The following is a 288,358-nucleotide window of genomic DNA, read 5'->3' on the forward strand; positions in this document are numbered from 1 at the left end:
ATACAACTTGTAGGAGGTGTTAAGATTTCCCATTTCAATGCAAGGCATGTGTGTATTGACTTGGACAATGAAATGGACTACACAACTGTGTGGACCAAGCAAAGGATGATAATTGAAGGCCAAGTTATGAGGATACAAACATGGACTCCAATATTTAGGCCTGAGGAGGAAACTCCCATTGTCCCTGTGTGGGTAGCACTTCCAGAACTCCCATGGCATTGCTATGAGAAGGAGTTTGTAACTACACTTCTTGTCCCTGTTGGTAAAGTGTTATTCATGGATGCAGCCTCTATCCAAAAGACAAGAGGAAGCACTGCTAAGGTAAGAGTCCAAATCAACCTTACTCAGGAGAGACCTCATCATGTTTGGCTTGGGTATGACAAAAATGATCCCACCTTAGGGAGATGGCAAGAACTCCTATATGAAAATATCCCTGAGTATTGTATGTACTGCAAGCATCAGGAGCATATGGTGTATGTCTGTAACATCAGGAAAAGAGATGAAGAACAAAAGAAAAGGAAGGAAACTGAAAATGCCAAAAAAGTAAGAACCAAGAGGAGAGGGACAACAACAACCAAGATCATCCACAACCTGCTAACTTACTGGTGCACAACAATCCCCCAACATCTAATGCTTCACAACAGCTCCAAAATAATAAGGCAAGCAAGAATGACAATGGTTGGAAAAATCAAAAAAGAAAACAAAACAAAGGCCATAATAATGCTCAATAGAACCAGGACACCAGACCCACATGTGCAGCATCCAAAGGTAAATATGTCCCAGTTCAGCAACACAATGCTGATCCAGGTAAGATTTCTATTCCAAGTCATACTCTCAATAACTATGTTGATCTTGTTAAGCAAGATCAACCCACTAACCAAAATGCAGGGATACAACATAGCCAAATACAGACTTCTCTCAGGAAGGAACCAACAAGTCAGGATAGCACCACTAATCAGGGGCCAAGTAAAACCAACAGTGATATAAACAAAGAATTAAGCCCCCCAGGTATTGACTTTATACTCCTAATCCCCAGATTGCCCCCAAGTATTAATGTTATTGATGCTAAAACTGTTAGGGGTCAGGATGGAAAAGGAAAGGAGAAACATTCTAACTTACAAGAAGGGGAAACCACAAGGGGAAGGGATTTGTCTCATGTTTTGCATGAGAACCAAAACACTAACCCTAGGAGTGACCTTAGAGCCCCTATAACCACTGATCATACTGATATAAATGCTACAGCCCAGCTTGCAACCACTGAAGAAAAGGATCTTGCAAAGGATCCTACCATGCCAACTACCAAAGGTTCTATGGCTAAGGATTTGGGGTCTATTTCCAGCACTAGTGTCCAACATTCTACTGCAAAAAAGAACAAGTTGAGTAAAAAAATGAGGGATGCTATAAAGAATAAAATAGATGAAAAAAATCATGCTAAGAAATGTCAAATTCCTAAGTTTCTTGACAACATATCTTTAAAGCATGTGGATCAGAGTTGTCAACAATTTGTGGTTGATAATGATCAAGTGGGAATGGATATAACCCCTCTTCAGGACCATTGTATCCTTACTTCTCCCCCCACTCAGCAGGTCTCATTCCTGAAGTAACTACTGCTCACTCCCAACTCAACAGTACTCTCAACACCAATAATGAAGTTCCTCCTAAGGTTGATGAGTATGCTGTGTGTGTCTCTAAAAATAAAGAGGATAGTGATAATCAGCCTATGAATGAGTATGATGAGGATGATACTGTGAGTGAACAATTGATCAAAGCTTTCAGCCCATCCAGGGATAATGTCTATGAAGATGAGATCCAATAGGTTACTAACTCTCAAGGATTATCTCCAAGAGGTACATACATGACAAAGTTCAAATCCAAACCAAGTAACACTGTTATCTCTGCCACAAAGGGTAGACCAAAAACTAGATCCTACACCTCCAAAATCTCCCAATGATTAGTACTCTCTGTTGGAATGTGAGGGGTATTAATACCCAGGGAGCCATGGAAAGACTTAAATCTCTCAAGAATATCCATCAGGTTTCTCTTTTTGCAACTTTGGAGCCTTTCTCTAATAGCTCTCACATTCATCATTTCAAAAATTAGCTCAATATGGATCATGCACTTAGTAATCCAAATGGTAAGATTTGGCTTTTTTGGACCAAGGATATGGACTGCAGGATTCTGGATAATAGAGAAAAGATGATCACTTGTGAAATTAACCATGTAATGAATCCAAATTAGTTCATTGTATCCTTTGTATATGCTAAGTGTAAAGACTACCTCAGAAGACCTCTTTGGGATAATATGCTTCACCATTCCAATACCTCCCTTCCTTGGTGCACCTTAGGTGATTTCAATGTGATTACAGATCCTGAAGAGAAACTAGGGGGAGCCATATACAATATGAGAAAGAGTTTGGAGTTTATTAGTATTATAGAAGCTTATGGCTTGCAAGATTTGGGGTTCTCTGGTCAGAAGTTTACCTGGTCTAATTAGAGGGGTATATTCTTTAGAATATGGAAGGGATTAGATAGGGGTATGGTCAATGAAAAATGGCTGGAAGTGATGCCTCAGACTACCATTACTCACCTCTCTACTGTGGGCTCAGACCACTGCCCCTTGTTGTTAGAAATGACTGAGCACAATTATCATCACATCAAATACTTTAAGTTTTTGAACTACTGGACTGATCACCCCTCCTTTATGGAAATTGTTAGCAACTGTTGGAACAAGCCTATTGAAGGCAATCCTATATGGTGTTTCCATCAGAAAATGAAGAGATTATCTACTACTCTTAGTAGGTGGTCTAAGCTGCAGTTTGGGGACATATATGCCAAGGTGAAAGAGTATGAGGACAAGGCTAGACAAGTTGAAAAGGAATTGATTTCATCCAACTCTGAGGAATGTAGAGCCAACCTGCATGCTATCAATACTGAGTATATTAGATGTTTGAAGATGGAGGACTCCATGCAGAAACAAAAAACTCAGTTGCACTGGTTCAAAGATGGAGACATGAACTCTAAGTACTTCCATGCTGTCATCAGAGGACAGAGGAGGAAGCTTTACATTCATAGAATTCAAGATGAAGAAGGCACATGGCTGCAGGAAGAAGAAGATATAGCCAGGGCTGTCTGTGCTCATTTTCAGCACATCTTTACAGGTAAGGAGCATCATATCCAGGAAGATACCCTTCAGTGCATCCCTAAGCTAGTCAGTGATGACCAGAACAGGAATCTCCAAGCTCTCCCCACCTTAGAAGAACTGAGAAATGTTATATTCTCTATGAATCCTAACTCAGCAGCTGGCCCTGATGGGATGAATGGAAAATATTTTCAAAAATGCTGGGAGATCATTAAGGAGAACTTGTTCAGAGTGGTCCTTGCATTCTTTAGTAGTCAAAACCTGCCTAAATACTTGACTCATACCTGTTTGGTTCTTCTCCCAAAAGTTAACCATCCTAACAAGATTTCTGAATTTAGGCCTATTAGCCTTAGCAACTTCACCAACAAGATCATCTCTAAGCTTCTTTACCTTAGATTAGCTCCCATTCTTCCTAATCTTATTTCTCTTAACCAATCTAGATTTGTCAAGAATAGGAGCATTTCTAAGAATATCATGCTATCTCAAGAGATCATTCATCAGATTAAGAAGCCTAATATGGGTGGCAATATGGTCATTAAGTTAGACATGGCCAAGGCATATGATAGAGTTTCTTGGTCCTATATCTGTTTGGTATTGAGGAGAATGGGATTTGGGGAAGGGTTCATTGATATGGTATGGAGTATTATGTCCTATAACTGGTACTCCATCATTATTAATGGCTCAAGACATGGCTTCTTCCACTCCACTAGAGGCCTTAAACAAGGAGACCCTCTCTGACCTGCCTTGTTCATCCTTGGGGCTGAAGTGCTGTCAAGACTTATGAATAATCTTCACCATCATCCCAGGTATCATGGCTTTTTCATGGCAAAGAGGTCCCCCCAGATTAATCATCTCAGCTTTGTAGATAATGTGATCATTTTCTCTTCTGGGAGGTCTCAAACCTTGCAGCTCATTATGGATACTTTGCACACTTATGAGAGTACTTTAGGTCAGTTGATCAACAGAGATAAAAGACACTTTATGGTCCCCTCTAATGCCTTCAATTCTACTATAAGAAGGATCAAGAGGGTCACTGGCTTCAAGCAAAAGACCAGCCCTATCACTTACTTGGGATTCCCTCTCTATATTGGTAGGCAAAAAATCATTTATTACTCTGATTTAATTACCAAACTTGTGAATAAAATAATAGGGTGGTAGGCTAAGATCCTCAGCTATGGAGGCAGAGTCACATTGATTAAGCATGTCATTCAAGCCCTTCCTATTCATCTTCTCTCAACTAGTTCCCCTCCTGCAACCACTATCAAACAAATCCAGAGCATCACTGCAAATTTCTTTTGGGGGTGGAAAAATGACAAGAGGAAGTACCATTGGTCCTCTTGGAAGAACCTTAGTTACCCTTATGATGAAGGAGGTATTGGTGTGATACAAATATCTGATGTGGCCAAGTCATTCCAATATAAACAGTGGTGGGTATTTAGGACCAAGCATTCTCTGTGGGGGGAGTTTCTCAAAGACAAGTATTGTCAAAGGTCCAATCCCATTACCAAAAAATGGCATTCTGGACAATCTCTGATCTGGAAGCATCTGATGAAGAAGCATAATGTTGAGCCTCACATACAATGGAAAATTTAGTGTGGTTCTTGCCTCTTTTAGTGGGATAACTGGCTGGGAATTGGCCCTTTAGCTCAATTCAGCACTCACAACTGCAGGCTCAATAAACCCAAGTCTCAGCCTTCATGAATAATGGACAATGGAATGCTTATTTGCTCATTAAATAGGCTCCTTCACAGTTTGTGTCTACTATTCTTGCTACTCACATCAACCATCAACCTCTCAAGAGTTTAGTTGTTCTTTTGCTTGGGATATCATTAGAGACAAGAGGCCCAAAACCAAGATTAACTCCAATGTTTGGCACTAGCACATCCCTTTCAAATGCTCCTTTATTGTTTGGAGGGCTATTAGAAGGAAGCTTCCCACCAATGACAAGCTTACCATATTTGGCCACCCTCCTTCTCAGTGCTACTGCTACTACAGACCTGGCCAAGATACCATAGATCACATCTTTGTTGCAGGAGCCTTTGCCAGGAGTACCTGGAGTGTATTTGCTAATTCCTTGGGCATTAACAAGGAGTACACACCTCTTACAAATCTGCTAATGAGGTGGTAGAATGCTAAGTATAAGAATGAGGCCCACAGGCTCTTGTTACAGGCTCTCTCTATCTTCATATGTTGGAACCTTTGGAGGAATAGATGTGCTTCCAAGTATAAAGGGAAGTAGTCTAATCTTGCAAGAGTCAAATTCTCCGTCTTTAAGGACATTTTCCACTTGCTTCACAATGTTTTACCCTATATTATGTGGCCTAACAATTGGAGAGACCTTTTCCCCTTAGTTGAACAATGCTACTATGATATCAAGATTACCCTTGTATGCTGGACCAAGCCTCCTGATCATTTGGTGAAGCTAAACACTGATGGTAGTGCTCTCAACAATCCTGACAACATTGGTGGAGGAGGAATCCTTAGAAATGCATCTTGTGAGCTCATTTTTGCTTTTGCAATTCCTCTAGGTGCTGGAACTAACAATCAAGCAGAGATTAAAGCTGCAATCTTTGGTCTCTCTTGGTGCCTTCATCTTGGTTATTCACAAGTAGTGCTGGAGGTTGATTCTCAGCTGCTTATCAGATGGCTGCAGCATGAAGCAAAGCCTCTTTGGTCTATCAAGGAACTACTGGACAAACTCAATAGCCTCATCATCCAATTCCAAGAGTTCAGCTGCAATCATGCCTTCAGAAAAGCCAACTATACAGCTGATAGTCTTTCCAAATACAACCATAAATGCATAGCTCCTGAGCTCTACTTTACTAAGCAGGACCTCCCCAGGGAAGCTAGAGCTCACATGGAAATAGACATGCTGGGAATGACAAATTTCAGAAGAAGAAGGCTCAAAAGGATCAAGAAACCTCCTTGACCTTCCCCAAACTGCTATTCTAATTTGATCTTCAACTTGGATATTTCTATGTATAGTTATAGCTACCTTGAAGATCCTATAATTAGGACCATTGTAAAGGGGAGAGTCTCCTCTTCTTATTGCTTTCCTAGACATAACAACTTGCCTCTTGAGGTAAGGAATAGGGTAGTTCTTCTTTCTCTTCCTCTCTTGGTTGTCTGTATAGGTACATACAAACTTGCATCTCTTCAATCTACACTTGGAGGCACAGCCTTACTTATTCCATAGTGCAGCAGTAGTAGGATGCAACATGTTACAATTGGGAGCTTGCCTACATTACCTAATGCAGGCCCTCCTTGGATTTGCTCTAAGGGTTGCAGTAACACAAGATCCTGGTTAGGGACTCTTTTGTACAACACCTTCAACTTGCCTGTTACCTTTCTCAACAACAACATCCTTCATCAATAGCTCCACCAACCTATAACACCCAAGGAACATCTACAAGTCATTAGTATTAGTTACAACAAATTGCAGAATTGTTTGTTTGTGTGTTTTTCTTTTTTTGTTTATGGGTGCAGGTACTCTGAGGAGCTGATCCTATTCACAATGAAGGGTCTCCTCTTGGGAGTAGCTTCCAACAACAAGCATCTTAACCCCCTCTACTATGGAAGTAACATAGAGCTGTACAAGGACCTACAGCAGCATATGTACCTATCTCTCTTGTTTGTCTTTTTGCCACTTGTTTATATAGGTTCAAAGTACTTCAACAGAAAAGAGACAGCAACCTGGCATGCTAGGACTTCACCAATTCTTCAGCCTCCCATTCATGCCAACTTCCTCTATGCAACATCTGGAACTAAGACCAAGCTACAGCAGGGTATGATGTGCAGGGTGATTTACATCATGTGGACCTGCACCAAGGCCTCCAAAGTTTACAGGATTACAACAAATACTATAGTGACAAGGCCCAAGAAGGTTCAGCTCAAACAGATAATTGGAGACGTTAGGTGAGCGACCTTGAAAACTTCAGCTGTCTTAAGCCTAAAGAGAGAGCAATTTGCAATTTGGAAATTCCAATTTGTGCAAAAAGCCTCCAAATCTTGCAGGACTAAATAAAAGGTTGTATTTGCAAATCTCAAGAAGTTTCAGCTCAATCGGATAATTGGAGACGTTAGTCGAGCGACCTTGAAAAAGCTAACAAGCTCTAAAGCACTCTTAGAGGTCCTTTCCTTTTTGCTAGCTTGTGCAAGTCCATTCTTGCTTTTGTTTGTTTGTTGTATTGTTGCAGGTTGCTGGAGTGATACATCAACATGCATTAACAACAAATACATAGAGGACATCACAGATACAACCACCAAATCAAATATTTTCACCAAGAGTGCTACAAAAGGATTGTGCAGAATTAGAAGCCCCTCTTGGGTCTTGTATTTGTTTGGTTGCCTGTCTTTGTTTGATTGTTTTTGTGTAGGTGCAACAACACCAGGGGTGCTATTCTCAGCACCTTGGCAAATAAAAGGCAACAACATGGATCTCCAGCTGAGCAACTTGGAGCTGCTCACACAGCAGCAACCCCACAACAATTGCTCCAGTTTTTGGTTATGTTCTTCCTCCTCTACACAGCTCCATTTCCCTAGAACAAGAACTTCAACCTTTAACAACATTTAGGATCCTCTAACAACACCTCTCCAGATCAGCAAGAAAACTTCCAACACATGGAAATCCATTCAACAGATATCAAAACTGAATCTTCAGTTCTACTTTTGTTCTCTATTGTATATCTCTTTGTGCAGGCATCATGCAACTTTGAGCCTTGTGTTAGACTTGCAGCAGCTGGTTTTGGAAGTCCTATACCAACAAATACATATAGTCTCACAACTCCCCAACGACAACACATGTAGAAGCTACATCACAGCACCAATAACTATATGGCTGAGATGCAGCAGGCTGCATTCACTACTAGGAACAATATTCTTGGAGATCCTTGCTTGGTTACTTGTTTGTGCAGGCCCACAAAGCTTCAAACAAAGGGAGATAACAGCCATACATGCAGGGGTCTCACACTTGCAGCAGGCCCCTTGCATCCAAAATTCTTGGAGCTCCTTGTCTGTTTATTTGTTTGATTGCAGGCACAAAAGAATCTCTCTAATGTGCAAGGCACCAATAGTTAAACATCCAAGCAGCTGGTTAAGCAAGGACTTGCAAGATACTTCTTTTCAGCCCACTACTTTCTTTTTCAAAAATCCCAAAGCTGCTGACTACTCAAATTCCATATACTTCTCCTCCTTCACCCTCCTTAGCTGATATTCATGCTATGGATGTTGTTGCATAGTTCCTTTGGATTTCCTTGGTACGACAAGACTAAAAATGGAAAAGATGAAAAGAGCTTCCTCACCCCATGCGAGATAGAAGGTTTGTATACTTGTTATGCTTTAATTAGCTATGTATGATACGTAGCGTAGTTGAATAGGACTAGTGTAGGCTACTTTCTTGTTTTCTCATGGAAGGGGAGAGTCTCCCTTATTTATGCTTTCTTAGTCAACTTGTACTGGGAGGAGTCCTCTCATAGGTTTACTGCTTTCTATTTTTTAGTTAGCCCTCTTTTGTATTGGGGATGAGATAGCCGACCTTAATAGGTTAGCCGACTTATGAACCCACATAGGATCGGAGGTAAGGTTTTATGTCCCCCTCCTTGTACCTTTCTGTTTATTATTTATGTTAAGGCTTGGGGGTGATGCTCAACCCCTGACTATGCACGAGAAGTGGGAGCCTCGTGTAGGGTCTATTCCATTAAAAACAAAGAACCATCGTGGGCTACTAGAGTTGTTCCCTAGGTTGTTATAGATGCTACTATTGAAGAATCAAAGAAAATTTGACCCGGACCTCGGCACCTAAAAAATTCATGGGCTAATACACACGTAAAATTGGCAAAATCGCCTAATTCCTATTGTGTCACCAATAAAATGCTCCTAATCCCTTCTAAAGCATTGCTGGGGCTACTAGAGTCGTTCCCTAGGTTGTTACGGATGCTACTATGGAAGAATCTAAGAAAATTTGACCCGATCCGGCACCTAAAAAATCTGTGGGCTAAATCACACAAACAATTGGCAAAATTGCCTAATTCCTATTGTGTCGCTAATAAAATACTCCTAAACCCCTCAAAAGTGTTGCCAGGGCTACTGGAGTCATTTCCTAAGTCGTTATGGACGCTAATATGGAAGAATCAAAGAAAATTCAACCCAAACCCCTCACACCTAAAAAATCCGTGGGCTAACACACAAAAAACTGGCAAAATCTCCTAATTCATATTGCGTCGCTAATAAAATGCTCTTAAACCCCTCTAAAGTGACGCTGGGGCTACTAGAGTCATTCCCTAGGTCATTACGAATGCTACTATAGAATAATCCTAGAAAATTCAACCGGACCACCGGTACCTAGAAAATCCTAAGGCTAACACACACGAAAAACTGGCAAAATCGCCTAATTCCTATTGCGTCGCCAATAAAATGCTCCTAAACCCCTGTAAAGCGCCTTTGGAGCTACTAGAGTCGTTCCTCATATCGTTACGGATGCTACTATGGAAGAATATAAGAAAATTTGACCCAGACCCCCGGCACCTAAAAAATCCATGGGTTCACACACATGAAAAACTAGCAAAATCACCTAATTCCTATTACGTTCCCAATAACATTCTTCAAAACCCCTATAAAGCACCTCCAGAGCTAGTAGAGTTATTCCCTAGGTCATTACGGATGCTACTATGGAAGAAGGCAAGAAAATTCGACCCGAACCCCCAGCAACTAAAAAATTTGTGGGCTAACACACACGAAAAACTGGCAAAATTGCCTAATTCCTATTGCGTCGCCAATAAAATGCTCCTAAACCCTTCTAAAGCGCCTCCAGGGTTACTAAGGTCGTTTCCTAGGTCCTTACGGATGCTACAATGGAAGAATCCAAGAAAATTCAACCCGGACCCCTGGTACCTAAAAACATCTGTGGGCTAACACACACGAAAAACTAGCAAAATCGCTTAATTCCTATTGCGTTGCCAATAAAATGCTCCTAAGACCATGTAAAGTGCCACCGGGGCTACTAGAGTCGTTTCCTAGGTCGTTACGGACGCTACTATGAAAAAATCCACGAACATTCGACTCGAACCCCCGGCACCTAAAAAATCTATGGGTTAACACATACGAAAAACTTGCAAAATCGCCTAATTCTTATTGCGTCGCCAATAAAATGCTCCTAAACCCCTCTAAAGTACCGCCGGGGCTACAGGAGTCATTCCCTAGGTCATTACAGATGCTATTGTCACGACCCAACCCCGTAGGCGCAATTGGGATCCGACCTGGACCCTTGTGTACCTATCTGTCGACTATAGTCAAATTAGACTACGTATAACGTGATACTGCTCACAAAAACCTCAATAGGTCAAAACTTTTTCATGTTCATATAGCCTTCTAGATATAGGAACCAAACACATGAACCCAGTGGGTGATAAAATATTCATACATGTGTAGCCTCTTTCATTTGCATCATGTCATGAAAGGGAAAGCCAACCGACAAGGCTTCCACAACATAATAGCTTTTACAACATATTGCATAGGCATAACCGAAATAAACTTATAAACAACTCATACACATATGTCTACAGACCTCTAAGAATAGGAACGACAACATATGGCGAGACAGGGCCCCCGCCGTACCCCTGCATAACCAAATATATACAATGCAGGACCAGTACCCAAAAGCTAGGCTCTGAAATAGTGGAGCACTTCCAATATAACAGAGCAGAAATCCTAAGCTGGCGGATCTCTGAAATGAACATCTGTACCTGCAGGCATGACACGTAGCCCCCCGGAGAAAAAAGGGTCAGTACGATACATGTACTGAGTATATAGCATACATAACTGAGATAACAACTGAAATAGGGATGCAAGAAACCAAGTATAGCATTTAATAGGGTACTGTACCTGCATCTCATAAAATAAAGTTATGTATACCCTTATCACGTACCATATCCAACCCGCTCAGAGACTCGGTGTTACCAACACATCATCTATCATGATAGGCATATGTATATTATTAGCGATGTGGGACGTACAACCTAATTCATGTATATAGCAAGCACATGCCGAGGAACAACGGCCCGATCCATATGTCACATGATGATGCCGAGGTACGACAGCCTAATCCGTATAATGCATAATAATGCTGAGGTATGATGACCCGATCCGTATAATGCATAATAATGCCGAGGTATGACGGTCTGATCCGTATAATGCATAATAATGCCAAGGTACGACGACCCAATCCGTATAATGCATAATAATGCCGAGGTATGATGGCCCGATCTGTATAATGCATAATAATGCCGAGGTACGACGGCCCGATCCGTATAATGCATAATCTGTCATGGAACGTACGACCCGATCCTTACATAGCAAAATGTGCCGAGGTATGTCCGACCCGATCCATATATATATCATAATGCATATACATGCACGCAAAACTCTGTAACATATCAAACATCCCTTAGATATCATCATAAAGCATGTTCAAGAAGCCTTAGGTATAGGAGCTTACACATCCCAACACTATTTAACCTATAGGAGGCTCAAGGGTCGTAGTTCAACTACTTCAAGGCCCTTATCATTCAAATGTGGGTACAAGTCATGAGTTACATCCAGAATCTATAAATGGGGCTATATCCAAATCCATGTCCTATAGAACCTTTAGTCTAGTCTTTCTCGAAGCAGGAAAAGACAAGCTTTACATGCATCACTTCCTATCACATGGAAGACTTGAAAAGTAATGACTCAACTTGTTACAGGAGTTCTAATCAGTAGGAATTGAACAAGAGTCTTAACTCACCCTCAGAGTTTTAAGAGTGGAATAACTTCAAACTTCATATACATAATACTTACATCTAAGTCATGCCAAAAGAGAGGAAGAATAACTTTACATACACTACTTCTCAGCATATAGAAGACTTGAGGAATGGAAGCTTAACTACTTTAAGAGTCTTAACATTCAACAGTGAACACGAATTATGAATCATGAATCATGTTCAGAGCTCATGAATAGAGTTACCCCAAGATTCATACACATATCACTTGTCACATAGATCTAAGACATGCCCAAAAGAAAGAACAGATAGGCTTTACATACTTATACCAAAACATGCCAAAAGAAGGAATAGCTTTACATACTTTTACCAAAACATGCCAAAAGAAGGAATAGCTTTACATACTTTTACCAAAACATGCCAAAAGAAAGCTTCACATACCTTTTACAGACTTCTTTTAATCACGTTCTGATCGTCATCCTCCAAACCTATTTAACATGAAATCAATACGAATATCAACCACCTTTGACTTTTCCAGCATCTTATATTACCTACGAGTATTCACAGCATTCATTTCCTCGCTCGCCTTCTCGACTAGTTCCTTAACTAGTTAAAGAGTTAATGAAAATTGGGCAGCATCTCTCCTATAATGTGCCTCATTCGAATTTCCAATTATACTCCTAATAGCTACAGCCAACCAAAAACAATAACCTGTAGCATATATATATACAATTCACATCAACCTTATACAACATAAACTCCAAATGACTCGCTCGAAATTACACAACCAAAATAGGGTTTCTAGTTTCAATTTTGTAGAACCTTTAACCGTACAAAGCGGGGGGTCGTGTGGCTTCAACCAGCAGCTTCCCCACCTATTTTAGAACACTTTTAGGCCCTGCAACACACCACCACACACCTACAACAGCCCCCTAATGCACAACGCCTCATTCCGACTACAATTTAACTATAGCAATTCCAGTTTAGTTTATTTCGAACGTCGAGCATTTTTACGACATTCTTAAACTTACAGCAGCATACAAGGGGTGTAATACACCATATAAAAACACCATAAATTTCAAATTAAAAGTAAATACCTTACCTTTCCCAAAATTGGCCAAAACTCACCAAAGCTATCAAAACGTGAATTCTGGACAGCCTACTGTCTTGTATTGTCGCTTAGTTTCGAAGGGGTAATTGAAGGAAACAGGATTTATGGCCTCAATGAAGGTTATATACATGTGTCTTAGGGTTGCATACAATTTCGAATCACCCCTACATAAATTTTGTACAAAACGATACGCCCAAAATATCAACAGCAGTCCGTGTAGAATTTCTAAAATGAAATCTAGGAAGCACCTCACCTATACTTCATCATCGTTTTGCGAGCAGATAAAAGTAGAACTGGGTTTTAAGTCTAAATAAAAGTTATATCCCTATGAAATATCTTTCCAAAACATCTTGAATCACTCAAAAAAAAGTTTTACACAAGGAGTTATACTAGTATTACTAAAAGTAGTCCCCTTTAAAAATGGGTTTGTTAACAAGAACAAAAACCTCCTCGTTGCCCCAATGATAAATTTTATATTGTTAGAAACCGTCATATCACCGTAGAATAACATAAATAATTAATTCACAGAATGTAAGTCAGAGACTCACCTCCAAAGGGCCAAACCCGTAGCTCCCTCCTCTTATTCCTAAAATTTTTCCTTTCAATTTTCTCTTATGTGTTCCAAGCGTAAAGCTGAAGTTATGGTTCCATAGACATCGTAAGATACATATATACATCTCCACGTGCTTGAGGAGCACCGTATATAATTAATTCACGGAGAGAAAATTAGAAACTTACCTTAGTTTTTCTCTTAAGCCGTGGCTGCCTTCTTTGGCTCTCTAACGTTTTCTCTCTTCCTTTCTCTTATGTTTGCTTAACTTTTGGATAAAAAACTTACATTAAGAGTCATACAAAAAAATACATGGGCTGCCTTGGAGGTGACACATGTCATCCCCTTAGGGTGACACGTGTCGAGCCATAATTGGCCACCATATCATGCTGCCAACTAGGGGCTGCCATGTGGCAGTGGGGTCCACCCCCTCAAGCAGCTACATCACCTACTTGACCCTAAGTAGGTGCATCACCTGCTTGCTTGAGGTGATGCCACGTGTCATTCCTCTATTAGCTACCACGCATCATCTTTTCCTCTTCCTCGTAGGTTCATAATCTCGTCTTATTTTAGGAGCCTATGTAATCCATGCTACGTAAACTTGGTATGTCCTTAAGCAACTCAAGCGTATAAGACTTCTAAATTAGTAGCTTACATAGGTAAATTGATTCCTACGACTCATTACTTGGCCTCCAATTCCTTTCAGATTCTTATGACTCTATTTCCAACCTTCTCTACTATAGAGTATCACATTCTCCTTTCCTTGGAGTTGTTTGATAGCGTGGTAGACAATCTAATTCACGTGGCAACTTTTAAGAAGCTTAAGAAAGCGCTTCGAAGTACCAAAGTACGGGGTATAACAGCTACTATGGAAGAATCAAAGAAAATTCAACCCGAACCCCCAGCACCTAAAAAATCCGTGGGCTAACACACACAAAAAATTGACAAAATCTCCTAATTCCTATTGCGTCGCTAATAAAATGCTCCTAAACCCCTCTAAAGCGCCGTCGGGGCTATTAGAGTCATTCCCTAGGTTATCACGGACGCTACTATGGAATAATCCAAAACAATTCAACCGGACCCCCGGCACCTAAAAAATCCCTAGGCTAACACACACGAAAAACTGGCAAAATTTTCTAATTCGTATTGCATCGTCAATAAAATGCTCCTAAACCTCTCTAAAGTGCCTTCGGGGCTACTGGAGTCATTCCCTAGGTCGTTACGAATGCTATTATTGAAAAATCCAAGAAAATTTGAACCAAAGCCCCGGCACCTAAAATATTTGTGGACTAACACACACGAAAAACTCACAAAATTGCCTAATTCCTATTGCATTGCCAATAAAATGATCCTAAACCCTTCTAAAGTGCCACCGGGGCTACTTGAGTCATTCTCTAGGTCATTACGGATGCTACTATAAAATAATCCATGAAAATTCGACCTGGACCCCAGAATCTAAAAAATCAGTGGGCTAACACACACGAAAGACCGGCAAAATCATCTAATTCCTATTGCGTCGCCAATAAAATGCTCCTAAACCTCTATAAAGCATCCTCGAGGCTACTGGAGTCGTTCCCTAGGTCGTTACAGATGCTACTAATGAAGAATTGAAGAAAATTTGACCCAGACCTCGGCACCTAAAAAATCCATGGGCTAATACACACGTAAAATTGGAAAAATTGCCTAATTCCTATTGTGTCGCCAATAAAATACTCCTAAACCTTTCTAAAGCACCGTCATAGGCTACTGAAGTTGTTTCTTAGGTCGTTACAGACGCTACTATTGAAGAATCGAAGAAAATTTGACCCGGACCTCGGCACCTAAAATATTCATGGGCTAATACACACGTAAAACTGGCAAAATCGCCTAATTCTTATTGTGTTGCCAATAAAATGCTCCTAATCCCTTCTAAAGCACTGCTAGGGCTACTGAGGTTGTTCCCTAGGTCATTACAGATGCTACTTGAAGAATCCAAAAAATTTCGAACTGGACCCCCGACACCTAAAAAATCCGTGGGCTAACACACACCAAAAACTGACAAAATCGCCTAATTCCTGTTGCGTCGCCAATAAAATGCTCCTAAACCCTTCTAAAGCGCCGCCGGGATACTGGAGTTGTTCCCTAGGTCATTACGGATGCTACTATGGAAGAATTCAATAAAATTTGACCTAAACCCCCGGTACCTAAAAAATCTGTGGGCTAACACACACGAAAAATTAGCAAAATTGTCTAATTCCTATTGCATCGCTAATAAAATGCTCTTAAATCCCTCTAAAGCATCATCGGGGCTACTGAAGTCGTTCTCCTGGTCGTAAAGGACGCTACTATGGAAGATTCCAAGAAATTTCGACCCGGACCCCCGACACCTAAAAACTCTATGGGCTAACACACACAAACAACTGGCAAAATCGCCTAATTTGTATTGCGTCGCCAATAAAATGCTCCTAAACCCTTCTAAAGCACCACCGGGGCTACTGAGGTCATTCCCTAGGTCGTTACAGATTCTACTAGGGAAGAATCCAAGAAAATTTGACCCGTACCCCCAGCACCTAAAAAATCCATGGGCTAACAAACACGAAAAACTAGCAAAATTGCCTAATTCTATTGCGTCGCCAATAAAATGCTCCTAAACCCCTCTAAAGCACCACCGGGGCTACTGAAGTCATTCCCTAGGTTGTTACAGATGCTATTATGGAAGAATCCAAGAAACTTCGACCCAGACCCCTGGCACCTAAAAAATCCATGGGTTAACACACACGAAAAACTGGCAAAATCTCCTAGTTCCTATTACGTCGCTAATAAAAAGCTCCAAAACCCCTCTAAAGCGCCTTCGGAGCTACTAGAGTCATTCTTCAGATAATTACGGACGCTACTATTGAAGAATACAAGAAAATTTGACGCAGACCCCCGGCACCTAAAACATCCATGGGTTAACACACACGAAAAACTAGCAAACTTCTCTAATTCCTATTGCATCGCTAATAAAATGCCCTTAGACCCCTCTAAAGCACCTCCGAGACTACTAGAGTCGTTCCCCAGGTCATTACGGATGCTACTATGAAAGTATCCAAGAAAATTAGGCCAAGACCCCCGGCACATAAACAATCTGTGGGCTAACACACATAAAAAACTGGCAAAATTGCCTAATTCCTATTGCGTTACCAATAAAATATTCCTAAACCCTTCTAAAGCGCTATCGGGGCTACTGAAGTCATTCCCTAGGTCATTACGGACGCTACTATGAAAGAATACAATAAAATTCAACCCGAACCCCGAACACCTAAAAAATGTGTGGATTAAGACACAAAAAACTAGATAAATCGCCTAATTTCTATTGCGTCGCCAATAAAATGCTCCTAAACCCTTCTAAAATGCAGCCGGGGCTACTAGAGACATTTCCTAGGTCGTTACGGATGCTACAATGGTAGAATTCAAGAAAATTCAACCCGGACCCCCAGCACTGAAAAAATCTGTGGGATAACACACACGAAAAACTGAAAAAATTGCCTAATTCCTATTTCATTGCCAATAAAATGCTTCTAAACCCCTCTAAAGTGCCTTCGGGGCTACTAGAGTTGTTCTCCAGGTGGCTATGGATTCTTCTATGGAAGAATCCAAGAAAATTCGACCCGTAACCCCAGCACCTAAAAAATCTGTGGGCTAACACACACAAAAAACTGGCAAAATCGCCTAATTCCTATTGCGTTGCTACTAAAATGCTCCTCAGCCCTTCTAAAGCGCTGTAGGGGCTACTGGAGTCGTTCCTTAGGTCGTTATGGATGTTACTGTGGAATAATCCAAGAAAATTCGACCCGTACCCCTGGCACCTAACAAATCCATGGGCTAACACACACGTAAAATTGGCAAAATTGCCTAATACCTATTGCATCGCCAATGAAATGCTCCTAAACTACTCTAAAGCACCACCGAGGCTACTAAAGTCGTTCTCTAGGTCGTTACGGACGTTAATGTGGAAGAATCCAAGAAAATTCAACCCAGACCCCCGACACCTAAATCATCCGTGGGTTAACAAACACAAAAAACTGACAAAATCGCCAAATTCCTATTACATTGCCAATAAAATGCTCCTAAACCCTTCTAAAGCACCGACGGGGCTACTGGAGTCGTTCCCTAGGTCGTTATAGATGCTACCATGGAAGAATCCAAGAAAATTCAACCCGGACCCCCAACACCTAAAATATTCATTGGTTAACACACACGAAAACTGGCAAAATTGCCTAATTCCTATTTTGTCGCCAATAAAATGCTCTGAAACGCCTCTAAAGCGCCGCCGGGGCTACTGGAGTCGTTCCCTAGGTCGTTATTGATGCTAAAATGGAGGAATACAAGAAAATTCAACCTGGACACCCGACACCTAAAAAATCTGTGGGCTAACACAAATGAAAAACTGGCAAAATTGCCTAATTCCTTTTAAGTCGCTAATAAAATACTCCTAAACCCTTCTAAAGCACCGTCGAAGCTACTGGAGTCATTTACTAGGTCATTACGGATGCTACTATTGAAGAATCTAAGAAAATTTGACCCAGACCTCCGACACCTGAAATATCCGAGGGCTAACACACACGAAAAACTAGCCAAATCGCCTAATTCCTACTTTATTGCCAATAAAATGCTCCTAAACTCCTCTAAAGCTTCTGTTAGGCTACTAGATTCATTCTCCAGGTCGTTATGGATGCTACTTTTGAAGAATCCAAGAAACGTTGGCCCAGACCCCCGGCACCTAAAAAATCCGTGGGCTAACAGACACAAAAAACTATCAAAATCGCCTAATTCCTTGCGTCGCCAATCAAATGTTCCTAAACTCTTCTAAAGCTCTGTCGGGGCTACTAAAGTCGTTCCTTAGGTCGTTACGGAAGCTACTATGGGATATTTTAGGAACATTCAACCCAGACCCCCGGCACCTAAAAAATCCGTGGGCTAACACACACGAAACACTAGCAAAATTGTCTAATTCCAATTGCGTCGCCAATAAAATGCTACTAAACCTCTCTAAAGCGCCATTGGGGCTACTGAAGTCGTTCTGTAGGTCGTTAAGGTTGCTACTATTGAAGAATCCAAGAATATTTGACCTAGACCCCGGCACCTAAAAAATCCGTGAGCTAACATACACGAAAAACTGGCAAAATTGCCTAATTCCTATTGTGTCGCCAATAAAATGCTCCTAAACCCCTCTAAAGCATCGTCGGGGCTACTGAAGTTGTTCACTAGGTCGTTACGGATGTTAATATGGAAGAATCTAATAAAATTTGACTCGCACCCCCGGCACCTAAAAAATCAATGGGCTAACACACATAAAAAACTGGAAAAATTGCCTAATTCCTATTGCGTCGCTAATAAAATGCTCTTAAACCCCTCTAAAGCGCCGTCGAGGCTACTGAAGTCGTTCCCTAAGTCGTTACGGATGCTTCTATAAAAGAATACAATTAAATTTTGAACTGGACCGCCGACACCTAAAAAATCCGCGGGTTACCACACACGGAAAACTGGCAAAATCGCCTAATTTCTATTGCGTCTCCAATAAAATGCTCCTAAACCCCTCTAAAGTGCCTTCGGGGCTACAAGAGTTGTTCCCTAGGTCGTTACAGATACTACTATGGAAGAATTCAAGAAAATTAGACCCAACCCCCAGTACCTAAAAAATCTGTGGGCTAACACACACAAAGAATTGGCAAAATTGTCTAATTCCTATTGCGTCGCTAAAAAAATACTCTTAAATCCCTCTAAAGCGCCGCCGGGGCTACTGAAGTCGTTCCCTAGGTCGTTATAGACGCTACTATAGAAGAATCCAAGAAAATTCAACCCGGACCCCCGGCACCTAAAACATCTGTGGGTTAACACACACAAAAACATGGAAAAATCGCCTAATTCCTATTGCGTCGCCAATAAAATGCTCCTAAACCCTTCTAAATTGCCGCTGGGGCTACTGCAGTCGTTTCCTAGGTCGTTATGGATGCTACAATGGAATAATCCAAAAAATTTGATGCGGACCCCCGACACCCAAAAAATATGTGGCTTAACACACACAAAAAACTGGCAAAATCGCCTAATTCCTATTGCATTGCCAGTAAAATGCTCCTAAACCCCTCTAAAGTACCACCGAGGCTATTGGAGTCATTTCCTAGGTCGTTACAGATACTAATATGGAATAATCCAAGAAAATTCTACCCGAACCCCAGGCACCTAAAAAATCTGTGGGCTAACACACACGAAAAACTAGCAAAATGGCCTAATTCCTATTGCGTCGCTAATAAAATGCTCCTAAACCCTTCTAAAGAGCCGTCGGGGCTACTAGAGTGGTTTCCTAGGTCGTTACGGACGCTAAAAAGGAAGAATCCAAGAAAATTCGACCCAGACCCCCGACACCAAAAAGATCAGTGGGCTCACACACACGAAAAATTGGAAAAATCACTTAATTCCTATTTCATTGCTCATAAAATGCTCCTAGACCCTCTAAAGCATCGTCGGGTCTATTGAAGTCGTTACCTAGGTCGTTATGGACGTTACTATGGATGAATCTAAGAAAATTCGACCCGGACCCGCGGCACCTAAAAAATCCGTGGGTTAACACACACAAAGAACTGGCAAAATCGCCTAATTCCTATTGCGTCGCCAATAAAATGCTCCTAAACCCCTCTAAATCACCGCCGGAGCTACTAAAGTCGTTCCCTAGGTCATTACGGACGTTACTATGTAAGAATCTAAAAAAATTCGACCCGGACCCCCGCCACCTAAAAATTATGTGGGCTAACACACACGAAAAACTAGAAAAATCACCTAATTTCTATTGCGTCGCCAATAAAATGCTTTTAAACCCCTCTAAAGCGCCGCCGGGGCTACTGAAGTCGTTCCCTAGGTTGTTATGGATGCTACTATAGAAGAATCTAAGAAAATTTCGACCTGAACCCCCGTCACCTAAAAATTTTGTGGGCTAACACACATGAAAAACTAGGAAAGTTGCCTAATTTCTATTGCATCGCCAATAAAATACTCCTAAACCCCTCTAAATCGCCGCCGGGGCTACTAGAGTCGTTCCCAAGGTCGTGACGGATGCTACAATGGAAGAATCCAAGAAACTTCAACTCGGACCCTCGGCACCTAAAAACTTCGTGGGCTAACATACACGAAAAACTGGCCAAATCGCCTAATTCTTATTACGTCGCCAATAAAATGCTTCTAAACCCCTCTAAATCCCTCTAGGGCTACTGGAGTCGTTTCCTAGGTCGTTACGAATGCTATTATGGAAGAATCAAAAAAAATTCAACCCGAACCCCCGGCACCTAAAAAATCTGTGGGCTAACACACACGAAAAACTGGCAAAATTGCCTAATTTCTATTACGTCGCTAATAAAATGCTCCTAAACTCTTCTAAAGCGCCGCTGGGGCTAATGGAGTCGTTTCCTAGGTTGTTACGGATACTACTATGGAAGAATCCAAGAAAATTTGACCCGGACCCCCGGATCCTAAAAAATCTGTGAGCTAACACACACGAAAAATTGGCAAAATCGCCTAATTCCTATTTTAATTCCAATAAAATGCTCCTTGACCCCTCTAAAGTACCGTCGGGGCTACTGAAGTCGTTACCTAGGTCGTTACGGACGTTACTATGGAAGAATTCAAGAAAATTCAACCCGGACCCCAGCACATAAAAAATCTGTGGGTTAGCACACATGAAAAACTGGTAAAATCTCCTAATTCCTATTACCTTGCCAATAAAATTCTCCTAAACCCCGCTAAATTGTCGTTGGGGCTACTGGAGTCAGTCCCTAGGTCATTACGGATGCTACTATAGGTCTTTACGGATGCTACTATGGAAGAATCCAAGAAAATTTGACCTGGACCCCCGGCACATAAAAATTCTGTGGGTTAACAAACACGAAAAACTGGCAAAATCGCCTAATTCCTATTGCGTCGCCAATAAAATGCTCTTAAACCGCTCTAAAGCTCCACCGGGGCTACTGGAGTCGTTCTTGAGGTCGTTACAGATGCTACAATGGAAGAAATCAAGAAAATTCGACCCAGACCCCCGGCACCTAAAAAATATGTGGGCTAACACACACAACAATTGGCAAAATTGCCTAATTCCTATTACGTCGCCAATAAAATGCTCCTAATACCTTCTAAAGGGCCTCCGGGGCTACTGGAGTCGTTTCCTAGGTCGTTATGGATGCTACTATGGAAGAATCCAACAAAATTCAACCCGAACCCCCGACACCTAAAAATTCTGTGGGCTAACACACACGAAAAAATGGCAAAATTGCCAAATTTTTATTGCGTCGCTAATAAAATGATCTTAAACCCCTCTAAAGCACCGCCAGGGCTACTGAACTCATTCCGTAGGTCATTTCGGATGCTACTATGGAAGAATCCAAGAAAATTTGACCTGGATCCCCAGCACCTAAAAAATTTATGCGCTAAAGACACGAAAAACTGGCAAAATTGCCTAATTCCTATTGCGCCGCCAATAAAATGCTCTTCAAACCTTTTAAAGCGCCGCAGGGGATACTGAAGTCGTTTCCTAGGTCGTTACAGACATTACTATGGAAGAATATAAGAAAATTTTGACCCGGACACCCGGCACATTAAAAGTCCGTGGGTTAAGACACACGAAAAATTGGCAAAATCGCCTAATTTCTATTGCGTGGCCATTAAAATGATACTAATCCCTTCTAAAGCGCCGGCGGGGATACTGGAGTCGTTCCCTAGGTCGTTACGGATGCTACTATTGAAGAATCCAAGAATATTCGACTCGAACCCCCGGCACCTTAAAATTCCGTGGGCTAACAAACACGAAAAATTGGCCAAGTTGCCTAATTCTTATTGTGTCGCTAATAAAATGTTCCTAAACCCCTCTAAAGCGCCGCCGAGGCTACTGGAGTCAATACCTAGTTTGTTGCGGACGTTACTATGGAAGAATCCAAGAAAATTTGACCCGGACCCCGGCACCTAAAAAATCCATGGGTTAACACACGAAAAACTGCAAAATCGCCTAATTCCTATTGTGTTGCCAATAAAATGCTCCTAAACCCCTCTAAAGCGCCTTCGGGGCTACTAGAGTCATTCCCCAGGTCGTTACAGGTGATACTATGGAAGAATCCAAGAAAATTCAACCCTGACCCCCGGAACCTAAAAAATCTGTGGGCTAACACACAAGAAAAATTAGCAAAATCGCCTAATTACTATTGCATCGCCAATAAAATGCTCCTAATCCATACTAAAGCATTGTTGGGGCTACTGGAGTCATTGCCTAGGTCGATACGGTTGCTACTATGGAAGAATCCAAGAAAAGTCGACCCAGACCCGCGGCACCTAAAAAATCTGTGGGCTACCACAAACAAAAAACTGGCAAAATCGCCTAATTCCTATTGCGTCGCCAATAAAATGCTCCTAATCCATTGTAAAGCGCTGCTGGGGCTACTAGAGTTGTTCCCTAGGTCATTACGGATGCTACTATGGAAGAATCCAAGAAAATTTGACCTAGACCCCCGGCACCTAAAAATTTCGTGGGCTCACACACGAAAAATTGGAAAAATTGCCTAATTCCTATTGCATCGCCAATAAAATGCTCTTAAACCCCTCTAAAGTGCCGCCGGGGCTACTAAAGTCGTTCCCTAGGTTGTTAAGGATGCTACTATGGAAGAATCCAAGAAACTTTCGACCCGGAACCATGACACATTTAAAATTCGTGGGTTAACACACACAAAAAACTAGCAAAATCGCCTAATACCTATTGCGTCGCTAATAAAATGCTCTTAAACCCTTCTAAAGCGTCGCCGAGGCTACTAGAGTCATTTCCTAGGTTGTTACGGACACTACTATGGAAGAATCCAAGAAAATTCGACCGGGACCCCGGCACCTAAAAATTTTGTGGGCTAACGCATACGAAAAACTGGCAAAATCGCCTAATTCCTATTTTATTGCCAATAAAATGCTCCTAAACCACTCAAAAGTGCCTCTGGGGCTACTAGATTTGTTCTCCAGGTCGTTACGGACACTACTATGGAAGAATCTAAGAAAAATATTGGCCCGGACCCCAGCACCTAAAAAATCTGTGTGCTAACACATACGAAAAACTGGCAAAATCGCCTAATTCTTATTGTGTCGCTAATAAAATGCTCCTAAACCATTCTAAAGCGCCGTCAGGGTTATTGGAGTTAATCCCTAGGTCGTTACGGATACTACTATAAAAGAATCCAAGAAAATTTGATCTAGACTCCCGGCACCTAAAAATCCGTGGGCTAACAAACACGAAAAACTGGCAAAATTGCCTAATTCCTATTTCATTGACAATAAAATGCTCCTACACCCCTCCTAAGCACCTCCGGGGCTACTAGAGACATTCCTAGGTTGTTACGGACGCTACTATGGAAGAATTCAAGAAAATTCGACCTGGACCCCCGGTACCTAACAAATCTGTGGGCTAACACATACGAAAAATTGTAAAATCGCCTAATTCCTATTGCGTCGCCAATAAAATGCTCATAATCCCTTCTAAAGCACCGCCAGGGCTACTGGTGTTGTTCCCTAGGTCGTTACGGATGCAACTATGGAAGAATCCAAGAAAATTCGACCCGGACCCCCGGTACCTAAAAAATTCGTGGGCTAACACACACGAAAAACTCGCTAAATTTCCTAATTCCTATTTTATTGCCAATAAAATGCTCCTAAACCCCATAAAAGCGCCTCTGGGCTACTAGATTCGTTCTACAGGTCGTTACAGATGCAACTATGGAAGAATCCACAAAAATTCGGCCCAGACCCCCGGCACCTAAAAAATTTGTGGGCTAACACACACAAAAAACTAGCAAAAATGTCTAATTCCTATTGCATCGCCAATAAAATGTTCCTAAACCCTTCTAAAGCACTGCCGGGGCTACTGAAGTCATTCCCTAGGTCGTTACGGATGCTAATATTGAATAATCCAAGAAAATATGATCCGTACCCCCAACATCTAAAAAATCTGTAGGTTAACACACACAAAAAACTGGCAAAATTGCCTAATTCCTATTGCATTGCCAATAAAATGCTCCTAAACCCCTCTAAAGCGCCTCCGGGGATACTAGAGACATTCCCCAGGTCGTTACGAACGCTACTATGGAAGAATCCAATAAAATTCAACCCGGCCCCCGGCACCTAAAAAATCTATGGGCTAACAAACACGAAAAACTGGCAAAATTGCCTAATTCCTATTGCGTCGCCAATAAAATGTTCCAAAACCCTTCTAAAGTGCTGTCGGGGCTACTGAAGTCGTTCCCTAAGTCGTTACAGATGCTACTATGGAATAATCCAAGAAACTTCGACCCAGACCCCCCGGCACCTAAAAAACTATGGGCTAACATACACGAAAAACTGGCAAAATTGCCTAATTCTATTGCGTCGCCAATAAAATGCTCCTAAACCCCTAGAAAGCGCCTCCGAGGCTACTAGATTCATTCTCCAGGTCGTTACGGATTCTAGTATGGAAGAATCCAAGAAGATTCAGCCCGTACCCCAGGCACCTAAAAATCTGTGGGCTAACACACACGAAAACTGGAAAAATTGCCTAATTCCTATTGCATCTCCAATAAAATGTTCCTTAACCCTTCTAAAGCGCTATCGGGGCTACCAGAGTCTTTCTCTAGGTCGTTACGTATGCTACGATTGAAGATTCCAAGAAAATTCGACCCGTACCCCGTCACCTAAAAAATCCATAGGCTAATACACACGATAACTTGGCAAAATTGCCTAATTCCTATTGCGTCGCCAATAAAATGCTCCTAAACCTTATAAAGCGCCACCGAGGCTGCTGAAGTCTTTCCCTAGGTCATTACGGATGCTACTATGGAAGATTCCAAGAAAATTTGACCCAGACCCCCGGCACCTAAAAAATCTGTGGGCTAACACACACGAAAAACTGGCAAAATTGCCTAATTCCTATTGCGTCGCTAATAAAATGCTCCTAAACCCCTCTAAAGCGCCGCTAGGGCTACTAAAGTCGTTCCCTAGATTGTTATGGATGCTACTATGGAGGATTCCAAGAAAATTCAACCCAGACCCCGATACCTAAAAAATCTGTGGGCTAAGATACATGAAAAACTAGAAAAATTGCCTAATTCTATTGCGACGCTAATAAAATGCTCCTAAACCCCTCTACAGCGCCACCGGAGATACTAAAGTCGTTCCCTTGGTCGTTACGGACGTTACTATAAAAGAATCCAACAAATTTTGACCCGAACCCCCGACACCTAAAATATCTGTGGGTTAACACATGAAAAACTAGCAAAATCGCTTAATTTCTATTGCGTCGCCAATAAAATGCTCCTAAACTGCTCTAAAGCGCCTCCGGGGCTACTGGAGTCGTTCCCGAGGTCATTACGGATGCTAAAATTGAATAATCCAAGAAAATTTAACTCGAACCCCCGGCACCTAAAAAGTCTGTGGGCTAACACACACAAAAAACTAGCAAAATCGCCTAATTTCTATTGCGTTGCCAATAAAATTCTCCTTATCCCTTCTAAAGCACTGCTGGGGATACTGGTGTCGTTCCCTACGTCGTTACGGATGCTACTATGGAAGAATCCAAGAAAATTCGACCCAGATCCCCGGCACCTAAAAAATCCATGGGCTACCATACACGAAAAACTAGAAAAATTGCCTAATTCATATTGCGTCGCCAATAAAATATTCCTTAACCTATCTAAAGCGCTGCCGGGGCTACTGGAGTCTTTCCATAGGTCGATACGGATGCTACTATGGAATATTCCAAGAAAATTTGACCCGTACCCCCGGCACCTAAAAAATCCGTGGGCTAATACACACGAAAAATTGGCAAAATTGCCTAATTCCTATTGCGTCGCTAATAAAATGCTCCTTAACCCTCTAAAGAGCCACTGGGGCTACTGAAGTCTTTCCCTAGGTTGTTACAGATGCTACTATTGAAGAATACAAGAAAATTCGACCCGGACCCCCGGCACCTAAAAAATCCGTGGGATAACACACACTAAAAACTAGCAAAATTACCTAATTCCTATTGCATCGCCAATAAAATGCTCCTAAACCCCTTCTAAAGCGCATCTGGGTCTACTGGAGTCGTTCCCTAGGTCGTTACGGATGCTACAATGGAAGAATCCAAGAAAATTTGACCTGGATCCCCGACAACTAAAAAATATGTGGGCTAACAAACGAAAAACTGGCAAAATTGCCTAATTCCTATTGCGTCGCTAATAAAATGCTCTTAAACCCCTCTAACGCACTGTCGGGGCTACTGAAGTCGTTCCCTAGGTCGTTACGGACGCTACTATAGAAAAATCCAAGAAAATTTGACCCAGACCCCCAGCACCTAAAAAATCCTTGCGCTAAAGACACGAAAAACTGGCAAAATTGCCTAATTCCTGATGCTCCGCCAATAAAATGCTCTTCAACCCCTTTAAAGCGCCGCAGGGGCTACTGAAGTCGTTCCCTAGTTCGTTATGAAATATTATTATGGAAGAATATAAGAAAATTTCGACCCGGACACTTGGCACATTAAAAATCCGTGGGTTAAGACACACAAAAAACTGGCAAAATCGCCTAATTTCTATTTTGTGGCCATTAAAATGATACTAATCCCTTCTAAAGCACCGTCGGGGCTACTGGAGTCGTTCTCTAGGTCGTTACGGATGCTACTATTGAAGAATCCAAAAAAATTCGACCCGGACCCTCGGCACCTAAAAAATCCGTGGGCTAACACACACGAAAAACTGGCCAAATTGCCTAATTCCTATTGCGTCGCTAATAAAATGCCCCTAAACCCCTATAAAGCGCCACCGAGGCTACTAGTGTCAATCCCTAGGTTGTTGCAGACGTTACTAAGGAAGAATCCAAGAAAATTTGACCCGGACTCCCGGCACCTAAAAAATCCATGGGTTAACACACGAAAAACTGGCAAAATCGCCTAATTCCTATTGTGTTGCCAACAAAATACTCCTAAACCCTTATAAAGCGCCTCCGGGGCTACTAGAGTCATTCCCCAGGTCGTAACAGATGCTACTATGGAAGAATCCAAGAAAATTCAAACCGGACCCCCGGAACCTAAAAAATCTGTGGGCTAACACATAAGAAAAATTGGCAAAATCGCCTAATTACTATTGCGTCGCCAATAAAATGCTCCTAATCCATACTAAAGCATTGCTGGGGATACTAGAGCCGTTCCCTTGGTTATTACAGATGCTACTATGGAAGAATCCAAGAAAAGTGGACCCAGACCCGCGGCAACTAAAAAATTTGTGGGCTAACACAATTGAAAAACTGGCAAAATTGCCTAATTCCTATTGCGTCGCCAATAAAATGCTCCTTAACCCTCTAAAGCGCCACCGGGGCTACTGAAATCTTTACCTAGGTCGTTACGGATGCTACTATGGAAGAATCTAAGAAAATTCGACCCGGACCTCCGGCACCTAAAAAATCTGTGGGCTAACACACACGAAAAATTGGTAAAATTGCCTAATTCCTATTGCGTCGCTAATAAAATGCTCTTAAACCCCTCCAAAGCACCTCCGGGGCTACTAAAGTCGTTCCCTAGGTCGTTATGGACGTTACAATGGAATAATACAAGAAAATTCGACCTGGACCCCCGCCACCTAAAAAATCTATGGGCTAAGATAGATGAAAAACTGGAAAAAATGCCTAATTCCTACTACGTCGCTAATAAAATGCTCTTAATCCCCTCTAAAGCGCCATTGGAGATACTGAAGTCGTTCCCTAAGTTGTTACGGACGCTACAATGGAAGAATCCAACAAATTTTGACTCGGACCCCCGGCACTTAAAAAACTATGGGTTAACACACACGAAAAACAGGCAAAATCGCCTAATTCCTATTGCGTCGCTAATAAAATACTCCTAAACTGCTCTAAAGCGCCGCCGGGGCTACTGGAGTCATTCCCTGGGTCATTACAGATGCTACAATAGAAGTATCCAAGAAAATGCAACCCGGACCCCCGGCACCTAAACTATGTGTGGGCTAACACACACGAAAAACTGGCAAAATCGCCTAATTTCTATTGCGTTGCCAATAAAATGCTCCTAATCCCTTCTAAAGCGCTGCTGGGGCTACTGGTGTCGTTCCCTAGGTCATTAGTGATGCTATTATAGAAGAATCCAAGAAAATTCGACCCGGATTCCCGGCACCTAAAAAATTCGTGGGCTAACACACAAGAAAAACTGGAAAAATAGCCTAATCCTATTGCGTCGCCAATAAAATGCTCTTAAACCCCTCTAAAGCACCAGCAGGGCAACTCAAGTCGTTCCCTAAGTCGTTACGGATGCTACTATGGAAGAATCCAAGAAAATTTCGACCCAGACCCCCGATACATTAAAAATCTGTGGGTTAACACACACGAAAAACTGGCAAAATCGCCTAATTTCTATTGCATTGCCAATAAAAAGCTCCTAATCCCTTCTAAAGTATCGTCGGGGCTACTGGAGTCGTTCCCTAGGTCTTTACCGACTCTACTATGGAAGAATCCAAGAAATATCTACCAGGACCCCCGGCAACTAAAAAGTCTGTGGGCTAACATACACGAAAAACTGGCAAAATTGTCTAATTCCTATTTTATTGCCAATAAAATGCTCCTAAATCCCTCAAAAGCGCCTCTGGGCTACTAGATTCGTTCTCTAGGTCGTTACGAACGCTACTTTGGAAAAATCCAAGAAAATTCGGGCCAGACCCCCGGCACCTAAAAAATCTGTGGGCTAACACACATGAAAAACTGGCAAAAACGCCTAATTCCTATTACGTCGCCAATAAAATATCCTAAACCCTTCTAAAGCGCTGCCGGGGCTACTGAAGTCGTTCCCTAGGTCGTTACGGATGCTAATATAGAAGAATCCAAGAAAATTTGATTCGGACCCCCAACACCTAAAAAATCTGTGGGTTAACACACACTAAAAACTGGCAAAATCGCCTAATACCTATTGCATTGCCAATAAAATGCTCTTAAACCCCTATGAAGCGCCTCCGTGGTTACTAGAGTCATTCCCCAGGTCGTTACGGACGCTCCTATGGAAGAATCCAAGAAAATTCAACCCATACCCCAGCACCTAAAAAATCTATGGGCTAACACACACGAAAAACTAGCAAAATAGCCTAATTTCTATTGCGTCGCTAATAAAATGCTCTTAAACCCTTCTAAAGCACTGTCGGGGCTACTGTAGTCATTTCCTAGGTCATTACAGATGATACTATGGAAGAATCTAAGAAAATTCGACTCGGACCCCCGGCACCTAAAACATCCGTGGGCTAACACACACGAAAAACTGACAAAATTGCCTAATTCCTATTTTATTGCCAATAAAATGCTCCTAAACCCCTCAAAAGCGTCTCTGGGGCTACTAGATTCGTTCTCCAGGTCGTTACGGATTCTACTATGGAGTAATCCAAGAAATTTCGGCCCAGACCCCTGGCACCTAAAAAATCTGTGGGCTAACATACACGAAAAACTGGCAAAAATACCTAATTCCTATTGCGTTTGCAATAAAATATTCCTAAACCCTTCCAAAGCACAGACAGGGCTACTAGAGTCGTTCCCTAGGTAGTTACGGATGTTACTATGGAAGAATCTAAGAAACTTCAACCCGGACCTCCGGCACCTAAAAAATTTATGAGCTAACACACATGAAAAACTGGCAAAATAGCCTAATTCCTATTGCGTCGCTAATAAAATGCTCTTAAACCCTTCTAAAACACCGTCGGGGCTACTGGAGTCGTTTCCTAGGTCGTTATAGATGCTACTATGAAATAATCCAAGAAAATTCGACTCGAACCCCCAGCACCTAAAAAATCTGTGGGCTAACACATAAGAAAAATTGGCAAAATTGCCTAATTACTATTGCGTCTCCAATAAAATGCTCCTAATCCATACTAAAGCGTTGATAGGGCTACTAGAGTCGTTCCCTAGGTCATTACGGATGCTACTATGAAAGAATCCAAGAAAAGTGGACCCAGACCCGCAGCACCTAAAAAATCTGTGGGCTAACACAAATGAAAAACTGGCAAAATCGCCTAATTCCTATTGCGTCGCCAATACAATGCTCCTAATCCATTGTAAAGCGCTGCTGGGGCTAATAGAGTCGTTCCCTAGGTCATTACGGATGCTACTATTGAAAAATCCAAGAAAATTTTACCTAGACCCCCGACACCTAAAAAATCTGTGGGCTCACACACGAAAAACTGGTAAAATTGCCTAATTCTATTGCGTCGCCAATAAAATGCTCCTTAACCCTCTAAAGCGCCACCGGGGCTACTGAAGTCTTTCCCTAGGTCGTTACAGATGTTACTATAGAAGAATCCAAGAAAATTTGACCCGGACCCCCGGCCCCTAAAAAATCCGTGGGCTAACACACACGAAAAACTGACAAAATTGCCTAATTCCTATTGCGTCGCTAATAAAATGCTCCTAAACCACTCCAAAGTGCCGCCGAGGACACTGAAGTCGTTCCCTAGGTCGTTACGGACGTTACAATGGAAGAATCCAAGAAAATTAGACCTGGACCCCTGCCACCTAAAAAATCTATGGGCTAAGATAAATGAAAAACTAGAAAAATTGCCTAATTCCTATTGCGTCGCTAATAAAATGCTCTTAAGCCCCTCTAAAGCGCCATCGGAGATACTGAAGTCGTTCCGTAGGTCGTTACGGATGCTACAATGGAAGAATCCAACAAATTTTGACCCGGACCCCCGGCACTTAAAAAATTTGTGGGTTAACACACACAAAAAACTGGCAAAATCGCCTAATTCCTATTGCGTCGCCAATAAAAAGCTCCTAAACCCCTCTAAAGCGCCACTGGGCTATTAAAGTCGTTACCTAGGTCGTTATGGATGCTACAATAGCAGTATCCAAGAAAATTCAACCCGACCCCCGGCACCTAAAATATCTGTGGGCTAACACACACGAAAAACTGGCAAAATTGCCTAATTTCTATTGCATTGCCAATAAAATGCTCCTAATCCCTTCTAAAGCGCTGCTGGGGCTACTGGTGTCGTTCCCTAGGTCGTTATGGATGCTATTATGGAAGAATCCAAGAAAATTCGACTTGGATTCCCGGCACCTAAAAAATCCGTGGGCTAACACACACGAAAAAGTGGAAAAATAGCCTAATCCTATTGCGTCGCCAATAAAATGCTCTTAAACCCCTCTAAAGCACCACCGGGGCAACTCAAGTCGTTCCCTAGGTCGTTACGGACGCTACTATGGAAGAATCCAAGAAAATTTCGACCCAGACCCCCGATACATTAAAATTCTATGGGTTAACACACACGAAAAACTGGTAAAATCGCCTAAATTCTATTGCATCGCCAATAAAAAGCTCGTAATCCCTTCTAAAGTGCCGTCGGGGCTACTAGAGTCGTTCCCTAGGTCTTTACCGACTCTACTATGGAAGAATCCAAGAAATATCTACCAGGACCCCCGGCAACTAAAAAGTCTGTGAGCTAACATACACGAAAAACTAGCAAAATTGTCTAATTCCTATTTTATTGCCAATAAAATGCTCCTAAACCCCTCAAAAGCGCCTCTGGGCAACTAGATTCGTTCTCTAGGTCGTTACAAACGCTACTTTGGAAAAATCCAAGAAAATTCGGGCCAGACCCCCGGCACCTAAAAAATCTGTGGGCTAACACACACAAAAAACTAGCAAAAACGCCTAATTCCTATTACGTCGCCAATAAAATATCCTAAACCCTTCTAAAGCGCTGCCGGGGCTACTGAAGTCGTTCCCTAGGTCGTTACGGATGCTAATATAGAAGAATCCAAGAAAATTTGATTCGGACCCCCAACACCTAAAAAATCTGTGGGTTAACACACACGAAAAACTGGCAAAATCGCCTAATACCTATTGCATTGCCAATAAAATGCTCTTAAACCCCTATGAAGCGCCTCCGGGGCTACTAGAGTCATTCCCCAGGTCGTTATGGACGCTCCTATGGAAGAATCCAAGAAAATTCAACCCGAACCCCAGCACCTAAAAAATCTATGGGCTAACACACACGAAAAACTGGCAAAATAGCCTAATTCCTATTGCATCGCTAATAAAATGCTCTTAAACCCTTCTAAAGCACTGCCGGGGCTACTGGAGTTGTTTCCTAGGTCGTTACAGATGCTACTATGGAAGAATCTAAGAAAATTCGACTCGGACCCCCGGCACCTAAAACATCCGTGGGCTAACACACACATAAAACTGACAAAATAGCCTAATTCCTATTTTATTGCCAATAAAATGCTCCTAAACCCCTCAAAAGTGTCTCTGGGGCTACTAGATTTGTTCTCCAGGTCGTTACAGACGCTACTATGGAGGAATCCAAAAATTTCGGCCCAGACCCCTGGCACCTAAAAAATCTGTGGGCTAACGTAGACGAAAAACTGGCAAAAATGACTAATTCCTATTGCGTCTCCAATAAAATGTTCCTAAACCCTTCCAAATCACGGACGGGGCTACTGGAGTCGTTAACTAGGTCGATACGGATTCTACTATGGAAGATTCCAAGAAAATTCGACCCGAACCCCCAGCACCTAAAAACTCCGTGGCTAACACACATGAAAAATTGGCAAAATAGCATAATTCTTATTGCGTCACCAATAAAATACTTCTAAACCCCTCTAAAGTGCCACTGGGGCTACTGAAGTCGTTACCTAGGTCGTTACGGATGCTACTATGGAAGAATACAAGAAAATTCGACCCAGACACCCAGCACCTAAAAAATCCGTGGGATAACACACACGAAAAACTGGCAGAATTGCCTAATTCCTATTTAATTGCCAATAAAATGCTCATAAACCCATCAAAAGCGCCTTTGGGGCTACTGAAGTCGTTCATTAGGTCGTTACGGACGTTACTATGGAAATATCCAAGAAATTTCGACTCGGACCCCCGCCAACTAAAAAATCTGTGGGCTAACACACACGAAAAACTGGAAAAATTTCTTAATTCCAATTGCGTCGCCAATAAAATGCTCTTAAACCCCTCTAAAGCGCCGCTGGGGCTACTGAAGTCGTTCCCTAGATCGTTACGGACTCTACTATGAAAGAATCTAAGAAAATTTCAACTCGAACCCCCGACACTTTAAAAATTTGTGGGTTAACACACATGAAAAATTGGCAAAATAGTGTTTTTTCTATTGTGTCACAAATAAAATGCTCCTAAACCCCGCTAAAGCACCTCCGAGGCTACTAGAGTCGCTCCCCAAGTAGTTACGGACGCTCATATGGAATAATCGAAGAAAATTCAACCCGGACCTCCGGCACCTAAAAAATCTTGGGGCTAACACACACGAAAAACTGGCAAAATAGCCTAATTCCTATTGCGCCGCTAATAAAATGCTCTTAAACCCTTCTAAAGCACTGCCGGGGCTACTGGAGTCGTTTCCTAGGTCGTTACAGATGCTACTATGGAAGAATCTAAGAAAATTCGACTCGAACCCCCAGCACCTAAAACATCTGTGGGATAACATACACGAAAAACTGGCAAAATTGCCTAATTCCTATTTTATTGCCAATAAAATGCCCCTAAACCCCTCAAAAGCGTCTCTAGGGCTACTAGATTCGTTCTCCAGGTCGTTACAGACGCTACTATGGAGGAATCCAAGAAATTTCGGCCCAAACCCCCGGCACCTAAAAAATCTGTGGGCTAACATACACGAAAAACTGGCAAAAAAGCCTAATTCCTATTGCGTCTCTAATAAAATGTTCCTAAACCCTCCAAATCACAGACGGGGCTACTGGAGTCGTTACCTAGGTCGATACGGATGCTACTATGGAAGATTCCAAGAAAATTCGACCCGAACCCCGAGGCACCTAAAAACTCTGTGGCTAACACACATGAAAAATTGGCAAAATTGCCTAATTCTTATTGCGTCGCCAATTAAATACTTCTAAACCCTTCTAAAGCGCCACTGGGGCTACTGAAGTCGTTACCTAGGTCGTTATAGATGCTACTATGGAAGAATATAAGAAAATTCGACCCAGAACCACAGCACCTAAAAAATCTATGGGATAACACACACGAAAAACTGGCAGAATTGCCTAATTCCTATTTTATTGCCAATAAAATGCTCCTAAACCTCTCAAAAGCGCCTCTGGGGCTACTGAAGTCGTTCCTTAGGTCGTTACGGACGTTACAATTGAAATATCCAAGAAAATTCAGCTCGGACCCCCGCCAACTAAAAAATCTGTGGGCTAACACATATGAAAAACTGGAAAAATTTCTTAATTCCAATTGCATCGCCAATTAAATGATCTTAAGCCCCTCTAAAGTGCTGTCAGGGCTACTGAAGTCGTTCCCTAGGTCGTTACGGATGCTACTATGAAAGAATCCAAGAAAATTTCAACTCGGACCCCCGGCACTTTAAAAATCTGTCGGTTAACACACACGAAAAATTGGCAAAATAGTGTTTTCTCTATTGCATCACAAATAAAATGCTCCTAAACCCCGCTAAAGCACCTCCGAGGCTACTAGAGTCATTCCTAGGTAGTTACGGATGCTACTATGGATGAATCTAAGAAAATTCAACCCGGACCTCCGGCACCTAAAAATTTATGGGCTAACACACACGAAAAACTGGCAAAATAGCCTAATTCCTATTGCGTCGCTAATAAAATGCTCTTAAACCCTTCTAAAGCACCGCCGGGGCTACTGAAGTTGTTTCCTAGGTCGTTACAGATGCTACTATGAAAGAATCTAAGAAAATTCGACACGTACCCCCAGCACCAAAAACATCTGTGGGCTAACACACACGAAAAACTGGCAAAATTGCCTAATTCCTATTTTATTGCCAATAAAATGCTCCTAAACCCCTCAAAAGCATCTCTAGGGCTACTAGATTCGTTCTCTAGGTCGTTACGGACGCTACTATGGAGGAATCCAAGAAATTTCGGCCCAGACTCCCGGCACCTAAAAAATCTGTGGGCTAACATACACGAAAAACTGGCAAAAAAGCCTAATTCCTATTGCGTCTCTAATAAAATATTCCTAAACCCTTCCAAATCACAGACGGGGCTACTGGAGTCGTTACCTAGGTCGATACGGATGCTACTATGGATGATTCCAAGAAAATTCGACCCGAACCCCGAGGCACCTAAAAACTCTGTGGCTAACACACATGAAAAATTGGCAAAATTGCCTAATTCTTATTGCGTCGCCAATAAAATACTTCTAAACCCTTCTAAAGCGCCACTGGGGCTACTGAAGTCGTTACCTAGGTCGTTATAGATACTACTATGGAAGAATATAAGAAAATTCGACCCAGAACCACAGCACCTAAAAAATCTATGGGATAACACACACGAAAAACTGGCAGAATTGCCTAATTCCTATTTTATTGCCAATAAAATGCTCCTAAACCCCTCAAAAGCGCCTCTGGGGCTACTGAAGTCGTTCCTTAGGTCGTTACGGACGTTACAATTGAAATATCCAAGAAAATTCAGCTCGGACCCCCGCCAACTAAAAAATCTGTGGGCTAACACATATGAAAAACTGGAAAAATTTCTTAATTCCAATTGCATCGCCAATTAAATGATCTTAAGCCCCTCTAAAGTGCTGCCAGGGCTACTGAAGTCGTTCCCTAGGTCCTTACGGATGCTACTATGAAAGAATCCAAGAAAATTTCAACTCGGACCCCCGGCACTTTAAAAATCCGTCGGTTAACATACACGAAAAATTGGCAAAATAGTGTTTTCTCTATTGCATCACAAATAAAATGCTCCTAAACCCCGCTAAAGCACCTCCGAGGCTACTAGAGTCATTCCTAGGTAGTTACGGATGCTACTATGGATGAATCTAAGAAAATTCAACCCGGACCTCCGGCACCTAAAAATTTATGGGCTAACACACACGAAAAACTGGCAAAATAGCCTAATTCCTATTGCGTCGTTAATAAAATGCTCTTAAACCCTTCTAAAGCACCGCCGGGGCTACTGAAGTTGTTTCCTAGGTCGTTACAGATGCTACTATGAAAGAATCTAAGAAAATTCGACATGTACCCCCAGCACCAAAAACATCTGTGGGCTAACACACACGAAAAACTGGCAAAATTGCCTAATTCCTATTTTATTGCCAATAAAATGCTCCTAAACCCCTCAAAAGCGTCTCTGGGGATACTAGATTCATTCTCCAGGTCGTTACGGACGCTACTATGGAGGAATCCAAGAAATTTCGGCCCAGACCCCCGGCACCTAAAAAATCTGTGGGCTAACATACACGAAAAACTGGCAAAAATGCCTAATTCCTATTGCGTCTCCAATAAAATGTTCCTAAACCCTTCCAAATCAAAGACGGGGCTACTGGAGTCGTTACCTAGGTCGATACGGATGCTACTATAGAAGATTCAAAGAAAATTCGACCCGAACCCCCAGCACCTAAAAACTCCGTGTCTAAGACACATGAAAAATTGGTAAAATTGCCTAATTCTTATTGCGTCGCCAATAAAATACTTCTAAACCCCTCTAAAGCGCCACTGGGGATATTGAAGTCGTTACCTAGGTCGTTATGGATGCTACTATGGAAGAATATAAGAAAATTCAGCCTGGACCCCCGGCACCTAAAAAATCTTTGGGCTAACACACACATAAAACTAGCAAAATCTCCTAATTTCTATTACGTCCCCAATAAAATGCTCCTAAACTCTTCTTAAGCACCGTCGGGGCTACTGGAGTCGTTCCCTAGGTTGTTACGGATGCTACTATGGAAGAATACAAAAAATTCGACCCAGACCCCCGGCACCTAAAAAATCTGTGGGCTAACATATACGAAAAACAGGCAAAATTGCCTAATTCCTATTTCATTGTCAATAAAATGCTCCTAAACCCCTCTAAAGCGCCTTCAGAGCTACTAGAGTCGTTCCCCAAGTCATTATGGACGCCACTATTGAGGAATCCAAGATAATTCGACCCAGACCCCCGACACCTAAAATATCTATGGGCTAACACACACGAAAAACTAGTAAAATCGCCTAATTCCTATTTTATTGCCAATAAAATGCTCCTAAACCCCTCAAAAGCTCCTCTGGCGTACTAGATTTGTTCTCTAGGTCGTTACGGACGCTACTATGGAAGAATCCAAGAAAATTCGACCCAGACCCCCCGGCACCTAAAATATCTGTGGCTAACATACACAAAAAATTGGCAAAATCGTCTAATTCCTATTGCGTCGCCAATAAAATGCCCGTAATCCATTCCAAAGAGCCGACAGGGCTATTGGAGTTATTCCCTAGGTCATTACGGATGCTAATATAGAAGAATCCAACAAAATTTGACCCGGACCCTCGACACCCAAAAAATCTATGGGCTAACACACACGGAAGACTGGCAAAATTACCTAATTCCTATTGCGTCGCCAATAAAATACTCCTAAACCCCTCTAAAGAGCTATAGGGGCTACTTTAATCGTTCCCTAGGTCATTACGGATGCTACTATAGAAGAATTTAAGAAAATTCAACCCGGACCTCCGGCACCTAAAATATCTGTGTGCTAACACACATGAAAAACTGGCAAAATCGCCTAATTCTTATTGCGTCGCTAATAAAATGCTCCTAAACCATTCTAAAGTGCCGTCAGGGCTATTGGAGTCAATCCCAAGGTCGTTACGGATTCTACTATGGAATAATTAAAGAAAATTCGACCCGGACCCCCGGCACCTAAAATATCTGTGGGCTAGCACACACGAAAAACTGGCAAATTCGTTTGATTCCTATTTCAATGCCAATAAAATGCTCCTAGACCCCTCTAAAGAGCCTTCGGGGCTACTAGAATCAATCCTAGGTCTTTACGGACGCTACTATTGAATAATCCAAAAAATTCAACCCGGACCCCCGGAACATAAAAAATTTGTGGGCTAAAACACATGAAAAACTGGCAAAATCGCCTAATTCCTATTTTATTGCCAATAAAATGCTCCTAAACCCCTCTAAACCTCCTATGTGGTACAAGATTCATTCTCTAGGTCATTACGGACGCTACTATGGAAGAATCCAAGAAAATTCGGTCCAGACCCCCGACAGCTAAAAAATCTGTGGGCTAACACACACAAAAAACTGGCAAAATCGCCTAATCCTTATTATGTCGCTAATAAAATAGTTCTAAACCATTCTAAAGCGCCGTCAGGGCTATTGGAGTTAATCCCTAGGTCATTACGGACGCTAGTATGGAAGAATTCAAGAAAATTTGACCCAAACCCCTGGCACCTAAAAAATCTGTGGGCTAGCATACACGAAAAACTGGCAAAATCGCCTAATTCCTATTTTATTGCCAATAAAATGCTCCTAGACCCCTCTAAAGCACCTCCGGGGCTACTAGAGTCATTCCCATGTCGTTACGAACGCTACTATGGAAAAATCCAAGAAAACTCGCCCTGGACCCCCAGCACATAAAAAATCTGTGGGCTAACACACATAAACAATTGGCAAAATCACTTAATTCCTATTGCGTTGCCAATAAAATGCTCCTAAACCCTTCTAAAGCACCAACGGGGCTATTGACGTCGTTACCTAGGTCGTTACGGATGATACTATGGAAGTATCCAAGAAAAGTTGACCCGGAACCTCGGCACCTAAAAAATTCTAAGGCTAACACACAAGAAAAACAGGCAAAATTGCCTAATTCCTATTGCGTCGCCAATAAAATGCTCCTAAACCCCTCTAAAGCACCACCGAGGCTACTGAAGTCATTCCTAGGTCATTACGGATGCTACTGTTGAAAAATCCAAGAAAATTCGACCCGGACACCCGGCACCTAAAAAATCTGTGGGTTAACACACACGAAAAACTTGCAAAATTGCCAAATTACTATTGTGTTGTTAATAAAATGCTCCTAAACCCTTCTAAAGCGTCGCTGGGGCTATTATAGTCGTTTCCTAGGTCATTACAGACGTTACTATGGAAGAATCTAAGAAAATTCGACCCCGACCCTCGGCACCTAAAATATCTGTGGGCTAACACACACGAAAAATTGGAAAAATTGCCTAATTCCTATTGCGTCGCCAATAAAATGCTCTTAAACCCCTCTAAAGCGCCGCCGGACTACTGAAGTGGTTACCTAGATCGTTACGGATGCTACTATGGAAGAATCTAAGAAAATTTCAAACTGGACCCCTGGCACATTAAAAATCCATTGATTAACACACACGAAAAACTGGCAAAATTGCCTAATTTATATTGCGTCGCCAACAAAATGCTCTTAATCCCTTCTAAAGCATCGCCGGGGCTACTGAAGTCGTTCCATAGGTCGTTCTGGATGCTACTATGGAAGAATCCAAGAAAATTCGACCCAGACCCCTGGCACCTAAAAAATCTGTGGGCTAACACACGAAAAACTGGCAAAATTGCCTAATTTCTATTGCGTCGCCAATAAAATACTCCTAAACCCCTCTAAAGCACCGCCAAGGCTATTGGAGTCAATCCCTAGGTTGTTACGTACGTTACTATGGAAGAATCTAAGAAAATTTGACCCGGACCCCTGCCACCTAAAAAATCCATGGGTTAACAGAGACGAAAAACAGGCAAAATTACCTAATTCCTATTGCGTTGCCAATAAAATGATCCTAAACCCCTCTAAAGTGCCTCTGGGGCTACTAGAGTCGTTCCTTAGGTCATTACGGATGCTACTCTTGAAGAATCCAGAAAGATTCGACCCAGACCCCCTGCACCTAAAAAATTCATGGGTTAACACACGAAAAACTGGCAAAATTACCTAATTTCTATTGCGTCGCCAATAAAATTCTACTAAACCCCTCTAAAGCGCCGTCGGGTCTACTGAAGTCATTCCCTAGGTCGGTACGGACGTTACTATGGAGGAATCCAAGAAATGTCGGCCCAGACCCCCGGCACCTAAAAAATCTGTGGGCTAACATACACGAAAAACTGGCAAAAATGCCTAATTCCTATTGCGTCTCCAATAAAATGTTCCTAAACCCTTCCAAATCAAAGACGGGGCTAGTGAAGTCGTTACCTAGGTCGATACGGATGCTACTATAGAAGATTCCAAGAAAATTCGACCCGAACCCCCAGCACCTAAAAACTCTGTGTCTAACACACATGAAAAATTGGTAAAATTGCCTAATTCTTATTGCATCGCCAATAAAATACTTCTAAACCCCTCTAAAGTGCCACTGGGGATATTGAAGTCGTTACCTAGGTCGTTATGGATGCTACTATGGAAGAATATAAGAAAATTCAGCCTGGACCCCCGGCACCTAAAAAATCTTTGGGCTAACACACACATAAAACTAGCAAAATCTCCTAATTTCTATTACGTCCCCAATAAAATGCTCCTAAACTCTTCTAAAGCACCGTCGGGGCTACTGGAGTCGTTTCCTAGGTTGTTACGGATGCTACTATGGAAGAATACAAAAAATTCGACCCGGACCCCCGGCACCTAAAAAATCTGTGGGCTAACATATACGAAAAACAGGCAAAATTGCCTAATTCCTATTTCATTGTCAATAAAATGCTCCTAAACCCCTCTAAAGCGCCTTCAGAGCTACTAGAGTCGTTCCCCAAGTCGTTATGGACGCCACTATTGAGGAATCCAAGATAATTTGACGCAGACCCCCGACACCTAAAATATCTGTGGGCTAACACACACGAAAAACTACTAAAATCGCCTAATTCCTATTTTATTGCCAATAAAATGCTCCTAAACCCCTCAAAAGCTCCTCTGGCAAATAAAATGCTCTTAAACCCCTCTAAAGCGCCGCCGGACTACTGAAGTGGTTACCTAGATCGTTACGGATGCTACTATGGAAGAATCTAAGAAAATTTCAAACTGGACCCCTGGCACATTAAAAATCCATTGATTAACACACACGAAAAACTGGCAAAATTGCCTAATTTATATTGCGTCGCCAACAAAATGCTCTTAATCCCTTCTAAAGCATCGCCGGGGCTACTGAAGTCGTTCCATAGGTCGTTCTGGATGCTACTATGGAAGAATCCAAGAAAATTCGACCCAGACCCCTGGCACCTAAAATATCTGTGGGCTAACACACGAAAAACTGGCAAAATTGCCTAATTCCTATTGCGTCGCCAATAAAATACTCCTAAACCCCTCTAAAGCACCGCCAAGGCTATTGGAGTCAATACCTAGGTTGTTACGTACGTTACTATGGAAGAATCTAAGAAAATTTGACCCGGACCCCTGCCACCTAAAAAATCCATGGGTTAACAGAGACGAAAAACAGGCAAAATTACCTAATTCCTATTGCGTTGCCAATAAAATGATCCTAAACCCCTCTAAAGTGCCTCCGGGGCTACTAGAGTCGTTCCTTAGGTCATTATGGATGCTACTCTTGAAGAATCCAGAAAGATTCGACTCAGACCCCCTGCACCTAAAAAATTCGTGGGTTAACACACGAAAAACTGGCAAAATTGCCTAATTTCTATTGCGTCGCCAATAAAATTCTACTAAACCCCTCTAAAGTGCCATCGGGTCTACTGAAGTCATTCCATAGGTCGGTACGGACGTTACTATGGAAGAATCCAAGAAAATTCAAACCAGACCCCCGGCACCTAAAAAATCTGTGGGTTAACACACACGAACAACTGGCAAAATTGTCTAATTCCTATTGCATTGCGAATAAAATATTCCTAAACCCCTCTAAAGCGCCGCCGGGGCTACTGTAGTCGTTCCCTAGGTCGTTACGGATACTACTATAGAAGAATCCAATAAAATTCAACCCGATCCCCGACACCTAAAAAATCTGTAGGCTAACACACACGAAAAACTGTCAAAATCACATAATTCTTATTGCATCGCTAATAAAATGCTCCTAAACCCTTCTAAAGCGCCGCAGAGGCTACTGGATCATTTCCTAGGTTGTTACGGACGCTACTATGGAAGCATCCAAGAAAAATTGACCCGAACACCCGGCACCTAAAAATTCTGTGGGCTAACACACACCAAAAACTTGCAAAATTGTCTAATTCCTATTTTATTGCCAATAAAATGCTCCTAAACCCCTCTAAGGCGCCTCTGGACTACTAGATTCGTTCTCTAGGTCATTACGGACGCTACTATGGAAGAATCCAAGAAAATTCGGCCCGGACCCCTGGCACCTAAAAAATCTGTGTGCTAACACACGAAAAATTGGCAAAATTGCCTAATTCTTATTGTGTCGCTAATAAAATGCTTCTAAACCATTCTAAAGCGCCGTCAGGGCTACTGGAGACATTACCTATGTCGTTACGGATACTACTATAGAAGTGTCCAAAAAAATTTGACCCGGACCCTAGGCATCTAAGAAATCCATGGGCTAACACATACGAAAACCTGGCAAAATCGCCTAATTCTAATTTCATTGCCAATAAAATGCTCCTAGACCCCTCTAAAGTGCCTCTGGGGATACTAGTGTCATTCTCAGGTCGTTACGGATGTTATTATGGAATAATCAAAGAAAATTCTACCCGGACCTTCGGGACCTAAAAAATATGTGGGCTATACATGAAAAACTTAAAAATCGCCTAATTCCTATTGCATCGCCAGTAAAATGCTCCTAAACCATTCTAAAGTGTTGTCAGGGCTATTGGAGACGTTACCTAGGTCATTACAGATGCTACTATAGAAGAATCCAAGAAAATTAGACCCGGACCCCCGGCACCTAAAAAATCTGTGAGCTAACATACACGAAAAACTGGAAAAACTGCCTAATTCCTATTGCGTCGCTAATAAAATGCTCTTAAACCCTCTAAAGCACCGTTGGGGCTACTGAAGTTGTTCCCTAGGTCGTTACGGACGCTACTATGGAAGAATCCAAGAAAATTTGACCCGGACCCCCGGCACCTAAAAAATCCGTGGGTTAACACACACAAAAACTGGAAAAATTGCCTAATTCCTATTGCGTCGCCAATAAAATGCTCCTAAACCCCTCTAAAGCGCCGCTGGGGCTACTGGAGTCGTTCCCCAAGTCGTTACGGACGCCACTGTTGAGGAATCCAAGATATTTCGACCCAGACCCCCGGCACCAAAAAACTCTGTGGGCTAACACATACGAAAAACTGGTAAAATCGCCTAATTCCTATTGCGTCGCCAATAAAATGCTCCTAATCCCTTCTAAAGCATTGCTGGGGCTACTGGAGTCGTTCCCTAGGTTGTTACAGATGCTACTATGGAAGAATCCAAGAAAATTCAACCCGGACCCCTGGCACCTAAAAAGTCTGTGGGCTAACACATACGAAAAACTGGCAAAATTGCCTAATTCCTATTTCAATGCCAATAAAATGCTCCTAAACCCCTCTAAAGTACCTTCAGGGCTACTAGAGTCGTTCACCAGGTCGTTATGGACACCACTATTGAGGAATCCAATATAATTCGACCCGGACCCCCGGCACCTAAAAAATCTGTGGGTTAACACATACAAAAAACTGGCAAAATTGCCTAATTGCAATTGCGTTTCCAATAAAATGCTCCTAAACCTTTCTAAAGCGACGCCGGGGCTATTGGAGTCGTTCCCTAGGTCGTTACGGATGTTATGGAAGAATCCAAGAAAATTCGACCCAGACCCCCGGCACCTAAAAAATCTGTGGGCTAACACACACCAAAACCTGGCAAAATCGCCTAATTCCTATTTTATGCCAATAAAATGCTCCTAAACCCCTCTAAAGCGCCTCTAGGGCTACTAGATTCGTTCTCTAGGTCATTACGGATGCTACTATGGAAGAATCCAAGAAATTTTGGTTCGTACCCCCGACACCTAAAAAATCTGTGGGTTGATACATTAAAAACTGGCAAAATTGCCTAATTTCTATTGTGTTGCCAATAAAATGCTCCTAAACCCCTCTAAAGCGCCGTCACAGCTACTGGAGTTGTTCCCTAGGTCAGTACGGATGCTCCTATTGAATAATCCAAGAAAATTCAGCCCGGACCCTCGGCACCTAAAATATCTATAGGCTAAAACATACGAAAAACTGGCAAAATCGCATAATTCCTATTACATCGCTAATAAAATGATCCTAAACCCCTCTAAAGCACCGCAGGGGCTACTGAAGTCGTTCCCTAGGTCATTTTAGATGTTACTATGGAAGAATCAAGGAAACTTCAACTCGGACCCCCGCCACCTAAAATATTTGTGGGCTAACACACATGACAAACTTGAAAATTTACCTAATTCCGATTGCGTCGCCAATAAAATGCTCTTAAACCCCTCTAAAACACCGCTGGGGCTACTGAAATCGTTCCCTAGGTCGTTACGTATGCCACTATTGAAGAATCCAAGAAAATTCAACTCGGACCCCCGGCACCGAAAAAATCTGTGGGCTAACACACACCAAAAACTGGCAAAATCGCCTAATTCCTATTGCATCACTAATAAAATGCTCTTAAACCCTTCTAAAGCACTGTCAGGGCTACTGGACTCGTTCCCTATGTCGTTATGGACGCTACTATGGAAGAATCCAAGGAAATTCGACCCGGACCCCCGACACCTAAAAAATCCGTAGGCTAACACATACGAAAAACTGGCAAAATTGCCTAATTCCTATTGCATCGCTAATAAAATGCTCCTAAACCCCTCAAACGTGCCTCCCGAGCTACTAGAGTCGTTCCCCAAGTCGTTACAGACTCTACTAGTGAAGAATCCAAGAAAATTCAACCCAGACCCCCGGCACCTAAAAAATCTGTGGGCTAACACACACGAAAAACTGGTAAAATTGCCTAATTCCTATTGAGTCGCCAATAAAATGCTCCTAATCCCTTCTAAAGCGCTGCTGGGGCTACTGTAGTCATTCCCTAGGTCTTGACGGACCCTACTACAGAATAAAACAAGATAATTCGACCCATACCCCCAGCACCTAAACAATCTGTGGGCTAACACAAATAAAAACTTGGCAAAATCGTCTAATTTCTATTATATCGCCAATAAAATGAACCTAAACCCGTATAAAGCACCGCCGGGGCTACTAGAGTCGTTGCCTAGGTCCTTACGGATGCTACCATAGAAGAAGCCAACAAAATTCAACCCGGACCCTTGGCACTTAAAAAATCTGTGGGCTAACACACATAGAAAATTGGCAAAATTGCCTAATTCTAATTGCGTCGCTAATTAAATGCTCCTAAGCCCTTCTAAAGCACTGTGGGGGCTAATGGAGTCATTCCCTAGGTCGTTACGGATACTAGTATGAATGAATCCAAGAAATTTCAATCCAGACCCCCAGCACCTAAAAACTCTATTGGCTAACACACACGAAAACTGATAAAATTGCCTAATTCCTATTGCGTCTCCAATAAAATGTTTCTAAACCTTTCTGATACGCCGCCGGGGCTACTGGAGTCGTTCCTAAGTCTTTACGGATGATACTATGGAAGAATCTAAGAAAATTCGACCCGGACCCCCGGCACCTAAAAAATCCATGGGCTAACACAAACGAAAAACTGGCAAAATTGTCAAATTCCTATTTCATTGCAAATAAAATGCTCCTAAACCTTTCTAAAGCGCCTCCGGGGCTACTAGAGTCGTTCCCCAGGTCGTTACGGATGCTAAGGAATAATCCAACAAAATTTGACCTAGACCTCCGGCACCTAAAAAATCTGTGGGCTAACACACACCAAAAACTGGCAAAATCGCCTAATTCCTATTTTATGCCAATAAAATGCCCCTAAATCCCTCTAAAGCGCCTCTAGGGCTACTAGATTCATTCTCCAGGTCATTACGAACGCTAATATGGAAGAATCCATGAAAATTTGGCCCAGACCCCCGACACCTAAAAAATCTGTGGGTTAAGACACATTAAAAACTGGCAAAATTGCCTAATTTCTATTGCGTTGCCAATAAAATGCTCCTAAACCCCTCTAAAGTGCCGCCGGGGCTACTAGAGTCATTCCCTAGGTCAGTACGGATGCTACTATTGAATAATCCAAGAAAATTTGGCCCGGACCCTCGGCACTTAAAAAATCTGTGGGCTAACACACATGAAAAACTGGTAAAATCGCCTAATTCCTATTGCGTCACCAATAAAATGCTCCTAATCTCTTCTAAAGCGCTGCTGGGGCTAATGTAGTCATTCCTTAGGTCTTGACGGACCCTACTACGGAATAAAACAAGATAATTCGACATATACCCCAGCACCTAAACAATCTGTGGTCTAACACAAAAGAAAACCTGGCAAAATCACCTAATTTCTATTGTATCGCCAATAAAATGAACCTAAACCCCTCTAAAGCGCTTCCGGGGTTACTAGAGTCATTCCCTAGGTCGTTACGGATGCTACCATAAAAGAATCCAACAAAATTCAACCCGGACCCCCGGCACTTAAAAAATCTATTGGCTAACACAAATAAAAAACTAGCAAAATCGCCTAATTCTAATTGCGTCGCTAATTAAATGCTCCTAAACCCTTCTAAAGCACCATGGGGGATAATGGAGTCATTCCCTAGGTCTTTACAGACGCTAATATGAATGAATCCAAGAAATTTTAACCCGGATCCCCGGCACCTAAAAAATCTATTGGCTAACATACACAAAACACTGACAAAATCGCCTAATTCTTATTGCATCGCTAATATAATACTCCTAAACCCTTCTAAAGCATTGTCGGGGCTACTGGAGTCATTCCCTAGGTTGTTACGGATGCTATTATGGAAGAATCCAAGAAAATTAGACCCAGACCCCCGGCACCTAAAAAGTCCATAGGCTAACCCACATGAAAAACTGGCAAAATCGCCTAATTCCTATTTCATCGCCAATAAAATGCTCCTAGACCCCTCTAAAGCACCTCCGGGGCTACTAGAGTCGTTCCCCAGGTCGTTACGGATGCTACTATGGAAAAATACAAGAAAGTTTGACCAGAACCCCCGAAAAAAAATAATTTGTGCGCTAACACACATGAAAAACTGACAAAATTGCCTAATTCCTATTACATCGCCAATAAAATGCTCCTAAACCCCTCTAAAGTGCCGCTGGGGCTACTAGAGTCGTTCCCTAGGTCAGTACGGATGCTACTATTGAATAATCCAAGAAATTTCAACCCAGACCCCCGGCACCTAAAATATCTGTGGGTTAACACACACGAAAAAACTGGCAAAATCGCCTAATTCCTATTTTATTGCCAATAAAATGCTCCTAAACCCCTCTAAAGCACCTCCGAGGCTACTGGAGTCATTCCCTAGCTCACTACGGATGCTATTATGGAGGAATCGAAGAAAATTCAATTTGGACCCTCGACACCTAAAAAATCTCTAGGCTAACACATACGAAAAACTGGCAAAATTGCCTAATTTCTATTGCATCGCCAATAAAATGCTCCTAAACAGTTCTAAAGCGCCGTCGAGGCTACTGGAGTTGTTCCCTAGGTCGTTACGGATGCTACTATGGAAGAATCTAAGAAATTTCAACCCGAACCCCTGGCACCTAAAAAATCTGTGGGCTAACACATACGAAAAACTGGCAAAATCGCCTAATTTTTATTTCATTGCCAATAAAATGCCCCTAGACCCCTCTAAAGAGCCTCTGGGGCTACTAGAGTCGTTCCCCAGGTCGTTACGGAGCATTTTATTGGCATAAAATAGGAATTAGGCGCCTAATTCTTATTGTGTCGCTAATAAAATGCTCCTAAATCCCTCTAAATCACCTACAGGGCTACTGGACTCGTTCCCTAGGTCGTTACGGACGCTAATATGGAAGAATCCAAGAAATTTCGACCCGGACCCCCGACACCTAAAAAATCCGTGGGATAACACACATTAAAAACTGGCAAAATTGCCTAATTTCTATTGCATTGCCAATAAAATGCTCCTAAACCCCTTGAAAGTGCCTCTGGGGCTACTAGAGTGGTTCTCCAAGTCGTTACAGACTCTACTAGTGAGGAATCCAAGAAAATTCAACCCAGACCTCTGGCACCTAAATATTCTGTGGGCTAACACACATAAAAAAACTGGTAAAATCATCTAATTCTTATTGAGTCGCCAATAAAATGCTCCTAATCCCTTCTAAAGTGTTGCTGGGGCTACTATAGTCATTCCCTGGGTCTTGACGGACCCTATTATGGAATAAAACAAGATAATTCGACATATACCCCCATCACCTGAACAATCTGTGGTCTAACACAAAAGAAAACCTGGCAAAATTGCCTAATTTCTATTGTATCGCCAATAAAATGAACCTAAACCCCTCTAAAGCACCGTGGGGGATAATGGAGTCGTTCCCTAGGTCTTTACAGACGCTACCATGAAAGAATCCAATAAAATTCAATCTAGACCCCCGGCACTTAAAAAATCTGTGGGCTAACACACGTAAAAAACTAGCAAAATCTCCTAATTCTAATTGCGTCGCTAATTAAATAATCCTAAACCCTTCTAAAGCACCGTGGGGGATAATGGAGTAATTCTCTAGGTTGTTACGGACGCTAATATGAATGAATCCAAGAAATTATAACTCGGACCCCCGGCACCTAAAAAATCTATGGGCTAACATACACAAAAAACTAACAAAATCGCCTAATTCTTATTGTGTCGCTAATAAAATACTCCTAAACCCTTTTAAAGCACCTACAGGGCTACTGGACTCGTTCCCTAGGTCGTTACGGACGCTAATATGGAAGAATCCAAGAAATTTCGACCCGGACCCCCGACACCTAAAAAATCCATGGGATAACACACATTAAAAACTGGCAAAATTGCCTAATTTCTATTGCATTGCCAATAAAATGCTCCTAAACCCCTCGAAAGTGCCTCTGGGGCTACTAGAGTGGTTCTCCAAGTCGTTACAGACTCTACTAGTGAGAAATCCAAGAAAATTCAACCCAGACCCCTGGCACCTAAAAATTCTGTGGGCTAACACACATAAAAAACTGGTAAAATCGCCTAATTCTTATTGAGTCACCAATAAAATGTTCCTAATCCCTTCTAAAGTGTTGCTGGGGCTACTATAGTCATTCCCTGGGTCTTGACGGACCCTACTATGGAATAAAACAAGACAATTCGACATATACCCCCATCACCTGAACAATCTGTGGTCTAACACAAAAGAAAACCTGGCAAAATTGCCTAATTTCTATTGTATCGCCAATAAAATGAACCTAAACCCCTCTAAAGCACCGTGGGGGATAATGGAGTCGTTCCCTAGGTCTTTACAGACGCTACCATGAAAGAATCCAACAAAATTCAACCCGGACCCCCGACACTTAAAAAATCTATGGGCTAACACACATAAAAAACTAGCAAAATCGCCTAATTCTAATTGCGTCGGTAATTAAATGCTCCTAAACCCTTCTAAAGCACCGTGGGGGATAATGAAGTCATTTCCTAGGTTGTTACGGACGCTAATATGAATGAATCCAAGAAATTTTAACTCGTACCCCCGGCACCTAAAAAATCTATGGGCTAACATACACAAAAAACTAACAAAATCGCCTAATTCTTATTGTGTCGGTAATAAAATACTCCTAAACCCTTCTAAAGCGTTGTCGGGTCTACTGGAGTCATTTTCTAGGTCGTTACGGATGCTACTATGGAGGAATCCAAGAAAATTTGACCCGGACCCCCGGCCCCTAAAAAATCCGTAGGCTAACCCACACAAAAAACTGGCAATATTGCCTAATTCCTATTTCATTGCCAGTAAAATGCTCCTAGACCCCTCTATAGCACCTCCGAGGCTACTAGAGTCGTTTCCGAGGTCGTTACAGATGCTACTATGGAAGAATATAAGAAAGTTTGACCAGAACCCCCGAAAAAAAATAATCTGTGGGCTAACACACACGAAAAACTGACAAAATTGCCTAATTCCTATTACATCGCCAATAAAATGCTCCTACACCTCTCTAAAATGCCGCCGGAGCTATTGAGGTCGTTCCCCAGGTCGTTACGGTTGCTACTATGAAAGAATCCAAGAAATTTCAACCCGTACCCCCGGCACCTAAAAAATCTGTGGGTTAACACACTCGAAAAACTGGCAAAATCGCCTAATTCCTATTATATTGCCAATAAAATGCTCCTAAACCCCTTTAAAGCACCTCCGGAGCTACTGGAGTCGTTCCCTAGATCACTACGGATGCTATTATGGAAGAATTGAAGAAAATTCAATCTGGAACCCCAGCACCTAAAAAATCTATTGGCTAAAACACACGAAAACTAGCAAAATTGTCTAATTCCTATTGCGTCTCCAATAAAATATTTCTAAATCTTTCTGAAGCGCCGCTAGGGCTACTGGAGTCGTTCCCTAGGTCTTTAAGGATGATACAATGGAAGAATCCAACAAAATTCGACCCGTACCCCCGGCACCTAAAAAATCCATGGGCTAACACAAACGAAAAACTGGCAAAATTGCCAAATTTCTATTTCATTGCAAATAAAATGCTCCTAAACCTTTCTAAAGTGCCTCCGGGGCTACTAGAGTCGTTCCCCAGGTCATTATGGATGCTATTGAAGAATCCAAGAAAATTCAACCCAGACCCCGGCACATAAAAAATTTGTAGGCTAACACACACCAAAAACTGGCAAAATCGCCTAATTCCTATTTTATGCCAATAAATGCTCATAAACCCCTCTAAAGCGCCTCTAGGGCTACTAGATTCGTTCTCCAGGTCATTACAGACGCTACTATGGAAGAATCCAAGAAAATTCGACCCGAACCCCTAGCACCTAAAAAATATGTGGGTTAACACACACGAAAAACTGACAAAATTGCCTAATTCCTATTGTGTCTCCAATAAAATCCTCATAAACTCCTCTAAAGCGCCACCGGAGCTACTAAAGTCGTTCCCTAGGTCTTTATGAAGATTACTATGGAAGAATCAAAGAAAATTCAACCCGTACCTCCGGTACCTAAAAATATCTGTGGGTTAACACACACGAAATGCTGGCAAAATTGTCTAATTCCTATTGCGTCTCCAATAAAATGCTCATAAACCCATCTAAAGCTCCTCCAGGGCTACTAGATTCATTCTTCAGATCATTGCGGATGCTACTATAGAAAAATCTAAGATTATTTGGCCCGGACCCCCGGCACCTAATAAATCTGTGAGTTAACAGACACAAAAAACTGGCAAAATCGCCAAATTTCTATTGCGTTGCCAATAAAATGTTCCTAAACCCTTCTAAAGCGCCGCTGAAGCTACTGGAGTCGTTCCGTAGATCGTTACAGATACAACTATGAAAGAATCCAAGAAAATTAAACCCCAACGACCGTCACCTAAAAAATCTGTAGGCTAACACACACGAAAAACTAGCAAAATCGCCTAATTCCTATTGCGTCTCCAATAAAATATTTCTAAACCCTTATAAAGCACCGCCGGGGCTACTGGAGTCATTCCCTAGGTCGTTACAGACGCTACTATGGAAGAATCAAAGAAAATTCAACCCGGACCCCCGACATCTAAAATATCTATGGGCTAACACACATGAAAAACTGGCAAAATCGCCTAATTCCTGTTTTATTGCCAATAAAATGCTCCTAGACCCCTCTAAAGCTCCTCCGTGGCTACTATATTCGTTCTTCAGGTCGTTACGGACGCTACTATGGAAGAATCCAAGTAAATCTGGCCCGGACCCCCGACACCTAAAAAATCTCTGGGCTAACACATACAAAAACCTGGCAAAATTGACTAATTTCTATTGCGTCGCCAATAAAATGCTCCTAAACAGTTCTAAAGCGCCGTCGAGGCAACTGGAGTTGTTCCCTAGGTCGTTACGGACGCTACTATGGAAGAATCCAAGAAATTTCAAACCGAACCCTTGGCACCTAAAAAATCTGTGGGCCAACACACACGAAAAATTGGCAAAATCGCCTAATTTTTATTTCATTGCCAATAAAATGCCCCTAGACCCCTCTAAAGAGCCTCTGGGGCTACTAGAGTCGTTCCCCAGGTCGTTACGGATGCTACTATGGTTGAATCCAAGAAAATTTGACCCGAACCCCCAGCACCTAAAAAATCTGTGGGCTAACACATACGAAAAACTGGCAAAATTGCCTAATTCCTATTTCATCACCAATAAAATGCTTCTTGACCCCTCTAAAGTGCCTCCGGCGATACTAGAGTCGTTCTCCAAATCGTTACAGATGCTACTATGGAAGAATCTAAGAAATTTCGGCTCGGAACCCCAACATCTAAAAAATCTATGGGCTAACACAAATGAAAAACTGGCAAAATCGCCTAATTCCTATAGCATCGCCAATAAAATGCTCCTAAATTCCTCTAAAGCGTCGCTGAGGCTACTGGAGTCGTTCCCTAGGTTGTTACGGATGCTACAATGGAAGAATCCAAGATTATTCAACCGGACCCCCGGCACCTAAAAAATTTGTGGGCTAAACACATACAAAAAACTTGCAAAATAGCCTAATTCCTATTGCGTCGCTAATAAAATGCTCCTAAACCCATCTAAAGCACCGCCGGGACTACTGAAGTCATTCCCTAGGTCGTTACGGATGCTACTATAGAATAATCCAAAAAATTCAACCCGGACCCGCGACACCTAAAAAATCTGTGGGCTAACACACACAAAAAACTAGAAAATTCCTTAATTTCTATTGTGTCGCCAATAATATACTCCTAAACCCCTCTAAAGCATCGCCGGGGCTAATGAAGTTGTTCCCCAGGTCATTATGGACGTTACTATGGAAAAATCGAAGAAAATTCGACCCTGACCCCCGGACCTAAAAAATATGTGGGTTAACACACACGAAAAACTGGCAAAATCGCTTAATTTCTATTGCGTCGCCAATAAAATGCTCTTAAACCCTTCTAAGCGCCGCTGGGGCTACTGAATTCGTTCCCTAGGTCGTTACGGAAGCTACTATGGAAGAATCCAACAAAATTTCGACCCGGACCTCCGTCATCTAAAAAATCTGTGGGTTACCACACACAAAAAACTGGCAAAATTGCCTAATTGTTATTGCGTCGCCAATAAAATGATCTTAAACCCTTCTAAAGCACCGTAGGGGCTACTGTAGTCATTCCCTAGGTCGTTACATACGCTACTATAGAAGAATCCAAGAAAATTCAACCTAGAACCCCGGCACCTAAAAAATCTGTGCGCTAACACACACAAAAACTTGCAAAATCGCTTAATTCCTATTGTGTCGCCAATAAAATGATCCTAAACCCCTATAAACCGTCACCGAGGCTACTGGAGTCGTTCCCTAGGTCGTTAAGGATGCTACAATGGAAAAATCCAAGAAAATTCAACCCGGACCTCCGGCACCTAAACATTTCGTGGGCTAACACACGAAACACTGGCAAAATTGCCTAATTCCTATTTCATTGCCAATAAAATGCTCCTAAACCCCTCTAAAGCACCTTTAGGGCTACTAGATTCGTTCTAAAGGTTGTCACGGACGCTACTATGGAAGAATCCAAGAAATATCGGCCCGGACACCCGGCACCTAAAAAATCGGTGGGATAACACACACAAAAAACTTACAAAATCGCCTGATTCCTATTGCGTTGCCAATAAAATGCTCCTACACCCTTCTAAAGTGCCGGCGAGGATACTGGAGTGGTTTCCTAGGTTGTTACGGACGCTACTATGGAAGAATCTAAGAAAATTCGACCTGGACCCCCAGCACCTAAAAAATCTGTGGGCTAACACACACGAAAAACTAGCAAAATCGCCTAATTCCTATTGCGTCTCCAATAAAATATTTCTAAACCCTTATAAAGCACCGCCGGGGCTACTGGAGTCATTCCCTAGGTCGTTACAGACACTACTATGGAAGAATCAAAGAAAATTCAACCCGGACCCCCGACATCTAAAATATCTATGGGCTAACACACATGAAAAACTGGCAAAATCGCCTAATTCCTGTTTTATTGCCAATAAAATGCTCCTAGACCCCTCTAAAGCTCCTCCGTGGCTACTATATTCGTTCTTCAGGTCGTTACGGATGCTACTATGGAAGAATCCAAGTAAATCTGGCCTGGACCCCCGACACCTAAAAAATCTCTGGGCTAACACATACAAAAAACTGGCAAAATTGCCTAATTTCTATTGCGTCGCCAATAAAATGCTCCTAAACAGTTCTAAAGCGCCGTCGAGGCTACTGGAGTTGTTCCCTAGGTCGTTACGGACGCTACTATGGAAGAATCCAAGAAATTTCAAACCGAACCCTTGGCACCTAAAAAATCTGTGGGCTAACACACACGAAAAATTGGCAAAATCGCCTAATTTTTATTTCATTGCCAATAAAATGCCCCTAGACCCCTCTAAAGAGCCTCTGGGGCTACTAGAGTCGTTCCCCAGGTCGTTACGGATGCTACTATGGTTGAATCCAAGAAAATTTGACCCGAACCCCCAGCACCTAAAAAATCTGTGGGCTAACACATACGAAAAACTGGCAAAATTGCCTAATTCCTATTTCATCACCAATAAAATGCTTCTTGACCCCTCTAAAGTGCCTCCGGCGATACTAGAGTCGTTCTCCAAATCGTTACAGATGCTACTATGGAAGAATCTAAGAAATTTCGGCTCGGAACCCCAACATCTAAAAAATCTATGGGCTAACACAAATGAAAAACTGGCAAAATCGCCTAATTCCTATAGCATCGCCAATAAAATGCTCCTAAATTCCTCTAAAGCGTCGCTGAGGCTACTGGAGTCGTTCCCTAGGTTGTTACGGATGCTACAATGGAAGAATCCAAGATTATTCAACCGGACCCCCGGCACCTAAAAAATTTGTGGGCTAAACACATACAAAAAACTTGCAAAATAGCCTAATTCCTATTGCGTCGCTAATAAAATGCTCCTAAACCCATCTAAAGCACCGCCGGGACTACTGAAGTCATTCCCTAGGTCGTTACGGATGCTACTATAGAATAATCCAAAAAATTCAACCCGGACCCGCGACACCTAAAAAATCTGTGGGCTAACACACACAAAAAACTAGAAAATTCCTTAATTTCTATTGTGTCGCCAATAATATACTCCTAAACCCCTCTAAAGCATCGCCGGGGCTAATGAAGTTGTTCCCCAGGTCATTATGGACGTTACTATGGAAAAATCGAAGAAAATTCGACCCTGACCCCCGGACCTAAAAAATATGTGGGTTAACACACACGAAAAACTGGCAAAATCGCTTAATTTCTATTGCGTCGCCAATAAAATGCTCTTAAACCCTTCTAAGCGCCGCTGGGGCTACTGAATTCGTTCCCTATGTCGTTACGGAAGCTACTATGGAAGAATCCAACAAAATTTCGACCCGTACCTCCGTCATCTAAAAAATCTGTGGGTTACCACACACAAAAAACTGGCAAAATTGCCTAATTGTTATTGCGTCGCCAATAAAATGATCTTAAACCCTTCTAAAGCACCGTAGGGGCTACTGTAGTCATTCCCTAGGTCGTTACATACGCTACTATAGAAGAATCCAAGAAAATTCAACCTAGAACCCCGGCACCTAAAAAATCTGTGCGCTAACACACACAAAAACTTGCAAAATCGCTTAATTCCTATTGTGTCGCCAATAAAATGATCCTAAACCCCTATAAACCGTCACCGAGGCTACTGGAGTCGTTCCCTAGGTCGTTAAGGATGCTACAATGGAAAAATCCAAGAAAATTCAACCCGGACCTCCGGCACCTAAAAATTTCGTGGGCTAACACACGAAACACTGACAAAATTGCCTAATTCCTATTTCATTGCCAATAAAATGCTCCTAAACCCCTCTAAAGCACCTTTAGGGCTACTAGATTCGTTCTAAAGGTTGTCACGGACGCTACTATGGAAGAATCCAAGAAATATCGGCCCGGACACCCGGCACCTAAAAAATCGGTGGGATAACACACACAAAAAACTTACAAAATCGCCTGATTCCTATTGCGTTGCCAATAAAATGCTCCTACACCCTTCTAAAGTGCCGGCGAGGATACTGGAGTGGTTTCCTAGGTCGTTACGGACGCTACTATGGAAGAATCTAAGAAAATTCGACCTGGACCCCCAGCACCTAAAAAATCTGTGGGCTAACACACACGAAAAACTAGCAAAATCGCCTAATTCCTATTGCGTCTCCAATAAAATATTTCTAAACCCTTATAAAGCACCGCCGGGGCTACTGGAGTCATTCCCTAGGTCGTTACAGACACTACTATGGAAGAATCAAAGAAAATTCAACCCGGACCCCCGACATCTAAAATATCTATGGGCTAACACACATGAAAAACTGGCAAAATCGCCTAATTCCTGTTTTATTGCCAATAAAATGCTCCTAGACCCCTCTAAAGCTCCTCCGTGGCTACTATATTCGTTCTTCAGGTCGTTACGGACGCTACTATGGAAGAATCCAAGTAAATCTGGCCTGGACCCCCGACACCTAAAAAATCTCTGGGCTAACACATACAAAAAACTGGCAAAATTGCCTAATTTCTATTGCGTCGCCAATAAAATGCTCCTAAACAGTTCTAAAGCGCCGTCGAGGCTACTGGAGTTGTTCCCTAGGTCGTTACGGACGCTACTATGGAAGAATCCAAGAAATTTCAAACCGAACCCTTGGCACCTAAAAAATCTGTGGGCTAACACACACGAAAAATTGGCAAAATCGCCTAATTTTTATTTCATTGCCAATAAAATGCCCCTAGACCCCTCTAAAGAGCCTCTGGGGCTACTAGAGTCGTTCCCCAGGTCGTTACGGATGCTACTATGGTTGAATCCAAGAAAATTTGACCCGAACCCCCAGCACCTAAAAAATCTGTGGGCTAACACATACGAAAAACTGGCAAAATTGCCTAATTCCTATTTCATCACCAATAAAATACTTCTTGACCCCTCTAAAGTGCCTCCGGCGATACTAGAGTCGTTCTCCAAATCGTTACAGATGCTACTATGGAAGAATCTAAGAAATTTCGGCTCGGAACCCCAATATCTAAAAAATCTATGGGCTAACACAAATGAAAAACTGGCAAAATCGCCTAATTCCTATAGCATCGCCAATAAAATGCTCCTAAATTCCTCTAAAGCGTCGCTGAGGCTACTGGAGTCGTTCCCTAGGTTGTTACGGATGCTACAATGGAAGAATCCAAGATAATTCAATCGGACCCCCGGCACCTAAAAAATTTGTGGGCTAAACACATACAAAAAACTTGCAAAATAGCCTAATTCCTATTGCGTCGCTAATAAAATGCTCCTAAACCCATCTAAAGCACCGCCGGGACTACTGAAGTCATTCCCTAGGTCGTTACGGATGCTACTATAGAATAATCCAAAAAATTCAACCCGGACCCGCGACACCTAAAAAATCTGTGGGCTAACACACACAAAAAACTAGAAAATTCCTTAATTTCTATTGTGTCGCCAATAAAATACTCCTAAACCCCTCTAAAGCATCGCCGGGGCTAATGAAGTTGTTCCCCAGGTCATTATGGACGTTACTATGGAAAAATCGAAGAAAATTCGACCCTGACCCCCGGACCTAAAAAATATGTGGGTTAACACACACAAAAAATTGGCAAAATCGCTTAATTTCTATTGCATCGCCAATAAAATGCTCTGAAACCCTTCTAAGCGCCGCCGGGGCTACTGAATTCGTTCCCTAGGTCGTTACGAAAGCTACTAGTGAAGAATCCAACAAAATTTCGACCCGGACCTCCGTCACCTAAAAAATCTGTGGGTTACCACACACAAAAAACTGGCAAAATTGCCTAATTGTTATTGCGTCGCCAATAAAATGATCTTAAACCCTTCTAAAGCACCGTAGGGGCTACTGTAGTCATTCCCTAGGTCGTTACATACGCTACTATAGAAGAATCCAAGAAAATTCAACCTAGAACCCCGACACCTAAAAAATCTGTGCGCTAACACACACAAAAACTTGCAAAATCGCTTAATTTCTATTGTGTCGCCAATAAAATGATCCTAAACCCCTATAAACCGTCACCGAGGCTACTGGAGTCGTTCCCTAGGTCGTTAAGGATGCTACAATGGAAAAATCCAAGAAAATTCAACCCGGACCTCCGGCACCTAAACATTTCGTGGGCTAACACACGAAACACTGGCAAAATTGCCTAATTCCTATTTCATTGCCAATAAAATGCTCCTAAACCCCTCTAAAGCACCTTTAGGGCTACTAGATTCGTTCTAAAGGTTGTCACGGACGCTACTATGGAAGAATCCAAGAAATATCAGCCCGGACACCCGGCACCTAAAAAATCGGTGGGATAACACACACAAAAAACTTACAAAATCGCCTGATTCCTATTGCGTTGCCAATAAAATGATCCTACACCCTTCTAAAGTGCCGGCGAGGATACTGGAGTGGTTTCCTAGGTCGTTACGGACGCTACTATGGAAGAATCTAAGAAAATTTGACCTGGACCCCCAGCACCTAAAAAATCTGTGTGCTAACACATACGAAAAACTGGCAAAATCGCCTAATTCAAATTTCATTGCCAATAAAATGCCCTTAGACCCCTCTAAAGTGCCTCCGGGGCTACTAGAGTCATTCCCTAGGTAGTTACGGACGCTACTATGGAAGAATCCAAGAAAATTCAACCCGGACCCCTGACACCTAAAAACTTAGTGGGCTAACACACACGAAAATCTGGCAAAATTGCCTAATTCCTATTCCTCGCCAATAAAGTGCTCCTAAACCCTTCTAAAGCGCCACCGAGGCTACTGGAGTCGTTCCCCGGGTTTTGCGGACGCTACTACGAAAGAATCTAATAAAATTTGACCCGAACCCCCAGCACCTAAAAAATCCATGGGCTAACACACACGAAAAACTGGCAAAATCGCCTGATTCCTATTGCTTCGCCAATAAAATGCTCCTAAACCCTTCTAAAGTGCCGGCGAGGATACTGGAGTCGTTTCCTAGGTCATTACGGACGCTACTATGAAAGAATCCATGAAAATGCTACCCGAAACCCCGGCATCTAAAACATCTGTGGGCTAACACACACGAAAAACCGGCAAAATCGCCTAATTCTTATTGCGTCGCTAATATAATGCTTCTAAACCCTTCTAAAGCACCGTGGGGAATACTGTAGTCATTCCGTAGGTCATTACGGAAGCTACTATGGAAGAATCCAAGAAAATTCTACCCGGACCCCCGGCACCTAAAAAATCTGCGGGCTAACACACACGAATAATTAGCAAAATCGCCTAATTCCTATTGCGTCGCCAATAAAATGCTACTAAACCCCTCTAAAGCATCGCCGGGGCTACTGGAGTCGTTCCCTAGGTCGTTACGGATGCTACAATGGAAGAATCCAAGAAAATTCAACCCGGACCCTGGCACCTAAAAAATTCGTGGGCTAACATACACGAAAAACTAGCAAAATTGCCTAATTCCTATTGCATCGCCAATAAAATGCTCCTAAACCCTTTTAAAGCACCATCGGGGCTACTGGAGTCATTCCCTAGGTCTTTACGGATGCTAAAATGGAAGAATCCAAGAAAATTCTACCCGAACCCCCGCACCTAAAATATTTGTGGGCTAACACACACGAAAAACTGGCAAAATCGCCTAATTCTTATTGCGTTGCCAATAAAATGCTCCTAACCCCTTCTAAAGCAATGTGGGGGCTACTGTAGTCATTCCCTAGGTCGTTACGGACGCTACTATGGAAGAATCCAAGAAACTTTGACCCGGACCCCCGGCACCTAAAAACTGGCAAAATCGCCTAATACCTATTGCATCGCCATTAAAATGCTCCTAAACCATTTTAAAGTAAACTTACTTTATTAAAGTAAGTGTAATAGAGTAAACTTACTGGAAATAACAGAGCTGAATTCTTTATTGATGAAGCGGAAGTATTACAAGCATTGTTATAGATGGACAAAACTAAGAGAAATATTCAGTGTGAAATTTTCTGATGATTTGTAATGTAATAATACAAGTCTTTATATAGACTTAAAGAGATAATGGGAATCCAAAAGGCCTTCTTCTGATTGGCTGTTGAGGATTACCTTATCTTTGAAAGGGGTCCATTGGTTGGTGGACGTCTTTCTTCATGGGTCCACTTCCTTTTGAGTGGTCAAAAGCTTGTCGGGAGCCTGTTCTTCTTTTCCGAATAAGTTAAATAACTTTCGGTGTAGTGGGGTCCGTTTTGATTAAATCAAAAGATATTCCATCTCTTTTAGAGACTCATCTTTTCTTCCATAATAATTCCGATACTTTGTATCTCTATTTGGAAGACTAATTATTCCGTGTTTTAAAACACTCAATTAGGATTTTAATCAAATGGGTTTAGGTAGGCCCTGGCAATTCCTTTGGGATTTAACATATCTCCATTGTCGTCACTTTGAAAAGAGGCTTCTTCAAGAAGCTGAAGGACTTCGTCTTCATTGCTGTTTTCTAATTCTGACAGAGCTTTTTCCAGTCTTTTCTTTAGATCACTCTTTGGTGATTTATGGATAATGGAAGAACTTCTCAAGGAAGTTGATAGAGTTTCTTTAGGAGCCGGAGACCATCCTTTGATAAGGATTTCTTTGGATAAATATTTAATTCTTTCAAACTCGCTGATTTTAAAAGTCCAGCTTAAAATGTAAGAAATTCTTTTCTGAATAAAATATTTACACAATTGAATGTGTTCAGGCAAAGTAGAAATACCTTGGTCAATTTGAAATTGACTGAATTTTTCTGAAAATAGTTTTGGAAGAGTTTGGTGGTTTCCTCCGAAACATTGCCACCACTCGTAAAACCATCTGGGAATGACAGATCTGGCTAATTCTGGACTGTATTTTACAAACCAAGTATGGGATGAAGGTCGTAAATACATGAAGTTAAACCAGGCTTGTTTATAGTCCCACCAGTTGTAAGTTTGTGGCCTATGTTCTCTGGAAAAATTAATAGGGGTATGTAAATGGTCTACCTGCCATTCAAAAGGAGTTAAAATCTTTTTAATAGTAAATTTAGAATAGGCTACGCTATCCGGATTACTTTTATCTGCTAATTCATGTTCTATCTCAACAGATCCAGTATCCACTAAGATGAACTCATAAAATAATCTAGTTTTGAGAGGACTTTCAGTATCCACGTAGTTCCTGTTTGTATACAGGGGTTTCAAGAGATGTTTGATCTCAAAGTTCTCGTACTCCTTATCAAGGGCCAAGATTGGGATAACTTGTAAAGAAATAAGGTTAAATTTTTCTTTTTCTTTGGGTTTTGAAGGAGAAACATTTGGTTTCACTGCTTCAGAAAAACTCTCAGGAGTTTTCATTGTATAACTGTCTTTGGTTTGTGTTTGGGAAAATCTTTGTTTTCCTGAAGGAGAGGTGGAGCTTGGCTCTGGGGTTTGAGCAAAAGGTTTCTTCATAACAAGCATGTTTGAAGATGTGCTTGGAGGTAATGGAGGGAATACAGAAGGATTTATGGGTGGTAACTGGGCTAGGGCTGAATATCGATTGGAAGGACCTGTAATTTCAGGTCGGATGTTGAAAGGTTTAGCCATAACCGGTTTATCGGATACTCCTTTCCCTTTGAAGGGTCCCTTAGCTATTGGTGCTCCAGGCCTCATGTTTTACCCTGCAAAAATTCTCTGGTTAAAAAATCTGGGAGGGAGTTATCTTCTCCCTTTAGATATTCAATCTGAAAATCAAAGCTAGAAAGTAATGCCTGCCATCTGGCAAAGATTTGTTTTGAGACAAGATTTTTAACATCCTTTTGCAAAATATCTTTAGCAGATTTACAATCTACTCTAAGCAAAAATTCTTTATTAACAAGATCGTCTTGGAACTTGGTGATACATAGAACTATGGCCAAAATTTCTTTTTTGACAGTACTATAATTTTTTTGTGCGGAATTCCAGATTCCAGATGTATATCTAACTAATTGTTCAGACATTTCTGGGGATCTTCTTTGTTTAAGAATTCCTCCATAGCCATTATCAGAGGCGTCAGTTTCTACAATTATAAAATAACTAGGATTGGGAATTCCTAGACATGGAAGGGTTTTCACCATTCTTTTAATATTAACAACAGCTGTAGTTTGTTCTTTGCTCCATGGTACTGGATTCTTTTTTAACCTGTCATACAAGGGTTTACAAATTTGTCTAACTTTAGGGATAAAGTCAGCAATATAATTAAGACTTCCAAGGAATCTTTATAACTGAGTTTTATCAGTGATAACATCAGGAAATTTGTCAGAGAACTCGATGGCTCTACAGATAGGTTTATAAGTCCCCTGGTATAGATCATGACCAAGAAATCTAATTTTTGTTTGAAAGAGCTTGATCTTCTTAGCACTAACTACAAGGCCATTTTTCTTGACAATGTTATAAAAAGTGTTAAGATGTTTAAAATGAGAATCAATGTCCTCAGAGAAGATTAATACGTCATCTATATACACAATAGATATATGACTGATATGATTAAATATGGAATTCATGACATTTTGAAATTCTGAAGGGGCATTTTTTAATCCAAAAGGCATCACATTCCATTCATATTGTCCAAATGGAACATTGAAAGCAGTTTTGTATTTATCCTTTTCAGCAATTTGTATTTGCCAGAAACCGGATTTCATATCAAACTTACTATAAACATTTGCTTTATAAGTTCTTTTCAAAAGATCTCTTTTGTTAGGAATAGGATACCTCATCCATTTTAGAGCTGTGTTAAGAGGTTTGTAGTTGATAACCAGTCTAGGAGAACCTCTTTCTTTTTCAGCAGCATTATTAACATAAAAGGCTGAACAGCTCCAAGGAGATTTAGAAGGTCTAATAATTTTATTAGCCAGAAGAGTATTAATTTCTTTTTTACAAATTTCCATTAATTCATGGTTCATTTGAATTGGCCTAGCTTTCGTAGAAATGGCCTTTTCATTAAATCCATCAATATAAGGAAGTTCAATCATGTGGGATTTTCTATCCCAAAAAGTATTTGGAAAATCAGAGCAAATTTCATTTTCAAAGGTTTTTTGTAGATTGGCAATTTTAGTAACCATTCCCGGGGTTTTTAAAATTTGCTCAATTTGCTTAATTTTTATATCTTCTTTAAGAAAACAAATCTGCTGAGAAATAAGATTTATTTTAAAAGCTGTTTGTTTATGAAGAAGTTTACTTTCTTCTTGAGAAAGGGTTTTAACAAAAGGAAATGCAATTTCTTTTCCCAAGATTTTTGTCCGTATGGCATCAAAATCTGAAAGATATGGTTTGATTTGAGTAATAAAAGGTATTCCCAAAATAATATCTTCATTAATGTTTTTTGTAATGACAAAATCATTAGAAAGACAAATGCCATTATTGCAAATATGGGCATCAGAGAGTTTGTAATTAATCAAGATACGCTCACCTGTGGCGCTGTATAATTTTGTAGTTCCCTTAGTAAGGTATTTTGTAGGTATCAATCCTTCAACAATGCAGTTTCTATCAGCACCACTATCTAACAAGGCAATTTTGTTAAGAACAAAATCATTGTTTATAACAAGCTTTATTAAAATATGAGAACTCTGAGGTCTTATTTTAGTAATAGCTTTCAGACCTGCGTCTGATTTACCTGCCTCAGTTTTACCTGTGTCAGATTCAAATCTGAGGGATTCTGTTTCAGAGTCAGAATCAGTTTCTTCTGTAAGGACGGCTTTAGAAGTTTTCACTTGGCTAGTAGACTCCTTTTGAATTTGATTAGAGATATTATCAATCTCTATTTTGTGAAGTCTTGCTTTGACTTCTCTGATTTCATTTTTGAGAATTTTTACTTCTCCTCTTAATAATTCTATAGAAGGTTCTTCCTTCTTAGTTTCAAATCTCCCCATGATTTGCTTCATGCTAAAAGGAGTTACTTCAGGTCTTTCTTCTTTTTGCCTGGTAACTAATTTTTGTAGTTCAAGGAGGTACCTCCTCCTAGCATCTTCATCTTGAATATGTTCGATAGTTGAAAATAATGTTTCTATCGAATTTTCAGATATAACTCTGATAGATTTGCTATCACACATGCAAAATGCTCCATTGCAGTTGCATTCTGAATCTTCTTCTGTCTGGCTGTCATGAGCGACATTTAGAAATTCATCATCACTTTCTTCTTCAGAGGGGTAGTCTGAACCAGACTCAGATTCTTCTTCTTCAATAATGGAGAAGAGTTTTTTCTTAGTTTCTTCATCTACTTCTAGTAGATTTACTTTGTTCTTCTTCCTCTTGTTTCTGGGAAATTCGCTAGATCTATGTCCTTTCTTTTTACATGTCCAGCAGGTATCTTCGGAAGATGATCCTTTAGAGGTTCTTTTAAACCTTCTTTTGGGTTTATCTCTGTGTTCTCTTTTCTTGGAGGATCTTCTCCTGCTAGAGTTACCCGTAGAAGTTCTTTCCCTTTTACCTAATTTTTTTGAGGAAGGGGGTGTTAAGGTTGGGAAACCAAAATCCTGACAGAAACTTCCTAGTTCTGAGGAGTAGGTTTTCTATTCTTTCTTAAGTTGAGCTCTTAGCTTAAGATCTGTGCAAAGTTCCATAGCTGTGACATTTATGAGACTAACAAGATCTCCATAAGTGAGATGAGGATAAGGGATTTTTCCCTCGCATCTATCTCTAATTTTGGATCTTACCTTTTCGGCAAAGTGTGGAGGTAGACCACTAAGGAATCTTTCTTTCCAATAATCATTATTGCAATCTGATCTGATCATTACTTTGTTGATGAACATGTCTTTGTACCACCTGAAATCAGTCAGTTTTTTGCAATAAAGGTTGTTAAGGATCTCAAGACTCCTATCTTGGAAGAGTTTTGGTTCTCCTACAAAGTGTTTTGCTATACAATACACGAGAGTGGCCGTCGCATCTTCTACCACTGTTTCAGTAGTAGTTTCTACTCTGTGTTCTACTTTAACGGTTCTTTTAGTAGTAACAGCGTTGAAGATTTCAGCTTTGTTTTGCTCAGTGAGATAATTATCCCACCAACATTTCAAAGTTCCCGTGAAACCGGCAACAAGACGAACAGCTGCATTTTTATCAGTGCAACCTTTCATTTTGTACGCAGTGATATTCATCCCCATTTCCTGGAGTCTATTGTAGATCTGGCCTTCTGCCATTCCGTCAATGTTCCATTCTTGAATTCCATGGCCGTCTGTGGCCCCTGAAGGGTGAAGAGTGTCTTCTTCAAACTGCATATCAGGAAAGGAAGGTCTAGAGTAATAATTCCTTCTATTGGGATATCTACTCTCAGAAGAGTTCAAAGTGATAGCTTTGACTTGGTCTCCTTTGGTGATATTAAGCTTGGAGAGCTGGTCATTGATTTTCTCTAGGATGTCATTGGACTGACTAAGAGGATTTTCTAATTTAGGAAAGTCTTCTCTAGAGAATTCAGGAATCTTAAATATGGGATTAGTCTCTATTTGAGGGTTATTGTAAGAAGTGCTAGGTTTATTTCCTATCTGGGAAATTCCTTTGTAACTGCTACTTTTGGATTCTTCTATTTGTTTTGATACTATGTGAAGAACCTGATTGGTGTAGTTATTTTGCTCATAAATACTGTTGATATCAGCTCCTGTGGGAAGAGAAGTGTCCTTTTCAATGGGTTTTTTGAAAGGAGAAGCTTTGAGGATATTTTTTCTATAGGGAATACTAAGTCCTTCTAAGGGAGGAGTAACACTTTCTATCACCTGTTCTCTGGTGTACCATTTGTTAACGAGGACTTGGAGGGATGATTTGGTGTCATCAATTTGTCCTGAATGTTCAAACCATTTGAAAAATTCAATTTCGGTCTTGAATCTTTCCATGTCTTTAAACCATTTATCTCTAAAAGAGGTTCTTTGTTCTAAGGAATAGGTGGCTTTGTACCATTCTACTTTCTTTTGGTGTTTAGGAAGTTTCCACCATTTGTTAATCTTCCTATTGTCAGGTACAAAGGTTTCGTTAGAGGTTAGGACCCCTAGAGATTCTTTTCGTCTATGACCTGGTTTCATATCGCTAAAGGTTGGACTAGTAGGGGTAGTTTCATAATAGACCTTAGGGATGGTTCCAGAGAAGTCTACTCCATGGACTTTCCCTTGTTCAATAGGTTCACTGGAAGATTCTTCTCTTTCCTCCCGGGGGCAAAAGGAAGAAGGTCTGGCTGAGGACATTCTTCTACTTGAAGAAGCTTGACTGTAAGAATTGGATCTTAAAAACCTAAGGTTAATAGATCCATCTGGAAATTGAATAACCTGGTCGATTTGAGATCTATCAGGTTGGATAGGTAAAGGGTTGGTAATGGAATCAAATTTCCATTCTTCGTCAGTTAAGATGTCGTCCCATTTTAGAAGCCTGGGGACGAAAGTAGTACTGTGCTCTTGGTTTGCTTCCATGAGCATAGTGACTCCTTTGACGCTGGTTGATATAGCCTTTGGGGCTATAGTGGTTTTCATTAGCTTGTAATATACCCTATATATTACAGCTATTTCTCTAGTGTCGGTTTTGCTGTTCATATTCTTGGTTTTTTCATTAAGTGTCAAAGTATCCATAATGTTTGGATCATGGATATCAACCGAGAAATTGGGATAACAGTTAAAGTATACCGGGCCATTGGCTAGGTTACTTTCTAGGACTCCTAACAGAGAATCATCAAAGTTAAGCAGTCTATCGTCTCTAAGTAATAAACAAATAGGGATATTTAAACCTTTTCTGAAAAGAGGCTTAACAGCTACTTGGACAAGACCAATATGAAGGAACTTAAACTCCTTCTGATATCTATGGATATCATTAGCAATTAATAACTTGATAGTTTCAAGACAATTATTAATAGCAACAGTAGACTCACAAGTCTTAATATTATATTTTTTAAAAAGTGAAAAATTATCTAATTGGTAAATCTTTTCAAAAGGTTCTTTAGGAATAGACCAGTTTTGTAAATCATTTTCTACCTTAGAGATAGACAAATTAACGCTATTAACAGTATACTGATGATTATTCATTTGAGAAACATGCCTTTGATTATATTATGCAGGATGATAAATGAATAGCAATAGTAAGTTCTTAATAATATTATGAACAAATTATAAAACATATATGTCTGAGTCCGAAAGCATAATTATGGAATTATAACAAGGATATTACATTAAAGGTCTTGGATTTTACAAGAATCTAGTCAAACAAACCACCTTACAGTCTAAGACGCCTACCATCGGCTAGAGGACTGTCTGTCGGCATCGGAACTATTTGACAAGAATTCTTCACCTCACTTTAATCACCAGAAATAATCTCCATACTTATATTTTTAGACTAAGAGATTTATGTATTATAATTAAGACATAATAATACAAAGAACTAGTTATTACTACTAATTTATCAAAGCATAAATATAATCTAGGCAAAGATTATTTAGCTATGCATGGCTAATATGGAAGAATCCAAGAAAATTCAACCCTGACCCCCGGAACCTAAAAAATCTGTGGGCTAACACACAAGAAAAATTAGCAAAATCGCCTAATTACTATTGCGTCGCCAATAAAATGCTCCTAATCCATACTAAAGCATTGTTGGGGCTACTGGAGTCATTGCCTAGGTCGATACGGTTGCTACTATGGAAGAATCCAAGAAAAGTCGACCCAGACCCGCGGCACCTAAAAAATCTGTGGGCTACCACAAACAAAAAACTGGCAAAATCGCCTAATTCCTATTGCGTCGCCAATAAAATGCTCCTAATCCATTGTAAAGCGCTGCTGGGGCTACTAGAGTTGTTCCCTAGGTCATTACGGATGCTACTATGGAAGAATCTAAGAAAATTTGACCTAGACCCCCGGCACCTAAAAATTCCGTGGGCTCACACACGAAAAATTGGAAAAATTGCCTAATTCCTATTGCATCGCCAATAAAATGCTCTTAAACCCCTCTAAAGTGCCGCCGGGGCTACTAAAGTCGTTCCCTAGGTTGTTAAGGATGCTACTATGGAAGAATCCAAGAAACTTTCGACCCGGAACCATGACACATTTAAAATTCGTGGGTTAACACACACAAAAAACTAGCAAAATCGCCTAATACCTATTGCGTCGCTAATAAAATGCTCTTAAACCCTTCTAAAGCGTCGCCGAGGCTACTAGAGTCATTTCCTAGGTTGTTACGGACACTACTATGGAAGAATCCAAGAAAATTCGACCGGGACCCCGGCACCTAAAAATTTTGTGGGCTAACGCATACGAAAAACTGGCAAAATCGCCTAATTCCTATTTTATTGCCAATAAAATGCTCCTAAACCACTCAAAAGTGCCTCTGGGGCTACTAGATTTGTTCTCCAGGTCGTTACGGACACTACTATGGAAGAATCTAAGAAAAATATTGGCCCGGACCCCCAACACCTAAAAAATCTGTGTGCTAACACATACGAAAAACTGGCAAAATCGCCTAATTCTTATTGTGTCGCTAATAAAATGCTCCTAAACCATTCTAAAGCGCCGTCAGGGTTATTGGAGTTAATCCCTAGGTCGTTACGGATACTACTATAAAAGAATCCAAGAAAATTTGATCTAGACTCCCGGCACCTAAAAATCCGTGGGCTAACAAACACGAAAAACTGGCAAAATTGCCTAATTCCTATTTCATTGACAATAAAATGCTCCTACACCCCTCCTAAGCACCTCCGGGGCTACTAGAGACATTCCTAGGTTGTTACGGACGCTACTATGGAAGAATTCAAGAAAATTCAACCTGGACCCCCGGTACCTAACAAATCTGTGGGCTAACACATACGAAAAATTGTAAAATCGCCTAATTCCTATTGCGTCGCCAATAAAATGCTCATAATCCCTTCTAAAGCACCGCCAGGGCTACTGGTGTTGTTCCCTAGGTCGTTACGGATGCAACTATGGAAGAATCCAAGAAAATTCGACCCGGACCCCCGGTACCTAAAAAATTCGTGGGCTAACACACACGAAAAACTCGCTAAATTTCCTAATTCCTATTTTATTGCCAATAAAATGTTCCTAAACCCCATAAAAGCGCCTCTGGGCTACTAGATTCGTTCTACAGGTCGTTACAGACGCAACTATGGAAGAATCCACGAAAATTCGGCCCAGACCCCCGGCACCTAAAAAATTTGTGGGCTAACACACACAAAAAACTAGCAAAAATGTCTAATTCCTATTGCATCGCCAATAAAATGTTCCTAAACCCTTCTAAAGCACTGCCGGGGCTACTGAAGTCATTCCCTAGGTCGTTACGGATGCTAATATTGAATAATCCAAGAAAATATGACCCGGACCCCCAACATCTAAAAAATCTGTAGGTTAACACACACAAAAAACTGGCAAAATTGCCTAATTCCTATTGCATTGCCAATAAAATGCTCCTAAACCCCTCTAAAGCGCCTCCGGGGATACTAGAGCCATTCCCCAGGTCGTTACGAACGCTACTATGGAAGAATCCAATAAAATTCAACCCGGCCCCCGGCACCTAAAAAATCTATGGGCTAACAAACACGAAAAACTGGCAAAATTGCCTAATTCCTATTGCGTCGCCAATAAAATGTTCCAAAACCCTTCTAAAGTGCTGTCGGGGCTACTGAAGTCGTTCCCTAAGTCGTTACAGATGCTACTATGGAATAATCCAAGAAACTTTGACCCAGACCCCCCGGCACATAAAAAAACTATGGGCTAACATACACGAAAAACTGGCAAAATCGCCTAATTCTATTGCGTCGCCAATAAAATGCTCCTAAACCCCTAGAAAGCGCCTCCGAGGCTACTAGATTCATTCTCCAGGTCGTTACGGATTCTAGTATGGAAGAATCCAAGAAGATTCAGCCCGTACCCCAGGCACCTAAAAAATCTGTGGGCTAACACACACTAAAACTGGAAAAATTGCCTAATTCCTATTGCATCGCCAATAAAATGTTCCTTAACCCTTCTAAAGCTCTATCGGGGCTACCAGAGTCTTTCTCTAGGTCGTTACGTATGCTACGATTGAAGATTCCAAGAAAATTCGACCCGTACCCCGTCACCTAAAAAATCCGTAGGCTAATACACACGATAACTTGGCAAAATTGCCTAATTCCTATTGCGTCGCCAATAAAATGCTCCTAAACCTTATAAAGCGCCACTGAGGCTGCTGAAGTCTTTCCCTAGGTCATTACGGATGCTACTATAGAAGATTCCAAGAAAATTTGACCCAGACCCCCGGCACCTAAAAAATCTGTGGGCTAACACACACGAAAAACTGGCAAAATTGCCTAATTCCTATTGCGTCGCTAATAAAATGCTCCTAAACCCCTCTAAAGCGCCGCTGGGGCTACTAAAGTCGTTCCCTAGATTGTTATGGATGCTACTATGGAGTATTCCAAGAAAATTCAACCCAGACCCCGATACCTAAAAAATCTGTGGGCTAAGATACATGAAAAACTGGAAAAATTGCCTAATTCTATTGCGACGCTAATAAAATGCTCCTAAACCCCTCTACAGCGCCACCGGAGATACTAAAGTCATTCCCTTGGTCGTTACGGACGTTACTATAAAAGAATCCAACAAATTTTGACCCGAACCCCCGGCACCTAAAATATCTGTGGGTTAACACATGAAAAACTAGCAAAATCGCTTAATTTCTATTGCGTCGCCAATAAAAATGCTCCTAAACTGCTCTAAAGCGCCTCCGGGGCTATTGGAGTCGTTCCCGAGGTCATTACGGATGCTATAATTGAATAATCCAAGAAAATTTAACTCAAACCCCCGGCACCTAAAAAGTCTGTGGGCTAACACACACGAAAAACTAGCAAAATCGCCTAATTTCTATTGCGTTGCCAATAAAATTCTCCTTATCCCTTCTAAAGCACTGCTGGGGATACTGGTGTCGTTCCCTAGGTCGTTACGGATGCTACTATGGAAGAATCCAAGAAAATTCGACCCAGATCCCCGGCACCTAAAAAATCCATGGGCTACCATACACGAAAAACTAGAAAAATTACCTAATTCATATTGCGTCGCCAATAAAATATTCCTTAACCTATATAAAGCGCTGCCGGGGCTACTGGAGTCTTTCCATAGGTCGATACGGATGCTACTATGGAATATTCCAAGAAAATTCTACCCGAACCCCCGCACCTAAAATATTTGTGGGCTAACACACACGAAAAACTGGCAAAATCGCCTAATTCTTATTGCGTTGCCAATAAAATGCTCCTAACCCCTTCTAAAGCAATGTGGGGGCTACTGTAGTCATTCCCTAGGTCGTTACGGACGCTACTATTGAAGAATACAAGAAAATTCGACCCGGACCCCCGGCACCTAAAAAATCTGTGGGATAACACACACGAAAAACTAGCAAAATTGCCTAATTCCTATTGCATCGCCAATAAAATGCTCCTAAACCCCTTCTAAAGCGCATCTGGGTCTACAAGAGTCGTTCCCTAGGTCGTTACGGATGCTACAATGGAAGAATCCAAGAAAATTTGACCTGGATCCCCGGCAACTAAAAAATATGTGGGCTAACAAACGAAAAACTGGCAAAATTGCCTAATTCCTATTGCGTCGCTAATAAAATGCTCTTAAACCCTTCTAACGCACTGTCGGGGCTACTGAAGTCGTTCCCTAGATCGTTACGGACGCTACTATAGAAAAATCCAAGAAAATTTGACCCAGACCCCCAGCACCTAAAAAATCCTTGCGCTAAAGACACGAAAAACTGGCAAAATTGCCTAATTCCTGATGCTCCGCCAATAAAATGCTCTTCAACCCCTTTAAAGCGCCACAGGGGCTACTGAAGTCGTTCCCTAGGTCGTTACGAAATATTATTATGGAAGAATATAAGAAAATTTCGACCCGGACACTTGGCACATTAAAAATCCGTGGGTTAAGACACACAAAAAACTGGCAAAATCGCCTAATTTCTATTTTGTGGCCATTAAAATGATACTAATCCCTTCTAAAGCACCGTCGGGGCTACTGGAGTCGTTCTCTAGGTCGTTACGGATGCTATTATTGAAGAATCCAAGAAAATTCGACCCGGACCCTCGGCACCTAAAAAATCCGTGGGCTAACACACACGAAAAACTGGCCAAATTGCCTAATTCCTATTGCGTCGCTAATAAAATGCCCCTAAACCCCTATAAAGCGCCACCGAGGCTACTAGTGTCAATCCCTAGGTTGTTGCAGACGTTACTAAGGAAGAATCCAAGAAAATTTGACCCGGACTCCCGGCACCTAAAAAATCCATGGGTTAACACACGAAAAACTGGCAAAATCGCCTAATTCCTATTGTGTTGCCAACAAAATACTCCTAAACCCTTATAAAGCGCCTCCGGGGCTACTAGAGTCATTCCCCAGGTCGTAACAGATGCTACTATGGAAGAATCCAAGAAAATTCAAACCGGACCCCCGGAACCTAAAAAATCTGTGGGCTAACACATAAGAAAAATTGGCAAAATCGCCTAATTACTATTGCGTCGCCAATAAAATGCTCCTAATCCATACTAAAGCATTGCTGGGGATACTAGAGCCGTTCCCTTGGTTATTACAGATGCTACTATGGAAAAATCCAAGAAAAGTGGACCCAGACCCGCGGCAACTAAAAAATTTGTGGGCTAACACAATTGAAAAACTCGCAAAATTGCCTAATTCCTATTGCGTCGCCAATAAAATTCTCCTTAACCCTCTAAAGCGCCACCGGGGCTACTGAAATCTTTACCTAGGTCGTTACGGATGCTACTATGGAAGAATCTAAGAAAATTTGACCCGGACCCCCGGCACCTAAAAAATCTGTGGGCTAACACACACGAAAAATTGGCAAAATTGCCTAATTCCTATTGCATCGCTAATAAAATGCTCTTAAACCCCTCCAAAGCGCCTCCGGGGCTACTAAAGTCGTTCCCTAGGTCGTTATGGACGTTACAATGGAATAATACAAGAAAATTCGACCTGGACCGCCGCCACCTAAAAAATCTATGGGCTAAGATAGATGAAAAACTGGAAAAAATGCCTAATTCCTACTACGTCGCTAATAAAATGCTCTTAATCCCCTCTAAAGCGCCATTGGAGATACTGAAGTCGTTCCCTAGGTCGTTACGGACGCTACAATGGAAGAATCCAACAAATTTTGACTCGGACCCCCGGCACTTAAAAAATCTATGGGTTAACACACACGAAAAACAGGCAAAATCGCCTAATTCCTATTGCGTCGCTAATAAAATGCTCCTAAACTGCTCTAAAGCGCCGCCGGGGCTACTGGAGTCATTCCCTGGGTCATTACAGATGCTACAATAGAAGTATCCAAGAAAATGCAACCCGGACCCCCGACACCTAAACTATGTGTGGGCTAACACACACGAAAAACTGGCAAAATCGCCTAATTTTTATTGCGTTGCCAATAAAATGCTCCTAATCCCTTCTAAAGCACTGCTGGGGCTACTGGTGTCATTCCCTAGGTCATTAGTGATGCTATTATAGAAGAATCGAAGAAAATTCGACCCGGATTCCCGGCACCTAAAAAATTCGTGGGCTAACACACACGAAAAACTGGAAAAATAGCCTAATCCTATTGCGTTGCCAATAAAATACTCTTAAATCCCTCTAAAGCACCACCAGGGCAACTCAAGTCGTTCCCTAAGTCGTTACGGATGCTACTATGGAAGAATCCAAGAAAATTTTGACCTAGACCCCCGATACATTAAAAATCTATGGGTTAACACACACGAAAAACTGGCAAAATCGCCTAATTTCTATTGCATTGCCAATAAAAAGCTCCTAATCCCTTCTAAAGTGTCGTCGGAGCTACTGGAGTCGTTCCCTAGGTCTTTACCGACTCTACTATGGAAGAATCCAAGAAATATCTACCAGGACCCCCGACACCTAAAAAATCTGTGGGCTAACATACACGAAAAACTGGCAAAATTGTCTAATTCCTATTTTATTGCCAATAAAATGCTCCTAAATCCCTCAAAAGCGCCTCTGGGCTACTAGATTCGTTCTCTAGGTCGTTACGAATGCTACTTTGGAAAAAGCCAAGAAAATTCGGGCCAGACCCCCGGCACCTAAAAAATCTGTGGGCTAACACACACGAAAAACTGGCAAAAACGCCTAATTCCTATTACGTCGCCAATAAAATATCCTAAACCCTTCTAAAGCGCTGCCGGGGCTACTGAAGTCGTTCCCTAGGTCGTTACGGATGCTAATATAGAAGAATCCAAGAAAATTTGATTCGGACCCCCAACACCTAAAAAATCTGTGGGTTAACACACACGAAAAACTGGCAAAATCGCCTAATACCTATTGCATTGCCAATAAAATGCTCTTAAACCCCTATGAAGCGCCTCCGTGGTTACTAGAGTCATTCCCCAGGTCGTTACGGATGCTCCTATGGAAGAATCCAAGAAAATTCAACCCATACCCCAGCACCTAAAAAAACTATGGGCTAACACACACGAAAAACTAGCAAAATAGCCTAATTTCTATTGCGTCGCTAATAAAATGCTCTTAAACCCTTCTAAAGCACTGTCGGGGCTACTGTAGTCATTTCCTAGGTCATTATAGATGATACTATGGAAGAATCTAAGAAAATTCGACTCGGACCCCCGGCACCTAAAACATCCGTGGGCTAACACACACGAAAAACTGACAAAATTGCCTAATTCCTATTTTATTGCCAATAAAATGCTCCTAAACCCCTCAAAAGCGTCTCTGGGGCTACTAGATTCGTTCTCCAGGTCGTTACGGATGCTACTATGGAGGAATCCAAGAAATTTCGGCCCAGACCCCTGGCACCTAAAAAATCTGTGGGCTAACATACACGAAAAACTGGCAAAAATACCTAATTCCTATTGCGTCTCTAATAAAATGTTCCTAAACCCTTCCAAAGCACAGACAGGGCTACTAGAGTCGTTCCCTAGGTAGTTACGGATGTTACTATGGAAGAATCTAAGAAACTTCAACCCGGACCTCCGGCACCTAAAAGATTTATGAGCTAACACACATGAAAAACTGGCAAAATAGCCTAATTCCTATTGCGTCGCTAATAAAATGCTCTTAAACCCTTCTAAAACACCGTCGGGGCTACTGGAGTCGTTTCCTAGGTCGTTATAGATGCTACTATGAAATAATCCAAGAAAATTCGACTCGAACCCCCAGCACCTAAAAAATCTGTGGGCTAACACATAAGAAAAATTGGCAAAATTGCCTAATTACTATTGCGTCTCCAATAAAATGCTCCTAATCCATACTAAAGCGTTGATAGGGCTACTAGAGTCATTCCCTAGGTCATTACAGATGCTACTATTAAAGAATCCAAGAAAAGTGGACCCAGACCCACAGCACCTAAAAAATCTGTGGGCTAACACAAATGAAAAACTGGCAAAATCGCCTAATTCCTATTGCGTCGCCAATACAATGCTCCTAATCCATTGTAAAGCGCTGCTGGGGCTAATAGAGTCGTTCCCTAGGTCATTACGGATGCTACTATTGAAAAATCCAAGAAAATTTTACCTAGACCCCCGACACCTAAAAAATCTGTGGGCTCACACACGAAAAACTGGCAAAATTGCCAAATTCTATTGCGTCGCCAATAAAATGCTCCTTAACCCTCTAAAGCGCCACCGGGGCTACTGAAGTCTTTCCCTAGGTCGTTACAGATGTTACTATAGAAGAATCCAAGAAAATTTGACCCGGACCCCCGGCCCCTAAAAAATCCGTGGGCTAACACACACGAAAAACTGACAAAATTGCCTAATTCCTATTGCGTCGCTAATAAAATGCTCCTAAACCACTCCAAAGCGCCGCCGAGGACACTGAAGTCGTTCCCTAGGTCGTTACGGCCGTTACAATGGAAGAATCCAAGAAAATTAGACCTGGACCCCTGCCACCTAAAAAATCTATGGGTTAAGATAAATGAAAAACTAGAAAAATTGCCTAATTCTTATTGCGTCGCTAATAAAATGCTCTTAAGCCCCTCTAAAGCGCCATCGGAGATACTGAAGTCGTTCCGTAGGTCGTTACGGATGCTACAATGGAAGAATCCAACAAATTTTGACCCGGACCCCCGGCACTTAAAAAATCTGTGCGTTAACACACACAAAAAACTGGCAAAATCGCCTAATTCCTATTGTGTCGCCAATAAAATGCTCCTAAACCCCTCTAAAGCGCCACTGGGGCTATTGAAGTCGTTACCTAGGTCGTTATGGATGCTACAATAGAAGTATCCAAGAAAATTCAACCCGACCCCCGGCACCTAAAATATCTGTGGGCTAACACACACGAAAAACTGGCAAAATTGCCTAATTTCTATTGCATTGCCAATAAAATGCTCCTAATCCCTTCTAAAGCACTGCTGGGGCTACTGTTGTCGTTCCCTAGGTCGTTATGGATGCTATTATGGAAGAATCCAAGAAAATTCGAATTGGATTCCCGGCACCTAAAAAATCTGTGGGCTAACACACACGAAAAAGTGGAAAAATAGCCTAATCCTATTGCGTCGCCAATAAAATGCTCTTAAACCCCTCTAAAGCACCACCGGGGCAACTCAAGTCGTTCCCTAGGTCATTACGGACGCTACTATGGAAGAATCCAAGAAAATTTCAACCCAGACCCCCGATACATTAAAATTCTGTGGGTTAACACACACAAAAAACTGGTAAAATCGCCTAAATTCTATTGCATCGCCAATAAAAAGCTCGTAATCCCTTCTAAAGTGCCGTCGGGGCTACTAGAGTCGTTCCCTAGGTCTTTACCGACTCTACTATGGAAGAATCCAAGAAATATCTACCAGGACCCCCGGCAACTAAAAAGTCTGTGAGCTAACATACACGAAAAACTAGCAAAATTGTCTAATTCCTATTTTATTGCCAATAAAATGCTCCTAAACCCCTCAAAAGCGCCTCTGGGCAACTAGATTCGTTCTCTAGGTCGTTACGAACGCTACTTTGGAAAAATCCAAGAAAATTCGGGCCAGACCCCCGGCACCTAAAAAATCTGTGGGCTAACACACACGAAAAACTGGCAAAAACGCCTAATTCCTATTACGTCGCCAATAAAATATCCTAAACCCTTCTAAAGCGCTGCCGGGGCTACTGAAGTCGTTCCCTAGGTCGTTACGGATGCTAATATAGAAGAATCCAAGAAAATTTGATTCGGACCCCCAACACCTAAAAAATCTGTGGGTTAACACACACGAAAAACTGGCAAAATCGCCTAATACCTATTGCATTGCCAATAAAATGCTCTTAAACCCCTATGAAGCGCCTCCGGGGCTACTAGAGTCATTCCCCAGGTCGTTACGGACGCTCCTATGGAAGAATCTAAGAAAATTCAACCCGGACCCCAGCACCTAAAAAATCTATGGGCTAACACACACGAAAAACTGGCAAAATAGCCTAATTCCTATTGCATCGCTAATAAAATGCTCTTAAACCCTTCTAAAGCACTGCCGGGGCTACTGGAGTTGTTTCCTAGGTCGTTACAGATGCTACTATGGAAGAATTTAAGAAAATTCGACTCGGACCCCCGGCACCTAAAACATCCGTGGGCTAACACACACATAAAACTGACAAAATAGCCTAATTCCTATTTTATTGCCAATAAAATGCTCCTAAACCCCTCAAAAGTGTCTCTGGGGCTACTAGATTTGTTCTCCAGGTCGTTACAGACGCTACTATGGAGGAATCCAAAAATTTCGACCCAGACCCCTGGCACCTAAAAAATCTGTGGGCTAACGTAGACGAAAAACTGGCAAAAATGACTAATTCCTATTGCGTCTCCAATAAAATGTTCCTAAACCCTTCCAAATCACGGACGGGGCTACTGGAGTCGTTAACTAGGTCGATACGGATTCTACTATGGAAGATTTCAAGAAAATTCGACCCGAACCCCCAGCACCTAAAAAGTCTGTGGCTAACACACATGAAAAATTGGCAAAATAGCATAATTCTTATTGCGTCACCAATAAAATACTTCTAAACCCCTCTAAAGTGCCACTAGGGCTACTGAAGTCGTTACCTAGGTCGTTACGGATGCTACTATGGAAGAATACAAGAAAATTCGACCCAGACACCCAGCACCTAAAAAATCCGTGGGATAATACACACGAAAAACTGGCAGAATTGCCTAATTCCTATTTTATTGCCAATAAAATGCTCATAAACCCATCAAAAGCGCCTTTGGGGCTACTGAAGTCGTTCATTAGGTCGTTACAGACGTTACTATGGAAATATCCAAGAAATTTCGACTCGGACCCCCGCCAACTAAAAAATCTGTGGGCTAACACACACGAAAAACTGGAAAAATTTCTTAATTCCAATTGCGTCGCCAATAAAATGCTCTTAAACCCCTCTAAAGCGTCGCTGGGGCTACTGAAGTCGTTCCCTAGATCGTTACGGACTCTACTATGAAAGAATCCAAGAAAATTTCAACTCGAACCCCCGACACTTTAAAAATTTGTGGGTTAACACACATGAAAAATTGGCAAAATAGTGTTTTTTCTATTGCGTCACAAATAAAATGCTCCTAAACCCCGCTAAAGCACCTCCGAGGCTACTAGAGTCGCTCCCCAAGTAGTTACGGACGCTCATATGGAATAATCGAAGAAAATTCAACCCGGACCTCCGGCACCTAAAAAATCTTGGGGCTAACACACACGAAAAACTGGCAAAATAGCCTAATTCCTATTGCGCCGCTAATAAAATGCTCTTAAACCCTTCTAAAGCACTGCCGGGGCTACTGGAGTCGTTTCCTAGGTCGTTACAGATGCTACTATGGAAGAATCTAAGAAAATTCGACTCGGACCCCCAGCACCTAAAACATCTGTGGGCTAACACACACGAAAAACTGGCAAAATTGCCTAATTCCTATTTTATTGCCAATAAAATGCTCCTAAACCCCTCAAAAGCGTCTCTAGGGCTACTAGATTCGTTCTCCAGGTCGTTACAGACGCTACTATGGAGGAATCCAAGAAATTTCGGCCCAAACCCCCGGCACCTAAAAAATCTGTGGGCTAACATACACGAAAAACTGGCAAAAAAGCCTAATTCCTATTGCGTCTCTAATAAAATGTTCCTAAACCCTCCAAATCACAGACGGGGCTACTGGAGTCGTTACCTAGGTCGATACAGATGCTACTATGGAAGATTCCAAGAAAATTCGACCCGAACCCCGAGGCACCTAAAAACTCTGTGGCTAACACACATGAAAAATTGGCAAAATTGCCTAATTCTTATTGCGTCGCCAATTAAATACTTCTAAACCCTTCTAAAGCGCCACTGGGGCTACTGAAGTCGTTACCTAGGTCGTTATAGATACTACTATGGAAGAATATAAGAAAATTCGACCCAGAACCACAGCACCTAAAAAATCTATGGGATAACACACACGAAAAACTGGCAGAATTGCCTAATTCCTATTTTATTGCCAATAAAATGCTCCTAAACCCCTCAAAAGCGCCTCTGGGGCTACTGAAGTCGTTCCTTAGGTCGTTACGGACGTTACAATTGAAATATCCAAGAAAATTCAGCTCGGACCCCCGCCAACTAAAAAATCTGTGGGCTAACACATATGAAAAACTGGAAAAATTTCTTAATTCCAATTGCATCGCCAATTAAATGATCTTAAGCCCCTCTAAAGTGCTGCCAGGGCTACTGAAGTCGTTCCCTAGGTCCTTACGGATGCTACTATGAAAGAATCCAAGAAAATTTCAACTCGGACCCCCGGCACTTTAAAAATCTGTCGGTTAACACACACGAAAAATTGGCAAAATAGTGTTTTCTCTATTGCATCACAAATAAAATGCTCCTAAACCCCGCTAAAGCACCTCTGAGGCTACTAAAGTCATTCCTAGGTAGTTACGGATGCTACTATAGATAAATCTAAGAAAATTCAACCCGGACCTCCGGCACCTAAAAATTTATGGGCTAACACACACGAAAAACTGGCAAAATAGCCTAATTCCTATTGCGTCGCTAATAAAATGCTCTTAAACCCTTCTAAAGCACCGTCAGGGCTACTGAAGTTGTTTCCTAGGTCGTTACAGATGCTACTATGAAAGAATCTAAGAAAATTCGACACGTACCCCCAGCACCAAAAACATCTGTGGGCTAACACACACGAAAAACTGGCAAAATTGCCTAATTCCTATTTTATTACCAATAAAATGCTCCTAAACCCCTCAAAAGCGTCTCTGGGGATACTAGATTCATTCTCCAGGTCGTTACGGATGCTACTATGGAGGAATCCAAGAAATTTCGGCCCAGACCCCCGGCACCTAAAAAATCTGTGGGCTAACATACACGAAAAACTGGCAAAAATGCCTAATTCCTATTGCGTCTCCAATAAAATGTTCCTAAACCCTTCCAAATCAAAGACGGGGCTACTGGAGTCGTTACCTAGGTCGATACGGATGCTACTATAGAAGATTCCAAGAAAATTCGACCCGAACCCCCAGCACCTAAAAACTCCGTGTCTAACACACATGAAAAATTGGTAAAATTGCCTAATTCTTATTGCGTCGCCAATAAAATACTTCTAAACCCCTCTAAAGCGCCACTGGGGATATTGAAGTCGTTACCTAGGTCGTTATGGATGCTACTATGGAAGAATATAAGAAAATTTAGCCTGGACCCCCGGCACCTAAAAAATCTTTGGGCTAACACACACATAAAACTAGCAAAATCTCCTAATTTCTATTACGTCCCCAATAAAATGCTCCTAAACTCTTCTAAAGCACCGTCGGGGCTACTGGAGTCGTTCCCTAGGTTGTTACGGATGCTACTATGGAAGAATACAAAAAATTCGACCCGGACCCCCGGCACCTAAAAAATCTGTGGGCTAACATATACGAAAAATAGGCAAAATTGCCTAATTCCTATTTCATTGTCAATAAAATGCTCCTAAACCCCTCTAAAGCGCCTTCAGAGCTACTAGAGTCGTTCCCCAAGTCGTTATGGATGCCACTATTGAGGAATCCAAGATAATTCTACCCAGACCCCCGACACCTAAAATATCTGTGGGCTAACACACACGAACAACTAGTAAAATCGCCTAATTCCTATTTTATTGCCAATAAAATGCTCCTAAACCCCTCAAAAGCTCCTCTGGCGTACTAGATTTGTTCTCTAGGTTGTTACGGACGCTACTATGGAAGAATCCAAGAAAATTCGACCCAGACCCCCCGACACCTAAAATATCTGTGGCTAACATACACAAAAAACTGGCAAAATCGTCTAATTCCTATTGCGTCGCCAATAAAATGCCCGTAATCCATTCCAAAGAGCCGACAGGGCTATTGGAGTTATTCCCTAGGTCATTACGGATGCTAATATAGAAGAATCCAACAAAATTTGACCCGGACCCTCGACACCCAAAAAATCTATGGGCTAACACACACGGAAGACTGGCAAAATTACCTAATTCCTATTGCGTCGCCAATAAAATACTCCTAAACCCCTCTAAAGGGCTATAGGGGCTACTTTAATCGTTCCCTAGGTCATTACGGATGCTACTATAGAAGAATTTAAGAAAATTCAACCCGGACCTCCGGCACCTAAAATATCTGTGTGCTAACACACATGAAAAACTGGCAAAATCGCCTAATTCTTATTGCGTCGCTAATAAAATGCTCCTAAACCATTCTAAAGTGCCGTCAGGGCTATTGGAGTCAATCCCAAGGTCGTTACGGATTCTACTATGGAATAATTAAAGAAAATTCGACCCGGACCCCCGGCACCTAAAATATCTGTGGGCTAGCACACACGAAAAACTGGCAAATTCGTTTGATTCCTATTTCAATGCCAATAAAATGCTCCTAGACCCCTCTAAAGAGCCTTCGGGGCTACTAGAATCAATCCTAGGTCTTTACGGACGCTACTATTGAATAATCCAAAAAATTCAACCCGGACCCCCGGAACATAAAAAATTTGTGGGCTAAAACACATGAAAAACTGGCAAAATCGCCTAATTCCTATTTTATTGCCAATAAAATGCTCCTAAACCCCTCTAAACCTCCTATGTGGTACAAGATTCATTCTCTAGGTCATTACGGATGCTACTATGGAAGAATCCAAGAAAATTCGGTCCAGACCCCCGACAGCTAAAAAATCTGTGGGCTAACACACACAAAAAACTGGCAAAATCGCCTAATCCTTATTATGTCGCTAATAAAATAGTTCTAAACCATTCTAAAGCGCCGTCAGGGCTATTGGAGTTAATCCCTAGGTCATTACGGACGCTAGTATGGAAGAATTCAAGAAAATTTGACCCAAACCCCTGGCACCTAAAAAATCTGTGGGCTAGCATACACGAAAAACTGGCAAAATCGCCTAATTCCTATTTTATTGCCAATAAAATGCTCCTAGACCCCTCTAAAGCACCTCCGGGGCTACTAGAGTCATTCCCATGTCGTTACGAACGCTACTATGGAAAAATCCAAGAAAACTCGCCCTGGACCCCCAGCACATAAAAAATCTGTGGGCTAACACACATAAACAATTGGCAAAATCACTTAATTCCTATTGCGTTGCCAATAAAATGCTCCTAAACCCTTCTAAAGCACCAACGGGGCTATTGACGTCGTTACCTAGGTCGTTACGGATGATACTATGGAAGTATCCAAGAAAAGTTGACCCGGAACCTCGGCACCTAAAAAATTCTAAGGCTAACACACAAGAAAAACAGGCAAAATTGCCTAATTCCTATTGCGTCGCCAATAAAATGCTCCTAAACCCCTCTAAAGCACCACCGAGGCTACTGAAGTCATTCCTAGGTCATTACGGATGCTACTGTTGAAAAATCCAAGAAAATTCGACCCGGACACCCGGCACCTAAAAAATCTGTGGGTTAACACACACGAAAAACTTGCAAAATTGCCAAATTACTATTGTGTTGTTAATAAAATGCTCCTAAACCCTTCTAAAGCGTCGCTGGGGCTATTATAGTCGTTTCCTAGGTCATTACAGACGTTACTATGGAAGAATCTAAGAAAATTTGACCCCGACCCTCGGCACCTAAAATATCTGTGGGCTAACACACACGAAAAATTGGAAAAATTGCCTAATTCCTATTGCGTCGCCAATAAAATGCTCTTAAACCCCTCTAAAGCGCCGCCGGACTACTGAAGTGGTTACCTAGATCGTTACGGATGCTACTATGGAAGAATCTAAGAAAATTTCAAACTGGACCCCTGGCACATTAAAAATCCATTGATTAACACACACGAAAAACTGACAAAATTGCCTAATTTATATTGCGTCGCCAACAAAATGCTCTTAATCCCTTCTAAAGCATCGCCGGGGCTACTGAAGTCGTTCCATAGGTCGTTCTGGATGCTACTATGGAAGAATCCAAGAAAATTCGACCCAGACCCCTGGCACCTAAAAAATCTGTGGGCTAACACACGAAAAACTGGCAAAATTGCCTAATTTCTATTGCGTCGCCAATAAAATACTCCTAAACCCCTCTAAAGCACCGCCAAGGCTATTGGAGTCAATCCCTAGGTTGTTACGTACGTTACTATGGAAGAATCTAAGAAAATTTGACCCGGACCCCTGCCACCTAAAAAATCCATGGGTTAACAGAGACGAAAAACAGGCAAAATTACCTAATTCCTATTGCGTTGCCAATAAAATGATCCTAAACCCCTCTAAAGTGCCTCTGGGGCTACTAGAGTCGTTCCTTAGGTCATTACGGATGCTACTCTTGAAGAATCCAGAAAGATTCGACCCAGACCCCCTGCACCTAAAAAATTCATGGGTTAACACACGAAAAACTGGCAAAATTACCTAATTTCTATTGCGTCGCCAATAAAATTCTACTAAACCCCTCTAAAGCGCCGTCGGGTCTACTGAAGTCATTCCCTAGGTCGGTACGGACGTTACTATGGAGGAATCCAAGAAATGTCGGCCCAGACCCCCGGCACCTAAAAAATCTGTGGGCTAACATACACGAAAAACTGGCAAAAATGCCTAATTCCTATTGCGTCTCCAATAAAATGTTCCTAAACCCTTCCAAATCAAAGACGGGGCTAGTGAAGTCGTTACCTAGGTCGATACGGATGCTACTATAGAAGATTCCAAGAAAATTCGACCCGAACCCCCAGCACCTAAAAACTCTGTGTCTAACACACATGAAAAATTGGTAAAATTGCCTAATTCTTATTGCATCGCCAATAAAATACTTCTAAACCCCTCTAAAGCGCCACTGGGGATATTGAAGTCGTTACCTAGGTCGTTATGGATGCTACTATGGAAGAATATAAGAAAATTCAGCCTGGACCCCCGGCACCTAAAAAATCTTTGGGCTAACACACACATAAAACTAGCAAAATCTCCTAATTTCTATTACGTCCCCAATAAAATGCTCCTAAACTCTTCTAAAGCACCGTCGGGGCTACTGGAGTCGTTCCCTAGGTTGTTACGGATGCTACTATGGAAGAATACAAAAAATTCGACCCGGACCCCCGGCACCTAAAAAATCTGTGGGCTAACATATACGAAAAACAGGCAAAATTGCCTAATTCCTATTTCATTGTCAATAAAATGCTCCTAAACCCCTCTAAAGCGCCTTCAGAGCTACTAGAGTCGTTCCCCAAGTCGTTATGGACGCCACTATTGAGGAATCCAAGATAATTTGACGCAGACCCCCGACACCTAAAATATCTGTGGGCTAACACACACGAAAAACTACTAAAATCGCCTAATTCCTATTTTATTGCCAATAAAATGCTCCTAAACCCCTCAAAAGCTCCTCTGGCAAATAAAATGCTCTTAAACCCCTCTAAAGCGCCGCCGGACTACTGAAGTGGTTACCTAGATCGTTACGGATGCTACTATGGAAGAATCTAAGAAAATTTCAAACTGGACCCCTGGCACATTAAAAATCCATTGATTAACACACACGAAAAACTGGCAAAATTGCCTAATTTATATTGCGTCGCCAACAAAATGCTCTTAATCCCTTCTAAAGCATCGCCGGGGCTACTGAAGTCGTTCCATAGGTCGTTCTGGATGCTACTATGGAAGAATCCAAGAAAATTCGACCCAGACCCCTGGCACCTAAAATATCTGTGGGCTAACACACGAAAAACTGGCAAAATTGCCTAATTCCTATTGCGTCGCCAATAAAATACTCCTAAACCCCTCTAAAGCACCGCCAAGGCTATTGGAGTCAATACCTAGGTTGTTACGTACGTTACTATGGAAGAATCTAAGAAAATTTGACCCGGACCCCTGCCACCTAAAAAATCCATGGGTTAACAGAGACGAAAAACAGGCAAAATTACCTAATTCCTATTGCGTTGCCAATAAAATGATCCTAAACCCCTCTAAAGTGCCTCCGGGGCTACTAGAGTCGTTCCTTAGGTCATTACGGATGCTACTCTTGAAGAATCCAGAAAGATTCGACCCAGACCCCCTGCACCTAAAAAATTCGTGGGTTAACACACGAAAAACTGGCAAAATTGCCTAATTTCTATTGCGTCGCCAATAAAATTCTACTAAACCCCTCTAAAGCGCCGTCGGGTCTACTGAAGTCATTCCCTAGGTCGATACGGACGTTACTATGGAAGAATCCAAGAAAATTCAACCCAGACCCCCGGCACCTAAAAAATCTGTGGGTTAACACACACGAACAACTGACAAAATTGTCTAATTCCTATTGCATTGCGAATAAAATATTCCTAAACCCCTCTAAAGCGCCACCGGGGCTACTGTAGTCGTTCCCTAGGTCGTTACGGATACTACTATAGAAGAATCCAATAAAATTCAACCCGATCCCCGACACCTAAAAAATCTGTAGGCTAACACACACGAAAAACTGTCAAAATCACATAATTCTTATTGCATCGCTAATAAAATGCTCCTAAACCCTTCTAAAGCGCCGCAGAGGCTACTGGATCATTTCCTAGGTTGTTACGGACGCTACTATGGAAGCATCCAAGAAAAATTGACCCGAACACCCGGCACCTAAAAATTCTGTGGGCTAACACACACCAAAAACTTGCAAAATTGTCTAATTCCTATTTTATTGCCAATAAAATGCTCCTAAACCCCTCTAAGGCGCCTCTGGACTACTAGATTCGTTCTCTAGGTCATTACGGACGCTACTATGGAAGAATCCAAGAAAATTCGGCCCGGACCCCTGGCACCTAAAAAATCTGTGTGCTAACACACGAAAAATTGGCAAAATTGCCTAATTCTTATTGTGTCGCTAATAAAATGCTTCTAAACCATTCTAAAGCGCCGTCAGGGCTACTGGAGACATTACCTATGTCGTTACGGATACTACTATAGAAGTGTCCAAAAAAATTTGACCCGGACCCTAGGCATCTAAGAAATCCATGGGCTAACACATACGAAAAACTGGCAAAATCGCCTAATTCTAATTTCATTGCCAATAAAATGCTCCTAGACCCCTCTAAAGTGCCTCTGGGGATACTAGTGTCATTCTCAGGTCGTTACGGATGTTATTATGGAATAATCAAAGAAAATTCTACCCGAACCTTCGGGACCTAAAAAATCTGTGGGCTATACATGAAAAACTTAAAAATCGCCTAATTCCTATTGCATCGCCAGTAAAATGCTCCTAAACCATTCTAAAGTGTCGTCAGGGCTACTGGAGACGTTACCTAGGTCATTACAGATGCTACTATAGAAGAATCCAAGAAAATTAGACCCGGACCCCCGGCACCTAAAAAATCTGTGAGCTAACATACACGAAAAACTGGAAAAACTGCCTAATTCCTATTGCGTCGCTAATAAAATGCTCTTAAACCCTCTAAAGCACCGTGGGGGCTACTGAAGTTGTTCCCTAGGTCGTTACGGACGCTACTATGGAAGAATCCAAGAAAATTTGACCCGGACCCCCGGCACCTAAAAAATCCGTGGGTTAACACACACAAAAAACTGGAAAAATTGCCTAATTCCTATTGCGTCGCCAATAAAATGCTCCTAAACCCCTCTAAAGCGCCGCTGGGGCTACTGGAGTCGTTCCCCAAGTCGTTACGGACGCCACTATTGAGGAATCCAAGATATTTCGACCCAGACCCCCGGCACCAAAAAACTCTGTGGGCTAACACATACGAAAAACTGGTAAAATCGCCTAATTCCTATTGCGTCGCCAATAAAATGCTCCTAATCCCTTCTAAAGCATTGCTGGGGCTACTGGAGTCGTTCCCTAGGTTGTTACAGATGCTACTATGGAAGAATCCAAGAAAATTCATCCCGGACCCCTGGCACCTAAAAAGTCTGTGGGCTAACACATACGAAAAACTGGCAAAATTGCCTAATTCCTATTTCAATGCCAATAAAATGCTCCTAAACCCCTCTAAAGTACCTTCAGGGCTACTAGAGTCGTTCCCCAGGTCGTTATGGACGCCACTATTGAGGAATCCAATATAATTCGACCCGAACCCCCGGCACTTAAAAAATCTGTGGGTTAACACATACAAAAAACTGGCAAAATTGCCTAATTGCAATTGCGTTTCCAATAAAATGCTCCTAAACCTTTCTAAAGCGACGCCGGGGCTATTGGAGTCGTTCCCTAGGTCGTTACGGATGTTATGGAAAAATCCAAGAAAATTCGATCCAGACCCCCGGCACCTAAAAAATCTGTGGGCTAACACACACCAAAACCTGGCAAAATCGCCTAATTCCTATTTTATGCCAATAAAATGCTCCTAAACCCCTCTAAAGCGCCTCTAGGGCTACTAGATTCGTTCTCCAGGTCATTACGGATGCTACTATGGAAGAATCCAAGAAATTTTGGCCCGTATCCCCGACACCTAAAAAATCTGTGGGTTGATACATTAAAAACTGGCAAAATTGCCTAATTTCTATTGTGTTGCCAATAAAATGCTCCTAAACCCCTCTAAAGCGCCGTCAGAGCTACTGGAGTTGTTCCCTAGGTCAGTACGGATGCTCCTATTGAATAATCCAAGAAAATTCGACCCGGACCCTCGGCACCTAAAATATCTATGGGCTAAAACATACGAAAAACTGGCAAAATCGCATAATTCCTATTACATCGCTAATAAAATGATCCTAAACCCCTCTAAAGCACCGCAGGGGCTACTGAAGTCGTTCCCTAGGTCATTTTAGATGTTACTATGGAAGAATCAAGGAAACTTCAACCCGGACCCCCGCCACCTAAAATATTTGTGGGCTAACACACATGACAAACTTGAAAATTTACCTAATTCCGATTGCGTCGCCAATAAAATGCTCTTAAACCCCTCTAAAACACCGCTGGGGCTACTGAAATCGTTCCCTAGGTCGTTACGTATGCCACTATTGAAGAATCCAAGAAAATTCAACTCGGACCCCCGGCACCGAAAATATCTGTGGGCTAACACACACCAAAAACTGGCAAAATCGCCTAATTCCTATTGCATCACTAATAAAATGCTCCTAAACCCTTCTAAAGCACCGTCGGGGCTACTGGACTCGTTCCCTATGTCGTTATGGATGCTACTATGGAAGAATCCAAGGAAATTCGACCCGGACCCCCGGCACCTAAAAAATCCGTAGGCTAACACACACGAAAAACTGGCAAAATTGCCTAATTCCTATTGCATCGCTAATAAAATGCTCCTAAACCCCTCAAACGTGCCTCCCGAGCTACTAGAGTCGTTCCCCAAGTCGTTACAGACTCTACTAGTGAAGAATCCAAGAAAATTCAACCCAGACCCCCGGCACCTAAACAATCTGTGGGCTAACACACACGAAAAACTGGTAAAATTGCCTAATTCCTATTGAGTCGCCAATAAAATGCTCCTAATCCCTTCTAAAGCGCTGCTGGGGCTACTGTAGTCATTCCCTAGGTCTTGACGGACCCTACTACAGAATAAAACAAGATAATTCGACCCATACCCCCAGCACCTAAACAATCTGTGGGCTAACACACATAGAAAATTGGCAAAATTGCCTAATTCTAATTGCGTCGCTAATTAAATGCTCCTAAACCCTTCTAAAGCACTGTGGGGGGCTAATGGAGTCATTCCCTAGGTCTTTACGGATACTAGTATGAATGAATCCAAGAAATTTCAATCCAGACCCCCAGCACCTAAAAACTCTATTGGCTAACACACACGAAAACTGATAAAATTGCCTAATTCCTATTGCGTCTCCAATAAAATGTTTCTAAACCTTTCTGATACGCCGCCGGGGCTACTGGAGTCGTTCCTAAGTCTTTACGGATGATACTATGGAAGAATCTAAGAAAATTCGACCCGGACCCCCGGCACCTAAAAAATCCATGGGCTAACACAAACGAAAAACTGGCAAAATTGTCAAATTCCTATTTCATTGCAAATAAAATGCTCCTAAACCTTTCTAAAGCGCCTCCGGGGCTACTAGAGTCGTTCCCCAGGTCGTTACGGATGCTAAGGAATAATCCAACAAAATTTGACCTAGACCTCCGGCACCTAAAAAATCTGTGGGCTAACACACACCAAAAACTGGCAAAATCGCCTAATTCCTATTTTATGCCAATAAAATGCCCCTAAATCCCTCTAAAGCGCCTCTAGGGCTACTAGATTCATTCTCCAGGTCATTACGAACGCTAATATGGAAGAATCCATGAAAATTTGGCCCGGACCCCCGACACCTAAAAAATCTGTGGGTTAAGACACATTAAAAACTGGCAAAATTGCCTAATTTCTATTGCGTTGCCAATAAAATGCTCCTAAACCCCTCTAAAGTGCCGCCGGGGCTACTAGAGTCATTCCCTAGGTCAGTACGGATGCTACTATTGAATAATCCAAGAAAATTCAGCCCGGACCCTCGGCACTTAAAAAATCTGTGGGCTAACACACATGAAAAACTGGTAAAATCGCCTAATTCCTATTGCGTCACCAATAAAATGCTCCTAATCTCTTCTAAAGCGCTGTTGGGGCTAATGTAGTCATTCCCTAGGTCTTGACGGACCCTACTACGGAATAAAACAAGATAATTCGATATATACCCCAGCACCTAAACAATCTGTGGTCTAACACAAAAGAAAACCTGGCAAAATCACCTAATTTCTATTTTATCGCCAATAAAATGAACCTAAACCCCTCTAAAGCGCTGCCGGGGTTACTAGAGTCGTTCCCTAGGTCGTTACGGATGCTACCATAAAAGAATCCAACAAAATTCAACCCGGACCCCCGGTACTTAAAAAATCTGTTGGCTAACACAAATAAAAAACTAGCAAAATCGCCTAATTCTAATTGCGTCGCTAATTAAATGCTCCTAAACCCTTCTAAAGCACCATGGGGGATAATGGAGTCATTCCCTAGGTCTTTACAGACGCTAATATGAATGAATCCAAGAAATTTTAACCCGGATCCCCGACACCTAAAAAATCTATTGGCTAACATACACAAAACACTGACAAATTCGCCTAATTCTTATTGCATCGCTAATATAATACTCCTAAACCCTTCAAAAGCATTGTCGGGGCTACTGGAGTCATTCCCTAGGTTGTTACGGATGCTATTATGGAAGAATCCAAGAAAATTAGACCCAGACCCCCGGCACCTAAAAAGTCCGTAGGCTAACCCACATGAAAAACTGGCAAAATCGCCTAATTCCTATTTCATCGCCAATAAAATGCTCCTAGACCCCTCTAAAGCACCTCCGGGGCTACTAGAGTCGTTCCCCAGGTCGTTACGAATGCTACTATGAAAAAATACAAGAAAGTTTGACCAGAACCCCCGAAAAAAAATAATTTGTGGGCTAACACACATGAAAAACTGACAAAATTGCCTAATTCCTATTACATCGCCAATAAAATGCTCCTAAACCCCTCTAAAGTGCCGCTGGGGCTACTAGAGTCGTTCCCTAGGTCAGTACGGATGCTACTATTGAATAATCCAAGAAAATTCAACCCAGACCCCCGGCACCTAAAAAATCTGTGGGTTAACACACACGAAAAACTGGCAAAATCGCCTAATTCCTATTTTATTGCCAATAAAATGCTCCTAAACCCCTCTAAAGCACCTCCGAGGCTACTGGAGTCATTCCCTAGCTCACTACGGATGCTATTATGGAGGAATCGAAGAAAATTCAATCTGGACCCCCGACACCTAAAAAATCTCTAGGCTAACACATACGAAAAACTGGCAAAATTGCCTAATTTCTATTGCGTCGCCAATAAAATGCTCCTAAACAGTTCTAAAGCGCCGTCGAGGCTACTGGAGTTGTTCCCTAGGTCGTTACGGACACTACTATGGAAGAATCCAAGAAATTTCAACCCGAACCCCTGGCACCTAAAAAATCTGTGGGCTAACACATACGAAAAACTGACAAAATCGCCTAATTTTTATTTCATTGCCAATAAAATGCCCCTAGACCCCTCTAAAGAGCCTCTGGGCTACTAGAGTCGTTCCCCAGGTCGTTACGGATGCTATGGAATAATCCAAGAAAATTCGACCCAGACCCCCGGCACCTAAAAAATCTGTGGGCTAACACACACCAAAAACTGGCAAAATCGCCTAATTCTTATTTTATGGAAGAATCACCTACAGGGCTACTGGACTCGTTCCCTAGGTCGTTACGGACGCTAATATGGAAGAATCCAAGAAATTTCGACCCGGACCCCCGACACCTAAAAAATCCGTGGGATAACACACATTAAAAACTAGCAAAATTGCCTAATTTCTATTGCATTGCCAATAAAATGCTCCTAAACCCCTCGAAAGTGCCTCTGGGGCTACTAGAGTGGTTCTCCAAGTCGTTACAGACTCTACTAGTGAGGAATCCAAGAAAATTCAACCCAGACCTCTGGCACCTAAAAATTCTGTGGGCTAACACACATAAAAAACTGGTAAAATCATCTAATTCTTATTGAGTCGCCAATAAAATGCTCCTAATCCCTTCTAAAGTGTTGCTGGGGCTACTATAGTCATTCCCTGGGTCTTGACGGACCCTACTATGGAATAAAACAAGATAATTTGACATATACCCCCATCACCTAAATAATCTGTGGTCTAACACAAAAGAAAACCTGGCAAAATCGCCTAATTTCTATTGTATCGCCAATAAAATGAACCTAAACCCCTCTAAAGCACCGTGGGGGATAATGGAGTCGTTCCCTAGGTCTTTACAGATGCTACCATGAAAGAATCCAACAAAATTCAACCTAGACCCCCGGCACTTAAAAAATCTGTGGGCTAACACACATAAAAAACTAGCAAAATCTCCTAATTCTAATTGCTTCGCTAATTAAATAATCCTAAACCCTTCTAAAGCACCGTGGGGATAATGGAGTCATTTCCTAGGTTGTTACGGATGCTAATATGAATGAATCCAAGAAATTATAACTCGTACCCCCTGCACCTAAAAAATCTATGGGCTAACATACACAAAAAACTAACAAAATCGCCTAATTCTTATTGTGTCGGTAATAAAATACTCCTAAACCCTTCTAAAGCGTTGTCGGGTCTACTGGAGTCATTTTGTAGGTCGTTACGGATGCTACTATGGAGGAATCCAAGAAAATTTGACCCGGACCCCCGGCACCTAAAAAATCCGTAGGCTAACCCACACAAAAAACTGGCAATATTGCCTAATTCCTATTTCATTGCCAGTAAAATGCTCCTAGACCCCTCTATAGCACCTCCGAGGCTACTAGAGTCGTTTCCGAGGTCGTTACGGATGCTACTATGGAAGAATATAAGAAAGTTTGACCAGAACCCTCGAAAAAAAATAATCTGTGGGCTAACACACACGAAAAACTGACAAAATTGCCTAATTCCTATTACGTCGCCAATAAAATGCTCCTACACCTCTCTAAAACGCCGCCGGAGCTATTGAGGTCGTTCCCCAGGTCGTTACGGTTGTTACTATGAAAGAATCCAAGAAATTTCAACCCGTACCCCCGGCACCTAAAAAATCTGTGGGTTAACACACTCGAAAAACTGGCAAAAAAAGCCTAATTCCTATTATATTGCCAATAAAATGCTCCTAAACCCCTTTAAAGCACCTCCGGAGCTACTGGAGTCATTCCCTAGATCACTACGGATGCTATTATGGAAGAATTGAAGAAAATTCAATCTGTAACCCCAGCACCTAAAAAATCTATTGGCTAACACACACGAAAACTAGCAAAATTGTCTAATTCCTATTGCGTCTCCAATAAAATATTTCTAAATCTTTCTGAAGCGCCGCCAGGGCTACTGGAGTCGTTCCCTAGGTCTTTAAAGATGATACAATGGAAGAATCCAACAAAATTCGACCCGTACCCCCAGCACCTAAAAAATCCATGGGCTAACACAAACGAAAAACTGGCAGAATTGCCAAATTTCTATTTCATTGCAAATAAAATGCTCCTAAACCTTTCTAAAGTGCCTCCGGGGCTACTAGAGTCGTTCCCCAGGTCATTATGGATGCTATTGAAGAATCCAAGAAAATTCAACCCAGACCCCCGGCACATAAAAAATCTATAGGCTAACACACACCAAAAACTGGCAAAATCGCCTAATTCCTATTTTATGCCAATAAAATGCTCATAAACCCCTCTAAAGCGCCTCTAGGGCTACTAGATTCATTCTCCAGGTCATTACGGACGCTACTATGGAAGAATCCAAGAAAATTCGACCCGAACCCCTAGCACCTAAAAAATATGTGGGTTAACACACACGAAAAACTGACAAAATTGCCTAATTCCTATTGTGTCTCCAATAAAATGCTCATAAACTCCTCTAAAGCGCCACCGGAGCTACTAAAGTCATTCCCTAGGTCTTTATGAAGATTACTATGGAAGAATCAAAGAAAATTCAACCCGTACCTCCGGTACCTAAAAATATCTGTGGGTTAACACACACGAAATGCTGGCAAAATTGTCTAATTCCTATTGCGTCTCCAATAAAATGCTCATAAACCCATCTAAAGCTCCTCCAGGGCTACTAGATTCATTCTTCAGATCATTGCGGATGCTACTATGGAAGAATCTAAGATTATTTGGCTCGGACCCCCGGCACCTAATAAATCTGTGAGCTAACAGACACAAAAAACTGGCAAAATTGCCAAATTTCTATTGCGTTGCTAATAAAATGTTCGTAAACCCTTCTAAAGCGCCGCTGAAGCTACTGGAGTCGTTCCCTAGATCGTTACAGATACAACTATGAAAGAATCCAAGAAAATTAAACCCGAACGACCGTCACCTAAAAAATCTGTAGGCTAACACACACGAAAAACTAGCAAAATCGCCTAATTCCTATTGCGTCTCCAATAAAATATTTCTAAACCCTTATAAAGCACCGCCGGGGCTACTGGAGTCATTCCCTAGGTCGTTACAGACGCTACTATGGAAGAATCAAAGAAAATTCAACCCGGACCCCGACATCTAAAATATCTATGGGCTAACACACATGAAAAACTGGCAAAATCGCCTAATTCCTGTTTTATTGCTAATAAAATGCTCCTACACCCCTCTAAAGCTCCTCCGTGGCTACTATATTCGTTCTTCAGGTCGTTACGGACGCTACTATGGAAGAATCCAAGTAAATCTGGCCTGGACCCCCGACACCTAAAACATCTCTGGCTAACACATACAAAAAACTGGCAAAATTGCCTAATTTCTATTGCGTCGCCAATAAAATGCTCCTAAACAGTTCTAAAGCGCCGTCGAGGCTACTGGAGTTGTTCCCTAGGTCGTTACGGATGCTACTATGGAAGAATCCAAGAAATTTCAACCCGAACCTTTGGCACCTAAAAAATCTATGGGCTAACACACACGAAAAACTGGCAAAATCGCCTAATTTTTATTTCATTGCCAATAAAATACCCCTAGACCCCTCTAAAGAGCCTCTGGGGCTACTAGAGTCGTTCCCCAGGTCGTTACGGATGCTACTATGGTTGAATCCAAGAAAATTTGACCCAAACCCCCAGCACCTAAAAAATCTGTGGGCTAACACATACGAAAAACTGGCAAAATTGCCTAATTCCTATTTCATCACCAATAAAATGCTTCTTGACCCCTCTAAAGTGCCTCCGGCGATACTAGAGTCGTTCTCCAAATCGTTACAGATGCTACTATGGAAGAATCTAAGAAATTTTGGCCCGGAACCCCAACATCTAAAAAATCTATGGGCTAACACAAATGAAAAACTGGCAAAATCGCCTAATTCCTATAGCATCGCCAATAAAATGCTCCTAAATTCCTCTAAAGCGTCGCTGGGGCTACTGGAGTCGTTCCCTAGGTTGTTACGGATGCTACAATGGAAGAATCCAAGATAATTCAACCGGACCCCCGGCACCTAAAACATTTGTGGGCTAAACACATACAAAAAACTTGCAAAATAGCCTAATTTCTATTGCGTCGCTAATAAAATGCTCCTAAACCCATCTAAAGCACCGCCGGGACTACTGAAGTCATTCCCTAGGTCATTACGGATGCTACTATAGAATAATCCAAAAAATTCAACCCGGACCCGCGACACCTAAAAATTCTGTGGGCTAACACACACAAAAAACTAGAAAATTCCTTAATTTCTATTGTGTCGCCAATAAAATACTCCTAAACCCCTCTAAAGCATCGCCGGGGCTAATGAAGTTGTTCCCCAGGTCATTATGGACGTTACTATGGAAAAATCAAAGAAAATTCGACCCTGACCCCCGGACCTAAAAAATATGTGGGTTAACACACACGAAAAACTGGCAAAATCGCTTAATTTCTATTGCGTCGCCAATAAAATGCTCTTAAACCCTTCTAAGCGCCGCCGGGGCTACTGAATTCGTTCCCTAGGTCGTTACGGAAGCTACTATGGAAGAATCCAACAAAATTTCGACCCGGACCTCCGTCACCTAAAAAATCTGTGGGTTACCACACACAAAAAACTGGCAAAATTGCCTAATTGTTATTGCGTCGCCAATAAAATGATCTTAAACCCTTCTAAAGCACCGTAGGGGCTACTGTAGTCATTCCCTAGGTCGTTACATACGCTACTATAGAAGAATCCAAGAAAATTCGACCTAGAACCCCGGCACCTAAAAAATCTGTGCGCTAACACACACAAAAACTTGCAAAATCGCCTAATTCCTATTGTGTCGCCAATAAAATGATCCTAAACCCCTATAAACCGTCACCGGGGCTACTGGAGTCGTTCCCTAGGTCGTTAAGGATGCTACAATGGAAGAATCCAAGAAAATTCAACCCGGACCTCCGGCACCTAAAAATTTCATGGGCTAACACACGAAATACTGGCAAAATTGCCTAATTCCTATTTCATTGCCAATAAAATGCTCCTAAACCCCTCTAAAGCACCTTTAGGGCTACTAGATTCGTTCTAAAGGTTGTCACGGACGCTACTATGGAAGAATCCAAGAAATATCGGCCCGGACACCCGGCACCTAAAAAATCGGTGGGATAACACACACAAAAAACTTACAAAATCGCCTGATTCCTATTGCGTTGCCAATAAAATGATCCTACACCCTTCTAAAGTGCCGGCGAGGATACTGGAGTGGTTTCCTAGGTCGTTACGGACGCTACTATGGAAGAATCTAAGAAAATTTGACCTGGACCCCCAGCACCTAAAAAATCTGTGGGCTAACACATACGAAAAACTGGCAAAATCGCCTAATTCAAATTTCATTGCCAATAAAATGCCCTTAGACCCCTCTAAAGTGCCTCCGGGGCTACTAGAGTCATTCCCTAGGTAGTTACGGACGCTACTATGGAAGAATCCAAGAAAATTCAACCCGGACCCCTGACACCTAAAAACTTAGTGGGCTAACACACACGAAAATCTGGCAAAATTGCCTAATTCCTATTCCTCGCCAATAAAGTGCTCCTAAACCCTTCTAAAGCGCCACCGAGGCTACTGGAGTCGTTCCCCGGGTTTTGCGGACGCTACTACGAAAGAATCTAATAAAATTTGACCCGAACCCCCAGCACCTAAAAAATCCATGGGCTAACACACACGAAAAACTGGCAAAATCGCCTGATTCCTATTGCTTCGCCAATAAAATGCTCCTAAACCCTTCTAAAGTGCCGGCGAGGATACTGGAGTCGTTTCCTAGGTCATTACGGACGCTACTATGGAAGAATCCATGAAAATTCTACCCGAAACCCCGGCATCTAAAACATCTGTGGGCTAACACACACGAAAAACCGGCAAAATCGCCTAATTCTTATTGCGTCGCTAATATAATGCTCCTAAACCCTTCTAAAGCACCGTGGGGAATACTGTAGTCATTTCGTAGGTCATTACGGAAGCTACTATGGAAGAATCCAAGAAAATTCTACCCGGAGCACCGGCACCTAAAAAATCTGCGGGCTAACACACACGAAAAATTAGCAAAATCGCCTAATTCCTATTGCGTCGCCAATAAAATGCTACTAAACCCCTCTAAAGCATCGCCGGGGCTACTGGAGTCGTTCCCTAGGTCGTTACGGATGCTACAATGGAAGAATCCAAGAAAATTCAACCCGGACCCTGGCACCTAAAAAATTCGTGGGCTAACATACACGAAAAACTAGCAAAATTGCCTAATTCCTATTGCATCGCCAATAAAATGCTCCTAAACCCTTTTAAAGCACCATCGGGGCTACTGGAGTCATTCCCTAGGTCTTTACGGATGCTAAAATGGAAGAATCCAAGAAAATTCTACCCGAACCCCCGCACCTAAAATATTTGCTGGATAACACACACGAAAAACTGGCAAAATCGCCTAATTCTTATTGCGTTGCCAATAAAATGCTCCTAACCCCTTCTAAAGCAATGTGGGGGCTACTGTAGTCATTCCCTAGGTCGTTACGGACGCTACTATGGAAGAATCCAAGAAACTTTGACCCGGACCCCCGGCACCTAAAAACTGGCAAAATCGCCTAATACCTATTGCATCGCCATTAAAATGCTCCTAAACCATTTTAAAGTGCCGCCGGGGCTACTGGAGTCGTTCCCTAGGTCGTTATGTATGCTACTATGGAAAAATTCAAGAAAATTTGACACGAACCCCCGGCACCTAAAAATTGTGTGGGCAAACACACAAAAAATTGGAAAAATCGCCTAATTCATATTTAATTGCCAATAAAATGCCCCTAGACCCCTCTAAAGCGCCTTCGGGGCTAATAGAGTCATTCTAAGGTCGTTACGGACGCTACTATGGAAGATTCCAAGAAATACGACCCAGACCCCCGGTACCTAAAAAATTTGTGGGTTAACACATACGAAAAACTGGCAAAATCATCTAATTTCTATTGCGTCGCCAATAAAATGCTCCTAAATCCCTCTAAAGCGCAGTCGGGGCTACTAGACTCGTTCCCTAGGTAGTTATGGATGCTACTATAGAAGAAGCCCAGAAAATTCGACTCGGACCCCGATCACCAAAAAAATATGTGGGTTAACACACACGAAAAACTGGCAAAATCGCCTAATTTCTATTTCATCACTAATAAAATTCTCCTAAACCCCTCTAAAGCGCCGCCGGTGCTACTAGAGTTATTCCCTAGGTCGTTACGGATTCTACTATGGAAGAATCCAAGAAATTTCAACCCGGACCCCCGACACCTAAAAAATCTATAGGCTAACACACACGAAAAACTAGCAAAATTGCCTATTACTTATTGCGTCGCCAATAAAATGCTCCTAAATTCTTCTAAGGCACCGTGGGGGCTACTGTAGTCATTCCCTAGGTCGTTACGGACGCTACTATGGAAGAATCCAAGAAAATTCAACTCGGACCCCTGACACCTAAAAAATCTGTGGGCTAACACACACGAAAAACTGGCAAAATCGCTTAATTCCTATTGCGTCGCCAATAAAATGCTTCTAAACCCCTCTAAATTGTTTTCGGGGCTACTGCAGTCGTTCTCAAGGTCGTTATGGATGCTACTATGGAAGAATCTAAGAATATTCGACCCGAACCCCCACACCTAAAATATTTGTGGGTTAACACAAACGAAAAACTAGCAAAATCGCCTAATTCCTATTGCATCGCCAATAAAATGCTTCTAAACACCTCTAAAACACCGCTGGAGCTACTGATGTTGTTCCCTAGGTCATTACGGACGTTAGTAAGGAAGAATCCAAGAAAATTCAACCCGGACCCCCGGCACCTAAAAAATCTATAGGCTAACACACACGAAAAACTAGCAAAATTGCCTATTACTTATTGCGTCGCCAATAAAATGCTCCTAAATTCTTCTAAGGCACCGTGGGGGCTACTGTAGTCATTCCCTAGGTCGTTACGGACGCTACTATGGAAGAATCCAAGAAAATTCAACTCGGACCCCCGACACCGAAAACATCTGTGGGTTAACACACACGAAAAACTGGAAAAATTGCCTAATTCCTACTGCGTCGCCAATAAAATGCTCCTAAACCCCTCTAAAGCACCGTCAGGGCTACTGAAGTAATTCCCTAGGTCGTTACGGACGCTACTATGGAATAATCCAAAAAATTCAACCCGGACCCGTGACACCTAAAAAATCTGTGGGCTAATATACAAAAAAAACTAGAAAATTGCTTAATTTCTATTGTGTCGCCAATAAAATGCTCCTAAACCCCTCTAAAGCGCCGCCGGGGCTATTGAAGTCGTTCCCTAGGTCGTTACGGACGCTACTATAGAAAAATCCAAGAAAATTCAACTCAGACCCCCGACACCGAAAAAATCTGTGGGTTAACACACACGAAAAACTGGAAAAATTGCCTAATTCCTATTGCGTCACCAATAAAATGCTCCTAAACCCCTCTAAATCACCGCCGGGGCTACTGAAGTCATTCCCTAGGTCATTACGGTCGCTACAATGGAATAATCAAAGAAATTTCAATCCGGACCCCCAACACCTAAAAAATCCATGGGTTAATACACACGAAAAACTAGCAACATCGCCTAATTCTTATTGCGTCACTAATAAAATGCTACTAAACCCTCTAAAGCGTCGCCGGGGCTACTGAAGTTGTTCCCCATATCGTTACTGACGCTATTATGTAAGAATCCAAGAAAACTCGACCCGGACCCCCGGCACCTAAAAAATCTGTGGGTTAACACACACGAAAAACTGGCAAAATTGCCTAATTCCTATTACGTCGCCAATAAAATGCTCCTAAACCTCTCTAAATCACCGTTAGGGCTACTGAAGTAGTTCCCTAGGTCGTTACGGACGCTACTATGGAATAATCCAAAAAATTCAACAAGGACCCCGATACCTAGCAAAATCGCCTAATTCCTATTGCGTTCCTAATAAAATGCTTCTAAACCCTTCTAAAGCGCCGCCGAGGCTACTAAAGTCTTTCCCCAGGACGTTATGGACGCTTTTATTGAAGAATCCAAGAAAATTTGACCCAGACCACCGGCACTTAAAAAATCTGTGGGGTAACTAACATACACAAAAAACTGACAAAATTGTTTAATTCTTATTGTCTCGCCAATAAAATACTCTTAGACCCCTCTAAAGTGCCTCCGGGGCTACTAGAGTCATTCCCTAGGTCGTTACGGATGCTACTATGGAAGATTACAAGGAAATTCGACCCGAACCCCTGACACCTAAAAAATAAGTGGGCTAGCACACATGAAAAACTGGCAAAATTACCTAATTCCTATTGCGTCGCCAATAAAATGCTCCTAAACCCTTCTAAAGCACCACCGGAGCTACTGAGGTCGTTCCCTAGGTCGTTATGGATGCTACTATGGAAGAATCCAAGAAATTTCGACCCGTACCCCCGGCACCTTAAAAATCTTTGGGCTAACACACACAAAAAACTAGCAAAATTGCCTAATTCTATTGCGTCGCCAATAAAATACTCCTAAACCCCTCTAAAGCGCCGCTGGGGCTACTGAAGTCATTCCCTAGGTCTTTATGGTCGCTACTATGGAAGAATCCAAGAAAATTCGACCTGGACCCCCGGCACCTAAAAATTCTGTGGGCTAACACACATGAAAAACTGGCAAAATTGCCTAATTTCTATTTCATTACCAATAAAATGCTCTTAGACCCCTCTAAATTTCCTCCGGGGCTACGAGAGTCGTTCCCTAGGTCGCTACGGACGCTACTATGGAAGAATACAAGAAAATTCGACCCGTACCCCTGGCACCTAAAAAATAAGTGGGCTAGCACACATGAAAAACTGGTAAAATTACCTAATTCTATTACGTCGCCAATAAAATGTTCTTAGACCTCTCTAAAGTGCCTCCGGGGCTACTAGATTTGTTCCCTAGGTCATTCTGGATGTTACTATGGAAGAATACAAGAAAATTCGACCCGGACCCCTGGTACCTAAAAAATAAGTGGGCTAGCACACATGAAAAACTGGCAAAATTACCTAATTCCTATTACGTCGCCAATAAAATGCTCCTAAACCCTTCTAAAGCGCCCCCGGGGCTTCTGAGGTCCTTCCATAGGTCGTTATGGATACTACTATAGAAGAATCCAAGAAAATTTGACCTGGACCCCCGAAACCTAAAAAATCAGGTGGGCTAATAGACACGAAAAACTAGTAAAATTGCCTAATTCTTATTGCGTCGCCAATTAAATCCTCCTAAACTCCTCTAAAGCGCCGCCGAGGCTACTGAAGTCATTTCCTAGGTCGTTACTGATGTTACTATAGAAGAATCTAATAAATTCCGACCTGGACCCCCACCTAAAAAATATTATGGCTAACACACACGATAAACTGGCAAAATTGCCTATGTCACGACCCAACCCCGTAGGCCGCGACTGGGGTCAGACCTGGACCCCCCGTACACATATCTATCAGCTATGGTCACATTGAACTATAAATAAAACAATATATCATATAACAGAGCCCCACTGGGCGATAACATTTTCATAAACTATAGCCCTTTTCGTTTGTATCACAACATGACAGGGCACGCAAGCCGACAAGGCTGTCATAACATAATAATATACATCATATATCCTGTAGACCCAGCTGAATCAAACTGACATACACAACCCACATATACATGTCTGCAGACCTCTAAACATATAAATGACAACATATGGCGGGACAGGGCCCCCGCCGTACCCCTGAATGGATAAAACAATTTTATACATCCGTGGACAGTATCAAAAACTAGGCTCCGATACAATGGAGCCTCTTCCAGCTGAGCTGCATGGAATCCTAAGCTGACGGACTCCCAAAATCTGTATCTGTACCTGCAGGCATGAATGCAGCCCCCCGAGAAAGGGGGTCAGTACGATATGTGTACTGAGTATGTAAAACATAATATAATACAACTGGAAGCATATCTGAGATATAGAAATAGGGGATAAGATATCAATTCAGAAACCTGTACCTGTACTTTGTGAATTATAAAAACATGCATGTTCGAGTCATATCATATAGCAGGCCCTTTCGGGGGTCCGGTGAATCATCTTTGTAAAATCATCATGGCCCCAGTGCCATCACCACCTTATTACCACACATCATCATATATTTATACACGTATCCTGGCCCTCTATTGAGGGACTCAGTGAATAATGCAGTGAACTGTGCACGAGAACATATCCTGGCTCGGGACTCAGGGAAAGAAATATTACAATATACACGAGTAGAGTAATGAGCAACTATATGCAATTTAAATCATTATCGAAGACTCAACCGTAGAAGAAAATTTAGCTATTGTCTGAGAATCAGGATTGTAATGTAATCACCTTAAATGCCCTTTAAATGCCATTAGGGGCTATACTAGCTAGTGTTTCGGGGTCGTTACACACGTACTAAAGTAAAGCCAAATCGCTTATGCAATTTAAGCGTTATCAGAGACTCGACATAATAAAAAAAGTTAAGCTTTTATTTGATAACCCGAGTAACGGTGTAGTCATCTCGAGTGTCCTCTAAATGCCATTATGGGCTGTCTCAATTATAATCTCGGGGCTCCTAGACATGTACTAAAGTAAAGCCAAATCGCTTATGGAACCAGAAACATTTGTTACTTTTTAACGTATAAAAGTTTCCAGGGAAGTAGTTCGATTATTATAAAAGTCCGATATTCAGACGTAAATAAGAGCTGCTAAGAATGTAGTTACCCCGAAACTCATATCATGTTTAACCTACAACTAAGACATGCCAGAAGAAGAAAGGGAATAAACTATATATAGTCTGTACTTTCCTCTATGGGATCTGCATACACATATTTCATACACGGCCCATCATGGGCCTCCGTGAATCATTATGGCATCATAATCTCACTTCCGTACTAAATACGTATCCAGGGAAATGAGAGATAGCTTTCCACACACTATTGTTTAACACGTAGAAGCCTTACTAGGCAATTCTCAATCCTTGCAGAAATTCCAATACTAAGCAGTGGATAAGGGTTATGAGGCATACTTGGAGTTTTGGGAATGGAATTATCCCCATATTCCACACACAATTCACTTAAGGCTAAAACTTGCCAAAAGGAAAGAAAGATAGTTGTACGAGCTTATACCAAAACATGTCAAGAGAAAGCTTTACATACCTCTTGGGAGTTACCCTTTATCCTGCTCGCCTCATCGTCTTCTGAACCTATTCAATATAAAGTAATACGAATATCAACTACTCTTAACTTTTCAGCATCTGAGGTTACGCCTTAATGTTAATGGAATCTATTTCCTTAGTTGTTTCCTCGGCTAGTCCTTTAGTTTGTTAAGGCGTTAACGAAAATTGGGCAGCACCTCCCCTATAATGTGCCCTATCCAAATTTCCAATTAGGTCCCTAAGACCTACAGCCAACCAACAACAACAACCTGCAGCAATTCATACTAACAATATACAACATAAACTCCAAACGACTTATTCAAAAAGATGATATCAAATAGGGTGTCTAGTCTTTATTTTACAACGCCTTTAATTATACACAACGGGGGGTCATGTGGACTCAAACAGAAGCACCCTAACCCACATTAGAACATATGTAGGCCCTGCAACAAGACACCACACCCCTGCAGCAGCAACTCACAAGAACAACGCCTTACCTTGACGACAATTCGACTATAACGACTATACTTTAGTTTATTCCGAACGCCAAGTATTTCTAAGCCATTTTCATATTTCCAGCCACCAATAGGGAGTGTAACATGATCCATCAGAACACATAAATCTCAAATTTAAAGAAGAAACCTTACCTTACGTTAAACTTGTCAAACTCGCCAAAACTATCCAAAATGTGAAATCTGGACAGCTTACTGTTTTACCTTGTCGCTTCGTTTCGAAGGGGTAATGGAGGGAAACAGGATTTACGTCCTTCATGAAAGTTATAGACATGTGACTTAGCGTCGAAAACAATTTCGAATCATCCCTACATCAATTTTGTACAAAAGGATACGACCAAAATACTCACAGCTGTCCGTGTAGGATTTCCAAAACCAAATCTGGGCAGTACCTCCTCTACACTTCATCACCCTTTTTAGAGCTGCTACAGGTAAAAATGGATTTTAGAGTCTGAACGAAAGTTATCGGCCTCTGAAATACCTTTCCAAAACATATTAAATCATTCGAAACGAAACTGTACACAAGAAGTTATACCCATATTACTAACAACAGTCCCTTCCAAAAACGGGTTGGTTAATTATTTCTTAACGTTTTCTCCTTCAACTTTCTCTTATTTCTTTCCTAGTGTAAACTGCAACCATGGTTCCTTAGGCATCCTAATACACATGTATACACCCCCACATGGTTGAAAAACATTGTAGATAATTAATTCACGGAGAAAAATTGAAGAACTCACCTTTAATTCTTCAAAAACGTTGCTGCCTTGTTCCTTTTGGTTCTTCACGTTTTTCCTCTCACGTTTCTGTCCAATTTTTCCCAAGTGTACAGCTGAAGAAATGACTTCTTAGTCATCATAATATACATATATATGCATATATACATCTCCACGTGCTTAAGGAACACCGTAGCTAATTAATTCACGGAAGAAAATTAAGGAACTTACCTTAAACTTTCTCCAACCATGGCTGCCTCTTCTCACGTTATTTTTTTCTATGTTAGCTGCTGTTTCTGGATAATGAACAGCTTAAGAAGCATATATACATATATATATGAGGTGACACGTGTCATCCCTCTAAGGGTGACACGTGTCAGCCCCTTATTGGGCCACCTCAATATGCGGCCAATGGGGTGCTTCCACGTGGCAGTGGGGTCCACCTCCCCCAAGCAGGTGGGTCACCTGCCTGCTCAGGTGCTGCCACGTGTCACCCTCCCATTGGCTGCCCCGCAAAATTTTTTTTCTCTTCCTCGTGGGTTCGTAATCTCGTTCGTAATCTCGTCTCACTTTAAGAGACTATGAAACCCTTGCTACGTAAGCTTGGTATGTAATCAAGTAACTCACGTATGTAAGATTTCTAAATTAGCAGCTTACGTAGATAAGTCGAGTCCTACGACTCGTTACTTGGCCTCCTATTCCTTCCGGACTCTTATGATTCCCCTTCCAACCTTCTCTACCACGGGGTATCACATCCTCCCTTCGTTGGAGTCATTTGATAGTGTCGAAGCATATCCGGTTCATATGGTAATGTCCAAGGAACTTATGAGACATTCTAAGTTTAAAAGGTGTGGGGTGTAACAGCCTAGTTCCTATTGCGTCGCTAATAAAATGTTTCTAAACCCTTCTAAAGCGCTACCGGGGCTACTGGAGTCATTCCCTAGGTCGTTACGGATGCTACTATGTAAAAATCTAAGAAAATTCGACCCAAACCCCCGGCACCTAAAAAATCTGTGGGCTAACACACACGAAAAACTGGAAAAATTGCCTAATTCCTATTGCGTCGCTAATAAAATGTTTCTAAACCCTTCTAAAGCGCTGCCGGGGCTACTGGAGTCGTTCCCTAGGTCGTTACAGATGCTACTATGGAAGAATCTAAGAAAATTCGACTTGGATCCCTGGCACCTAAAATTTCTGTGGGCTAACACACACGAAAAACTGGAAAAATTGCCTAATTCCTATTGCGTCGCCAATAAAATGCTCTTAAACCCCTCTAAAACGCCACCGAGACTACTGAAGTCGTTCCCTAGGTCGTTAAGGACGCTACTATGGAAGAATCCAAGAAAATTTCGACCCGGAACCCCGTCACCTAAAAGATTCGTGGGCTAACACATACGAAAAACTAGAAAAATTGCCTAATTTCTATTGCGTCGCCAGTAAAATGCTCTTAAACCCCTCTAAAGCGCCGCCGGTACTACTGAGGTCGTTCCCTAGGTCGTTACAGACGCTACTATGGAAGAATCCAAAAAAATTTTGACCCGGAACCAAAAACATCTGTGGGTTACCACATACAAAAAACTGGCAAAATTGCCTAATTTCTATGGCTTCGCCAATAAAATACTCTTAAGTCCCTCTAAAGCACCGTCGGAGCTACTAGTGTTCTTCCCTAGGTCGTTATGGATGCTACTATGGAAGAATCCAAGAAAATTCAACCCAGACCCCCGACACCTAAAATATTTGTGGGCTAACATACTCTAAAAACTGACAAAATCACCTAATTCTTATTGCGTCGCCAATAAAATGCTCCTAAACCCTTCTAAAGCGCCACCGGGTATAGTGGAGTCATTACCTAGGTCGCTACGGACTCTACTATGGAAAAATCCAATAAAATTCAACCCAAACCCCCGGCACCTAAAAAATCCGTGGTCTAACACAAATGAAAAATTGGCAAAATCGCCTAATTCCTATTTCATTACCAATAAAATGCTCTTAGACCCCTCTAAAGTGCCTTCAGGGCTACTAGAGTTGTTCCCTAGGTCGTTGCGGATGGTACTATGGAAGAATACAAGAAAATTCGACCCGGACCCCTGGCACCTAAAAAATAAGTGGGCTAGCACACATGAAAAACTACCAAAATTACCTTATTCCAATTGCGTCGCCAATAAAATGCTCCTAAACACTTCTAAAGCGCCCCCGGGGCTTCTGAGGTCTTTCCCTAGATCGTTACGGATGCTACTATAGAATAATCCAAGAAAATTCAACCCGGACCCCCGACACCTAAAAAATGAGGTGGGCTAACACACACAAAAAACTGGCAAAATTGCCTAATTCTTATTGCGTCGGCAATTAAATCCTCCTAAACCCCTCTAAAGCGCCGCCGAGGCTACTGGAGTCGTTCCCTAGGTCGTTACGGATGCTACTATGTAAGAATCTAAGAAAATTCGACCTGGAGCCCCGGCACCTAAAAAATTTGTGGGGTAACACACACACAAAACTGACAAAATTGCCTAATTCTTATTGCGTCGCCAATAAAATATTTCTAAACCCTTCTAAAGCGTTGCCAGGGCTACTGTAGTCTTTCCCTAGGTCATTACGGATGCTACTATGTAAGAATCTAAGAACTGGCAAAATCGCCCCGGCACCTAAAAAGTCTGTGGGTTACCACATACGAAAAACTGGCAAAATCGCCTAATTTCTATTGCTTCGCCAATAAAATACTCTTAAGTCCCTCTAAAGTGTTGTCGGGGCTACTAGAGTTGTTCCGTAGGTCGTTACGGATGCTACTATGGAAGAATCCAAGAAAATTCAAGCCAGACCCCGACACCTAAAATATTTGTGGGCTAACATAAACGAAAAACTGACAAAATCGCCTAATTCTTATTGCGTCGCCAATAAAATGCTCCTAAACCCTTATAAAGCGTCGTCGGGTCTAGTGGAGTCATTCCCTAGGTCGCTACGGATGCTACAATGGAAGAATCCAAGAAAATTCGACCCGGACCCCTGGCACCTAAAAAATCTATGGGCTAACACAAATGAAAAATTGGCAAAATCGCCTAATTCCTATTTTATTTCCAATAAAATACTCTTAGACCCCTCTAAAGTGCCTCCGGGGCTACTAGATTCATTCCCTGAGTCGTTACGGATGCTACTATGGAAGATTACAAGAAAATTCGACCCGAACCCCTGGCACCTAAAAAATAAGTGGGCTAGCACACATGAAAATCTGGCAAAATTACCTAATTCCTATTGCGTCGCCAATAAAATACTCCTAAACCCTTCTAAAGCGCCCCCGGGGCTACTGAGGTCGTTCCCTAGATCGTTACGGATGGTACTATGGAAGAATCCAAAAAATTCGACCCGGACCCCCGGCACCTAAAAAATCCGTGGGCAACATAAATGAAAAATTGGCAAAATCGCCTAATTCCTATTTCATTACCAATAAAATGCTCTTAGACCCCTCTAAAGTGCCTCCGGGGCTACTAGAGTCGTTCCTTAGGTCATTACGGATGCTACTATGGAAGAATACAAGAAAATGCGACTCGGACCCATGGCATCTAAAAAATAAGTGGGCTAGCACACATGAAAAACTGGCAAAATTACCTAATTCCTATTGCGTCGCCAATAAAATGCTTCTAAATCCTTCTAAAGCGCCCTCGGGGCTACTGAGGTCGTTCCCTAGGTCGTTACGGATGCTACTACAGAAGAATCAAAGAAATTTCGACCCAGACCCCAGGAACCTTAAAATTCAGGTGGGCTAACACACACAAAAAACTGGCAAAATTGCCTAATTCTTATTGCGTCGCCAATTAAATCCTCCTAAACCCCTCTAAAGCGCCGCCGAGGCTACTGAAGTCATTCCCTAGGTCGTTACGGATGTTACTATGGAAGAATCTAAGAAATTCCGACCCGGACCCCCGACACCTAAAAAATCTATTGGCTAACACACACGAAAAACTGGCAAAATTGCCTAATTCCTATTGCGTCGCCAATTAAATCCACCTAAACCCCTCTAAAGTGCCGCCACGGCTACTGAAGTCATTCCCTAGGTCGTTACGGATGTTACTATGGAAGAATCTAAGAAATTCCGACCCGGAACCCCGGTACCTAAAAAATCTGTTGGCTAACACACACGGAAAACTGGCAAAATTGCCTAATTCCTATTGTGTCGCCAATAAAATGTTTCTAAACCCTTCTAAAGAGCTACTGGGTCTACTGGAGTCGTTCCCTAGGTCATTACGGATGCTACTATGTAAGAATCTAAGAAAATTTGACCTGGACCCCCGGCACCTAAAAAATCTGTGGGCTAACACACACGAAAAATTGGTAAAATTACCTAAATCCTATTGCGTTGCCAATAAAATGCAGCTAAGCCCCTCTAAAGCACTGCAGGGGCTACTGAAGTTGTTCCCTAGGTCATTACCGACGTTACAATGGAAGAATCCAAAAAAATTTGACCCAGACCCCGGCACCTAAAAAATCAGTGGGCTAACACACACGAAAAACTGGAAAAATTGCCTAATTCCTATTGCGTTGCCAATAAAATGCTCTTAAACCCCTCTAAAGCGCCGTCGGGACTACTGAAGTCGTTCCCTAGGTCGTTACGGACGCTACTATTGAAGAATTCAAGAAAATTTCGACCCGAAACCCCGCCACCTAAAAAGTTTGTGGGCTAACACACACAAAAAACTAGTAAAATTGCCTGATTTCTATTTCATCGCCAATAAAATACTCTTAAGTCCCTCTAAAGCGCCGTCGCGGCTACTAGAGTTGTTCCCTAGGTAGTTAAGGATGCTACTATGGAAGAATCCAATAACATTCAACCCAGACCCCGACACCCAAAATATTTGTGGGCTAACATACACTAAAAACTGACAAAATCGCCTAATTCTTATTGTGTCGCCAATAAAATGATCCTAAACCCTTATAAAGCATCTTAGGGTCTAGTGGAGTTATTCCCTAGGTCTCTATGGATGCTACTATGGAAGAATCCAAGAAAATTCGACCCGGACCCTGGCACCTAAAAAATCTATGGGCTAACACAAATGAAAAATTGGCAAAATCGCCTAATTCCTATTTCATTACCAATAAAATATTCTTAGACCCCTCTAAAGTGCCTCCGGGGCTACTAGAGTCATTCCCTAGGTCGTTACGGATGCTACTATGGAAGATTATAAGAAAATTCGACCCGAACCCCTGGCACCTAAAAAATAAGTGGGCTAGCACACATGAAAAACTGGCAAAATTACTTAATTACTATTGCGTCGCCAATAAAATGCTTCTAAACCCTTCTAAAGCGCCCCCGGGGCTACTGAAGTCGTTCCCTAGATCGTTACGGATGGTACTATGGAAGAATCCAAGAAAATTCGACCCAGACCCCCGGCATCTAAAAAATCTGTGGGCAACACAAATGAAAAATTGGCAAAATTGCCTAATTCCTATTTCATTACCAATAAAATACTCTTAGACCCCTCTAAAGTACCTCCGGGGCTACTAGAGTCATTACCTGGATCGTTACGGATGCTACTATGGAAGAATACAAGAAATTTCAACCCAAACCCCTGGCACCTAAAAAATAGGTAGGCTATCACACATGAAAAACTAGCAAAATTACCTAATTCCCATTGCGTCGCCAATAAAATGCTCCTAAACCCTTCTACAGAGCCTCCGAGGCTACTGAGGTCGTTCCCTATGTCATTACGGATATTACTATAGAAGATTCCAAGAAAATTCGACCCAGACCCTAGGAACCTAAAAAATCAGGTGGGCTAACACACACGAAAAACTGGCAAAATTGCCTAATTCTTATTGCGTCGCCAATAAAATGTTTCTAAACCCTTTTAAAGCACTGACGGGTCTACTGGAGTCGTTCCTAGGTCATTACGGATGCTACTATGTAAGAATCGAAGAAAATTCGACCTGAACCCCCGGCACCTAAAAAATCTGTAGGCTAACACATACGAAAAACTGGTAAAATTGCCTAAATCCTATTGCGTTGCCAATAAAATGCTCCTAACCCCCTCTAAAGCGCCGCCGGGACTACTGAAGTCGTTCCCTAGGTCGTTACGGACGCTACTATTGAAGAATCCAAGAAAATTTCGACCTGGAACCCCGGCACCAAAAATATCTGTGCGTTACCAAATACAAAAAATCAGAAAAATCGCCTAATTTCTATTGCTTCGCCAATAAAATACTCTTAAGTCCCTCTAAAGCGCCGTCGGAGCTACTAGATTTCTTCCCTAGGTCGTTATGGATGCTACAATGGTAGAATCCAAGAAAATTCAACCCAGACCCCGACACCTAAAATATTTGTGGGCTAACATACACAAAAAACTGACAAAATCGCCTAATTCTTATTGCGTCGCCAATAAAATGCTCCTAAACTCTTCTAAAGCGCCGTCGGGTCTAGTGAAGTCATTACCTAGGTTGCTACGGACGCTACTATGGAAGAATCCAAGAAAATTCGACCCGAACCCCCGACACCTAAAAAATCCGCGGGCTAACACAAATGAAAAATTGGCAAAATCGCCTAATTCCTATTTCATTACCAATAAAATGCTCTTAGACCCCTCTAAAGTGCCTTCAGGGCTACTAGAGTTGTTCCCTAGGTCGTTACAGATGCTACTATGGAAGAATACAAGAAAATTCGACTCGGACCCCTGGCACCTAAAAAATAAGTGGGCTAGCACACATGAAAAACTGGCAAAATTACCTAATTCCTATTACGTCGCCAATAAAATGCTCCTAAACACTTCTGAATTACCCCCGGGGCTTCTGAGGTCTTTTCCTAGGTCGTTACGGATGCTACTATAGAATAATCCAAGAAAATTCAACCCGGAGCCCCGACACCTAAAAAATAAGGTGGGATAACACACACGAAAAACTGGCAAAATTATCTAATTCTTATTGCGTCGCTAATTAAATCCTCCTAAACCCCTCTAAATCTCCGCCGGGGCTACTGAAGTAGTTCCCTAGATCATTACGGATGCTACTATTGAAGAATCAGAGAAATTCCGTCCCGGACCCCTGGCACCTAAAAAATATGTAGGCTAACAAACATAAACAATTGGCAAAATTGCCTAATTCCTATTGCGTCGCTAATAAAATATTTCTAAACCCTTCTAAAGCGCCGCCAGGACTACTGAAGTCATTCCCTAGGTCGTCACGGACGCTATTATGGAAGAATCCAAGAAAATTTTGCCCCAGAACTCTGGCACCTAAAAGGTCTGTGGGTTACCACATACGAAAAACTGGCAAAATCGCCTAATTTCTATTGCATCGCCAATAAAATACTCTTAAGTCCCTCTAAAGCGCCGTCGGGGCTACTAGAGTTGTTCCCTAGGTCGTTACGGATGCTACTATGGAAGAATCCAAGAAAATTCAACCTAGATCCCGACACCTAAAATATTTGTGGGCTAACATACATTAAAAACTGACAAAATCGCCTAATTCTTATTGAGTCGCCAATAAATGCTCCTAAACCCTTATAAAGCGTCATTGGGTCTAGTGGAGTCATTCCCTAGGTCGCTACGTACGCTACTATGGAAGAATCCAAGAAAATTTGACCCAGACCCCTGGCACCTAAAAAATCTGTGGGCTAACACAAATGAAAAATTGGCAAAATCGCCTAATTCCTATTTCATTACAAATAAAATACTCTTAGACCCCTCTAAAGTGCCTCTGGGGCTACTAGAGTCATTCCCTAGGTCGTTACGGATGCTACTATGAAAGACTAGAAGAAAATTCGACCCGAACCCCTGGAACCTAAAATATAAGTGGGCTAGCACACATGAAAAACTGGCAAAATTACCTAATTCCTATTGCGTCGCCAATAAAATGCTCCTAAACACTACTAAAGCGCCCCCGGAGCTACTGAGGTTGTTCCCTAGATCGTTTCGGATGGTACTATGGAAGAATCCAAGAAAATTCAACCCGGAACCTTAGTACCTAAAAAATCCGTGGGCAACACAAATGAAAAATTGGCAAAATCGCCTAATTCCTATTTCATTACCAATAAAATGCTCTTAGACCCCTCTAAAGTGCCTCCGGGGCTACTAGAGTCATTACCTGGGTCGTTACGGATGCTACTATGGAAGAATACAAGAAATTTCGACCCAAACCCCTGGCACCTAAAAAATAAGTGGGCTATCACACATGAAAAACTAGCAAAATTACTTAATTCCTATTGCGTCGCTAATAAAATGCTCCTAAACCCTTCTAAAGCGCCCCCGGGGATACTGAGGTCGTTCCGTAGGTCATTACGGATGCTACTATAGAAGAATCCAAGAAATTTCGACCCGGACCCTCGGCACCTAAAAAATGAGGTGGGCTAACACACACGAAAAACTGGTAAAATTGCCTAATTCTCTATTGCGTCGCCAATTAATCCTCCTAAACCCCTCTAAATCGCCGCCAAGGCTACTGAAGTCGTTCCCTAGGTCGTTACGGATGTTACTATGGAAGAATATAAGAAATTCCGACCCGGACACCCGGCACCTAAAAAATCTGTTGGCTAACACACACAAAAAACTGGCAAAATTGCCTAATTCCTATTGCGTCGCCAATAAAATGTTTCTAAACCCTTCTAAAGCACTGCCGGGGCTACTGGAGTCGTTCCCTAGGTCATTACGGATGCTACTATGTACGAATCTAAGAAAATTCGACCTGGACCCCCGGCACCTAAAATATCTGTGGGCTAACACACACAAAAAACTGGCAAAATCGCCTAATTCTTATTGCGTCACCAATAAAATGCTCCTAAACCCTTCTAAAGCACCGTGGGGAATACTGTAGTCATTAAGTAGGTCTTTACGGAAGATAATATGGAAGAATCCATGAAAATTTGACTCGGACCCCCGGCACCTAAAAGATCTGCGGGCTAACACACACGAAAAACTGGCAAAATTGCCTAATTTCTATTGTGTCGCCAATAAAATACTCCTAAACCCCTATAAAGCATCGTCGGGGCTACTAGAGTCGTTCCCTAGTTCGTTACGGATGCTACAATGGAAGAATCTAAAAAAATTCAACCCGGACCCCGGCACCTAAAAAATTCGTGTGCTAACATACACGAAAATCTGGCAAAATTGCCTAATTTCTATTGCATCGCCAATAAAATGCTCCTAAACCCTTCTAAAGCACCGTCGGGGCTACTGGAGTCATTTCCTAGATCGTTATGGATGCTAAAATGGAAGAATCCAAGAAAATTCTACCCGAACCCCCCGCACCTAAAAAATCTGTGGGATAACACACACGAAAAACTAGCAAAATCGCCTAATTCTTATTGCGTTGCCAATAAAATGCTCCTAACCCCTTCTAAAGCAATGTGGGGGCTATTTTAGTCATTCCCTAGGTCATTACGGACGCTACTATGGAAGAATCCAAGAAAATTTGACCCGGACTCCTGGAACCTAAAAATTCTGTGGGATAACACACATGAAAAACTGGCAAAATCGCCTAATACCTATTGTGTCGCCAATAAAATGCTCCTAAACCATTTTAAAGTGACGTCGGGGCTACTGGAGTCGTTCTCTAGGTCGTTACGTATGCTACTATGGAAGAATTCAAGAAAATTTGACCCGGACCTCCGGCACCTAAAAATTCTGTGGGCTAACACACACGAAAAATTGGCAAAATCGCCTAATTCATATTTAATTGCCAATAAAATGCCCCTAGACCCCTCTAAAGCGCCTCCGGGGCTAATAGAGTCGTTCCAAGGTCGTTTCGAACGCTACTATGGAAGAATCCAATAAATTCGACCCAAACCCCCGGTACCTAAAAAATCTGTGGGTTAACACATACGAAAAACTGGCAAAATCGTCTAATTTCTATTGCGTCGCCAATAAAATGCTCCTTAATCCCTCTAAAGCGTCGTCGGGGCTACTAGACTCGTTCCCTAGGTCGATATGGATGTTACTATGGAAGAAGCCCAGAAAGTTTTACCCGAACCCCCAGCACTAAAAAAATACGTGGGTTAACACACACGAAAAACTGGCAAAATCGCCTAGTTTCTATTTCATCGCTAATAAAATGCTCCTAAACCCCTCTATAGCGCCGCCGGTGTTACTAGAGTCGTTCCCTAGGTCGTTACGGATTCTACTATAGTAGAAGCCAAGAAATTCAACCCGGCACCTAAAATATCTGTAGGCTAACACAAACGAAAAACTGGCAAAATTGCCTATTTCTTATTGCATCGCCAATACAATGCTCCTAAATCCTTCTAAAGCACCATGGGGGCTACTGTAGTCATTCTCTAGGTCGTTACGGATGCTACTATGGAAGAATCCAAGAAAATTCAACTCGAACCCCTGCCACCTAAAAAATCTGTGGGCTAACACACGAAAAACTGGCAAAATCACATAATTCCTATTGCGTCGCCAATAAAATGCTCCTAAACCCCTCTAAATCGTTGCCGGGGCTACTGGAGTCGTTCTCTAGGTCATTATGGACGCTACTATGGAAGAATTCAAGAATATTCGACCTGAACCCCCAGCACCTAAAATATCCGTGGGTTAACACATACGAAAAACTAGCAAAATCGCCTAATTCCTATTGCATCGCCAATAAAATGCTTCTAAACCCCTCTAAAACACCGTTGGAGCTACTGAAGTTGTTCCCTAGGTCGTTACGGATGTTACAATGGAAGAACCCAAGAAAATTCAACCCGTACCCCCGGCACCTAAAACATCTGTGGGTTAACACACACGAAAAACTAGCAAAATCGCCTAATTCCTATTGTATCGCCAATAAAATGCTCCTAAACCCCTCTAAAGCACCGTTAGGGCTACTGAAGTAGTTCCTAAATCGTTACGGACGCTACTATAGAATAATCCAAAAAATTCAACCCGGGCCCGCGACACCTAAAAAAACCTGTGGGCTAACACACACGAAAAACTAGAAAATTGCCTAATTTCTATTGTGTCGCTAATAAAATGCTCCTAAACCCCTCTAAAGCGCTGCCGGGGCTATTGAAGTCGTTCCCTAGGTCGTTACGGACGCTACTATTGAAGAATCCAAGAAAATTCAACTCGGACCCCCGACACCGAAAAAGTTTGTGGGTTAACACATACGAAAAACTGGAAAAATTGCCTAATTCCTATTGCGTCACCAATAAAATGCTCCTAAACCCCTCCAAATCACCGCCGGGGCTATTGAAGTCGTTCCCTAGGTCGTTACGGACGCTACAATGGAATAATCCAAGAAATTTCAACCCGGACCCCTGGCACCTAAAAAATCTGTGGGTTAATACACACGAAAAACTAGCAACATCGCCTAATTCTTATTGCGCCGCTAATAAAATGCTACTAAACCCTCTAAAGCGCCGCCGGGGCTACTGAAGTTGTTCACCAGGTCGTTACTGACGCTACTACAGAAGAATCTAAGAAAATTCAACCCGGACCCCGACACATAAAAAATCCGTGGGTTAACACACACGAAAAACTGACAAAATTGTCTAATTCCTATTGCGTCGCCAATAAAATGCTCCTAAACCCCTATAAAGCATCGTTAGGGCTACTGAAGTAGTTCCCTAGGTCGTTACGGACGCTACTATGGAATAATCCAAAAAATTCAACCCAGACCCCTGATACCTAAAAAATCTGTAGTCTAACACACGAAAAACTGACAAAATCGCCTAATTCCTATTGCTTTCCTAATAAAATGCTTCGAAACCCTTCTAAAGCGCCGCCGGGGCTACTAGAGTCTTTCCCCAGGACGTTACAGACGCTTCTATTGAAGAATCCAAGAAAATTTGACCCGAACCTCTGGCACTTAAAAAATCTGTGGGGTAACATACACAAAAAACTGACAAAATTGCTTAATTCTTATTGCGTCGCCAATAAAATGCTCCTAAACCCTGATAAAGCGCAATCAGGGCTGCTGGACATTCCCTAAGTCATTGCGGATACTACTATGGAAGAATCTAAGAAAATTCCACTTGGACCCCCGGCACCTAAAAAGTCTGTGGGCTAACACATACAAAAAACTGGCAAAATCGCCTAATTCCTATTTAATTGCAAATAAAATGCTCCTAGACCCCTCTAAAGCGCCACCGGGGCTAATAGAGTCATTCCCTAGGTCGTTATTAACGCTAAAATAAAATGCTCATAAACTCCTCTAAAGCGCCGCCGGAGCTACTAAAGTCGTTCCCTAGGTCTTTATGGAGATTACTATGGAAGAATCAAAGAAAATTCAACCCGTACCTCCGGTACCTAAAAATATCTGTGGGTTAACACACACGAAATGCTGGCAAAATTGTCTAATTCCTAGTGGAGTCATTCCCTAGGTCTCTACGGACGCTACTATGAAAGAATCCAAGAAAATTCGACCTGGACCCCCGGCACCTAAAAAATCTGTGGGCTAACACAAATGAAAAAGTGGCAAAATCGGCTAATTTCTATTTCATTACCAATAAAATGCTCTTAGACCCCTCTTAAGTGACTCCGAGGCTACTAGAGTCATTCCCTAGATTGTTACGGATGTTACTATAGAAGAATACAAGAAAATTTGACCCTGACCCCTGGCACCTAAAAAATAAGTGGGCTAGCACACATGAAAAACTTGCAAAATTACCTAATTCCTATTGCGTTGCCAATAAAATGCTCCTAAACCCTTCTAAAGCGCCCCCGGGGCTTTTGAGGTCGTTCTTTAGGCCGTTACGGATGCTACTATAAAAGAATCCAAGAAAATTTAACCCGGACCCCCAGAACCTAAAAAATCAGGTGGGCTAACAGACACGAAAAACTGGCAAAATTGCCTAATTCTTATTGCGTCGGCAATTAAATCCTCCTAAACCCCTCTAAAGCACAGCCGAGGCTACTGGAGTCGTTCCCTAGGTCGTTACGGATGCTACTGTGTAAGAATCTAAGAAAATTCGACTTGTACCCCCGGCATCTAAAATTTCTGTGGGCTAACACACACGAAAAACTGGAAAAATTGCCTAATTCCTATTGCGTCGCCAATAAAATGCTCTTAAACCCCTCTAAAGCGCCGCCGAGACTACTGAAGTCATTCCCTAGGTCGTTAAGGATGCTACTATGGAAGAATCCAAGAAACTTTCGACCCGGAACCTCGTCACCTAAAAGATTCGTGGGCTAACACATATGAAAAACTGGAAAAATTGCCTAATTTCTATTGCGTCGCCAATAAAATGCTCTTAAACCCCTCTAAAGCGCCGCCAGTACTACTCAAGTCGTTCCCTAGGTCGTTACAGACGCTACTATGGAAGAATCCAAGAAAATTTCGACCCGAAACCCCGGCACCAAAAACATTTGTGGGTTACCACATACAAAAAACTGGCAAAATTGCCTAATTTCTATTGCTTCGCCAATAAAATACTCTTAAGTCCCTCTAAAGCACCGTCGGAGCTACTAGTGTTCTTCCCTAGGTCGTTATGGATGCTACTATGGAAGAATCCAAGAAAATTCAACCCAGACCCCCGACACCTAAAATATTTGTGGGCTAGCATACACTAAAAACTGACAAAATCGCCTAATTCTTATTGCGTCGCCAATAAAATGCTCCTAAACCCTTCTAAAGCGCCGCCGGATCTAGTGGAGTCATTACCTAGGTCGCTACGGACTCTACTATGGAAAAATCCAATAAAATTCGACCCAAATCCCCGGCACCTAAAAAATCCGTGGTCTAACACAAATGAAAAATTGGCAAAATCGCCTAATTCCTATTTCATTACCAATAAAATGCTCTTAGACCCCTCTAAAGTGCCTTCAGGGCTACTAGAGTTGTTCCCTAGGTCGTTGCGGATGGTACTATGGAAGAATACAAGAAAATTCGACCCGGACCCCTGGCACCTAAAAAATAAGTGGGCTAGCACACATGAAAAACTGCCAAAATTACCTTATTCCTATTGCATCGCCAATAAAATGCTCCTAAACACTTCTAAAGCGCCCCCGGGGCTTCTGAGGTCTTTCCCTAGGTCGTTACGGATGCTACTATAGAATAATCCAAGAAAATTCAACCCGGACCCCCGACACCTAAAAAATGAGGTGGGCTAATACACACGAAAAACTAGCAAAATTGCCTTATTCTTATTGCGTCGGCAATTAAATCCTCCTAAACCCCTCTAAAGCGCTGCCGAGGCTACTGGAGTCATTCCCTAGGTCGTTACGGATGCTACTATGTAAGAATCTATGAAAATTCGACCTGGAGCCCTGGCATCTAAAAAATCTGTGGGGTAACACACACACAAAACTGGCAAAATTGCCTAATTCCTATTGCGTTGCCAATAAAATGTTTCTAAACCCTTCTAAAGCATTGTCAGGGCTACTAGAGTCTTTCCCTAGGTCATTACGGATGCTACTATGTAAGAATCTAAGAACTGGCAAAATCGCCCCGGCACCTAAAAAGTCTGTGGGTTACCACATACGAAAAATTGGCAAAATCGCCTAATTTCTATTGCATCGCCAATAAAATACTCTTAAGTCCCTCTAAAGTGCCGTCGGGGCTACTAGAGTTGTTCCCTAGGTCGTTACGGATGCTACTATGGAAGAATCCAAGAAAATTCAAGCCAGACCCCGACACCTAAAATATTTGTGGGCTAACATAAACGAAAAACTGACAAAATTGCCTAATTCTTATTGCGTCGCCAATAAAATGCTCCTAAACCCTTATAAAGCGTCGTCGGGTCTAGTGGAGTCATTCCCTAGGTCGCTACGGACGCTACAATGGAAGAATCCAAGAAATTTCGACCCGGACCCCTGGCACCTAAAAAATCTATGGGCTAACACTAATGAAAAATTGGCAAAATCGCCTAATTCCTATTTTATTTCTAATAAAATACTCTAAGACCCCTCTAAAGTGCCTCCGGGGCTACTAGATTCATTCCCTGGGTCGTTACGGATGCTACTATGGAAGATTACAAGAAAATTCGACTCGAACCCCTGGCACCTAAAAAATAAGTGGGCTAGCACACATGAAAAATAGGCAAAATTACCTAATTCCTATTGCGTCGCCAATAAAATACTCCTAAACCCTTCTAAAGCGCCCCCGGGGCTACTGAGGTCGTTCCCTAGATCGTTACGGATGGTACTATGGAAGAATCCAAGAAAATTCGACCAGGACCCCCGGCACCTAAAAAATCTGTGGGCAACATAAATGAAAAATTGGCAAAATCGCCTAATTCCTATTTCATTACCAATAAAATGCTCTTAGACCACTCAAAAGTGACTTCAGGGCTACTAGAGTTGTTCCCTAGGTCGTTGCGGATGGTACTATGGAAGAATACAAGAAAATTCGACCCGGACCCCTAGCATCTAAAAAATAAGTGGGCTAGCACACATGAAAAACTGGCAAAATTACCTAATTCCTATTGCGTCGCCAATAAAATGCTCCTAAATCCTTCTAAAGTGCCCTCGGGGCTACTGAGGTCATTCCCTAGGTCGTTACGGATGCTACTACAGAAGAATCAAAGAAAATTCGACCCAGACCCCAGGAACCTTAAAATTCAGGTGGGCTAACACACACGAAAAACTGGCTAAATTGCCTAATTCTTATTGCGTCACCAATTAAATCCTCCTAAACCCCTCTAAAGCGCCACCGAGGCTACTGAAGTCATTCCCTAGGTCGTTACGGATGTTACTATGGAAGAATCTAAGAAATTCCGAACCGGACCCACGACACCTAAAAAATCTGTTGGCTAACACACACGAAAAAGTGGCAAAATTGCCTAATTCCTATTGCATCGCCAATTAAATCCTCCTAAACCCCTCTAAAGCGCCGCCGAGGCTACTGAAGTCGTTCCCTAGGTCGTTACGGATGTTACTATGGAAGAATCTAAGAAATTCCGAACCGGACTCCCGACACCTAAAAAATCTGTTGGCTAACACACACGAAAAATTGGCAAAATTGCCTAATTCCTATTGCATCGCCAATTAAATCCTCCTAAACCCCTCTAAAGCGCCACCGAGGCTACTGAAGTCGTTCCCTAGGTCGTTACAGATGTTACTATGGAAGAATCTAAGAAATTCCGACCCGGACCCCCGGCACCTAAAAAATCTATTGGCTAACACACACGGAAAACTGGCAAAATTGCCTAATTCCTATTGCGTCGCCAATAAAATGTTTCTAAACCCTTCTAAAGATCTACCGGGTCTACTGGAGTCGTTCCCTAGGTCATTACGGATGCTACTATGTAAGAATCTAAGAAAATTCGACCTGGACCCCCGGCACCTAAATATTCTGTGGGCTAACACACACGAAAAACTGGTAAAATTGCCTAAATCCTATTGCGTTGCTAATAAAATGCAGCTAGCCCCCTCTAAAGCGCCGCAGGGGCTACTGAAGTTGTTCCCTAGGTCATTATCGACTTTACAATGGAAGAATCCAAAAAAATTTGACCCAGACCCCGGCACCTAAAAAATCAGTGGGCTAACACACACGAAAAACTAGAAAAATTGCCTAATTCCTATTGCGTTGCCAATAAAATGCTCTTAAACCCCTCTAAAGCGCTGTCGAGACTACTGAAGTCGTTCCCTAGATCGTTATGGACGCTACTATTGAAGAATTCAAGAAAATTTCGACCCGAAACCCCGCCACCTAAAAAGTCTGTGGGCCAACACACACAAAAAATTGGCAAAATTGCCTGATTTCTATTTCATCGCTAATAAAATACTCTTAAGTCCCTCTAAAGCGCCGTCGGGGCTACTAGAGTTGTTCCCAAGGTCGTTACGGATGCTACTATGGAATAATCCAAGAAAATTCAACCCAGACCCCGACACCCAAAATATTTGTGGGCTAACATACACTAAAAACTGACAAAATCGCCTAATTCTGATTGTGTCGCCAATAAAATGATCCTAAACCCTTATAAAGCATCTTCGGGTCTAGTGGAGTCATTCCCTAGGTCGCTACGGATGCTACTATGGAAGAATCCAAGAAAATTCAACCCGGACCCTGGCACCTAAAAAATCTATGGGCTAACACAAATGAAAAATTGGTAAAATCGCCTAATTCCTATTTCATTACCAATAAAATACTCTTAGACCCCTCTAAAGTGCCTCCGGGGCTACTAGAGTCATTCCCTAGGTCGTTACGGATGCTACTATGAAAGATTATAAGAAAATTTGACCCGAACCCCTGGCACCTAAAAAATAAGTGGGCTAGCACACATGAAAAACTGGCAAAATTACCTAATTACTATTGCGTCGCCAATAAAATGCTCCTAAACCCTTCTAAAGCACCCCCGGGGCTACTGAGGTCGTTCCCTAGATCGTTACGGATGGTACTATGGAAGAATCCAAGAAAATTCGACCTAGACCCCCGGCATCTAAAACATCTGTGGGCAACACAAATGAAAAATTGGCAAAATCGCCTAATTCCTATTTCATTACCAATAAAATACTCTTAGACCCCTCTAAAGTGCTTCCGGGGCTACTAGAGTCATTACCTGGGTCGTTACGGATGCTACTATGGAAGAATACAAGAAATTTCAACCCAAACCCCTGGCACCTAAAAAATAAGTGGGCTATCACACATGAAAAACTAGCAAAATTACCTAATTCCCATTGCGTCGTCAATAAAATGCTCCTAAACCCTTCTACAGCGCCCCCGAGGCTACTGAGGTCGTTCCCTATGTCATTACGGATGTTACTACAGAAGATTCCAAGAAAAATTCGACCCAGACCCCAGGAACCTAAAAAATCAGGTGGGCTAACACACACGAAAAACTGGCAAAATTGCCTAATTCTTATTGCGTCGCCAATTAAATCCTCCTAAACCCCTCTAAAGCGCTGTCGAGGCTACTGAAGTCGTTCCCTAGGTCATTACGGATGTTACTATTAAAGAATCTAAGAAATTCCTACCCGGACCCTCGGCACCTACAAAATCTATTGGCTAACACACACGAAAAACTGGCAAAATTGCCTAATTCTTATTGCGTCACCAATAAAATGTTTCTAAACCCTTCTAAAGCGCTGACGGGGCTACTGGAGTTATTTCCTAGGTCATTATGGATGCTACTATGTAAGAATCTAAGAAAATTCGACCTGAACCCCCGGCACCTAAAAAATCTGTGGGCTAACAGATACGAAAAACTGGTAAAATTGCCTAAATCCTATTGCGTTGCCAATAAAATGCTCCTAAACCCCTCTAAAGCGCCGCCAGGACTACTGAAGTCGTTCCCAAGTTCGATACGGACGTTACTATCGAAGAATCCAAGAAAATTTCGACCCGGAACCCCGGCACCAAAAATATCTGTGGGTTACCACATACAAAAAATCAGAAAAATCGCCTAATTTTTATTGCTTCGCCAATAAAATACTCTTAAGTCCCTCTAAAGCGCCGTCGGAGCTACTAGATTTCTTCCCTAGGTCGATATGGATGCTACAATGGAAGAATCCAAGAAATTCAACCCAGACCCCGACACCTAAAATATTTGTGGGCTAACATACACAAAAAACTGACAAAATCGCCTAATTCTTATTGCGTCGCCAATAAAATGCTCCTAAACCCTTCTAAAGCACCGTCGGGTCTAGTGAAGTCATTACCTAGGTCGCTACGGACGCTACTATGGAAGAATCTAAGAAAATTCGACCCGAACCCCCGACACCTAAAAAATCCGCGGGCTAACACAAATGAAAAATTGGCAAAATCGCCTAATTCCTATTTCATTACCAATAAAATGCTCTTAGACCCCTCTAAAGTGCCCTCAGGGCTACTAGAGTTGTTCCCTAGGTCGTTACGGATGCTACTATGGAAGAATACAAGAAAATTCGACTTGGACCCCTGGCACCTAAAAAATAAGTGGGCTAGCACACATGAAAAACTGGCAAAATTACCTAATTCCTATTACATCGCCAATAAAATGCTCCTAAACACTTCTGAAGCACCCTCGGGGCTTTTGAGGTCTTTCCCTAGGTCGTTACGGATGCTACTATAGAATAATCCAAGAAATTTCAACCCGGAGCCCCGGCACCTAAAAAATAAGGTGGGCTAACACACACGAAAAATTGGCAAAATTGCCTAATTCTTATTGCGTCGCCAATTAAATCCTCCTAAACCCCTCTAAATCTCCGTCGGGGCTACTGAAGTAGTTCCCTAGATCATTACGGATTCTACTATTGAAGAATCAGAGAAATTCCGACCCGGACCCCTGGCACCTAAAATATCTGTGGGCTAACAAACATAAACAACTGGCAAAATTGCCTAATTCCTATTGCGTCGCTAATAAAATGTTTCTAAACCCTTCTAAAGCGCCGCCAGGACTACTGAAGTCGTTCCCTAGGTCGTCACGGATGCTACTATGGAAGAATCCAAGAAAATTTCGACCCAGAACCCCGGCACCTAAAAGGTCTGTGGGTTACCACATACGAAAAACTGGCAAAATCGCCTAATTTCTATTGCATCGCCAATAAAATACTCTTAAGTCCCTCTAAAGCACCGTCGGGGCTACTAGAGTTGTTCCCTAGGTCGTTACAGATGCTACTATGGAAGAATCTAAGAAAATTCAAGCCAGACCCCGACACCTAAAATATTTGTGGGCTAACATACACTAAAAACTGACAAAATTGCCTAATTCTTATTGAGTCGCCAATAAATGCTCCTAAACCCTTATAAAGCGTCGTCGGGTCTAGTGGAGTCATTCCCTAGGTCGCTACGGACGCTATAATGGAAGAATCCAAGAAAATTCGACCCGGACCCCTGGCACCTAAAAAATCTGTGGGCTAACACAAATGAAAATTTGGCAAAATCGCCTAATTCCTATTTCATTACCAATAAAATACTCTTAGACCCCTCTAAAGTGCCTCTGGGGCTACTAGAGTCATTCCCTAGGTCGTTACGGATGCTACTATGGAAGATTAGAAGAAAATTCGACCCGAACCCCTGGAACCTAAAAAATAAGTGGGCTAGCACACATGAAAAACTAGCAAAATTGCCTAATTTCTATTGCGTCGCCAATAAAATGCTCCTAAACCCCTCTAGAGCGCCTCCGAAGCTACTAAAGTCGTTCCCCAGGTCGTTACGGATGCTACTATAGATGAATCCAAGAAAATTCGACCCGTACCCCCAGCATGTAAAAAATCAATGGGTTAACACATACGAAAAACTGGCAAAATCACCTAATTTCTATTACGTCGCCAATAAAATGCTCCTAAACCCCTCTAAAGCACCTCCGGAGCTACTAGAGTCGTTTCCCAGGTTGTTACGGATGCTACTATGAAAGAATCCAAGAAAATTAGGCCCAGACCCCCGGCACCTAAAAAATCTGTGAGTTAACACCTAACCCGGACCCCCGGCACCTAATAAATTCATGGGTTAACACACACAAAAAACTGGCAAAATCGCCTAATTCCTATTGCGTTGCCAATAAATTACTCCTAAACCCCTTTACAGCGCCACTGATACTACTGAAGTCATTTCCTTGGTCGTTACGGATGCTAAAATGGAAGAATTTAAGAAAATTCAACACGGACCCTGGCAGCTAAAAAATCTGAGGGCTAACACACACAAAAAATTGGCTAAATCGCCTTATTCCTATTGAGTCGCTAATAAAATGATCCTAAACCCTTCTAAAGCACCGTCGGGGCTACTAGAGTCGTTCCCTAGGTCCTTACGAATGCTACTATGGAATAATATGAGAAAATTCGACTCGGACCCCGCTACCAAAAAAATCCGTGGGCTAACACACACGAAAAACTGGCAAAATTGCCTAATTCTTATTTCATTGCCAATAAAATGCTTTTAAACCCCTCTAAAGTCCCTCCGGATCTACTAGAGTCGTTCCCCAGGGTTACGGACGCTACTATGGAAAAATCCAAGAATATTCGACCCAGACCCTCGGCACCTAAAAAATCTGTGGGCTAACACACACGAAAAACTAGCAAAATCACTTAATTCCTATTGGGTCGCTAATAAAATGCTCCTAAGCCCTTCGAAAGCACCGCCGGGGCTACTAGAGTCATTCCTTAGGTCGTTACGGATGCTACAAAGAAATAATCCAAGAAAATTCGACCCGTACCCCGGCACCTAAAAAATCCGTGGACTAACAAACACGAAAAACTGTCAAAATTGCCTAATTCCTATTGCGTCTCTAATAAAATGCTCATAAACTCCTCTAAATCGCCGCCGGGGCTACTGAAGTCATTCCCGGTCGTTACGAACGTTACTATGGAAGAATCCAAGAAAATTCAACACGGACCCCCGGCACCTAAAATATTCGTGGGTTAACGCACACGAAAAATTGGCAAAATCGCCTAATTTCTATTTCTTTGCCAATGAAATGCTCCTAAACCCCTCTAAAGCGCCGCCGAAGCTACTGGAGTTGTTCCCTAGGTCGTTACGGATGCTACTATGGAAGAATCCAAGAAAATTCAACCCGGACCCCTGGCACGTAAAAATTCTGTGGGCTAACACACACGAAAAACTAGCAAAATCGCTTAATTCCTATTGCGTCGCTAATAAAATGCTCCTAAAACCTTCTAAAGCGCCGCTGGGGCTACTGGAACTGTTTCCTAGGTTGTTACAGACGCTACTATGGAAGAATCTAAGAAAATTCGACTCAGACCCCCGGCACCTAAAACAACCGAGGTCTAAAGCTCCTCTGGGGGTACTAGATTCATTCTTCAGGTCGTTACGGATTCAACTATTGAAGAATCCATAAAAATTTGGCTTGGACCCTGGGCACCTAAAATATCTGTGGGCTAACAAACACAAAAAACTAGCAAGATCGCCTAATTTCTATTGCGTTGCCAATAAAATGTTCATAAACCCTTCTAAAGCATCGCCGAGGCTACTGGAGTCGTTCCCTAAGTCGTTATCGATTATACTAGGGAAGAATCCAAGAAAGTTCGACCCGGACCCCCAACACCTAAAAAATCTATGGGCTAACACACACGAAAAACTGGCAAAATTGCCTGATTCATATTTCTTTGCCAATAAAATGCCCCTAGACCCCTCTAAAGCACCTCCGGGGCTACTAGAGTCGTTCCCCAGGTCGTTACAGATGCTACTATAGAGGAATCCAAGAAAATTTGATCCAAACCCCCGGCACCTAAGTAATTCGTGGGCTAACACATACGAAAATCTGGCAAAATCACCTAATTTCTATTGTGTTGCCAATAAAATGATCCTAAACCCCTCTAAATCGCCGCCGGGGCTACTAGACTCGTTCCCTAGATCGTTACGGATGCTACTATGGAAGAATCCAAGAAAATTCAACCCGGACCCCCGGCACTTAAAAAATCTATGGGCCTTACACACAAAAAAACTGGCAAAATCGACTAATTCTTATTGCATCGCTAATTAAATGCTCCTAAACCCTTCTAAAGCACCGTGAGGGCTACTGGAGTCATTCCCTAGGTCATTACGGATGCTACTCTAAAAGAATCTAAGAAATTTCAACCCAGACCCCCGGCACCTAAAAAATCTATGGGCTAACATACACGATAAACTGGCAAAATCGCCTAATTCTTATTACGTCGCCAATAAAATGCTCCTAAACCCTTCTAAAGCACTTTCGGGGCTACTGGAGTCATTCCCTAGGTCGTTATAGATGCTAATAAGGAAGAATCCAAGAAAATTCGATCCGGAACCCCGGCACCTAAAACATCTGTGGGCTAACACACACGAAAAACTAGCAAAATTGCCTAATTCCTATTTCATTGCCAATAAAATGCTCCTAGACCCCTCTAAAGAGCCTCCGGGGCTACTACAGTTGTTCCTCAGTTCGTTATGGATACTACTATAAAAGAGTACAAAAATATTCGACCCGGGCCCTTGAAGAAAAAAAAATATGTAGGCTAACACACACAAAAAACTGGCAAAATTTCCTAATTCCTATTACGTCGCCAATAAAATGCTCCTAAACCCTTCTAAAGTGTCGTCGGGGCTATTGAGGTTGTTCCCTAGGTCGTTACATATGCTACTATGGAAGAATCCAAGAAAATTCGACCCGGACCCCCGGCGCCTAAAAAATCTGTGGCCTACACACACGAAAAATTAGAAAAATTGCCTAATTCCTATTGCGTAGCCAAGAAAATGCTCTTAAACCCCTTTAAAGCACTGCCGGGGCTACTGGAGTCGTTCCCCAGGTCGTTACGGACGCTACTATGGAATAATCCAAGAAATTTCGACCCGGACCCCTGACACCAAGAAAATCTGTGGGCTAACATATACGAAAAACTGACAAAATCACCTAATTCTTATTGCGTCGCTAATAAAATACTCTTAAACCCTTCTAAAGCGCCGTCAAGGCTATTGGAGTCATTCCCTAGGTCGTTACAACGATGGTAAAATCCAAGAAAATTAAAAAATCCATGGGCTAACACACACGAAAAACTAGAAAAATTGCCTAATTCCTATTGCGTAGCCAATAAAATGCTCTTCACCTCTCTAAAACGCCATCGGGGCTACTGGAGTCGTTCCCCAGGTCGTTACAAACGCTACTATGGAAGAATCCAAGAAAAATTGACCTGAACCCCCGGCACCTAAAAAATCTATGGGCTAACATACACGAAAAACTGACAAAATCGCCTAATTCTTATTGCGTCGCCAATAAAATGCTCATAAATCCTTCTAAAGCGCCGTCGGGGCTACTGGAGTCATTCCCTAGGTCGTTACAGATTATACTATGGAAAAATGCAAGAACATTTGACCCGGACCCCCGGCACCTAAAAAATCTGTGGGCTAACCCACACGAAAAACTGGCAAAATCGCCTAACTCCTGTTTCATTGCCAATAAAATGCTCCTAGACCCCTCTAAAGCGCCTCCACAGCTACTAGAGTCATTCCCTAGGTCGTTACGGATGCTACTATGGAAGAATACAAGAAAATTTGACCCGAACCCCCCAAAAAATATAATCTGTGGGCTAACACACACGAAAAACTAGCAAAATTACCTAATTCCTATTACGTCGCCAATAAAATGCTCCTAAACCTCTCTAAAGCGCCACCAGAGCTATTGAGGTCATTCCCCAGGTTGTTACGGATGCTACTATAGAAGAATCCATGAAACTTTGACCCGAACCCCCGGTACCTAAAAAATCTGTGGGTTAACACACACGAAAAACTGGCAAAATCACCTAATTCCTATTTTATTGCCTATAAAATGCTCCTAAACCCTTCTAAAGCACCCCCGGGGCTACTGGAGTCGTTCCCTAGCTCGCTATAGATGCTATTATGGAAGAATTCAAAACAATTCTATACGGACCTCCGCACCTAAAAAATCTGCGGGCTAACACACACGAAAAACTAGCAAAATTGCCTAATTCTTATTGCGTCTCCAATAAAATGTTTCTAAACCCTTCTAAAGCACCACCGGGGCTACTGGAGTCGTTCCCTAGGTCCTTACGGATGCTAATATGGAAGAATCCAAGAAAATTCAATCTGGATCCCCGGCACCTAAAAAATCTGTGGGCTAACATACGAAAAATTGGCAAAATCGCCTAATTCCTATTGCGTCTCCTATAAAATGTTTTTAAACCCATATAAAGCATCGTTGGGGCTACTGGAGTCGTTCCCTGGGTCATTACATACGCAACAATGGAAGATTCCAAGAAAATTCAACACGGACCACCGGTACCTAAAAATATTGTGGGCTAACACACATGAAAAACTGGTAAAATCATCTAATTCCTATTGCGTCACTAATAAAATGCTCCTAAACCCTTCTAAAGCTCCTCTGGGGCTACTAGAGTTGTTTTATAGGTTGTTACGGACGCTACTATTGAAGAATCCAAGAAAATTCAACCCGCACCCCCGACACCTAAAAAAGCCGAGGTCTAACACACATGAAAAACTGGCAAAATTACCTAATTCCTATTTTATTGCCAATATAATGCTCCTAAACCCATCTAAAGATCCTCCGGGGCTACTAGATTCATTCTTTAAGTCGTTACGGATACTACTATAGAAGAATCCAAGAAAATTTGGCCCGTACCCCCGGCACCTAAAAAATCAGTGGGCTAACAGACACAAAACACTGCCAAAATTGCCTAATTTCTATTGCATCGCCAATAAAATATTCCTAAACCCTTCTAAAGGGCCGCTGAAGCTTCTGGAGTCATTCCCTAGGTCGTTACGGATGCTATTATTGAAGAATCCAAGAAAATTCCACCCGGACCACCGACACCTAAAAAATTTGTTGGCTAACACATACGAAAAACTGGCAAAATTGCCTAATTCCTACTGCGTCTCCAATAAAATATTTCTAAACCCTTCTAAAGCGCCGTCGGGGCTACTGGAGTCGTTCCCTAGGTCGTTACAGACGCTACAATGGAAAAATCAAACAAAATTCAACCCGAACCCACGGCATCTAAAAAATCTGTGGGCTAAAACACAAGAAAAACTGGCAAAATCGCCTAATTCTTATTGCGTTGCTAATAAAATGCTCTTAAACCCTTTTAAAGCGTCATCGGCGCTACTGGAGTCGTTTCCTAGGTTGTTACGGATGCTACTATGGAATAATCCAAGAAAATTTGACCCGGACCCCCGGCACCAAAAAACCCGAGGTCTAACACACACGAAAACTGGCAAAATCGCCTAATTCCTATTTTATTGCCAATAAAATGCTCCTAAACCCATCTAAAGCTTCTCCAGGGCTACTAGATTCATTCTTCAGGTCGTTATGGATGCTACTATGAAAGAATCCAAGATAATTTGGCTCGGACCCCCGGCATCTAAAAAATATGTGGGCTAATAGATACAAAAAATTGGCAAAATCGCCTAATTTCTATTGCGTCGCCAATAAAATATTCCTAAACTCTTCTAAAGCGTCGCTGAGGCTACTGGAGTCATTCCCTAGGTCGTTATGGACACTACTATGGAAGAATCCAAGAAAATTTGACCCGGTCCCCCGGCACCAAAAAAATCTGTGGGCTAACACACACAAAAAACTTGCAAAATTGCTTAATTCCCATTGCGTTGCCAATAAAATGCTCCTAAACCCCTCTAAAGCGACGCTGGGGCTACTGGAGTCATTCCCCAGGTCGTTGCGGATGCTACTATGGAAGAATCCAAGAAAATTCGATCTGGAACCCCGGCACCTAAAAAATCTGTGTGTTAACACACATGAAAAACTAGCAAAATCACCTAATTCCTATTGCATCGCCAATAAAATGCTCCTAAACCCCTCTAAAGCATTGTCGGGGCTACTAGAGTTGTTACCTAGGTCGTTATGGATGCTACTATGGAAGAAGCCAAGAAAATTCGATCCAGACCCCCGGCACCTAAAAAATCTATGGGTTATTACACACGAAAAACTAGCAAAATCCCCTAATTCCTCTTTCATTGTGAATAAAATGCTCCTAGACCCCTCTAAAGTGCCTTTGAGGCTACTAGAGTCATTCCCCAGTTCGTTACAGATGCTACTATGGAAGAGTACAAGAAAATTCAACCCGGACCCCCGGAAAAAAAAATCTGTGGGCTAACACACACGAAAAATTAGCAAAATTGCCTAATTCCTATTACGTCGCCAATAAAATGCTCCTTAACCCTTCTAAAGCACCGCTGGGGCTATTGAGGTCGTTCCCTATGTCATTATGGATACTACTATGGAAGAATCCAAGAAAATTCGATCTGGACCCCCGACACCTAAAAAATCCGTGGGCTAAGACATACGAAAAATTAGAAAAATTGCCTAATTCCTATTGCGTAGCCAATAAAATGCTCTTAAACCACTCTAAAGCGTCGCCGGGGCTATTGAAGTCGTTTCCTAGATCGTTACGGATTCTACTATTGAAGATTCCAAGAAAATTTAACCCAGACCCCCGGCACCTAAAAAATTTGTGGGCTAACACATACGAAAAACTGGCAAAAATGCCTAATTCCTATTGCGTCTCCAATAAAATATTTCTAAACCCTTCTAAAGCATCGATTGGGTTACTGGAGTCGTTTACTAAGTCGTTACGGATGCTACTATGGAAGAATCCAAGAAAATTCAACCCGTACCCCCAGCATCTAAAACATCTGTGGGCTAACACACACGAAAAACTGGCAAAATCGCCTAATTCCTATTACATCGCTAATAAAATGCTCCAAAACCCTTTTAAAGCGCCGTTGGCGCTACTGGAGTCGTTTCCTAGGTTGTTACGGATGCTACTAAGGAAGAATCCAAGAAAATTCAACCCAGACCCCCGGCACCTAAAAACACTGAGGTCTAACACACACGAAAACTGGAAAAATCGCCTAATTCCTATTTTATTGCCAATAAAATGCTCCTAAACTCATCTAAAGCTCCTTCGGGGATACTAGATTTGTTCTTCAGGTCGTTACGGACGCTACTATGAAAGAATCCAGGATAATTTGTCCCGGACCCCCGGCACCCAAAAATCTATGGGCTAACAGACACAAAAAACTAAGGCTAGTGAAGTAATTCCCTAGGTCGTTACGGATACTACTATGGAAGAATCCAAGAAAATTTGACCCGTATCCCCGGCACCAAAAAAATCTATGGGTTAACAAACACGAAAAACTGGCAAAATCGCCTAATTTCCATTGCGTTGCCAATAAAATGCTCCTTAAACCCTCTAAAGCGCCGCCGGGGCTACTGGAGTTGTTACCCATGTCGTTACGGAAGCTACTAATGAAGAATCTAAGAAAATTCGACCCATACCCCCGGCACCTAAAAAATCAGTAGTTAACACACACGAAAAACTAGCAAAATCACCTAATTCCTATTACGTCGCCAATAAAATGCTCCTAAAACCCTCTAAAGCATCTCTGAGGCTACTAGAGTCGTTCCTTAGGTCGTTATGGATGCTACTATGGAAAAATCCAAGAAAATTTGACCCAGACCTCCGGCACCTAAAATATCTGTGGGCTAACACACACAAAAAACTGGCAAAATCGCCTAATTCATATTTCATTACCAATAAAATGCCCCTAGCCCCTCTAAAGCGCCTCCGGGGATACTAGAGTAGTTCCCCAGGTCGTTATGGACGCTACTATGGAAGATTCCAAGAAAATTCAACCCAAACCCCCAGCACCTAATAAATCGGTATCTAACACACACAAAAAACTGGCAAAATCGCCTAATTTCTATAGCGTCGCCAATAAAATGCTCATAAACCGCTCTAAAGCGTCGTCGGGGCTACTAGAGTCATTCCCTAGGTCATTACGGATGCTACAATGGAAGAATCCAAGAAAATTTGACCCGGACCCCTGGCACCTAGAAAATTTGTGGCCTAACACACACACAAAAACTGGCAAAATTGCCTAATTCTATTGTGTCGCCAATAAAATGCTCATAAACCCCCCTAAAGCTCCACCAGGGCTACTGAGGTCGTTCCCTAGGTCGTTACGGATGTTACTATGGAAGAATCCAAGAAAATTCGACCCGGAGCCCCCGGCACCTATAAAATCCATGGGTTAACACACACGAAAAACTGGCAAAATCGACTAATTTCTATTGCTTCGCCAATAAAATGCTCTAAACCCCTCTAAAGCACCGCCGGGGTCTACTGAAGTTGTTCCCTAGATCGTTACGGACGTTACTATGGAAAAATCCAAAGAAATTTGACCCGGTCCCCCGGACCTAAAAAATCCGTGGGCTAACACACACGAAAAACTGGAAAATTTTTTGTCTAATTCCTATTGCGTTGCCAATAAAATACTCTTAAGCCCGTGTAAAGTACCGCCGGGGCTACTGGAGTCATTTACTAGGTCGTTACGGATGTTAATGTGGAAGAATCCAAGAAAATTCAATGTGGACCCCTAGCACCTAAGAAATCTGTGTGCTAACACACACGAAAAACTGGCAAAATTGCTTAATTCCTATTGTGTCTCCAATAAAATGATCCTAAACCCCTCTAAAGCGCATCCGGGGCTACTAGAATCGTTCCCTAGGTCGTTACGGATGCTACTATGGAAGAAGCCCAGAAAATTCAACTCGGACCCCCGGTACTTAAAAAATCTATGGGCTAAGACACACAAAAAACTGGCAAAATCGCCTAATTCATATTGCGTCTCTAATAAAATGTTTCTACACCCTTCTAAAGCGTCGCCGGGGCTACTGCAGTCCTTCTCTAGGTCGTTACAGATGCTACTATGGATTAATCCAAGAAAATTCGACCCGGATCCCCGGCACCTAAAACATCCGTGCGCTAACACACACAAAAAACTGGCAAAATTGACTAATTCCTATTTCATTGCCAATAAAATGCTCCTAAACCTTTCAAAAGCGCCTCCGGGGCGACTAGAGTCGTTCCCCAGGTCGTTACAGATTCTATGGAAAGATCCAAGAAAATTCAACCCAGACCACCGGCACCTAAAAAATATGTGTGCTAACACACACAAAAACTGGCAAAATCGCCTAATTCCTATTTTATTGCCAATAAAATGCTCCTAAACCCCTCTAAAGTACCTCCGGGGCTATTGGAGTCGTTTCCTAGGTCGCTATGGATGCTACTATGGAAGAATCCAAGAACATTCGACCTGGACCCCCGGCCTCTAAAAAATCTGTGGGCTAACACACACGAAAAACTAGTAAAATTACCTAATTCCTATTCTGTCTCCAATAAAATGCTCATAAACTCCTCTAAAGCGCCGCCGGGGCTACTGAAGTCGTTTCCTAGGTTGTTATGGACGTTACTATGGAAGAATCAAAGAAAATTAAACCCGAACCCTCGGCACCTAAAAATTCCATTGTTTAACACACACGAAATGTTGGCAAAATTGCCTAATACCAATTGCGTTGCCAATAAAATACTTCTAAACCCCTCTAAAGCGTCGTCGGGGATACTAGAGTCATTTCCTAGGTTGTTACGGATGGTACTATGGAAGAATCCAAAAACAATTCGACCAGGACCCCCGGCACCTAAATAATCAATGGGTTAACACACATGAAAAACTGGCAAAATCGCCTAATTCTTATTGCGTCACTAATAAAATGTTTCTAAACCCTTCTAAAGTGCCGTCAGGGCTACTGGAACTGTTTCCTAGGTTGTTACGGATGCTAATATAGAAGAATCTAAGAAAATTTGACCCGAACCCCCGGCACCTAAAAAAACCGAGGTCTAACACACATGAAAAACTGGCAAAATCGCCTAGTTCCAATTTTATTGGCAATAAAATGCTCCTAAACCCATCTAAAGCTCCTCCGGGGGTACTAGATTCGTTCTTCAGGTCGTTCCGGACGCTACTATGAAAGAATCCATGAAAATTTGGCCTAGACCCCGGGCATCTAAAAAATCTGTGGGTTAACAGACACAAAAAAATGGCAAAATCACCTAATTTCTATTGCGTTGCCAATAAAATGTTCCTAAACCCTTCTAAAGCATTGCCGAGGCTACTGAGTCATTCCCTAACTCATTATGGACGGTACTATGGAAGAATCCAAGAAAATTCAACCCGGACCCCTAACACCTAAAAAATCTGTGGGCAAACACACACGAAAAACTGGCAAAATCGCCTAATTCATATTTCATTGCCAATAAAATGCCCCTAGACCCCTCTAAAGTGCCGCCGGGGATACTAGAGTCGTTCCCCAAGTCATTACGTACGCTACTGTGGAAGAATCCAAGAAAATTCAACCCAGACCCCCGGCACCTAAAAAATTTGTGGGTTAACACACACGAAAAACTAGCAAAATTGCCTAATTTCTATTGCGTTGGTAATAAAATGCTCCTAAACCCCCACTAAAGCACCTTCGGAGCTACTAGAGTTGTTCCCCAAGTCATTACGGATGCTACTATGGAAGAATCCAAGAAAATTCGACCCAGACCCCCGGCACCTAAAAAATCCATGGGTGAATACACACGAAAAATTGGAAAAATCGCCTACTTCCTATTGCGTCGCCAATAAAATGCTCCTAAACCCCTCTAAAGCTCCTCCAGACTACTAGAGTTATTTCCTAGGTCATTACAGACGCTACTATATAAAAATACAAGAAAATTAGGCCTAGAAACCCGGCACCTAAAAAATTTGTGGGCTAACACGAACAAAAAACTGGCAAAATCGCCTAATTTTTATTGCGTCGCCAATGAGATGTTCCTAAATGCTTCTAAAGTGCCGCCGGGGCTACTGAAGTCGTTCCCTAGGTCGTTACGGACGCTACTATAGAATAATCTAAGAAAATTCGACCCAGACCCCTAACACCTAAAAATTTTGTGGGCTAACACATACAAACAACTGCCAAAATCGCCTGATTCCTATTGCGGCGCCAATAAAATGCTCCAAAACCCTTCTAAAGTGCCGCCGAGGCTACTAGAGTCGTTCCCTAGGTTGTTATGGACACTATTATAGAAGAATCCAAGAAATTTTGACCTGGACCACCGGCACCTAAAAAATCCGTGGGATAACACACACGAAAAACTGGCAAAATTGCCTAATTCCTATTTCATTGCCAATAAAATGCTCCTAAACCTCTCTAAAGCGCCTCCGGGGCTACTAGAGTCGTTCCCCAGGTCGTTACGGATGTTATTATGGAAGAATCCAAGAAAATTCGACCCGAACCCTCGGCACCTAAAAAATCTGTGGGTTAACACACACGAAGAACTGGCAAAATCACCTAATTCCTATTTTATTGCCAATAAAATGCTCCTAAACCCCTTTAAAGAACCTCCGGGGCTACTGGAGTCGTTCTGCAGATCGTTACGGACTCTATTATGGAAGAATCCAAGAAAATTCACTCCAGACCCCCGTCACCTAAGAAATCTGTGGGCTAACACACACGAAAAACTGGCAAAATTACCTAATCCTATTGCATCTCCAATAAAATGTTTCTAAACCCTTCTAAAGCATCGCTGTGGCAATTGGAGTATTTTCCCAAGTCGTTACGGATGCTATTATGAAAGAATCTAAGAAAATTAGGCCCAGACCCCCGGCACCTAAAAAATCTATGGACTAACACAAACAAAAAACTAGCAAAATCGCCTAATTCCTATTGCGTCTCCAATAAAATGTTTCTAAACCCTTCTAAAGCATCGCTGGGGCTACTAGAGTTGTTACCTAGGTCGTTACGGATGCTACAATAAGAGAATCTAAGAAAATTCGACCCGGACCTCCGGCACCTTAAAAATCTGTGGGTTAACACACCTGAAAAACTGGCAAAATTGCCTAATTCCTATTGCGTCGCCAATAAAATGCTCCTAAACCCCACTAAAGCACCGCTGGGGCAACTAGAGTCATTCCCTAGGTCGTTAAGAATGCAAAATTGGAAGAATCCAAGAAAATTCAGCCCGAACCCCCGGCACCTAAAAAATCTGTGAGCTAACACAAACGGAAAACTAGCAAAATTGTCTAATTCCTATTTCATTGCCAATAAAATGATCCTAAACCTCTCTAAAGCGTCTCCGGGGCTACTAGAGTCGTTCTCTAGGTCGTTACGGACGCTACTATGGAAGAATCCAAAAAATATTGCCCCGGACCCTCGGCACCTAAAAAATCAGTGGGCTAACACACACAAAAAACTAGTAAAATTGCCTAATTCCTATTCGTAGCCAATAAAATGCTCCTAAACACTTCTAAAGCGCCATCGAGGCTACTAGAGTCGTTTCCTAGGTCGTTACGGACCCTAATATGGAAGAATTTAAGAAAATTTGACCCGGACCCCCGGCACCTACAAAATCCGTGGCATTAACACACGAAAAACTGACAAAATTGCCTAATTCAAATTTCATTGCCAATAAAATTCCCCTAGACCCCTCGAAAGTGCCTCTGGGGCTACTAGAGTCGTTCCTCAGGTCGCTACGGATGCTACTATGGAAGAATCCAAGAAAATTCGACCCGGACCCTCGGCACCTAAAAAATCTGTGGGTTAACACACACGAAAAACTAGCAAAATTACCTAATTTCTATTGCGTCGCTAATAAAATGCTCCTAAACCCCTCTAGAGCGCCGCTGGTGCTACTAGAGTCGTTCCGTAGGTTGTTACAGATGCTACTATAGAATAAGCCAAGAAAATTCTACCCGGACCCCCGGCACCTAAAAAATCTATGGGCTAATACACACAAAAAACTAGCAAAATTGCCTAATTCTTATTGCGTCGCCAATAAAATGCTCTTAAACCCTTCTAAAGCACCGTAGGGCTACTGTAGTCATTCGCTAGGTCGTTACGGACACTACCATGGAAGAATCCAAAAAAATTTGACCCGAAACCCGACACCTAAAAAATCTGCGGGCTAACACACACGAAAAAGTGGCAAAATCTCCTACTTCCTATTGCGTCACTAATAAAATGCTCCTAAACCCCTCTAAAGCATCGCCGGGGCTACTGGAATCGTTCCCTAGGTTGTTACGGATGCTACAATTGAAGAATCCAAGAAAATTCAACCCGTACCCCCGGCACCTAAAAAATCTGTGGGCTAGCATACGAAAAACTGGCAAAATTGCCTTATTCCTAATACGTCACCAATAAAATGCTCTTAAACCCTTCTAAAGCACCACCGGGGCTACTAGAGTCATTCCCTAGGTTGTTACGGATGCTACAATGGAAGAATCCAATACAAGTCGACCTAGACCCCTGACACCTAAAAAATTTGTGGGCTAAGACACACGAAAAACTGGCAAAATTGCCTAATTCCTATTTCATTGCCAATAAAATGCTCCTAAACCCTATAAAGCGCCTCCGGGGCTACTAGAGTCGTTCCCTAGGTCGTTACGGATGTTACTATGGAAGAATCTAAGAACATTCGACCCAGACCCCCGGCACCTAAAAAATCTGTGGGTTAACACATACGAAAAACTGGCAAAATCATCTAATTTCTGTTGCGTCGCCAATAAAATGCTATTACATCCCTCTAAAGCACTTTCGGGGCTACTAGAGTCGTTCACTAGGTCGTTATGGATGTTACTATGGAAGAAGCCCAGAAAATGTGACCCGGACCCCTAACACCAAAAAAATATGTGGGTTAACTCAGACGAAAAACTGGCAAAATCACCTAATTTCTATTTCATCGCTAATAAAATGCTCTTAATCCCCTCTAAAGCGCCACTGGTGCTACTAGAGTCTTTCTCTAGGTCGTTACAGATGCTACTATGGTAGAAGCCAAGAAAATTCAACCCGGACCCCCGGCACCTAAAAATTTTGTGGCTAACACACACAAAAAACTGGCAAAATTGCCTATTTCTTATTGCGTCGCCAATAAAATGCTCCTAAATGCTTCTAAAGCACCGTGGGGGCTACTGTAGTCATTCCCTAGGTCGTTATGGACGCTACTATGAAAGAATCCAAGAAAATTCAACCCGAACCCCCGACACCTAAAAAATCTGTTGGCTAACACACACGAAAAACTGACAAAATCTCTTAATTCCTATTGCATCGCCAATAAAATATCCTAAACCCCTCTAAATCATTGTCGGGGCTACTAGAGTCGTTCCCCAGGTCGTAACGGATGCTACTATGGAAGAAGCCAAGAAAATTCTACCCGGGAAGGCTCCTAAAAAATCTGTGGGCTAACACATACGAAAAACTGGCAAAATTGATTAATTCTTATTGCATCGCCAATAAAATGCTCCTAAACCCTTCTAAAGCATCGTGGGAAATACTGTAGTCATTCCCTAGGTCGTTACAGATGCTACTAAGGAAGAATCCAAGAAATTTCAACTCAGAACCCCGGCACCTAAAAAATCTATAGCCTAACACACACGAAAAACTGGCAAAATCGCTTAATTCCTATAGCATCGCCAATAAAATACTCCTAAACCCCTCTAAAGCATCGCCGGGGCTACTGGAGTCGTTCCCTAGGTCATTACGGATGCTACTATGGAAGAAGCCAAGAAAATTCAACCCAGACCCCCGGCACCTAAAAAATCTGTGGGCTAACACATACGAAAAACTGCCAAAATTGATTAATTCTTATTGCGTCGCCAATAAAATGCTCCTAAACCCTTCTAAAGCACCGCGGGGAATACTGTAGTCATTCCCTAGGTCGTTACGGATGCTACTATGGAAGAATCCAAGAAATTCAACCCGGAACCCTGGCACCTAAAAGATCTACGGGCTAACACACACGAAAAACTGGCAAAATCGCCTAATTCCTATTACGTCGCCAATAAAATGCTCCTAAACCCCTCAGAAGCGTCGCCGGAGCTACTGGTGTCGTTCCCTAGGTCGTTACGGATGCTAGTATGGAAGAAGCCAAGAAAATTCAACCCAGACCCCCGACACTTAAAAAATCTGTGGGCTAACACACACGAAAAACTGGCAAAATTGCCTATGTCTTATTGCATCGTCAATAAAATGCTCTTAAATCCTTCTAAAGCACCGCCGGGGCTATTTGAGTCGTTCCATAGGTCGTTATGGATGCTAAAATGGAAGAATCCAAGAAAATTCAACCCGAACCCCCGGCACGTAAAAAATCGGTGGGCTAACACACACTAAAAACTGGCAAAATCGCCTAATTCTTAATGCGTTGCCGATAAAATGCTCCTAAATCCTTCTAAAGCAATGTGGGGGCTATTGTAGTCAATCCCTAGGTCGTTACGGATGCTACTATTAAATAATCTAAGAAATTTCGACCCGAACCCCCGGCACCTAAAAATTCTATGGGCTAATACACATGAAAAACTGGCAAAATTGCCTAATACCTATTACGTCGCCAATAAAATGCTCTTAAACCCTTTTAAAGTGCCGCCGGGGCTACTGGAGTCATTCCCTAGGTCGTTACGGATGCTACTATGGAAGAATCCAAGAAAACTTTACCTGGACCCCCGGCACCTAAAAAATCTATGGGCTAACACACACGAAAAATTGACAAAATCGCCAAATTCATATTTAATTGCCAATAAAATACCCCAGACCCCTCTAAAGCGCCTCTGGGCTAATAAAGTCGTTCATAGGTCGTTACGGATGCTACTATTGAAAAATCCAAGAAATTCGACCCAGACCCACGGCACCTAAAAAATCTGTGGGTTAACACATACGAAAAACTGGCAAAATCATATAATTTCTATTACGTCGCCAATAAAATGCTCCTAAATCCCTCTAAAGTGCTTTTGGGGCTACTAGAGTCGTTCACTAGGTCATTATGGATGCTACTATGGAAGAAGCCCAGAAAATGCCACCCGGACCCCCGACACCAAAAAAATATGTGGGTTAACACAGACGAAAAACTGGCAAAATCACCTAATTTCTATTTCATCGCTAATAAAATATTTCTAATCCCCTCTAAAGCGTCGTCGGTGCTACTAAAGTCATTCCCTTGGTCGTTACGGATGTTACTATGGAAGAAGCCAAGAAAATTCAACCCAGACCCCCGGCACCTAAAAAATATGTAGGCTAAATCACACGAAAAACTGGCAAAATTGCCTATTTCTTATTGCGTCGCCAATAAAATGCTCCTAAATCTTTCTAAAGCACCGTGGGGGCTACTGTAGTCATTCCCTAGGTCGTTATGGACCCTACTATGGAAGAATCCAAGAAAATTCTACCCGGACCCCCGGCTCCTAAAAAATCTGTGGGATAACACATACGAAAAACTAGCAAAATTTATTAATTCTTACTGCGTCGCCAATAAAATGCTCCTAAACCCTTCTAAAGAACCGTGGGGAATACTGTAGTCATTCCCTAGGTCGTTACGTATGCTACTATAGAAGAATCCAAGAAAATTCAACCCGGAACCCCGGCACCTAAAAAATCTACGGGCTAACACACACGAAAAACTGGCAAAATCGCCTAATTCCTATAGCATCGCCAATAAAATGCTCCTAAACCCCTCTAAAGCATCGCCGGGGCTACTGAAGTCATTCCCTAGGTCATTACGGATGCTACTATGGAAGAAGCCAAGAAAATAAAACCCAAACCCCCGGCACCTAAAAATTTGTGGGCTAACACACACGAAAAACTGGCAAAATTGCCTATTTCTTATTGCGTCGCCAATAAAATGCTCCTAAATCCTTCTAAAGCACCACCGAGGCTACTGGAGTCGTTCCCTAGGTCGTTACGGATGCTAAAATGGAAGAATCCAATAAAATTCTACCCGAACCCCCGGCACGTAAAAAATCTGTGGGCTAACACATACTAAAAACTGGCAAAATTGCCTAATTCTTATTGCGTTGCCAATAAAATACTCCTAAACCCTTCTAAAGCAATGTGGGGGCTAGTGTAATCATTCCCTAGGTCGTTACGGATGCTACTATTGAAGAATCTAAGAAAATTCGACCCGAACCCCGGCACCTAAAAATTCTGTGGGCTAACACACATGAAAAATTGGCAAAATCACCTAATTCATATTTAATTGCCAATAAAATGCCCTAGACCCCTCTAAACTGCTTCTGGGCTAATAAAGTCGTCCACAGGTCGTTACGGATGCTACTATGGAAGAATCCAAGAAATTCAACCCGGACCCCCGGCACCTAAAAAATCTGTGGGTTAACACATATAAAAAACTGGCAAAATCATCTAATTTCTATTGCGTCACCAAAAAAATGCTTCTAAATCCCTCTAAAGTGCTATCGGGGCTACTAGAGTCATTCACTAGGTCGTTAAGGATGCTACTATGGAAGAAGCCCAGAAAATGCGACCCAGACCCCTGCACCAAAAACATATGTGGGTTAACACACACGAAAAACTGGCAAAATCACCTAATTTTTATTTTATCGCTAATAAAATGCTCTTAATCCCCTCTAAAGCGCCGTCGGTGCTACTAGAGTCGTTACCTAGGTCGCTTTTGATGCTACTATGGAATAAGCCAAGAAAATTCAACCCGGACCCCCGGCACCTAAAAAATCTGTGGGCTAACACACACGAAAAACTGGCAAAATTGCCTATTTCTTATTGCGTCGCCAATAAAATGCTCCTAAATCCTTCTAAAGCACCGTGGGGGTTACTGGAGTCAGTCCCTAGGTCGTTACAAACACTACTATGGAAGAATCTAAGAAAATTCGACCCGGACCCCCGACACCTAAAAAATCTGTTGGCTAACACACACGAAAAACTGGCAAAATTGCTTAATTCCTATTGCGTCGCCAATAAAATCTCCTAAACCCCTCTAAATCATTGTCGGGGCTACTGGAGTTGTTCCCCAGGTCGTTACGGATGCTACTATAGAAGAAGCCAAGAAAATTCTACCCGGACCCCCGGCTCCTAAAAAATCTGTGAGCTAACACATACGATAAACTAGCAAAATTGAATAATTCTTACTGCGTCGCCAATAAAATGCTCCTAAACCCTTCTAAAGCATCGTGGGGAATACTGTAGTAATTCCCTAGGTCATTAAAAATGCTACTATGGAAGAATCTAAGAAATGTCAACCCGGAACCCCGGCACCTAAAAAATCTACGGGCTAACACACATGAAAAACTGGCAAAATCGCCTAATTCCTATTGTGTCGCCAATAAAATGTTCATAAACCTCTCTAAAGCGTCGTCGGGGCTACTGGAGTCATTCCCTAGGTTATTAAAGATGCTACTATGGAAGAAGCCAAGAAAATTCAACCCGGACCTCCGGCACCTAAAAACTCTATGGGCTAACACACACGAAAAATTGGCAAAATCTCCTAATTCATATTTAATTGCCAATAAAATGCCCCTAGACCCCTCTAAAGTGCCTCTGGGCTACTAGAGTCGTTCAAAGGTCGTTACAGATGCTACTATGGAAGAATCCAAGAAATATGACCCAGACCCCTGGCACCTAAAAAATCTGTGGGTTAACACATACGAAAAACAGGCAAAATCATCTAATTTCTATTGCGTCGCCAAAAAAATGCTTCTAAATCCCTCTAAAGCGCTATCGGGGCTACTAGAGTCATTCACTAGGTCGTTAAGGATGCTACTATGGAAGAAGCCCAGAAAATGCGACCCAGACCCCCGGCACCAAAAACATATGTGGGTTAACACACACGAAAAACTGGCAAAATCACCTAATTTTTATTTTATCGCTAGTAAAATGCTCCTAATCCCCTCTAAAGCGTCGTCGGTGCTACTAGAGTCATTACCTAGGTCGCTTTTGATGCTACTATGGAATAAGCCAAGAAAATTCAACCCGGACCCCCGGCACCTAAAAAATCTGTGGGCTAACACACACGAAAAACTGGCAAAATTGCCTATTTCTTATTGCGTCGCCAATAAAATGATCCTAAAATCCTTCTAAAGCACCGTGGGGGCTACTGGAGTCAGTCCCTAGGTCGTTACAAACACTACTATGGAAGAATCTAAGAAAATTCGACCCGGACCCCCGACACCTAAAAAATCTGTTGGCTAACACACACGAAAAACTGGCAAAATTGCTTAATTCCTATTGCGTCGCCAATAAAATCTCCTAAACCCCTCTAAATCATTGTCGGGGCTACTGGAGTTGTTCCCCAGGTCATTACGGATGCTACTATGGAAGAGGCCAAGAAAATTCTACCCGGACCCCCGGCTCCTAAAAAATCTGTGGGCTAACACATACGATAAACTAGCAAAATTGAATAATTCTTATTACGTCGCCAATAAAATGCTCCTAAACCCTTCTAAAGCATCGTGGGGAATACTGTAGTAATTCCCTAGGTCGTTAAAAATGCTACTATGGAAGAATCCAAGAAATGTCAATCCGGAACCCCGGCACCTAAAAAATCTACGGGCTAACACACATGAAAAACTGGCAAAATCGCCTAATTCCTATTGTGTCGCCAATAAAATGTTCATAAACCTCTCTAAAGCGTCGTCGGGGCTACTGGAGTCATTCCCTAGGTTATTAAAGATGCTACTATGGAAGAAGCCAAGAAAATTCAACCCGGACCTCCGGCACCTAAAAACTCTATGGGCTAACACACACGAAAAATTGGCAAAATCGCCTAATTCATATTTAATTGCCAATAAAATGCCCCTAGACCTCTCTAAAGTGCCTCTGGGCTACTAGAGTCGTTCAAAGGTCGTTACAGATGCTACTATGGAAGAATCCTAGAAATATGACCCAGACCCCTGGCACCTAAAAAATCTGTGGGTTAACACATACGAAAAACTAGAAAAATTGCCAAATTTCTATTGCGTCGCCAATAAAATGCTCCTAAACCCCTCTAAAGCACCGTCAGGGCTACTGAAGTAGTTCCCTAGATCGTTATGGACGCTACTATTGAAGAATCCAAGAAAATTCAACCTGAACCCCTCGACACCTAAAAATTCTGTGGGCTAACACTCATGAAAAACTGCCAAAATCGCCTAATTCCTATTGCGTTCCTAATAAAATGCTTTTAAACTCTTCTAAAGCGCCACCGGGGCTACTAGAGTGGTTCCCCAGGTCGTTACGGATGCTTCTATGGAAAAATCCAAGAAAATTTGACCCGGACCCCCGACACCTAAAAAATCCGTGAGTTAACACACACGAAAAACAGGCAAAGTCGCATAATCCTCTTGCGTTGCCAATAAAATGCTCTTAAACCCCTCTAAAGCACCACCGGGGCTACTGGAGTCATTTCCTAGTTCTTTACGGATGCTACTATGGAAGAAACCAAGAAAATTCAACTCGGACCCCCTACACCTAAAAAATCTATGGGCTAACACACACGAAAAACTAGCAAAATCGCCTAATACCTATTGCGTCGCCAATAAAATGCTCCTAAACCCTTCTAAAGCACCGCCGGGGCTATTGGAGTCGTTCCCTAGGTCGTTATGGAGACTACTATTAAAGAATCCAAGAAAATTCGACCTGAACCCCCGACACCAAAAAAATATGTTGGCTAACACACACGAAAAACTGGCAAAATTGGGTAATTCTTATTGTGTCGCCAATAAAATGTTCCTAAACCCTTCTAAAGCGCCGCCGGAGCTACTGAAGTCGTTCCATAGGTCATTACGGATGCTATAATGGAAGAATCAAAAAAAATTCAACCCAGACCCCCGGCACCTAAAAAATCTGTGGGTTAACACACACGAAAAACTGGCAAAACTGCCTCATTCCTATTGCATTGCCAATAAATGCTCCTAAACCACTCTAAAGCATCGCCGGGGATACTGGAGTCGTTACCTAGGTCGTTATGGATGCTACCATTGAAGAATCCAAGAAAATTCAACTCGGACCCGCGACAACTAAAAAATCTGTGGGCTAACACACACGAAAAACTGGCAAAATTGCCTGATATCTATTGCATCGCCAATAAAATGCTCTTAAACCCTCTAAAGTGCCGTTGGGGATACTGAAGTCATTCCCTAGGTCGTTACGGATTCTACTATGGAAGAATCCAAGAACATTTCGACCCGGACCCTCGGTACCTAATAAATCCATGGGTTACCACACACGAAAAACTGGCAAAATCGCCTAATTTCTATTGCGTCCCCAATAAAATGCTCTTAAGCCCCTCTAAAGCACCGCCGGGGTTACTGGAGTTATTCCCTAGGTCGTTACGGATACTACTATGGAAGAATTCAAGAAACTTCAACCCGGACCCTCGGCACCTAAAATATCTGTGGGTAACATACACAAAAAACTGACAAAATTGCTTAATTCTTATTGCGTCGCCAATAAAATGCTCCTAAACCCTTCTAATGCGCCATCGGGGCTACTAGAGTCATTTCCTAAGTCGTTACGGACGCTATTATGGAAGAATCTAAGAAAATTTGACCCGGACCACCGGCACCTAAAAAGTCTGTGGGCTAACACACACAAAAAACTGGCATAATTGCCTAATTCCTATTTCATTGCCAATAAAATGCTCCTAGACCCCTCTAAAGCGCCTCCGAGGTTGCTAGAGTCATTCCCCAGGTCGTTATTAACGCTACTAAGGAAGAATACAAGAAAATTCGACCAAGATCCCCGGCACTTAAAAAATCTGTGGGCTAACACACATGAAAAACTAGCAAAATTGCCTAATTCCTATTGCGTCTCCAATAAAATGCTCCTAAACCCTTCTAAAGCACCACCGGGGCTACTGAGGTCGTTCCCTAGGTCGTTACGGATGTTACTATAGAAGAATCCAAGAAAATTCTACCCAGACCCCCCGGCACCTAAAAAATCCATGGGTTAACACACATGAAAAAGCTGGCAAAATCGACTAATTTCTATTGCTTCGCCAATAAAAAGCTTGTAAACCCTTCTAAAGAGCCGCCGGGGCTACTGGAGTCGTTCCCTAGGTCGTTACAGACACTACTATGGAAGAATCCAAAAAAATCGACCTGGACCCCCAGCACCTAAAAAATCTATGGGATAACACACACGAAAAACTGGCAAAATCGCTTAATTCCAATTTTATTGCCAATAAAATGCTCCTAAACTCCTCTAAAGCGCCTCCAGGGCTACTAGATTCGTTCTTTAGGTCGTTACGGACGCTACTATGGAAGAATACAAGAAAATTCGGCTCAGACCCCGGCACCTAAAAACAATAGTGGGCTAATACATACAAAAAATTGGCAAAATCGCCTAATTCCTATTGCGTCGCCAATAAAATGCTCCTAAGCCCTTCTAAAGCACCGCTGGGGCTACTGGAGTTGTTCCCTAGGTCATTGCGGATGCTACTATGGAAGAATCCAAGAAAATTTGAACCGTACCCCCGGCACCAAAAAAATCTGTGGACTAACACACACGAAAAAACTAAACAAAATTGCCTAATTCCTATTGCGTCGCCAATAAAATGCTCTTAAACACCTCTAAAGTGCCGCCAGGGCTACTGAAGTCGTTTCCTAGGTTGTTACGGATGCTACTATGGAAGAATTTTAAAACATTTCGACCCGAACCCCTAACACCTAAAAAATCATTGGGTTACCACACACGAAAAAATGGCAAAATTGCCTAATTTCTATTGCGTCGCCAATAAAATGCTCTTAATCCCTTCTAAAGCGCCTCTGGGGCTACTATAGTTGTTCCATAGGTCGTTATGGATGCTACTATTGAAGAATCTAAGAAAATTCAACCCGAACCTCCGGCACCCAAAAAATCGCCTAATTCTTATTCCGTCGCTAATAAAATTCTCCTACACCCTTCTAAAGCGCCTTCGGGGCTACTGGATTCATTCCCTAGGTCGTTACGGACGCTACTATGGAAGAATCTAAGATAATTCGACTTGGATCCCCGGCACCTAAAAAGTCTATGGGCTAACACACATAAAAAACTGGCAAAATCGCCTAGTTCCTATTTCATTGCCAATAAAATGCTCCTAGATCCCTCTAAAGCGCCTCCGGAGCTACTAGAGTCATTCCTCAAGTTGTTATGTATTCTACAATGGAAGAATACAAGAAAATCCAACCCGAACCCCTGGCACCTAAAAATTCTGTGGGCTAACACACACGAAAAACTAGCAAAATTACCTAATTCATATTGCGTCGAAATTAAAATGCATCTAAACCCTTCTACAGCATCGCCAGGGCTACTGAGGTCGTTTCCTAGATCGTTACAGATGCTACTATGGAAGAATCCAAGAAAGTTCGACCCGGACCCCCAGCACCTCAAAAATCTGTGGGTTAACACACACGAAAAACTGGCAAAATTGCCTAATTCCTATTGCCTCGGCAATAAAATGCTCCCAAACCCATCCAAAGCGCCGCCGGGGCTACTGAAATCGTTCCCTAGGTCGTTATAAACGCTACTATGGAAGAATGTAAGAAAATTCGAACCGGACCCCTGGCACCTAAAAAATCTGTGGGCTAAAACACACAAAAAACTGGCAAAATTGCCTAATTCCTATTGCATCGACAATAAAATACTTTTAAACCCCTCTAAAGTGCTGCCGAGGCTACTGGAGTCGTTCCGTAGGTCGCTACGGATGCTACTATGGGATAATCTAAGAAAATTCAACCCGAACCCCCGGTACCAAAAAATTCTATGGGCACACATACACAAAAAACTGGCAAAATCGCCTAATTCCTATTGCGTCGCCAATAAAATGCTCCTAAACCCCTCTAAAGCACCTCCGGGGCTACTAGATTCGTTCTCCAGGTCGTTACAGACGCTACTATAGAAGAATACAAAAACATTCAGCCTGGACCCCCGGCACCTAAAAAATCTGTGGGCTAACACACACGAAAAACTAGCAAAATCGCCTAATTCCTATTGCGTCGCCAATAAAATCCTCCTAAACCCTTCTAAAGCACCGCCGGGGCTACTGGAGTCGTTTCCTAGGTCGTTAGAGATGCTACTATGGAAGAATCCAAGAAACTTTGATCTGAACCCCCGACAACTAAAAGATCTGTGGGCTAAGACAATCGAAAACTGGCAAAATTGCTGAATTTCTATTGCATCACCAATAAAATGCTCCTAAACCCCTTTAAAGCGCCGTCGGGGCTACTGAAGTTGTTCCCCCTACGCTACGGACTTTATTGTAGAAAAATCCAAGAAAATTCAACCTGAACCCCCGGCACCTAAAAAATCCATGGGTTGACACACACGAAAAACTGGCAAAATTGCCTAATTCCTATTGCATCGCCAATAAAATGCTCCTAAACCCTTCTAAAACACCACCGGGGCTACTGGAGTTGTTCCCTAGATCGTTACGGATGCTACTATGGAAGAATCCAAGAAAATTCAACCCGAACCCTAGGCACCTAAAAATTCTGTGGGCTAACACATACGAATAACTAACAAAATAGCCTAATTCCTATTGCGTCGCTAATAAAATGTTCATAAACCCTTCTAAGGCGCCGTCGGGCTACTGGAGTCGTTTCCTAGGTCGTTACGGAGGCTACTATGGAAGAATCCAAGAAAATTAGACCCAGACCATCGGCACCTAAATAATCCGTGGGCTAACACACACGAAAAACTGACAAAATAGCCTAATTCCTATTTTATTGCCAATAAAATGCTCCTACACACCTCTAAAGCACCTCTAGGCTACTAGATTTGTTCTCCGGGTTGTTATGGACGCTACTATTGAAGAATCCAAGAAATTTTGGCCCAGACCCCCGGCACCTAAAAAATCAGTAGGCTAACACACATAAAAAACTGGCAAAATTGCCTAATTCCTATTGCGTCGCCAATAAAATATTCCTAAACCCTTCAAAAGCACTTCCGGGGCTACTGGAGTCATTCCCTAAGTCGTTACGGATGCTACTATGGAAGAATCCAAGAAAATTCGACCCAAACACCCGGCACCTAAAAAATCTGTGGGCTAACATACACAAAAAACTGGCAAAATCGCCTATTTCTTATTGCATCGCCAATAAAATGCTCCTAAGCCCTTCTAAAGCATCGTTGGGGCTATTGGAGTCATTCCCTAGGTCGTTACGGACGCAACTAAGGAAAAATCTAAGAAAATTTGACCCGGACCCCCGGCACCTAAAAAATCTGTGGGCTAACACACACGAAAAACTAGCAAAATCGCATATTTCCTATTTCATTGCCAATTAAATGCTCTTAGACCCCTCTAAAGTGCCTCTGGGGCTACTAGAGTCGTTCCCTAGTTCATTACGGACGCTACTATAGAAGAATAGAAGAAAATTGGATCCGGACCCCTGGCTCCTAAAAAATCGGTGGGCTAACACACACGAAAAACTGGCAAAATTGCCTAATTCCTATTGCGTCGCCAATAAAATGCTCCTAAACCCTTCTAAAGCGCCGCCGGGGCTATTGAGGTCGTTCCCTAGGTCGTTACGGTTGCTCCTATGGAAGAATCCAAGAAAATTCGACCCAGACCCCCAGCACCTAAAAAATCTGTAGGCTAACACACATGAAAAATTGGTAAAATTGTCTAATTCCTATTGCGTCACCAATAAAATAATTCTAAACCCGTCTAAAGCACCGTCGGGGCTACTAAAGTCGTTCCCTGGGTCGTTATGAACGTTACTATGGAAGAATCCAAGAAAATTCAATCCGGACCCCCGGCACCTAAAATTTCGTGGGCTAACACGCACAAAAAACTAGAAAAATTGCCTAATTCCTATTGCATCACCAATAAATGCTCTTAAACCCCTCTAAATCACCGTCGGGGCAACTGATGTTGTTCCCTAGGTCATTACAAATGCTACTATGGAATAATCCAAGAAACTTCAACCCGGACCCCCGGCACCTAAAAAATCTATGGGCTAACACTCACGAAAAACTGGCAAAATCGTCTAATTCCTATTGCGTTGCTAATAAAATGCTTCTAAACCCTTTTAAAGCACCGTCGCAGCTACTAGAGTCATTCTCTAGGTCGTTATGGATGCTTCTATTGAAGAATCCAAGAAAATTTGACCCGGACACCCGACACCTAAAAAATCTATGGGCTAACACACACGAAAAACTGGCAAAATTGGTTAATTCCTATTGCGTCGCCAATAAAATGTTCCTAAATGCTTCTAAAGCGCCGCAGGGGCTACTGAAATCGTTCCCTGGGTCGTTACGGATGCTTCTATGGAAAACTCTAAGAGAATTCGACCCGTAACCCCCGCACCTAAAAAATCTGTAGGCTAACACACACGAAAAACTGATAAAATTGCATAATTTCTATTTCGTCACTAATAAAATGCTCCTAATCCCTTCTAAAGTGCCACCGGGGCTACTAGAGTGGTTCCCTTGGTCGTTACGGATACTACTATGGAAGAATCAAAGAAAATTCAACCCGTACCCCCGACACCTAAAAAATCTGTGGGCTAACACACATGAAAAATTGGCAAAATTGACTAATTTCTATTGTGTCGCCAATAAAATGCTCTTAAACCCCTATAAAGCGCCACCGGGGCTACTGAAGTAGTTACCTTAGTCATTACAGACAATACAATGAAAGAATCCAAGAAACATTTGACCCGAACCCCCAGCACCTAAAAAATCCGTGGGGTTAACACACGAAAAACTAGAAAAATCTCCTAATTACTATTGCGTTGCCAATAAAATGATCCTAAACCCCTCTAAAGCGCCACCTGGGCTACAGGAGTCGTTCCCTAGGTCGTTACGAATTCTACTATGGAATAATCCAATAAAATTCAACCTGGACCCCGGCATCTAAAAAATCTGTGGGCTAACACATACGAAAAACTGGAAAAATTTCCTAATTCCTATTGCGTCGCCAATAAAATGCTCCTAAACCCCTCTAAAGTGCCGTCGGAGCTAATGAAGTCGTTCCCTAGGTCGTTACAGACGTTACTATGGAATAATACAAGAAAATTTCATCTCGGACCCCCGGCACCTAAAAAATCCGTGGGTTAACATACATGAAAAACTGGCAAAATCGCCTAATTTCAATTGCATCGCCAATAAAATGCTCCTAAACCCCTCTAAAGAATCGCAGGGGCTACTAAAGTCGTTCTATAGGTCATTACGGATGATACTATAGAAGAATCCAAGAAAATTCAACCCAGACCCCAGGCACCTAAAAAATCTATGGGCTAACACACACAAAGAATTGGCAAAATCGCCTAATTCCTATTGCGTCGCCAATAAAATGCTTTTAAACCCCTCTAAAGCGCAGCCGGGCAACTGTAGTCATTCCCTAGGTCGTTATAGATGCTACTATGGAAGAACCCAAAAAAATTTGACCCGAACCCTCGACACCTAAAAACTCTGTAGGCTAACACACACGAAAAATTGGAAAAATTGCCTAATTTCTATTGCGTCGCCAATAAAATATTCATAAACCCTTCTAAAGCGCCCCGGGGCTACTGAAGTTGTTCCCTAGGTCATGACGGATGCTACAATTGAAGAATGCAAGAAAATTCAACCCGAACCCTCAGCACCTAAAAAATTTGTGGGCTAACACACAGGAAAAACTGGCTAAATCGCCTAATTCCTATTGCTTCACCAATAAAATGCTCCTAAACCCTTCTAAAGTGCCGTCGGGGCTACTAAAGTCGTTCCCTAGGTCGTTACGGATGTTACTATAGAAGAATCTAAGAAATTTTCGACCTGGACCCCCGATACCTAAAAAATCCGTGGGTTAACATACACGAAAAACTGGCAAAATCGCCTAATTTTAATTGCATCGCCAATAAAATGCTCCTAAACTCCTCTAAAGCATCGCCGAGGCTACTAGAGTCATTCTCTAGGTCATTACGGATGATACTATAGAAGAAACCAAGAAAATTCAACCCGGACCCCCGGCACCTTAAAAACCTGTGGGCTAACACACACAAAATATTGGCAAAATCGCTTAATTCCTATTGAGTCGCCAATAAAATGCTTTTAAACCCCTCTAAAGTGCAGCCGGGCTACTGGAGTCTTTCCCCAGGTCGTTATAGATGCTACTATGAAATAACCCAAGAAAATACGACCCGAACCCCCGACACCTAAAATATCTGTGGGCTAACACACACGAAAAACTGGTAAAATTACCTAATTCCTATTGCGTCGCCAATAAAATATTCCTAAAACCTTCTAAAGCGCCGCCGGGGCTACTGAAGTCATTCCCTAGGTCTTTACAGATTCTACAATGGAAGAATTCAAGAAAATTCAACCCGAACCCCCGATACCTAAAATATTTGTGGGTTAACACATACGTAAAACTGGCAAAATCGCCTAATTCCTTTTGCGTCGCCAATAAAATGCTCCTAAACCCCTCTAAAGCGCAGCCAGAGCTACTAGAGTCATTTCCTAGGTTGTTACGGATATTACTATGGAAGAAACCAAGAATATTTGACCTGGACCTCGGCACATAAAAAATCCATGGGTTAACACACACGAAAAACTGGCAAAATTGCCTAATTCTTATTGCATCGCCAATAAAATACTCCTAAACCCTTCTAAAGCACCGCCGAGGCTATTGAATTCGTTACCTAGGTCGTTACGGATGTTACTATGAAAGAACCCAAGAAAATTTGACCTGGACCACCGGCACCTAAAAAATCTATGGGTTAACACATACGAAAAACTGGCAAAATTGCCTAATTCCTATTGCGTTGCCAATAAAATGCTCCTAAACCCCTCTAAAGTGCCGTCGGGGCTACTGAAGTCATTCCCTAGGTTGTTACGGATGCTACTATGGAAGAATCCAAGAAAATTCAACCTGGACCCCGGCACCTAAAAAATCTGTGGGCTAACACACACGAAAAACTGGAAAAATTGCCTAATTCCTATTGCGTCGCCAATAAAATGCTCCTAAACCCCTCTAAAGTGCCGTCGGAGCTACTGAAGTCGTTCCCTAGGTCGTTACAGACGCTACTATAGAATAATCCAACAAAATTTTAACCCGGACCCCGGCACCTATTCAGTTGAAGAATAGGAGAGGAATTTGAAGAATTAAATATATGTAGACTTTGAACTTGGCCATAAAAGTTTCTAGGTTCATTGAACCGAACTTAAGAAATGAAACAAATACCCCTCATTAAATTTGAAACTTGACCCTTTTCTATGGGTCATAGAAAGATTGACGAGTCATAAAAATGACTTGTTCTGTAGGTATGAGAAAAGGCCAAATTTTTGAATCTCTAAAATTTGCAAATAAGTCATTGCTTCAACACGTAAAATCCATTACAACTCATCAAATCTATCCGTCCTGTAGGTCCCAAAAACTGCAAAATTATAGGTCTCTGAAGTTTTGTTACGAGTCGTTGCTATGACACATAACACCTTTTACCGACCTTCTTGTCAAGTCATAGACTTGACCTTGAGGAACTTCTGAAACTTAGCCTCAAGACTCTTCCTACCAATTGCGTGTACGGGTCGTCGAGAACATTAAGGGCCATAAACATGAGTCGTAAGTCCTACTTTGAGTTTGGTCATGATCAAATGCTAAGGGTTACTCCACGACTTATTCCTATGAGTTGTCGGACTGTCTGCGAATCGTAGAGTGACTCGTAGGCTAAAGATAGTCAATTGTTTTTGAGGATTTCTTTTCAGTTCCAACTCTCCAACTTCCGGAGTATTACATTTACTTATGTTGTTGTTTAAATCTTGTTTAGTTTTTATCCTTAATTCCATTACTTATAGTTCTGGAATGCGGGTCGTCCTTCCTGTTGACAGATTATTATAGGTACCATCATGACTCGAAAATTTGGATCGTGACAAAATATATGCTATTGAGATTACTATACAAATTATGTTCTACAGACTCATTATTCATATTGCCATCCTTTGGGGTTGTTTATGATATTTTTACAGACTTGATTTTATGACTTCATTTTCATTAATTGCTACTTTGAGAACATTGTTTTTATAAAATGAACTTTGCATGATTTTACATTCGCCTAATGGGTTGGGGTTAGGTATCATACTCAACTTTGATCATGATAATTTTCTTGCTCTATATGTGCAAATTTGGATCCCCGAGCACTATTACTTTAAAACGATAGCTTCAGAATTATTTTGATATTCTAGTGATGAACTATTAACTTATTTGTAGCAACTTAAAGTATCAATTTTATTTATTATCAATTAGATAGACTATGTATTTTATTAGAAAAAATATTATGTTATTCTATTCTTCGATGGTCAAGACTAGCATTACTAGTTCTATAGAAGTTTTTGATATGATTCTACATTGTATCAAATATTGGTATAATTCTAATATCTGTTATATATTGAGTTTTGGTTCAACTAATGACGATCAATGTTGGGTACCGTCATTTATAGTTAAATCTAGACCAATCTAGATGGTGAATAAATTTAGTTAACTAGATTGGCGAACTCTTTGAAATGCTTTTTTTCCGGATAATTTAAAATTGTGTGGTAAAATTACGTACTCCATCAGTTTTTTATGTTAGACCTTAAAATTAGCAAAACTACTCCCAAAAAGTTATGATATATATGTGTGTGTATGTGTGTGTGTGTTTTTATATAAAGCAAGAAATCTCTATCTTTCATTTCTTAAAATAATAAACATTGTTAAAATTATTAGTAAGAATCGGAAAATGACCATGTCAAAAATAATTGGTCTCCTTATTCTAGTTTCATTTATCGCATTTACATTATTTGCAGAAGTTTCTGAAGGAGTTAAAGAAATTAGCTATGGCTCCATCGAAGAGAATCACGTCCCATGTGATCGCAAAAGTGGAAACAATGCCAAATGCCATCAAACAGAACCACAAACTCCATACCAGCGTGGTTGTAGTTCACTCACTCGATGTCGAGGAAATGGGCCATTAAATCTGTAAAGATTGCTTTAAACATACATTAGGACAAATTTTATTTTGTTTCCTTTGCTTACAAGGTGTTAATTGTACAACCGAATATTTTTTGGATATATTATACTCTTCTTGAAAATTGCTTCTCCCTTCAAGTAAACGTAAAAATTATGATATGATAAATAGGTGAATGGGATCAACATCGTTTCATCAATTATTTCACATACACACACACATATATATATATATAGACCAGACCCCACTTGTGGGATTCATTGGGTATGTTCTTGTCGTATATATATATATACTAGTCTTTACTTGCACACATATCTCATGTTTATTAGTATGAATATTTTAAATGATATAACTAAAGTTATGATATGTTTGTGATGAGATGCACTAAATTTGAAATGATAAAATACATGTCCAAATTTATGAATTTTTAGCCTATTCGTCGGACTTAATAATTAAATACAAGATGATAAGGTATAATTTTAACACATGAATTTAGTTATGTAATCAATTGCCATAATAAAAAAACCTGACAATATTCCCGTTTGTTTATGTTTCAGCAATCTATAGTTTACATTTCAATATGAGCAACATCAGCTTAAATTACAATTACTTTACTTGTAGAAGATTTTGTCTTGTCCTTGAAAAATTTTAACGTGCTTTATTTTAAAGTTGCATGAGTGTTATTGAATGAAAGTAGTATTTTGTAGGAGGAGGAAAAAAATTGTCATTTTTATTTGTCATTCTGGTAAATAATTGATAGTTTTAACTTTTTCTAATTTAAAATGTTGATTATCATAAATTGTTAAAATGGTCAATAATAAATTAAAAGAAATAAAAATAGTACATTGTGATTATAATATTTTTTTTGGTTCTTAGGCACTAAGGCAATTGTATTATTATAATAAAAGGAAAATTGTATTACTAAATAGATTTTAAATATAGAATAGTTCTATTAAAATAAAAACTCATGATGAGTTGATGAACAACAATAGAAATAGTATAACTTAAAAATAATTCAATTCACGCTTATCAAAGGATTAAGAACTTGATATTATCCACATCATCAAATTGTTTCGTTCAAAAATTGAACAAATGTCAAACAAAACAAAACTGATATTCAAATATCATAAAAAATGATTCATTAAATTAAATAATTACTCATTCTTTGTTTTACATTTATTAAATATTCTTGTACTTAACATAAAACAACAATTTTTTCAAAGGAAAGAAAATTGAGAGTCAAAGAAAAATTGGAAATTATTTTTTACTTTATAAAAATATACAATTAATTTAGTAACAAAGATTCAGCAATATAAGCAATAAAAATTTTATGATATTCTTGATATTTCTATGCTGTCAAGATGAACGGGATTATTCTTCTCTTTTCTTATTTTTTTTAGTATATTATTTCTCACTTCTACTTCTAATACTACTATAAAAGTACCAATAAGCACAAACCTCATTGTCAACCTGCTAGCCAACAATGAGGGTAGTTATGTCATTTCAAAAATTTTGTGCATTCTAATGTTGCACATCGTTGAATGAAAATTTGGACTATTACTTTAATTGACCATAAACTCATCTATCTTGCATTTATTCCAAATACCTCCACTCCAGTTGGATCTTGGGCAGGAAATTACATAAGGTGTCCCCTTATGCAGTGGTCTTGATTTTTTGTCCTTCACAAAAGAAGTCTTACAAAAACGTTTTTGTTTTCATTTTAAGTAGAGTCAAAGAACATTTTTGTCCTTTACACCTTAAATAATTTTTAAATATCTCCATGGTCAATTGCCTCTCAACGTTTTTTTTTCATTTTTTTCTTTATTTTTCTTTTATTTAATATTTTTTCCCTTCTATATTATTGCTTTTTTTGTTTTGTTTTTAATTTTTTTTTAACTTCTATTTTTTTTCTCTTTCTTTATTTTATTTTTATTCATGGTTTTTTTCTTTTCTCTTTTATTTTTTAAATTTTTTGTCTTACTTCTATTTTTTTGTCTTTTTTCTTTAATTTTAAGAAAAAAGTTATTGTGTTCCTCATAAGTTTGACTTAGTAAAATTAATGGAAATTGTTGTCCATGAGAAACAACTTGCTTGGCTCTATGGCAAGAGTTATAGAGAATCTACTAATTTAGCTCCAATTAAGCTCATTTTTGGTGAAAACTGTCAGGAAATTCTTGAAATTTTCAAGGGGTCATTGGGATGGCATTGTGGGGTCATTTTTAGGTCAATTGTTGTCTCTAAGACCTCTCTTCTCTCTTTATTGGTGGTTTTAGAAACTTGTGGTGCGTGAACAATTTTGTGTTGATTAAAAGCTTGGAGTGTGCGTGTTTTAGGGCTTGTTAGGACCCTTGACAGTGTCTACAAGACTCCAAAAGTCAGAGAGTTGGAACACAAAAGAAATCCTCCAAATTTTGACTGATTCCAGCCTAACGATCCACTCTACAACTCGTAGACAGTCCTACAACTTGTAAGAGCAAGTCGTGGAGTGTCTCGTTGAGCAAAGTAAGATGTTGCCCTCAAGAGAGGTTCTATGACACAACAGGATGAGTGATCATCCTTTTGACGCTTCGTAGGAACCCCTCGTAAATCAAACTTCAGAGGCCTTGTTCAGAGATCCCTCAAGGAAAAGTCTACGACTTGCCAGGATGGACAGTAGAAATTGTTACGGATCGTAACAATCACTCGTGACGAAACTTTAGAGACCCTTAGAATTTATAGGTTTTTTGACCTGCAGGAAAGACCCCAATGACGACTTGTAAATAAGTTGACGGGCCATAGGAATGACCCATTCTCAAACTTCAGAGACTCAAATTTTCAGGCTTTTCCTCAGATCTGCAGGACGAGTCGTTTAGACAACTCACCATTCTTTCAACGACCCATATATATGGTCTCATAAAGACAATTTCTAGATTTAATGAAGGCCAATTGTGTCTTTTCCCAAGTTTGGTTCAATGAACTAAGACACTTTTATGGCCAAGTTCAAAGTCTATAAATATTCAATTCTTCAAATTTCCCTCCTATTCAGTTGAAGAATAGGAGAGGAATTTGAAGAATTAAATATATGTAGACTTTGAACTTGGCCATAAAAGTTTCTAGGTTCATTGAACCGAACTTAAGAAATGACACAAATACCCCTCATTAAATTTGAAACTTGACCCTTTTCTATAGGTCATAGAAAGATTGACGAGTCATAAAAATGACTCGTTCTGTAGGTATGAGAAAAGGCCAAATTTTTGAATCTCTAAAATTTGCAAATAAGTCATTGCTTCGACACGTAAAATCCATTACAACTCATCAAATCTATCCGTCCTGTAGGTCCCAAAAACTGCAAAATTATAGGTCTCTGAAGTTTTGTTACGAGTCGTTGCTATGACACATAACACCTTTTATTGACCTTCTTATCAAGTCATAGACTTGACCTTGAGAGACTTCTGAAACTTAGCCTCAGGACTCTTCCTACCAATTGCGTGTACGGGTCGTCGAGAACATTATGGGCCGTAAACATGAGTCGTAAGTCCTACTTTGAGTTTGGTCATGATCAAATGCTAAGGGTTACTCCACGACTCATTCCTACGAGTCGTCGGACTGTCTGCGAATCGTAGAGTGACTCGTAGGCTAAAGAAAGTCAATTTTTTTTTGAGGATTTCTTTTCAGTTCCAACTCTCCAACTTCCGGAGTATTACATTTACTTATGTTGTTGTTTAAATCTTGTTTAGTTTTTATCCTTAATTCCATTACTTATAGTTCTGGAATGCGGGTTGTCCTTCCTGTTGACAGGTTATTGTAGGTACCATCATGACTCGAAAATTTGGATCGTGACAAAATATATGCTATTGAAATTACTATACAAATTATGTTCTACAGACTCATTATTCATATTGCCATCCTTTGGGGTTGTTTACTATATCTTTACAGACTTGATTTTATGACTTCATTTTCATTAATTGCTACTTTGAGAACATTGTTTTTATAAAATGAACTTTGCATGATTTTACATTCGCCTAATGGGTTGGGGTTAGGTATCATACTCAACTTTGATCGTGATAATTTTCTTGCTTTATATGTGCAAATTTGGATCCCCGAGCACTATTACTTTAAAACGATAGCTTCAGAATTATTTTGATATTCCAGTGATGAACTATTAACTTATTCGTAGCATCTTAAAGTATCAATTTTATTTATTATCATTTAGATAGACTATGTATTTTATTAGAAAAATTATTATGTTATTCTATTCTTCGATGGTCAAGACTAGCATTACTAGTTCTATAGAAGTTGTTGATATGATTCTGCATTGTATCAAATATTGGTATAATTCTATATGCTATTTTCTTTATTTGAATATCTGTTATATATTGAGTTTTGGTTCAACTAATGACGATCAATGTTGGGTACCATCATTTATAGTTAAATCTAGACCAATATAGATGGTGAATAAATTTAGTTAACTAGATTGGTGAAATGCTTTTTTTCCGGATGATTTAAAATTGTGTGGTAAAATCACGTACTCCATCAGTTTTTTATGTTAGACCTTAAAATTAGCAAAACTACTCCCAAAAAGTTATGATATATATGTGTGTGTATGTGTGTGTGTGTTTTTATATAAAGCAAGAAATCTCTATCTTTCATTTCTTAAAATAATAAACATTGTTAAAATTATTACTAAGAATCGGAAAATGACCATGTCAAAAATAATTGGTCTCCTTATTCTAGTTTCATTTATCGCATTTACATTATTTGCAGAAGTTTCTGAAGGAGTTAAAGAAATTAGCTATGGCTCCATCGAAGAGAATCACGTCCCATGTGATCGCAAAAGTGGAAACAATGCCAAATGCCATCAAACAGAACCACAAACTCCATACCAGCGTGGTTGTAGTTCACTCACTCGATGTCGAGGAAATGGGCCATTAAATCTATAAAGATTGCTTTAAACATACATTAGGACAAATTTTATTTTGTTTCCTTTGCTTACAAGGTGTTAATTGTACAACCGAATATTTTTTGGATATATTATACTCTTCTTGAAAATTGCTTCTCCCTTCAAGTAAACGTAAAAATTATGATATGATAAATAGGTGAATGGGATCAACATCGTTTCATCAATTATTTCACATACACACACACACATATATATATATATATATAGACCAGACCCCACTTGTGGGATTCATTGGGTATGTTCTTGTCGTATTTATATATATACTAGTCTTTACTTGCACACATATCTCATGTTTATTAGTATGAATATTTTAAATGATATAACTAAAGTTATGATATGTTTGTGATGAGATGCACTAAATTTGAAATGATAAAATACATGTCCAAATTTATGAATTTTTAGCCTATTCGTCGGACTTAATAATTAAATACAAGATGATAAGGTATAATTTTAACACATGAATTTAGTTATGTAATCAATTGCCATAATAAAAAAACCTGACAATATTCCCGTTTGTTTATGTTTCAGCAATCTATAGTTTACATTTCAATATGAGCAACATCAGCTTAAATTACAATTACTTTACTTGTAGAAGATTTTGTCTTGTCCTTGAAAAATTTTAACGTGCTTTATTTTAAAGTTGCATGAGTGTTATTGAATGAAAGTAGTATTTTGTAGGAGGAGGAAAAAATTGTCATTTTTATTTGTCATTCTGGTAAATAATTGATAGTTTTAACTTTTTCTAATTTAAAATGTTGATTATCATAAATTGTTAAAATGGTCAATAATAAATTAAAAGAAATAAAAATAGTACATTGTGATTATAATATTTTTTTTGGTTCTTAGGCACTAAGGCAATTGTATTATTATAATAAAAGGAAAATTGTATTACTAAATAGATTTTAAATATAGAATAGTTCTATTAAAATAAAAACTCATGATGAGTTGATGAACAACAATAGAAATAGTATAACTTAAAAATAATTCAATTCACGCTTATCAAAGGATTAAGAACTTGATATTATCCACATCATCAAATTGTTTCGTTCAAAAATTGAACAAATGTCAAACAAAACAAAACTGATATTCAAATATCATAAAAAATGATTCATTAAATTAAATAATTACTCATTCTTTGTTTTACATTTATTAAATATTCTTGTACTTAACATAAAACAACAATTTTTTCAAAGGAAAGAAAATTGAGAGTCAAAGAAAAATTGGAAATTATTTTTTACTTTATAAAAATATACAATTAATTTAGTAACAAAGATTCAGCAATATAAGCAATAAAAATTTTATGATATTCTTGATATTTCTATGCTGTCAAGATGAACGGGATTATTCTTCTCTTTTCTTATTTTTTTTAGTATATTATTTCTCACTTCTACTTCTAATACTACTATAAAAGTACCAATAAGCACAAACCTCATTGTCAACCTGCTAGCCAACAATGAAGGTAGTTATGTCATTTCAAAAATTTTGTGCATTCTAATGTTGCACATCGTTGAATGAAAATTTGGACTATTACTTTAATTGACCATAAACTCATCTATCTTGCATTTATTCCAAATACCTCCACTCCAGTTGGATCTTGGGCAGGAAATTACATAAGGTGTCCCCTTATGCAGTGGTCTTGATTTTTTGTCCTTCACAAAAGAAGTCTTACAAAAACGTTTTTGTTTTCATTTTAAGTAGAGTCAAAGAACATTTTTGTCCTTTACACCTTAAATAATTTTTAAATATCTCCATGGTCAATTGCCTCTCAACGTTTTTTTTCATTTTTTTCTTTATTTTTCTTTTAGTTAATATTTTTTCCCTTCTATATTATTGCTTTTTTTGTTTTGTTTTTAATTTTTTTTTAACTTCTATTTTTTTTCTCTTTCTTTATTTTATTTTTATTCATGGTTTTTTTCTTTTCTCTTTTATTTTTTAAATTTTTTGTCTTACTTCTATTTTTTTGTCTTTTTTCTTTAATTTTAAGAAAAAAGTTATTGTGTTCCTCATAAGTTTGACTTAGTAAAATTAATGGAAATTGTTGTCCATGAGAAACAACTTGCTTGGCTCTACGGCAAGAGTTATAGAGAATCTAATAATTTAGCTCCAATTAAGCTCATTTTTGGTGAAAACTGTCAGGAAATTCTTGAAATTTTCAAGGGGTCATTGGGATGGCATTGTGGGGTCATTTTTAGGTCAATTGTTGTCTCTAAGACCTCTCTTCTCTATTTATTGGTGGTTTTAGAAACTTGTGGTGCGTGAACTATTTTGTGTTGATTAAAAGCTTGGAGTGTGCGTGTTTTAGGGCTTGTTAGGACCCTTGACAGTGTCTACAAGACTCCAAAAGTCAGAGAGTTGGAACACAAAAGAAATCCTCCAAATTTTGACTGATTCCAGCCTAACGATCCACTCTACAACTCGTAGACAATCCTTTTGACGCTTCGTAGGAACCCCTCGTAAATCAAACTTCAGAGGCCTTGTTCAGAGATCCCTCAAGGAAAAGTCTACGACTTGTCAGGATGGACAGTAGAAATTGTTACGGATCGTAACAATCACTCGTGACGAAACTTTAGAGACCCTTAGAATTTATAGGTTTTTTGACCTGCAGGAAAGACCCCAATGACGACTTGTAAATAAGTTGACGGGCCATAGGAATGACCCATTCTCAAACTTCAGAGACTCAAATTTTCAGGCTTTTCCTCAGATCTGCAGGACGAGTCGTTTAGACAACTCACCATTCTTTCAACGACCCATATATATGGTCTCATAAAGACAATTTCTAGATTTAATGAAGGCCAATTGTGTCTTTTCCCAAGTTTGGTTCAATGAACTAAGACACTTTTATGGCCAAGTTCAAAGTCTATAAATATTCAATTTTTCAAATTTCCCTCCTATTCAGTTGAAGATTAGGAGAGGAATTTGAAGAATTAAATATATGTAGACTTTGAACTTGGCCATAAAAGTTTCTAGGTTCATTGAACCGAACTTAAGAAATGACACAAATACCCCTCATTAAATTTGAAACTTGACCCTTTTCTATAGGTCATAGAAAGATTGACGAGTCATAAAAATGACTCGTTCTGTAGGTATGAGAAAAGGCCAAATTTTTGAATCTCTAAAATTTGCAAATAAGTCATTGCTTCGACACGTAAAATCCATTACAACTCATCAAATCTATCCGTCCTGTAGGTCCCAAAAACTGCAAAATTATAGGTCTCTGAAGTTTTGTTACGAGTCGTTGCTATGACACATAACACCTTTTATTGACCTTCTTATCAAGTCATAGACTTGACCTTGAGGGACTTCTGAAACTTAGCCTCAGGACTCTTCCTACCAATTGCGTGTACGGGTCGTCGAGAACATTATGGGCCGTAAACATGAGTCGTAAGTCCTACTTTGAGTTTGGTCATGATCAAATGCTAAGGGTTACTCCACGACTCATTCCTACGAGTCGTCGGACTGTCTGCGAATCGTAGAGTGACTCGTAGGCTAAAGAGAGTCAATTTTTTTTTGAGGATATCTTTTCAGTTCCAACTCTCCAACTTCCGGAGTATTACATTTACTTATGTTGTTGTTTAAATCTTGTTTAGTTTTTATCCTTAATTCCATTACTTATAGTTCTGGAATGCGGGTTGTCCTTCCTGTTGACAGGTTATTGTAGGTACCATCATGACTCGAAAATTTGGATCGTGACAAAATATATGCTATTGAAATTACTATACAAATTATGTTCTACGGACTCATTATTCATATTGCCATCCTTTGGGGTTTTTTACTATATCTTTACAGACTTGATTTTATGACTTCATTTTCATTAATTGCTACTTTGAGAACATTGTTTTTATAAAATGAACTTTGCATGATTTTACATTCGCCTAATGAGTTGGGGTTAGGTATCATACTCAACTTTGATCGTGATAATTTTCTTGCTCTATATGTGCAAATTTGGATCCCCGAGCACTATTACTTTAAAACGATAGCTTCAGAATTATTTTGATATTCTAGTGATGAACTATTAACTTATTCGTAGCAGCTTAAAGTATCAATTTTATTTATTATCATTTAGATAGACTATGTATTTTATTAGAAAAATTATTATGTTATTCTATTCTTCGATGGTCAAGACTAGCATTACTAGTTCTATAGAAGTTGTTGATATGATTCTGCATTGTATCAAATATTGGTATAATTCTATATGCTATTTTCTTTATTTGAATATCTGTTATATATTGAGTTTTGGTTCAACTAATGACGATCAATGTTGGGTACCGTCATTTATAGTTAAATCTAGACCAATATAGATGGTGAATAAATTTAGTTAACTAGATTGGTGAAATGCTTTTTTTCCGGATAATTTAAAATTGTGTGGTAAAATCACGTACTCCATCAGTTTTTTATGTTAGACCTTAAAATTAGCAAAACTACTCCCAAAAAGTTATGATATATATGTGTGTGTATGTGTGTGTGTGTTTTTATATAAAGCAAGAAATCTCTATCTTTCATTTCTTAAAATAATAAACATTGTTAAAATTATTACTAAGAATCGGAAAATGACCATGTCAAAAATAATTGGTCTCCTTATTCTAGTTTCATTTATCGCATTTACATTATTTGCAGAAGTTTCTGAAGGAGTTAAAGAAATTAGCTATGGCTCCATCGAAGAGAATCACGTCCCATGTGATCGCAAAAGTGGAAACAATGCCAAATGCCATCAAACAGAACCACAAACTCCATACCAGCGTGGTTGTAGTTCACTCACTCGATGTCGAGGAAATGGGCCATTAAATCTGTAAAGATTGCTTTAAACATACATTAGGACAAATTTTATTTTGTTTCCTTTGCTTACAAGGTGTTAATTGTACAACCGAATATTTTTTGGATATATTATACTCTTCTTGAAAATTGCTTCTCCCTTCAAGTAAACGTAAAAATTATGATATGATAAATAGGTGAATGGGATCAACATCGTTTCATCAATTATTTCACATACACACACATATATATATATATATATATATATATATATATATATATATATATAGACCAGACCCCACTTGTGGGATTCATTGGGTATGTTCTTGCCGTATATATATATATACTAGTCTTTACTTGCACACATATCTCATGTTTATTAGTATGAATATTTTAAATGATATAACTAAAGTTATGATATGTTTGTGATGAGATGCACTAAATTTGAAATGATAAAATACATGTCCAAATTTATGAATTTTTAGCCTATTCGTCGGACTTAATAATTAAATACAAGATGATAAGGTATAATTTTAACACATGAATTTAGTTATGTAATCAATTGCCATAATAAAAAAACCTGACAATATTCCCGTTTGTTTATGTTTCAGCAATCTATAGTTTACATTTCAATATGAGCAACATCAGCTTAAATTACAATTACTTTACTTGTAGAAGATTTTGTCTTGTCCTTGAAAAATTTTAACGTGCTTTATTTTAAAGTTGCATGAGTGTTATTGAATGAAAGTAGTATTTTGTAGGAGGAGGAAAAAATTGTCATTTTTATTTGTCATTCTGGTAAATAATTGATAGTTTTAACTTTTTCTAATTTAAAATGTTGATTATCATAAATTGTTAAAATGGTCAATAATAAATTAAAAGAAATAAAAATAGTACATTGTGATTATAATATTTTTTTTTGGTTCTTAGGCACTAAGGCAATTGTATTATTATAATAAAAGGGAAATTGTATTACTAAATAGATTTTAAATATAGAATAGTTCTATTAAAATAAAAACTCATGATGAGTTGATGAACAACAATAGAAATAGTATAACTTAAAAATAATTCAATTCACGCTTATCAAAGGATTAAGAACTTGATATTATCCACATCATCAAATTGTTTCGTTCAAAAATTGAACAAATGTCAAACAAAACAAAACTGATATTCAAATATCATAAAAAATGATTCATTAAATTAAATAATTACTCATTCTTTGTTTTACATTTATTAAATATTCTTGTACTTAACATAAAACAACAATTTTTTCAAAGGAAAGAAAATTGAGAGTCAAAGAAAAATTGGAAATTATTTTTTACTTTATAAAAATATACAATTAATTTAGTACCAAAGATTCAGCAATATAAGCAATAAAATATTTATGTTATTCTTGATATTTTTATGCTGTCAAGATGAACGGGATTATTCTTCCCTTTTCTTATTTTTTTAGTATATTATTTCTCACTTCTACTTCTAATAGTACTATAAAATTACCAATAAGCACAAACCTCATGGTCAACCTGCTAGCCAACAATGAGGGTAGTTATGTCATTTCAAAAATTTTGTGCATTCTAGTGTTGCACATCGTTGAATGAAAATTTGGACTATTACTTTAATTGACCATAAACTCATCTATCTTGCATTTATTCCAAATACCTCCACTCCAGTTGGATCTTGGGCAGGAAATTACATAAGGTGTCCCCTTATGCAGTGGTCTTGATTTTTTGTCCTTCACAAAAGAAGCCTTACAAAAACGTTTTTATTTTAATTTTAAGTAGAGTCAAAGAATATTTTTGTCCTTTACACCTTAAATAATTTTTAAATATCTCCATGGTCAATTGCCTCTCAACGTTTTTTTTCATTTTTTTCTTTATTTTTCTTTTATTTAATATTTTTTCTCTTCTATTTTATTGCCTTTTTTAATTTGTTTTTAATTTTTTTTTAACTTCTATTTTTTTTCTCTTTATTTATTTTATTTTTATTCATGGTTTTTTTTCTTTTCTCTTTTATTTTTTAAATTTTTTGTCTTACTTCTATTTTTTTTTGTCTTTTTTCATTAATTTTAAGAAAAAGGTTATTGTGTTCCTCATAAGTTTGACTTAGTAAAATTGATGGAAATTGTTGTCCATGAGAAACAACTTGCTTGGCTCTACGGCAAGAGTTATAGAGAATCTAATAATTTAGCTCCAATTAAGCTCATTTTTGGTGAAAACTGTCAGGAAATTCTTGAAATTTTCAAGGGGTCATTGGGATGGCATTGTGGGGTCATTTTTAGGTCAATTGTTGTCTCTAAGACCTCTCTTCTCTCTTTATTGGTGGTTTTAGAAACTTGTGGTGCGTGAACTATTTTGTGTTGATTAAAAGCTTGGAGTGTGCGTGTTTTAGGGCTTGTTAGGACCCTTGACAGTGTCTACAAGACCCCAAAAGTCAGAGAGTTGGAACACAAAAGAAATCCTCCAAATTTTGACTGATTCCAGCCTAACGATCCACTCTACAACTCGTAGACAGTCCTACAACTTGTAAGAGCAAGTCGTGGAGTGTCTCGTTGAGCAAAGTAAGATGTTGCCCTCAAGAGAGGTTCTATGACACAACAGGATGAGTGATCATCCTTTTGACGCTTCGTAGGAACCCCTCGTAAATCAAACTTCAGAGGCCTTGTTCAGAGATCCCTCAAGGAAAAGTCTACGACTTGCCAGGATGGACAGTAGAAATTGTTACGGATCGTAACAATCACTCATGACGAAACTTTAGAGACCCTTAGAATTTATAGGTTTTTTGACCTGCAGGAAAGACCCCAATGACGACTTGTAAATAAGTTGACGGGCCATAGGAATGACCCATTCTCAAACTTCAGAGACTCAAATTTTCAGGCTTTTCCTCAGATCTACAGGACGAGTCGTTTAGACAACTCACCATTCTTTCAACGACCCATATATATGGTCTCATAAAGACAATTTCTAGATTTAATGAAGGCCAATTGTGTCTTTTCCCAAGTTTGGTTCAATGAACAAAGACAGTTTTATGGCCAAGTTCAAAGTCTATAAATATTCAATTCTTCAAATTTCCCTCCTATTCAGTTGAAGATTAGGAGAGGAATTTGAAGAATTAAATATATATAGACTTTGAACTTGGCCATAAAAGTTTCTAGGTTCATTGAACCAAACTTAAGAAATGACACAAATACCCCTCATTAAATTTGAAACTTGACCCTTTTCTATAGGTCATAGAAAGATTGACGAGTCATAAAAATGACTCGTTCTGTAGGTATGAGAAAAGGCCAAATTTTTGAATCTCTAAAATTTGCAAATAAGTCATTGCTTCGACACGTAAAATCCATTACAACTCATCAAATCTATCCGTCCTGTAGGTCCCAAAAACTGCAAAATTATAGGTCTCTAAAGTTTTGTTACGAGTCGTTGCTATGACACATAACACCTTTTATTGACCTTCTTATCAAGTCATAGACTTGACCTTGAGGGACTTCTGAAACTTAGCCTCAGGACTCTTCCTACCAATTGCGTGTACGGGTCGTCGAGAACATTATGGGCCGTAAACATGAGTCGTAAGTCCTACTTTGAGTTTGGTCATGATCAAATGCTAAGGGTTACTCCACGACTCATTCCTACGAGTCGTCGGACTGTCTGCGAATCGTAGAGTGACTCGTAGGCTAAAGAGAGTCAATTGTTTTTTGAGGATTTCTTTTCAGTTCCAACTCTCCAACTTCCGGAGTATTACATTTACTTATGTTGTTGTTTAAATCTTGTTTAGTTTTTATCCTTAATTCCATTACTTATAGTTCTGGAATGCGGGTTGTCCTTCCTGTTGACAGGTTATTGTAGGTACCATCATGACTCGAAAATTTGGATCGTGACAAAATATATGCTATTGAAATTACTATACAAATTATGTTCTACGGACTCATTATTCATATTGCCATCCTTTGGGGTTTTTTACTATATCTTTACAGACTTGATTTTATGACTTCATTTTCATTAATTGCTACTTTGAGAACATTGTTTTTATAAAATGAACTTTGCATGATTTTACATTCGCCTAATGGGTTGGGGTTAGGTATCATACTCAACTTTGATCGTGATAATTTTCTTGCTCTATATGTGCAAATTTGGATCCCCGAGCACTATTACTTTAAAACGATAGCTTCAGAATTATTTTGATATTCCAGTGATGAACTATTAACTTATTCGTAGCAGCTTAAAGTATCAAATTTATTTACTATCATTTAGATAGACTATGTATTTTATTAGAAAAATTATTATGTTATTCTATTCTTCGATGGTCAAGACTAGCATTACTAGTTCTATAGAAGTTGTTGATATGATTCTGCATTGTATCAAATATTGGTATAATTCTATATGCTATTTTCTTTATTTGAATATCTGTTATATATTGAGTTTTGGTTCAACTAATGACGATCAATGTTGGGTACCGTCATTTATAGTTAAATCTAGACCAATATAGATGGTGAATAAATTTAGTTAACTAGATTGGTGAAATGCTTTTTTTCCGGATGATTTTAAATTGTGTGGTAAAATCACGTACTCCATCAGTTTTTTATGTTAGACCTTAAAATTAGCAAAACTACTCCCAAAAAGTTATGATATATATGTGTGTGTATGTGTGTGTGTGTGTTTATATAAAGCAAGAAATCTCTATCTTTCATTTCTTAAAATAATAAACATTGTTAAAATTATTACTAAGAATCGGAAAATGACCATGTCAAAAATAATTGGTCTCCTTATTCTAGTTTCATTTATCGCATTTACATTATTTGCAGAAGTTTCTGAAGGAGTTAAAGAAATTAGCTATGGCTCCATCGAAGAGAATCACGTCCCATGTGATCGCAAAAGTGGAAACAATGCCAAATGCCATCAAACAGAACCACAAACTCCATACCAGCGTGGTTGTAGTTCACTCACTCGATGTCGAGGAAATGGGCCATTAAATCTGTAAAGATTGCTTTAAACATACATTAGGACAAATTTTATTTTGTTTCCTTTGCTTACAAGGTGTTAATTGTACAACCGAATATTTTTTGGATATATTATACTCTTCTTGAAAATTGCTTCTCCCTTCAAGTAAACGTAAAAATTATGATATGATAAATAGGTGAATGGGATCAACATCGTTTCATCAATTATTTCACATACACACACACACATATATATATATATATATATATATATATATATATATATATATATATATATAGACCAGACCCCACTTGTGGGATTCATTGGGTATGTTCTTGCCGTATATATATATATACTAGTCTTTACTTGCACACATATCTCATGTTTATTAGTATGAATATTTTAAATGATATAACTAAAGTTATGATATGTTTGTGATGAGATGCACTAAATTTGAAATGATAAAATACATGTCCAAATTTATGAATTTTTAGCCTATTCGTCGGACTTAATAATTAAATACAAGATGATAAGGTATAATTTTAACACATGAATTTAGTTATGTAATCAATTGCCATAATAAAAAAACCTGACAATATTCCCGTTTGTTTATGTTTCAGCAATCTATAGTTTACATTTCAATATGAGCAACATCAGCTTAAATTACAATTACTTTACTTGTAGAAGATTTTGTCTTGTCCTTGAAAAATTTTAACGTGCTTTATTTTAAAGTTGCATGAGTGTTATTGAATGAAAGTAGTATTTTGTAGGAGGAGGAAAAAATTGTCATTTTTATTTGTCATTCTGGTAAATAATTGATAGTTTTAACTTTTTCTAATTTAAAATGTTGATTATCATAAATTGTTAAAATGGTCAATAATAAATTAAAAGAAATAAAAATAGTACATTGTGATTATAATATTTTTTTTGGTTCTTAGGCACTAAGGCAATTGTATTATTATAATAAAAGGAAAATTGTATTACTAAATAGATTTTAAATATAGAATAGTTCTATTAAAATAAAAACTCATGATGAGTTGATGAACAACAATAGAAATAGTATAACTTAAAAATAATTCAATTCACGCTTATCAAAGGATTAAGAACTTGATATTATCCACATCATCAAATTGTTTCGTTCAAAAATTGAACAAATGTCAAACAAAACAAAATTGATATTCAAATATCATAAAAAATGATTCATTAAATTAAATAATTACTCATTCTTTGTTTTACATTTATTAAATATTCTTGTACTTAACATAAAACAACAATTTTTTCAAAGGAAAGAAAATTGAGAGTCAAAGAAAAATTGGAAATTATTTTTTACTTTATAAAAATATACAATTAATTTAGTACCAAAGATTCAGCAATATAAGCAATAAAAACTTTATGATATTCTTGATATTTCTATGCTGTCAAGATGAACGGGATTATTCTTCTCTTTTCTTATTTTTTTTAGTATATTATTTCTCACTTCTACTTCTAATACTACTATAAAAGTACCAATAAGCACAAACCTCATGGTCAACCTGCTAGCCAACAATGAGGGTAGTTATGTCATTTCAAAAATTTTGTGCATTCTAGTGTTGCACATCGTTGAATGAAAATTTGGACTATTACTTTAATTGACCATAAACTCATCTATCTTGCATTTATTCCAAATACCTCCACTCCAGTTGGATCTTGGGCAGGAAATTACATAAGGTGTCCCCTTATGCAGTGGTCTTGATTTTTTGTCCTTCACAAAAGAAGCCTTACAAAAACGTTTTTATTTTAATTTTAAGTAGAGTCAAAGAATATTTTTGTCCTTTACACCTTAAATAATTTTTAAATATCTCCATGGTCAATTGCCTCTCAACGTTTTTTTTCATTTTTTTCTTTATTTTTCTTTTATTTAATATTTTTTCTCTTCTATTTTATTGCCTTTTTTAATTTGTTTTTAATTTTTTTTTAACTTCTATTTTTTTTCTCTTTATTTATTTTATTTTTATTCATGGTTTTTTTTCTTTTCTCTTTTATTTTTTAAATTTTTTGTCTTACTTCTATTTTTTTTTGTCTTTTTTCATTAATTTTAAGAAAAAGGTTATTGTGTTCCTCATAAGTTTGACTTAGTAAAATTGATGGAAATTGTTGTCCATGAGAAACAACTTGCTTGGCTCTACGGCAAGAGTTATAGAGAATCTAATAATTTAGCTCCAATTAAGCTCATTTTTGGTGAAAACTGTCAGGAAATTCTTGAAATTTTCAAGGGGTCATTGGGATGGCATTGTGGGGTCATTTTTAGGTCAATTGTTGTCTCTAAGACCTCTCTTCTCTCTTTATTGGTGGTTTTAGAAACTTGTGGTGCGTGAACTATTTTGTGTTGATTAAAAGCTTGGAGTGTGCGTGTTTTAGGGCTTGTTAGGACCCTTGACAGTGTCTACAAGACCCCAAAAGTCAGAGAGTTGGAACACAAAAGAAATCCTCCAAATTTTGACTGATTCCAGCCTAACGATCCACTCTACAACTCGTAGACAGTCCTACAACTTGTAAGAGCAAGTCGTGGAGTGTCTCGTTGAGCAAAGTAAGATGTTGCCCTCAAGAGAGGTTCTATGACACAACAGGATGAGTGATCATCCTTTTGACGCTTCGTAGGAACCCCTCGTAAATCAAACTTCAGAGGCCTTGTTCAGAGATCCCTCAAGGAAAAGTCTACGACTTGCCAGGATGGACAGTAGAAATTGTTACGGATCGTAACAATCACTCATGACGAAACTTTAGAGACCCTTAGAATTTATAGGTTTTTTGACCTGCAGGAAAGACCCCAATGACGACTTGTAAATAAGTTGACGGGCCATAGGAATGACCCATTCTCAAACTTTAGAGACTCAAATTTTCAGGCTTTTCCTCAGATCTGCAGGACGAGTCGTTTAGACAACTCACCATTCTTTCAACGACCCATATATATGGTCTCATAAAGACAATTTCTAGATTTAATGAAGTCCAATTGTGTCTTTTCCCAAGTTTGGTTCAATGAACTAAGACACTTTTATGGCCAAGTTCAAAGTCTATAAATATTCAATTCTTCAAATTTCCCTCCTATTCAGTTGAAGAATAAGAGAGGAATTTGAAGAATTAAATATATGTAGACTTTGAACTTGGCCATAAAAGTTTCTAGGTTCATTGAACCGAACTTAAGAAATGACACAAATACCCCTCATTAAATTTGAAACTTGACCCTTTTCTATGGGTCATAGAAAGATTGACGAGTCATAAAAATGACCCGTTCTGTAGGTATGAGAAAAGGCCAAATTTTGAATCTCTAAAATTTGCAAATAAGTCATTGCTTCGACACGTAAAATCCATTATAACTCATCAAATCTATCCCTCCTGTAGCTCTCAAAAACTGCAAAATTATAGGTCTCTGAAGTTTTGTTACGAGTCATTGCTATGACACATAACACCTTTTACCGACCTTCTTGTCAAGTCATAGACTTGACCTTGAGGGACTTCTGAAACTTAGCCTCACGACTCTTCCTACCAATTGTGTGTACGGGTCGTCGAGAACATTACGGGCCATAAACACGAGTCGTAAGTTCTACTTTGAGTTTGGTCATGATCAAATGCTAAGGGTTACTCCACGACTCATTCCTACGAGTTGTCGGACTGTCTGCGAATCGTAGAGTGACTCGTAGGCTAAATACAATCAATTTTTTTTGAGGATTTCTTTTCAGTTCCAACTCTCCAACTTCCAGAGTATTACATTTACTTATGTTGTTGTTTAAATCTTGTTTAGTTTTTATCCTTAATTCCATTACTTATAGTTCTGGAATGCAGGTCGTCCTTCCTGTTGACAGGTTATTGTAGGTACCATCATGACTAGAAAATTTGGATCGTGACAAAATATATGCTATTGAGATTACGATACAAATTATGTTCTACAGACTCATTATTCATATTGCCATCCTTTGGGGTTGTATCTTTACAGACTTGATTTTATGACTTCATTTTCATTAATTGCTACTTTGAGAACATTGTTTTTATAAAATGAACTTTGCATGATTTTACATTCGCCTAATGGGTTGGGGTTAGGTGTCATACTCAACTTTGATCGTGATAATTTTCTTGCTCTATATGTGCAAATTTGGATCCCCGAGCACTATTACTTTAAAACGATAGCTTTAGAATTATTTTGATATTCCAGTGATGAACTATTAACTTATTCGTAGCAGCTTAAAGTATCAATTTTATTTATTATCAATTAGATAGACTATGTATTTTATTAGAAAAATTATTATGTTATTCTATTCTTCGATGGTCAAGACTAGCATTACTACTTCTATAGAAGTTGTTGATATGATTCTGCATTGTATCAAATATTGGTATAATTCTATATGCTATTTTCTTTATTTGAATATCTGTTATATATTGAGTTTTGGTTCAACTAATGACGATCAATGTTGGGTACCATTATTTATAGTTAAATCTAGACCAATCTAGATGGTGAATAAATTTAGTTAACTAGATTGGCGAACTCTTTGAAATGCTTTTTTTCCGGATGATTTTAAATTGTGTGGTAAAATCACGTACTCCATCAGTTTTTTATGTTAGACCTTAAAATTAGCAAAACTACTCCCAAAAAGTTATGATATATATATGTGTATGTGTGTGTGTTTTTTTATATAAAGCAAGAAATCTCTATCTTTCATTTCTTAAAATAATAAACATTGTTAAAATTATTACTAAGAATCGGAAAATGACCATGTCAAAAATAATTGGTCTCCTTATTCTAGTTTCATTTATCGCATTTACATTATTTGCAGAAGTTTCTGAAGGAGTTAAAGAAATTAGCTATGGCTCCATCGAAGAGAATCACGTCCCATGTGATCGCAAAAGTGGAAACAATGCCAAATGCCATCAAACAGAACCACAAACTCCATACCAGCGTGGTTGTAGTTCACTCACTCGATGTCGAGGAAATGGGCCATTAAATCTGTAAAGATTGCTTTAAACATACATTAGGACAAATTTTATTTTGTTTCCTTTGCTTACAAGGTGTTAATTGTACAACCGAATATTTTTTGGATATATTATTGTAACAACCCCTAAAATGTTGTATGTCGGTATTTCAATTCTCGACGAAAATAATACAGCCTCTGTATTTTCGGCATAACTTTTCATAGGTTGGTCCAAATTAGGTGATTCAAATTTCTAAGTAACCACAACATCCTTACCTACAACGTTCATGAAGAAAATATCTTAATAAACGGAGTATAAGTAGGTCAAATAAATTAATCTTTGCAAGATATTGTTCTGTGACGGAATTGAGTGTTTATAGAAGAAAATTCATAGCTCACTGTAGGTTGGTACAAATTGGTTGATTCTTGAAATATATGAAACTAAACTTCCATATCTACAATTCTTATGAAGACGCCAAATCCTAATAAGGAATTTATCATATTCAAACGCAGCTTCGAAAAAGAGTATTCTTATCAAAAGAACTCATCTTACCTACCATGGAAACATCTAGATACATTTGACATCATTCATGACATAAATTGTCCTCCATTTAACATCATCCATGACATCAATATATTCCATTAAATTTTCAGATTTTTCTTTATAATTATTTTATTTATTGTTAGGTCATTCTTTCCCACCTATAAATACCCACCTTATTTCCTCATTTTATTCATCAAGCTTTCTTAAGCATTTCTTCTCTATATATACTTCTTCTCAAATATAGTTTTAGTTTTAGTAGTATCGGACCCTCGACACCTAAAAAATCTGTGGGCTAACACACACGAAAAACTGGCAAAATCGTCTAATTCCTATTTCATTGCCAATAAAATGCTCCTAGACCCCTCTAAAGCGCCTCTGGGGATACTAGAGTCATTCCCTAAGACGTTATGGATGCTACTATGGAAGAATCTAAGAAATTTCAAACCAGAACCCCGACACCTAAAATATCTGTGGGCTAATAAAAATGAAAAACTAGCAAAATCGCCTAATTCCTATAGCATCGCCAATAAAATGTTCCTAAACCACTCTAAAGCATCGCCAGGGCTACTAGAGTCGTTCCCAAAGTTGTTACGGATGCTACAATAAAATAATCCAAGAAAATTCAACACGAACCCCCGACACCTAAAAAATCTGTGGGGTAACACACACGAAAAACTGGCAAAATTGCCTAATTCTTATTGCGTCGCTAATAAAATTCTCCTAAACCTATCTAAAGCACCGCCGAGGCTACTGAAATCATTTCCTAGGTCATTACGGATGCTACTATGGACGAATCCAAGATAATTCAACCCGTACCCCCGGCACCTAAAATATTTGTGGGTTAACAGACACGAAAAACTGGCAAAATGGCCTAATTCCTATTGCGTCGCTAATAAAATTTTCCTAAACCCCTTTAAAGCGCCGCCGGGGATACTGAAGTCATTTTCTAAGTCGTTATAGACGCTACTATCGAAGAATCCAACAGAATTCGACCCGGACCTCCGGCACCTAAATAATCTGTGGGCTAACACACACGAAAAATTGGCAAAATTACCTAATTCCTATTTCATTGCCAATAAAATGCTTCTAAACCTCTCTAAAGCATCTCCAGGGCTACTGGAGTCGTTCCCCAGGTCGTTACGGATGGTAGTATGGAAGAATCCAAGAAAATTCAACCCGTACCCCCGGCACCTAAAAAATCCGTGGGCTAACACAAACGAAAAACTGGCAAAATCGCCTAATTCAAATTTCATTGCCAATAAAATGCTCCTAAACCCCTATAAAGCGCCGCTGGGGCTACTGAAGTTGTTTCCTAGGTCGTTACGGATGCTATTATGGAAGAATCCAAGAAAATTCGATCCGGACCCCTGGAATCTAAAAAATCGGTGGGCTAACACACATTAAAAACTAGCAAAATTGCCTAATTCCTATTCGTCGCTAATAAAATGCTCCTAAACCTTTCTAAAGCGCAACCGAGGCTACTAGAGTCGTTCCCTAGGTCGTTATGGATGCTACTATGGAAGAATCTAAGAAAATTCGACCCGGACCCCCGGCACCTAAAAAATCTGTGACGAAAAACTGGCAAAATCGCCTAATTCCTATTTCATTTTCAATAAAATGCTCCTATACCCCTCTAAAGCTCCTCTAGGGATACTATAGTCATTCCCCAAGACGTTACGGATGCTATTATGGAAGAATCTAAGAAATTTCGAACCGGAACCCCGACACCTAAAAAATCTATGGGCTAACACAAATGAAAAACTGGCAAAATCGCCTAATTCCTATAGCGTCACCAATAAAATGCTCCTAAACCATTCTAAAGCATCGCCGGGGCTACTGGAGTCGTTCCCAAGGTTGTAAAGGATGCTAAAATGGAAAAATCTAAGAAAATTCAACCCGGACCCCCGACACCTAAAAAATCTCTGGGCTAACACAAATGAAAAACTAGCAAAATTGCCTAATTCCTATTGCGTCGCTAATAAAATTCTCCTAAACCTATCTAAAGCACCGCCGAGGCTACTAAAGTCGTTCCCTAAGTCATTACGGACGCTACTATGGAAGAATCCAAGAAAATTCAACCCAGACCCCCAGCACCTAAAAAATCTGTGGGTTAACACACACGAAAAACTGGCAAAATGGCCTAATTCCTATTGCGTCGCTAATAAAATTTTCCTAAACCCCTTTAAAGTGCCGCCGGGGATACTAGAGTCGTTTCCTAGGTCGTTACAGACGCTACTATGGAAGAATACAAGATAATTCGACCCGGACCCCCGACACCTAAATAATCTCTGGGCTAACACACACAAAAAACTGGCAAAATTGCCTAATTCCTATTTCATTGCTAATAAAATGCTTCTAAACCTCTCTAAAACATCGCCGGGGCTACTGGAGTCGTTCCCCAGGTCGTTACGAATGCTAGTATGGAATAAACCAAGAAAATTCAACCCATACCCCCGGCACCTAAAACATTCGTGGGCTAACACAAATGAAAAACTGGCAAAATCGCCTAATTCAAATTTCATTGCCAATAAAATGCTTCTAAACCCCTATAAAGCGCCGCCAGGGCTACTGAAGTTGTTCCCTAGGTCGTTACGGACTCTACTATGGAAGAATCAATGAAAATTCGATCCAGACCCCCGGAACCTAAAAAATTGGTGGGCTAACACACACTTAAAACTGGCAAAAATTGCCTAATTCCTATTCGTCGCTAATAAAATGCTCCTAAACCCTTTTAAAGCACCACCGAGGCTACTGGAGTCGTTCCCTAGGTCGATACGGATGCTACTATGGAAGAATCTAAGAAAATTCGACTTGGACCCCCGGCACCTAAGAAATCTATTGGCTAACACACATGAAGAACTGGCAAAATCGCCTAATTCAAATTTCATTGCCAATAAAATGCCCCTAGACCCCTCTAAAGTGTCTCTGGGCTACTAGAGTCGTTCCCCATGTTGTTACGGACGCTACTATGGAGGAAATTCAAATTTCATTGCCAATAAAATGCCCCTAGACCCCTCTAAAGTGTCTCTGGGCTACTAGAGTCGTTCCCCATGTTGTTACGGACGCTACTATGGAGGAATCCAATAAAATATGACCCGGACCCCCAACACCTAAAAAATCTGTGGGTTAACACACACGAAAAACTGGCAAAATAGCCTAATTTCTATTTTGTCGCTAATAAAATGCTCCTAAACCTCTCTAAAGCGCCGCCGGCGCTACTAGAGTTGTTACCTATGTCGTTAAGGATGATACTATGGAAGAAGCCAAGAAAATTATACCCGGACCCCCGGCACCTAAAAAATCTGTGGGCTAACACATACGAAAAACTGGAAAAATCACCTAATTCTTATTCCATCGCCAATAAAATGCTCCTAAACCCTTCTAAAGCACCATGAGGGCTACTATAGTCATTCCCTAGGTCGTTACAGACGCTACTATAGAAGAATCCAAAAAACATCGACTCGTACCCCCGGAACCTAAAAAATTGGTGGGCTAACACACACTAAAAACTCGCAAAATTGCCTAATTCCTATTCGTCGCTAATAAAATGCTCCTAAACCCTTTTAAAGCACCACTGATGCTACTGGAGTTGTTACCTAGGTCGATACGGATGCTACTATGGAAGAATCTAAGAAAATTCGACTTGGACCCCCGACACCTAAAAAATCTATTGGCTAACACACATGAAAAATTGGCAAAATCGCCTAATTAAAATTTCATTGCCAATAAAATGCCCCTAGACCCCTCTAAAGTGTCTCTAGGGCTACTAGAGTCGTTCCCCATATCGTTAAGGATGCTAGTATGGAGGAATCCAAGAAAATTCGACCCGGACCCCCGGCACCTAAAAAATCTGTGGGTTAACACACACGAAAAAACTGGCAAAATTGGCTAATTCCTATTGCGTCGCTAATAAAATGCTCCCAAACCCCTCTAAAGCGTCGCTGGGGCTACTGGAGTCATTCCCTAGGTCGTTATGGATGCTACAACAGAATAATCCAAGAAAATTCAACTCGAACCCCCAACACCTAAAAACTCCATGGGCTAACACACAAAAAAAACTGGCAAAATTGTCTATTTCCTATGGCGTCGCCAATAAAATACTCCAAAAGTCCTATAAAGTAACGCCGGGGCTACTGGAGTCGTTCCCTAGGTCGTTACGGATTCTACAATGGAAGAATCTAAGAAAATTCAACCCAGACCCCCGGTACCAAAAAAATCTATGGGCTAACACACACGAAAAACTGGCAAAAAATCCTAATTCCTATTTCATTGCCAATAAAATTCTCCTAAACCCCTCTAAAGCGTCTCTGGGGCTACTAGAGTCGTTCCTCAGGTCGTTACGGATGCTACTATGGAAGAATCTAAGAAAATTTGACCCGGACCTTTAGCACCTTAAAAATTAGTGGGCTAACACACACGAAAAACTGGCAAAATTGCCTAATTCCTATTCGTCGCCAATAAAATGCTCTTAAACCCTTCTAAAGCACCACCGAGGCTACTGGAGTCGTTCCCTAGGTCGTTACGGATGCTACTATGTAGGAATCTAAGAAAATTCAACCCGAACCCCCAGCACCTAAAAAATCTGTAGGCTAACACACACGAAAAATTGGCAAAATTGCCTAATTCAAATTTCATTTCCAATAAAATGCTCCTAGGCCCCTCTAAAGTGAAGCTTGTGATTTAGTTTTTGATGCAGCACTCCGGGGCTATTAGAGTCGTTCCCCAGGTCGTTACAGATGCTACTATGGAAGAAGCCAAGAAAATTCTACCCGGATCCCCGGCACCTAAAAAATCGGTGGGCTAACATACACAAAAAACTGGCAAAATCACCTAAATCTTATTGCGTCGCCAATAAAATGCTCCTAAACCCTTCTAAAGCACCGTGGGGAATACTGTAGTTATTCCCTAGGTCGTTACGGACGCTACTATTGAAGAATCCAAGAAAATTCGACCCGGACCCCCGGCACTTAAAAATTCTACGGACTAACACACACGAAAAACTGGCAAAATCGCCTAATTCCTATTGCGTCGCTAATAAAATGCTCCTAAACCCCTCTAAAACGTCACCGGGGCTACTGGAGTCGTTCCCTAGGTCGTTATGGATGCTACAATGGAAGAATCCAAGAAAAGTCAACCCGGTCCCCGGCACCTTAAAAATCCGTGGACTAACACACACGAAAAACTGGCAAAATTTCCTAATGCTATTGCATCGCCAATAAAATGCTCCTAAACCCTTTTAAAGCACCGCCAGGGCTACTGGAGTCATTCCCTAGGTCATTACGGATGCTAAAATGGAAGAATCCAAGAAACTTCAACCCGAACCCCCGGCATCTAAAAAATCTGTGGCCTAACACATACGAAAAACTAGCAAAATCGCCTAATACTTATTGCGTTTCCAATAAAATTCTCCTAAACCCTTCTAAAGTAATGTGAGGGATACTGTAGTAATTCCCTAGGTCGTTACAGACGCTACTATGGAAGAATCCAATAAAATTCAACCCGGACCCCTGACACCTAAAAAATCTGTGGGCTAACACTCACGAAAAACTGGCAAAATCGCCTAATTCCTATTTCATTGCCAATAAAATGCTCCTAGACCCCTCTAAAGCCCCTTCGGGGCTACTAGAGTCGTTCCCTAGGTTGTTATTAACGCTACTATGGAAGAATATAAGAAAATTCGACCCGGACCCCTGACACCTAAAACATTTGTGGGCTAACACACATGAAAAACTCGCAAAATCGCCTAATTCCTATTGCGTTCCTAATAAAATGCTTCTAAACCCTACTAAAGCACCACCAGAGCTACTAGAGTCATTCCTCAGGTCGTTAAAGATGCTTTTATGGAAGAATCCAAGAATATTTGACCCTTACCCCCGACACCTAAAAAATCCGTGAGTTAACACAAACGAAAAACTTGCAATGTTGCATAATCCTCTTGTGTTGCCAATAAAATGCTCATAAACCTCTCTAAAGAACCGTCGGGGCTACTAGAGTCGTTCCCTAGGTCGTTACGGATGCTACTATGGAAGAATCCAAGAAAATTCAACCCGGACCCCCTGTACCTAAAAAATCTGTAGGCTAACACACACGAAAAACTAGCAAAATTGCCTAATACCTATTGCGTCGCTAATAAAATGCTCCTAAACCCTTCTAAAGCACCTCCGAGGCTACTGGAGTCATTCCCTAGGTCGTTACAGATACTACTATAGAAGAATCCAAGAAAATTCGACCCGAACCCCCGACACCTAAAAAATCTGTGGGCTAACACACACGAAAAACTGGCAAAATCGGTTAATTCCTATTGCGTCGGTAATAAACTGCTCCTAAACCCTTCTAAAGCATCGCCGAGGCTACTGAAATCATTCCATAGGTTATTACGGATGCTACAATGGAAGAATCCAAGAAAATTGAACCTAGACCCCCGGTACCTAAAAAATCTGTGGGTTAACACACACGAAAAACTGGCAAAATTGCCTAATTTCTATTGCGTTGCCAATAAAATGCTCCTAAACTACTCTAAAGCGCCGCTGGGGCTACTGGAGTCGTTCCCTAGGTCGTTATGGATGCTACCATAGAATAATCCAAGAAAGTTTAACCCGTACCCCCGGCATCTAAAAACTCTGTGGGCTAACACACACGAAAAACTGGCAAAATCGCCTTATATCTATTGAATCGCCAATAAAATGCTCTTAAACCCCTCTAAAGTGCCGCCAGAGCTACTGAAGTCGTTACCTAGTTCGTTACGGATGCTACTATGGAAGAATCTAAGAACATTTCGACCTGGACCCCCGGCACCTAAAAAATCCGTGGGTTACCACACACAAAAAATTAGCAAAATCGCCTAATTTCAATTGCGTCCCCAATAAAATGTTATTAAGCCCTTCTAAAGCGCCACCGGGGCTACTGGAGTTGTTCCCTAGGTCGTTACGGATGCTACTATAGAAGAATCTAAGAAAATTCAACCCGGACCCCCAGCACCTAAAAAATCTGTGGGGTAACATACACAAAAAACTGACAAAATTGCCTAATTCTTATTGCGTCGCCAATAAAATGCCCCTAAACCCTTCTAAAGCGTCATCAGAGCTACTGGATTCATTCCCTATGTCGTTATGGATACTACTATAGAATAATCTAAGAAAATTCGACCCAGACCCTCAGCACCTAAAAAGTCCAGGGGCTAACACACAGGAAAAACTGGCAAAATCGCCTAATTCCTATTTCATTGCCAATAAAATGCTTCTAGACCCATCTAAAGCCCCTTCGGGGCTACTAGAGTCGTTCCCTAGATCGTTATTAACGCTACTATGGAAGAATACAAGAAAATTCGACCCGAACCCCCGACACCTAAAAAATTTGTGGGCTAACACACATGAAAAACTGGCAAAATTGCCTAATTCCTATTGCGTCGCCAATGAAATGCTCCTAAACCCTTCTAAAGAACCACTGGGGCTACTGAGGTCGTTCCCTAGGTCGTTACGTATGCTACTATGGAAGAATTCAAGAAAATTCAACCCGGACCCCCGGCACCTTAAAAATCTTTGGGCTAACAAACACGAAAAACTGGCAAAATTATCTAATTCCTATTGCGTCGCATATAAAATTCTCCTAAACCCCTCTAAAGCGCCGCTGGGGCTACTGAAGTCATTTCCTAGGTTGTTACAGATGTTACTATAGAAGAATCCAAGAAAATTCGATCCAGACCCCCCGGCACCTGAAACATCCATGGGTTAACACACATGAAAAACTGGCAAAATTGACAAATTTCTCTTGCTTCGCCAATAAAATGCTCGTAAACCCTTCTAAAGTGCCGACGGGGCTACCAGAGTCATTCCCTAGGTCGTTACTATGGAAGAATCCAAGAAAATTCAACCCGGACCTCCGATACCTAAAAAATCTGTGGGTTAACACACACGAAAAACTGAAAAAAACCGCCTAATTCCTATTGTGTTGCAAATAAAATACTCCTAAACCCCTCTAAAGCGCCGCCGGGGTTACTAGAGTCGTTCCCTAGGTCTTTACAGATGCTACTATGAAATAATCCAAGAAAATTCAACCCGGACCCTCGACACCTAAAAATTCTGTGGGCTAAAACACACGAAAAACTGGCAAAATCGGCTAATTCCTATTGCATTGCTAATAAAATGCTCCCAAACCCTTCTAAATTGCCATCTCGGCTATTGTAGTCGTTTCCTAGGTTGTTATGGACGCTACTATACAAGAATCCAAGAAAATTCGACTAGGACCCCCAACACCTAAAATATCCGAGGGCTAAAACCCATGAAAAGCTGGAAAAATCGTATAATTCCTATTTTATTGCCAATAAAATGCTCCTAAACCCCTCTAAAGCTCCTCCGGGGCTACTAGATTCGTTGTCCAGGTCGTTACGGACGCTACTATGGAAGAATCCAAGAAACTTTGGCCCGGACCCCCAGCACCTAAAAAATTTGTGGGCTAACAGACAAAAAAAACTGGCAAAATCGCGTAATTCCTATTGCGTCGCCAATAAAATGTTTCTAAACCCTTCTAAAGTGCTGCCGGGGCTACTGGAGTCGTTCCCTAGGTCGTTACGGATGCTACATTGGAAGAATCCAAGAAAATTCGACCCGGACCCCCGGCACCTTAAAAATCTTTGGACTAACACACACGAAAAACTGGCATAATTGCCTAATTCCTATTCGTCGCCAATAAAATGCTCCTAAACCCTTCTAAAGCGCCGCTGGGGCTACTGAAGTTATTTCCTAGGTCATTACGGATGCTACTATGGAAGAATCCAAGAAAATTTGACCCAGACCCCCCGGCACTTAAAAAATCCATGGGTTAACACACATGAAAAACTAGCAAAATTGAATAATTTCAATAGCTTCGCCAATAAAATGCTCGTAAACCCTTTTAAAGCGCCGCTAGGGCTACTAGAGTCGTTCCCTAGGTCATTACAGACGCTACTATGGAAGAAACCAAGAAAAATTTACCCGTACCCCCGGCACCTAAAAAATCTATGGGCTAACACACACGAAAAACAGGCAAAATTGCCTAATTCTAATTTTATTACAATAAAACGCTCCTAAACTCCTCTGAAGCGCCTCCGGGGCTACTAGATTCATTCTCTAGGTCATTACGTACGCTACTGTGAAAGAATCCAAGAAAATTCGGCTCGAACCCCCGACACCAAAAATATTCGTGGGCTAACACACACGAAACCCTGGCAAAATTGCATATTTCCTATTGCGTCGCCAATAAAATGCTCTAAACTCCTCTAAAGCACCGTCGGGGCTACTGAAGTCCTTCCCTAGGTCGTTACGGACGTTACAATGGAAGAATCAAAGAAAATTCAACCTGGACCTCCGGGACCTAAAAAATCTGTGGGTTAACACACACGAAAAACTGAAAAAAAAACTGCCTAATTCCTATTGCGTTGCCAATAAAATGCTCTTAAACCCCTCTAAAGCTCCTCCGGGGCTACTACATTCATTCTCCAGGTCATTATGGATGCTACTATTGAAGAATCCAAGAAACTTTGGTCTTGACCCTTGGCACCTAAAAAATCTATGGGCTAACAAACACAAAAAACTGGCAAAATCACCTAATTCCTATTGCGTCGCCTATAAAATATTTCTAAACCCTTCTAAAGCGCTGCCGGAGCTACTGGAGTCGTTCCCTTGGTCTTTACGGATGCTACTATCGAAGAATCTAAGAAAATTCGACCCGGACCCCCGGCACCTTAAAAATCCGTGGGCTAACACACACAAAAAATTGGCAAAATTGCCTAATTCCTATTGCGTTGCCAATAAAATGCTCCTAACCCCCTCTAAAGCACCGCCGGGGCTACTGAAGTTGTTCCCTAGGTCGTTACAGACGTTACTATTGAAGAATCCAAAAAACTTTGACCCAGACCCCCGGCACCTAAAAAATCCGTGGGCTAACACACACGAAAAACTGGAAAAATTGCCTAATTCCTATTATGTCGCAAATAAAATGCTATTAAACCCATCTAAAGCGCCGCCGGTACTACTGAAGTCATTACCTAGGTCATTATGGATGCTACTATGGAAGAATCCAAGAAAATTTAGACCCGGAACCCCGGCACCTAGAAAATCGGTGGGTTACCACAAACGAAAAAACTGGCAAACTCGCCTAATTTCTACTGCGTCGCCAATAAAATACTCTTAAGTCCCTCTAAAGCACTGGCGGGGCTACTAGAGTTGTTCCCTAGGTCGTTACGGATGCTACTATTGAAGAATCTAAGAAAATTCAACTCAGACCCCCGACACCTAAAAACTTTATGGGCTAACATACACGAAAAATTGACAAAATCGCCTATTTCTTATTGCGTCGCCAATAAAATGCTCCTAAACCCTTCTAAAGCATTTTCGGGACTAGTGGAGTCGTTTCCTAGGTCGTTACGAACACTAATATAGAAGAATCTAAGAAAATTCGACCTGGACCCCCGACACCTAAAAAATCCATGGGCTAACACAAATGAAAAACTGGCAAAATCGCCTAATTCCTATTTCATTACCAATAAAATACTCTTAGACTCCTCTAAAGTGCCTCCGGGGCTACTAAAGTCATTCCATAGGTCGTTACGGGTGCTACTATGGAAGAATACAAGAAAATTTGACCCGGACCGGACCCCTGGCACCTAAAAAATAAGTGGGCTAACACACACGAAAAACTAGCAAAATTGCCTAATTCTTATTGCGTCGCCAATTAAATTCCCATAAATCCCTCTAAATTGCCATCGAGGCTACTGAAGTCATTCCCTAGGTCATTACGGATGTTACTATGGAAGAATCCAAGAAATTCCGACCTGGACCCTCGGCACCTAAAAATCTATGGGCTAACACACACGAAACACTGGAAAAATTGCCTATTTCCTATTGCGTCGCCAATAAAATGCTCTTAAACCCCTCTAAAGCGTCATCGGGGCTACTGAAGTAGTTCCCTAGGTCGTTACAGACGCTACTATGGAAGAATCCAAGAAAATTCAACCCAGACCCCCGGCACCAAAAATATCTGTGGGCTAACACTCACGAAAAACTAGCAAAATCACCTAATTCCTATTGCGTTCCTAATTAAATGCTTCTAAACCCTTCTAAATTGCCGCCAGGGCTACTAGAGTCGTTCCCCAGGTTGTTACGGACGCTTCTATGGAAGAATCCAAGAAACTTTGACCCAAACCCCTGACACCTAAAAAATATGTGGGCTAACACACACGAAAAACTGGCAAAATCGCCTAATTCCTATTGCATCGAAAATAAAATGCTCATAAACCCCTCTAAATCGTTGTTGGGGCTACTGAATTCATTCCGTAGGTTGTTAAAGACGCTACTATGGAAGAATCCAAGAAAATTCGACCCGGACCCCCGTCACCTAAAAAATCCATGGGTTAACACACATGAAAAACTGGCAAAATTGCCTAATTTCTATTGCATTGCCAATAAAATGTTCCTAAACCCCTCTAAAACGCTGCTGGGGTTACTAAAGTTGTTTCCTAGGTCGTTACGGATGTTACTATTGAAGAATCTAAGAAAATTTGACCCGAACCCCCAGCACCTAAAAAATTCGTGGGATAACACACACGAAAAACTGAAACAATTGCCTTATTCCTATTATGTTGCCAATAAAATGCTCTTAAACCCCTCTAAAGTGCCATCGGGGCTACTGAAGTCGTTCCCTAGGTCGTTATGGATGCTATTATGGAAGAATCCAAGAACATTTCAACTCAGACCCCTAGCACCTAAAAACTCTGTGGGTTACCACACACGAAAAGCTGACAAAATCTCCTAATTTCAATTGCGTCGCCAATAAAATGCTCTTAACCCCTCTAAAGCGCCGTCAGGGCTACTGGAGTTGTTCTCTAGGTCGTTACGAATGCTAATATGGAAGAATCCAAGAAAATTTAATCCTGACCCCCGGCACCTAAAAAATCTGTGGGCTAACATACACGAAAAACTAACAAAATTGCCTAATTCTTATTGTGTCGCCAATAAAATGCTCCTAAACCCTTCTAAAGCACTGTCGGGGCTACTGGAGTCATTGTCTAGGTCGTTACGGATTCTACAATGGAAGAATCCAAGAAAATTCGACCTGGACCCCTGACACCTAAAAAATCCATGGGTTAACACATACAAAAAACTGGCAAAATTGCCTAATTCCTATTACGTCGCCAATAAATTGCTCCTAAACCTCTCTAAAGCGTCATCGGGGCTACTAGAGTCATTCCCTAGCTCATTATGGATGCTACAATGGAATAAAGCAAGAAAATTCAACCTGGACCCCCGGCACCTAAAAAATCTGTAGGCTAACACACATGAAAAACTGGAAAATCACCTAATTCCTATTGTGTCACCAATAAAATGCTCCTAAACCCTTCTAAATCACTGTCAGGGCTACTAGAGTCGTTCTCTAGATCGTTACGGATGCTACTATGGAAGAATCCAAGAAAATTTGACCTGGACCCCCGGCACCTAAAAAATCTATGGGCTAACACACATGAAAAATTAGAAAATTTGCCTAATTCCTATTGCTTCGCCAATAAAATGCTCCTAAACCCCTCTAAAGCACCACCGGGGCTACTAAAGTCATTTCCTAGGTCGTTACGGACGTTAGTATGGAAGAATATAAGAAAATTTGACCCAGACCCCCGGCACCTAAAAAATCTGTGGGCTAACACACACGAAAAACTGGTAAAATCGCATAATACTTATTGCGTCACCAATGAAATGCTCCTAAACCCTTCTAAAGTGCCACCGGGGCTACTAGAGTCGTTCCCTAGGTCGTTACGGATGCTACTATTGAAGAATCAAAGAAAGTTTGACCCAAACCCCCGACACCTAAACAATCTGTGGGCTAACACACACGAAAAACTAGCAAAATTGCCTAATTCATATTTCATTGCCAATAAAATGCCCCTAGACCCCTCTAAAGCGCCTTCGGGGCTAATAGTGTTGTTACCCACGTCGTTATGGATGCTACTATTGAAGAATACAAGAAATTCGACCCAGACCCCCGACATCTAAAAAATATGTGAGTTAACACACACGAAAAACTGGCAAAATCGCCTAATTTCTATTGCGTCGCAAATAAAATGCTCCTAAACACCTCTAAAGCGCCGTTGGGGCTACTAGATTCATTTCCTAGGTCGTTACGGAGGACATTATGGAAGAATCTAAGAAAATTTGACCTAGAATCCCGGCACCTAAAACATTTGTGGACGTACACACGAAAAACTGGCAAAATTGCCTAATTCATATTTTATTGCCAATAAAATGCCCCTAGACCCCTCTAAAATGCCTTCGGGGCTAATAGTGTCGTTCACCAGGTCGTTACGGATTCTACTATAGAAGATTCTAAGAAGTTCGACCTGGACCCCCGACACCTAAAAAATTCGTGGGTTAACACACATGAAAAACTGGCAAAATCGCCTAATTTCTATTGCATCGCTAATAAAATACTACTAAACCCCTCTAAAGTGCCGCCGGTGCTACTAGAGTGGTTCCCTAGGTCATTACGGATGCTACTATAGAAGAAGCCAAGAAAATTCTACCCTGACCCCCGGCACCTAAAATATCTGTGGGCTAACACACACGAAAAACTAGCAAAATCGCCTATTTCTTATTGCGTCGTCAATAAAATGCTCCTAAACCCTTCTAAAGCACCGTGAGGGCTACTGTAGTCATTCCCTAGGTTGTTACGGATGCTACGATTGAAGAATCTAAGAAACTTTGGCCCGAACCCCCGGCACCTATAAAATCTGTGGGCTAACAGACAAAAAAGACTAGCAAAATCGCCTAATTCCTATTGCGTCGCCAATAAAATATTTCTAAACCCTTATAAAGCGCTGCTAGGGCTACTAGAGTCATTCCCTAGGTCGTTACGGATGCTACTATGGAAGAATCTAAGAAAATTCAACCCGGACCCCGGCACCTAAAAAATCTATGGGCTAACACACACGACAAATTGGCAAAACTGCCTAATTCCTATTGTGTTGCCGATAAAATACTCCTAACCCCTCTAAAGCGCCGCAGGGCCTACTAAAGTTGTTCCCTAGGTAATTACGGACGTTACTATGGAAGAATCCAAAAAACTTCAACCCAGACCCCCGGCACCTAAAAAATCCGTAGGCTAACACACGCGAAAAATTGGAAAAATTGCCTAATTCCTATTGCGTCGTTAATAAAATGCTCTTAAACCCCTCTAAAGCGTCACCGGGACTGCTGAAGTCGTTCCCTAAGTCATTACGAACGCTACTAAGGAAGAATCCAAGAAACGTTTGACCTATAACCCCGGCACCTAAAAAATCTGTGGGTTACCACATATGAAAAACTGGCAAGATCGCCTAATTTCTATTGCGTCGCTAATAAAATGCTCTTAAGTCCCTCTAAAGCGCCGTCGGGGCTACTAGAGTTGTTCCCTAGGTCGTTACGGATGACACTATGGAAGAATCCAAGAAAATTCAAGCTAGACCCCCGGCACGTAAAAACTTTATGGGCTAACATACACGAAAAACTGGCAAAATTGCCTAATTCTTATTGCGTCGCCAATAAAATGCTCCTAAACCCTTTAAAAGCGCCGTCGAGGCTAGTGGAGTCATTCCCTAGGTCGTTACGGATGCTACTATGTAAGAATCCAAGAAAATTTCAACCCAGAACCCCGGCACCTAAAAAATTTGTGGGTTACCACATTCGAAAAACTGGCAAAATCGCATAATTTCTATTGTGTCGCCAATAAAATGCTCTTAAGTCCCTCTAAAGCGCAGCCGGGGCTACTAGAGTTGTTCCCTAGGTCGTTACAGATGCTACTATGGAAGAATCCAAGAAAATTCAACCCAGACCCCAACACCTAAAAACTTTGTGGGCTAACATACATGAAAAACTGACAAAATAGCTTAATTCTTATTCCGTCGTCAATAAAATGCTCCTAAACCCTTCTAAAGTGCTTTTGGGGCTAGTGGAGTCATTCCCTAGGTCCTTACGAATGCTAATATGGAAGAATCCAAGAAAATTCGACCCGGACCCCCTGCACCTAAAAAATCTGTGGGCTAACACAAATGAAAAACTGGCAAAATCACCTAATTCTTATTTCATTACAAATAAAATGCTCTTACAACAACAACAACAACAACAACAACCCAGTGAAATCCCACAACGTGGGGTCTGGGGAGGGTAGATTGTACGCAGACCTTACTCCTACCAAGGTAGGACGGCTATTTCCGAGAGACCCTCGGCTCAAAAAAAAAGTGGAAAAGGGGGTCAGATAAAGTTAAAAAAATTCAAAGCGCTATAGAAAAATAAATCACGAAGGCATCACAGATAAAATAGAGTAATCAAAAGTACTGAAAGCAATAAATAGTAACAGAAATAGCAGAAATGAGAGTACAAGGAATTGTAATGTGCTAGTGCGCCTATGAATAGGGAAGAATAACGAGACTATGTACTAGCCTTCTACCCTAATGCGGGTCCTCCACAGCCTCCTATCTAAGGTCATGTCCTCGGTAAGCTGTAACTGAGCCATGTCCTGTCTAATCACCTCTCCCCAATACTTCTTCGGCCTACCCCTACCTCTTCTGTAGCCATCCATGGCCAACCTCTCACACCTTCTCACTGGGTCATCTGTGTCTCTTCTCTTCACATGCCCAAACCATCTCAGTCGCATTTCCCGCATCTTGTCTTCCACCGAGGCCACTCCTACCTTGTCCCGAATAGCCTCATTTCTAATCCTGTCGCTCTTGGTGTGACCACACATCCATCTCAACATTCTCATCTCGGCAACTCTCATCTTTTGAATGTGAGAGATCTTAACTGGCCAACACTCTGCCCCATACAACATAGCCGGTCTAACCACCACTTTGTAGAATTTGCCCTTAAGTTGTGGTGGCACCTTCTTATCGCATAGCACTCCGGAAGCGAGCCTCCATTTCATCCACGCTGCCCCAATACGATGTGTGACATCATCGTCAATTTCCCCGCTGCCTTGCATGATAGACCCAAGATACTTGAAACTACTTCTCTTTTGAATAGCTTGGGCACCAAGCTTAACTTCCACGCCAACCTCCTGAGGTGTCTCACTAAACTTGCACTCTAAGTACTCTGTCTTGGTCATACTCAGCTTAAACCCTTTAGACTCCAAGGTATGTCTCCAATCCTCCATCTTACTTAGACCCGTCTAAAGTGCCTCCAGGGCTACTAGAGTCGTTTCCTAGGTCGTTACGAATGCTACTATAGAAGAATACAAGAAAATTCAACCCGTACCCCTGGCACCTAAAAAATTTGTGGGCTAACACACATGAAAAACTGGCAAAATTACCTAATTTCTATTGCGTCGCCAATAAAATGCTCCTAAACCCTTCTAAAGCACCACCGGGGCTACTGAGGTCGTTTCCTAGGACGTTACGGATGCTACTATTAAAGAATCCAAAAAAATTCGACTCGGACCCCCGGTACCTAAAAAATCAGGTGGGCTAACACACACAAAAAACTGGCAAAATTGCCTAATTCTTATTGCGTCGCCAATTAAATCCTCCTAAACCCCTCTAAAGCACCGCTGGGGCTACTGAAGTCGTTCCCTATGTCATTAAGGATGTTACTATGGAAGAATTTAAGAAATTCCGACCCTGACCCCCGGCACCTCAAAAATCCGTGGGCTAAACAACATGAAAAAATAGAAAAATTATCTAATTCCTATTGCGTCGCCAATAAAATGCTCTTAAACCCCACTAAAGCGCCGTCAGGGCTACTGAAGTAGTTTCCTAGGTCATTACGGATGCTATAATGGAAGAATACAAGAAAATTCAACCCAGACCCCCAAAACGAAAAAAATCTGTGGAAAAACACTCACGAAATACTGGCAAAATTGCCTAATTCCTATTGTGTTCCTAATAAAATACTTCTAAACCCATCTAAACTGCCGCCGAGGCTACTAGAGTCATTCCCCAGGGCGTTACGGATGCTTCTATTGAAGAATCCAAGAAACTTTGACCCAGACCCCCGACACCTCAAAAATCTGTGGGCTAACAAGCACAAAAAATTGGCAAAATTGCCTAATTCCTATTGCGTCGCAAATAAAATGCTCCTAAACCCCTCTAAATCATTGTCGGGGCTAGTGGAGTCGTTCCCTAGGTCGTTACGGACACTACTATGGAAGTATCCAAGAAAATTCAACCCGGATCCTCGACACCTAAAAAATCCATGGGCTAACATACACGAAAAACTTGCAAAATTGCCTAATTCCTATTGCGTCGACAATAAAATGCTCCTAAACCCCTCTAAAGTACTACCGAGGCTACTGAAGTCGTTCCCTAGGTCGTTACGGACGCTACTATGGAAGAATCCAAGAAAATTCAACCCGGACCCCCGACACCTAAAAAATCCGTGGGTTTACACACACAAAAAACTAGCAAAATTGCCTAATTTCTATTGCGTCGCCAATAAAATGCTCCTAAACCCATCTAAAACGCTGCTGGGGCTACTGAAGATGTTCCCTAGGTCGTTACGGACGTTACTATGGAAGAATCCAAGAAAATTCGACTCGGACTCCCGGCACCTAAAAAATTCGTGGGCTTATACACACGAAAAACTGGAAAAATCGCCTAATTCCTATTGCATTGCGAACAAAATGCTCCTAAACCCCTCTAAAACGCTGCTGGGGCTACTGAAGTTTTTCTCTAGGTCGTTACGGATGCTACAATGGAAGAATCTAAAAAAATTTCGACCCGGAACCCCGGCACCTAAAAAATCCGTGGGTTAACACACACGAAAAACTGACAAAATTGCCTAATTCTTATTGCATCGCCAATTAAATCCTCTTAAACCCCTCTAAAGCGCAGCCGGGGCTACTGAAGTCATTGCCTAGGTCATTACGGATGTTACTATAGAAGAATCTAAGAAATTCCGACCTGGACCCACGGCACCTAAAAATCAGTGGGCTAACACACATGAAAAACTGGAAAAATTACCTAATTCCTATTGCGTCGCCAATAAAATGCTCTTAAACAAATCTAAAGCGCAGTCGGAACTACTGAAGTCATTACCTAGGTCATTACGGATGCTACTATGGAAGAATCCAAGAAAATTTTGACCCGGAACCCCGACACCTAAAAAATCTATGGGCTACCACATACGAAAAATTGGCAAAATCGCCTAATTTCTATTTTGTCGCCAATAAAATGCTCTTAAGTCCCTCTAAAGCGCCACCGGGGCTACTAGAGTTGTTACCTAGGTCGTTACGTATGATACTATTGAAAAATCCAAGAAATTCAACCCAGACTCCTGGCACCTAAAAAATCTGTGGGTTAACACACACGAAAAACTGAAAAACACTGCCTAATTCCTATTGCGTTGCCAATAAAATGCTCTTAAACCCCTCTAAAGCTCCTCCGGGGCTACTACATTCATTCTCCAGGTCATTATGGATGCTACTATTGAAGAATCCAAGAAACTTTGGTCTTGACCCCTGGCACCTAAAAAATCTGTGGGCAAACATACACTAAAAACTGACAAAATCATCTAATTCTTATTGCGTCACCAATAAAATGCTACTAAACCCTTCTAAAGTGCTGTCGGGGCTAGTGGAGATATTCCCTAGGTCGTTACGGATATTAATATAGAAGAATCCAAGAAAATTCGACCCGGACCCCCGGCACCTAAAAAATCCGTGAGCTAACACAAATGAAAAACTGGCAAAATCGCCTAATTACTATTTCATTACCAATAAAATACTCTTAGACCCCTCTAAAGTGCCTCCAGGGCTACTAGAGTCATTCCTTAGGTCGTTACGGATGCTACTATGGAAGAATACAAGAAAATTTGACCCGGACCCCTGGCACCTAAAAAATAAGTGGGCTAAAACACATGAAAAACTGGCAAAATTACCTAATTCTTATTGCGTTGCTAATAAAATGATCCTAAACCCTTCTAAAGAACCGCCAGGGCTACTAAGGTCGTTCTCTAGGTCGTTACGGATGCTACTATGGAAGGATCCAAGAAAATTCTACCCGGACCCCAAGCACCTAAAAAATCAGGTAGGCTAACAGATACAAAAACTGGCAAAATTGCCTAATTCTTATTGCGTCGCCAATTAAACCCTCTAAAGCACCGTCGGGGCTACTGAAGTCATTACCTAGGTCGTTACGGATGTTACTATAGAAGAATCCAAGAAATTCCAACCTGGACCCCTGGCACCTAAAAATCTGTGGGCTAACACACACGAAAAACTAGAAAAATTGCCTAATTCCTATTGCGTCGCTAATAAAATGCTCTTAATCCCTCTAAAGCACCATCGGGGCTACTGGAGTTGTTATCTAGGTCGTTACGAATGATACTATGAATGAATCCAAGAAAATTCAACCCTGACCCCCGGCACCTAAAAAATCTGTGGGCTAACATACACGAAAAACTGACAAAATCGCCTAATTCTTATTGCGTCGCCAATAAAATGCTCCTAAACCCTTCTAAAGTGCCGTCGGAGCTACTGGAGTCATTCTCTAGGTCGTTACAGATGCTACAATGGAAGAATCCAAGAAAATTCGATCCGGACCCCCGACACCTAAAAAATCTGTGGGCTTAAAAACACGAAAAACTGGCAAAATCGCCCAATTCCTATTGTGTCGCCAATAAAATGCTCCTAAAACTCTCTAAAGTGTCGCCGAGGCTACTGGAGTCGTTCCCTAGGTCGTTATGGATGCTACAATGGAATAATCCAAGAAAATTTAACCTGGACCTCCGGCACCTAAAAAATCTATAGGCTAACACACATGAAAAACTGGAAAATCACCTAATTGCTATTGTGTCGCAAATAAAGTGCTCCTTAGCCCCTCTAAATCATTGTCGGGGCTACTGAATTCGTTCCCTAGGTCATTACAAATGCTACTATGGAAGAATCCAAGAAAATTCGACCCGGACCCCCGGCACCTAAAAAATCCGTGAGCTAACACAAATGAAAAACTGGCAAAATCGCCTAATTACTATTTCATTACCAATAAAATACTCTTAGACCCCTCTAAAGTGCCTCCAGGGCTACTAGAGTCATTCCTTAGATCGTTACGGATGCTACTATGGAAAAATACAAGAAAATTTGACCCGGAACCCTGGCACCTAAAAAATCCGTGGGTTAACACACACAAAAAATTGAAAAACTTGCCTAATTCCTATTTCGTTGCCAATAAAATGCTCTTAAACCCTCTAAAGTGCCGCCGGGGCTACTGAAGTCGTTTCCTAGGTCGTTACAAATGCTACTATGGAAGAATACAAGAACATTTCAACCCGGACCCTGGCACCTAAAAAATCCGTGGGTTACCACACACGAAAAACTGATAAAATTGCCTAATTTCTATTGCGTAGCCAATAAAATGCTCTTAACCCCTCTAAAGTGCCGTCGGGGCTACTGTAGTTGTTCTCTAGGTCGTTAAGTATGCTACTATGGAAGAATCCAAGAAAATTCAACCCTGACCCCCTGCACCTAAAATGTCTGTGGGCTAACATACACGAAAAACGAACAAAATCGCCTAATTCTTATTGCGTCGCCAATAAAATGCTCCTAAACCCTTCTAAAGTTTCGTCGGGGCTACTGGAGTCATTATCTAGGTCGTTACAGATGCTACAATGGAAAACTCCAAGAAAATTCAACCCGTACCCCCGGCAGCTAAAAAATCTATGGGCTAACACACACGAAAAAGTGGTAAAATTGCCTAATTCCTATTGCGTTGCCAATAAAATGCTCCTAAACCTCTCTAAAGCGTCGCCGGGGCTACTGGAGTCGTTCCCTAGTTTGTTATGAATGCTACAATGGAATAAGCCAAGAAAATTTAACCTGGACCTCCGGCACCTAAAAAATCTGTAGGCTAACACACATGAAAAACTGGAAAATCACCTAATTCCTATTGTGTTGTCAATAAAATGCTCCTAGACCCTTCTAAATCACTTCCAGGGCTACTAGAGTCGTTCCCTAGATCATTACGGATGCTACTATGGAAGAATCCAAGAAAATTTGACCCAGACCCCTAGCACCTAAAAAATCCGTGGGATAAATCACACAAAAAATTGGAAAAATTGCCTAATTCCTATTGCGTCGCCAATAAAATGCTCCTAAACCCCTATAAAGCACCACCAGGGCTACTAAAGTCATTCCCTAGGTCGTTATGGACGTTAGTATGGAAGAATATAAGAAAATTCGACCCAGACCCCCAGCACCTAAAAAATCTATGGGCTAACACACACGAAAAACTGGTAAAATCGCATAATACCTATTGCATCGCCAATGAAATGCTCCTAACCCCCTCTAAAGCATTGCTGGGGCTACTAGAGTCGTTCCCTAGGTCGTTACAGATGCTACTATGGAAGGATCCAAAAAACTTTGACCTAGACCCCTGGCACCTAAAAGATTTGTGGACTAACACATGCGTAAAATTGGAAAAATTGCCTAATTCCTATTGCGTCTCTAATAAAATGCTCTTAAACCCCTCTAAAGCGCCAACGGGACTGCCGAAGTCGTTCCCTAGGTCATTACGGATGCTACTATGGAAGAATCCAAAAAAACTTTCGACCCAGAACCCCGGCACCTAAAAAATTTGTGGGTTACCATATACGAAACACTGGCAAAATCGCCTAATTTCTATTGCGTCGCCAATAAAATGCTCTGAAGTACCTCTAAAGCACCGCCGGGGCTACTAGAGTTGTTTCCTAGGTCGTTACGGATGTTAATATAGAAGAAGCCAAGAAAATTCTACCCGTACCCCCGACACCTAAAAAATTCGTGGGCTAATACACACGAAAAACTAGAAAAATTTCCTAATTCCTATTGCGTGGCGAATAAAATGCATCTAAACCCCTCTAAAATGCTGTTGGGGCTACTGAAGTTGTTCTCTAGATTGTTACGGACGCTACTATGGAAAAATCCAAGAAAATTTCGACCCGGAACCCCGGCACCTAAAAATTCTGTAGACCAACACACATGAAAAACTGGCAAAATTGCCTAATTTCTATAGCGTCGCCAATAAAATGCTCCTAAACCCCTCTAAAACGATGCTGGGGCTACTGAAGTTGTTCCCTAGGTCGTTACAGACATTACTATGGAAGAATCCAAGAAAATTCGACCCGAACCCCCGGCACCTAAAAAATTCGTGGGCTAACACACACGAAAAACTAGAAAAATTGCCTAATTCCTATTGTGTTGCCAATAAAATGCTCTTAAACCCCTCTAAAGTGCTGCCGGTACTACTGAAGTCGTTACCTAGGTCATTACGGATGCTACTATGGAAGAATCCAAGAACATTTCGACCCGGACCCCTGGCACCTAAAAAATCCGTGGGTTACCACACACGAAAAACTGACAAAATTGCCTAATTTCTATTGCATCGCTAATAAAATGCTCTTAATCCCTCTAAAGCACCGTCAGGGCTACTGGAGTTGTTATCTAGGTCGTTACGAATGATACTATGAATGAATCCAAGAAAATTCAACCCTGACCCCCGGCACCTAAAAAATCTGTGGGCTAACATACACGAAAAACTGACAAAATCACCTAATTCTTATTGCGTCGCCAATAAAATGCTCCTAAACCCTTCTAAAGTGCCGTCGGAGCTACTGGAGTCATTCTCTAGGTCGTTACAGATGCTACAATGGAAGAATCCAAGAAAATTCGATCCGGACCCCCGGCACCTAAAAAATCTGTGGTCTTAAAAACACGAAAAACTGGCAAAATCGCCCAATTCCTATTGTGTCGCCAATAAAATGCTCCTAAAACTATCTAAAGTGTCGCCGAGGCTACTGGAGTCGTTCCCTAGGTCGTTATGGATGCTACAATGGAATAATCCAAGAAAATTTAACCTGGACCTCCGGCACCTAAAAAATCTATAGGCTAACACACATGAAAAACTGGAAAATCACCTAATTCCTATTGTGTCGCCAATAAAATGCTCCTAAACCCTTCTAAATCACTGTCGGGGCTACTGGAGTCATTCCCTAGATCGTTACGGATGATACTATGGAAGAATCCAAGAAAATTTGACCTGTACCCCCAACACCTAAAAAATCCATGGGCTAACACACACAAAAAATTGGAAAAATTGCCTAATTCCTATTGTTTCGCCAATAAAATGCTCCTAAACCCCTCTAAAGCACCGCCGAGGCTACTAAAGTCATTCCCTAGGTCTTTACGGACGTTAGTATGGAAGAATATAAGAAAATTCGACCCAGACCCCCGGCACCTAAAAAATCTGTGGGCTTACAGACATGAAAAACTGGTAAAATCGCATAATACCTATTGCGTCGCCAATGAAATGCTCCTAAACCCTTCTAAAGTGCCGTCGGGTATACTGGAGTCGTTCCCTAGGTCGTTACGGATGCTACTATGGAATAATCCAAGAACGTTTGACCTGAACCCCGACACCTAAAAAATCCGTGGGCTAACACACACAAAAAATTGGCAAAATCGCCTAATTCATATTTTATTGCCAATAAAATGCCCCTAGACCCCTCTAAAGCGCCTTCGGGCTAAAAGTGTCGTTCCCCACGTTGTTACGGTCGCTACTATGGAAAAATCCAAGAAATTCGAGCCAGACCCCCGGCACCTAAAAAATCTGTGGGTTAACACACACGAAAAACTGGCAAAATCGCCTAATTTCTATTGCGTCGCCAATAAAATGCTCCTAAACACCTCTAAAGCGCCGTCGGGGCTACTAGATTCATTTCCTAGGTCTTTATGGAGTCTACTATGAAAGAATCCAAGAAATTACGACCCGGACCCCCGACACCTAAAAAATATGTGGGCTAACACACGAAAAACTGGCAAAATTGCATAATTCATATTTTATTGCCAATAAAATGCCCCTAGACCCCTCTAAAACACCTCCGGCGCTAATAGTGTCATTCCCCAGGTCGTTACGGTTGCTACTTTGGAAGATTCAAGAAAATCAACCCGGACCCCTGGCACCTAAAAAATCTGTGGGTGTTACACACGAAAAACTAGTAAAATCGCCTAATTTCTATTGCATCGCTAATAAAATACTACTAAACCCCTCTAAAGCGTGGCTGGTGCTACTAGAGTGGTTCCCTAGGTCGTTACGGATGCAACTATAGAAGAAGCTAAGAAAATTCTACTCGGACCCCCGGCACCTAAAAAATCTGTGGGCTAACACACACGAAAAACTGGCAAAATTGCCTATTTCTTATTGCGTCGCCAATAAAATGCTCCTAAATCCTTCTAAAGCATCGTGGGGCTACTGTAGTCATTCCCTAGGTCGTTACGGACGCTACTATGGAAGAATCCAAGAAACTTTGGCCCGGACCCCTGGCACCTAAAAAATCTGTGAGCTAACAGACACAAAAAACTGGTAAAATCGCCTAATTCCTATTGCGTCGCCAATAAAATGTTTCTAAACCCTTCTAAAGCGCTGCTGGGGCTACTGGAGTCGTTCCCTAGGTCGTTACGAATGCTACTATGGAAAAATCTAAGAAAATTCGACCCGGACCCCCGGCACCTAAAAAATCTGTGGGCTAACACACACGAAAAACTGGCCAAATTGCCTAATTCCTATTGTGTTGCCAATAAAATGCTCCTAACCCCCTCTAAAGCGCCGCCGGGGCTACTGAAGTTTTTCCCTAGGTCGTTACGGACGTTAATATGGAAGAATCCAAAAAACTTCGACCCAGACCCTTGGAACCTAAAAAATCCGTGGGCTAACACACGCGAAAAATTGGAAAAATTGCCTAATTCCTATTGCCTCACCAATAAAATGCAGTTAAACCCCTCGAAAGCACCACCGGGACTGCTGAAGTCGTTTCCTAGATCGTTACGGACGCTACTATGGAAGAATCCAAGAAAAGTTCGATCCAGAACCCCAGCACCCAAAAAATCTGTGGTTACCAAATACAAAAAATTGGCAAAATCGCCTAATTTCTATTGCGTCGCCAATAAAATGCTCTTAAGTCCCGCTAAAGTGCCGCCGGGGCTATTAGAGGTTTTCCCTAGGTCGTTACGGATGCTACTATGTAAGAATCCAAGAAAATTCTACCCGGACCCCCGACACTTAAAATATCTATGGGCTAACACACACAAAAAACTGGTAAAATCGCCTATTTCTTATTGCGTTGGCAATAAAATGCTCCTAAACCCTTTTAAAGCACCGTGGGGGATACTGTTGTCATTCCCTAGGTCTTTACGGACGCTACTATAGAAGAATCCAAGAAACTTTGGCCCGGACCTCCGGCACCTAAAAAATCTGTGGGCTAACAGACACAAAAAACTGGCAAAATCGCCTAATTCCTATTGCGTCGATAATAAAATGTTTCTAAATCGCTGCTGGGGCTACTGGAGTCGTTCCCTAGGTCATTACGGATGCTACTATGGAATAATCTAAGAAAATTCGACCCGGACCCCCGGCACCTAAAAAATCCGTGGGCTAACACATACGAAAAACTGGCAAAATTGCCTAATTCCTATTTCGTTGCCAATAAAATGCTCCTAACCCCCTCTAAAGCGCTGCTGGGGCTACTGGAGTCGTTCCCTAGGTTGTTACGGATGCTACTATGGAAGAATCCAAAAAACTTCGACCCAGACCCCTGGCACCTAAAAAATCGGTGGGTTAACACACGCGTAAAATTGGAAAAATTTCCTAATTCCTATTGCGTCGTCAATAAAATGCTTTTAAACCCCTCAAAAGCGCCACCGGGACTGCTGAAGTCATTCCCTAGGTCATTACGGATGCTACTATGTAAGAATCCAAGAAAATTTCAACCCAGAACCCCGGCACCTAAAAAATCTGTGGTTTACCACATACGAAAAATTGGCATAATCGCCTAATTTCTATTGCGTTGCTAATAAAATACTACTAAACCCCACTAAAGCGCGGCCGTTGCTAGTAGAGTGGTTCCCTAAGTCATTACAGAAGCTACTATAGAATAAGCCAAGAAAATTCTACTTGGACCCCTGGCACCTAAAATATCTGTGGGCTAACACACACGAAAAACTGGCAAAATCACTTATTTCTTATTGCGTCGCCAATAAAATGCTCCTAAACCCTTCTAAAGCACCGTGGGGCTACTGAAGTTGTTCTCTAGGTCGTTACGGACGCTACTATTAAAGAATCCAAGAAAATTTCGACCCGGAACACCGACATCTAAAGAATCTGTGGGTTAACACACACGAAAAACTGGCAAAATTGCCTAATTTCTGTTATGCCGAAAATAAAATGCTCCTAAACCCCTCTAAAACGCTGCTGGGGCTACTGAAGTTGTTCCCTAGGTTGTTACGGACGTTACTATGGAAGAATTTAATAAAATTCGACTCGGACCCCCGGCACCTAAAAAATTCGTGGGCTAACACACGCGAAAAACTAGAAAAATTGCCTAATTCCTATTGGGTCGCCAATAAAATGCTCTTATCCCCTCTGAAGCGCCACTGGGACTGTTGAAGTCGTTTCCTAGGTCGTTACGGACGCTACTATGGAAGAATCCAAGAAAATTTCACTCCGAAACTCCGGCACCTAAAAAATTTGTGGGTTACCATATACGAAAAACTGGCAAAATCGCCTAATTTCTATTGCGTCGCCAATAAAATGCTCTTAAGTCCCTCTAAAGCGCCGCCGGGGCTACTAGAGTTGTTACCTAGGTCGTTATGGTTGCTACTATGGAAGAATCCAAGAAAATTCAACCCAGACCCCCAGCACGTAAATATTGTGTGGGCTAACATATATGAAAAACTGACAAAATCGCCTAATTCTTATTGCGTCGCTAATAAAATGCTCCTAGACCCTTCTAAAGCATCGTTGGGGCTAGTGGAGTCATTCCCTAGGTCGTTACGGACGCTACTATGGAAGAATCCAAGAAAATTTTGACCCGGAACCCTGCCACCTAAAAAATCTATGTGTTACCACATACGAAAAACTAGCAAAATATCCTAATTTCTATTGTGTCACCAATAAAATGCTCATAGACCCCTCTAAAGTACCTCCAGGGCTACTAGAGTCGTTCCCTAGGTCGTTACGGATACTACTATGAAAGAATACAAGAAAATTCGACCCATACCCCTGGCACCTAAAAAATAAATGGGCTAACACATGAAAAACTGGCAAAATTACCTAATTCCTATTGCGTCGCCAATAAAATGCTCCTACACCATTCTAAAGCGCCGCCGGGGATACTGAGGTCGTTCCCTAGGTCATTACGGATGCTACTATTAAAGAATCCAAGAAAATTTGACCAGGACCCCAGGCACCTAAAAAATTCGTGGGCTAACACACACAAAAAATTGGAAAAATTGTCTAATTCCTATTGCATTGCTAATAAAATGCTTTTAAAGCCCTCTAAAGTACCGACGAGGCTACTGAAGTCATTCCCTAGGTCGTTACGGATGCTACTATGGAAGAATACAAGAAAATTCGACTCGGACCCCTGGCTCCTAAAAAATAAGTAGGCTAACACACACAAAAAATTGGCAAAATCGCCTATTTCTTATTGTGTCGCCAATAAAATGCTCTTAAACCGTTCTAAAGCACCGTGGTTGCTACTGTAGTCATTCCCTAGGACTTTACGGACTATATTATAGAAGAATCTAAGAAAATTCAACCCAGACCCCTGCCACCTAAAAATCGGTGGGCTAACACACACGAAAAATCGGAAAAATTGCCTAATTCCTATTGCGTTGCCAATAACAGGCTCCTAAACCCCTCTAAAGCACCTCCAAGGCTACTAAAGTCATTCCCTAGGTCGTTACGGACGTTAGAATGGAAGAATCTAAGAAAATTTGACCCAGACCCCCGGCACCTAAAAAATCTATGGGCAAACACACGAAAAACTAGTAAAATCGCCTAATACCTATTGTGTCGCCAATGAAATGCTCCTAAACCCTTCAAAAGTGCCGCCGGGGCTACTGAACTCGTTCCCTAGGTCGTTACGGATGTTACTCTAGAGGAATCCAAGAAAAGTCGACCCAAACCCCCAGCACATAAAATATCTGTGGGTTAACACACACGAAAACCTGGCAAAATTCCCTAATTCCTATTTTATTGCCAATAAAATGCTCCTAAACCCCTCTAAAGCACTTTTAAAGCTACTAGAGTCGTTCCCCAGATCATTACAGATGCTACTATGGAAGAATCCAAGAAAATTCAACCTGGACTATCGGCACCTAAAAAATCTGTGGGCTAACACACACGAAAAACTGGCAAAATCACCTAATTCCTATTGTGTCTCCAATAAAATGCTCCTAAACCCTTTAAAGCAATGCCGGGGCTACTGGAGTCATTCCCTAGGTCGTTACGGATATTACTATGGAAGAATTCAAGAAACTTCAACCCGGACCCCTGGCACCTAAAAAATCTGTGCGCTAACACACAAAAAACTGGCAAAATCACATAATTCCTCATGCATTGCTAATAAAATGCTCCTAAACCCCTCTAAAGCACCGCCGGGGCTACTGGAGTTATGGAAGAATCCAAGAAAATTCAACCCAGACCCCCTGCACCTAAAAAATCTATGGGCTAACACACACGAAAAACTAGCAAAATCGCTAAATTCCTATTGCGTCGCTAATAAAATGTTCCTAAACCCTTCTAAAGTGCCCCTGGGGCTATTGAAGTCGTTCCTTAGGTCGTTACAGATGCTACAATGGAAGAATCCAAGAACATTCAACCCGTACCCCCGACACCTAAAACATATGTGGGTTAACACACGGAAAACTGGCAAAATCGACTAATTACTATTGCATCGCCAATAAAATGCTCCTAATCCCCTCTAAAACGCTGCTGGGGCAACTAAAGTTGTTCCCTAGGTCATTACGGACGTTACTATGGTAGAATAAAAGAAAATTTAGCCCGGACCCCCGACACCTAAAAAATTCATGGGCTAACACACACGAAAAACTGAAAAAATTGCCTAATTCCTATTGCGTCACCAATAAAATGCTCTTAAACCCCTCCAAAGTGCCTTCGGTGCTACTGAAGTCCTTTCCTAGGTCGTTACGGACGCTACTATGTAAGGATCCAAGAATATTTCGACCCGGACCCCCAGCACCTAAAAACTCCATGGGTTACGACACACGAAAAACTGGCAAAATTGCCTAATTTCTATTGCGTCGCTAATAAAATGTTCTTAAGCCCTTCTAAAGCACCACCGGGGCTACTGGATTTGTGTCCTAATCATTACGAATGGTACTATGAAATAATCCAAGAAAATTCAACCCGAATCCCCGGCACCTAAAAAATCTATGAGCTAACACACACGAAAAACTAGCAAAATCGCCTAATTCCTATTTCATTGCAAATAAAATGCTCCTAGACCCCTCTAAAGCGCCTCCGAGGCTACTAGAGTCATTCCCCAGATCATTATGGACGCTACTATGGAAGAATCCAAGAAAATTCGACCCAGACCCCCGACACCTAAAAAATCTGTGGGCTAACACACATAAAAAACTAGCAAAATTGCCTAATTCCTATTGCGTCACCAATAAAATGCTCCTAAACCCTTTTAAAGCACCACCAGGGCTACTGAGGTCGTTCCCTAGGTCGTTACGGATGCTACTATGGAAGAATCTAAGAAAATTCAAACCAGACCCCCATCACCTAAAAAATCCATTGGCTAACACACACGAAAAGCTGGCAAAATTGCCCAATTCCTATTGTGTTGCTAATAAAATGCTCCTAAACCCCTCTAAAGCGCCGGTGGGGCAACTAAAGTCATTTCCTAGGTCGTTACAGATGTTACTACGGAAGAATCCAAGAAAATTCGACCCAGACCCCCGGCACCTAAAAAATCAATGAGTTAACACACATGAAAAACTAGAATAATCGACTAATTTCTATTGTTTCGCTAATAAAAAGCTCGTAAACCCATCTAAATTGCCGTCGGGGCTACTGGAGTCGTTCCTTAGGTCGTTACAGATGCTACTATGGAAGATTCCAAGAAAAATTGACCTGGACGCCCGACACCTAATAATTCTGTGGGCTAACACACACGAAAAGCTGGTAAAATTGCCTAATTCTAATTTTATTGCCAATAAAATTCTCCTAAACTATTCTAAAGCGTCTCCGGGGCTACTAGATTCGTTCTCTAGGTCGTTACGGACGCTACTATAGAAGAATCCAAGAAAAGTTAGCCCGAACCCCTGGCACCTAAAAGCTTTGTGGGCTAATACACACGAAAAACTAGCAAAATGGCCTAATTCCTATTGCGTCACCAATAAAATGCTCCTAAGCCCTTCTATAGTGCCATCGAGGCTCCTGGAGTCGTTACCTAGGTCGTTACGGATGCTAATATGGAAGAATCCAAGAAATTTCGAATCGGACCCCCGACACCAAAAAAAGCTGTGGGGTAACACACACAAAAAACTGGCAAAATTGCCTATTTCCTATTGCGTCGCCAATACAATGCTCCGAAAGTCCTCTAAAGCGCCGTCGGGGCTACTGAAGTCGTTCCCTAGGTCATTACAGACGTTACTATGGAAGAATCCAAGAAAATACAACCCGGACCTCCGGGACCTAAAAACTCTGTGGGTTAACACACACGAACAAGTAACAAAATCGCCTAATTCCAATTGCGTTGCCAATAAAATGCTCCTAAACCCCTCTAAAGCGCCGCCGGGGCTACTGAAGTCATTTCCTAGGTTGTTACAGACACTACTATGGAAGAATCCATAAATATTCGACCCGGATCCCCGGCACCTAAAAAATCCGTGGGTTAACACACACGAAAAACTGGCAAAATTACCTAATTCCTATTGTGTCGCCAATAAAATGCTCCTAAACCCCTCTAAAGTGCCGCCGGGGGATACTGGAGTAATTCACTAGGTCGTTACAGACGCTACTATTGAAGAATCCAAGAAAGGTCAACCCAGACCCCCGGCACCTAAAAAATCTGTGGGTTAACACACACGAAAAACTGGCAAAATTGCCTAATTTCTATTGCGTCACAAATAAAAAGCTCCTAAACCCTCTAAAATACTGCTGGGGCTACTGAAGTCGTTCCCTAGGTTGTTACGAACGCTACTATTTAAGAATCCAATAAAATTCAACCCGGACCCTCGACACCTAAAAAATCTGTGGGTTAACACACACAAAAAACTGGTAAAATTGCCTAATGTCTATTGCGTCGCCAATAAAATGCTCCTAAACCATTCTAAAACATTGCTGGGGCTACTAAAGTTCTTCCCTAGGTCATTACGGATGTTACTATGAAAGAATCTAAGAAACTTCGACCCGGAACCCTGGCACCTAAAAAATCCATGGGTTACCACACACGAAAAACTGACAAAATTGCCTAATTTCTATTGCGTCAAAAATAAAATACTCTTAACCCCTCTAAAGCGTCGCCAGGGCTACTGGAGTTGTTCCCTAGGTCGTTACGAATGCTACTATGGAAGAATCCAATAAAATTCAACCCGGACCCCCAACACGTAAAAAATCTGTGGGCTAACATACACGAAAAACTGACAAAATCGCCTAATTTTTATTGCATCGCCAATAAAAATGCTCCTAAACCCTTCTAAAGCGCCGACGGGGCTAGTGGAGTCATTCTCTAGGTTGTTACGGATGCTACAAGGGAAGAATCCAAGAAAATTCGACCCGGACCCCCGTCACCTAAAAAATCTGTGTGCTAACACACACGAAAAACTGGCAAAATTGCCTAATTCCTATTGCGTCGCCAATAAAATGCTCCTAAACCTCTCTAAAGCGTCACCGGGGCTACTGGAGTCATTCCCTAGGTCGTTATGGATGATACAATGGAATAATCCCAGAAAATTCAACCTGAACCGGCACCTAAAAAATCTATAGGCTAACACACATGAAAAACTGAAAAATCACCTAATTCCTATTGTGTCGCCAATAAAATGCTCCTAAACCCTTCAAAATCACTATCAGGGCTACTGGAGTCGTTCCCTAGATCGTTACAGATGCTACTATGGAAGAATCTAAGAAAATTCGACCTAGACCCCCGGCACCTAAAAAATCTGTGGGCTAACACACACGAAAAATCAGAAAAATTGCCTAATTCCTATTGTGTTGCCAATAAAAGGCTCCTAAACCCCTCTAAAGCAGCTCTAGGGCTACTAAAGTCATTCTTTAGGTCTATACAGACGTTAATATGGAAGAATCTAAGAAAATTCAACCCAAACCCCCGGCACCTAAAAAATCTGTGGTCTAACACACACGAAAAACTGGTAAAATCGCCTAATACCTATTGTGTCGCCAGTGAAATGCTCCTAAACTCTTCTAAAGTGCCGCCGGGGCTACTGGAGTCGTTCCCTAGGTCATTACGGATGCTACTATGGAAGAATCCAAGAAAATTTGACCCATACCCCCAGCACCTAAAAAATCTATGGGCTAACACACACGAAAAACTAGAAAATCGCCTAATTCATATTTTATTGCCAATAAAATGCCCCTAGACCCCTCTAAAGCACCTCTGGGGCTAATAGTGTCGTTCCCCACGTCGTTACGGACTCTACTATAGAATAATCCAAGAAATTCAACCTGGACCCCCGACACCTAAAAAATCTGTGGGTTAACACACACGAAAAACTGGCAAAATCGACTAATTTCTATTACGTCGCAAATAAAATACTCCTAAACCCCTCTAAAGCACCGTCAGAGCTACTAGAGTCATTCCCTTAGTCGTTACTGATGCTAATATGGAAGAATCCAAGAAAATTTGACCCGTACCCCCGGCACCTAAAAAATTTGTGGGCTAACACACACGAAAAACTGGCAAAATCACCTAATTCCTATTGTGTCTCCAATAAAATGCTCCTAAACCCTTTAAAGCAACGAAGGGGCTACTGGAGTCATTCCCTAGGTCGTTACGGATGCTACTATGGAAGAATCCAAAAAAATTCGACCTGGACCACTATCACCTAAAAAATCTGTGGGCTAACACACACAAAAAACTGGCAAAAATTGCCTATTTCCTATTGCGTCGCCAATAAAATGCTCCGAAAGTCCTATAAAGCACCACCGGGGCTTCTGAAGTCATTCCCTAGGTTGTTACAGACGTTACTATAGAAGAATTCAAGAAAATTCAACCCGGACCTCCGGGACCTAAAAAATCTGTGGGTTAACATATACGAAAAACTAAACAAATCGCCTAATTCCTATTGCGTTGCCAATAAATTGCTCCTAAACCCCTCTAAAGCACTGTCAGGGCTACTAAAGTCATTCCCTAGGTCATTACGGATGCTACTAGGGAAGAATCCAAGAGAATTCAACCCAGACCCCCAACACCTAAAAATTTGTGGGCTAAAACACACAAAAAACTGGCAAAATCGCCTAATTCTTATTGCGTCGCTAATAAAATGCTCCCAAACCCTTCTAAAGCGCCTCCAGGGCTACTGTAGTCATTTCTTAGGTTGTTACAGACTACTATGGAAGAATCCAAGAAAATTCGACCCGAACCCCCGACACCTAAACAATCCGAGGGCTAACACAAATGAAAAACTGGCAAAATCAGGTAATTCCTATTCTATTGCCTATAAAATGCTCCTAAACCCCTCTAAAGCTCCTCCGGGGCTACTACATTCATTCTCCAGGTCGTTATGGATGCTACTATGGAAGAATTCAAGAAACTTTAGCCCGAACCCCCGGCACCTAAAATATCTACGGGCTAACAGACACAAAAAAACAGGCAAAATTGCCTAATTCCTATTGCGTCGCCAATAAAATGTTCCTAAACCATTCTAAATCGCTGCCGGGGCTACTGGAGTCATTCCCTAGGTCGTTATGGATGCTACTACGGAAGAATCTAAGAAATTTCAACCCGGACCCCCGGCACCTAAAAAATCCGTGGGCTAACACACACGAAAAACTGGCAAAATCGCCTAATTCCTATTGCATCGCCAATAAAATGCTCCTGAACCCCTCTAAAGTATCGCCAGAGCTACTGGAGTCGTTACCCAGGTCGTTACAGACGCTACTATAGAAGAATCTAAGAAAATTTAACCCGAACCCCCGGCACCTAAATAATCCGTGGGTTAACACATATGAAAAACTGGCAACATCACCTAATTCCTATTGCATCGCCAATAAAATGCTCATAACCCCTCTATAACACCTCCGGGGCAACTGGAGTCGGTCCCCAGGTTGTTACGGACGCTACTATGGAAGAATCCAAGAACATTCGACCCGGACCCCCGGCACCTAAAAAATCTGTGCGCTAACACACACAAAAAACTGGCAAAATCCCCTAATTCCTTTTGCGTCGCCAATAAAATGCTCCTAAACCCCTATATAGCAGCTTCAGGGCTACTAGAGTCGTTCCCCAGGTCGTTATGGACGCTACTATGGAAGAAATCAAGAAAATTCGACCAAGACCCCCGACACCTAAAATATCCGTGGGCTAACATACATGAAAAAGTGGAAACATTGCCTAATTCCTATTGCGCCGCCAATAAAATGCTCCTAAACCCCTCTATAGCACCGTCAGGGCTACTGGAGTCATTTCGCAGGTCGTTACGGACGCTACTATTGAAAAATCCAAGAAAATTCGACACGGACCCCTAGAACGTAAAAAATCTGTGGGCTAATACACACGGAAAACTGGCAAAATTGCCTAATTCCTATTGCGTCTCTAATAAAATGATCCTAAAGCCCTCTAAAGCACTGCCGGGGCTACTAGAGTCGTTCCCTAGGTCATTACGGACACTACAATGGAAAAATCTAAGAAAATTCAACCAGTACCCCTGGCACCTAAAAAATACATGGGCTAACACACACGAAAAATTGCAAAATTGTCTAATTCCTATTACGCCGACAATAAAATGCTCCTAAACCCCTCTATAGTGCCGCTGGGGTTACTGGAGTCGTTCCCCAGGTCGTTACGGACGCTACAATGGAAGAATCCAAGAAATTTCGACACGGCCCCCCGGCACCTAAAAAATGCGTGGGCTAACACACACGAAAAACTTGCAAAATCACCTAATTGCTATTGCGTCGCCAATAAAATGCTCCTAAACCCCTCAAGAGAACCACCGGAGTTACTAGAGTCGTTCCCTAGGTCATTACGGATGCTACAATTGAAGAATACAAGAAAATTTGACCCGCACCCCCGACAGCTAAAAAATCTGTGGGTTAACACACACGAAAAACTGGCAAAATTGCCTAATTTTTATTGCGTCGCCAATAAATAACTCCTAAACCCCTCTATAGTGCCGCCGGGGCCACTGGAGTCGTTCCCCAAGTCGTTACGGACGCTACTCTAGAAGAATCCAAGAAAATTCGACCCGGACCCCAGAACCTAACAATTCTGTGGGCTAACACACACGAAAAACTGGCAAAATTGCCTAATTCCTATTGCATCGCTAATAAAATCATCCTAAACCCCTCTAAAGCGCCGCCGGGGCTACTGGAGTCGGTCCCCAGGTCGTTATGGATGCTACAATGGAAGAATCCAAGAAAATTTGACCCAGACTCCCGGCACCTAAAAAATCTGTGGGCTAACACACACGAAAAACTTGCAAAATTGCCTAATTCCTATTGCGTCGCAAATAAAATGCTCCATAACCCCTCTAAAGCACCGCCGGGGCTACTGGAGTCGTTCCCCAGGTCATTACGGACGCTACTATGTAAGAAATCAAGAAAGTTTGACCCGCACCCCCGGCACCCAAAAAAACAGTGGGCTAACACACACGAAAAATTGGCAAAAATCTCCTAATTCGTATTGCGTCGCCAATAAAATGCTCCTAAACCTCTCTAAAGCACCGCCGAGGCTATTGGAATCGTTCCCCAAGTCGTTAAGGACACTACTATCGAAGAAATTAAGAAAATTCGACCCAGACCCCTGGCACCTAAAAATTCTATGGGCTAACAATTACAAAAAACTTGCAAAATTGCCTAATTTCTATTGCGTCGCCAATAAAATGCTCTTAAACCCCTCTATAGCGTCGCCGGAGCTACTGGAGTCATTCCCCAGGTCGTTACGGAAGCTACTATGGAAGAATCCAAGAAAATTCCACCCGGAACCCCTGCACCTAAAATATCTGTAGGCTAACACGCACGAAAAACTGGCAAAATCGCCTAATTCCTATTACGTCGCCAATAAACTGCTCCTAAACCTCTCTATAGCGCCGTCGGAGCTACTGGAGTCGTTCCCCAGGTCATTACGGATGCTACTATGGAAGAATCCAAGAAAATTCGACCCGAACCCCCGGCACCTAATAAAATCCATGGGCTAACATACATGAAAAACTGGCAAAATCGCCTAATTTCTATTGCGTCGTAAATACAATGCTCCTAAAACCCTCTATAGCGTCGCCGGGGCTACTGGAGTCGTTCCCCATGTCGTTATGGACGTTACTGTGGAAGAATCCAAGAAAATTCAACCCGTACCCCCGGCACCTAAAAAATACATGGTCTAACACACACGAAAAACTGGCAAAATCGCCTAATTCCTATTGCGTCGCCAATAAAATGCTCCTAAACCCCTCTAAAGCACCGCCGGAGCTACTGGTGTCATTCCCCAGGTTGTTATGGATGCTACTATTGAAGAATCCGAGAGAAAATTTGACAAGGACCCCCGGCACCTTAAAAATCGGTGGGCTAACACACACGAAAAACTGAAAAAATAGCCTAATTCCTATTGCGTCTCCAATACAATGCTCCTAAACCCCTCTATAGCGCCGCCGGGGCTACTGTAGTCGTTCCCCAGGTCGTTACAGATGCTACTATTGAAGAATCCAAGAAAATTCTATCCACACCCCCGACACCTAAAAAATCCGTGGACTAACACACACGAAAAACTTGCAAAATCGCCTAATTCCTATTGCGCCGCCAATAAAATGCTCCTAAACCCCTCTATAGCACCGCCAATGCTACTGGAGTCATTTCCCAGGTCGTTACGGACGCTACTATTGAAAAATCCAAGAAAATTCAACACGGACCCCTGGAACATAAAAAATCTGTGGGCTAACACACACGGAAAACTGGCAAAATTGCTTAATTCCTATTGCGTCTCTAATAAAATGATCCTAAACCCCTCAAAAGCACCGCCGGGGCTACTAGAGTTGTTTCCCAGGTCGTTACGGACACTACAATGGAACAATCTAAGAAAATTCGACCGGGACCCCCGGCACCTAAAAAATTCGTGGGCTAACACACACGAAAAACTGGTAAAATTGCCTAATTCCTATTGTGCCGATAATAAAATTCTCCTAAACCCCTCTATAGCATCGCCAGGGTTACTGGAGTCGTTCCCCAGGTCGTTATGGATGCTACAATGGAAGAATCTAAGAAATTTCGACACGGCCCCCAGCACCTAAAAAATCCGTGGGCTAACACACACGAAAAACTTGCAAAATCGCCTAATTGCTATTGCGTCGCCAATAAAATGCTCCTGAACCCCTCTAGAGAGCCACTGGAGCTACTGGAGTCATTTCCTAGGTCATTACGGACGCTAAAATGGAAGAATCCAAGAAAATTTGACCTAGACCCCCGGCACCTAAAAAATCTATGGGCTAACACACACGAAAAACTTGCAAAATCGCCTAATTCCTATTGCGTCGCAAATAAAATGCTCCATTACCCCTCTAAAGCGCCGCCGGGGCTACTGGAGTCGTTCCCTAGGTCGTTACGGATGCTACTATAGAAGAAAACAAGAAAGTTTGACCCGCACCCCCGACACCCAAAAAAATAGTGGGCTAACACACACGAAAAATTTGCAAAAATCTCCTAATTCCTATTGCGTCGCTAATAAAATGCTCCTAAACCACTCTAAAGCACCGCCGAGGCTACTAGAATCGTTCCCCAGGTCGTTACGGACACTACTATCGAAGAATTTAAGAAAATTCGACCCAGACCCCTGGCACCTAAAAATTCTGTGGGCTAAAACATACGAAAAACTTGAAAAATTGCCTAATTCCTATTGCGTCGCCAATAAAATGCTCCTAAACCCCTCTATAGCGCCGCCGGAGCTACTAGAGTCATTCCCCAGGTCGTTACGGAAGCTACTATGGAAGAATCCAAGAAAATTCCACCCAGAAACCCTGCACCTAAAAAATCTGTGGGCTAACACGCACGAAAAACTGGCAAAATCGCCTAATTCCTATTGCGTCGCCAATAAACTGCTCCTAAACCTATCTATAGCACTGTCCGAGCTACTGGAGTCGTTCCCCAGGTCGTTACAGATGCTACTATGGAAGAATCCAAGAAAATTCGACCCGAATCCCCGGCACCTAATAAAATCTATGGGCTAACATACACGAAAAACTGGCAAAATTGCCTAATTTCTATTGCGTCGCAAATAAAATGCTCTTAAACCCCTCTATAGCGCTGCCGGGGTTACTGGAGTCGTTCCCCATGTCATTACGGACGTTACTATGGAAGAATCCAAGAAAATTCAACCCGGACCCCCGGCACCTAAAAAATGCATGGTCTAACACACACGAAAAACTGGCAAAATCGCCTAATTCCTATTGCGTCGCCAACAAAATGCTTCTAAACCCCTCTAAAGCACCGTCGGAGCTACTGGAGTCGTTCCCCTGGTTGTTACGAATGCTACTATGGAAGAATCCAAAAAAATTTGACCAGGACCCCCGGCACCTTAAAAATCCGTGGGCTAACACACACGAAAAACTGGCAAAATAGCGTAATTCCTATTGCATCGCCAATACAATGCTCCTAAAACCCTCTATAGCGCCGCCGGGGCTACTGTAGTCGTTCCCCAGGTCGTTACGGATGCTACTATTGAAGAATCCAAGAAAATTCTACCCACACCCTCGACACCTAAAAAATCTGTGGACTAACACACACGATAAAACTTGCAAAATTGCCTAATTCCTATTGCGCCGCCAATAAAATGCTCCTAAACCCCTCTATAGCACCGCCGGGGCTACTAGAGTCATTTCTAGGTCTTTACGGACGCTACTATTGAAAAATCCAAGAAAATTCGACACGGACCCCTGGAACCTAAAAAATCTGTGGGCTAACACACACGGAAAACTGGCAAAATTGCCAAATTCCTATTGCGTCTCTAATAAAATGATCCTAAACCCTTCTAAAGCACCGCCAGGGCTACTGGAGTCGTTACCCAGGTCGTTACGGATGCTACAATGGAAGAATCCCTGAAATTTCGACACGGCCCCCCGGCACCTAAAAAATCCGTGGGCTGACACATACGAAAAACTTGCAAAATCGCCTAATTGCTATTGCGTCGCCAATAAAATGCTCCTGAACCCCTCTAGAGCGCTACCGGAGCTACTGGAGTCGTTCCCTAGGTCATTACGGATGCTACAATTAAAGAATACAAGAAAATTTGACCCGCACCCCCGACACCTAAAAAATCTGTGGGTTAACACACACGAAAAACTGGCAAAATCGCCTAATTTATATTGCATCGCCAATAAAATACTCCTAAACCACTCTATAGCACCGCCAGGGCCACTGGAGTCGTTCCCTAGGTCGTTATGGACGCTACTCTAGAAGAATCCAAGAAAATTCGACCCGGACCCCCAGCACCTAAAAAATTTGTGGGCTAACACACACGAAAAACTGGCAAAATTGCCTAATTCCTATTGCATCGCTAATAAAATGATCCATAACCCCTCTATAGCACCGCCAGGGCTACTAGAGTCCTTCCCAGGTCGTTACGGACGCTACTATGGTAGAATCCAAGAAAATTCGACACGGACCTCTGGCACGTAAAAAATCTGTGGGCTAACACACACGAAAAACTGCAAAATTGCCTAATTCTATTGCGTCTCTAATAAAATGATCCTAAACCCCTCTAAAGAACCGCCGAGGCTAATAAGTCTTTCCCCAGGTCGTTACGTATGCTACTATGGAAGAATACAAGAAAATTCGACCTGCACCCCAGGCACCTAAAATATCCGTGGGCTAACACACACGAAAAAGTTGCAAAATTGCCTAATTCCTATTGCACCGTCAATAAAATGCTCCTAAACCCCTCTATAGCGCAGCCGGGGCTACTAGAGTCATTCCCCAGGTCGTTACGGATGCTACAATGGAAGAATCCAAGAAATTTCGACACGGACCCCTGGCACGTAAAAAATCCGTGGGCTAACACACAAGAAAAATTGGCAAAATCGCCTAATTCCTATTGCGTCTCAAATAAAATGATCCTAAACCCCTCTAAAGTGCTGTCGGGGCTACGGGAGTCGTTCCCCAGATTGTTACGGATGCTACAATGGAAGAAACCATGAAATTTATACACGGCCCCCTGGCACGTAAAAAATGCGTGGAATAACACACATAAAAAACTGGACAAATTGCCTAATTCCAATTGCATCGACAATAAAATGCTCCTAAACCCCTCTATTGCACAGCCGAGGTACTGGAGTCCTTCCCCAGGTCGTTACGGACGCTACTATGGAAGAAATCAAGAAAATTCGACCTGAACCCCCGGCACCTAAAAAATGTGTGGGCTAACACACACGAAAAACTAGCAAAATCGCCTAATACCTATTGCGTCGCCAATAAAATGCTCCTTAACCCCTTTAAAGTGCTGCCGGGGCTACTGGAGTCGTTCCCCAGGTTGTTACGGATGCTATAATGGAAGAATCGAAGAAACTTTGACCCGGACCCCCGGCACCTAAAAAATCCGTGGGCTAACAAATACGAAAAACTTGCCAAATTGCCTAATTCCTATTGTGTCGGTCATAAAATGCTCCATAAACCCTCTAAAGCACCACCGGGGCTACTGGAGTCGTTCCCCAGGTCGTTACGGATGCTACTATAGAAGAAACCAAGAAAATTCGACTCGGACCCCCGGCACCTAAAAAATCTGTGGGCTAACACACACAAAATATTGGCAAAATTGCGTAATTCCTAACACTACTATCGAAGAAATTAAGAAAATTCGACCCGGACCCCTGGCACCTAAAAATTCTGTGGGCTAACACATACGAAAAACTTGCAAAATTGCCAAATTCCTATTGCGTCGTCAATAAAATGCTCCTAAACCCCTCTATAGCGCCGCCGGAGCTACTGGAGTCATTCCCCAGGTCGTTATGGAAGCTACTATGGAAGAATCCAAGAAAATTCCACCCGGAACCCCTGCACCTAAAAAATCTGTGGGCTAACACACACGAAAAACTGGCAAAATCGCCTAATTCCTATTGCGTCGCCAATAAAGTCTCCTAAACCTCTCTATAGCACCGTCGGAGCTACTGGAGTCGTTCCCCAGGTCGTTACGGATGCTACTATGGATGAATCCAAGAAAATTCGACCCGAACCCCCGGCACCTAATAAAATCCATGGGCTAACATACACAAAAAACTGGCAAAATCTCCTAATTTCTATTGCGTCGCAAATAAAATGCTCGTAAACCCCTCTATAGCGCCGCCGGGGCTACTAGAGTCGTTCCCCAGGTCGTTACGGACGTTACTATGGAAGAATCCAAGAAAATTCGACCCGGACCCCCGGCACCTAAAAAATACGTGGGCTAACACACACGAAAAACTGGCAAAATCACCTAATTCCTATTGCGTCGCCAATAAAATGCTCCTAAACCCCTCTATAGCGCCGCCGGAGCTACTAGAGTCATTCCCCAGGTCGTTACGGAAGCTACTATGGAAGAATCCAAGAAAATTCCACCCAGAAACCCTGCACCTAAAAAATCTGTGGGCTAACACGCACGAAAAACTGGCAAAATCGCCTAATTCCTATTGCGTCGCCAATAAACTGCTCCTAAACCTATCTATAGCACTGTCCGAGCTACTGGAGTCGTTCCCCAGGTCGTTACAGATGCTACTATGGAAGAATCCAAGAAAATTCGACCCGAATCCCCGGCACCTAATAAAATCTATGGGCTAACATACACGAAAAACTGGCAAAATTGCCTAATTTCTATTGCGTCGCAAATAAAATGCTCTTAAACCCCTCTATAGCGCTGCCGGGGTTACTGGAGTCGTTCCCCATGTCATTACGGACGTTACTATGGAAGAATCCAAGAAAATTCAACCCGGACCCCCGGCACCTAAAAAATGCGTGGTCTAACACACACGAAAAACTGGCAAAATCGCCTAATTCCTATTGCGTCGCCAACAAAATGCTTCTAAACCCCTCTAAAGCACCGTCGGAGCTACTGGAGTCGTTCCCCAGGTTGTTACGAATGCTACTATGGAAGAATCCAAAAAAATTTGACCAGGACCCCCGGCACCTTAAAAATCCGTGGGCTAACACACACGAAAAACTGGCAAAATAGCCTAATTCCTATTGCATCGCCAATACAATGCTCCTAAACCCCTCTATAGCGCCGCCGGGGCTACTGTAGTCATTCTCCAGGTCGTTACGGATGCTACTATTGAATAATCCAAGAAAATTCTACCCACACCCTCGACACCTAAAAAATCTGTGGACTAACACACACGATAAAACTTGCAAAATCGCCTAATTCCTATTGCGCCGCCAATAAAATACTCCTAAACCCCTCTATAGCACCGCCGGGGCTACTAGAGTCATTTCTAGGTCTTTACGGACGCTACTATTGAAAAATCCAAGAAAATTCGACACGGACCCCTGGAACCTAAAAAATCTGTGGGCTAACACACACGGAAAACTGGCAAAATTGCCAAATTCCTATTGCGTCTCTAATAAAATGATCCTAAACCCTTCTAAAGCACCGCCAGGGCTACTGGAGTCGTTACCCAGGTCGTTACGGATGCTACAATGGAAGAATCCCTGAAATTTCGACACGGCCCCCCCGGCACCTAAAAAATCCGTGGGCTGACACATACGAAAAACTTGCAAAATCGCCTAATTGCTATTGCGTCGCCAATAAAATGCTCCTGAACCCCTCTAGAGCGCTACCGGAGCTACTGGAGTCGTTCCCTAGGTCATTACGGATGCTACAATTAAAGAATACAAGAAAATTTGACCCGCACCCCCGACACCTAAAAAATCTGTGGGTTAACACACACGAAAAACTGGCAAAATCGCCTAATTTATATTGCATCGCCAATAAAATACTCCTAAACCACTCTATAGCACCGCCAGGGCCACTGGAGTCGTTCCCTAGGTCGTTATGGACGCTACTCTAGAAGAATCCAAGAAAATTCGACCCGGACCCCCAGAACCTAAAATATTTGTGGGCTAACACACACGAAAAACTGGCAAAATTGCCTAATTCCTATTGCATCGCTAATAAAATGATCCATAACCCCTCTATAGCACCGCCAGGGCTACTAGAGTCCTTCCCAGGTCGTTACGGACGCTACTATGGTAGAATCCAAGAAAATTCGACACGGACCTCTGGCACGTAAAAAATCTGTGGGCTAACACACACGAAAAACTGCAAAATTGCCTAATTCTATTGCGTCTCTAATAAAATGATCCTAAACCCCTCTAAAGAACCGCCGAGGCTAATAAGTCTTTCCCCAGGTCGTTACGTATGCTACTATGGAAGAATACAAGAAAATTCGACCTGCACCCCAGGCACCTAAAATATCCGTGGGCTAACACACACGAAAAAGTTGCAAAATTGCCTAATTCCTATTGCACCGTCAATAAAATGCTCCTAAACCCCTCTATAGCGCAGCCGGGGCTACTAGAGTCATTCCACAGGTCGTTACGGATGCTACAATGGAAGGATCCAAGAAATTTCGACACGGACCCCTGGCACGTAAAAAATCCGTGGGCTAACACACAAGAAAAATTGGCAAAATCGCCTAATTCCTATTGCGTCTCAAATAAAATGATCCTAAACCCCTCTAAAGTGCTGTCGGGGCTACGGGAGTCGTTCCCCAGATTGTTACGGATGCTACAATGGAAGAAACCATGAAATTTATACACGGCCCCCTGGCACGTAAAAAATGCGTGGAATAACACACATAAAAAACTGGACAAATTGCCTAATTCCAATTGCATCGACAATAAAATGCTCCTAAACCCCTCTATTGCACAGCCGAGGTACTGGAGTCGTTCCCCAGGTCGTTACGGACGCTACTATGGAAGAAATCAAGAAAATTCGACCCAGACCCCCAGCACCTAAAAAATGTGTGGGCTAACACACACGAAAAACTAGCAAAATCGCCTAATACCTATTGCGTCGCCAATAAAATGCTCCTTAACCCCTTTAAAGTGCTGCCGGGGCTACTGGAGTCGTTCCCCAGGTTGTTACGGATGCTATAATGGAAGAATCGAAGAAACTTTGACCCGGACCCCCGGCACCTAAAAAATCCGTGGGCTAACAAATACGAAAAACTTGCCAAATTGCCTAATTCCTATTGTGTCGGTCATAAAATGCTCCATAAACCCTCTAAAGCACCACCGGGGCTACTGGAGTCGTTCCCCAGGTCGTTACGGATGCTACTATAGAAGAAACCAAGAAAATTCGACTCGGACCCCCGGCACCTAAAAAATCTGTGGGCTAACACACACAAAATATTGGCAAAATTGCGTAATTCCTAACACTACTATCGAAGAAATTAAGAAAATTCGACCCGGACCCCTGGCACCTAAAAATTCTGTGGGCTAACACATACGAAAAACTTGCAAAATTGCCTAATTCCTATTGCGTCGCCAATAAAATGCTCCTAAACCCCTCTATAGCGCCGCCGGAGCTACTGGAGTCATTCCCCAGGTCGTTATGGAAGCTACTATGGATGAATCCAAGAAAATTCCACCCGGAACCCCTGCACCTAAAAAATCTGTGGGCTAACACACACGAAAAACTGGCAAAATCGCCTAATTCCTATTGCGTCGCCAATAAAGTCTCCTAAACCTCTCTATAGCACCGTCGGAGCTACTGGAGTCGTTCCCCAGGTCGTTACGGATGCTACTATGGATGAATCCAAGAAAATTCGACCCGAACCCCCGGCACCTAATAAAATCCATGGGCTAACACACACAAAAAACTGGCAAAATCTCCTAATTTCTATTGCGTCGCAAATAAAATGCTCGTAAACCCCTCTATAGCGCCGCCGGGGCTACTAGAGTCGTTCCCCAGGTCGTTACGGACGTTACTATGGAAGAATCCAAGAAAATTCGACCCGGACCCCCGGCACCTAAAAAATACGTGGGCTAACACACACGAAAAACTGGCAAAATCACCTAATTCCTATTGCGTCGCCAATAAAATGCTCCTAAACCCCTCTATAGCGCCGCCGGAGCTACTAGAGTCATTCCCCAGGTCGTTACGGAAGCTACTATGGAAGAATCCAAGAAAATTCCACCCAGAAACCCTGCACCTAAAAAATCTGTGGGCTAACACGCACGAAAAACTGGCAAAATCGCCTAATTCCTATTGCGTCGCCAATAAACTGCTCCTAAACCTATCTATAAAACTGTCCGAGCTACTGGAGTCGTTCCCCAGGTCGTTACAGATGCTACTATGGAAGAATCCAAGAAAATTCGACCCGAATCCCCGGCACCTAATAAAATCTATGGGCTAACATACACGAAAAACTGGCAAAATTGCCTAATTTCTATTGCGTCGCAAATAAAATGCTCTTAAACCCCTCTATAGCGCTGCCGGGGTTACTGGAGTCGTTCCCCATGTCATTACGGACGTTACTATGGAAGAATCCAAGAAAATTCAACCCGGACCCCCGGCACCTAAAAAATGCGTGGTCTAACACACACGAAAAACTGGCAAAATCGCCTAATTCCTATTGCGTCGCCAACAAAATGCTTCTAAACCCCTCTAAAGCACCGTCGGAGCTACTGGAGTCGTTCCCCAGGTTGTTACGAATGCTACTATGGAAGAATCCAAAAAAATTTGACCAGGACCCCCGGCACCTTAAAAATCCGTGGGCTAACACACACGAAAAACTGGCAAAATAGCCTAATTCCTATTGCATCGCCAATACAATGCTCCTAAACCCCTCTATAGCGCCGCCGGGGCTACTGTAGTCATTCCCCAGGTCGTTACGGATGCTACTATTGAATAATCCAAGAAAATTCTACCCACACCCTCGACACCTAAAAAATCTGTGGACTAACACACACGATAAAACTTGCAAAATCGCCTAATTCCTATTGCGCCGCCAATAAAATACTCCTAAACCCCTCTATAGCACCGCCGGGGCTACTAGAGTCATTTCCAGGTCTTTACGGACGCTACTATTGAAAAATCCAAGAAAATTCGACACGGACCCCTGGAACCTAAAAAATCTGTGGGCTAACACACACGGAAAACTGGCAAAATTGCCAAATTCCTATTGCGTCTCTAATAAAATGATCCTAAACCCTTCTAAAGCACCGCCAGGGCTACTGGAGTCGTTACCCAGGTCGTTACGGATGCTACAATGGAAGAATCCCTGAAATTTCGACACGGCCCCCCGGCACCTAAAAAATCCGTGGGCTGACACATACGAAAAACTTGCAAAATCGCCTAATTGCTATTGCGTCGCCAATAAAATGCTCCTGAACCCCTCTAGAGCGCTACCGGAGCTACTGGAGTCGTTCCCTAGGTCATTAAGGATGCTACAATTAAAGAATACAAGAAAATTTGACCCGCACCCCCGACACCTAAAAAATCTGTGGGTTAACACACACGAAAAACTGGCAAAATCGCCTAATTTATATTGCATCGCAAATAAAATACTCCTAAACCACTCTATAGCACCGCCAGGGCCACTGGAGTCGTTCCCTAGGTCGTTATGGACGCTACTCTAGAAGAATCCAAGAAAATTCGACCCGGACCCCCAGAACCTAAAATATTTGTGGGCTAACACACACGAAAAACTGGCAAAATTGCCTAATTCCTATTGCATCGCTAATAAAATGATCCATAACCCCTCTATAGCACCGCCAGGGCTACTAGAGTCCTTCCCAGGTCGTTACGGACGCTACTATGGTAGAATCCAAGAAAATTCGACACGGACCTCTGGCACGTAAAAAATCTGTGGGCTAACACACACGAAAAACTGCAAAATTGCCTAATTCTATTGCGTCTCTAATAAAATGATCCTAAACCCCTCTAAAGAACCGCCGAGGCTAATAAGTCTTTCCCCAGGTCGTTACGTATGCTACTATGGAAGAATACAAGAAAATTCGACCTGCACCCCAGGCACCTAAAATATCTGTGGGCTAACACACACGAAAAAGTTGCAAAATTGCCTAATTCCTATTGCACCGTCAATAAAATGCTCCTAAACCCCTCTATAGCGCAGCCGGGGCTACTAGAGTCATTCCACAGGTCGTTACGGATGCTACAATGGAAGGATCCAAGAAATTTCGACACGGACCCCTGGCACGTAAAAAATCCGTGGGCTAACACACAAGAAAAATTGGCAAAATCGCCTAATTCCTATTGCGTCTCAAATAAAATGATCCTAAACCCCTCTAAAGTGCTGTCGGGGCTACGGGAGTCGTTCCCCAGATTGTTACGGATGCTACAATGGAAGAAACCATGAAATTTATACACGGCCCCCTGGCACGTAAAAAATGCGTGGAATAACACACATAAAAAACTGGACAAATTGCCTAATTCCAATTGCATCGACAATAAAATGCTCCTAAACCCCTCTATTGCACAGCCGAGGTACTGGAGTCCTTCCCCAGGTCGTTACGGACGCTACTATGGAAGAAATCAAGAAAATTCGACCTGAACCCCCAGCACCTAAAAAATGTGTGGGCTAACATACACGAAAAACTAGCAAAATCGCCTAATACCTATTGCGTCGCCAATAAAATGCTCCTTAACCCCTTTAAAGTGCTGCCGGGGCTACTGGAGTCGTTCCCCAGGTTGTTACGGATGCTATAATGGAAGAATCGAAGAAAATTTGACCCGGACCCCCGGCACCTAAAAAATCCGTGGGCTAACAAATACGAAAAACTTGCCAAATTGCCTAATTCCTATTGTGTCGGTCATAAAATGCTCCATAAACCCTCTAAAGCACCGCCGGGGCTACTGGAGTCGTTCCCCAGGTCGTTACGAATGCTACTATGGAAGAAACCAAGAAAATTCGACTCGGACCCCCGGCACCTAAAAAATCTGTGGGCTAACACACACAAAATATTGGCAAAATTGCGTAATTCCTAACACTACTATCGAAGAAATTAAGAAAATTCGACCCGGACCCCTGGCACCTAAAAATTCTGTGGGCTAACACATACGAAAAACTTGCAAAATTGCCAAATTCCAATTGCGTCGTCAATAAAATGCTCCTAAACCCCTCTATAGCGCCGCCGGAGCTACTGGAGTCATTCCCCAGGTCGTTACGGAAGCTACTATTGAAGAATCCAAGAAAATTCCACCCGGAACCCCTGCACCTAAAAAATCTGTGGGCTAACACACACGAAAAACTGGCAAAATCGCCTAATTCCTATTGCGTCGCCAATAAAGTGCTCCTAAACCTCTCTATAGCACCGTCGGAGCTACTGGAGTCGTTCCCCAGGTCGTTACAGATGCTACTATGGATGAATCCAAGAAAATTCGACCCGAACCCCCGGCACCTAATAAAATCCATGGGCTAACATATACAAAAAACTGGCAAAATCCCCTAATTTCTATTGCGTCGCAAATAAAATGCTCCTAAACCCCTCTATAGCGCCGCCGGGGCTACTGGAGTCGTTCCCCAGGTCGTTACGGACGTTACTATGGAAGAATCCAAGAAAATTCGACCCGGACCCCCGGCACCTAAAAAATACGTGGTCTAACACACACGAAAAACTGGCAAAATCACCTAATTCCTATTGCGTCGCCAATAAAATGCTCCTAAACCCCTCTAAAGCGCCGTCGGAGCTACTGGAGTCGTTCCCCAGGTCGTTACGGAGGCTACTATGGAAGAATCTGTGAAAATTTGACAAGGACCCCCGGCACCTTAAATATCGGTGGGCTAACACACACGAAAAACTGGCAAAATCGCCTAATTCCTATTGCGTCGCCAATACAATGCTCCTAAACCTCTGTATAGCGCCGCCGGGGCTACTATAGTCGTTCCCCAGGTCGTTACGGACGCTACTATGGAAGAATCCAAGAAAATTCTACCCACACCCCCGACACCTAAATAATCCGTAGACTAACACACACGAAAAACTTGCAAAATCGTCTAATTCCTATTGTGCCGCCAATAAAATACTCCTGAACCCCTCTAAAGCGTCGAAGGGGTTACTGGAGTCGTTCCCCAGGTCATTACGGGCGCTACTATGAAAGATTCCGAGAAAATTTGACCTGGACCCCTGGCACCTTAAAAATCCGTGGGCTAGCACACACGAAAAACTGGCAAAATCGCCTAATTCCTATTGCGTTGCCAATACAATGCTCCTAAACCCCTCTATAGCGCCGCCGGGGCTACTGTAGTCATTCCCTAGGTCGTTACGGTTGCTACTATGGAAGAATCCAAGAATATTCTACCCACACCCCCGACACCTAAAAAATCCATAGACTAACACATACGAAAAACTTGCAAAATCGCCTAATTCCTATTGCGTCGCCAATAAAATATTCATGAACCCCTCTAAAGCGCCGCCGAGGCTACTGGAGTCGTTCCCCGGGTCGTTATGGATGCTACAAAGGAAGAATCCAAGAAAATATAACCCTCACCCCCGGCACCAAAAAAATCTGTGGGCTTACATAAACGAAAAACTAGCAAAATTGCCTAATTCCTATTGCGTTGCCAATAAAATGCTCCTAAATCCCTCTATAGCGCCGCCGGAGCTGCTGGAGTCATTCCCCAAGTCGTTATGGACGCTACTATGGAAGAATCCAAGAAAATTCAACCCAGACCGCCGACACCTAAAACATCGTGGGTTAACACACATGAAAGACTAGCAAAATTGCCTAATTCCTATTGCGTCGCCAATAAAATGCTCCAAAACCCATCTATAGCGTCGTCGGAGCTACTAGAGTCATTCCCCAGGTCGTTATGGAAGCTACTAAGGAAGAATCAAAGAAAATTCGACCCGCACCCCCAACACCTAAAAAATCCGTGGACTATGGAAGAATCTAAGAAAATGCGACCAAGACCCCCGGCACCTAAAAAATCTGTGGGCTAACACACACGAAAAACTAGCAAAATCTCTTAATTCCTATTGTATCACCAATAAAATGTTCCTAAACCCCACTATTGCACCGCCGAGGTACTGGAGTCGTTCCCCAGGTCGTTACAGACGCTATTATGGAATAAATCAAGAAAGTTCGACCCGAACCCCCCGCACCTAAAATATCCGTGGGCTAACACACACGAAAAAGTGCAAAAAATTGCCTAATTTCTATTGCGCCGCCAATAAAATGCTCCTAAACCCCTCTATAGCACCGTCAAGGCTACTGGAGTCGTTTCCCAGGTCGTAACGGACGTTACTATTGAAAAAACCAAGAAATTTCGACCCTGACACCCATCACCTAAAAAATGTGTGGGCTAACACACACGAAAAACTGACAAAATCTCCTAATTCCTATTGCGTTGCTAATAAAATGCTCCTAAACCCCACTATTGCACCGCCGAGGTACTGTAGTCATTCCCCAGGTCATTACGGACGCTACTATGGAAGAAATCAAGAAAATTCGACCCAGATCCCCGTCACCTAAAAAATGTGTGGGCTAACACACGAAAAACTGGCAAAATCACCTAATTCCTATTGCGTCGCAAATAAAATGCTCCATAACCCTCTAAAGCGCCGCCGGGGCTACTGGAGTCGTTCCTCAGGTCGTTACGGATGCTACTATGGAAAACATCAAGAAAATTTGACCCGCACCCCCGGCACCTAAAAAAACCGTGGGGTAACACACACGAAAAACTGGCAAAATCGCATAATTCCTATTGCGTCGCCAATAAAATGCTCCTAAACCCCTCTGTTACACTGCCAGGGCTACTGGAGTCGTTCCCCAGGTCGTTACGGAATCTAATATGAAAGAAATCAAGAAAATTCGACCGACCCCCAGCACCTAAAAATTCAGTGGGCTAACACACACAAAAAACTGGCAAAATCGCATAATTCCAATTGTGTCACCAATAAAATACTCCTAAACCCCTCTATAGCACCATCAGGGCTACTGGAATCGTTCTCCAGGTCGTTACGGACTCTATTATGGAAGAATCCAACAAACTTTGACCCGGACCCCCGGCACATAAAAAATCCGTGGGCTAACACATACGAAAAACTCACAAAATCGCCTAATTCCTATTGCGTTACCAATAAAATGCTCCTAAACCCCTCTATAGCGCCGCCGGGGCTACTGGAGTCGTTCCCCAAGTCGTTACGAATGCTACTATTGAATAATCCAAGAAAATTCGACCCGCATCCCCGACACCTAAAAAATCCGTGGACTAACACAGACGAAAAACTGGCAAAATCTCCTAATTCCTATTGCGTCGCTAATAAAATGATCCTAAACCCCACTATTGCACCGCCGAGGTACTGGAGTCGTTCCTCAGGTCGTTACGGACTCTACTATGGAAGAAATCAAGAAAATTCGACCCAGACCCCCGACACCTAAAAAATACGTGGGCTAACACACACGAAAAACTGGCAAAATCGGCTAATACCTATTGCGTCGCCAATAAAATGCCCCTTAACCCCTATAAAGCACCACCGGGGCTACTGGAGTCGTTCCCCAGGTTGTTACGGACGCTACAATGGAAGAATCCAAGAAAATTTGACCCGGACCCCCGGCACCTAAAACATCAGTGGGCTAATTCTATTGCGTCGCAAATAAAATGCTCCATAACCCCTCTAAAGCACCACCGGGGCTACTGGAGTCATTTCCTAGGTCGTTAAGGATGTTACTTGGAAGAAATCAAAAAATTTGACCCGCACCCCCGGCATCTAAAAATTCTGTGGGCTAACACACACAAAAAACTTGCAAAATCGCCTAATTCCTATTACGTCGCCAATAAAATGCTCCTAAATCTCTCTATAGCACCGCCGGGGCTACTGAAGTCGTTCCCCAGGTTGTTATGGACGCTACTATGGAAGAATCCAAGAAAATTCGACCCGTACCCCCGGCATCTAAAAATTCTGTGGGCTAACACACACGAAAAATTGGCAAAATCACCTAATTCTGATTGCGTCGCCAATAAAATGCTCATAAACCCCTCTATAGCACCGCCGGGGCTACTAGAGTCTTTCCCTAGATCGTTACGGACGCTATTATGGAATAATCCAAGAAATTTTGACCCAGAACCCCGGTACCTAAAAAATCTGTGGGCTAACACACACGAAAAACTGGCAAAATCTCCTAACTCCTATTGCGTCGCCAATAAAATGCTCCTAAACCCCACTAATGCATCGCCGAGGTACTGGAGTCGTTCCCCAGGTCGTTACGGACGCTACTATGAAAGAAATCAAGAAAATTCGACCCAGACCCCGGCACATAAAAAATCTATGGACTAACAGACACGAAAAACTGGCAAAATCTCCTAACTCCTATTGCGTCGCCAATAAAATGCTCCTAAACCCCACTAATGCACTGCCGAGGTGCTGGAGTCGTTCCCCAGGTCGTTACGGACGCTACTATGAAAGAAATCAAGAAATTTTGACCCAGACCCCCCGCACGTAAAATATTTGTGGGCTTACATAAACGAAAAACTAGCAAAATCGCCTAATTCCTATTGCGTTGCCAATAAAATGCTCCTAAATCCCTCTATAGCGCCGCCGAGGCTGCTGGAGTCATTCCCCAAGTCGTTATGGATGCTACTATGGAAGAATCCAAGAAAATTCAACCCAGACCGCCGACACCTAAAACATCGTGGGTTAACATACATGAAAGACTGGCAAAATTGCCTAATTCCTATTGCGTCGCCAATAAAATGCTCCAAAACCCATCTATAGCGCCGCCGGGGCTACTGGAGTCGTTCCTAAGGTCTTTAGGGATGAAATTATGGAAGATTCAAAGAAAATTCGACCCGCACCCCCAACACCTAAAAAATCCGTGGACTAACACTCATGAAAAACTGGCAAAATCACCGAATTCCTAATGCGTCGCCAATAAAATGCTTCTAAACCCCTCTAAAGAGCCGCCAGGGCTACTGGAGATGTTCCCCAGATTGTTACGGACGCTACTATTGAAGAATCCTCGAAAATTTGACCCGGACCCCCGGACCTAAAAAAATCTGTGGGCTAACACACAAAAAAAACTGCTAAAATCACCTAATTCGTATTGCATCGCCGATAAAATGCTCCTAAACCCCTCTAAAGCGTCGCCAGGGCTACTGAAGTCGTTCCCCAGATCGTTACGGACGCTACTATGTAAGAATCCAAGAAAATTTTACCCAGACCCCCGGCACCTAAAAAATCTGTGGGCTAACACACACAAAAAACTGGCAAAATCGCTGAATTCCTATTCCATCGCCAATAAAATGCTCCTAAACCCCTCTAAATCACCGCCGGGGCTACTGGAGTTGTTCTCCAAGTCGTTACGGATGCTACTATGGAAGAATCCAAGAAATTTTGACCCGGACCCCCGGCACCTAAAATATCCATGGGCTAACTCACACGAAAAAGTGGCAAAATTGCCTAATTCCTATTGCGCCGCCAATAAAATGCTCCTAAGCCCCTCAATAGCGCAGCCGGGGCTACTGGAGTCGTTCCACAGGTCGTTACGGATGCTACAATGGAAGAGTCCAAGAAATTTCGACACGGCCCCCTGGCACGTAAAAATTCCGTGGGCTAACACATACGAAAAACTGGCAAAATCGCCTAATTCCTATTGCGTCTAAAATAAAATGCTCCTAAACCCCTCTTAAGTGCTGCCGGGGCTACGGAAGTCGTTCCCCAGGTTGTTACGGATGCTACAATGGAAGAATCCAAGAAATTTATACACGGCCCCCTAGCACGTAAAATGCTCATAAACCCCTCTATAGCACCGCCGGGGCTACTTGAGTATTTCCCTAGGTCGTTACGAACTCTACTATGGAATAATCCAAGAAAATTTGATCCAGACCCCCAGCACCTAAAAAATCAATGGGCTAACACACACGAAAAACTCGCAAAATCTCCTAATTTCTATTGCGTCGCCAATAAAATACTCATAAACCCCACTATTGCACCGCCGAGGTACTGAAGTCGTTCTCCAGGTTGTTACAGACGCTACTATGGAAGAAATCAAGAAAATTCGACCCAGACCCCCGGCATCTAAAAAATGTGTGGGCTAACACACACGAAAAACTGGCAAAATCGCATAATTCTGATTGCGTCGCCAATAAAATGCTCCTAAACCCCTCTATAGCACCATCCGGGCTACTGGAGTCGTTCTCCAGGTCATTACGGATGCTACTATGGAAGAAATCCTAAAAATTCGACCCGCACACCCGGCACCTAAAAAATCCGTGGGCTAACACACACGAATAACTTGCAAAATCCCCTAATTCCTATTGCATCTCCAATAAAATGCTCCTATACCCTCTAAAGCGCCGCCGGGGCTACTGGAGTCGTTCCCCAAGTCATTACGGATGCTACTATGGAAGAATCTAAGAAAATTCGACCCGAACCACCCCTGGCACATAAAAAATCCGTGGGCTAACACACACGAAAAACTGGCAAAATCGCCGAATTCCTATTGTGTCGCCAATAAAATGTTCCTAAACCCCACTATTGCACCGCTGAGGTACTGGAGTCGTTCTCCAGGTCGTTACGGACGCTACTATGGAATAAATCAAGAAAATTCGACCCGGACCCCCACACCTAAAATATCCGTAGGCTAACACACACGAAAAAGTGCTAAAAATTGCCTAATTTCTATTGCGCCGCCAATAAAATGCTCCTAAGCCCCTCTATAACACCGTCAAGGCTACTGGAGTCGTTTCTCAGGTCGTAACGGACGTTACTATTGAAAAATCCAAGAAATTTCGACCCGGACCCCCATCACCTAAAAAATGTGTGGGCTAACACACACGAAAAACTGGCAAAATCTCCTAATTCCTATTGCGTCGCCAATAAAATGCTCCTTAACCCCTCTAAAGCGCCGCCGGGGCTATTGGAGTCGTTCCCCAGGTTGTTACGGACGCTACAATAGAAGAATCCAAGAAAATTTGACCCGGACCCCAGACATCTAAAAAATATGTGGGCTAACACACACGAAAAACTTGCAAAATCACCTAATTCCTATTGCTTCGCAAATAAAATGCTCCATAACCCCTCTAAAGCGCCGCCGGGGCTACTGGAGTCGTTCCCAGGTCGTTACGGATGCTACTATGAAAAAAATCAAGAAATTTTGACCCGCACCCCCGGCACCTAAAAAAACCGAGGGGTAACACACACGAAAAACTGGCAAAATCGCCTAATTCCAATTGCGTCGCCAATAAAATGCTCCTAAACTCCTCTATTGCACCACCAGGGCTACTGGAGTCGTTCCCCAGGTCGATACGGAAGCTACTATGAAAGAAATCAAGAAAATTCGACCCAGACCCCCGGCATCTAAAATTTCAGTGGGCTAACACACACGAAAAACTGGCAAAATCGCATAATTCCAATTGCGTCGCCAATAAAATACTCCTAAACCCATCTATAGCACCATCGGGGCGACTGGAATCGTTCTCCAGGTCGTTACGGACACTACTATGGAAGAAATCAAGAAAATTTGACCCGCACCCCTGGCACCTAAAAAATCCGTGGGCTAACACACACGAAAAACTGGCAAAATCGCCTAATTCCTATTGCGCTGCCAATAAAATGCTCTTAAACACCTCTATAGCGCAGCCGGGGCTACTGGAGTCGTTCCACAGGTCGTTACGGATGCTACAATGGAAGAGTCCAAGAAATTTCGACACGGCCCCCTGGCACGTAAAAATTCCGTGGGCTAATACATACGAAAAACTGGCAAAATCGCCTAATTCCTATTGCGTCTAAAATAAAATGCTCCTAAACCCCTCTTAAGTGCTGCCGGGGCTACGGAAGTCGTTCCCCAGGTTGTTACGGATGCTACAATGGAAAAATCCAAGAAATTTATACACGGCCCCCTAGCACGTAAAATGCTCATAAACCCCTCTATAGCACCGCCGGGGCTACTTGAGTATTTCCCTAGGTCGTTACGAACTCTACTATGGAATAATCCAAGAAAATTTGATCCAGACCCCCGGCACCTAAAAAATCAATGGGCTAACACACACGAAAAACTCGCAAAATCTCCTAATTTCTATTGCATCGCCAATAAAATACTCATAAACCCCACTATTCTACCGCCGAGGTACTGAAGTCGTTCTCCAGGTCGTTACAGACGCTACTATGGAAGAAATCAAGAAAATTCAACCCAGACCCCCGGCATCTAAAAAATGTGTGGGCTAACACACACGAAAAACTGGCAAAATCGCATAATTCTGATTGCGTCGCCAATAAAATGCTCCTAAACCCCTCTATAGCACCATCCGGGCTACTGGAGTCGTTCTCCAGGTCATTACGGATGCTACTATGGAAGAAATCCTAAAAATTCGACCCGCACACCCGGCACCTAAAAAATCCGTGGGCTAACACAAACGAATAACTTGCAAAATCCCCTAATTCCTATTGCATCTCCAATAAAATGCTCCTATACCCTCTAAAGCGCCGCCGGGGCTACTGGAGTCGTTCCCCAAGTCGTTACGGATGCTACTATGGAAGAATCTAAGAAAATTCGACCCGAACCACCCCTGGCACATAAAAAATCCGTGGGCTAACACACACGAAAAACTGGCAAAATCGCCGAATTCCTATTGTGTCGCCAATAAAATGTTCCTAAACCCCACTATTTCACCGCTGAGGTACTGGAGTCGTTCTCCAGGTCGTTACGGACGCTACTATGGAATAAATCAAGAAAATTCGACCCGAACCCCCGCACCTAAAATATCCGTGGGCTAACACACACGAAAAAGTGCTAAAAATTGCCTAATTTCTATTGCGCCGCCAATAAAATGCTCCTAAGCCCCTCTATAACACCGTCAAGGCTACTGGAGTCGTTTCTCAGGTCGTAACGGACGTTACTATTGAAAAATCCAAGAAATTTCGACCCGGACCCCCATCACCTAAAAAATGTGTGGGCTAACACACACGAAAAACTGGCAAAATCTCCTAATTCCTATTGCGTCGCCAATAAAATGCTCCTTAACCCCTCTAAAGCGCCGCCGGGGCTACTGGAGTCGTTCCCCAGGTTGTTACGGATGCTACAATAGAAGAATCTAAGAAAATATGACCCGGACCCTAGACATCTAAAAAATATGTGGGCTAACACACACGAAAAACTTGCAAAATCACCTAATTCCTATTGCTTCGCAAATAAAATGCTCCATAACCCCTCTAAAGCGCCGCCGGGGCTACTGGAGTCGTTCCCCAGGTCGTTACGGATGCTACTATGAAAAAAATCAAGAAATTTTGACCCGCACCTCTGGTACCTAAAAAAAACCGAGGGGTAACACACACGAAAAACTGGCAAAATCGCCTAATTCCTATTGCGTCGCCAATAAAATGCTCCTAAACCCCTCTATTGCACCGCCAGGGCTACTGGAGTCGTTCCCCAGGTCGATACGGAAGCTACTATGAAAGAAATCAAGAAAATCCGACCCAGACCCCCGGCACCTAAAATTTCAGTGGGCTAACACACACGAAAAACTGGCAAAATCGCATAATTCCAATGGCGTCGCCAATAAAATACTCCTAAACCCATCTATAGCACCATTGGGGCGACTGAAATCGTTCTCCAGGTCGTTACGGACGCTACTATGGAAGAAATCAAGAAAATTTGACCCGCACCCCTGGCACCTAAAAAATCCGTGGGCTAACACACACGAAAAACTGGCAAAATCGCCTAATTCCTATTGCGTCGCCAATAAAATGCTCTTAAACACCTCTAAAGCACCGTCAGTGTTACTGGAGTCATTGTCCTGGTCGTAACGGACGCTACTATGGAAGAAATCAATAAACTTCGACCCGGACCCCTATACCTAAAAATTCTGTGTGCTAACACACACGAAAAACTGGCAAAATTGCCTAATTTCTATTGCGTCGCCAATAAAATGCTCCTAAATCCCTCTATTGCACTGCCGGGGCTACTGGAATCGTTTCCCAGGTCTTTACGGAAGCTACTATGGAACAAATCAAGAAAATTCGACCCAGACCCCCAGCCCCTAAAAATTCAGTGGGCTAACACACACGAAAAACTAGCAAAATCGCCTAATTTCAATTGCATCGCCAATAAAATACTCATAAACCCCTCTATAGCACCGTCGGGGCTACTGGAGTCGTTTCCCAGGTCGTAACGGACGCTACTATTGAAAATCCAAGAAAATTCTACCTAGACCCTCGACACCTAAAAAATCCGTGGGCTAACACACACGAAAAAACTGACAAAATCGCCTAATTCCTATTGCGTTTCTAATAAAATGCTCCTAAATCCCTCTATTGCACCGCCGGGGCTACTGGGGTCATTCCCCAGGTCGTTACGGAAGCTACTATGGAAGAAATCAAGAAAATTTGACCCGGACCACCCCCGGCACATAAAATATTCGTGGGCTAACACACACGAAAAACTGGCAAAATCGTCTAATTCCTATTGCGTCTCCAATAAAATGCTCCTATACCCCTCTAAAGTGCCGCCGGGGTTACTGGAGTCATTCTCTAGGTCTTTACGGACGCTACAATGGAAGAATCCAAGAAAATTCGACCCAGACCCCCGGCACCTAAAAAATCCGTGGGCTAACACACACGAAAAACTGGCAAAATCTCCTAATTCCTATAGCGTCGCCAATAAAATGCTCCTAAACCCCTCTATAGCACCGTCGGGGCTACTAGAGTCGTTCTCTAGGTCTTTACGGATGCTACTATGGAAGAAATCAAGAAAAATTCGACCCGCACCCCAGGCACCTAAAAAATCCGTGGGCTAACAAACACGAAAAACTGGCAAAATCTTCTAATTCCTATTGCGTCGTCAATAAAATACTCCTAAACAGCTCTATAGCACCACCGGGGCTACTAGAGTCGGTCCCCAGGTCGTTACGGATGCTACTGTTGAAGAATCAAAGAAAATTCGACCCGAACCAACCTCGACACATAAAAAATCTGTGGGCTAACACACACGAAAAACTAGCAAAATCGCCAAATTCCTATTGCGTCTCCAATAAAATGCTCCTGAACCCCTCTAAAGCGCCGCCGGGGCTACTGGAGTCATTCCCCAAGTCGTAACGGACGTTACTATTGAAAATCCAAGAAATTTCGACCTAGACCCTCGACACCTAAAAAATCCGTGGGCTAACACACACGAAAAACTGGCAAAATCGCCTAATTCCTATTGCGTCTCTAATAAAATGCTCCTAAATCCCTCTATTGCACCGCCGGGGCTACTGGGGTCATTCCCCAGGTCGTTACGGAAGCTACTATGGAAGAAATCAAGAAAATTTGACCCGGACCACCCCCGGCACATAAAATATTCGTGGGCTAACACACACGAAAAACTGGCAAATTCGCCAATTCCTATTGCGTCTCCAATAAAATGCTCTTATACCACTCTAAAGCGCCGCCGAGGTTACTGGATACGTTCTCCAGGTCGTTACGGACGCTACTATAGAATAATCCAAGAAATTTTGACCCAGACCCCCGGCACCTAAAAATTCTGTGAACTAACACACACGAAAAACTGGCAAAATCTCCTAATTCCTATTGCATCGCCGATAAAATGCTCTTAAACCCCTCTATAGAACCCTCGGGGCTACTGGAGTCGTTCTCTAGGTCGTTACGGACGCTACTATGGAAGAAATCAAGAAAATTCGACCCGCACCCCCGGCACATAAATAATCCGTGGGCTAACACACACGAAAAACTGGCAAAATCGCCTAATTCCTATTGCGTCTTCAATAAAATGCTCCTATACCCCTCTAAAGCACCGCCGGGGTTACTGAAGTCGTTCCCAGGTCGTTACGGATGTTACTATGGAAGAATCCAAGAAAATTCGACCCATACCCTCGGCACCTAAAAAATCCGTGGGCTAACACACACGAAAAACTGGCAAAATCTCCTAATTCCTATTGCGTCGCTAATAAAATTCTCCTAAATCCCTCTATAGCACCGTCGGGGCTACTGGAGTCGTTCCCCAGGTCGTTACGGATGCTACTATTGAAGAATCCAAGAAAAATTCAACCTAGACCCCCGACACCTAAAAAAATCGTAGGTTAACACACACGAAAGACTGGCAAAATCGCCTAATTCCTATTGCGTCGCCAATAAAATGCTCCTGAACCCCTCTAAAGCGCCGTCGGGGCTACTGGAGTCGTTCTCTAGGTCGTTATGGACGCTACTATTGAAGAAATCAAGAAACTTCGACCCGCACCCCATGCACCTAAAAAATCTGTGGGCTAACACACACGAAAAACTGGAAAAATCGCCTAATTCCTATTGCGTCTCCAATAAAATGCTCCTAAACCGCTCTATAGCACCACCGGGGCTACTGGAGTCGGTCCCCAGGTCGTTACGGATGCTACTATTGAAGAATCCAAGAAAATTCGACACGGACTACCCTCGACACATAAAATATCCGTGGGCTAACACACACGAAAAACTGGCAAAATCGCCAAATTCCTATTGCGTCTCGAATAAAATGCTCTTATACCACTCTAAAGCGCCGCTGAGGTTACCGGATACGTTCCCCAGGTCGTTACGGACGCTACTATGGAATAATCCAAGAAATTTCGACCCAGACCCCCGGCACCTAAAAAATCAGTGGGCTAACACACACGAAAAACTAGCAAAATCTCCTAATTCCTATTGCATCGCCAATAAAATGCTCCTAAACCCCTCTATAGCACCATCGGGGCTACTGGAGTCATTTTCTAGGTCGTTATGGAAGATATTATGGAAGAATTCAAGAAAATTTGACCTAAACCCCCGACACCTAAAAAATCCAAAAGTTAACACACACGAAAAACTGGCAAAATTGCCTAATTCCTGTTGCGTCGCCAAAAAAAACTGCTAAACCGCTCTATATCACCACCGGGGCTACTGGAGTCGGTCCCTTGGTCGTTACGGACGCTACTATGGAAGAATCCAAGAAAATTCAACCCGGACCCCCGGCACCTAAAAAATCCGTGGGCTAACACACACAAAAAACTGGCAAAATCCCCTAATTCCTATTGCGTTGCCAATAAAATGGTCCTAAACCCCTCTATAGCACCTCCGGGGCTACTGAAGTCGTTCCCCAGATCGTTATAGATGCTACAATCGAAGAAATCAAGAAAATTCAACCCGGACCCCCGACAGCTAAAAATTCTGTGGGCTAACACACACGAAAAACTAGCAAAATTGCTTAATTTCTATTGCGCTGCAAATAAAATGCTCCTAAACCTCTCTATTGCACCGCCGGGGCTATTTGAGTCGTTCCTCAGGTCGTTACGGATGCTACTATGGAAGAAATCACGAAAATTCGACCCAGACCCCCGGTACCTACAATATTCGTGGGCTAACACACACGAAAAACTGGCAAAATCGCCTAATTCCTATTGCGTTGCCAATAAAATACTCCTAAACCCCTCTAAAGCGCCGGCGGAGCTAGTGGAGTCGTTCCCCAGATTGTTACGGACTCTACTATGTAAGAATCCAAGAAATTTCGACCCAGACCCCCTGCACCTAAAAAATCAGTGGGCTAACACACACGAAAAACTAGCAAAATCTCCTAATTCCTATTGCATCGCCAATAAAATGCTCCTAAACCCATTCTATAGCACCATCGGGGCTACTGGAGTCATTTTCTAGGTCATTATGGAAGATATTATGGAAGAATCCAAGAAATTTTGACCTAAACCCCCGACACCTAAAAAATCCAAAAGTTAACACACACGAAAAACTAGCAAAATTGCCTAATTTCTGTTGCGTCGCCAAAAAAAACTGCTAAACCGCTCTATATCACCACCGGGGCTACTGGAGTCGGTCCCTTGGTCGTTACGGACGGTACTATGGAAGAATCCAAGAAAATTCAACCCGGACCCCCGGCACCTAAAAAATCCGTGGGCTAACATACACAAAAAACTGGCAAGATCCCCTAATTCCTATTGCGTTGCCAATAAAATGGTCCTAAACCCCTCTATAGCACCTCCGGGGCTACTGAAGTCGTTCCCCAGGTCGTTATAGATGCTACAATCGAAGAAATCAAGAAAATTCAACCCGGACCCCGACAGCTAAAAATTCTGTGGGCTAACACACACGAAAAACTAGCAAAATTGCTTAATTTCTATTGCGCTGCAAATAAAATGCTCCTAAACTTCTCTATTGCACCGCCGGGGCTATTTGAGTCGTTCCTCAGGTCGTTACGGATGCTACTATGGAAGAAATCACAAAAATTCGACGCAGACCCCCGGGGGGTACCTACAATATTCGTAGGCTAACACACACGAAAAACTGGCAAAATCGCCTAATTCCTATTGCGTCGCCAATAAAATACTCCTAAACCCCTCTAAAGCTCCGGCGGAGCTAGTGGAGTCGTTCCCTAGATTGTTAACGGACTCTACTATGTAAGAATCCAAGAAATTTCGACCCAGACCCCCGGCACCTAAAAAATCAGTGGGCTAACACACACGAAAAACTGGCAAAATCTCCTAATTCCTATTGCCTCGCCAATAAAATGCTCCTAAACCCCTCTATAGCACCATAGGGGCTACTAGAGTCATTTTCTAGGTCGTTACGGACGCTACTATAGAAGAATCCAAAAGAATTTGACCCGGAACCCCGGCACCTAAAATATACGTGGCCTAACACACACGAAAAACTGGCAAAAATTGTCTAATTCCTATTACGCTGCCAATAAAATGCTCTTAAACCCCTCTATATCACCGTCGGGGCCACTGGAGTCGTTCCCCAGGTCGTTACGTATGCTACTTTGGGAGAATCTAAGAAATTTCGACCCGGAACCTCGGCATCTAAAATATCTGTGGGCTAACACACATGAAAAACTAGCAAAATCGCATAATTCCAATTGCGTCGCCAATAAAATGCTCCTAAACCCCTCTATAGCACCGTCGGGGATACTGGAGTCGTTCTCCAGGTTGTTACGGACGCTACTATGGAAGAAATTAAGAAAATTTGACCCGCACCCCTGGCACCTAAAAAATCCGTGGGCTAACACACATGAAAAACTGGCAAAAATCGCCTAATTCCTATTGCGTCGCAAATAAAATGCTCTTAAACCCCTCTAAAGCGTCGCCGGGGTTACTGGAGTCGTTCTCCAGGTCGTAACGGATGCTACTATGGAAGAAATCAAGAAAATTCGACCCAGACCCCTGGGACCTAAAAATTTAGTGGGCTAACACAAATGAAAAACTGGCAAAATCGCATAATTCCAATTGCGTCGCCAATAAAATGCTCCTAAACCCCTCTATAGCACCGTCGGGGTTACTGGAGTCGTTTCCCAGGTCGTTACGGAAGCTACTATTGAAGAAATCAAGAAAATTCGACCCAGACCATCGGCACCTAAAAATTCAGTGGGCGTTCACACGAAAAACTTGCAAAATCGTCTAATTTCGATTGCGTCGCTAATAAAATGCTCATAAACCCCTCTATAGCACCGCCGGGGCTACTGGAGTCTTTCCCTTCGTTGTTACGGATGCTACTATGGAACAATCCAAGAAAATTTGACCCGAACCCCCGGCACCTAAAACATCCGTGGGTTAACACACATGAAAAACTGGAAAAAACCACCTAATTCCTATTGCGTCGCCAATAAAATGCTCCTTAATCCCTCTATAGCGCCGCCGGGGATACTGGAGTCGTTCCCCAGGTCGTTACGGACGCTACTATAGAAGAATCCGAGAAAATTCAACCCGGAGCCCCAGCACCTAAAAAATCTGTGGGCTAACACACACGAAAAACTGGCAAAATCACCTAATTCCTATTGCATCTCCAATAAAATGCTCCTATACCCCTCTAAAGCGCCGCCAGGGCTACTAGAGTCGTTTCCCAGGTCGTTACGGACGCTACTATGGAAGAATCCAAGAAAATTTGACCCGAAACCCCGGCACCTAAAAAATTCGAGAGTTAACACACACGAAAAACTGGCAAATTCGCCTAATTCCTATTGCGTTGCCAATAAAATGCTCCTAAACCCCTCTATAGAGCCCCCGGGGCTACTGGAGTCGGTCTCCAGGTCATTACGGACGCTACTATGGAAGATTCTAAGAAAATTCGGCCCGGACCCCTGGCACCTAAAAAATCCGTGGGCTAACACACACGAAAAATTGGCAAAATCGCCTAATTCCTACTGCGTCGCCAATAAAATGCTCCTAAGCCCCTCTAAAGCGCCACTGGAGATACTAGAGTCATTCCCCAGGTCGTTACGAATGCTATGATAGAAGAATCCAAGAAAGTTTGACCCGGACCCCCGTCACCCAAAATATCCGTGGGCTAACTCACACGAAAACGTGGCAAAATCGCCTAATTTCTATTGCGCCGCCAATAAAATGCTCTTGAACCCCTCTATAGCGCCGCCGGGGCTACTGGAGTCGTTCCACAGGTCGTTACGGATGCTACAAATGGAAGAAACCAAGAAATTTAGACACGGCCCCCCGGCATATAAAATATCCGTGGGCTAACACACATGAAAAACTGGCAAAATCGCCTAATTCCTATTGCGTTGCCAATAAAATGGTCCTAAACCCCTCGATAGCGCCGTCGGGGCTACTTGAGTCATTTCCCAGGTCGTTACGGACGCTAGTATGGAAGAATCCAAGAAAATTCAACCTGGACCCCCAGCAACTAAAAATTCTGTGGGCTAACACACACGAAAAACTAGCAAAATCGCCTAATTTCTATTGCGTCGCCAATAAAATGCTCCTAAACCCCTCTAAAGCATCGCCGGGGCTACTGGAGTCGTTCCCAAGTCATTACGGATGCTACTATGGAAGAATCCAATAAAATAAGACTCGGAACCCCGGCACCTAAAAAATCTGTGGGCTAACACACACGAAAAACTGGCAAAATTGCCTAATTTCTATCGCGTCGCCAATAAAATGCTGCTAAACCCCTCTATAGCACCGTCAGGGCTACTGGAGTCGTTCCCCAGGTCGTTACAGATGCTACTATGAAAGAATCCAAGAAACTTTGACCCGAACCCCCGACACCAAAAAAATCTGTGGGTTAACACACACGAAAAACTGGCAAAATCGCCTAATTCCTATTGCCTCGCTAATAAAATGTTCCTAAACTCCTCTATAGCGCCACGAGGCTATTGGAGTCGTTCCCCAGGTCGTTACGGACGCTACTATGGAAGAATCCAAGGAAAATCGACCCGGACCCCTGGCACCTAAAATATCCGTGGGCTAACACACGCGAACAATTGGCAAAATCACCTAATTCCTATTGCGTCGCTAATACAATGCTCCTAAACCCCTCTAAAGCGCCGCCGAGGCTACTAGAGTAGTTCCCAAGGTCGTTACGGATGTTATAATGGAAGAATCCAAGAAAACTTGACCCGAACCCCTGGCATCTAAAAAATCCGTGGGCTAACGCATGAAAAACTGGCAAAATTGCATAATTCCTATTGTTTCTCAAATAAAATGCTCCTAAACCCCTCTAAAGCGCCGCCGGGGATACTGAAGTCATTCCCAGGTCGTTACGAATGCTACCATGGAAGAAATCAAGAAAATTCAACCCGCACCCCCTGCACCTAAAAAATCCTTTGGCGAACACACACAAAAAACATGCAAAATTGCCTAAGTCCTATTGTGTCGCCAATAAAATGCTCCTGAACCCCTCTAAAGCGCCGCTGGGGCTACTGGAGTCGTTCCCCAGGTCGTTATGGACGCTACTATGGAAGAATCCAAGAAGATTTGACCCGAACCCCCGGCACCTAAAAAATCCGTGGGTTAACACACACGAAAAACTTGCAAAATCGCATAATTCCTATTGCGTCGCCAAAAAAATGCTCCTAAACCCCTCTATAGCATCGTTGGGGCTACTGGTGTCGTTCCCCAGGTCGTTACGGACGCTACTATGGAAGAATCCAAGAAAATTCGACCCGAACCCCTGGCACCTAAAAAATCCGTGGGTTAACACACACGAAAAATTAGCAAAATCGCCCAATTATTATTGCATCGCCAATAAAATGCTCCTAAATCCCTCTATAGCGCCACCGGGGCTACTGGAGTCGTTCCCCAGGTCGTTACGGATGCTACTATAGAAGAATCCAAAAAAATGCGACCCGGAACCCCGGCACATAAAAAATCCGTGGGCTAACACACACAAAAAACTGGCAAAATCGCTTAATTCCTATTGCGTCTCCAATAAAATGCTCCTATACCCCTCTAAAGCGCCGCCGGGGCTACTGGAGTCGTTCACTAGATTGTTACGGATGCTACTATTGAAGAATCCAATAAAATTCGACCCGGACCCCCGGCACCTAAAAAATCCGTGGGCTAACACACACGAAAAACTAGCAAAATTGCCTAATTCCTATTGCGTCGCCAATAAAATGCTCCTAAATCCCTCTATAGCGCCGCCGGGGCTACTGGAGTCGTTCCCCAGGTCATTACGGACACTCTATGGAAGAATCCAAGAAAATTAGACCCAGACCCCGGCACATAAAAAATCTATGGACTAACAGATACGAAAAACTGGCAAAATCGCCTAATTCCAATTGTGTCTCCAATAAAATGCTCCTATACCCCTCTAAAGCGCCGTCGGGGGCTACTGGAGTCGTTTCCCAGGTCGTTACAAACGCTACTATGGAAGAATCCAAGAAAATTTCAACCCGGACCCCCGAAACCTAAAAAATCCGTAGGCTAATACACAAGAAAAACTGGCAAAATCCCCTAGTTCTTATTGCGTCGCCAATAAAATGCTCCTAAACCCCTCTATAGCACCTCCGGGGCTACTGGAGTCGTTCCCAAGGTCATTACAGACGCTACTATTGAAGAAATCAAGAAAATTCGACCCGGACCCCTGACACCTAAAAATTCTTTAGGCTAACACACACGAAAAACTGGCAAAATTGCTTAATTCCTATTACGCCGCCAATAAAATGCTCTCAAACCTCTCTATTGCACCGCCGGGGCTACTGGAGTTGTTCCCCAGGTCGTTACGGATGCTACAATGGAAGAATCCAAGAAATTTCGACATGACCCCCCGACACCTAAATAATCCGTGGGCTAACACACACGAAAAACTTGCAAAATCACCTAATTCCTATTGTGTCACCAAGAAAATGCTCCTGAACCCCTCTAAAGCGTCGCCGTAGCTACTGGAGTCGTTCCCTAGGTCATTACGGACGCAACTATTGAAGAATCCAAGAAAATTTGACCCGAACCCCCGGTACCTAAAAAATCTGTGGGTTAACACACACGGAAAAATGGCAAAATCGTCTAATTCCTATTGCGTCCCCAAAAAAATGCTCCTAAACCACTCTATAGCGCCGTTGGGGCTACTGGTGTCGTTCCCCAGATCGTTACGGATGCTACTATGGAAGAATCCAAGAAAATTCGACCCAAACCCTCGGCACTTAAAAAATCCGTAGGCTAACACACACGAAAAACAGGCAAAATTGCCTAATTCCTATTCCGTAGCTAATAAAATGCTCTTAAACCCCTCTAAAGAGCCGCCAGGGCTACTGGAGTCTTTCCCCAGGTCGTTACGGACACTACGATGGAAGAATCCAAGATTATTCGACCCGGACCCCCGGTAGCTAAAATATCTGTGGGCTAACACACAGAAACAACTGGCAAAATTGCCTAATTCCTATTGCGTCGCCAATAAAATGCCCCTAAACTCCTCTATTGCACCATCGAGGTACTGAAGTCCTTCCCCAGGTCGTTACGGATGTCACTATGGAATAAATTAAGAAAATTCGACCCGATCCCTAGCACCTAAAAAATGCGTGGGCTAACACATACGAAAAATTGGCAAAATCGCCTAATACCTATTGCGTCGCCAATAAAATGCTCCTTAACCCCTATAAAGCGCCGCCGAGGCTACTGGAGTCTTTCCCCAGATTATTATGGATGCTACAATGGAAGAATCCAAGAAAATATTACCCGGACCCCCGGCACCTAAAAAATCCGTGGGCTAACACACACGAAAAACATGCAAAATCGCCTAATTCCTATTATATCGCCAATAAAATTCTCCTAAATCCCTCTATAGCACCGCCGGGGCTACTGGAGTAGTTCCCCAGGTCGTTAGGATGATACTATGGAAGAATCCAAGAAAATTTGACCCGAACCCCCGGCACCTAAAAAATCCATGGGCTAACACACACGAAAAATTGGCAAAATTGCCTAATTCCTATTGCGTCGCCAATAAAATGCTCCTAAACCCCTCTATTTCACCGCCAGGGCTACTGGAGTCGTTACCCAGGTCATTACGGAAGCTAATATGGAATAAATTAAGAAAAGTTGACCCAGACCCCCGGCACCTAAAAATTCAGTGGGCTAACACACACGAAAAACTGGCAAAATCGCATAATTACGATTGCATCGCCAATAAAATGCTCATAAACCCCTCTATAGCATCGCCGGGGCTACTGGAGTCTTTGCCTAGGTCGTTACGAACGCTACTATGGAATAATCTAAGAAAATTTGACCCAGACCCCCAGCACCTAAAAAATCAGTGGGCTAACACACATGAAAAACTGCCAAAATCTCCTAATTCCTATTGCGTTGCCAATAAAATGCTCCTAAACCACATTATTGCACCACCGAGGTACTGGAGTCGTTCTCCAAGTCATTACGGACGCTACTATGGAAGAAATCAAGAAAATTCGACCAAGACCCCTGGCACCTAAAAATTGTGTGGGCTAACACACACGAAAAATTGGCAAAATCGGCTAATATCTATTGCGTCACCAATAAAATGCTCCTTAACCCCTCTAAAGCATTTCCGGGGCTACTGGAGTCGTTCTCCAGGTTGTTACGGATGCTACAATGGAAGAATCCAAGAAAATTTGACCCGGACCCCCGGCACATAAAAAATCCGTTGGCTAACACACACGAAAAACTAGCAAAATTGCCTAATTCCTATTGCGTCTCCAATAAAATGCTCCTATACCCCTCTAAAGCGCCGCCGGGGCTACTGGAGTTGTTCCCCAGGTCGTTACGGACACTACTATGGAAGAATCGAAGAAAATTTGACCCAGACCCCCGGTACCTAAAAAATCCGTGGGCTAACACACACGAAAAACTGGCAAAATCTCCTAATTCCTATTGCGTCGCCAATAAAATGCTTCTAAACCCCACTATTGCACCACCGAGGTACTGGAGTCATTCCCTAGGTCGTTACGGATGCTACTATAAAAGAAATCAAGAAAATTTGAGCCGGACCCCCCGCACCTAAAATATCCGTGGGCTAACACACATGAAAAAGTGGAAAAATTCCCTAATTTCTATTGTGCCGCCAATAAAATGCTCCTAAACCTCTCTATTGCACCGTCGGGGCTACTGGAGTTGTTTCCCAGGTCATTACGGACGCTACAATGGAAGAATTCAAGAAATTTTGACATGGCCCCCCGACACCTAAATAATCCATGGGCTAACACACACGAAAAACTTGCAAAATCACCTAATTCCTATTGTGTCACCAAGAAAATGCTCCTGAACCCCTCTAGAGCGCCGCCGGAGCTACTGGAGTCATTCCCTAGGTCATTACGGACGCAATTATTGAAGAATCCAAGAAAATTTGACCCGAACCCCCGGTACCTAAAAAATCTGTGGGTTAACACACACGGAAAACTGGAAAAATCGTCTAATTCCTATTGTGTCCCCAAAAAAATGCTCCTAAACCCCTCTATAGCGCCGTTGGGGATACTGGTATCGTTCCCCAGATCGTTACGGACGCTACTATGGAAGAATCCAAGAAAATTCGACCCAAACCCTCGGCACTTAAAAAATCCGTAGGCTAACACACACGAAAAACAGGCAAAATTGCCTAATTCCTATTCCGTAGCTAATAAAATGCTCTTAAACCCCTCTAAAGAGCCGCCAGGGCTACTGGAGTCTTTCCCCAGGTCGTTACGAACGCTACTATGGAAGAATCCAAGAATATTCGACCCGTACCCCCGGCAGCTAAAATATCTGTGGGCTAACACACACAAAAAACTCGCAAAATTGCCTAATTCCTATTGCGTCGCCAATAAAATGCCCCTAAACCCCTCTATTGCACCGTCAAGGTACTGGAGTCCTTCCCCAGGTCGTTACGGACGCCACTTTGGAAGAAATCAAGAAAATTCGACCCGATCCCCAGCACCTAAAAATGCGTGGGCTAACATACACGAAAAACTGGCAAAATCGCCTAATACCTATTGCGTCGCCAATAAAATGCTCCTTAACCCCTATAAAGCGCCGCCGGGGCTACTGGAGTCGTTCCCCAGGTTGTTACGGATGCTACAATGGAAGAATCCAAGAAAATATTACCCGGACCCCCGGCACCTAAAAAATTCGTGGGCTAACACACACGAAAAACATGCAAAATCGCCTAATTCCTATTATATCGCCAATAAAATTCTCCTAAATCCCTCTATAGCACCGCCGGGGCTACTGGAGTCGTTCCCCAGGTCGTTAGGACGCTACTATGGAAGAATCCAAGAAAATTTGACCCGAACCCCCGGCACCTAAAAAATCCATGGGCTAACACACAAGAAAAATTGGCAAAATTGCCTAATTCCTATTGCGTCGCCAATAAAATGCTCCTAAACCCCTCTATTTCACCGCCAGGGCTACTGGAGTCGTTACCCAGGTCGTTACGGAAGCTACTATGGAATGAATCAAGAAAATTCGACCCAGACCCCCGGCACCTAAAAATTCAGTGGGCTAACACACACGAAAAACTGGCAAAATCGCATAATTACGATTGCATCGCCAATAAAATGCTGATAAACCCCTCTATAGCATCGCCGGGGCTACTGTACTCTTTGCCTAGGTCGTTACAAATGTTACTATGGAATAATCCAAGAAAATTTGACCCAGACCCCCGGCACCTAAAAAATCAGTGGGCTAACACACATGAAAAATTGGCAAAATCTCCTAATTCCTATTGCGTTGCCAATAAAATGCTCCTAAACCACATTATTGCACCGCCGAGGTACTGGAGTCGTTCCCCAGGTCATTACGGACGCTACTATGGAAGAAATCAAGAAAATTCGACCCAGACCCCCGGCACCTAAAAATTGTGTGGGCTAACACACACGAACAATTGGCAAAATCGGCTAATACCTATTGCGTCGCCAATAAAATGCTCCTTAACCCCTCTAAAGCGCCGCCGGGGCTACTGGAGTCGTTCTCCAGGTTTTTACGGATGCTACAATGGAAGAATCCAAGAAAATTTGACCCGGACCCCCGGCACATAAAAATTCCGTGGGCTAACACACACGAAAAACTGGCAAAATCGCCTAATTCCTATTGCGTCTCCAATAAAATGCTCCTATACCCCTCTAAAGCGCCGCCGGGGCTACTAGAGTCATTCCCCAGGTCGTTACGGACACTACTAAGGAAGAATCAAAGAAAATTTGACCCAGACCTCCGGTATCTAAAAAATCCGTGGGCTAACACACACGAAAAACTGGCAAAATCTCCTAATTCCTATTGCGTCGCCAATAAAATGCTTCTAAACCCCACTATTGCAGGAGGTACTAGAGTCATTCCCTAGGTCGTTACGGATGGTACTATGAAAGAAATTAAGAAATTTCCAGCCGGACCCCCCGCACTTAAAATATTCGTGGGCTAACACACACGAAAAAGTGGAAAAATTGCCTAATTTCTATTGTGCCGTCAATAAAATGCTCCTAAACCCCTCTATAGCACCGTCGGGGCTACTGGAGTCATTTTCGAGGTCGTAACGGACGTTACTATTGAAAAATCCAAGAAATTTTGACCTAGACCCCCGGCACCTAAAAATATTGTGGGCTAACACTCACGAAAAACTGGCTAAATCGCCTAATTCCTATTGCGTCTCCAATAAAATGCTCCTAAATCCCTCTATTGCACCGCCGGGGCTACTGGGGTCATTCCGCAGGTCGTTACGGAAGCTACTATGGAAGAAATCAAGAAAATTTGACCCAGACCTCCGGCACCTAAAAATTTAGTGGGCTAACACACACGAAAAACTGGCAAAATCGCATAATTCCAATTGCGTCGCCAATAAAATGCTCCTAAACTCCTTTATAGCACCGTCAGAGCTACTGGAGTCGTTCTCCAGGTCGACCCGCTCACCCGGCACCTAAACAATCTGTCGGCTAACACACACGAACAACTTGCAAAATCCCCTAATTCCTATTGCGTCTCCAATAAAATGCTCCTATACCCTCTAAAGCGCCACCGGGGCTACTGGAGTCATTCCCCAGGTCGTTACGGATGCTACTATGGAAGAATCTAAGAAAATTCGGCCAAGACCCCCGGCACCTAAAAAATCTGTGGGCTAACACACACGAAAAATGAGAAAATCTCCTAGTTCCTATTGCGTCGCCAATAAAATGCTCCTAAACCCCACTATTGCACCGCCGAGGTACTGGAGTTGTTCCCCAGGTCGTTACGGATGCTACCATGGAACAAATCAAGAAAATACGACCTGGACCCCTCGCACCTAAAATATCCGTGGGCTAACACATACGAAAAAGTGGAAACATTGCCTAATTTCTATTGCACCGCCAATAAAAATCTCCTAAACCCCTCTATAGCACCGTCGGGGCTACTGGAGTCGTTTTCCCAGGTCGTAATGGACGTTACCATTGAAAAATCCAAGAAAATTCGACCCAGGCCCCCGGCACCTAAAAAATCCGTTGGCTAACACACACGTAAAACTGGCAAAATCGCCTAATTCCTATCGCGTCGCCAATAAAATGCTCATAAACCCCTCTATAGCACCGCCGGGGCAACTGGAGTCTTTCCCTAGGTCATTACGGACGCTACTATGGAATAATCCAAGAAATTTTGACCCATACCCCCGGTACCTAAAAAATCCGTGGGCTAACACACACGAAAAACTGGCAAAATCTCCTAATTCCTATTGCGTCGCCAATAAAATGCTCCTAAACCCCACTATTGCACATCCGAGGTACTGGAGTCATTCCCCAGGTCGTTACGGACACTACTATGGAAGAAATCAAGAAAATTCGACCCGAGCCCCCCGGACCTGAAATATTCGGGGGCTAACACACACGAAAAAGTGGAAAAATTGCCTAATTTCTATTGCGCCGCCAATAAAATGCTCCTAAACCCCTCTATAGCACCGTCGAGGCTACTGGAGTCATTTCCCAGGTTGTAAAGGACGTTACTATTGAAAAATCCAAGAAAATTCGACCCAGACCCCCGGCACCTAAAAAATCTGTGGGCTAACACACACGAAAACTGGGAAAATCGCCTAATTCCTATTGCGTCTCCAATAAAATGCTCCTAAATCCCTTTATTGCACTGCCGGGGCTACTGGGGTCATTCCCCAGGTCGTTACGGAAGCTACTATGGAAGAAATCAAGAAAATTTGACCCAGACCCCCGGCACCTAAAAATTTAGTGGGCTAACACACACGAAAAACTGGCAAAATCTCATAATTCTGATTGCGTCGCCAATAAAATGCTCCTAAACTCCTTTATAGCACCGTCGGGGCTACTGGAGTCGTTCTCCAGGTCGTTACGGATGCTACTGTGGAAGAAATCAAGAAAATTCGACCCGAACCCTCGACACCTAAAAAATGTGTGGGCTAACACACACGAAAAACTGGCAAAATCGGCTAATACGTATTGCGTCACCAATAAAATGCTCCTTAACCCCTCTAAAGCGCCGTCGGGGCTACTGGAATTGTTCCCCATGTTATTACGGACGCTACAATGGAAGAATCCAAGAAAATTTGATCCGGACCCCCGGCACCTAAAAAATCCGTAGGCTAACACACACGAAAAACTTGCAAAATCCCCAAATTCCTATTGCGTCGCAAATAAAATGCTCCATAACCCCTCTAAAGCACCGCCGGGGCTACTGGAGTCGTTCCCAAGGTCGTTACGGATGCTACTATGGAAAAAATCAAGAAAATTTGACCCGCAACCCCGGCACCTAAAAACACCGTGGGCTAACACACACGAAAAACTTGTAAAATTGCTTGATTCCTATTGCGTCGCCAATAAAATGCTCTTAAATCCCTCAATAGCACCGCCGGGGCTACTGGAGTCGTTCCCCAGGTTGTTACGGAAGTTACTATGGAAGAATCCAAGAAAATTCGACCCGGACCCCCGGCACCTTAAAATTCCATGGCTAACACACACGAAAAACTGACAGAATTGCCTAATTCATATTGCGTCGCCAATAAAATGCTCCTAAACCCCTCTATTGCACCGCCGGGTCTACTGGAGTCGTTCCCAGGTCGTTACGGAAGCTTTTATGGAAGAAATCAAGAAAATTCGACCCAGACCCCCAGCACCTAAAAATTCAGTGGGCTAACACACACGAAAAACTTGAAAAATTACATAATTCCGATTGCGTTGCCAATAAAATGCTCCTAAACCCCTCTATAGCACCGTCCGGGCTTCTCCAGGTCGTTACGGATGCCACTATGGAAGAAATCAAGAAAATTTGACTCGCACACCCGGCACCTAAAAAATCCGTGGGCTAACACACACGAAAAACTTGCAAAATACCCTAATTCCTATTGCATCTCCAATAAAATGCTCCAATACCCTCTAAAGCGCCGCCGGGGCTACTAGAGTCGTTCCCCAAGTCGTTACGGATGCTACTATGGAAGAATCTAAGAAAATTCGACCCGAACCACCCCGGGCACATAAAAAATCCGTGGGCTAACACACACGAAAAACTGGCAAAATCGCCTAATTCCTATTGCGTCGCAAAATAAAATGCTCCTTAACCCCTCTAAAGAGCCGCCGGGGCTACTGGAGTCGTTCCCCAGGTTTTTATGGATGCTACAATGGAAGAATCCAAGAAAATTTGACCCGGACCCCCGGCACCTTAAAAATCCGTGGGCTAACACACACGAAAAACTTGCAAAATTGCCTAATTCCTATTGCGTCGAAAATAAAATGCTCCATAACCCCTCTAAAGCACCGCCGGGGCTACTGGAGTCGTTCCCCAGGTCGTTACGGATGCTACTATGGAAGAAATCAAGAAAATTTGCCCCGCACCCCTGGCACCTAAAAAACCATGGGGTAACACACACCAAAAAACTTGCAAAATCGCCTAATTCCTTTTGCGTCGCCAATAAAATGCTCCTAAACCGCTCTATAGCACTACTGGGGCTACTGGAGTCGGTCCCCAGGTCGTTACGGATGCTACTATTGAAGAATCCAAGAAAATTCGACCCGGACCCCCGGCACCTAAAAATTCCGTGGTCTAACACACACGAAACACTGGCAAAATCTCCTAATTCCTATTGCGTCGCCAATAAAATGCTCCTAAACCCTTCTATAGCACCGTCGAGGCTACTGGAGTCGTTCTCTAGGTTGTTACGGACGCTAATATGGAAGAAATCAAGAAAATTCGACCCGCACCCTAGGCACCTAAAAAATCCCTGGGCTAACACACACGAAAAATTGGCAAAATCTCCTAATTTCTATTGCGTTGCCAATAAAATTCTCCTAAACCCCTCTACAGCACCGTCAGGGCTACTGGAGTCATTCTCTAGGTCATTACGGATGCTACTATGGAAGAAATCAAGAAACTTTGACCCGCACCCCATGCACCTAAAAAATCTATGGGCTAACACTCACAAAAAACTGGATAAATCGCCTAATTCCTATTGCATCGCCAATAAAATCCTCCTGAACCCCTCTAAAGCGCCGCCGAGGCTACTGGAGTCGTTACCTAGGTCGTTACAGATGCTTCTATAGAAGAATCCAAGAAAATTTGACCTGAACCACCGCCACATAAAAAATACGAGAGTTAACACACTCGAAAAACTGGCAAAATCGCCTAATTCCTTTTGCGTCGCCAATAAAATGCTCCTGAACCGCTCTGTAGCACCACCGGGGCTACTGGAGTCGGTACCCAGGTCGTTACGGACGCTACTATTGAAGAATACAAGAAAATTTGACCCGGACCACCCCCGGCACATAAACAATCCGTGGGCTAAGACACGAAAAGCTGGCAAAATTGCCTAATTCCTATTGCATCTCCAATAAAATGCTCCTATACCCCTCTAAAGCGCCGCCGAGGTTACTGGAGTCATTCCCCAGGTCGTTACGGACGCTACTATGGAAGAGTCCAAGAAAATTCGACCCAGACCCCCGGCACCTAAAAAATCCGTGGGCTAACACACACGAAAAACTGGCAAAATCTCCTTATTCCTATTGCATCGCCAATAAAATGCTCCTAAACCCCTCTATAGCACCGTCGGGGCTACTGGAGTCGTTCTCTAGGTCGTTACGGATGCTACTATGGAAGAAATCAAGAAAATTCGACCTGCACCCCAGGCACCTAAAAAATCCGTGGGCTAACACACACGAAAAACTGGCAAAATTGCCTAATTCCTATTGCGTCGCCAATAAAATGCTCCTGAACCCCTCTAAAGCGCCTCCAGGGCTACTGGAGTCGTTCCCTAGGTTGTTACAGACGCTTCTATGGAAGAATCCAAGAAAATGTAACCTGAACCCCCGGCACCTAAAAAATCCGAAAGTTAACACACACGAAAAACTGGCAAAATCGCTTAATTCCTATTGCATCGCCAAAAAAAAGCTCCTAAACCGCTCTATAGCACCACCGAGGTTACTGGAGTCGGTCCCTAGGTCGTTACGGATGCTACTATGGAAGAATCCAAGAAAATTCGATCCGGACCCCCTGCACCTAAAATATCCGTGAGCTAACACACAAAAAACTGGCAAAATCCCCTAATTCCTATTGCATTGCCAATAAAATGCTCCTAAACCTCTCTATAGCACCTTCGGGGCTACTGGAGTCGTTCCGCAGGTCTTTACAGACGCTACTATCAAAGAAATCAAGAAAATGCAACCCGAACCCCCGACAGCTAAAAATTCTGTGGGCTAACACACACGAAAAACTAGCAAAATTGCTTAATTCCTATTGCGCTGCAAATAAAATGCTCCTAAACCTCTCTATTGCACCGCCGGGGCTATTGGAGTCGTTACCCAGGTCGTTACGGATGCAACTATGGAAGAAATCAAGAAAATTCGACCCGGACCCCCGGTACCTAAAATATCCGTGGGCTAACACACACGAAAAAGTGGGAAAATGGCCTAATTTCTATTGCGATGCCAATAAAATGCTCCTAAACCCCTCTATAGCACCGTCGGGGCTACTGGAGTCATTTACTGGGTCGTTACGGATGCTACTATTGAAAAATCCAAGAAAATTTGACTCGCACACCCGGCACCTAAAAAATCCGTGGACTAACACACACGAACAACTTGCAAAATACCCTAATTCCTATTGCATCTAAAATAAAATGCTCCTATACCCTCTAAAGCGCCGCCGGGGCTACTAGAGTCGTTCCCCAAGTCATTACGGATGCTACTATGGAAGAATCTAAGAAAATTCGACACGGACCACCCCCGGCACATAAAAAATCCATGGGCTAACACACACGAAAAACTGCTAAAATCGCCTAATTCCTATTGCGTCGCCAATAAAATGCTCCTTAACCCCTCTAAAGAGCCGCCGGGGCTACTGGAGTCGTTCCCCAGGTTGTTATGGACGCTACAATGGAAGAATCCAAGAAAATTTGACCCGGACCCCCGGCACTTTAAAAATCCGTGGCCTAACACACACGAAAAACTTGCAAAATTGCCTAATTCCTATTGCGTCGGAAATAAAATGCTCCATAACCCCTCTAAAGCACCGCCGGGGCTACTGGAATTGTTCTCCAGGTCGTTACAGACGCTACTGCGGAAGAAATTAAGAAAATTCGACCCGCACCCCTGGCACCTAAAAAAACCGTGGGCTAACACACACGAAAAATTGGCAAAATCGCCTAATTCCTATTGCGTCGCTAATACAATGCTCCTAAACCCCTTTAAAGCGCCGCCGAGGCTACTAGATCATTTCCCAAGGTCTGCTCGGATGTTACTATTGAAAAATCCAAGAAAATTCGACCCAGACCCTCGGCACCTAAAATATCCGTGGGATAACACACACGAAAAACTGGCAAAATCGCCTAATTCCTATTACATCGCCAAAAAAAAGCTCCTAAACCCCTCTATAGCACCATCGGGGCTACTGGAGTCGTTCTCTAGGTCGTTACGGACGCTACTATGGAAGAAATCAAGAAAATTCAACCCGGACCCCCCGCACCTAAAATATCCGTGGGCTAACACACACGAAAAAGTGGAAAAATTGCCTAATTTCTATTGCGTCTCAAATAAAATCCTCCTAAACCCCTCTATAGCGCCGCCGGGGCTACTGGAGTCATTCCCTAGGTCTTTACGGATGCAACAAATGGAAGAATCCAAGAAATTTAGATACGGCCCCCGACACTTAAAAAATCCCTGGGCTAATACACACGAAAAACTGGCAAAATCGCCTAATTCCTATTGCTTCTCAAATAAAATGCTCCTAAACCCCTCTAAAGCGCCGCCGGGGCTACTGAAGTCATTACCAGGTCGTTAAAAATGCTACTATATAAGAAATCAAGAAAATTCAACCCGCACCCCCTTCACCTAAAAAATCCGTTGGCAAACACACACTAAAAACATGCAAAATTGCCTAATTCCTATAGTGTCGCCAATAAAATGCTCTTGAACCCCTCTAAAGCGCCGCTGGGGATACTGGAGTCGTTCCCCAGGTCATTACGGACGCTACTATGGAAGAATCCAAGAATATTTGACCCAAGCCCCCAGCACCTAAAAAATCCGTGGGTTAACAGACACAAAAAACTAGCAAAATTGCCTAATTCCTATTGCGTCCCCAAAAAAATGCTCCTAAACCCCTCTATAGCATAGTTGGGGCTACTGGTGTCGTTTCCCAGGTCGTTACGGACGCTACTATGGAAGAATCCAAGAAGATTTGACTCGAACCCCCGGCACCTAAAAAATCCGTGGGTTAACACACATGAAAAACTTGCAAAATCGCCTAATTCCTATTGCGTCCCCAAAAAATGCTCCTAAACCCCTCTATAGCATAGTTGGGGCTACTGGTGTCGTTTCCCAGGTCGTTACGGACGCTACTAGGGAAGAATCCAAGAAAATTCAACCCGAACCCCCGGCAACTAAAAAATCCGTGGGTTAACACACACGAAAAATTAGCAAAATCGCCCAATTCCTATTGCGTCGCCAATAAAATGCTCCTAAATCCCTCTATAGCGCCGCTGGGGCTACTGGAGTCGTTTCCCAGGTCGTTACGGACGCTACTATTGAAGAATCCAAGAAAATTCGACCCAGACCCCCCGCACCTAAAAAATCCGTGGGCTAACACACACGAAAAACTAGCAAAATTGCCTAATTCCTATTGCGTCGCCAATAAAATGCTCCTAAACTCCTCTATAGCACCGTCGGGGTGACTGGAGTCAATCTCCAGGTCGTTACGGATGCTACTATGGAAGAAATCAAGAAAATTCGACCCAGACCCCCGGCACCTAAATAATCCGTGGGCTAACATACACGAAAAACTAGCAAAATCTCCTAATTCCTATTGCATCGCCAAAAAATGCTCCTAAACCCCTCTATAGCACCGTCGGGGCTACTGGAGTCGTTCTCTAGGTCGTTACGGACGCTACTATGGAAGAAATTAAGAAAATTCGACCTGTACCCCAGGCACCTAAAAAATCCGTGGGCTAACACACATGAAAAACTGGCAAAATCGCGTAATCCTATTGCGTCGCCAATAAAATGCTCCTAAATCCCTCTATTGCACCGCCGGGGCTACTGGGGTCATTTCCCAGGTCGTTACGGAAGCTACTATGGAAGAAATCAAGAAACTTTTACCCAGACCCCCGGCACCTAAAAATTTAGTGGGCTAACACACACGAAAAACTGGCAAAATCGCATAATTCTGATTGCGTCGCCAATAAAATGCTCCTAAACCCCTCTGGAGTCGTTCTCCAAGTCGTTACGGACGCTACTAAAGAAGAAATCAAGAAAATTCGACCCGTTCACCCGGCACCTAAAAAATCCGCAGGCTAACACACACGAACAACTTGCAAAATCCTCTAATTCCTATTGCGTCTCCAATAAAATGCTCATATAACCTCTAAAGCGCCGCCGGGGCTACTGGAGTTGTTCCCGAGGTCGTTACGGATGCTACTATGGAAGAATCTAAGAAAATTCGACCAAGACCCCCGGCACCTAAAAAATCTGTGGGCTAACACACACGAAAAACTAGAAAAATCTCCTAATTCCTATTGCGTCGCCAATAAAATGCTCCTAAACCCCACTATTGCACCGCTGAGGTACTGGAGTCGTTCCCAGGTCGTTATGGATGCTACTGTGGAAGAAATCAAGAAAATTCGACCGGACCCCCCGCACCTAAAATATCCGTGGGCTAACACACACGAAAAAGTGGGAAAATTGCCTAATTTCTATTGCGCCGCCAATAAAATGCTCCTAAACCCCTCTATAGCACCGCCGGGGCTACTGGAGTAGTTTCCCAGGTCGTAACGGATGTTACTATTGAAAAATCTAAGAAAATTCAACCTAGGCCCCCGGCACCTAAAAAATCCGTGGGCTAACATACACGAAAAACGGGCAAAATCGCCTAATTCCTATTGCGTCGCTTATAAAATGCTCATAAACCCCTCTTTAGCACCGCCGGGGCTACTAGAGTCTTTTCCTAGGTCGTTACGGACGCTACTATGGAATAATCAGAGAAATTTTGACCCAGACCCCCGGTACCTAAAAAATCCGTAGGCTAACACACACGAAAAACTGGCAAAATCTCCTAATTCCTATTGCGTCGCCAATAAAATGCTCCTAAACCCCACTATTGCACCATCGAGGTACTGGAGTCGTTCCCCAGGTTGTTACGGACGCTACTATTGAACAAATCAAGAAAATTCAACCCGGACCCCTGCACCTAAAATATCCGTAGGCTAACACACACAAAAAAGTGGAAAAATTGCATAATTTCTATTGCGTCTCAAATAAAATCCTCTTAAACCCCTCTATAGCGCCGCCGGGGCTACTGGAGTCATTCCCTAGGTCATTACGGACGCAACAAATGGAAGAATCCATGAAATTTAGATACGGCCCCCGGCACTTAAAAAATCCCTGGGCTAATACACACGAAAAACTGGAAAAATTGCATAATTCCTTTTGCTTCTCAAATAAAATGCTCCTAAACCCCTCTAAAGCGCCACCGGGGCTACTGAAGTCATTACCAGGTCGTTACAAATGCTACTATGGAAGAAATCAAGAAAATTCAACCCGCACCCCCTGCACCTAAAAAATTTGTTGGCAAACACACACAAAAAACATGCAAAACTGCCTAATTCCTATAGTGTCGCCAATAAAATGCTCCTGAACCCCTCTAAAGCGCCGTCGGGGCTACTGGAGTCGTTCCCCAGGTTGTTACGGACGCTACAATGGAAGAATCTAGGAAGATTTAACCCGAACCCCTGGCACCTAAAAAATCCGTGGGTTAACACACATGAAAAACTGGCAAAATTGCCTAATTCCTATTGCGTCCCCAAAAAAATACTCCTAAACCACTCTATAGCACAGTTGGGGCTACTGGTGTCGTTTCCCAGGTCGTTACGGACGCTACTATGGAATAATCCAAGAAGATTTGACCCAAACCTCCGGCACCTAAAAAATCCGTGGGTTAACACACATGAAAAACTGGTAAAATCGCCTAATTCCTATTGCGTCCCCAAAAAAATGCTCCTAAACCCCTATATAGCATAGTTGGGGCTACTAGTGTCGTTTCCCAGGTCGTTACGGACGCTACTATGGAAGAATCCAAGAAAATTCGACCCGAACCCCCGGCACCTAAAAAATCCGTGGGTTAACACACATGAAAAATTAGCAAAATCGCCCAATTCCTATTGCGTCGCCAATTAAATGCTCCTATATCCCTCTATACCGCCGCCGGGGCTACTGGAGTCATTTACCAGGTCGTTACGGATGCTACTATTGATGAATCCAAGAAAATTCGACCCAGACCCCCGGCACCTAAAAAATCCGTGGGCTAACACACACGAAAAACTAGCAAAATTGCCTAATTCCTATTGCGTCGCCAATAAAATGCTCCTATACCCCTCTAAAGCACCGCCGAGGTTACTGGAGTCGTTCCCCAGGTCGTTACGGACGCTACTATGGAAGATTCCAAGAAAATTCGACCCAAACCCCCGGCACCTAAAAATTCCGTGGGCTAACACACACAAAACACTGGCAAAATCTCCTAATTCCTATTGCGTCGCCAATAAAATGCTCCTAAACCCCTCTATAGCACCGTCGGGGCTATTGGAGTCGTTTTCTAGGTTGTTACAGACGCTAATATGGAAGAAATCAAGAAAATTCGACCCGCACCCTAGGCACCTAAAAAATCCCTGGGCTAACACACACGAAAAATTGGCAAAATCTCCTAATCTCTATTGCGTCGCCAATAAAATGTTCCTAAACCCCTCTACAGCACCGTCAGGGCTACTGGAGTCATTCTCTAGGTCATTACGGACGCTACTATGGAAGAAATCAAGAAACTTTGACCCGCACCCCATGCACCTAAAAAATCTGGGGGCTAACACTCACGAAAAACTGGATAAATCGCCTAATTCCTATTGCATCGCCAATAAAATCCTCCTGAACCCCTCTAAAGCGCCGCCGAGGCTACTGGAGTCGTTACCTAGGTCGTTATAGATGCTTCTATAGAAGAATCCAAGAAAATTTGACCTGAACCACCGCCACCTAAAAAATCCGTAGGTTAACACACATGAAAAACTGGTAAAATCGCCTAATTCCTATTGCGTCCCCAAAAAAATGCTCCTAAACCCCTATATAGCATAGTTGGGGATACTAGTGTCGTTTCCCAAGTCGTTACGGACGCTACTATGGAAGAATCCAAGAAAATTCGACCCGAACCCCCGGCACCTAAAAAATCCGTGGGTTAACACACATGAAAAATTAGCAAAATCGCCCAATTCTTATTGCGTCGCCAATTAAATGCTCCTATATCCCTCTATACCGCCGCCGGGGCTACTGGAGTCATTTACCAGGTCGTTACGGATGCTACTATTGATGAATCCAAGAAAATTCGACCCAGACCCCCGGCACCTAAAAAATCCGTGGGCTAACACACACGAAAAACTAGCAAAATTGCCTAATTCCTATTGCGTCGCCAATAAAATGCTCCTATACCCCTCTAAAGCACCGCCGAGGTTACTAGAGTCGTTCCCCAGGTCGTTATGGACGCTACTATGGAAGATTCCAAGAAAATTCGACCCAAACCCCCGGCACCTAAAAATTCCGTGGGCTAACACACACAAAACACTGGCAAAATCTCCTAATTCCTATTGCGTCGCCAATAAAATGCTCCTAAACCCCTCTATAGCACCGTCGGGGCTATTGGAGTCGTTTTCTAGGTTGTTACGGACGCTAATATGGAAGAAATCAAGAAAATTCGACCCGCACCCTAGGCACCTAAAAAATCCCTGGGCTAACACACACGAAAAATTGGCAAAATCTCCTAATCTCTATTGCATCGCCAATAAAATGTTCCTAAACCCCTCTACAGCACCGTCAGGGCTACTGGAGTCATTCTCTAGGTCATTACGGACGCTACTATGGAAGAAATCAAGAAACTTTGACCCGCACCCCATGCACCTAAAAAATCTGTGGGCTAACACTCACGAAAAACTGGATAAATCGCCTAATTCCTATTGCATCGCCAATAAAATCCTCCTGAACCCCTCTAAAGCGCCGCCGAGGCTACTGGAGTCGTTACCTAGGTCGTTATAGATGCTTCTATAGAAGAATCCAAGAAAATTTGACCTGAACCACCGCCACCTAAAAAATCCGTGGGTTAACACACATGAAAAACTGGTAAAATCGCCTAATTCCTATTGCGTCCCCAAAAAAATGCTCCTAAACCCCTATATAGCATAGTTGGGGCTACTAGTGTCGTTTCCCAGGTCGTTACGGACGCTACTATGGAAGAATCCAAGAAAATTCGATCCGAACCCCCGGCACCTAAAAAATCCGTGGGTTAACACACATGAAAAATTAGCAAAATCGCCCAATTCCTATTGCGTCGCCAATTAAATGCTCCTATATCCCTCTATACCGCCGCCGGGGCTACTGGAGTCATTTACCAGGTCGTTACGGATGCTACTATTGATGAATCCAAGAAAATTCGACCCAGACCCCCGGCACCTAAAAAATCCGTGGGCTAACACACACGAAAAATTAGCAAAATTGCCTAATTCCTATTGCGTCGCCAATAAAATGCTCCTATACCCCTCTAAAGCACCGCCGAGGTTACTAGAGTCGTTCCCCAGGTCGTTACGGACGCTACTATGGAAGATTCCAAGAAAATTCGACCCAAACCCCCGGCACCTAAAAATTCCGTGGGCTAACACACACAAAACACTGGCAAAATCTCCTAATTCCTATTGCGTCGCCAATAAAATGCTCCTAAACCCCTCTATAGCACCGTCGGGGCTATTGGAGTCGTTTTCTAGGTTGTTACGGACGCTAATATGGAAGAAATCAAGAAAATTTGACCCGCACCCTAGGCACCTAAAAAATCCCTGGGCTAACACACACGAAAAATTGGCAAAATCTCCTAATCTCTATTGCGTCGCCAATAAAATGTTCCTAAACCCCTCTACAGCACCGTCAGGGCTACTGGAGTCATTCTCTAGGTCATTACGGACGCTACTATGGAAGAAATCAAGAAACTTTGACCCGCACCCCATGCACCTAAAAAATCTGTGGGCTAACACTCACGAAAAACTGGATAAATCGCCTAATTCCTATTGCATCGCCAATAAAATCCTCCTGAACCCCTCTAAAGCGCCGCCGAGGCTACTGGAGTCGTTACCTAGGTCGTTATAGATGCTTCTATAGAAGAATCCAAGAAAATTTGACCTGAACCACCGCCACATAAAAAATACGAGAGTTAACACACTCGAAAAACTGGCAAAATCGCCTAATTCCTTTTGAGTCGCCAATAAAATGCTCCTGAACCGCTCTATAGCACCACCGGGGTTACTGGAGTCGGTACCCAGGTCGTTACGGACGCTACTATTGAAGAATACAAGAAAATTTGACCTGGACCACCCCCGGAACATAAACAATCCGTGGGCTAAGACACGAAAAGCTGGCAAAATTGCCTAATTCCTATTGCGTCTCCAATAAAATGCTCCTATACCCCTCTAAAGCGCCGCCGAGGTTACTGGAGTCATTCCCCAGGTCGTTACGGACGCTACTATGGAAGAGTCCAAGAAAATTCGACCCAGACCCCCAGCACCTAAAAAATCCGTGGGCTAACACACACGAAAAACTGGCAAAATCTCCTTATTCCTATTGCATCGCCAATAAAATGCTCCTAAACCCCTCTATAGCACCGTCGGGGCTACTGGAGTCGTTCTCTAGGTCGTTACGGATGCTACTATGGAAGAAATCAAGAAAATTCGACCTGCACCCCAGGCACCTAAAAAATCCATGGGCTAACACACACGAAAAACTGACAAAATTGCCTAATTCCTATTGCGTCGCCAATAAAATGCTCCTGAACCCCTCTAAAGCGCCTCCAAGGCTACTGGAGTCGTTCCCTAGGTTGTTATAGACGCTTCTATGGAAGAATCCAAGAAAATTTAACCTGAACCACCGGCACCTAAAAAATCCGAAAGTTAACACACACGAAAAACTGGCAAAATCGCCTAATTCCTATTGCATCGCCAAAAAAAAGCTCCTAAACCGCTCTATAGCACCACCGAGGCTACTGGAGTCGGTCCCTAGGTCGTTATGGACGCTACTATGGAAGAATCCAAGAAAATTCGATCCGGACCCCCTGCACCTAAAATATCCGTGAGCTAACACACAAAAAAACTGGCAAAATCCCCTAATTCCTATTGCGTTGCCAATAAAATGCTCCTAAACCTCTCTATAGCACCTTCGGGGCTACTAGAGTCGTTCCGCAGGTCGTTACAGACGCTACTATCAAAGAAATCAAGAAAATGCAACCCGAACCCCCGACAACTAAAAATTATGTGGGCTAACACACACGAAAAACTAGCAAAATTGCTTAATTCCTATTGCGCTGCAAATAAAATGCTCCTAAACCTCTCAATTGCACCGCCGGGGCTATTTGAGTCGTTACCCAGGTCGTTACGGATGCAACTATGGAAGAAATCAAGAAAATTCGACCCGGACCCCCGGTACCTAAAATATCCGTGGGCTAACACACACGAAAAAGTGGGAAAATGGCCTAATTTCTATTGCGATGCCAATAAAATGCTCCTAAACCCCTCTATAGCACCGTCGGGGCTACTGGAGTCATTTACTGGGTCGTTACGGACGCTACTATTGAAAAATCCAAGAAAATTTGACTCGCACACCCGGCACCTAAAAAATCCGTGGGCTAACACACACGAACAACTTGCAAAATACCCTAATTCCTATTGCATCTCAAATAAAATGCTCCTATACCCTCTAAAGCGCCGCCGGGGCTACTAGAGTCGTTCCCCAAGTCGTTACGGATGCTACTATGGAAGAATCTAAGAAAATTCGACCCGGACCACCTCCGGCACATAAAAAATCCATGGGCTAACACACACGAAAAACTCCTAAAATCGCCTAATTCCTATTGCGTCGCCAATAAAATGCTCCTTAACCCCTCTAAAGAGCCGCCGGGGCTACTGGAGTCGTTCCCCAGGTTGTTATGGACGCTACAATGGAAGAATCTAAGAAAATTTGACCCGGACCCCCGGCACCTTAAAAATCCGTGGGCTAACACACACGAAAAACTTGCAAAATTGCCTAATTCCTATTGCGTCGGAAATAAAATGCTCCATAACCCCTCTAAAGCACCGCCGGGGCTACTGGAATCGTTCTCCAGGTCGTTACAGATGCTACTGCGGAAGAAATTAAGAAAATTCGACCCGCACCCCTGGCACCTAAAAAAACCATGGGCTAACACAAATGAAAAATTGGCAAAATCGCCTAATTCCTATTGCGTCGCTAATACAATGCTCCTAAACCCCTTTAAAGCGCCGCCGAGGCTACTAGATCATTTCCCAAGGTCTTCTCGGACGTTACTATTGAAAAATCCAAGAAAATTCAACCCAGACCCTCGGCACCTAAAAAATCCGTGGGCTAACACACACGAAAAACTGGCAAAATTGCCTAATTCCTATTGCAGCACCAAAAAAATGCTCCTAAACCCCTCTATAGCACCGTCGGGGCTACTGGAGTCATTCTCTAGGTCGTTACGGACGCTACTATGGAAGAAATCAAGAAAATTCAACCCAGACCCCCGCACCTAAAATATCCGTGGGCTAACACACACGAAAAACTGGAAAAATTGCCTAATTTCTATTGCGTCTCAAATAAAATCCTCCTAAACCCCTCTATAGCGCCGCCGGGGCTACAGGAGTCATTCCCTAGGTTGTTACGGATGCAAGAAATAGAAGAATCCAAGAAATTTAGATACGGCCCCCGACACTTAAAAAATCCCTGGGCTAATACACACGAAAAAGTGGCAAAATCGTCTAATTCCTATTGCTTCTCAAATAAAATGCTCCTAAACCCCTCTAAAGCGCCGCCGGGGCTACTGAAGTCATTACCAGGTCGTTAAAAATGCTACTATAGAAGAAATCAAGAAAATTCAACCCGCACCCCCTGCACCTAAAAAATCCGTTGGCAAACACACACTAAAAACATGCAAAATTGCCTAATTCCTATTGCGTCCCCAAAAAATTACTCCTAAACCACTCTATAGCACAGTTGGGGCTACTGGTGTCGTTTCCCAGGTCGTTACGGACGCTACTATGGAAGAATCCAAGAAGATTTGACTCGAACCCCCGGCACCTAAAAAATCCGTGGGTTAACACACATGAAAAACTTGCAAAATCGCCTAATTCCTATTGCGTCCCCAAAAAAATGCTCCTAAACCCCTCTATAGCACAGTTGGGCTACTGGTGTCGTTTCCCAGGTCGTTACGGACGCTACTATGGAAGAATCCAAGAAAATTCGACCCGAACCCCCGGCACCTAAAAAATCCGTGGGTTAACACACACGAAAAATTAGCAAAATCGCCCAATTCCTATTGCGTCGCCAATAAAATGCTCCTAAATCCCTCTATAACGCCGCCGGGGCTACTGGAGTCGTTTCCCAGGTCGTTACGGATGCTACTATAGAAGAATCCAAGAAAATTCGACCCAGACCCCCCGTACCTAAAAAATCCGTGGGCTAACACACACGAAAAACTAGCAAAATTGCCTAATTCCTATTGCATCGCCAATAAAATGCTCCTAAACTCCTCTATAGCACCGTCGGGGTGACTGGAGTCAATCTCCAGGTCGTTACGGATGCTACTATGGAAGAAATCAAGAAAATTCGACCCAGACCCCCGGCACCTAAAAAATCCGTGGGCTAACATACACGAAAAACTAGCAAAATCTCCTAATTCCTATTGCATCGCCAAAAAAATGCTCCTAAACCCCTCTATAGCACCGTCGGGGCTACTGGAGCCGTTCTCTAGGTCGTTACGGACGCTACTATGGAAGAAATCAAGAAAATTCGACCTGTACCCCAGGCACCTAAAAAATCCGTGGGCTAACACACATGAAAAACTGGCAAAATCGCGTAATTCCTATTGCGTCGCCAATAAAATGCTCCTAAATCCCTCTATTGCACCGCCGGGGCTACTGGGGTCATTCCCCAGGTCGTTACGGAAGCTACTATGGAAGAAATCAAGAAACGTTTACCCAGACCCCCGGCACCTAACAATTTAGTGGGCTAACACACACGAAAAACTGTCAAAATCGCATAATTCCGATTGCGTCGCCAATAAAATGCTCCTAAACCCCTCTGGAGTCGTTCTCCATGTCGTTACGGACGCTACTATGGAAGAAATCAAGAAAATTCGACCCGTTCACCCGGCACCTAAAAAATCCGCAGGCTAACACACACGAACAACTTGCAAAATCCTCTAATTCCTATTGCGTCTCCAATAAAATGCTCATATAACCTCTAAAGCGCCGCCGGGGCTACTGGAGTTGTTTCCCAGGTCGTTACAGATGCTACTATGGAAGAATCTAAGAAAATTCGACCAAGACCCCCGGCACCTAAAAAATCTGTGGGCTAACACACACGAAAAACTAGAAAAATCTCCTAATTCCTATTGCATCGCCAATAAAATGCTCCTAAACCCCACTATTGCACCGCCGAGGTACTGGAGTCATTCCCCAGGTCGTTATGGATGCTACTGTGGAAGAAATCAAGAAAATTCAACCCGGACCCCCCGCACCTAAAATATCCGTGGGCTAACACACACGAAAAAGTGGGAAAATTGCCTAATTTCTATTGCGCCGCCAATAAAATGCTCCTAAACCCCTCTATAGCACCGCCGGGGCTACTGGAGTAGTTTCCCAGGTCGTAACGGATGTTACTATTGAAAAATCTAAGAAAATTCAACCTAGGCCCCCGGCACCTAAAAAATCTGTGGGCTAACACACACGAAAAACGGGAAAAATCGCCTAATTCCTATTGCGTCGCTTATAAAATGCTCATAAACCCCTCTTTAGCACCGCCGGGGCTACTAGAGTCTTTTCCTAGGTCGTTACGGACACTACTATGGAATAATCAGAGAAATTTTGACCCAGACCCCCGGTACCTAAAAAATCCGTAGGCTAACACACACGAAAAACTGGCAAAATCTCCTAATTCCTATTGCGTCGCCAATAAAATGCTCCTAAACCCCACTATTGCACCGCCGAGGTACTGGAGTCGTTCCCCAGGTTGTTACGGACGCTACTATTGAACAAATCAAGAAAATTCAACCCGGACCCCCGCACCTAAAATATCCGTAGGCTAACACACACGAAAAAGTGGAAAAATTGCATAATTTCTATTGCGTCTCAAATAAAATCCTTTTAAACCCCTCTATAGCGCCACCGGGGCTACTGGAGTCATTCCCTAGGTCGTTACGGACGCAACAAATGGAAGAATCCATGAAATTTAGATACGGCCCCCGGCACTTAAAAAATCCCTGGGCTAATACACACGAAAAAGTGGCAAAATCGCCTAATTCCTTTTGCTTCTCAAATAAAATGCTCCTAAACCCCTCTAAAGCGCCGCCGGGGCTACTGAAGTCATTACCAGATCGTTACAAATGCTACTATGGAAGAAATCAAGAAAATTCAACCCGCACCCCCTGTACCTAAAAAATCTGTTGGCAAACACACACAAAAAACATGCAAAATTGCCTAATTCCTATAGTGTCGCCAGTAAAATGCTCCTGAACCCCTCTAAAGCGCCGTCGGGGCTACTGGAGTCGTTCCCCAGGTTGTTACGGACGCTACAATGGAAGAATCCAGGAAAATTTAACCCGAACCCCCGACACCTAAAAAATCCGTGGGTTAACACACATGAAAAACTGGCAAAATTGCCTAATTCCTATTGCGTCCCCAAAAAATTACTCCTAAACCGCTCTATAGCACAGTTGGGGCTACTGGTGTCGTTTCCCAGGTCGTTACGGACGCTACTATGGAAGAATCCAAGAAGATTTGACCAGAACCTCCGGCACCTAAAAAATCCGTGGGTTAACACACATGAAAAACTGGCAAAATCGCCTAATTCCTATTGCGTCCCCAAAAAAATGCTCCTAAACCCCTCTATAGCATAGTTGGGGCTACTAGTGTCGTTTCCCAGGTCGTTACGGACGCTACTATGGAAGAATCAAATGAAAATTCGACCCGAACCCCTGGCACCTAAAAAATCCGTGGGTTAACACACACGAAAAATTAGCAAAATCGCCCAATTCCTATTGCGTCGCCAATTAAATGCTCCTATATCCCTCTATACCGTCGCCGGGGCTACTGGAGTCGTTCACCAGGTCGTTACGGACGCTACTATTGATGAATCCAAGAAAATTCGACCCAGACCCCCGGCACCTAAAAAATCTGTGGGCTAACACACACGAAAGACTAGCAAAATTGCCTAATTCCTATTGCGTCGCCAATAAAATGCTCTTATACCCCTCTAAAGCACCGCCGGGGCTACTGGAGTCTTTCACCAGGTTGTTACGGACGCTACTATTGAAGAATCCAATAAAATTCGACCCAGACCCTCGGCACCTAAAAAATCCGTGGGCTAACACACACGAAAAACCTGCAAAATCTCCTAATTCCTATTGCATCGCCAATAAAATGCTCCTAAACCCCTCTATAGCACCGTCGGGGTTACTGGAGTCGTTCTCTAGGTCGTTACGGACGCTACTATGGAAGAAATCAAGAAAATTCGACCTGCACCCCAGGCACCTAAAAAATCCGTGGGCTAACACACACGAAAAACTGGCAAAATCTCCTAATTCCTATTACGTCGCCAATAAAATGCTCCTAAACCCCTCTATAGCACCGTCGGGGCTACTAGAGTCGTTCTCTAGGTCTTTACGGAAGCTACTATGGAGGAAATCAAGAAACTTTTACCCAGACCCCCGGCACCTAAAAATTTAGTGGGCTAACACACACGAAAAACTGGCAAAATCGCATAATTTCGATTGCGTCGCCAATAAAATGCTCCTAAACCCCTCTATAGAACCGTCCAGGCTACTGGAGTCGTTCTCCAAGTCGTTATGGACTCTACTATGGAAGAATCCAAGAAAATTTGACCTGAACCACCGCCACATAAAAAATACGAGAGTTAACACACTCGAAAAACTGGCAAAATCGCCTAATTCCTTTTGCGTCGCCAATAAAATGCTCCTGAACCGCTCTGTAGCACCACCGGGGCTACTGGAGTCGGTACCCAGGTCGTTACGGACGCTACTATTGAAGAATACAAGAAAATTTGACCCGGACCACCCCCGGCACATAAACAATCTGTGGGCTAAGACACGAAAAGCTGGCAAAATTGCCTAATTCCTATTGCGTCTCCAATAAAATGCTCCTATACCCCTCTAAAGCTCCGCCGAGGTTACTGGAGTCATTCCCCAGGTCGTTACGGACGCTACTATGGAAGAGTCCAAGAAAATTCGACCCAGACCCCCGGCACCTAAAAAATCCGTGGGCTAACACACACGAAAAACTGGCAAAATCTCCTTATTCCTATTGCATCGCCAATAAAATGCTCTTAAACCCCTCTATAGCACCGTCGGGGCTACTGGAGTCGTTCTCTAGGTCGTTACGGATGCTACTATGGTAGAAATCAAGAAAATTCGACCTGCACCCCAGGCACCTAAAAAATCCGTGGGCTAACACACACGAAAAACTGGCAAAATTGCCTAATTCCTATTGCGTCGCCAATAAAATGCTCCTGAACCCCTCTAAAGCGCCTCCAGGGCTACTGGAGTCGTTCCCTAGGTTGTTACAGACGCTTCTATGGAAGAATCCAAGAAAATGTAACCTGAACCCCCGGCACCTAAAAAATCCGAAAGTTAACACACACGAAAAACTGGCAAAATCGCTTAATTCCTATTGCATCGCCAAAAAAAAGCTCCTAAACCGCTCTATAGCACCACCGAGGTTACTGGAGTCGGTCCCTAGGTCGTTACGGATGCTACTATGGAAGAATCCAAGAAAATTCGATCCGGACCCCCTGCACCTAAAATATCCGTGAGCTAACACACAAAAAAACTGGCAAAATCCCCTAATTCTTATTGCGTTGCCAATAAAATGCTCCTAAACCTCTCTATAGCACCTTCGGGGCTACTGGAGTCGTTTCGCAGGTCGTTACAGACGCTACTATCAAAGAAATCAAGAAAATGCAACCCGAACCCCCGACAGCTAAAAATTCTGTGGGCTAACACACACGAAAAACTAGCAAAATTGCTTAATTCCTATTGCGCTGCAAATAAAATGCTCCTAAACCTCTCTATTGCACCGCCGGGGCTATTGGAGTCGTTACCCAGGTCGTTACGGATGCAACTATGGAAGAAATCAAGAAAATTCGACCCGGACCCCCGGTACCTAAAATATCCGTGGGCTAACACACACGAAAAAGTGGGAAAATGGCCTAATTTCTATTGCGATGCTAATAAAATGCTCCTAAACCCCTCTATAGCACCGTCGGGGCTACTGGAGTCATTTACTGGGTCGTTACGGACGCTACTATTGAAAAATCCAAGAAAATTTGACTCGCACACCCGGCACCTAAAAAATCCGTGGGCTAACACACACGAACAACTTGCAAAATACCCTAATTCCTATTGCATCTCAAATAAAATGCTCCTATACCCTCTAAAGCGCCGCCGGGGCTACTAAAGTCGTTCCCCAAGTCATTACAGATGCTACTATGGAAGAATCTAAGAAAATTCGACCCGGACCACCCCCGACACATAAAAAATCCATGGGCTAACACACACGAAAAACTGCTAAAATCGCCTAATTCCTATTGCGTCGCCAATAAAATGCTCCTTAACCCCTCTAAAGAGCCGCCGGGGCTACTGGAGTCGTTCCCCAGGTTGTTATGGACGCTACAATGGAAGAATCCAAGAAAATTTGACCCGGACCCCCGGCACCTTAAAAATCCGTGGGCTAACACACACGAAAAACTTGCAAAATTGCCTAATTCCTATTGCGTCGGAAATAAAATGCTCCATAACCCCTCTAAAGCACCGCCGGGGCTACTGGAATTGTTCTCCAGGTCGTTACAAACGCTACTGCGGAAGAAATTAAGAAAATTCGACCCGCACCCCTGGCACCTAAAAAAACCGTGGGCTAACACACACGAAAAATTGGCAAAATCGCCTAATTCCTATTGCGTCGCTAATACAATGCTCCTAAACCCCTTTAAAGCGCCGCCGAGGCTACTAGATCATTTCCCAAGGTCTGCTCGGATGTTACTATTGAAAAATCCAAGAAAATTCGACCCAGACCCTCGGCACCTAAAATATCCGTGGGATAACACACACGAAAAACTGGCAAAATCGCCTAATTCCTATTACATCGCCAAATAAATGCTCCTAAACCCCTCTATAGCACCATCGGGGCTACTGGAGTCGTTCTCTAGGTCGTTACGGACGCTACTATGGAAGAAATCAAGAAAATTCAACCCGGACCCCCCGCACCTAAAATATCCGTGGGCTAACACACACAAAAAAGTGGAAAAATTGCCTAATTTCTATTGCGTCTCAAATAAAATCCTCCTAAACCCCTCTATAGCGCCGCCGGGGCTACTGGAGTCATTCCCTAGGTCTTTACGGATGCAACAAATGGAAGAATCCAAGAAATTTAGATACGGCCCCCGACACTTAAAAAATCCCTGGGCTAATACACACGAAAAACTGGCAAAATCGCCTAATTCCTATTGCTTCTCAAATAAAATGCTCCTAAACCCCTCTAAAGCGCCGCCGGGGCTACTGAAGTCATTACCAGGTCGTTAAAAATGCTACTATATAAGAAATCAAGAAAATTCAACCCGCACCCCCTGCACCTAAAAAATCCGTTGGCAAACACACACTAAAAACATGCAAAATTGCCTAATTCCTATAGTGTCGCCAATAAAATGCTCTTGAACCCCTCTAAAGCGCCGCTGGGGCTACTGGAGTCGTTCCCCAGGTCATTACGGACGATACTATGGAAGAATCCAAGAATATTTGACCCAAGCCCCCAGCACCTAAAAAATCCGTGGGTTAACAGACACGAAAAACTGGCAAAATTGCCTAATTCCTATTGCGTCCCCAAAAAAATGCTCCTAAACCCCTCTATAGCATAGTTGGGGCTACTGGTGTCGTTTCCCAGGTCGTTACGGACGCTACTATGGAAGAATCCAAGAAGATTTGACTCGAACCCCCGGCACCTAAAAAATCCGTGGGTTAACACACATGAAAAACTTGCAAAATCGCATAATTCCTATTGCGTCCCCAAAAAATGCTCCTAAACCCCTCTATAGCATAGTTGGGGCTACTGGTGTCGTTTCCCAGGTCGTTACGGACGCTACTAGGGAAGAATCCAAGAAAATTCAACCCGAACCCCCGGCAACTAAAAAATCCGTGGGTTAACACACACGAAAAATTAGCAAAATCGCCCAATTCCTATTGCGTCGCCAATAAAATGCTCCTAAATCCCTCTATAGCGCCGCTGGGGCTACTGGAGTCGTTTCCCAGGTCGTTACGGACGCTATTATTGAAGAATCCAAGAAAATTCGACCCAGACCCCCCGCACCTAAAAAATCCGTGGGCTAACACACACGAAAAACTAGCAAGATTGCCTAATTCCTATTGCGTCGCCAATAAAATGCTCCTAAACTCCTCTATAGCACCGTCGGGGTGACTGGAGTCAATCTCCAGGTCGTTACGGATGCTACTATGGAAGAAATCAAGAAAATTCGACCCAGACCCCCGGCACCTAAAAAATCCGTGGGCTAACATACACGAAAAACTAGCAAAATCTCCTAATTCCTATTGCATCGCCAAAAAATGCTCCTAAACCCCTCTATAGCACCGTCGGGGCTACTGGAGTCGTTCTCTAGGTCGTTACGGACGCTACTATGGAAGAAATCAAGAAAATTCGACCTGTACCCCAGGCACCTAAAAAATCCGTGGGCTAACACACATGAAAAACTGGCAAAATCGCGTAATTCCTATTGCGTCGCCAATAAAATGCTCCTAAATCCCTCTATTGCACCGCCGGGGCTACTGGGGTCATTCCCCAGGTCGTTACGGAAGCTACTATGGAAGAAATCAAGAAACTTTTACCCAGACCCCCGGCACCTAAAAATTTAGTGGGCTAACACACACGAAAAACTGGCAAAATCGCATAATTCTGATTGCGTCGCCAATAAAATGCTCCTAAACCCCTCTGGAGTCGTTCTCCAAGTCGTTACGGACGCTACTAAAGAATAAATCAAGAAAATTCGACCCGTTCACCCGGCACCTAAAAAATCCACAGGCTAACACACACGAACAACTTGCAAAATCCTCTAATTCCTATTGCGTCTCCAATAAAATGCTCATATAACCTCTAAAGCGCCGCCGGGGCTACTGGAGTTGTTCCCCAGGTCGTTACGGATGCTACTATGGAAGAATCTAAGAAAATTCGACCAAGACCCCCGGCACCTAAAAAATCTGTGGGCTAACACACACGAAAAACTAGAAAAATCTCCTAATTCCTATTGCGTCGCCAATAAAATGCTCCTAAACCCCACTATTGCACCGCTGAGGTACTGGAGTCGTTCCCAGGTCGTTATGGATGCTACTGTGGAAGAAATCAAGAAAATTCGACCGGACCCCCCGCACCTAAAATATCCGTGGGCTAACACACACGAAAAAGTGGGAAAATTGCCTAATTTCTATTGCGCCGCCAATAAAATGCTCCTAAACCCCTCTATAGCACCGCCGGGGCTACTGGAGTAGTTTCCCAGGTCGTAACGGATGTTACTATTGAAAAATCTAAGAAAATTCAACCTAGGCCCCCGGCACCTAAAAAATCCGTGGGCTAACACACACGAAAAACGGGCAAAATCGCCTAATTCCTATTGCGTCGCTTATAAAATGCTCATAAACCCCTCTTTAGCACCGCCGGGGCTACTAGAGTCTTTTCCTAGGTCGTTACGGACGCTATTATGGAATAATCAGAGAAATTTTGACCCAGACCCCCGGTACCTAAAAAATCCGTAGGCTAACATACACGAAAAACTGGCAAAATCTCCTAATTCCTATTGCGTCGCCAATAAAATGCTCCTAAACCCCACTATTGCACCATCGAGGTACTGGAGTCGTTCCCCAGGTTGTTACGGACGCTACTATTGAACAAATCAAGAAAATTCAACCCGGACCCCCGCACCTAAAATATCCGTAGGCTAACACACACGAAAAAGTGGAAAAATTGCCTAATTTCTATTGCGTCTCAAATAAAATCCTCTTAAACCCCTCTATAGCGCCGCCGGGGCTACTGGAGTCATTCCCTAGGTCGTTACGGACGCAACAAATGGAAGAATCCATGAAATTTAGATACGGCCCCCGGCACTTAAAAAATCCCTGGGCTAATACACACGAAAAAGTGGCAAAATCGCCTAATTCCTTTTGCTTCTCAAATAAAATGCTCCTAAACCCCTCTAAAGCGCCACCGGGGCTACTGAAGTCATTACCAGGTCGTTACAAATGCTACTATGGAAGAAATCAAGAAAATTCAACCCGCACCCCCTGCACCTAAAAAATTTGTTGGCAAACACACACAAAAAACATGCAAAACTGCCTAATTCCTATAGTGTCGCCAATAAAATGCTCCTGAACCCCTCTAACGCGCCGTCGGGGCTACTGGAGTCATTCCCCAGGTTGTTACGGACGCTACAATGGAAGAATCTAGGAAGATTTAACCCGAACCCCCGGCACCTAAAAAATCCGTGGGTTAACACACATGAAAAACTGGCAAAATTGCCTAATTCCTATTGCGTCCCCAAAAAAATACTCCTAAACCACTCTATAGCACAGTTGGGGCTACTGGTGTCGTTTCCCAGGTCGTTACGGACGCTACTATGGAATTATCTAAGAAGATTTGACCCGAACCTCCGGCACCTAAAAAATCCGTGGGTTAACACACATGAAAAACTGGTAAAATCGCCTAATTCCTATTGCGTCCCCAAAAAAATGCTCCTAAACCCCTATATAGCATAGTTGGGGCTACTAGTGTCGTTTCCCAGGTCGTTACGGACGCTACTATGGAAGAATCCAAGAAAATTCGACCCGAACCCCCGGCACCTAAAAAATCCGTGGGTTAACACACATGAAAAATTAGCAAAATCGCCCAATTCCTATTGCGTCGCCAATTAAATGCTCCTATATCCCTCTATACCGCCGCCGGGGCTACTGGAGTCATTTACCAGGTCGTTACGGATGCTACTATTGATGAATCCAAGAAAATTCGACCCAGACCCCCGGCACCTAAAAAATCCGTGGGCTAACACACACGAAAAACTAGCAAAATTGCCTAATTCCTATTGCGTCGCCAATAAAATGCTCCTATACCCCTCTAAAGCACCGCCGAGGTTACTGGAGTCGTTCCCCAGGTCGTTACGGACGCTACTATGGAAGATTCCAAGAAAATTCGACCCAAACCCCCGGCACCTAAAAATTCCGTGGGCTAACACACACAAAACACTGGCAAAATCTCCTAATTCCTATTGCGTCGCCAATAAAATGCTCCTAAACCCCTCTATAGCACCGTCGGGGCTATTGGAGTCGTTTTCTAGGTTGTTACGGACGCTAATATGGAAGAAATCAAGAAAATTCGACCCGCACCCTAGGCACCTAAAAAATCCCTGGGCTAACACACACGAAAAATTGGCAAAATCTCCTAATCTCTATTACGTCGCCAATAAAATGTTCCTAAACCCCTCTAGAGCACCGTCAGGGCTACTGGAGTCATTCTCTAGGTCATTACGGACGCTACTATGGAAGAAATCAAGAAACTTTGACCCGCACCCCATGCACCTAAAAAATCTGTGGGCTAACACTCACGAAAAACTGGATAAATCGCCTAATTCCTATTGCATCGCCAATAAAATCCTCCTGAACCCCTCTAAAGCGCCGCCGAGGCTACTGGAGTCGTTACCTAGGTCGTTATAGATGCTTCTATAGAAGAATCCAAGAAAATTTGACCTGAACCACCGCCACATAAAAAATACGAGAGTTAACACACTCGAAAAACTGGCAAAATCGCCTAATTCCTTTTGCGTCGCCAATAAAATGCTCCTGAACCGCTCTATAGCACCACCGGGGTTACTGGAGTTGGTACCCAGGTCGTTACGGACGCTACTATTGAAGAATACAAGAAAATTTGACCCGGACCACCCCCGGCACATAAACAATCCGTGGGCTAAGACACGAAAAGCTGGCAAAATTGCCTAATTCCTATTGCGTCTCCAATAAAATGCTCCTATACCCCTCTAAAGCGCCGCCGAGGTTACTGGAGTCATTCCCCAGGTCGTTACGGACGCTACTATGGAAGAGTCCAAGAAAATTCGACCCAGACCCCCAGCACCTAAAAAATCCGTGGGCTAACACACACGAAAAACTGGCAAAATCTCCTTATTCCTATTGCATCGCCAATAAAATGCTCCTAAACCCCTCTATAGCACCGTCGGGGCTACTGGAGTCGTTCTCTAGGTCATTACGGATGCTACTATGGAAGAAATCAAGAAAATTCGACCTGCACCCCAGGCACCTAAAAAATCCATGGGCTAACACACACGAAAAACTGACAAAATTGCCTAATTCCTATTGCGTCGCCAATAAAATGCTCCTGAACCCCTCTAAAGCGCCTCCAGGGCTACTGGAGTCGTTCCCTAGGTTGTTATAGACGCTTCTATGGAAGAATCCAAGAAAATTTAACCTGAACCACCGGCACCTAAAAAATCCGAAAGTTAACACACACGAAAAACTGGCAAAATCGCCTAATTCGTATTGCATCGCCAAAAAAAAGCTCCTAAACCGCTCTATAGCACCACCGAGGCTACTGGAGTCGGTCCCTAGGTCGTTACGGACGCTACTATGGAAGAATCCAAGAAAATTCGATCCGGACCCCCTGCACCTAAAATATCCGTGAGCTAACACACAAAAAAACTTGCAAAATCCCCTAATTCCTATTGCGTTGCCAATAAAATGCTCCTAAACCTCTCTATAGCACCTTCGGGGCTACTAGAGTCGTTCCGCAGGTCGTTACAGACGCTACTATCAAAGAAATCAAGAAAATGCAACCCGAACCCCCGACAGCTAAAAATTCTGTGGGCTAACACACACGAAAAACTAGCAAAATTGCTTAATTCCTATTGCGCTGCAAATAAAATGCTCCTAAACCTCTCAATTGCACCGCCGGGGCTATTTGAGTCGTTACCCAGGTCGTTACGGATGCAACTATGGAAGAAATCAAGAAAATTCGACCCGGACCCCCGGTACCTAAAATATCTGTGGGCTAACACACACGAAAAAGTGGGAAAATGGCCTAATTTCTATTGCGATGCCAATAAAATGCTCCTAAACCCCTCTATAGCACCGTCGGGGCTACTGGAGTCATTTACTGGGTCGTTACGGACGCTACTATTGAAAAATCCAAGAAAATTTGACTCGCACACCCGGCACCTAAAAAATCCGTGGGCTAACACATACGAACAACTTGCAAAATACCCTAATTCCTATTGCATCTCAAATAAAATGCTCCTATACCCTCTAAAGCGCCGCCGGGGCTACTAGAGTCGTTCCCCAAGTCGTTACGGATGCTACTATGGAAGAATCTAAGAAAATTCGACCCGGACCACCCCCGGCACATAAAAAATCCATGGGCTAACACACACGAAAAACTCCTAAAATCGCCTAATTCCTATTGCGTCGCCAATAAAATGCTCCTTAACCCCTCTAAAGAGCCGCCGGGGCTACTGGAGTCGTTCCCCAGGTTGTTATGGACGCTACAATGGAAGAATCCAAGAAAATTTGACCCGGACCCCCGGCACCTTAAAAATCCGTGGGCTAACACACACGAAAAACTTGCAAAATTGCCTAATTCCTATTGCGTCGGAAATAAAATGCTCCATAACCCCTCTAAAGCACCGCCGGGGCTACTGGAATCGTTCTCCAGGTCGTTACAGATGCTACTGCGGAAGAAATTAAGAAAATTCGACCCGCACCCCTGGCACCTAAAACAACCATGGGCTAACACACATGAAAAATTGGCAAAATCGCCTAATTCCTATTGCGTCGCTAATACAATGCTTCTAAACCCCTTTAAAGCGCCGCCGAGGCTACTAGATCATTTCCCAAGGTCTTCTCGGACGTTACTATTGAAAAATCCAAGAAAATTCAACCCAGACCCTCGGCACCTAAAAAATCCGTGGGCTAACACACACGAAAAACTGGCAAAATCGCCTAATTCCTATTGCAGCGCCAAAAAAATGCTCCTAAACCCCTCTATAGCACCGTCGGGGCTACTGGAGTCATTCTCTAGGTCGTTACGGACGCTACTATGGAAGAAATCAAGAAAATTCAACCCAGACCCCCGCACCTAAAATATCCGTGGGCTAACACACACGAAAAAGTGGAAAAATTGCCTAATTTCTATTGCGTCTCAAATAAAATCCTCCTAAACCCCTCTATAGCGCCGCCGGGGCTACAGGAGTCATTCCCTAGGTTGTTACGGATGCAACAAATAGAAGAATCCAAGAAATTTAGATACGGCCCCCGACACTTAAAAAATCCCTGGGCTAATACACACGAAAAAGTGGCAAAATCGTCTAATTCCTATTGCTTCTCAAATAAAATGCTCCTAAACCCCTCTAAAGCGCCGCCGGGGCTACTGAAGTCATTACCAGGTCGTTAAAAATGCTACTATAGAAGAAATCAAGAAAATTCAACCCGCACCCCCTGCACCTAAAAAATCCGTTGGCAAACACACACTAAAAACATGCAAAATTGCCTAATTCCTATAGTGTCGCCAATAAAATGCTCTTGAACCCCTCTAAAGCACCGCTGGGGCTACTGGATTCGTTCCCCAGGTCGTTACGGACGCTACTATGGAAGAATCCAAGAAGATTTGACTCGAACCCCCGGCACCTAAAAAATCCGTGGGTTAACATACATGAAAAACTTGCAAAATCGCCTAATTCCTATTGCGTCCCCGAAAAAATGCTCCTAAACCCCTCTATAGCACAGTTGGGGCTACTGGTGTCGTTTCCCAGGTCGTTACGGACGCTACTATGGAAGAATCCAAGAAAATTCGACCCGAACCCCCGGCACCTAAAAAATCCGTGGGTTAACACACACGAAAAATTAGCAAAATCGCCCAATTCCTATTGCGTCGCCAATAAAATGCTCCTAAATCCCTCTATAACGCCGCCGGGGCTACTGGAGTCGTTTCCCAGGTCGTTACGGACGCTACTATAGAAGAATCCAAGAAAATTCGACCCAGACCCCCCGTACCTAAAAAATCCGTGGGCTAACACACACGAAAAACTAGCAAAATTGCCTAATTCCTATTGCATCGCCAATAAAATGCTCCTAAACTCTTCTATAGCACCGTCGGGGTGACTGGAGTCAATCTCCAGGTCGTTACGGATGCTACTATGGAAGAAATCAAGAAAATTCGACCCAGACCCCCGGCACCTAAAAAATCCGTGGGCTAACATACACGAAAAACTAGCAAAATCTCCTAATTCCTATTGCATCGCCAAAAAAATGCTCCTAAACCCCTCTATAGCACCGTCGGGGCTACTGGAGTCGTTCTCTAGGTCGTTACGGACGCTACTATGGAAGAAATCAAGAAAATTCGACCTGTACCCCAGGCACCTAAAAAATCCGTGGGCTAACACACATGAAAAACTGGCAAAATCGCGTAATTCCTATTGCGTCGCCAATAAAATGCTCCTAAATCCCTCTATTGCACCGCCGGGGCTACTGGGGTCATTCCCCAGGTCGTTACGGAAGCTACTATGGAAGAAATCAAGAAACGTTTACCCAGACCCCCGTCACCTAACAATTTAGTGGGCTAACACACACGAAAAACTGTCAAAATCGCATAATTCCGATTGCGTCGCCAATAAAATGCTCCTAAACCCCTCTGGAGTCGTTCTCCAAGTCGTTACGGACGCTACTATGGAAGAAATCAAGAAAATTCGACCCGTTCACCCGGCACCTAAAAAATCCGCAGGCTAACACACACGAACAACTTGCAAAATCCTCTAATTCCTATTGCGTCTCCAATAAAATGCTCATATAACCTCTAAAGCGCCGCCGGGGCTACTGGAGTTGTTCCCCAGGTCGTTACAGATGCTACTATGGAAGAATCTAAGAAAATTCGACCAAGACCCCCGGCACCTAAAAAATCTGTGGGCTAACACACACGAAAAACTAGAAAAATCTCCTAATTCCTATTGCGTCGCCAATAAAATGCTCCTAAACACCACTATTGCACCGCCGAGGTACTGGAGTCGTTCCCCAGGTCGTTATGGATGCTACTGTGGAAGAAATCAAGAAAATTCAACCCGGACCCCCCGCACCTAAAATATCCGTGGGCTAACACACACGAAAAAGTGGGAAAATTGCCTAATTTCTATTGCGCCGCCAATAAAATGCTCCTAAACCCCTCTATAGCACCGCCGGGGCTACTGGAGTAGTTTCCCAGGTCGTAACGGATGTTACTATTGAAAAATCTAAGAAAATTCAACCTAGGCCCCCGGCACCTAAAAAATCTGTGGGCTAACACACACGAAAAATAGGCAAAATCGCCTAATTCCTATTGCGTCGCTTATAAAATGCTCATAAACCCCTCTTTAGCACCGCCGGGGCTACTAGAGTCTTTTCCTAGGTCGTTACGGACGCTATTATGGAATAATCAGAGAAATTTTGACCCAGACCCCCGGTACCTAAAAAATCCGTAGGCTAACACACACGAAAAACTGGCAAAATCTCCTAATTCCTATTGCGTCGCCAATAAAATGCTCCTAAACCCCACTATTGCACCGCCGAGGTACTGGAGTCGTTCCCCAGGTTGTTACGGACGCTACTATTGAACAAATCAAGAAAATTCAACCCGGACCCCCGCACCTAAAATATCCGTAGGCTAACACACACGAAAAAGTGGAAAAATTGCATAATTTCTATTGCGTCTCAAATAAAATCCTCTTAAACCCCTCTATAGCGCCACCGGGGCTACTGGAGTCATTCCCTAGGTCGTTACGGACGCAACAAATGGAAGAATCCATGAAATTTAGATACGGCCCCCGGCACTTAAAAAATCCCTGGGCTAATACACACGAAAAAGTGGCAAAATCGCCTAATTCCTTTTGCTTCTCAAATAAAATGCTCTTAAACCCCTCTAAAGCGCCGCCGGGGCTACTAAAGTCATTACCAGGTCGTTACAAATGCTACTATGGAAGAAATCAAGAAAATTCAACCCGCACCCCCTGTACCTAAAAAATCTGTTGGCAAACACACACAAAAAACATGCAAAATTGCCTAATTCCTATAGTGTCGCCAGTAAAATGCTCCTGAACCCCTCTAAAGCGCCGTCGGGGCTACTGGAGTCGTTCCCCAGGTTGTTACGGACGCTACAATGGAAGAATCCAGGAAGATTTAACCCGAACCCCCGGCACCTAAAAAATCCGTGGTTTAACACACATGAAAAACTGGCAAAATTGCCTAATTCCTATTGCGTCCCCAAAAAATTACTCCTAAACCGCTCTATAGCACAGTTGGGGCTACTGGTGTCGTTTCCCAGGTCGTTACGGACGCTACTATGGAAGAATCCAAGAAGATTTGACCCGAACCTCCGGCACCTAAAAAATCCGTGGGTTAACACACATGAAAAACTGGCAAAATCGCCTAATTACTATTGCGTCCCCAAAAAAATGCTCCTAAACCCCTCTATAGCATAGTTGGGGCTACTAGTGTCGTTTCCCAGGTCGTTACGGACGCTACTATGGAAGAATCAAATGAAAATTCGACCCGAACCCCTGGCACCTAAAAAATCCGTGGGTTAACACACACGAAAAATTAGCAAAATCACCCAATTCCTATTGCGTCGCCAATTAAATGCTCCTATATCCCTCTATACCGCCGCCGGGGCTACTGGAGTCGTTCACCAGGTCGTTACGGACGCTACTATTGATGAATCCAAGAAAATTCGACCCAGACCCCCTGCACCTAAAAAATCTGTGGGCTAACACACACGAAACACTAGCAAAATTGCCTAATTCCTATTGCATCGCCAATAAAATGCTCTTATACCCCTCTAAAGCACCGCCGGGGCTACTGGAGTCTTTCACCAGGTTGTTACGGACGCTACTATTGAAGAATCCAATAAAATTCGACCCAGACCCTCGGCACCTAAAAAATCCATGGGCTAACACACACGAAAAACCTGCAAAATCTCCTAATTCCTATTGCATCGCCAATAAAATGCTCCTAAACCCCTCTATAGCACCGTTGGGGTTACTGGAGTCGTTCTCTAGGTCGTTACGGACGCTACTATGGAAGAAATCAAGAAAATTCGACCTGCACCCCAGGCACCTAAAAAATCCGTGGGCTAACACACACGAAAAACTGGCAAAATCTCCTAATTCCTATTACGTCGCCAATAAAATGCTCCTAAACCCCTCTATAGCACCGTCGGGGCTACTAGAGTGGTTCTCTAGGTCTTTACGGAAGATACTATGGAGGAAATCAAGAAACTTTTACCCAGACCCCCGGCACCTAAAAATTTAGTGGGCTAACACACACGAAAAACTGGCAAAATCGCATAATTCCGATTGCGTCGCCAATAAAATGCTCCTAAACCCCTCTATAGAACCGTCCAGGCTACTGGAGTCGTTCTCCAAGTCGTTATGGACGCTACTATGGAAGAAATCAAGAAAATTCGACCCATTCACCCGGCACCTAAAAAATCCGTAGGCTAACACACATGAACAACATGCAAAATCCCCTAATTGCTATTGCGTCTACAATAAAATGCTCATATACCCTCTAAAGCGCCGCCGGGGCTACTGGAGTTGTTCCCCAGGTCGTTACGGATGCTACTATGGAAGAATCTAAGAAAATTCGACCAAGACCCCCGGCACCTAAAAAATCTGTGGGCTAACACACACGAAAAACTAGAAAAATCTCCTAATTCCTATTGCGTCGCCAATAAAATGCTCCTAAACCCCACTATTGCACCGCCGAGGTACTGGAGTCGTTCCCCAGGTCGTTACGGATGCTACTATGGAAGAACTCAAGAAACTTCGACCCGGACCCCCGCACCTAAAATATCTGTGGGCTAACAAACACGAAAAAGTGGAAAAATTGCCTAATTTCTATTGCGCCGCCAATAAAATGCTCCTAAACCCCTCTATAGCACCGCCGGGGTTACTGGAGTAGTTTCCCAGGTCGTAACGGATGTTACTATTGAAAAATCTAAGAAAATTCGACCCAGGCCCCCGGCACCTAAAAAATCCGTGGGCTAACACACACGAAAAACGGGCAAAATTGCCTAATTCCTATTGCGTCGCTAATAAAATGCTCATAAACCCCTCTTTAGCACCGCTGGGGCTACTGGAGTCTTTTCCTAGGTCGTTACGGACGCTACTATGGAATAATCAAAGAAATTTTGACCCAGACCCAAGTACCTAAAAAATCCGTGGGCTAACACACGAAAAACTGGCAAAATCTCCTAATTCCTATTTCGTCGACAATAAAATGCTCCTAAACCCCACTATTGCACCGTCGAGGTACTGGAGTCGTTCCCCAGGTCGTTACGGACGCTACTATTGAACAAATCAAGAAAATTCAACCCGTACCCCCTGCACCACAAATATTCGTGGGCTAACACATATGAAAAAGTGGAAAAATTGCCTAATTTCTATAGCGCCGCCAATAAAATGCTCCTAAACCCCTCTATAGCACCGTCGGGGCTACTGGAGTCGTTTCCCAGGTCGTAACGGACGTTACTATTGAAACATCCAAGAAAATTTGACCCAGACCCCCGGCACCTAAAAAAATCGTGGGCTAACACACACGAAAAAATGGCAAAATCGCCTAATTCCGATTAAGTTGACAATAAAATGCTCCTAAACTTCTCTATAGCACTGTCAGGGTGACTGGAGTCGTTCTCCAGGTCGTTACAGATGCTACTATGGAAGAAATCAAGAAAATTCGACCCGAACCCCCGACACCTAAAAAATGTGTGGGCTAACACACACGAAAAATTGGCAAAATTGGCTAATACCTATTGCGTCACCAATAAAATGCTCCTTAACCCCTCTAAAGCGCCGTCGGGGCTACTAGAGTCATTTCCCAGGTCGTAACAGACGTTACTATTGAAAAATCCAAGAAAATTCGACCTAGGCCCCCGGCACCTAAAAAATCCGTCGCCTAACACACACGAAAAACTGGCAAAATCGCCTAATTCCTATTGCGTCGCCAATAAAATGCTCCTAAACCCCTCTATAGCACCGTCGGGGCTACTGGAGTTGTTATCTAGGTCATTACGGACGCTACTATGGAAGAAATCAAGAAAATTCGACCTGCACCCCAGGCACCTAAAAAATCCATGGGCTAACACACACGAAAAACTGGCAAAATCGCCTAATTCCTATTGCGTCGCCAATAAAATGCTCCTAAATCCCTCTATTGCACCGCCGGGGCTACTGGGGTCATTCCCCAGGTCGTTACAGAAGCTACTATGGAAGAAATCAAGAAACTATTACCCAGACCCCAGGCACCTAAAAATTTAGTGGGCTAACACACACGAAAAACTGGCAACATCGCATAATTCCAATTGCGTCGCCAATAAAATGCTCCTAAACCCCTCTATAGCACCGTCTGGGCTACTGGAGTCGTTCTCCAAGTCGTTACGGACGCTACTATGGAAGAAATCAAGAAAATTCGACCTGTTCACCCGGCACCTAAAAAATCCGTAGGCTAACACACACGAACAACTTGCAAAATCCCCTAATTCCTATTGCGTCTCCAATAAAATGCTCCTATACCCTCTAAAGCGCCGCCGGAGCTACTGGAGTTGTTCCCCAGGTCGTTACGGATGCTACTATGGAAGAATCTAAGAAAATTCGACCAAGACCCCCGGCACCTAAAAAATCTGTGGGCTAACACACACGAAAAACTAGAAAAATCTCCTAATTACTATTGCGTCGCCAACAAAATGCTTCTAAACCCCACTATTGCACCGCCGAGGTACTGGAGTCGTTCCCCAGGTCGTTACGGATGCTACTATGGAAGAAATCAAGAAAATTCGACCCGGACCCCCCTCACCTAAAATATCCGTGGGCTAACACACACGAAAAAATGGAAAAATTGCCTAATTTCTATTGCGCCGCCAATAAAATGCTCCTAAACCCCTCTATAGCATCGCCGGGGCTACTGGAGTCATTTACCAGGTCATAACGGATGTTACTATTGAAAAATCTAAGAAAATTCGACCCAGGACCCCGGCACCTAAAAAAATCGTGGGCTAACACACACGAAAAACTGGCAAAATCGCCTAATTCCTATTGCATCTCTAATAAAATGCACCTAAATCCCTCTATTGCATCGCCGGGGCTACTGGGGTCAATCCCCAGGTCATTACGGAAGCTAATATGGAAGAAATCAAGAAAATTTGACCCAGACCCCCGGCACCTAAAAATTTAGTGGGCTAACACACACGAAAAACTGGCAAAATCGCATAATTCCGATTAAGTTGCCAATAAAATGCTCCTAAACTCCTCTATAGCACCGTCGGGGTGACTGGAGTCATTCTCCAGGTCGTTACGGATGCTACTATGGAAGAAATCTAGAAAATTCGACCCGGACCCCCGACACCTAAAATATGTGTGGGCTAACACACACGAAAAATTGGCAAAATCGGCTAATACCTATTGCGTCGCCAATAAAATGCTCCTTAACCCCTCTAAAACGCCGCCGGGGCTACTAGAGTCGTTACCCAGGTTGTTATGGACGCTACAATGGAAGAATCCAAGAAAATTTGACCCGGAACCCCGGCACCTAAAAAATCCATGGGCTAACACACACGAAAAACTTGCAAAATCGCCTAATTCCTATTGCGTTGCCATTAAAATGCTCCTAAACCCACTATTGCACCACCGAGGTACTGGAGCCGTTCCCCAGGTCGTTACAGATGCTACTATGGAAGAAATCAAGAAGATTCGACCCGGACCCCCCGCACCTAAAATATCCGTGGGCTATCACACAACAAAAAGTGGAAAAATTGCTTAATTTCTATTGCGCCGACAATAAAATGCTCCTAAACCCCTCTATAGCACCGTCCGGGCTACTAGAGTCATTTCCCAGGTCGTAACAGACGTTATTATTGAAAAATACAAGAAAATTCGACCCAGGCCCCCGGCACCTAAAAAATCTGTGGGCTAACACACACGAAAAACTGGCAAAATCGCCTAATTCCTATTGCGTCGCCAATAAAATGCTCATAAACCCCTCTATAGCACCGCCGGGGCTACTGGAGTCTTTCCCTAGGTCGTTACGGACGCTACTATAGAATAATCCAAGAAATTTGACCCAGACCCCCGATACCTAAAAAATCTGTGGCCTAACACACACGAAAAACTGGCAAAATCTCCTAATTCCTATTGCGTCGCCAATAAAATGCTCCTAAACACCACTATTGCACCGCTGAGGTACCGGAGTCGTTCCCCAGGTCGTTACGGATGCTACTATGGAAGAAATCAAGAAAATTCGACCAAGACCCCCGCACCTAAAATATCTGTGGGCTAACACACACGAAAAAGTGGAAAAATTACCTAATTTCTATTGCGCCGCCAATAAAATGCTTCTAAACCCCTCTATAGCACCATCAGGGCTACTGGAGTCATTTTCCAGGTCGTAACGGACGTTACTATTGAAAAATACAAGAAAATTCGACCCAGACCCCCGGCACCTAAAAAATCTGTGGGCTAACACACACCAAAAACTGGCAAAATCGCCTAATTCCTATTGCGTCTCCAATAAAATGCTCCTAAATCCCTCTATTGCATCGCCGGGGCTACTGGGGTCATTCCCCAGGTCGTTACGGAAGCTACTATGGAAGAAATCAAGAAAATTTGACCCAGACCCGCGGCACCTAAAAATTTAGTGGGCTAACACACACGAAAAACTGGCAAAATTGCATAATTCCGATTGCGTCGCCAATAAAATGCTCCAAAACTCCTCTATAGCACCGCCGGGGCTACTAGAGTCGTTCTCCAGATCGTTACGGATGCTACTATGGAGGAAATCAAGATAATTCGACCCGGACCCCCGGCACCTAAAAAATGTGTGGGCTAACACACACAAAAAATTGGCAAAATCGGCTAATACCTATTGCATCGCCAATAAAATGCTCCTTAACCCCTCTAAAGCGCCGCCGGGGCTACTGGAGTCGTTCCCAAGTTGTTACGGACGCTACAATGGAAGATTCCAAGAAAATTTGACCCGTACCCCCAGCACCTTAAAAATCTGTGGGCTAACACACACGAATAACATGCAAAATTACCTAATTCCTATTGCGTCGGAAATAAAATGCTCCATAACCCCTCTAAAGCACCTCCAGGGCTACTGGAGTCGTTCCCCAGGTCGTTACGGATGCTACTATGGAAGAAATCAAGAAAATTTGACCCGCACCCCCGGCACCTAAAAAGACCGCGGGCTAACACACATGAAAGACTTGCAAAATTGCCTAATTCCTATTGTGTCGCCAATAAAATGCTCTTAAATCCCTCTATAGCACTGCCGGGGCTACTGGAGTCGTTCCCCAGGTTGTTACGGATGCTACTATGGATGAATCCAAGAAAATTAAACCCGGACCCCCGGCACCTAAAAAATCTGTGGGCTAACACACACGAAAAACGGGCAAAATCGCCTAATTCCTATTCCGTCGCTAATAAAATGCTCATAAACCCCACTATTGCACCGCCGGGGCTACTAGAGTCTTTCCCTAGGTTGTTACGGACGCTACTATGGAAGAAATCAAGAAAATTCGACCCGCACCTAAAATATTCGTGGGCTAACACACACGAAAAAGTGGAAAAATTGCCTAATTTCTATTGCACCGCCAATAAAATGCCCCTAGACCCTTCTATAGCACCGTCGGGGCTACTGGAGTCGTTTCCCAGGTCGTAACGGACGTTACTATTGAAAAATCCAAGAAAATTCGACCCAGACCCCCAGCACCTAAAAAATCTGTGGGCTAACACACACCAAAAACTGGCAAAATCGTCTAATTCCTATTGCGTCTCCAATAAAATGCTCCTAAATCCCTCTATTGCATCGCCGGGGCTACTGGGGTCATTCCCCAGGTCGTTACAGAAGCTACTATGGAAGAAATCAAGAAAATTTGACCCAGATCCCCAGCACCTAAAAAATTAGTGGGCTAACACACACGAAAAACTTGCAAAATCGCATAATTCCGATTGCGTCGCCAATAAAATGCTCCAAAACTCCTCTATAGCACCGCCGGGGCTACTAGAGTCATTCTCCAGATCGTTACGGATGCTACTATGGAGGAAATCAAGAAAATTCGACCCGGACCCTCGGCACCTAAAAAATGTGTGGGCTAACACACACAAAAAACTGGCAAAATCGGCTAATACCTATTGCATCGCCAATAAAATGCTCCTTAACCCCTCTAAAGCGCCGCCGGGGCTACTGGAGTCGTTCCCCAGGTTGTTACGGACGCTACAATGGAAGAATCCAAGAAAATTTGACCCGTACCCCCGGCACCTTAAAAATCTGTGGGCTAACACACACGAATAACATGCAAAATTGCCTAATTCCTATTGCGTCGGAAATAAAATGCTCCATAACCCCTCTAAAGCACCGCCGGGGCTACTAGAGTCGTTCCCCAGGTCGTTACGGATGCTACTATGGAAGAAATTAAGAAAATTTGACCCGCACCCCTGGCACCTAAAAAAACCGTGGGCTAACACACATGAAAGACTTGCAAAATTGCCTAATTCCTATTGTGTCGCCAATAAAATGCTCTTAAATCCCTCTATAGCACTGCCGGGGCTACTGGAGTCGTTCCCCAGGTTGTTACGGATGCTACTATGGAAGAATCCAAGAAAATTAAACCCGGACCCCCGGCACCTAAAAAATCCGTGGGCTAACACACACGAAAAACGGGCAAAATCACCTAATTCCTACTGCGTCGCTAATAAAATGCTCATAAACCCCTCTATAGCACCGCCGGGGCTACTAGAGTCTTTCCCTAGGTCGTTACGGACGCTACTATGAAATAATCCAAGAAATTTTGACCCAGACCCCCGGTACCTAAAAAATCCGTGGGCTAACACACACGAAAAACTGGCAAAATCTCCTAATTCCTATTGCGTCGCCAATAAAATGCTATTAAACCCCATTATTGCACCGCCGAGGTACTAGAGTCGTTCCCCAGGTCGTTACGGACGCTACTATGGAAGAAATCTAGAAAATTCGACCCGCACCTAAAATATTTGTGGGCTAACACACACAAAAAAGTACAAAAATTGCCTAATTTCTATTGCACCGCCAATAAAATGCCCCTAAACCCCTCTATAGCACCGTCGGGGCTACTGGAGTCGTTTCCCAGGTCGTAACGGACGTTACTATTGAAAAATCCAAGATAATTCGACCCAGACCCCCGGCACCTAAAAAATCTGTGGGCTAACACACACCAAAAACTGGCAAAATCGCCTAATTCCTATTGCGTCTCCAATAAAATGCTCCTAAATCCCTCTATTGCATCGCCGGGGCTACTAGGGTCATTCCCCAGGTCGTTACGGAAGCTACTATGGAAGAAATCAAGAAATTTGACCCAGACCCCCAGCACCTAAAAAATTAGTGGGCTAACACACACGAAAAACTTGCAAAATCGCATAATTCCGATTGCTTCGCCAATAAAATGCTCCAAAACTCCTCTATAGCACCGCTGGGGCTACTAGAGTCGTTCTCCAGATTGTTACGGATGCTACTATAGAGGAAATCAAGAAAATTCGACCCGGACCCCCGGCACCTAAAAAATGTGTGGGCTAACACACACGAAAAACTGGCAAAATCGGCTAATACCTATTGCATCGCCAATAAAATGCTCCTTAACCCCTCTAAAGCGCTGCCGGGGCTACTGGAGTCGTTCCCCAGGTTGTTACGGATGCTACAATGGAAGAATCCAAGAAAATTTGACCCGTACCCCCGGTACCTTAAAAATCCGTGGGCTAACACACACGAAAAACTTGTAAAATCGCCTAATTCCTATTGCGTCGGAAATAAAATGCTCCATAACCCCTCTAAAGCACCGCCGGGGCTACTGGAGTCGTTCCCCAGGTCGTTACGGATGCTACTATGGAAGAATCCAAGAAAATTTG

The sequence above is a fragment of the Solanum dulcamara genome, chromosome 6 (assembly GCF_947179165.1).
Source record: "Solanum dulcamara chromosome 6, daSolDulc1.2, whole genome shotgun sequence".
Classification (NCBI taxonomy): domain Eukaryota; kingdom Viridiplantae; phylum Streptophyta; class Magnoliopsida; order Solanales; family Solanaceae; genus Solanum; species Solanum dulcamara.